The sequence below is a fragment of the Phascolarctos cinereus genome, unplaced genomic scaffold (assembly GCF_003287225.1).
Source record: "Phascolarctos cinereus isolate Bilbo 61053 unplaced genomic scaffold, phaCin_HiC Scaffold_4;HRSCAF=312, whole genome shotgun sequence".
NCBI classification, from domain to species: Eukaryota; Metazoa; Chordata; class Mammalia; order Diprotodontia; family Phascolarctidae; genus Phascolarctos; species Phascolarctos cinereus.
In genome coordinates this window covers 38,210,766-38,499,123 of record NW_027555847.1, presented here as the reverse complement: position 1 = coordinate 38,499,123, position 288,358 = coordinate 38,210,766, and the positions used below count along the sequence as shown (strand labels likewise).

The 288,358-nt window shown below is 39.7% G+C and overlaps 2 protein-coding genes and 1 pseudogene across 2 annotated transcripts; 1 reads left to right on the top strand and 2 right to left on the bottom strand.

Moving 5' to 3' along the window:
• Positions 1-108,073: 108,073 nt before the first annotated feature.
• Positions 108,074-108,392, top strand: LOC110222547 (non-histone chromosomal protein HMG-17 pseudogene; annotated as a pseudogene).
• A 5,182-nt stretch (positions 108,393-113,574) lies between these two features.
• On the bottom strand, positions 113,575-174,990 carry PPP4R2 (protein phosphatase 4 regulatory subunit 2). Its single transcript, XM_021007550.2, is given in 10 exon segments — positions 113,575-117,564; positions 117,750-118,054; positions 118,715-118,858; positions 119,094-119,168; positions 120,770-120,807; positions 121,786-121,879; positions 130,725-130,895; positions 173,799-173,809; positions 173,811-173,881; positions 174,531-174,990. Coding segments are annotated over 10 exon segments (1,260 nt in total). The 5' UTR covers positions 174,565-174,990; the 3' UTR covers positions 113,575-117,247.
• A 15,532-nt stretch (positions 174,991-190,522) lies between these two features.
• Positions 190,523-266,053, bottom strand: GXYLT2 (glucoside xylosyltransferase 2). The gene is made up of 7 exons (XM_021007588.2): positions 265,613-266,053; positions 241,145-241,334; positions 236,830-236,961; positions 216,882-217,133; positions 215,032-215,155; positions 199,877-200,049; positions 190,523-196,541 (listed from the first exon to the last, which is right to left on the bottom strand). The coding sequence occupies exons 1-7, from the start codon at positions 265,897-265,899 to the stop codon at positions 196,356-196,358; spliced, it is 1,344 nt and encodes a 447-aa protein (XP_020863247.1). The 5' UTR covers positions 265,900-266,053; the 3' UTR covers positions 190,523-196,355.
• Between the last annotated feature and the right edge of the window lie 22,305 nt (positions 266,054-288,358).

The window sequence follows — 288,358 nt, the reverse complement described above, 5'->3', positions numbered from 1 at the left end:
GTGCAAGGTTCTGCGGTAAGCACTAAGAATACAAAAGGCAAAAAGAAAGACCAAGACAGTCCCAATCCTCCCCTGAGTTTACATGCTCATGCTTTCAACTGAGATCCCTTTGTGATTCCTTCCAACCGAAATTCCCTGAGTCTTTGAAATTAAGAGGGTCCTGAAAACCCTTTCTGGTCTGACCAAGTTTCAACTTCAATACTAAATAAAAAGTAGCCTTGCCTTCCCCCTGCAAATGCTCCCCTTAAACCCAAGGCTAGTTTATTTTTTTTTAATTAAAACTTTGATAAACTTTTTTCTACCTACCCTCCAGATGTTCTATGGAGTCTCAAAGGCACTGAATCTCTCTAATTGCGAGCTCTGTGTATAATCCAGCCTGTTTGCACTCTGGTCTACATTTTGCGGATTTACTGTTTCTGCAGTAAAAGTAAAATCTCCAAGAAATTAGTACCAATGGGATGGTGATGAGCAGATGTATCTTTCTGGTCTCACAGTGTGGAGAAGAGTCTGGTTTAGACAAGGGAAATTTGTATGTAATTAGGATTCCCTCAACCAAATTTAATACTAAGTGTTCCTCCAGGGGAATTAATGATGAGATTGCTGTGCAAAGGGAATAGCAGATAATGGGATTAGCCATATCAAGATTATCTTCTGATACATTGGTGCTGTTAAACATTGCAGAAGAGGGGAAAAATGAAATGAATCAGGGAGGAGAAGTTGGTAATTTCAGCTAGCAGGCATCTCCAATAGAATTCCTCTGAGGATTATTTGTTTGGCACTGTTCATTACCATCCTTCACAGCTGACCAGGGGCATGGGTTGCTCCAGTTAGAGGGCCCTGTTAATGAAGTTCAAGGTAATGGTCCAATCCCTAGGTAGGCCAATTATTTTCATTCTATTCCATGGCCAAAGCCTGAAACCCAAATACCGGCTAACCATGTTGTAAAAGCATAGCGTTGGTCACCGTAGACAATGGGTGTAAGATATTGGTAAGATCAAAGACAAATTCCTCAATTTGTCATTGATCAATTAACCCAATTTGCCTTTCTGGGTTAATTTAACATTGCTCACCTTCATGAACTCTACATTCCAATCAGACTGGACTGCTTGCTGCCACCCAAACTCAGCATTGCATCTCCTGCCATAGGCTGTTCCCTACTCCAGGAATGTTCTGCCCCTTCACCTCCATTGCACAAAATCCTCAGCCTCTTTCACGGATCATATCCCCATACCATCATATGTGAGAAAACATTTCCTGATCCTTCTATTTGTTAGTGTTCTCCCCCTCTTTCTCAAATTACCATGTATATCCTAACCTCAGCATATGTGATATCCCCATGAGTAGAATATGAGCTGCTTGAAGGCTAGGAGTATTTTCACTGTTGTCTTTGTGGTCCTATAGCTTAGGACGGTGCTTTTCATCTAGTTAGGCACATAATGAGCACTTCTTCAGTTGGGCAGCAACTGACTGGATTAGAGTAGCATGGATTGGATTGATCGTCTAGGAATCGGCTGTTACCCAGTCTCAATGGCGACCAACAATAAGTTCTAACCATGATTTGGGGTTCGGGATTTGACCATGAAACAGAATGAAAACAAGTGGCCTACTGAAGGATTGGAGCATTGGACCATTACTTGAACTTCATTAACAGGGCCTTTTAATGGATTGTAATGGAATGGATTAGATTGGCATGGATTGGGTTGAATTGGATTAGATTGGCAATCCATCCAGATTCCCTTCTAGGAATATGTGTCAAAACACACCCCTTGCACTTAACAGGGCCCAATGTGTTATCTTCACACCTGCCTGCAGGAAGTAGTAATTGTTATTAATACATGATGATTTTCATAGGATTCTAAATACAGGTCAAGAAAAGCCATGTAAAAGGACTACCAATGGATATTAGTACTGGATTAAAATGTTATAATTCATGGAAGGTGCTTTAAAATCTGCTATCCATTTCCTCTCTTCAATCCACCATCCACACAGCTCCCAAAATAATCTCTGTAATGGATGAGTCTAACAATGTCATGCTCCAGCTCAAATATCTTTAATAGCAATCTGTGGCCTCTAAGGTAAAATAAACATTTCTCAGCCTGACATTTAAAGGTCCCCACATTAAGGTTTCAGCCTACCTTTGCAGCCTTACTTCATATCTCAACCCCTCAGATGGTCTAGGTTTCAGATAGACCAGACTCTGGCTTTTCTCACACTCAGCGTTCTGTAGTAATAACATCTGCTGTATTTAATAATGATGATGATGATGATGGTGATGATGATGATAAAGATAGATAAATATTTATGTGTGCAAAGCACTTTAGCTCATTTGAGATATCTCCTGCTTTCATGTTCCACCATGCTTGGAATATGCTCCCTTCTCCTCTATGCTTTTTCTAGTACTTCTCTTCCTTCCAAGATGGGCTCAAACACTGCTGCCTGAAGAAAGCCTTTCCTGATGCCCCACTTGTTATGCTCTCCCCTTCCTCAAATTACCTCATATTTATATTGATTGGAGAGGCCAAGAAGATAGAGTAAGCAGAGGATAAAGCTCTAGACTGGGAGCTGAGACCTAGGTGCATATCCTACCTCATACACCTTCTTTTTCTCTCTCTCTCTCTCTCTCTCTCTCTCTCTCTCTCTCTCTCTCTCTCTCTCTCTCTCTCTCTCTCTCACACACACACACATATATACATATATGTATATGCATACATGTGTATATACACACATATACTTATATACATACATATACTTATGTATGTGTGTATATGTGTAAATACATGCATATGTACACATACACTTATATATACATATACTTATGTGTATATGTATATATACATGCATGCATATATACTCATACATATGCTTATGTGTGTATGTATATGTAAATACATGCACATATACACATATACTTATATACATATATACATATACTTATATGTATATGTATATATCATGCATATATACTCATACATATGCTTATGTGTGTATGTATATGTAAATACATGCACATATACACATATACTTATATACATATATATACATACATATACTTATGTGTATATGTATATATACATGCATGCATATATACACATACATATGCTTATGTGTGTGTATATGTAAATACATGCATATATACACATATACTTATATACATACATATACACATACATATGCTTATGTATGTATGTGTATATATGCCCATGCATGTATATATACACATCATATATACACTTACACCTGCTGAGGTCAGTTAACTACTCCAAGCCTCAGTTTCCTCACCAATAAAATGGCCATAATAAGAGCATCTACATCACAGGGTTGCTGTAAGGCTCAGAAGAGATAAAAAATGGAACATTCTTTTCAAATCTTACAGAGGCATACAAAGGTGAGCCATCTGATTATTCACATGCCCCCTCCCCCCCCAGGAAAATGTAAGCTCCTTAAAGCCAAGGCAGGTGTCACCATGTCTGTGTATTCCCAAAGCACAACTCATAAGAGGAGCCTAATAAATGCTAAAATGAATTGAATTTTAAAACATCCGCGTAATCCCTATCCCATCATATCCCCCTAATAATATTTAAGGGAGCAGACAGCTCTGATTGTAGCCTGGCACTGCCTCTCTCTTAGGAGAGCAGAGCAGCCTCTGGACCCAATCTCCTGCTGCCCCTCCTAGAAGGAATTAAAGTCTCCCCTGAAGAAGGCAGAGGGAGAAGAGGCTAGAGATGTCTACTCCACCTCCCTGCAAGCCACTCAACAGCAGCCCCCATCATCCATGGAGTATCATTACATGTAGGATAGTCAAAGGAAGTGAAGTAGAAAGAACGCTGGGGCTGGAGTCTGAGGACTTGGGCTCAAATTCTGATATTAGCACTTGCTACCTATAGGACCTTGACAAGTAGCTTCCATCTCTAGATCTCAGTTCCTCCTCTATCCTTATTGTCTTAAATACCCTCTGTAGCATTGAAAGTGTTTCACAGTTTGTCCCTGACCAACCTTTCCAGACTTATTATACATTACTCCCTTTTGCGTACCCTACCCTTAGGATGGATGCTGGGCTTCAATAGGTGACCCTCTCTTTAATTGCCTCTAACCAGGCCACCATGTTACTTCTTGACCATTTCTCAATGATGTCATGGACACATATGCTTCTCTGGTTCCTAACTCCCCTTTATGTATTGTCTTAGAATATAAACATCTTGAGAGCAAGTCTTTGCTTATTAATCTTTATATTCTCAACACTTAGCCCTGTGCCTGGCACTTGTTAAATGCTTAATAAACGCTTTTTCATTTCATTCCTACATTCCAGTCAAACCTCCTACTTTCTGTTCCTCAAGCACCTCACTCTCCCTTCCACATCCCAGCTATTCTCCATTGGTGGAATGTACCCCTTGCTCTCACAGAGAATCCCCACCCTCCATCAAAGCTCAGCTCCAATGCCCCCTCCAATATGAGGCCTCTTCTGACTTGCCTATCTGCTCATGCCTCTCCCTACTCTGAAATCACCTCGTATTTGCTTTAGACACAGATTGTATGTATTTGTATGCCTCTGTGCTGTTCCGCTTGATAACATGGAAGCTTCTTGAAGGCAGGGGCTATTTCATTTGTGGATTCGTATCCCCTGGACTTAGGGCAGCTAGGTGTCATGGCGGCTAGAGCACAGGGCTTAGAATCAGCAAGACTCATCTTCCTGAGTTCAAATCCAGTCTCAGATGCTCACTGGCTATATGACTCTGGGCAGTCACTTAACTCTGTTTTGTCTCAGTTCCACGTCTGTAGAAATGAACTGGAGTAGAAAATAGTAAACCACTCCAGTATCTTTGCCAAGAAACCCCTAAATGAGGTCACAGAGAGTTGGCCATGACTAAAAAACAGCTGAACAACGTCCCCAGGACCTGGCATGTAGTAGGTGTTTAATAAGTGCTTGTTAACTCATTGATTGATTGATGGAAGGAACCCGACTACACAAGCTCTAAGCTCCCCTTCCAGGTAGAAATAAATAACACTAATAAACGCATTAATTTCACACTGAAAGGCTCTGGTTTTCAGCATCCTTAACAAGAACTCGGATTGTGGATGCGGCAGCTCCAATAATGATTTCCTAAAGCTGACATCAAGAGAAATTTCCTTTCCTTCAGGCTTTGATGCCTGGCTAATCCCTATTTTCTAGCCATTGTGAGATGTACCTAGTACAGACAGACACCTCTCACTTCGATGGCAAAATCCTCAGGCCTAACCTCCCTTCTCCCCCTTTTGCCTAATAACCTGTCATCTTTCTGTGTGAGAAATCAACCAGACTCCATTCCCCCAACCTCAGGTTCCTGTCTTATTCTCCCTCTGACTGTCTCCTCCAGGCAAAACTCAGTGCTTTCAAAACCTACAAAGTCCTGTCTGCCTTTTGCCTGAGCCCGCTAGACAGCCGCTCCCACTCAGGTTTCCAGTGGAGGTTATAAAGCAAACAACACCTTAATTAGCTGGGGAAGTTCTTTATTGTCTGGCTCTTTAGGACTCTTTGGTGCTTCGCTCAAAATGTCAAATCAGAGCACCCGAATCCAGGGAGAAGAGGTTAGGCGTCATCCGAGGCACTCAGGAGCCAGGCTGCCCTGGAAAATATGACAATCCTGTCTACACCCAGTGTTATCCTGGAGAATGATTCCTTCTGACTCGGACTTGGGGCCATTCATTTTGCTCAACACAACTGCCAGGCAGTGTCTGCTCTGCTCTGAAATGTTCCTTCTCCAGAAGTCACTTAAATAGCATTATATAAAGCAATGGCCCAACCGTGCAAGGTGCCGTGACCAAAATTGGCCCCCAAAGCCAAAGAAGGAAGCCAAAGCCTGCTGGACAGAAGTCTGATGAACACCGCCAACAGAAAGAACTTGCTTGGCCTCCCAAACGTGGTAATCATTTCACCTGAAGTGATGAGTGTGCCCTCCACTGTAACTAGACTAGACGGAGGACAGAAGCCTCCCTCCCATGGTGAATTGTCCTAAGCCCCAGAGCCCATGGCTTATCAGAGGAGCCAAGTGCCTGGCACAGTGCTTTGCAAAGAGTCAGTACTTAATATGTGCTTCTGATTGTTTGAGTCATACCTTCATCAATGGTTGTATAGATTTATATAGAAATTTTATACAGAAATTTATTAATATTATATATATAAAAATCCATATATAATGGATTTATACCTTCTCCTGTCAAGTAAGTCTAGACTTATTTTCCACATGGGAAAACTAAGGTGCTATTTCACAGATTCTGTAACTGAAGCATTTGGTGTCAGACATAGGATCTTAGATTTTACAGTCAAAAGGGTCGTCAGAGGTCATCTAGTCCCACCCCTTCAACTTACAGAAAAGGAAACTGAGACTCAATAAGAGAGTGACTTGCTCCCAATCATACAGCAACTATGCCCCAGAGACAGGATTAGACAGAGGTTTTCCTGACTCCAACTCTCTCCCCCTACGCGCTGCCCCATCCTACCTCCCTGATGAGAAGGCAATGAAACATTGAGGTAAGACATGAATGCCATTAGGTAGTGCTTTGCTGACCTTATTCAAGTTAGTACCTTACTTGAAAGTCAGAGTACTGCATTTCTTTGAAGAGATTCTATAATCATCCATTTCATTATTTCAGAATCCTTCCCTTTCTCCCACCCCTTCACTCCCTTCCCAAAAAAAACACAACTTGACCTGAACTAGTGAGGTCTGACTGTTTTTGAAACAAAGAAATTATGAGATTTCCCTAAGGTCACAGGGAAATCCAGGGGCCCATCCTCTAACAACCTCATCTACTTACTTGGCATGTTCCTAAACTCAAATACCTTTTCAGGGGAGCTCTAAATATCTCTAGACAACAGAAGAAAATTCATTAGAGCCTACAGAATGAAAAACGATCTTATCCCTTCCATGATTTTCTATTTTGTTTCTGTCACAGCCAGGATAATAACAAGACCATCTCTGAAAAAATTAGTCATGCTCTGCGGTTGCTGGTGTAGCTACAGAACCTCCCCTTGGGCTGTGATTTGCAGTATTTACATTTTTTACCAAATTATCAAGTGGAAATCCAATTGTTCCTAATGGCGCTCACTCTGTGCGCTTCCCAATCTCATATATGAGAAAGGGTTTATTATCCATTTGTAGTAATTAAGACACTGATGTTATAGAGCCCCATAAAAATACTTCATTAAGTCAGTGAAGAGCCTTTCATCAAAATTACCGCAGCTAAATATTTATTTAAAATGAAGGACAAAAGATGGCTGAAGATGATGCTCGGGGCCCCTCTAGACTTTTAGAATTGTCCAAATCTCCAAAACAGGTCATCTTTCTGACAGTGAGGAGATCAATACTGTACTTCACTGCTGGCTATAAAAAAAAAATGGAGTAATTAACCGTAAGGAAAAAATTAAGTGAGATGCTAACAGTTTCATAACGTTTAAGAATCATTGTTTTAAAACCACTCCATAATTGTCTTACATTTGTGAATGCTTTGTTGTTGTTTGGTTGTATCCAACTCTCCATGACCCTCCACGATGCGATTTGGAGTTTTCTTGGCAAAGATATTGCAGTGGTTTGCCATTTCCTTCTCCAGATCATTTTACAGATGAGGAAACTGAGGCAAACAGGGTTAAGTGACTTGCCCAAGGTCACACAGCTAGTAAGTGTATGAGACTGGATTTGAATTGAGGAAGGTGGGTCTTCTTGACTCTGAGACTGGCACTCTGTCCACTGTGCCACCTAGCTGCCCTTGTGAATGCTATACATTGATAATTCCAAGGATCTCTATCTTATTGAAGGGATGCTGAGGACTGAAGTAAAGATTTCACATCCTCTTCCATCCAGTCACATTGGCCACCTTGCTGTTCCTTGGACAAGACATTTCATCTCCTAATTCTGGGCATTTTCATCATCTGTTCCCCAAACCAGGAATTCTCTCTCTCCTTACCTCCACCTTCTGGAATCCCTGGTTTCCTTCCATTCCCAGCTAAAATCCCACTTTCTACAAAAAGTCTTTCTTAAAGCTGGTCTCTACCCCATACTGATTATTATCACCCATTTATCCTGTCTATTCCTCATTTATTCATGGTTGCTTGTGAATTGTCTCCCCTGGGCTGTTTATCTGCCCTTTTCTTTTTCTTTCTTTTTTTTTTTTTATCCCCAATGCTTAGCACAGTGCCTGGCACATTGGCTTGTTTATTTAATTTGACTTGGACCCAGTGAAACCCACTTATTGTTTCGTTGGAACCCTTCTTGTGTTCTGCCATTCTTCTCTAAGTCTTTCCCTAAATCATCTATAAAGAGTCCACACACACACACACACACACACACACACTAGGGGCCCTTGTCTGGGACTTATGGATACCAGAGTAGCACTGAGCCAGTCTGTCAACAGTCAACAAGCATTTATTAAGTGCTTGCTGTATGATGGTACGGGGTTATCATAGAAGCAGAGATCTAGAAAGATCTAGAGTTAGAACAGACCTCAGAGGCCATCTGGGACAATCCCCCTCATTTTACAGAAGAGGAAACTGAAACCTAGGAAGTGGTTTGCCCAAGGTCACACCAGTAGTAAGTGCCTCCCTCACACTACCATGACAGCCCACATCCTTTTCTGGGCACGTGCATGTTTGATGATGTCTTCAGAGCAATTTCTTGGGTGCCAATCAACTTTGGTTATACTCTATAGCCTACTTACTACCGCTGTCTGCCTTTCCATTGCTCTTTAGGTCCCTACCCTTTGGACACTTCTGAATTTCTATAGTTCTCTGACTCACCTCCATCTGTTTTTATGGGGAAATGTTTGACGTTGAAAAGTTGGGCTCTGGAAACAAAAACCTCCGGCAGCTTGGAATCATTGAAAATACAATATAATTTTACCAACATGATTTAATCCATCCAATTCAATGAGTCTTTGTTAAGGTTTACTGGCTTCTAGGCTCTGTACTAGGCACTGAAAGATATTCTCCTCCTTCTGGTCAATTCTGGGCCAGAATCATAGTCCATCTACAGTGGTTGTCAAAGATATACCAATCAATCAATGTATCAATAAACATTGTGCTCAGCACTGTGCTAAGTGCCAGGGATATAAAAAGAGCAAAAAGCAGTCCTGCCCTCAAAGAGCTTACAACTAGAGATAAGTAATTTTATTAGGCTATCTACATATATGTCATATGAATTCTTTATTCATTAAATTTCTCCTGAATAGATTGGCAGGCTAATTTATTTTGAGTGGCTATAACTGAACTGAGAGGCATGATAGCGCTTCAGGACTCAGTACAATTAGCAGAAAGTCATCTGAAATCAAAATCTAGAGACAGCAGGGTACAGTGGAAAGAATTGTGAGTCTGGAGCGATGGGTCCTGAGTTCAAATCTCCACTCTGACCCTTACCTATGTGACATGGGCAAATCATTTCACCTCCAATGAAGTGTACTTTCATTCATTCAGTGTTGTCATCTGTAAAACAAGGGGCATTGACTAAATGGCTTCAGAAGTCTCGTCTGGGTGCAGATCTGTGATATCATGGGGAATTTTACCACATATGAAGAATCTCTGCAGTTAGACTTAACAAAGGTTATGCTCCATGAAGGTGGTGAGCCCCTCTCAAAGGCAGTTATCACCTCACTGTATCACTAGATTGAGTTTGATAATCAGAAGATTACTGAACAAAGCTATCTGTGCGATCACTTCTATCAAGGAATCTTGTCTGATTTCCACATGCATGGCATGGGAGACAACCTGTTGGAGGAAAACCTTTAAAATGCATTTGACTGTTCTGAGTAAAATCAACAAACAATAAATACAGTGGCAGGGAGGAATGATCAGGAAGGCCTAATCAGTGTGATGATGTTAAAAGCAAGAGGCCACTGTTTGGGGAATTTGGGGGACTCTGCTAGTGCCTCCTAAATTGGTGGAGTGATTAACCCCCAGCATTTGGGGATGATCTGACTGGCTCAGACTATATGGACTTGACTCCTCTGAACTGGGTTTATTAAAAGATTAGTCTGTAAATACAGCCTCAGATACTTGACACTTACTAGCTGTGTGACCCTGGGCAAGTCACTTAATCCCAATTGCCTTACTAAAAAGCAAAAAAAAGATTAGTCTGTGATGTCATTGATCCTTTTCAAAAATGAAGGACAGAGGCAGCTAGGTGGTACAGTGGATAGAGCTCTGGCCTTGGAGTCAGGAGGACCTGAGTTCAAATGTGGCCTCAGACACTTGATACATACTAGCTGTGTGACCCTGGGCAGGTCACTTAACCCCAATTGCCTCACCAAAAAGCAAAACAAAAACAAAAACAAAGGACAAACAATGACAGCCAGTTTACCAGAGAGATTCAGAGAGAACTGAGACAGATTGAAGACCAGAGACCTAGAGACTTTGTGTTTAAGAGGGTGGAGCCTGTACACAGTGTCCCGCATACTGCCCACTACAGTGCTCAGCTCCAGAGATACCAGCCAATGAGAAGCAGTGGCAGGGACTTTCAGACTAGTAGGTGGTAGCAACATGTCAGGGGGAAGGGGCAGAATGGCAAGAGGCCCTGGACGAGATTATGGAAAGGCAATGGTGGATCACTTTGGCCTCAGAAATGGCATCAGTGAAGATGGAGGCCACATGACCTAGTGTTGGAAATTCCTGAACCCAAATGTTCTGTAACAACATCAAGAGTTCTGGGTCCCAGTTTTCTAGAGAGAGAAGGAAAGTGCCTGGGCCAAGAAATGACAACAACTTCAAACAAGACAGAGAAGAGAGAAGGCCTGGAGAGAGGAAGATTAAGAACATGGCCCTGGAAGGGAAGAGAAATAAGGATCTAAACCATGACACAAAGAAATAAAACCCTTGCTTGCCATATCTAGGTTGGCCTGGCTGCCAGTCCATGTTTCCAGCCAGGCCACCTGTCTTTCCACTTCCTGCTCTGGGAATTGTAATCAAATCAATACCACCATCTCTTTTGGAAAGGGTGTGTCGATCTATTGCGTTATGGCCACACCCATCATTTCTGTGACTTTCCAACCTAAACACATCCCCCTGGCTACTAGGCCCTTGTATATGTTGTCTTGCCCCATTAGAATGTAAGCTTCTTGAAGTCAGGAATTGTATTCCTTTTGCATTTATAGCCTCAGCACTTATCACAATGTCTTATACGTGTTAAAATCCCAACAAATGCTTTTTCATTCACTAATTTACTTACTCTCTCTACTATCACAAATTATTCAGACAGTCCAGGTCAAATGGGAAGGGAATGTCGTCTCTGGCAACCCCAAGTTTATTTTCCTTTAGTGGAAATTGAAACTCTTGAGATGCTGCTATATGGCTGAAGGTCACTGGGATGAGAAGTAGTATTTATTTTGGGGTTTGTCTTTTTTGGCTAGGCAATGGGGTTAAGTGACTTGCCCAGGGTCACACAGCTAGTAAGTGTTATGTGTCTGAGGCCAGATTTTAACTCAGGTCTGCCTGAATCCAGGGCTAGTGCTCTATCCACTGCACCTAGTATTTACCATAATGTAAGGAGGCTTCTTTTTAGCAATCCCAAATTCATTTCCCTTTAGTGGTAATCAAAGCCTTAGGACAATCCTATAAGGCTGAAGGTCTTACTTAGGAGGCTATTTCTCTAGCCACCCCAAGTTCATTTCTATTCCAAGAAGAGGCCAAACACCTAAGGTAGCACCAAGGCTGGAAGCTGATGTGAAACCCTAGGTGAAAGTAGAACTCAGGAAATCTGGGATTAGACTGATAATTATAATGGGTGTTTATAGGTTACCTTCAGCCCTGCATGTTGTTTGGTGTTTTCTGTGGGCTAAAAGAAGACTTTCCATATTCATGGAAAGAGTCTTTCCCAATTACTTTGGGTGCTTGCACGATAATTGAGCATCCTTTTATCCACAGCCATAGAGATCTGGAAATGAGCCATGAAGCTCTAAAAAGAATTACTGGTGGGGGCAAAACAAGCCAAAGAGATATATATATATATGAGTTGAGGGGCAGCCCCTTTCTTGCCCAAGGTTGAAGCTAGTCCATGAAAGCCCAGAGTTTATGATTCTAGGTCATGAATTACACTTGGATTGTGTATTCTCTATATACCTTTCAGTCAATTGTGTTACTATGAAAATGTGGTCTGCCTATTGAGACATTTTCAGTCATGTCTGATTCTTTATGACCTCATTTGGGGTTTTCTTGGCAAAGATACTGGAGCGGTTTGCCATTTTTTTCTCCAGCTCATTTTACAGATGAGGAAACTGAGGCAAATAAGGTTAAGTGACTCCCTGATGGTCACACAGCTAAGAAATGTCTGAGGTTGGACTTTTACTCAGATCTTCCTGACTCTAGGCCCAGCACTCCTATCTACTGCACTGCCTAACTGCCCCCAACTAGCTGTGAAAATAACTTATTTGGGTCTCATACCAAAACCTTCTATAGAGTTGCTTTCCTTTACACTGATCTATGAAGAAATAATATTATAATGTTCTTTCATGATCCTTTTTAATGTTTTGCAAATAAGCTAACATTTCCGGGAGGCAGCCTAGTGGATAATATTTTGGACCTGGAGTTAGGAAGATCTACATGGGAATCCTGCTGCAGACTCTTACTAACCTTGTGACCCAAGGCAAGTCATTTAACCTTAATCTCTCAGCCTCAGTTTTCTCATCTGTAAAATGAGAATAATAATGATATGTACTTCATAAGGTTGTTAAGAGAATCAATCGAGAGAACATATGTAAATCAACCCACAAACATGAAGTGCTATATAAATTAAAGTTATTATTCTTACTAGTATTATTAATATTCTAAATGGCTGTTGCTCTTGGCCGCCAAACAAATCTCCCCCTTAGCAAAAATATTGTATTGGCTGAGTAATGTGGTTTATGAACTCTTTTGACCTCCTTGTTTGGTCAACTATTTTATACTAGCTAAATTTCTATAAGAAATGGTGATGGTGTAAATCAGTATCAATGTCTTTACTTATTCACCATTTTGCAGCATTGGCAGCAATTTAAATAAGTGGGATTAAAGCTATTATAATGGGACCCAATGTCTTCTCTTCATCTTTATCCTTTCTTCTAATTTGATATTGATTTTGACCTCTGCTCTGAGCAATCAATGAAAAAGGCTAATTCTGAAATCATTCCCATGTTGGTAACTAATAGTTTCCTGTCCTTTAAGATAAAATCAATTTTTTTTGGTGATGCTGTTTGTTGTAAACCATGTCCAGCACCTTCCAACTCTCTTCTTGACTAATTTACATGCATTTACTTCTTTTATATCGTAATTCTAAATGGCATTCTTTAGAACATTTTCATCATGCTTCTCTATGCTTGTTTTTGGATTGAAGTCTTTGAGTATCATATTAAATAATGTATGTAAAGGGTTTTGCAACCTAAAGAATCTGTTGCTCTTATGCGCAAGTATTCCATTTTCACATCCACAAGCTCTGAAATTCCTTTATCTGATCATAATCTTTTATCCTATCTTTGCCGAGAAGACCCCAAAAGGGGTCATGAAAAGTTGGCCATGACTGAAACGACTGAACCACAACACTCTTTTATCGTGTCATTTTTCCCTGTGCCTCACAATCCTTAGTCTTGCTCCAATCCCTCTGCCTTCAGGATTTTCAAAGCCATCACCCCAGCATTGGCTATACTTTCCTTCCTTCCCAATCTCAATCTTTTAGTGAATCTATGCAGCCTCGTACTATCCTCTACCCTTGACTCCCTTTCCCCTTTATCCTGTCATTGACCATGGTTTGACAAAGACAACCATGGCTTATTCTCACCTTCCACCTCCTTTGTTCCTGCTCATGTGCTATTGAAAAGAAACAGAATTCACAAAATCATCTTAATTGAGTCAACTACAAATTTATGTTATCAGGCTTGGCAGGAAACCCAACTACATTATGTCATAACAAAAGCACATCTACATGAAACTGGAAAGACAACAAAAGATGCAGAATAGAATAGATCTGTTATCATTTCCCACTGAGCTATTCACTTGGACTTCATCATTGTCTCCAAGTGATCATCATCCTGAAAGATCACATTAACACCGACACCTCCTCGATACTCTCTGCCCCTTGGGTCCCTCTTTCCCTCTGATTAGAGAGAATAGAGGGTAGACATGGGTAGCTCCCCCCAAATCCTCTATTTATGAAGGGGTCCCAAGGGCAAACAGCCCATCATTTTCCACCTGGCTGGAAGACTTCATCATACCCTTAGAAGGGCAGGGTACACTCCCTGTCTCTCCTCTACACTCTCTTTTCAACTTCTTTTTAATGTATTGTCTTCTCCCGTTAGACTGTCAGCTCCTTGAGGGCAAGGGCTGTCTTTTGCCTTTCTCTGTATTCCCAGCACCTAGTTAGTGGGTGCTTCACTAAATGTTTGTTGGCTAACTGACCGGCAGCATTTCTATGCTGATCTATTCTCAACATTGATGACACAGCATTTGTACTCTAAAACCTTAATAAATCAACATTAAAGTTTTCGAGGATGTGGAAATGGAACACAATAAGAAATCAGGAAAAGTCACAAAACCAAACCAAGAACATATAGACAATATACATTCTGGAAGCAGCACAATTTTGAAAGCATTGAGCAATTTTTTTTCCAAGATAGCCCCCAAAGAAGAAAACAAGCAATGTTTGGGGTGGGGGGTGATTTTATTACCAAAAAAGATTATCCAGAAGACACCAGCAACCAATGACCTGAATGACCATTATCTCAACTGTATAAAATCTTCATAAAAATTATCACAGAATAGGGGAATTCTTGTTGAAAATATGAAAAAAGAGCTGGCATGCTTTCACAGATAATTTTCTAAAGCAGGCCATATCTTCATTGTCCCAAATTGACTTAAGGATGTAAAAAAAGCAGTCAACTCAGCAGAGCAAAATGCAACTGTAATGAGGGATGGTAAATGAGGGCCCAGCCCTTAGAGCAATGTGCAAGATGTCTTGTCTGGCTCTGACCCACACGGAGACTTGATTAGCCTGCTTCTGGGTAGGTATAACATAGGAGATCCTGGGCAAGTCACCTGACCTCTGTTTGCCTCCATTTTCTCATCTATAAAATGGAGATAATATCAATACCTACTTCCCAGAGTTGCTGTGAGGATCATATGAGATAATGTTCATAAGGCACTCAGCATAACAGCTGGCATATAGTAGGTATTATATAAAGTTAGCTATTATCATTTATTTTTTTTAATTATTGTTATTATTTCTTTTACTCCAGAGAATATGCAGGGATCTTTGGCTATGTCATGTCAGCAAAGGGATATTTAAGGACAGAAGCATAAAAATATCCCCCTAAATTAGGTGGGGGTGGGGAAGAGAGTGAAGAAAAACTCTCCCGAGGATAATTAGTCAATAAATATTTCTTACATATACGCTCTGCACTGTGCTAAGCACTGAGGATACAAATAAAAGTAAAAAGAATTGGCTCAAACTTGAAGTACAAAGATACTAAATCACCCACATGAGGACAACGTGTGACTTACCAGTTCCTCCCAGTCCTGGGAATCCCTTTCTTCTTTCAAAGAGCATTCACCAAGTTTAGTCCAAGGTGTGGCATAGCCAATGGATTAGTCCTTCCCTTGCTTACCTGGGCTGCTGGCAAGCAGGTAACTCAGCTGCTGTGTCATCTCCTCACCAGATTCCTCCCCCAAATGTGGCTTCTGTGGCTACTAGCAGACTCAGTTACCAACCTCAGCTGCTAATACCCTATGGTTCTTCTTTTGAAACTCACAAGGTCAGAACTCAGCCAATTCCATTTCCAATCATGAAAGAAATACAGGTGCCATGTGTTCATGGCCACGTGATGGCTGGGGAAGGAGAGAAGCAGCCACAGCTGCTATTAATGCCCTTCCTCCTCCACTTGGCAGTTTACAGCAACTCATCTCACTTGAAAACTGCCAATAAGAAAGGAAGAGATTGTCAGCTTGAGCCTTTGGTATGCACGCTCAGTTACAGCTCAGTTCTCAATTAAAATACATTTTGCTACTCCACAGTATGCTGACAGGAATCAGTCAGAAGGGTACCCGAGCATGGTGTGAAGGGGAAGAGTGGGCCCCTCCATGATGCAGGCTAGAAAGCAGCTTCACCAAGCCTCCACACGATTGGAAACAGGCAGGACGTATTGCTACCATACTCTACAGACTAGCCTTCATTGGTCAATCCACCATTATGTAGCCTTACCTTAGGCAAGGCAATGCAGCAAGAATTTATTAAGCTCTTACTATATACCAAGCACTGTACTAGGAATACTTATGATATAAAGCCCAATGGAAAACTATAGTCTGGGGGGCAGCTAGGTGGTACAGTGGATAGAGCACCGGCCCTGAGGTCAGGAGGACCTGAGTTCAAATCCGGCCTCAGACCCAACACTTGACACTTACTAGCTTTGTGACCTTGGGCAAGTCACTTAACCCCAATTGCCTAAAAGCCAAAAAAAAAAAAGAAAGAAAAAAAACTATAGTCTGGGTTAGAGATTAGACCTGTGATTTCATGGATATAGAGAGTTCCCAAGTAAGATAACCCCCTCTACCGATGCAAATTAGCTCATTCTCTGCCACCTGAGGATCTTAGGGGGTTGTCTAGAGCATTGAGAGGTTAAGAAATTGCCCCCACAGTCCCACACCCAGTGTGTGTCGTGGGCAGGACTGACTTCTAGGCTTGTTGGCTCCCAGATCAGCGTTCTTTCCACCACAGCATGATGCCTCTGACACTAACTTATTTGTTACAGGAGAAGGTTGAGTAGGGGAGCAGAATGCAAAATATTGTGCTTAGATCATCAATAACATGGTTTTTAAAAACTACAGCATGCACAGTACTAATTCTGGAGACCAGAGAGCCATACTTCTCTGACCAAAGAAGAAGGAAGAGACCTAGTTTAAAAAAAAAAACCCACAACCTCTTCCTGTTTTCTTTTCTATAAATCTGTGGAAAAGAAAAACTCAACCTTTCATCTCCAAAGCAGAGTTTGTTAAACTAAAACTAAAAAGATTTTGCAAATGTTTCCTGGAACATGTCAGAACTTCCCACTGGGAGCTGCTCAGGATAAAGATTCCATTAGAAAGGTGTATATCCTATAGGCATGAAACAGGGAAGAGCAAAGCTGTGCATCTGCTGGCTATTGAGACCTAGCTCATTTGGCACAGGTCCTTTCTTCAGAGCCTTCATTATTCCAGCTGGGAGAGGGAAGAGCAAGGGTCTGTTCCCATTATACAAAGGCACCAAAAGCCCTTGGCACCCTGACATCCAATGGCTTTGCTAGGAGGGAGACTTAACCTAAGAAGCAGACTCTGCTATTTCTAGAAAAAGCTGCCTGTGCTTGTCTGTCCATTACACTTGGCATTATGTTCATTCATTCACTTATTCAGTAAGCATTAATTGAACTCCTGTGTCTCTACTAAGTACTGGGTGTGAAAAGGGGGAGGATAGATCAAAAGAAAGAAAAATTCTTGCTTTCAAGAACCTTACAGTCTATCTCTCATAAAAATCGATATCCAAGCATCTGGGTTGATCAGGAACCCCTCTACCAACTGGGTCCCCAGGTAACAGAGACATTTTGAGGTTGTATTTACAACTTTAAAAAGCATGAAACTGTGAGTAACTCACACCCTGAATGACTAATTTCATAGATTATAAAAGTCTCTGATGGGCCAAGGAAGTATAAAGAAGTGTGAACGCCTCTTTTGAGAGGTGTGAAGATGTCCTTCAATCAACTTGATCTAATTATAAGATGGAAAGCATTGGTTGAAGGATTAGCCACTCCCCTGAAGGACTTTATAAAAAACAATAGCAAGTTCTATCTCTACTGGTAGTGAGGAGACTCAGCTATGGAGGAAAATCTCAGCCATTGAGAAAGAATTATTCTTCATCCTTTCCCCTGTGCCCACATGGCATCTTGCGGTGGGGTAACCTGCCTAATATAAGACACCATGCCCAGTAAAGAGCAGAGCCTGAGAGCCCAGCTTCAAAACCAAGCTACAGAGAGGAGCAGGTTTAGGGAGCCAGAAGTTAAGGTCAGAGGAAGTAGCAGGAAGCCCTCAGAAAAAGACAAAAGACATTGGGAACCCATGATGCTAGAAGTGTCAGTTGCTTCGGCCAAATGTTTTCCTTATGTGTGTGCTTTTCTACTTCTTCTTCTTGATGTTCAGTTGTTTCAGTTATGTCCAACTCTTCATGATCCCATTTTGGGGTTTTCTTGGCAAAGATCCTGGAGTGGTTTGCCATTTCCTTCTCCAGCTCATTTTACAGATGAGGAAACTGAGGCAGACTGGGTTGAGTGACTTGCCCATGGTCACACAGCTAATGAGTGTCCTGAGACCAGATTTGAACTCAGGAAGAGGAGTCTGCCTGACTCCAGGCCAGGCACCCAGACCAAGTTTAAGATTATCCAAATTCAAAAGACTGGGGATCTTCTCAAGAGAAAAAGGGATTTCCTGTTACTGTATGCTCATTGGAGAAAGAAGAGGATATTCTACATGTCTCCTAATGTTTCTGCATAATGGTCTACTTCAGGAAGGAAGTTGGAGCCACTCTAATGGGTAGGTTCAATGGGGAAGGGATTGCTTGTTGAACAGCACCCCTATCCCCAAAGTTTGTCTATTTTCTTCCTAGAGCCTGGACCAAGTCTTAAGAAGACTTTGTAAGACTCTGAGGAACATAGATTAACCAAAAATGTCAAAGAGTTTTCACCATAGCAGCTACAAGTTCAAATTCCTTGGAGCTGAAGTAGGAGGGAAGCCAAGAGTCTATTGATTGGGTTTTTTTTTCTTTTCTTTCCCTTTCTTCTTCTGTCCATGGCTCCCATGAGGACTACAGGAGTGGAATATTTCATGCACTGTCAGGCATAGACACTGTCAGTTTTGATTAAAAAACATCAATAAAACTTTTTAAAGAAAATCTTGCCTTTTAGTTCAAGCCATAGACACATGAAACAACTAAATACTGACTATGTAACCGTGATAAGGACAAATATATCTGCAATAATACCAATTATTGTTGTTGTTTAGTCATTTCATCGTGTCTGACTCTTTGTGATCCCATTTGGGGTTTTCTTGGCAAAGATACTAAAGTGGTAGCCATCGGACAGTAGTATCAATTAGTATCAGACAGTAACATAGCTGAAAAAATATTTAAAGGGTCTAGTGAAATAGAAAACTCAGAGTCCACTGTACAATATGGCAGGCAAGAAAGAGATCTTGGATTATATTTTATGCAGAAGTAATCATCCTGCTACCTTCTGCCTCAGTCAGACTCTATTTGGAACATTATATTCAGTTCTGGGTGGCACAGTGGATACAGCAGTAAGCTTGGAATCAGAAAGACTCATCTTCATGAGCTCAACTCCAGCCTCAGACACTTACCAGCTGTGCCATCCTGGGTAAGTCACTTAACCCCGTTTGCCTCAGTTTCTTCGTTTATAAAATGATCTAGAAAAGGAGAGGGCTAGAAAAGGAGAGGGCAAACCACTCCAGCATCTTTGTCAAGAAAACAACAAAATATGGTGACAGTCAGACACGACATAAAAAAGACCCAACAACAAGAACATTTCTGGACATCCCGTTTTAGAAATGATGTTGATAAGATGGAGATCTTGCAGAGGAGAGTGACCAGGATGGCGAAGGGACTCAAGTTCATGCTGTTACCATGGGAGAGTGACAGGGAATCACTGATGAATTTAGCACTTCTCTCCCCTCCTCCCCCACCCCCATCCACATGTGATGAAATGATAGGCTTCAAGAGGCAGCTAAGAGAGACAACAAGATGTAAGAGAGGTTGGATAATCAACAAGCATTTATTAAACACTTACTACATTGCAAACACTATGATGAGTGCTGGGGATACAAAGAAAGGCAAAAATATGGTTACCAACTTCAAGGAGTTTGCATTCTAATTAGGGAGAGAAAATGCAAATAAAAAATATATTCAGTAAAATGAAAAGTAATCGTAGAAGGAAGGTCATAGCTCTTTCACAACCTGGCCCCTTTGCTTATGAAAGTCTTGGGACTGGAGAAGACAAGGGACCACTCCTTTCTCTGATCTCTCCCTGAAGTGTATGAACAAGAAAGATAGAGTTCAAAAGCCAGCCCTGCTCCCTGAGCTATCGCTCAAGCTCTGGGCTCAAGTTGGTGAAAGGAATCAAGAGTCTAACACCTGGAGGTGGACTCCTGCTTGGGAGATGGTAGACCTCAGAACCAACTCTCCTGCTGGTCCTAGAGGGTAGTTTCCTGTTCTTTCTGAAAGTGCACAGCAGTGTCTGAGGTCAGGAGGTCAACTAAGCCCAAAGTCGGAGGCTCTGGTCAGTCAATGAAGCAGCACCAATCAGACCAGCATCTGGTGGAGCAAAATGGTACCTTGTCCAATGGAGACTTCTAGACCAAGGCTGAGAGCAGTAGTGCAGGGGCATCAGCAGCCCCCTAGACCTGGGAGCATGAATGACTTACTCCTCCTCCTCACGTGTATTCGTCACATATGTTCCTTTCCATTATGAGTGTCTGTTCTTCCCACTGCCACATCATGGTAGTGTTCACCTCAGGCCTATTAGGGTGATGTTCTTAGTGTGACAGTTCAATCAATGCTTCAAGCTAATTTCATAGCCCTCCTGGCCCTGGTTTTCTCTGGACAGCTCTACTGCCCTCTTATTCAGGAACTTCCCCCAGAGCCTTTCATCTTCTCACCTGGGAACATCCTACCAAGCCTACATCCAGCTCACCCTGCAACATCCTTCCACAAAGTCCATCCTTGCCTTCTTCTATTGGCAAGTCCCCCCTGGAGCCTCCATTTTGCAAAGAGGCCCAGATTGGCCTCATTCCTGACTTTCTCAGGACTTGAAAATCATGTCTGCACACCAGGTACCTTAATTGTCACCATCCCACTTCCTACTTTTCCACTCTCTTTTGTGTGTTGTCTTACCCCATTAGTTATATTTGCATCCCCAAGGCTTAGCCTAGCAATTGGCACATAGTAAATGCTAGTGTTTTCAAATTTACAACAGATGTTGATCTTCAGAATTCAGGAACAAGAACTCAGAATTCTTGGGAATTCCCAGAACCGTGTTATTCTGTATTTTTATAACATTTTATTGACATCTTTTAAAATAATAACAGGAGATTATAATAATAAAAAAAGTGAATCATTTTTCTTTGATATAGTTATACTGTGTCAGGTTTTTTATTAAAAATTATATAATAATAAGTGCATGGTTTATTATTATTATTATCACAAACCAGTATATTATGAAAATGATTTAAAACATCTGGCAACAGGCTGACTGATTTCCTTTATCTTTCTTAAAATACTTCCAACATTCTTCATACTCTTTATTAGTTATTATGAATATCTTGAAAAAATAAGAAAAATTAAATTTAATAGTGTTTACAAAGAACTGTAGCCTAGAGCAAATATTTAAACACTAGAAAACACAAGCAAATATTATTGGGTAGTATTCAAATAACATAACGTTCAGATCTCCTGCAAAGTTGACAGCACTACACAGAATTATGTATAGAAATTGCCAATTTAAAATTTTATTTTGCTTCCAAAACTTGCTATTTCTTGGAATACCACTCGTAGGATTTGTATAAAGTATACTATGTGTATGAATTTATTAATATTTATTTTATTTGCAAGAATGACTGTTAGCAATAGACAGGGTTACAAACATACATTTATAACCTGAGAGCAGTTACAAGGAAGACTGACTGATTAGATCACAAGAATTTTCCTCCTACATGCTCCTGTCCTGGTTCCCAGAAATGTTGACCTTAATCTTTGGCTCTGAGAGTCAACATTTCCTGCCCTTGCTCTTGATTTGATGTCAATGGATTCCTGATTGTTAACTTCTAATTCTTGCAGGAAAATTGTAATACTTTTCTCCAATTTCTCTACTGATTTTTCTTGGGATTTGAGATTTCAGAAAAACATATATTTTATGAAAAATTCTGGGAAGAAATTCCTTCATAGAAATACTAAGCATTTAATAAATACCTGCTTCTTTCTCTCTCTCTCTCTCTTCTCTCTCTCTCTCTCTCTCTCTCTCTCTCTCTCTTCTCTCTTCCTTCCTTCTTTTCTTTCCTTTTCTTCCTTTCTTCTTTCCTTCCTTTCTTTCTTTCTTTCTTCTATTAGACATCTAGTTTGAAATGGGAGATTGGAGCTCACCAGACTGCTAAAGACTAAAGACGTAGATTAGAGAATCATCAACATAGAGAAAATAACTGTATCCATGGGAGCTAAAGAGACTACCAAGTGAAAGAGTATAAAGGGAGAAGAAGAACCAAGACAGAGCCCTCAGAAGCAGGCACAAAGACATCCATAGTTTGGTAGCATGACCTAGATGGAAATCCAGCAAAGGAGTATAAGGAGTAGTCAGATGAGCAAGAGAAAAGCCTGATGGATAGAGTAGCATCACAAGAACCTAAAGAGAAGAGAGTATGAAGGAGAAAAATGTGATTGTGTCAAAGGCTGCAGAAAGGTAAGGAACAATGAGAATTGAGGAAACTTTGGAAAGAGTAATTTCAACTGGATGATGAAGTCAAAAACTATTCTGTACTATAGGAAGTTAAGAAGGGAGTGAGAGGACAGGAAGTAAAGGCATCTATTGTAGATGGCTTTCCCAAGTTTAGCAACAAAAGGGAGGAGGGCTATGGGGTGATGACTAATGTGGATGGATATATCAAATGAAGGCTTTTTGAGGAAAGGAGAGACATGGGCATGCTTGCAGGGAGTAGGGAAGACTCCAGTAGAAGATGAGTGAGAGAGTGTAGATGACAGAGGGGGCAATCTGCTAAACAATACAGGATGAAACAGAATAACTTGTGTGTATAAAGCAGTTAGCTTTGACAAAGAGAAAGGCACCTCTTCATGGGATACCTGGGGGGAGTCAGGGATAGTGGCAAAAGGCATCTGAGTGATATGAGATGAGGAAGAGGGAATAGGACAGAGGTCTTGATGAATGGCCTCAACTTTTCCTATAAAATATGAAGCAAACTTCTCAGCTGAGAAGGGAGAGGGAGGGAGAACCATCAGAGGTTTGAGGAGGGTTGAAAAGGTTAGAGATAGTTGTGGTGAGTGAGAGAGTGAGTCAATTAGGGAGATTATAAAAGGATTGCCTTAAAAAAATGTTTTCACATGCTACTGGGAAATAAATATAGGAAATGGAGTACAGAAGTCTATCCTGCCCTACAGGAAAATAGAAGGGGAAGAAGATAAGAGAAGGAGAGAGAGATAGAAGAGAGGACAGAGTAGGGGAAGGGATATTCAGAATGCATGATATCTTGGGGTGGGGGGAGGGGGGAGATGGGGTGAAAATTTGGAACTCAAAAACTTGTGGAAGGGAATATTGAAAACTAAAAATAAATAAATTTATATTTAAAAAAAAAAGGATTGCCTTACTGTAGTGAGGGTACAGGTGAAATTATGCAACATCAATTTGTAATGGATAGTGGCAGCAAAGTTTCATTATTTTCTCTAGCTTCGTTCAGCAGCACTTGAGTAGAAGTGGAGGCAGGCAATGGTTGAAGTATTCCAAGGCTGAAGCTTAGCAAGGAGCAATCAACAAAAGAATTCGGGGGCAATGGACTCAAGAGAATAGGATAGCACAGAAGTGAAGGGCTTCACCAAGGGGTCAAGATGGGAAAGGAAGGAGAGTGTAGCTAGTGTAGGGGTCCTAGACTGCAAAAGGTTATGGGAATTTAAGAGTTCATGAAGATGGAAATGGTATATTTGTGGTGGTGGCAATATCAAGAATATGACCATGTGGGTAGCTAGGTGATATGAAGGAGTGGCTCATGTAAAATGAGTAAGCTGGACAACTGGGAGGAGATTAGAGAGTTCGAGTACCGAGTATCAATATGTATGCTGAAGTCCCCTAATACGAAAGCAATCACTGCAGAGGAAAGAAAGAATGTGAGCCTAGTGCTGAACTCATTGAGGAAAGAAGAATGTCCTGGAGATCAGTAGGCAACAGCAGCCAGAATTTTAATTGGATGATAGATGTGGAATGATTGAACCTCAAAGGGGAAAATACTACTGAGCAATGGTGAGAATCTGGACGTAACAATGGAGTATTCCAGCGCCCCTACCTCAACCAATCAGTTGGGGTATGAGTCAAAGCGCAATCAGTGCTGGAAAGGGTGACCAGGGCAGCTGTGTCATCAAGAGAAAGCCATGTCTTGGTGAGAACCCAAGAAATGAGTGGAAAAGGAAAAGATGGAAGATGAAATCAAGTTTGTTGCCCATGGTGCAGGTATTCCAGACAGCACACAGGAAGGAGTCGAGAGTTTCAGAGTAGGACCTTTGTTGGGGAGGGGAAGGTGGAGAGGGGGCCTAATTTCAGAGTAGGACCTTTGTGGCTGGCCTACAATGGTAATAAGAGAGCAAGCAATGGGTGACAAGCAAGGAGAGTTTGCGTGATGACGGCGCAGTTCAGAACTGCTGAGATGGAGAGGGTGTGACCATTTGTTAACCACTGAGAAATTAGTTCAAGCAGATTTAAATTTCTAAGGGTCTAACTCAGGCGAGGGTGCCAGTGGGGGAAGGGGAGTCGTTGATGGAATAGCATTTCTCCCCTTCCCGCAAAGACAGGAGACCGGGCAGCATACTTATGCAAACGTGACCGCATTTCCAGTCTTCCCCTGAAGGCAGAAGACCTGGCATGACGGAAAGGTACGTCTTGGAATGGAAGATGATGCAGACACGCGCAAACAAGGAAATGACAGAACTGACAATTTTAGTCCAAGGAGAAGCTCTTCATCAGTCACATTACCAGGTCAAAACAATAGCAATCTCATGAGGTCTGACAAGAAGACAGAAGGAATAGGTATGGAAGGTCGGGTCCTGTTAGGACTGGGAAAGAGGAAACTGGCATTGACAGGAAGACCGGGAAATCTGTGCAGGGTGGGCTGCTGACAAGAGCTTGGAAGCAGGGAGAGCATCTGTGAAGCTGTTACATTAGTCTGATCAAGAGAAAGGCAGGGCCTGAATGAATTAGCATGGTGGCCACAGAAATGAAAGGACTATTGGCGGTTTATCTAAAACTAAGCTCGTGGCAAGTGGACCTAACTGAATAAGTTAACCTATCAAGGTATGTAATGACTATTCACTTCACGCCTAGCCCTGGGCAAGCCTGTGGGTAATACAACATCTACATGACCTTTTTAATGTTACAATTACCTGTCATTGGATTTTCCTTTCTCTACCTTAGCCTAAAAGCACTAGATGGTCTATTTTTTTTTAATGAAGTGAATTAAAATAAATGGTGCTTTGAGAGATTCATAACACATGCGAAGAAAATAAAGAATAGGACCAAGAATTGGAAGACCTGGGCTCTAATCTCAGAGCAAGGCATTTTCCTTTTCTTGGTTTAAAGCTCAACATCTCTAAAAATGCACAATCTAAGATAAATCAAAAAATGTCCCCGGCTTTTCTGGCCTAGATTCTTGAAATAGACTGCCTGTGCTCTAAACTGTACCATTAACAACACCTCCCTGGTTTCATCCCCTCCTTTGTCTTCCCCTGAGGCCAGTGCTGTCTTTCCAAAATTACCTACCATTTACCCTGTGTTTATCTTGTAAGTACCTAATTTTTTACATGTGGTCTCCCCCATCAGAACATGAGCTGCTTGAGGGCAGATGTGGTGTTTATGCCTTTCTGTGTATCCCTAGTGCTTTGCACCTGGCACATAATAAACATTTAATAAATGTTGGTACTGATGATCATGATGCTGATGACGATGGCAGCCACCCCCATTTCTTTTCTGGAAAATTCATAGATTTGTGGGCATGGGATTTTTGTTTTGTTTGGCTTTGCTCCTTCTCAGATAGCCTGAGAAGAGGATAAGAAATTCAATCTAATTAGTTCTTCAAAGAATAGTTTTCTCTAGTTCTTCCCCTTGGAGGCCCTCATTGCCCAGTAGTACCAACCAAACATGATCTCGACAAGACCCTTCCTTATAAATTCCTTAACCTCATCTGCTTCACAATTGCCTAGGGAGTACGTCACTCTTATACATGCATGGAGCAAAATGGAGTATCGGTTAACTGCCCTAGTTAGGGATATTGCCTCACTGCCCTAATGTGGGGATTTACAGGCTGCTCTGGTGGAGAGGTAATGAGACCCCAGTCATCTTCTATGCCAACCAGGAAGAGATGAGGCTGATGAAGCTAGACCCAAGACAAGGAGCTGCACATCTCCTGTAGCAACTCAAAGACCATAGACGGCCAAGGTCCAGGGACCACCCTGGTTGTAGCTCTTGCACACACACACGCACGCACACACACACACACACACACACACACACCCCAACCATTTCTTGCCCCCTACTGCTTCCAATTTTCATTGGCCAAATTACTCTTTTGTGAAATTTCTTTTAAGCCACTACAATAGGCTGGGACGATCTCTGGTCCCTTGTACTTATAAGAGATAAAAGAACATTCAGTACCGACCTTAAACCAGAAACCGCCCTCTTCTCTAAGAATCTTTTCTTCAATGTTAACATACACAATATGAGTATCAGATGATGTACACATACAGCATTTTCCAAACCTCACGGCACTTCATGAATATAAACAGTTATTGTTTTTATTTAACTTCGGTGAGAGTTCTGCAGCTGTGTCTGGAGACCTTGCTTTAAATAGATAAGGGATGGAACTGGAAATTTTCAAATTGTCAGCAAATGCCCAGATGTTTAGAATGAAGGGAGGACTTGGGGAAAACAATGGTATTCTTCTGTAGGATGGATTAGGCTGAGTTTGCCACCTTCTTCCTGGGGAAGTGGAGAAGGAGCAAAAACAAAACAAAACAAAAACCCTACACCCACAGCCGTACCACCATATCCAAATATGCCATGAAACAAAAAATTATGCTAACTACATCAAAGTGAAGGCCAGAAGGACCGCACGTGGGTTGCTGAAAGCATCCAAGAGAGGGAGAGTAGTTAGCTGCTCCTTCTGGGAGGTTAGTGAAGAAAAGAGCTTCTTTGTTGTGGGCTTTCAGCCTGTGGTTTTAGGCACAATAATACCAGCCAAGAACCTTTTCAAGTCCTTAGGACCCAGTCTGTTGCTGTTTTTCTGCAAACAGTCATTTGTATGTTGATATCATTTAAAACACACGATATTTTCAAAGTATTATTTATCCTCAAATAACCCAGAAGACTCCAACATGACTAATTATATTCTCCAGAGGGTATCCACTTTTATACATTAATGTGAAAGGCTGCATTTAAAAAAAATTTCTTCCAAGGTAGTCCCATGTCTTTGAATGTCTAATTGGCAGGTACCCTAATAGGATGAAAAGCAGCCCAGTCTTGGCATTATTCAAATCCCACATCCTTCCCTTTGATAAATGGGGGATGGGGGTATTGACCCACTGGGCTTTATGAAAGGAAAACTAAACATTCTTCTTCTTAAACCAGAGATAAAAATCGCACCTGCTTTGACTAAAACACTCAGCATGGGATTGCCAGTAATAGTGGTCGGGAACATAACTGCTCACATTATTTGCTGTAATGGTGCCATTCGGAGGCTCCCGATGGAATTGGAACTGCTGAACGCTGCAGTCCTCACAAGGAAGACAGCGTTACCACCGTGCTTAGGTGAAAATTCACTGGGCTGCTGGCACCAAGGGAATCGACTCTTCCTGTGATAATGCAGAGTATAAATTTTAAGGCCAAGGAAAATAAAATGAAATTGGTGTGAATAAGTGATTATTTATATAAAAATGCCCCATCAGAACATCTGCTGAATATGTAGGCCTGTTAACCATTTCAGCGCCTGGATGGTTGTTTTTCAGTCACAAACTCCAACGGGACACCGCTAAGTCTAACAAGTCAGTGAAACTTTAGCAATTAAATTGGACGTTTGATTATAGAAATGGAGGGGGGTGAGGGAGGAGAAGGAACGGAGAGAGATTTTTTTGTTTATTTGTTTTTAAAGAGAGGCAACAAGAAGGCTAGAGCACTGAGCCTGGAGTCAGTCAGTAAACAGTGCCAGGCACTGTGCTAAGCACTGAGGATGTCAGAAGAGCCAAGAGACAGTCCCTGCCCTCAAGGAGCTCACAGTCTAATGAGAGAAACAAGTGTACAAATATCTACAAACAGGCTAGATACAAAATAAATAGGAAATAATTAACACAAGGAACGTACTAGAATTAAGAAAGTTGAGAAAGTCTTCTTGGAGAAGATGGGATTTTAGTTGGACTTGAAGGAAGTCAAGGAAGCCAATAGGAGAAGAGGAGGAGGGAGGATATTCTAGGCTCTCATAGGGAACAGCCAGACAAAATGCCCAGAGGTGAGAGATGGACCAATGTCACTGGATCAAGGAGTACATGCTGCAGGGGCAGCTAGGTGGAGCAGTGGATAGAGCTCCAGCCTTAGAGTCAGGAGGACCTGAGTTCAAATCTAGCCTCAGACACGACACTTACTAGCTGTGTGACCCTGCGCAAGTCACTTAACCTTGATTGCCTCACCAAAAAAGCAAAAAAAAAAAAGAGAGCACATGCTGGGGAGTAAGGAATAAGAAGACTTGGACAGGCTACATCATGAAAGGCTTTCAATGCTAAACACAGTGGGATAGACCTGAGTTCAAAACCTTCCTTTCTAACTGTATGACCCTGGGCCAGTCATTTTCCTCTCTCAGCCTTGGTTTCCTCATCTGTAGAATGAAGGCATTGGATTCGTTGGACTCTGAGCTCTAATACTATATTCCACAATTCAATGGCCAACGAGGATTCAAAAGGGTCAGTGATGAGCCAGGCTCCCCATCTCTTGATAATTTGGTAATGGACTCAAGATGTAGTATTAGACATATGTTTTTGGATGTCATCAACATGGAAATCTGTTTTACTTGACTAAATCTATGTTCCTATGTATATTTTAAATTATGCTCCAGTATTTTTCTCTAAGTCAATTCAATTCCACTTGACAAATGTTTTAAGCACATAAGACAGAAAGACAGTTGCCATAATGTAGACACATAGAGTATGCTGGTCTTAGAGTTACAAAAAACTGAAATTCAAATCATGCCTCTGACATAACCCACAGTGTAACAAGACGAGTCTTTTACCCTGTCAGCACAGCTCTCTAAGGCTATGAGTTACCAGTAAGTTGTCAGCCGGCATTGGTGGACAGATTTTCCATGCCAGGAACTCCCTTTAATCAATGAAATCACAAATCTGGATCTAAAACAGATATAAAAGGCACTATGCTAGACACTGGAGATTAAAAAAAAAAGGCCAAAGCAAAACAGATTCTGCCCTCAAAGAGCTTACATTCTATCATTTTGGTTTGGGATTAAAGGAATCATATCCTTTGACCATTTATCAGTTGAGGAATAGCTCTTATTCTTATAAATTTTAGTCAGTCTCCTATACATCTTAAGAATAAAACCTTTATCAGAGAAACTTGCTGCAAAGATTTATTTTTTTCCTATTCACCTGCTTCTTTTCTAACTTTAGCTCTACTGGTTTTGTTTATACAAAAACTTTTTAATTTTATGTCATCAAAATTATCCATTTTACCTTCTTTGCTCCTCTTTCTGTTCCTTGTTTGGTCATTAATTCTTCCCCTATCCATAGATACGAAATGTAATTTCTCAATTTAATTTAGTATGCATTTATTAAATGCTTACTATGTACAAATTCCTTATTGGATACACCTTGCACTTCTCCATTAACTTCTGTGTGATACCCATTTCTAATTTTCAGAGACTATCATGTTAACAACTGAAAAATGAGTAACATCATTGACAGAATATTGATATGAAGAAGATGAGCTTTTGTTTCTCGGAGAAGTCTGGGGTCATTAAAGGAGCTTTACAAATTCCCAAAGACACTTCAGGCTACTTTCCTACTATATCTTTCTGAGACCAATCTATTCTAATTTGTACTGTCTGTCATAGATATAGATATAGATATAGATATAGATATAGATATAGATATAGATATAGATATAGATATAGATATAGATATAGATATAGATATAGATATAGATATGGATATGGATATAGATATATAAATGACTACAGTATAGTAGGGCCCCTGAGGCCTACGGCTACAATCCTCATATACCCAATGTATATTGTTTTTCCTTCCATTATATAGCATGGGAGACAATTAGTTCTCCCCAACTCACTTTGCCTCATATGGAATTCCAGTCTATGGGTTTTCCATTGGGCCTCCCATGTTGACAGCTGAGTCAAGCCACTCAAGCGGTGACTCAGTTCAGATGCTGCCTCCTATAGAAAGCCTTCCATGTCCTCCTTATCTGTCAATGCTCCCATCTCAAATTGTCTTGTATGTATTTATCTATTTACATGTCGTGTCTCCAAGTAGAATGTAGCTCCTCAAGAGCAGGGGTTGTTTCCAATTTTGTCTTTGTATCCTGAAAGCCTAGCACACACTAAGCAAATATTCAAATGGAAATCATCACTGTAGATGGCCCTTCCAATGATGCATATCTGAACACATCTGCGCCTGACCACATAGTAGGACTCTAGCCAGGGGTGAGAGACCTGTGGCCTTGAGGCCACATGTGGCCCTCTAGGTCCTCAAGTGTGGCCCTTTGACTGAATCCAAATGTCACAGAACAAATGATTTGAAGCTTGTGAAGATCTGTGGAGTTTGGACTCTGACAAGTTAGCCACCCAAACAAAGGACTAAGGACATTTCTTGCTTTCTCCTGATATTGTAAGGATGCCAATGAAGTACATGCACTGTGCAACAGTTTTCCCTAGCTCTTGCCACATGACTAAAGCTTCACTTTTTCCAATCATGCCTTTCCTTAATGATGTTCTTTATTCAGGTTCCACTTTGAAGTTCCTCATTTTGGTCCCCCCTCAGACCCACCAAGTTCCTGGGTTTGTGAAACATCGCAGGGAGGAAGGATTGAGATTAGTTCTGCTGAAGGGGTCTCACCATAGATCCTGACTATCAAGGAACAGGTAAGTGAGCCTTTATCCAAACTTAGAGGCCAAGTGACCCTACCTGGACTTAAAGAAAGGCTCTTAGCCTTGAATATCTTCCTCTTAATTCCTCTTCTACTTGTAAGAGTTCTTTCATCTCCTTTAAAAGGGAGAAAGCTTCTAACACTCATCAATCTATCTATATGTATATATACATATATGCACACCTATATAATATACATACATATGTGTGTATATAAGTCATTTAACCTCGAGGTACTCTAGGCCATTCTGTAAAATTAGTTATAAGTTACAAAGAAGGTGGCTACCTGCATTGGTGGAAAGAGCTTCCTCATCTGGAAGGTTCCTCTGCCGATGAATCACAGGTCTAAACTTTACCTATCCACCATCCTTTACTAATCGGCCAAAATGTCTTCGCTTAGAATCCTAGATCTTGATCTGGAAAGGACTTCAGAGGCCAAACTCTTCCTTTGAGAGATAAAGAAGATAGGCCCACAAAGGTTAAGTGACTCACCCGAGGTCATACAGGGGATATCAGGGCTGAATTTGAACCCAGAGCTTCTAAAACCAGAGCCAGTGCTCTTTTCACACTACATTTCCTCCCCTGTAATGGGTACATTCTTGGTGAATGAAAGGAACTAGAGGATGGAATAACTAGATGAGTTTGCTCTATTCTCACTTTCAGAAGACGTTGCCTTTGTTGTTATTCCCCTCCACGAATCTGCCAGAGGGTTTACTGAGTGCTCTAGAAAGCTGCTACAAACCTCAGGCAGGCATTCTGTCTACACCCCTGGCCTCACCACAGGAACAGCTCAGGTGTGGTTTAAAAAAAAAAAAAAGCACAGAGATTTAGAATCTGAAAACATGAATCCAAAAGAGAAAGTGAAGGCTCCACCAGGCTCTTAGTCACCAGAGAAACAAGGACAGGGCCAGAACTCCGGAGAGGCCTAGGAGGGTCTAGGTCTTAGGTGGAGTGACCTTCAGGCCACAGGAGGAAGAGAGAAATGAGTGATCCAGAGGGAGGCTCCCTCCAGACCCACCCCCAGATTGTGCTAGGCTTCTGCCACTCCCTCCTCCTACTTTAGTGAGAACCCTAAGCGCGCACACCTGAGTTCTCCCGTGCAACAGGGCTGCCTAGAGATTGGAGGACTGCTAAGGGTTTTGTAGGGAGAGTGGTGGTCTGGACGAGGCACAACTCACTGGTTTCCTGAGGGGCACCAATTGGTGAGGTGGTTTGGGCCATGGATATTTACAAATCTGGGGGATACCAGAGAAAGAATTTATAGGGGTGTGTGAGTGTGTGTGTATGTATGTGTATGTATACACATACACACACACACACACACACACACACACACACACACACACACACATAGGCCCTTTTCTATATGACCACAAGGTATTTAATAAACTGTTTGCTGAATTGCAAGGCATATTTATGCCTAAGCACAGGGTTTTAGTTTGAGAACAATAAAATTCCAAAAAGCATTAGATTCCTTTCCTCAAGTATCTCCTCAAAAAACAGGGAAAATACAAAAATATATGCCTCTACACAGATGGTTAGATTCTAGCAAGGAGAAAACTTGTTCATTAGAGAATCAATAAGCATTTCTTAAGTGCTTACTGCGTGCCAGGTAGAATGCATATGGAATATATGATATAATCTGAGGGGTTTTGAGGATGACTGCAAATGTGGAAGTGATTATGATTCGAGATGGTAGAGAGAATGCTTAGCATAACCCGACATGAAAGTAACTGCATGAGGGAAAGAGTAGGTGCCAGTCTTGCTTCAGAAGAGAGACATTTGGGGTTCCAAACTCTTTGGGGGAGGAAGAGAGAGAGACAGAGAGAAAGTCTGGAAGCTGTAGACATGTAAAAGAAGCTAGAATCATGACGGGCTTGCCTTTCCTAGAGACTTCAGATAAAGAAGCTTCTCTTGGGTGAGACCAGACTTCTCTCTTAGCTTAAGGTGAGATCCTCTCACTCTTGTCAGAATAGTTCATTCATGATTGTGTATTCCCTGGTATATTCTAATCTGTATAATTTCTCTAATTTCTTTTTGCTTGGATAAATATTTGTTCAATATTTGTTATTTGCATGTCTTCTGTGTAACCAGCATCTCACAGGAAGGGGCTGAGGGACTGAGTGTAAGCTTAGGGCTACCCTACCCCTTTAAGACTGACTAAGGAAGTGGATTTTGTTTTGAACTCACAGAAATAATCATAATCCTAGACCAGTAATATTTAGGATAGCCAATAAATATAATTTCGGTTTGGTATCCCTGTCAGAGACTAGAACAGTACTTCTTAAACTATGGGTTGCAACCCCCATACAGGATTGCAAAATATTTGACAACAATAAAAGGTTTTGGAATGTGCAACAACCAAAAATTAATTCAAAATTGAACACGTGATGAATCTGAGGTGTTTCTGGCAGCGCTTGCCTGAGTTGCACTGTGTGCCTTCACTGCAGCCTTGGTTCTGAACACACAACATGTGCACTTTGCACTGCACATGCCATCACACCACACAAAGCCAAAAACACTTCGGCTCTGATTCAAGACTATTGTATGATATGTATGTTATGAATTACAGTGTTTTTACTGTATGTACAAAGTATTCTGTTCTTACAGAAACATAACAGTTTAATTACAGAAAATAAAGACTTTTAATATTTTCCTACCATCATTTCTCAGCATGTAAGTATCAGATTAGTAGATATTAGGATTGTATTGTGTTAGAGTGTTTGATTTTTTAAATTGCTGTTATCTCCTTCTTTTACAGAAACATAAGTGTTTAATTGCAGCAAGTAAGGACAAAAGACCTTTAATAAATAATGTTTCTCCACCATCACTGCTGTATGTGTATGTGTGAATATCAATTTTTAAAATTAAGAATAAACAAATGTAATTTCATAAACTGAAGTTCGTATTTATTTGAGAAATTGTTAGTAATATTCATTTATATTTTAGGACAAACATATTTTTGGTTATAGATAAGTGGCTAAATTTAGACAGAAGATGTAAAAATATTGGCTAGCTACCTGGTTGTAGTATACCTAAATTTTACAATATGGATTTACTTCTAACAATGATGATGCTGTAGAAAAACCTCTGTGCTTAATTTGTTATGAAGTTTTGGTTGCAAAGAGTATGAAAACAGCCAAAATAAAATGACATCTTAATAACAAGCATGCAGCAGACTGCAACAAAGCAAAGGAATATTTTGAATGACTTTTAAAATCTTCAAATAAAGAAAAAAATGTTTCGAGACATTTGTTATGTCAACAAAAGTATTGACTTGCATCTTACAAAACTTCTTATTTAATTGCAAAAACTAAAAAGCCTTATGTGGTAGAAGATCTCATGTTACCTATTGCTATTAAAATGTCAGAAATAGTTCATGGGGAAAAGTATAGGGATTAAATTCATAAAATTCCTTTATCAAATGATACTATTTCTAAAAGAATTTCTGAAATTAGTAATGACCAATTCCAGCAGCTTATTACCAGGCTTAAGGGCAGCCAAAGTTTACAATTCATTTAGATGAAACAACTGATATTTCTAATATGGCACAGTTGTTATTTTATGTAAGATATGTTTATGAATGAAGTATGCATGAGTAATTATTGTTTCATTGCCCTTTGGAAGGGCACACCAGAGGGGAAGATATATATCTTAAAGTCAATGAATTTTTCACAAATGAAGGTCCACAGTGGAAAAATTGTGGTGGAGTCTGTACAGACAGTGCTGGTACAATGATGGGAGAAAATGTTGGATTTGTAGCCAAAGTTGAAGCTGGTGGCAATAAGCATATAGCTTTTACTCACTGCATGATCCATTGGGAGGCACTCATAGTCAAAAGAAAATCACCAGAGTTAGATGTGCTTCACAATACTAGCAAAATCATTAACTTCGTTAAAAGCCACACCCTTAACAGTTGCTTCTTTTCAAACCTTTGCAAAGACATGGACTCCAATTACAAAAGCTTATTACTACATGCAGAGGAAAGGTGGCTCTCAAGAGGGCGAAGTTTAAACAGATCATTGAAATTGAAAGATAAAGTTGTTATATTTTCGAGCAGAAATCCAATTTTGTTCATTTTTTATAGTGACATATGGTTTTCATTTGTTGGATAATTTTGAAAAACTCAATGATTTAAACATATCACTTCAAGGAAAAAACTGTAACATATGTATGCTAAAAGATAAAATTGAAAGTTTTACTTAAAAAGTTAACATATGGAAGAATAGAGTAGAAAATGGTTCTTTTGAAATGTTTACAGCTCCAACTGATTTTTGTAATTAAAGATAACTTTCCCAAAGATTTAACTGTAATTGATCATCTGAAGTGCCTGGAGACAGTTTCACTTCCCTTCAAAATTTTGATTCTAAAAAACTAATTGGAGTTCATAAACCATATTCAATTGAAATAAAAAATGTCACTCATCTGCCATTAAAAGTTTAAGAAGAATTTGCAGAGTTATCAAGCAACACAGGTTTAAAACTTGAGTTTCCTAAAAAATCATTAAATGAATTTTCGCTTGAGATTAGTACAGAATTTCCAACAATTTCTGAAATGGCCCTAAGCATACTTCTGCCATTTTGTACTACATATTTATGTTAAACAGCATTCTCAGCATTGATGATTATAAAATCAAAATATCAACTCTGAAAAATGTTGAAGATGCTCTATGTCCTGCAGCATCAAATGTTCCACCAAAATTTAATTCTTTGTAAAAATAAATAAGTATATCCATCTCATTAGTGTGCAAATTTGCTTTCATCTTTAATAAATGGTAAGATTATAAGTATACCAAAGAATTGTTTTAAAATAAATTTCTTTATGATTTATTATCAGTAAATGTTTCATCTATTTACCTATTTTATATACCTATATACCCAGGGTTTTGTAAAAATTTCTTAGGCAAAAAGAGGTCACGAGTGGGAAAAGTTTAAGAAGCCCTGGACTACAGGAAAAAGATCTGATCTCCTATTCCCCTCAACATAGAAATCACCTCTCCCTTGGGGAGGAGTGGACAAGCATCGAGAAATTTCTATTCATGCTGCCCACAAGCCACACTTAGGTAACTAATGCAGACATACCTATCTTACATTGGCACTCATAACATAAAACAGAGAGAAGGGTGGGCACTTGCTCTGGATCCGCAAAGGCTTCATGTAGAAGATGGGACCTGGGCTAGAGACAGAAGTGAGGAGAGACTGCATTCCAAGTGGTGCCATATATAAAGAACTGCAAGAAGGCCAATTTAGTTCTACTGTAATTATATTGTGAGATGCATTGTAAAGGCCTCAAGCATAGGAGATATACAACTACATAACTGAAATTCAATCATTATTTTTGGGGTCTATTATGTACCAGGCATCATGCTAGAGCCTAAGGGCACAAAAACAGAAGTCAAGAAACTTAACTCCTGTGGGAAGTGAGGAAGGGGGGGGAGATAGTTGGAAATACAAAATATACACAGATAAGTAAATTCAAAAAATAACATGCAAAGTAATATCAGGAATGCATAACGGGTGACAGGTCAACTAGCCCAGCCATTATGAGCGCCAGCAGGATGCTCTGCTCATGAAATCCCCACGTGGACTTTGGATCACATGCAGACATTCTGTAACTGGTTCTGGTCTACCACCCATGTGGTAAAGAGGAGTCTGAAGTGATTGGCAGTAGTAGGGTGCATTCAAAAGACTTTAGTCAGTACAAGCCTTTCCCTGGGGACCAGCTGTTTCCTACCTGGTATGTTCAAGGGAAGAGGCAGGGGTGAAGCACTGGGTGGAATGAAGGACCTCAGGCCATTATCTCTCCACCAAGGCCACCACACTGTGATCCATGAGCACATACATGACACTACTCTCGCTGCTGGGTCTACACTTCCTGTTTGGGGTGAAGGAGATTGGAGATGGTGATAGCCTTGTGAGTGTTGAAAGGTGAGTAGAGTAAGCCACCAGGAGGTCTGGGAGTGGCGCATTCACAGCCAGCCAGCCGATCGAGGCTCTAAGGATCAAGGAGATACACTCCAACAGTGGGGGAGACAGGACTCATCCAGTGCCTACACCATATTTGGAAATTAACTTGGTGGGGCAAATGCTTTGAAAAATGGAGTTGTCACATGTATAATCTATATCAGATTGCTTACTGTCTCAGGGAGAGGAGAGGGGAGGGAGGGAAGGATAGAATTTGGAACTCAAAACTCTTTCAAAAGATGAATATTAAAAATTGTTTTTACACATGCAATTGGGCAGGAAATAAAATATTATAAAAATTAAAATTAAATTAAATTAAAAAATTAAAAATTGAGTTGTCAAAACCTACTCTCCTCAAGGAAGAAGGTAGTTAAGGGAATAATGGGACTCTGGTGTTGGGAAATCTTTGTTTTTCAGTCTTTGCTATATCTTTGAAGTGAATATCCCTTTGTTAGAGCTAATGAAACCAGGATGGCAAGGATGGAGCATTGGGCTGATCAGATTTCCATGAGAATGATTCCATTGCCCCTTACGATCTCCCAGAGAGTTCTGAGGGAGAAATATAGGCAGCTTTACTCTATGAGAGTGAGGCTAGAGCTTGGCCATAGGAGGAAGATCACAATATGGGAGGGAGAGGGAAGATTAAGGGAGGAGGGCAAGGTCTGAACCTCAGTATTTGGAATGATAATGGTGAAGAATCTTGTGAAGAATCATTCCTAAAATTAGAGTCGATCCATGGCAGGCGCATAAGTTGTAACCTGCCTCTCAGCTGGCCTATGACTCAGCCTGACCAATAACCAGCCTATGAATCGTTGGAGCACATTAATCGTTCCCCTCTGCTCAGTCAGGTGAAAAGGCTATGTTTTATTTACAGTTAGACTGTGTGTCCTCAGCAGCAAAAATAAGAAGCACTCGGGGCCATGCTGTCCTCAACACTTATTTATTACCACTCACTAGCTTGGAGCTGACCTCCCCTAACTACGTGCTCTGAACTCACTCTGCTCCAAGAGAAGTGAAGTGTCCCTCACTCCCCCTTCCAAAGGAACTCATGCATCACAGCCTCAGCAGAGGAGGGGAATGGGCCTTAAGATCACACGCCCTTTGTTCAACAATATCTCAATGTGCTTACTTGGGCGTTGGCTTATGGAGGATTGGGGGGAAGGGTTGAAGGAGCCCCACCATAGACATTAGCCATCAGATAGTAGTAGCCCAATGTGCTCAGCTCCTTATCCAAAATAGAGGCCAAGTGACCCTTCCAGGAGGCAGTGTCACACAAGGGCATTGGGGCTCTGATATTTTAATACCTGTGTTACCTTGGGCAAGTTACCTGATCACCGTAGGCCTCAGTTTCCTCGTCTGCAAAAAAGGGGTTTGGAAGAGATGGCCTCCAGGTTCCCTTTCAGGTCTAGATCTGTGATCCCAGGACCTGCAGAGGGGTTTCCCATCATTAAGTGTGGTTCCAGGTGTAATAGCTCTTATTACATTATATTGAGGACCAAATGATGTAATACATGGAAAGCCCTTAGCAAGTTCCTAGCACCTAGTAAGCACTATTTAAATGTTAGCTATCATTATTATTATTATTAATATCCCCCTAAAAAATTGAGAGAAAGAAAAATGATTCCTTCTGATAATAGGCATAAAGTCAGGAAGACTTAGGTTCTGATCCTTTCTCAGACACTTTCTAGCTGTGTGACCACTGACAAGTTCTGTAACTTCCACAGCCTGAGTTTCTTCATCTGTAAATTGGGGATAATAATAGCACTACCTCTCAGGGTTGTTGGGAGGAACAAATATATATCAGCATACAGTGGTATGCAATTTCATTTCATAAAGCATTTTGCAAACCTTAAAATGCCCAATAAAAGTTTGTTGTTGTTTTTCAGTCATGTCTAACTCATCATGACCCCATTTGGGGTTTTCTTGACAAAGATACTGGAGTGGTTTGCCATTTCTTTCTCCAACTCATTTTACAGATGAGGACACTGAGGCAAACAGGGTCACACAGCTAATAAGTATCAGAGGCTGGATTTGAACCCAGGTCTTCCTGACTCTGGGGTAGCTATGGGGTACAGTGGACAGAGTTCAGAGACAACTGAACAACAATTTCCTGACTCCAGACCCAGCACTCTATCCACTGCACCCCCTAGCTGCCCCCAATAAATGTTATATTATTAGTATTGATCATTCCCAGTTCTTTCAACGTTTAGCACATACCTCCCCCATTGTATATTAGCAAATGTGAATTCAGTCAAAGAAGGAAGAAGTGAACAAACTCATTCCTTCCTTCAAACAATTTGAGGTAGGATTTGAAACAACAGGATCCGTTGTGGGTCCTCAAGCAATGGAGTGACTGAATGTAAACAGTATTTTCAGAAGATAAGTCAAGCCATGATATACTCAAGTAGGTAGTTGCATTAATTCAGGTATGATGAAAAGTGGCCTAAGGTGATGGCGGTGGAAATTGAAATGAAGGGGTGAACACGAGAGACGTTTTATTGACTCCAATATATTTTATTGTTCTCTTAAGCTAAATTCTTGTGCTTAATCATAAATTTAAGAAAGAAATGGAAGTACTTGGTGACAGATTGAATGTAAGAGATGAAGAATAGTAATAAAAGATGATTCCAAGGCTTCAGGCTTTCAAGACCACTGAAAGAAATGGAATGGTTGGGAAGCAAAAGTGGTTTGGTTTAGTGGAAAATTACAACCAGTGACAATCCACCACAGGTAGTGTGGCAGAGTGGAAAGGGCACCTGACTTCACAGTGATCCTCACCTCTTCTATTGACCTTCTGTAGATCCTGGACAGGTCATTGGCAGGCTCTATGCCCTAGTTTCTTCAATCAACAAGAATTTATTAATCATCTATTATGTGCAGGGCACTGTGCAGGCCCCTGGAGATGCAAAAACAAAAGTGAATAAAATCAGGTCCTGACTCTAGGGAACTTAAAGTCTATCAGGGAGACAGGTGCATATATAGGTATAACAAAACATGCACAGCATTAGCCTGCCTACATCTGGGCAACCTCTCAGTGCCATTCCCACCTGTGAATGGGCACTAAGGGGTATAACACTTTGAGAGAACAAGGCCATCCCTTTGTTTGGCTACTGAGCAGAAAGAGCCAATGGGAGAATGACTCTCCTCCCACTTGGCAGAGGGCACCACGTAACTTAAGGACTTCCATGATGGTGGGGAGGGGTAATGGAGCAAGGAGAAGGGAGAATAGTTTGAGACCGGCTGCAGATTGGTCTTCTTTTTTATGTTTCTTTGTCTGATTCAAGATAAATGGACCTCAGTCTAGAGAGATGGACCTGTCTAGGCTTGGCAGTGACCTTGGGAATTTGAGAAGTTGGGAGATGTTTGCCCCTCAGCTAGTGCTGATTGCACATCAGAAGGAGGTCCCAACAACCTCTTGGAGAAGATGACCACTGGCCGGAGAATGAGGCCAGTCCTGGACCTGGTTGGCTGAAAGATATCTACCACGAGGAGGTAAAATGTAAAATGCCTGCTACCTGTTCCAATGGTTAACTCTCAAACTTCCTATATAAGAATAGTTATTAATTGCAGATCATTTAAGTATTTCTCTTACTACACAGTAGGAGAGACTTTGAGCAATTTTTTGGCATTTAGAGAATAAATTCTTTCCTCACATCTAGTCACTGAATATTTTTCTACCCCCACCCCCTTAGCCCTTATCTTCAACACACACACACACACACACACACACACACACACACACACACACACACAGACTCCCCAGCCCAGCAGCGGAATCCCAATGGCAGATTAGTCTTTATAAAACAGATAGAAGATGATGGGGGATGGAGTGACAGAGAAGAGGAGAGTCCTGGCAGCTGAGGAGACCAGGAAAGGCTTCATATATAGAAGGTGTCACTTGAGCTGAATCTTGAACTAAAGCAGGAATTCTAAGGTAGGGAAGTAATGAGGGAGGGCATTCCAGGCACAGGGAGCTGCCTGTGCAAAGGATTGAAGATGGAAGATGGCATGCCATGTATGAGGGATACTAAGAAGGCCAATTTGCTTGGACCGTTGCGTGCATGAAAGGGAATAAAGTGTAACAAGGCTACAAAGGCAGATTGCGATGAGGCTGTAATGAGTCGAAGAGTTTCAGATAACTAGGCTGGACAGCCATCCCTAGTTCCTTCTCCCAAAATAGCTCCTGAAATGACACACATCAAAAGATTTTTTTTAAGTCATAGGATCATAGCAGGCCTGTTTATTGATTATGCTCTTAATTAGCAAATACTACACTCTGCATTTCTAAAGAGATGATTTATTAACCCCATCAAGACACCATTAAGAGCTGCCCTTTTAACGCAGCAACAAAGAACTTAATATGTGTAATTCGGAATGGGTTACACAGTTTTCACAGTCTTGTGGGATTTCATCTCATGATTCACTTCTTGACTGAAAAGCCTCAGATGTGATCTGAAGATATCTGTCAAGTCTTCTATGATGAGGAAAGATCTGACCATGTGACATTCCTTTTATGCCATTATTATAATTGAAGACTAAAAAATAATAATTCATGAAAACTGAGATTTAAGGTAGCACATAAAAATGAAAAGACAATAAAAAAAAATTTAACTTGGACCCATAAATTAAGAGAAAAGCCTTAAAAACCCACCCTTATGAATGTCATATATTCTGCTGCTGATTTTCCATTTTCAGCCCCCAAATGCAATAAATTATAAATGATTTGCATTCAGCACTACAACCCGGTTACTGATATTATATCTTAAGCTCCCCCTTTCCCCTGTAAATGTCCTCACTTTCCTGGATGTTCCAACCACTGCTTATCCTAGACTACTTTCCAAGTGTTTATTAGCTCCCACCGAAAGAGTTTATTGAAGGTCTGCCTTTATTTTCACCTCAGGGGCTTTCAGCCTGGAAAAGAAAAACAAATTAGAACTCTGATATTCACATACATACTGGATGAAATCAATAGTTTTAATTTTCACATCGAAGCCCACAATTTTCAGCTGACGGCCTCAGCAGGTTTTAATGGACACAAACAATTTACTTTTACTGTTTTAATTGTTTTTAGTCAATCACTTTTTATTGCTCTCTACATCTGACTAAACCAATTAATCGAGCTATATTCATAAATGATGACTTGAGAAAAATGGCCAGTTCCGGTGAATTTGATGATTTGGTCCGCACTCACAGGCACCACGAAGACAATTTGGACCTAGAGGGGCAGCCTGATTTGGCCTTGGTCGTTAAGCTGGGGACACGGGGCCTAGAAAAAGGGAAAGTGTCAGAAAGAGGACAAGCCCTCTACCATGGGAGGGTCGTGTCAGCCTCCAGCTGCCAGGCCTCGTTTTCCTATTTGAATGCAAACTGCTGTCCAGCTATTCCCTATGGAGTCAAAGGTGGCAGAGCTGGGGGCTTCTGCTGTTCCTCTGGTCCAAGGCTCCCTGAGCCTGGAAAGTAGGGGACTGGCGTTTGTATCTAGTTGATTACAAGAGTCCATTATTCCCCAGGCAAGCCTGTAGAGTCTGATGCAGAGAGTGCTTTGTACACAATCCATTTTCTGCTGAAATCAAATAAATACTTTCTCCACCCCCCGGGAGGCCAAAAGAATCATTCTAATTGTCAGTCAGCAGCTGCAGCTCCCAGGCTGCTTTGGCAGCCTTTGAATGGAGAAGTACGTGTAGTCTGTAGGTCTGTGTGATCATAACAGCTAGTAGAGCACTCATTCAGTCCTCACAACCACCCTGGAAAGTAGGTGCTCTGACTATTTCTATGTTATGGGAGAGGAAATGGCAGCTCAGATAGGTTATAATTTGCCCATCATCACACAGCTGGTAAGTATCTGAGGCAGGACTTGAACTCAGGTCTTTTGAGTCCAATACAGTATCCTCTACACCAGCTAGGGTACACATACAGGGGTGTGTGGTATGTATGCGTGCATGCATGCATGTATGTATATACACATAGATATGTGCATACGTATACACATGGACATACACCTACACATGTATCATATACATGGTGTGTTCACATACACCCATTTGTATGTGTCTAGGTATATGTGATGCTGATTAAATATCTCTGAGGCCCAGTTTCTCATGTGTAAGATATTAGAGATGATAGCAACGGTGCCCACTTTCCAGAATTGCTGGCAGCATCAAATGTGAAAAGCCACGTAAAGTGCTTCATAAGCTTTTAAAGCTCTGTATAGACACCTCATTGTTACCAAATCTAAGAGTCTCAGAGTGGAAAGGGACCTCAGCAATCGCTTGGTCCAAACCATTTGGTCAAGACAATCCCCACCACAACATAGCTGATAAATGGCTATCCGCTCTGTCTTTGAAGTCTCCTCTCCGCCATGAAGGAGAATTCAGCCGCTGTGGAGGCAGCCTGGTCCACTCTGGGGCAGTTGTAATTGGAATTAGGAGGCTTCATCAGTCCTAACACATCAGTCCTAAACACGCTCCTTTGAAGCTTCGTGTAGCTCCTGGTGCTGCCCTTCTGGAGCCAAGCCCCTTCCCAAGTGACCACCCCTCAACATATCTGAAGATAACTGTCCCACCGGCTCCTCCCTCCCCTGAGTCACGGCCACACCATGGATATATCCAATTCCTCCAACCAATCATCACATGGCATAAATTAAAGGCCCTTCACCATTTTCCTATCCTCTTCTGTACGTTCTCTAACTTACTAAAATATTTTCTGAAGTATACTCAGTAAGTCTGTTAACAAACCCTTATTATTTATTACGTGCCAACCACTGTGATAAGAGTGCAAGTCCTCGACTTAATCTCCTTCTAATGGACAGATGACATATAAATAAAAAGATACATACAAGATAGATGCAGAGCATTGAACGTAATAACAGGCATATCATAATTGAAATAGCACAGAGGATAAAGCACTAGGCTTGGAGTCAAGAAAAGCTGAGTTCAAATACAGCTACAGACACTTACTAGCTGTGTTATCTTGGGCAAGCAACTTAACCTCTATTTGCCTCAGTTTCCCCAACTGTAAAGTGGAGATGATAATAGCACCTATTTCCCAGGGGTATTGTGAGAATCAAGTAAGATAATATAATGTAAAGCATTTAGCACAGTGCCTGGCACATAGTAAGCACTATATAAATTTTAGCTATTATGAATACTCCATATGTTATTGGAGCAGAGCAGGACATAGTATAAAAGCCTCCTAATTTATGAAAGCTATGCTTTTTTTTAACATAGCCCAAGATATGAAAATTGGAACACTAATGCATTGTTGATAGAGTTGGGAACTGATCCAACCATTCTGGAGAGCAATTTGGAACTATGCCCAAAGGGCTATAAAAATGGGCATACCCTTTGATGCAGCAGTACCGCTTCTAGATCTGTATCCCAAAGAGATCATAAAGATGGGAAAAGGACCCACATGTGCAAAAGTAATTATAGCAGCTCTTTTTGTGGTGGCAAAGAATTGGAAATTGAGGGGATGCCCATCAGTTGGGGAATGGCTGAACAAGTTGTGATATGTGAATGTAATGGAATACTATTGTGCTATAAGAAATAATGAGCAGGTGGATTTCAGAAAAACCTGGAAAGACTTATACAAACTGATGCTGAGTGAAGTGTGCAGAACCAGGAGAGCATTGTACACAGTTAACAGCAACATTGTGTGATGATCAACCATGATAGACTTAACTTTTCTCAGCAATACAATGATCTAAGACAAGTCTAAAAGACTCATGATGGAAAATGCTATCCATGTCCAGAGAAAGAACTATGGAGTTTGAATGAAGATCAAAGCATACTACTTTCACTTTTTTGTTTTTTTTTTCTTGCGGTTTTTCCTTTTTGTTCTGATTCTTCTTTCACAGCATGACTAATGGGGAAACGTGTCTAATATGATTGTACATATGTAACCTATTATCAGATTGCTTGCTGTCTTGGGGAGGGGAGGAAAGGAAGAAAAAAAAATCTGGAACTCCAAATTTTATAAAAGTGAATGTTGAAAACTATCTTTACATGTAACTGAAAAAAATAAAATACTATTAGGCGGGGAGAGGGGGAATAAAGTAGCCTAAGACATCAGTTAGCCTTTTTGGTTGCAACATCATATTATTGACTCTTATTGATCTTACAATTCATTAAGACCCCTAGATCTTTTTAAACAAAATGCTGCATAGCCATGACTCCCTCAACTTATCTTCATGAGGTTGATTTTCTGAACCTAAGTATAAGGCTTTGCATTTATCCCTATCTATTTCATTTTATGGGGTTCCATCCAATGATCATGCTATCAGCTCTTTGGGATCCTGCCTCAATCATCCCTTGCATTAGTTATTTCTCCCAGCCTAATGTCATATGCAAATTTGATGAACATACCATCTATGCACTTTATCCAGGGCACCGATAAAAATGGTAAATGGTGCAGGCGAAATACCGATCCCTGGAGCACTCCACTAGAGATTTCCTGCCAAGCTGACATCAGGCCTTTAATGACTATTCTTTGAGTTCCAGCCATTCAACCAGTTCCAAAACTCTCTAATTGCATTATCTTCTACTCCATATCTTTCCATCTTCCCTACAAGAATAGTGTGAGATGCTGGATCAAAGGCCTTGCTAAATAAAAAATTCTGGACATTTAAAAGGTATCTGTATCTACCTCCCCATATTTTTTTGAGGAAGTAGGGAATTATAGATCTGGAACTCTCGATATAATGTCAGACATTTTCAATATACTGGTTAGTTTAGCTGAACTTTTTTTTAACTCTTTGTTACAAAGATGGCTCTCTGGGAAAGAGAAAGGAAGGGAGAAATTGGGAGATAGAAGGGATATAAAAATAAAATCAATCCATCAACTAGCATATTGATGAAGATATATTTTTAAAACATGCCTTCACACTCAAAAAGGCTAGGGACTACCATACCATTCTATCTTGTACAGTATGGAATTATGCAAATATTATTTCACTAGCAGCTAGCACAATGTCTTACACATAGTAGGATCTTAATACATCTTTGTTAATGGGCAGGGGAATAGCTTAGGTGCTTTGAAAAGTTATAACTTCATTCAGAAAGGGACACAGATAAGCTGGACAGTGTTGGTACCATCATAGTTTTCTAAAAGAAATCATTCAAGTGGCAGCTAGGTGGCATAGTGGATAGAGCTCCAAACTTGAAGTCAGGAGGACCTGAGTTCAAATCCCGCCTCAGACACTTGACATTTAGTAGGTGTGTGACCCTGGGCAAGTCACTTAACCCCATTGCCTAGCAAAAAACAAACAAAAAAAGAAAGAATCAATGTGTAATAGAAATTTACCATTTCACAGACAACTTTTTTCCATTCTTTGTACATGGAGACATTCCTGTTTGTGTGTATGGATCAAGTTAACAATATATAAAAAAAAAAAAAGAAAATTTGGAAAAACATAAAGAAAAGTTATAATTTCATAACATCTCACTACATATATACTGAAGTACAAACATATATAAATCATGTGATAACTAACTCAAAATCCAAGGGAAAGCTTACCTAGTTCTGCTTCATTTTAAACATTGTATCAGGAAAGCCTTCAGGGATCTTTAATTTAACCCAAAGGGCCAATAATTATTTCTTTTAATTGTGATAAATCACTCTGGATCAGACAAATATTTGATTCTCAATTAGTTTTCTCAACACTCACTCTAGTGATCAGAGCAGCTGCTCCCAAATCCTCCCTTTATACTATCGACTTGGGTTGAGCTCAGACTGAAATGCCAGGTGGTTACCAGTGACCCAGATCAGACCAGTCAAGCCCCAAGAGTCTTCAGTCAGGGTCTCCCAATAAAAGCAAAGTTATAGAAAAGCTCCGAAGTGAACATTCTGATCGGGCATTAGGATGGCCACTTTTAATTAAATCTGAAGCCAAAATTTGACTCTGTAAATCATTAGGGAGAGCCCAAAAGAAAGGTGAAGATGCTGGGTCCTGCAAAGACAGACTGATAGAGCTTTTCTCTAATATCACCCAGAGATGTTAACAGGCAGAGAGGCCTCAGAAATTACATTATCTTTCTGCAAGACACAGTATCCTGTCATTTCAAACCATTTGCAAAACTATTAGGCGACCTCAAGGCGTGTAGCAGAATTAGATCTTTCCCAATCACGCCTGTCTTAGAGAAACAGTACATTGTCCATATCTGTTAACAGATTGTTGATAACCTGGGTGCATGCCAAGACTGGATGTTAGACAATGTCAGGCTTGTAGATAGGAGGACAAAGACATCATTGTTAGCCCACTTTCCACAAAAGCAGAAACTCTAACCCTTTCTGGAGTTCAGTATCATAAAGGGTATCATGGTATGCAAAAAAGAGCCCGGGACTTGAGGTGAGAAGATCTAAGAGCAAATTCTGCCTCAGACACTTACTAGCTATGGGACTCTGGGCAAGCCACTTAACCTTTGTCTGCCTCAGTTTCCTTAACTGTAAAATTAGGAGGTTGGACACCATGACCACTAAAGTTTCTTCCTGCATTCTGTCTATAAGCCTATGAGCTATAAAATGAAAGGGACTGGCCTAGATGGATGGAAACAAGAATGTATTAAGTGCCTACTATGTGTCAGGCATTGTGCTAATCACTTTACAGATATTATCTCATTTGATTCTCACAACAATCCTGAGATCGATCTACCTCTCTCTCTCTCCCTCCCTCACTCTCTCCTTCTCCTCCTTCCCTCTTTCTCTCCTCCTTCCTCCTCCCCTTTGTCTCTCTGTCTCTCTCTCTCTCCCTCCCCCTCTCCTTCTCCTCCTTCCCCTCTTTCTCTCCTCCTTCCTCCTCCCCCTCTCTCTCTCTGTCTCTGTTTCTTCTTTCTCCTTCCCTCCCACTCTCCTCCTTTTCCTTCCCCTCTTTCTCTCCTCCTTCCTCCTCCCCTCTCTCTGTCTCTGTCTCTCTCCCTATCTATCTCTCTATCTAGATTTGGAGAGGGGCAGGGAGAGAGAGAGAGAGATTGCTAACATTTATATAGAGCTTACTATGTGCAAGGCACCGTATTTTACAATTATTATCTTCTTTGGTCCTCATAAAAACCCTGTGGGATAGGTGCTACTATTACCCCATTTTACAAATCAGGAAACTGAGGAGGCAAACAGAGGCTAAGTGACTTGCCCAGGTTTGCGCAGCTAGTAAGTATCTAAGGCCAAATTTGAACTCAAGTCTTCCTGACTTGAAGCTCAGCATCCAACCTACCCCACTCCTTAGCTGTGTTTCAATCCATAATGAGGATGCCGCTTTAACACCCAAAAACTTCTCAGACCATTGAATGATAGTGTAAACTGAGTCCCAACACCCAGTGTCATGAGACTCTTTTCTCACTAGTGGAGATCAGTGCCCCAGGTTACAATAGTAGCTGTTATTAGTGTTCATTGATTGAGAAAATAAGAGCGTGGTAAAAAAAATTGTCATGAATTCAAGAATGCTTTCAAATGAATTTTTACTTTATTAATCACCATAGAATGCACACACACACACACACACACACACACACACACACACACACACACACACACATATGTAGTAATACCATATTGCAAGATATTACTCAATCTGCAAAACATCAGGATGGAGCCTAGAACTGTGATATCATTGGTAGGACAAACTCTCAGGTAAGGAAACTCTCTCTACCAATTTCTCTGAAATTTAGAGTCTTACAGAGCTACCCAGATTGGTGATACCAAACTCAAAGAGACATATAGGCAGCATATAAACTTAGAAAACCACAAATGAACTTTATCTATATTGTGCTATATATCTATTTTTATATTACATTTTAATATGATTCCAGCTTCATTAAGGAATTTTGCAGGACACTTGGGACCTTCAGACCATGAGTTTGACACCACTGGATCACTAAGAAGTTAAGTGACTTACCCAGGGTCACACAGTCAGTATGTATCAGAGGTGGGATTTAAACCCAAGTCTTCCTGTCTTTGAGGTCAGCTTTCTATTCACTCTGCCATGCTACAGAAGGTATGTTTGTTTATTTGTATTTATTATACTGAGTCACACAGCATATTTTGTTGGTGATAACAGAGATAAAACGACGGGGTTTTGTTTGCCTATGGTTTAGGAATGCCTGAAATAATACTGCAGCCCACTGGCTGAGAACCATAAGATTAAGTGACCACCCAGAGTCCCTCACAGTTCTAAAGAAGACACTTACATACACTAGAGACAAGCATTTCCAGAAGTGTGAACACTCCTCATCAACATGATTGAGAATTCTCAAAGACAGGTTGTTATCACTTTCAACCACTTCCAAGTTAAAACAAAAAACTAGAACAGCTCTCACTTGAGTCACTAGGATTAAATACTACGAGGTCACAGGTGGCTCATAGCTATGACTTGGAGGACCCTACAATGAACCAAACCCCAGGTTTATATCATGGAAATCCAGTAAGCTAGAAGAATCATAGAACTTTCCAGTGGAAAGGCCTTCAATGGTGTTCTAGCCCACCCCAGGCACACCTCCAAAATTAAAATAGTCCATCCAACCTGTGCTTAAAGACCGCCAATGAAGGAGAAGCCACCACTCTCTCTTAAGAGAGCCCACTACAAGGGCAGCTAGGTGGCACAGTGGATAGAGCACCAGCCCTAGAGTCAGGAGGACCTGAGTTCAAATCTGGCCTTAGATACTTCTTAGTGGTGCGACTCCGGGCAATCCATTGCCTAAAAGAGAAATACCTCTTCCTTAGACTAAACCTATATTTACCTCTTTAAAACTGCTCCCCTTGCTTGTGGCTGGGCCCAAGCATGACAAATCAAATTCATTCACTCAATTTGTATATGGCATGACACTGAGGCCCTTCACCATCTTGATTGCCCTCCTCTGGCCACTCTGATAAGGTCCCTCCTATTTTGCGGTGTCCAGACTTTAAAATATTCTAAATATGGTCCAACCAGAGCAGAGTACAAAGCAACCATTCTTTCCTTATTCCTAGATACTATTCGTCTTAAAGTCAACTGAACTTGCGTGAGTTTCATAGCTGCCAAATAAGATTATTTATAAAGCTTTTAGCACAATGCCTGGCACACTGTGGACACTTAATAAATGCTTGTTCCCTCCCCTCTTCATATCACACCAGTGTCAGTCAATTTGTCCCCGAACATTTATTAAGCACCTACTATATGTCAGGCATTGTATTAAGTGGTAGGATACAAGAAGAGTCAAAAAGACAGTCCCTGTCCTAAATGAGCTCACAATCTAATGGTGAGAGCCTGAAACCTACTCAAATTCCCTGATTCTTTTCATATAAACCACTGCCTAGCCTTACCTCCTCCAACTTTTATTTGTGAAGTTGGTTTTTTAACCCATTGTTAGGCTTTCGGCATTTCTAACTCTTAAATTCACCTTATTCTGTTCAGCCCATTGTTCTATTCTGCAGTTACGATTTTTAACACTTGCATCCATTTCGTTAGTTCTGCTTCCCAGTTTTGTGCCATCTGCAAGAGAAGACAGAAGAATCCATCTACCATATTGTGCGTTTCCTTAAATAAGTGATACACACCACAAAACTGATTTTTTTCCCCCACGTTTTTCATTGCAAAAAAATAAATATTTTTTTCACTGCAACAATGATCCTAATATAGATCATGATGTAGAAAAAAGAGCCCTTTGCTTGGAGTTAGGACATCTGGGTTCCAGTCTGGGCTCTGTCATTCACCAGCTAGGAAAGTGAATTCCCATCTCAGAATCTTAGTTTCCTCATAAGTAAATGAAGGAATGGGACCAAATGGTCTCCATAATCCTCTTCTGAGCCAAAAAAAATTTTTTTTAATGTTTTGAGAGATGTATGTATAGTCCTGCAAGTGATGCCTATCTTGATCCATTCATGCTTTCTGACCCTGTATGACTTTCATCCATGCATTCCTTATATCTGCCACCAGGTTGGGGACCTTCCTCTACATTCTTGACATAGAAGAGATAACCATGGTGCTTGCAGGATATCCATGGAGTTATCCCTCCCTCTTGAGACACAATTGGTCCATCTTCTTTTCTGTTCTCTCAGATAACATCCTTCAAGCTGCTTCTTTTGCACAATTTGTGGTCTCCTCTCAACTCCCATGGTCCTTTGGGTGGCCCTCAACTTCAGTTCTACAGAGAACGAGGTGTTACATGGCTCACAAACAAACAGCATCACCTAGTGTTCCAAGATTCTCCTATACAAGAATGAATAACACAATTCCCCTTTCTACTTTCATAGAATCATAAACACAGAGCAGAAAGGGGTGGTAGAGGACATCTAACTCAACCTTATCATTTTACAGATGAGTAATCAGGTGAGGTGTCCAACCCAAAGTCACATAGTCAGTAAGGGGCAAAGGCAAGATTCAAACCCAGGTCCTCAGATATCCAGTTCTATCAGGGCTCTTTTCCCTTCTTCACACATCCTCCCTAATCTGCTCCATTTATATAGCTCTTCGCGTTGGAAAAGGAATAATTCCATAAAGATGTGGCTAATTCCTTTTCTCCTGCTAGAATCACAAATGTGTTCTGTAATTTCTTAGGTTGACAGAAACCGAAGCCATCATTTTCAGCCAGTGAGTTTCAACGCTAATCCACATTGGCATCAGAAGGCCACATGTCAGATTTCAACCCACTGCAATTGAGAAAAGAAATGACTGAAGGCCAGGTGATAAATCCCTGATACATGAATTTTTAATGACAACCACAGCTGATCCTTTTCTACCTAATGTTCTATTGCCCTATCCTCTTCGCTGCCCCTCCCCCAGCCTTCAAAGGGATGCTTTATGTGTTTCCATTGACTGCTCAACTCATTGACACTACAGCTGAGCCAACCCAAGTCAGTGTGGCTACAGAAGGGCCAGGTACTAACCAGTGATTTCCATCCATTTCCAGGAGATTTTGATTGATATGCCATTGCTAAAGACAGCTACATGTGGCCATTTCACATCTGTTTTGGTTCCGGAGATTAGATTAAGGGAGGGCTCTTGTAGGTTACATTACAGCACTAATTTTTCATCTCTGGAGACCAGGGTTCAAACTCAACTTAAAACACAGGAGAAAATAGCTTTTGTGGTCTCAGATCATCTCACAATTTGTCAAATATTGGCAGAAGAGAAATGCTCCTTGGGAGACCTTAATCAAAGAGAATGAGGACACCACAGCTAAGGACAAAGGTGCCTGGGGACCACAGAAGTACCCTTCTTTGTTAATACGTGATATTAGTTAGAGGCGTTTGCCTCCTCTTTAATAAATTCCTCTGGGACCAGAGCCATAATGAGCCATTTTGTCATCCGAACAAAAATGCCCTCAAATCAACTTTGTAATTCATGATGTGAAAATAATACAAGTTAATTAAGACAAATTCAGTTGAGCAGGAAGGATAATTGGATACTATTGTTGCTTCTAGTTGCTAAAGGAGTACTCATGTTAAATTTGTGCACCCTCAAAAATTCAGGGCCTTAAACAAAGACCCAGTTACTCTGACCCTAGTTTAAGCTTTGCAAGGACCAAAGTCCCAAGATGGTTCATGAAAGCAATGAAAATGCTAAGAATGCAGGAATATTACCCAGCCAAAAACTGTACTTATAAGGGTGGTCTGTTAGCTCAGCAAGTGTCCTAGGTTTTTCTTCATCCTTCCCCACCAATAAAACTCATGCCTTTTCCTCTCAAAAAAAAATTTCTTTGTATTTATTTTATGTATAGATAGTTTTTCATATGTATAACAAGAGATAGCAAGGTATCACCATAGAGAGCTAGCCTCAAAGTCAGGAAAACCAGGATTCAAGTTCAGTCTCTGATCTATATGGCCTGTAGGACACCACGTCCTCCAGCCCACCCCCCTTCTGCAGCGTCTCTTTTGCCCAGTGCCCATATTACCTACGCTTGCCCTTCTGGGCATCACCCTGCTCTATTCCCTATAGAGACCTCTTTGTCCTGCATCCCCTTCCCAAAGGGCCTCGCAAGATGCTAGTCTGGGCACCCTGATCAATTTATAATGAAAAATATTCACCAAAACAAGTAGCATTTATGCAACATTTTAAGGTTGCGATCCTCACAACAATGCTGTGAGCTAAGCATTATTATTATCCCCATTTTACAGATGAGGAATCTATGATGCTGGGCAAGTACCTTAAATCTTTCAGTACCCCACTCACCTCTTTTAAGATGCAAAGTTATTGAGCAGGTGGTGATGTGCATTGGTGGAGGAAGTTTCCTCTTTGAGAATTCCATACAACGATGAAAACACAAGTCTATGTGTTTTTAACTACGTCTTTTTTTTTTTTTTAGGCAACTGGGGTTAAGCGACTTGCCCAGGGTCACACAGCTAATAAGGGTCAAGTGTTTGGTTTGAGATCGGATTTGAACTGAGGCCCTCCTGACTTCAGGGCTGGTGCTCTATCCAGTGCGCCACCTAGCTGGCCCCCAACTAGGTCTTTTAAATAACAATAGTACAATACCGGGCTACCAAGGGCCATTTTACAGATAAGGAGATGGACTCCGAAAAATAAAATGACTTTCCCAGGGTCACATTGCTAGTAAGCAGCAGACATATTAGAACCCAGGTTTTGTGACCCCTGGCTTCCAATGCCTTTTCCACTAAGCCATTCTAACTCATTTAGTGACTTTTATTTGCGTATTTGAAAGTTTGAAAGCATCAAAGCACTTTCAGATACAACATAGGATCATAGACAGAACTAGAAAGGACTTTAGCAGCCCTCTCCTTTTACAGATGAGGAAAGTGAGACTCAGAGTAGTTAGATGAGTTGCCTATGACCATGTTGCTAGCAAGTGTCAGGGACAGGATTTGAACCCAGGTCTTCCTAAATCCAAATCCAAAATTCTACCCACTACACCACACTGCCTTAACAATATCTAATTTTTCCTCAAAACCAGCAAAGGGGTCAGGAAAGATCTTACCCATTTCCATCTTGTCAAGAGAGAAATTGCAGCTCAGAGAAGTTATCACTTAACTAAGATTTCCTTCCAACTGATTTCCACAAGCACTTGTCCATTGTCTACTGGCACTGTGCTGGTACTAGGACTACGAAGGCAAAAATGAGCAGTCCCTACCCGCAAAAGTCTTTGATTCCAGCCTCATCGAGCTAAGAAATGCTGGCGCTGGTTCTCAAGCTTCTGACTTTGATATCAACAGTCTTGCCTCAACACACTCTATACACCATCAGGATCATGTGTTCCCAGATTTAACCAATTTCCAAGATTGTTACTATTCCAAACCACCTGGGAAGGTGAAATTTGTCCCACGTGAATTACAAAACTCTCCAGAAACTGGTTCCCTACCACAGCCTTGCTACCAATAGAACACCAAACAAGGTCATTAAACTACGTTTTGTCTCCCTCACTACAATGGTAGTGGCTTTATTCTATTCCCCTACCCTCTCTCTACCTCGCTGCCGCCTTCCAATTACCTCCAGCAACTCCACTTTTCACATTTCCCACCACCTTTCAGAAGACTCCACCAATCAGAGTCCTTCGCCAGTGCTACTAATTACTCTGTGGCCAGGCGTGCAGGAAATGGAGTCCAGAGAATTTCCTCTAATGACTGATGATGTCTTTGCCTCAGTTATCATAGGAAATGAAGTCCCAGAGACTTTTCTCCTCGGACATCCCAGCTACATAGGAAGGTTTCATGGAACAAGTAAATTGAGTTAAGGTAGTTGGGTACACGCAGGAGAAATAATACTTGGAGTGTGTTTGTGGCAGTCACTACATTCCCAAGAGAAGAGGACAGAGCAACTCAGCAGCCCTCTCAGGTTTCCTCCTTCCTTACGTATTCCTGGCTTTCTTAGCTAGGCAGATGAAAATCACACACAGGCAAAATTACCCTCTTTCATAAATCCCTTAAATCAGCCATAAAGTGTAGTAGGTAAAGAAAGCTGGCAAGCCAGAGTGTAACTTTAAGGCAGCAAATGGATCTAAGGGCTGGGTACAATAGAAAGCCTGGGCTCCACAGAGAGATAGACAAAGGCCATCTCCCTCTTTACCTTCCCTCAGCCTCCCCCTGCCCCTAGGCAAGAGGGTTTGTTGGGGCCTGGGGGCAGGGAACTTTGGGGAATGGTGTAGATAACCATCCCCATTTCATGCCCACTGTGGGGCACACTCTCACTGAATGGTATGGAGAGCAGAGTTGCCCACACTCTTCAAATTGTTCTCCCCGTCTCTCCCTCTCTCTGAGTGTCTCTCTATATCTCTGTGTGTCTCTCTGTCTCTCTATACTTCTTTCTGCATGCCTTTCTATGTCTCTCTGTATTTCTCTTTGTCTTTGTCCTGTGTCTCTGTCTTGTCTTTGTGTGTGTGTTTCTGTCTCTCTGCCTCTGTCTCTCTCCCCCCCTCCACCAGTTTCTCTGTCCTTCTCTGTCTCTCTCTCTCTCTCCTCCCCACCAGTCTCTCTGTTTCTGTCTGTCTCTCTATCCCTGTCTCTCTCCTTATATTAAGTTACACCCACTTCACTGAATTCCTGCATGCATGCATACACATACATATCCCACCAAAAAATTGTCCTCACCCATATAGTGTTGGCAAAATAGGCAGCAAACAATGAATTAAATTCTAAGCAACCATAAAGGAAGCGGGCAGCAGGTTTAACATGATTATAGAATTGCTAGGGAGTGAAACCCTTCATTGGCCACACCCATGACCCAACCCTATCATCAACATTTTCGTTATAGCAGGGAGTCCAACTTTAAATGGCAAAACCAACACGTTTACCCCTAAGCACCTGAAGAATCAGCCAGTCTACCCCTCCCCTTTCTCCAAATCAATCAATCAATCAAGGTTCTCCTCAAACAGTCTTAGAACGGAGCCCTTGTATATTCCACAAATGGTTAGCTTCAAGCTGCCACAGAAGGTGGGACCCTTACGTACAAACTTCAAAAGTTTGAAATGAAACCCAGCCACTCCAGAAACATACCCAGACCATATCTCTGAATAAATTCCCGCAGGACTTATATTCCTAGCCTAGTCTTCAGACTGAAACCACTGTGGTTCTGTAGCTTCGCCTGCAGGATATCAGAATACACCCTTTCAACTGGCTTTACAGCCACGTGGCCCATCAGAGCTCACACTTCTTCTGTCCTCTACTCCCCAAAGACAGCCTCTCCCTTATTCTCCTAGGACCCTAGCGTTTCTCAATCCTCCACCGCAGCTGGCGTCAGGAAGGCCCTTTAGGGCATCCGTTATCACTCAGGGGAAAATGTGCTTCTTGACATGTTTGTCCGAATTATTTCCCCTTTAATTTCCATTTATACCATTCCAGCCCATCAACTTATTGATGATAGTGGTGTTTCACCTTGAGTCTCAGGCCATTTTCTGCATATGCAAACGAGGAAAGCAGGGTGATGCATTTTCTGTTTCTCCCCCTCCTATTTGCTCCCCTCCACAAATTAACTCACCAGCATCTTTTATCCCACTTCCTGCTGGGTTATTGCTATGAAAGGCTTGCATCATTCCAGTGGAGGCAGCATTTATGGGGGTTTTTTAAACCTGGGTTTTCAGGGATTTATGCCTTAATTAAAAATGGGCTGTCGGGTGAAACATGCCGTCCAGAGGATGCTGATTTTTTTAATTAGCAAAAACAAATCAGAACCTCTCTCATAAAGTTTTTGCGCTTTTTGTGATTTCGAGATGGTTTAGTTTTGAAACATAAGGTTTGCTAAGGTTTTTTAATAAAGTTTGACAAGCTTAACAGTAGCAATATAAAGACAATTTGCTCTCATGTGCACTTGAAAGGAGCAGGTGGGCCAGTGAGTGAGGCTCTGGCCCTTGAACCCCATGACTTAATTATTTTTACCTGACCCAGGACCAGTCACTCGGCTTCCCACTATCTTGGGCAATGTTGGACACTTTACTCCTCCTTACTGCTCAATGCCAATCAGTTGCCAGGTGCTATTGATTCCATCTCTGCCGTATTTCTCATATTGATACCTTGCTCTCTCATTATCCTCATAATCCTATCTCATTCATCCTATTAGAGGACCCCCTTACCACCTGTCTAGACTATTGCAATAATCTCTAACTTAGAAGTCTTCCCCCCTCCCCAACAATCCATCCTTCACGTTGCTGCCTGAATACCTGGGAGCAGATCTTCACTCTTCTGTTACCTATGTGATTATCTTGGCTAAGTAACTTCGTCTCACTAGGCTTGTTTTCCCATCTGTAAAATGGGATAGATGACCTCTAAGGTACCAGTTCTAAATCTATGATCCTAAGAGCTACAAGAGAGACCTGCTTACATCACTCTTGTATTCAACAATGTGCAATGATTTCCTGCTGCCTTACTGGCTAAATAGTTCTAACTCTTCTGCTTGGCATGCAAGAACCCCAACAACCTCGCACCATCCTGCCTTTCCAACTCTATCTTAGAACAGTCCCCTCCAGGGCTTCTGTGCTTTCAGCCAAACTAAGCCTCTGTGCTTTTGCTCATTCTGTTTGATATGCCTGGAACTTCCTTAGATAACATCCAAACTTGGGGTATAGAAGTCTATCCTGCCCTACAGGAAAATAGAAGGGGAAGGGGATAAGAGAAGGGGGGAGAGATAGAAGAGAGGACAGACTAGGGGAAGGGATATTCAGAATGCATGCCATCTTGGGGTAGGGGGAGGAGTAAGATAGGGCGAAAATTTGGAACTCAAAAACGTGTGGAAGTGAATGTTGAAAACTAAAAATAAATATATTTTTTTAATTTTAAAAAAAGATAACATCTAAACCCCCTTCTAGTTTTAAATCTGTGGGCTTAGTTACACTAGATAGATAGATAGATAGATAGATAGATAGATAGATAGATAGATAGATAGATAGATAGATAGATAGGCAGAAAGATGATGGATGGAGAGAGGGAGGCAGAGATAGATGATGGATAGATAGATGATGGATGGAGAGAGGGAGACAGACATAGATAGACAGACAGACAGATGATGGATGGAGAGAGGGAGGCAGAGATAGACAGATAGATAGATAGATAGATAGATAGATAGATAGATAGATAGATAGATGGATGGATGGATGGATAGATGGCAGATGGAGAGATGGAGGCAGAGATAGATAGATGATAGATTGATAGATAGATAGATAGATAGATAGATAGATAGATAGATAGATAGATACCAGGTGGTGTCACCAGCAAGTGTTCAAGTCTTAGTCAATAAGAAGGATCAGACTCTGGGCCAGCCCTGTTCCTGAGCTAGGTTTCATGCAATCTACCCAGCTCAGAGGGAGTTCTGGTTTAATGCCAAGCTAACCTTGATTCTCAGAGAGAGTAGTTGTTGACCTCTCCAGGAACATGCTGGTAAATGTTTAATAACCAGCTCTCCCTTAAAAAAATGTTCACAGGATACATTTTTAAGTTTATTCTGCTTTATTGACATTTCCCACCTCACTTTCTTGAGACCAGACTGAGAATAAAACAATAAATCAAACCCCGATTTGTAGAGCTTGCTGATTTCCAAGGTGTGAATGCACACACTGAAAATTTAACAACCAGCTCTCGTGCAGGTTAAGCTGGCTGCAGCACACTCCTGCTTCTATCCCCCAGATTCCCACTCTGAGAGGCAGCACCCATCTTATTAGTTTAAGGGGTTCAGAGAGTGTGGCGTTTACTTTTGAACTCCCACCTGCCAGAACCTCCACCTTTCTCCCCACACTTGTTCACTCTCCTTCATACTCTCTCCAACCCAGGGACACTGGCCTCCTTGCTGTTCCACACACTACATCCCCCAACTCCAGGCGTTTTCACCAGCTGTGCCCCATGTCTGGAATGTTCTTTCTCCTTATCTCTGCCTCCTAGCTTCTAGGCTTCCTTCAACTCTCAGCTAAAACTTCACTCTACATGAAGCCTTTCCCAGTCCTCCTTAATCTTAGCGCCTTCTTCTGAGAAAATTCACAATTTGTCCCCTATACGTCTTGTTCCTAGTGCAGCCAGGTGATGCATCAGACAGAGCGCCAGACCTGGAGTCAGGAAGGTCTGAGTTCAAATCTGGCTTCAGACACTTCCTAGCTGTGTGACCCTGGGCAAGTCATTTGACCCTGTTTGCCTCAGTTTCCTTATCCATAAAGTAAGCTAGAGAAGGAAATGGCAAACCTCTGCAGTAACTTTGCCAAGAAAACCCAAAAAAGGGGTCATGAGGAGTTGGACACAACTGAACCACAGTGATGACAATACTCCTCTAAAATGAGGGGATTGATCTACATGACCTCTGAGGTCCCTTCCAGATCCAAGTCATGGTTTCTACAGCCATTTGGAACTCATACCTCCTCTGTGTGACCGACCACCAGACACTTTTAGCCTTCTTCATAACTCAGACTACTTGGCCAATCACAAAAGCCATGAAGTATAGGATTTTCTGGCATCTAGATGGCTCAAAGCCCCAGGCCTGAAGTCAAGAAGACCCAAGTTCAAATTCAGCCTCAGACACTCATAAGCTAGGTGACCCTAGACAAGTCACTTAACCTTTTGTGTGGCAGAGCCAAGATGGCATAGTAAAAGCAGTGACTTGCTTGAGCTGTCCCCTAAACTCCTCCAAATACCTGTGAAAAATGGCTTTAAACAAATTCTAAAGCAGCAGAATCCACAAAAAGACAGAGTGAAACAAATTTCTGGCCCAAGACAACCTGGATGGTTGATTGGAAAGGTCTATTGTGCCGGGCTGGGAGAGGAGTGCAGGTCAGCATGGATGCACAGGCAAAGACCAGGTCTCAGAGAAACTAGCGCAGGCCTCAGGGGACTGAATGAAGGGGAGCTAGGGAGGTTTCCAGACTTCTCAATCCACAAAAGCCAAAGACAACTTAGAAGGTCAGTAGGAAAGATCTGTGACCATGGTGAGAGAGGAGCCTCGGGCAGGTGGCTGCTTCCAGAGCTCTCAGCACACAGACTGAGGGGGGATTAAGTTGCTGATCAGAGAGGGATTGCAGGGATCTCTTTGCTGGCCCTGAGGCAGGATTCTCTTGTTTTGCCATGCTTAGATCTAGGTCCCAGTTCTAGGTGGTGGTCTTGGGGCAAGGAGGAGTGTTGGCATGGTGGAGCTTATGGGGGTGGGGAAGAGCGAATCCTCCTCACAGTGCCAAGGCAGAAAAGAGTGCTTGTGGTCACTCACAGACCAGAGCAAAGGCCAGGGAAGGAGTAAACACCTCACCCTTGATCATACCACCTTGGAAGAACTGAAAACTTACAGGTCCCTAGAAGTATCTCTGAAAACAGCTACACAAAACTCCCAAAGCCTGGAACAATACATTCTCCACGCTGGAAGCAGACCCCTACCTTTACAAAGAGTTTATTTTTTTTAATATAAATGTATTTATTTTTAGTTTTCAACATTCACTTCCACAAGTTTTTGAGTTCCAAATTTCTCACCCCTCCCCCCACCCCAAGATGGCATGCATCCTGAATATCCCTTCCCCTAGTCTGCCTTCTCTTCTATCTCTCCCCCCTCCCTTCTCTTATCCCCTTACCCTTCTATTTTCCTGTAGAGCAGGATAGACTTCTGTACCCCATTTCCTGTATTTCTTATTTCCCAGTTGCATGTGAAAACATTTTTTTAAAACATGTGTTTTTAAAACTTTGAGTTCCAAATTTTCTCCCTTCCTCCCTCCCCACCCACCCTCATTGAAAAGGCAAGCAACTCAATATAGGCTGTACGTGTGCAGTTATGCAAAACACTTCCATAGTAGACATGTTGTGAAAAACTAACTCTATTTCCCTTAATCCTATCCTGCCCCCCATTTATTCTATTCTTTCTTTTGACCCTGTCCCTCCTCAGAAGTATTTGCTTCTGATTACCCCTTTCCCAATCTGCCCTCCTCTCTATCATCCCCCTGCTCTCTTGTCCCCTTCTCCCCCTATTTTCCTGTAGGGTAAGACAGATTTCCATACCCAATTGAATGTGTATGTTATTCTCTCCTTAAGCCAAATCCTATGAGAATAAGATTCCTCATTCCCTCTCACCTTCCCCGTTTCCCCTCCACTGTGAGAGACTTTTCTTTTCTGTTTTTTTTGTGAGATAATTTACCCCATTCTACCTCTCCCTTTCTTCTCGAGTATCATCCTCTCTCATCCTTAATTTTATTCTCCAGATATGACCCCTTAATCTTCAATTCACCCTGTGCCCTCTATCTATCTATAATACATACATGTAATTTTTTTCCTTCAACTACCCTAATACTGACAAAGTTCTCATGAGTTACAAATATCATCTTTCCATGCAGGAATGTAAACAGTTCAATCTTAATAAGTCTCTTATGATTTCTCTTTCCTGTTTACCTCTTCATGTTCCACTTGAGTCCTGTATTTGAAAGTCAAATTTTCTATTCAGCTCTGGTCTTTTCATCAGGAATGCTTGAAAGTCCTCTATTTCACTGAATGACCATTTTTCCCCTGAAGGATTATACTCAGTTTTGCTGGGTAGGTGATTCTTGGTTGTAATCCTATCTCCTTTGCCCTCCAGAATATTATATTCCATGCCCTGGTCCTTTAATGTAGAAGCTGCTAAATCTTGTGTTATCCTGATTGTGTTTCCACAGTACTTGAATTGTTTCCTTCTGGCAGCTTGTAATATTTTCTCCTTGACCTGGGAACTCTGGAATTTGGCTACAATATTCCTAGGAGTTTTCCTTTGGGGATCTCTTTCAGGAGGAGATCTGTGGATTCTTTCAATTTCTATTTTGCCCTCTGGTTCTACTATATCAGGGCAGTTTTCCTTGATAATTTCTTGAAAGATGATGTCTAGGCTCTTTTTTTGATCATGGCTTTCAGATAGTCCAATAATTTTTAAATTCTCTCTCCTGGATCTATTTTCCAGGTCAGTTGTTTTTCCAATGAGATATTTCACATTGTTTTCTAATTTTTCATTCTTTTGGATTTGTTCTACTGTGTCTTGATTTCTCATAAAGTCACTATCTTCCAATTGCTCTATTCTAATTTTTAAGGAAGTATTTTCTTCAGTAAGCTTTTGGACTTCCTTTTCCATTTGGCCAATTTTTCTTTTTAGGGCATTTTCTCCTCATTGGCTTTTTGGACCTCTTTTGCCATTTGGGTTAGGCTATTTTTTAAGGTGTTATTTTCTTCAGTATTTTTTTGGGTCTCCTTTAGCAAGCTGTTGACTTGTTTTTCATGATTTTCTTGCATCACTCTCATTTCTCTTCCCAGTTTTTCCTCTACTTCCTTACTTGCTTCTCAAAATCCCTTTTGAGCTCTTCCAAGGCCTGGGACTGATTCATATTTTTCTTGGAGGCTTTGGATGTAGGAGCTTTGACTTTGTTGTCTTCTTCTGGTTGTATATTTTGATCTTCGTTTTCACCAAAGTAAGATAATATAGTCTGACTTTTTTGCACTGCTTGCTCATGATCCAGCCAATTACTTGAGTTTTAAACTTTTTAAGGTAAGAGTCTGCTTCCAATGTGGAGAATGTACTGTCCCAAGCTTCAGGGGTTTGTGTAGCTGTTTTCAGAGATACTTGTAGGGACCTGTAAATTTTCAGTTCTTCCAAGGTGGTATGATAAGGGTGAGGTGTTTACTCCTTTCCTGGCCTGTGACCACAAGTATTCCTTTCTGTCCTGTAACTGTGAGGAGGGGTTCTCTCACAGCCACTACAAGCTCCACCATGCCAGCATTCCTCCTCACCCCAGCGCCTCCGCCCAGAACTGTGACCCAGATCCACAGACAGGCAAAGCAAGAGATTCCTGCCTCAGCACTGGCAAACAGATCCCTGCAGTCCCTCTCTGATCAGCCACTGGATTCCCCCTCAGTCTGTGGGCCGGAAGCTCGGGAAACAGCTGCCCCCCCACAGGGCCACGCTCTTGGGGAATGGAGCTGAAACCCCACCTTCCTTCTCAGCACCGACAGAAACAGACTTTTCCCACTGACCTTCTAAGTTGTCTTTGGCATTGGTGGATTGAGGAGTCTGGAAACCTCCACAGCTGCCCGCGATTCAGTCCTCTGAGGCCTGCTCCAGGTTCCCTGTAGCCTGCGCGCCCACGCTGCGCTCCCAGCCTGGCGCGATACACCTTTCTGATCAACCATCCAGGTTGTCTTGGTCTGGAAATTTGTTTCACTCTGTCTTTTTGTGGGTTCTGCTGCTTCAGAATTTGTTTAAAGCTATTTTTTATGAGTATTTGGAGGGGTTTGGAGGAGAGCTCAAGCAAGTCACGGCTTTCACTCCACCATCTTGGCTCTACCCCCTCACAAAGAGTTTATAACTCAAATAATTGGCTGGGATCATAAGCAAATAGTGCAAAATGAGTCAGACCATAGAATCTTACTTTGTTGACAAAGAATATCAAAACATACAACCAGAAGACAACAATGAAGTCAAAGCTCCTACATCCAAAGCCTCCAAGAAAAATATGAATCAGTTCCAGGCCTTGGAAGAACTCAAAAAGGATTTTGAGAAGCAAGTAAGAGAAGTAGAGGAAAAACTGGGAGAAGAAATGAGACTGATGCAAGAAAACCATGAAAAACAAGTCAACAGCTTGGTAAAGGAGACCCAAAAAATACTGAAGAAAATAACACCTTAAAAAATAGACTAACTCAAGTGGCAAAAAGAGATCCAAAAAGCCAATGAGGAGAAGAATGTTTTAAAAAGCAGAATTGGCCAAATGGCCAAAAGCTCACTGAAGAAAATACTTCCTTAAAACCTTTTGTGCCTCAGTTTCCTCATCTGCAAAATGGAAATAATAATAGCAACTACTACCCAGAGTTGTTAAGAGGATCAAATGAGATCATATTTGAAAAGTACTTTAGATACCTCAAAGTACTCTCTATAAATGTGAGCTATCGTTATTATTATCTTAAAAAGTGATTATAAAGGCAGCATGACACAATGAATGAATCACAGGCTTAGAGTCAGGAAGACCTGGGTTCCCAAATCCCACCTCTGGTCCTTACTCGTTGTATGACTCTGAGCAAGTCACTTCTCCCCTCTGAGTCTGGAATCTACTAAGCCACAGAAGGCATGGCATCTATTATCTGTATTAGCCAGAAGAAGTCCAGTACCAGCAATTCTCTATGCTAAGGAAATCACAGACTCTTTGTGTATTGGAGCATAAAAAGGTATATTAAAAAAAATACCCTTCCTTGCACCTCCTTACATGCTAGACAGCTGCATACATTACCTACCCTTAGTCTAGGCTTTGATGTTTCAAGTATCTTTTGGTCTAGCCGAAGAGCTTAGAGATAGGAACATGAAAGATAATTTACAGCACATATTAGTGAAGGATGAAGGGCAAGATGAGTGACACGAACAAGAAATTTTCTAGGTGTTCAGAGAAGTCAAGAAAATGTCATGGGACAAAAAGGTGGGACAAAATGATCAGGGAAAGAAAGCTTCCTAGAGAAATTGGAATTGGAGCAGCCATTTGAGTGATTCAGCCCCTTAGAAATGCAGGAATTCAAAGAAGTCAAGTGACAATTCACCTAGGCAGTGGGAAGTGGCAGTGATCTACAGATGAATGAGAAAGAGAGATTTTGCCAACTCCCTTTATCTCTTCTCCCAGAGGTGCCAATCTAGGACTCTAGTACTTCTAAGGGGGACAGGGAGCATGAAAAGGGGGTGTAGGGAATATTTAATAGTTAGCAGTTATTTTATTGTCTTTATTTTAATTTCATATGCATACACACGGTGAATGCTGCATGCATTTCCTTCTATATTGAATAGCAAATACAGAAAGATTTACTGAGATTTAAGGGGTTAGGAAACAACAATGGTTAGGAACCCCTGTCTTAACCGTAAAAAGAGAACATCCAGTATCCTGATCTCCCTCCAGCCCTCACCACTCCAACCACAACTGGTCCCAAACTGCCTTGAAGCTAGGTAGACATTCAAAGACCTGCTCCCTCCCTGATAAAACATCTGCTCCCTGTAAGGGCTCCCCAGGGCCCACTCTATAATACTGGGCTCAACATCCCTGCCACATGACAGGCTGCACTGAGAGGCTCCCAAAGACGTAGTGTGAGGATGTCAACCCCATCCCCTTGGCAGCCTGTGATACCTTTGGCAGCCGGAAGCCATTTATCTTCATCTGTCTGTCAATAGGATTTGGTTGGGGAGGAGGCCAGTGTGCATAGGACCAGCTGAGACCAAACTGGCAAACATCTCCCAAAGATAAAACAGGAGGGCTTTCTAGTCGATGCCAAAAAATCCCTGGGATATATGCTAGCAGCCTCCATAAACACCATCCAAAGCTGCCCTGGTTGGCTCAGCTTTACTCAATCTCTTTACTTCACCAGTGGTCTAAAAAAAAAATGCATTTACAAGGTGTTTGTATTAATAAAAATGCTTGGTTAGAAAGGACAATGTTCACTTATATTGAGGTTTGGACTCCTATTTTAATTCTGCTCTTATAAACAAGCTAGGTCATTTCTAAAATGAGTTACAAAAGAAATGACTAATTAAAAAAAAACAGCAACCACAATAATAGCAAGGGCTACCATTTACATTATACCTTAAGGCTGGAAAAGCTGTTTACATGCTATTTAATTTGCTCCTGACATCAATACTGGGAAGTAGGTGCTACTATCTCAATTTTACAGATGAGGAAACTGAGGCAGACTTATCCAAGGTCGCATAGCTAGTAAGTATCTGAGGCAAGGAAGACTGGGGTCTTCCTGACTCCAACTCCAAGCTTTATCATCCAAAGTCAATCAACGAGTCAACATGTGTTTATTAAGTTCTTAACATGTGCCAGGCACTATGCTAAGCTCTGGGAATGCAAAGAAAAGCAAAAACATGGTCCCTGCCTTCAAGGAGCTCCCATTCTAATGGAAGAGATCACAAGGGACAAAAAGTACATGCAAGATATCTAGAGTATTAATGGAAAGGCAATCTCAGAGGAAAGGGGATACCAGGAAATGCCTCTTTTAGAAGGTAGGAGCTGAATCTTGGAGGAAGCCAGAGGCGAGTACTTCAAGGCCTGGGCACACAGGAGAAATCATCACATACATTCCATCTTCTGCTTCCATATCTACACTGCCCGCCCACCCCTCCCTCCACCCCAGCCTGGAATGCTCCCTGTCCTCATCTCAGTCTCTTAGAATTCCCAGCCCATTTTGAGGTTCAGCTTAAGTACTATGTCCTACAAGAATCTTTTCTTGATTTTCCCAGTAGTCAGTATTCTCCTCTTCCATCTAGGAAATAATTTTGTATTTACTTATCACCTACCCTACCTCCTATCCCCCAATACAGCATCAGTTCCTTTGGGGCAGAGACGATTTTGTTTTCATCAGAGCATGTCTAGGCCTAGCACAATGCCTTACACTTAATGGAATAGAATCAATCATAGATTTAGAACCAGAAAGGATTTACAGGTCACCGAATCCATTTTTCTCATTTTCCAGATGAGGAAACTGAGGCCCTGAGAAGTTAAAATAGACACAACCTACTTTCCCTCTTGTAGGAGTGTTTGGGGGGGGAGGTGGGGAGAATGGCCAAACTTGAAATGGGAAAGAATGAGCAGCATTTTGTCAGAAGCTAGAAGATATAGCCTTGACAGATTTAAAACGGAATTCTTACATTCAGGTGCACTAAATCCCCAAGGCAAAATTGGCAGTATTAAACTCAGTAACTATGGAAAGTGAGATTCTTTCTTTGAACAGGCTCTTTCCGCTTTTCATCACCCCATGTCTGAAAACGATTTTACTTTAGAACAGTCCTTGGATTTCCAAAGAAGATTTTCAAATAAGAGGGGGCGGATAGAGGAAGGAAAAGGGAAGAAAGAAACCTTCCTTCCCACTGAGATGCTGAAACTGAGCTCTGGAGTCACCTTAGGGATCAAAGAATGACAGGCAAGGTGCCCTTCCAATACGGCCCTGCCAATGCCACATTGGGCAATGTCAAACCTACCTGGAGTCGAGCCCTTTGCCTTTGGGCAACAACAACAACAAAAAAAAATATCCTCACAAGAAAAGCATCCACAGAACTGGGGGACAGATGGGATCCCCTTGAGAACAGAGAAGGATTCTATTTCTCACAGGACTGAATCAGATCATTTCTGGCAGATCACCTGTGTGGCAGACCTTTGGTTATTGCTGGGGGCTGCTCCTTGATAAGCTGAGAGGATGGAATTTCAGGGTCCATTTGGATGCGTTCTAAGCTTCTCTGACTAGTCAGGGAGACTTCACTGTTTCCAAATCAGCAGCATAATAAGAACAAGGAATGAGAATCAGAATAGCTTACTTTTAAAGGCTTGTTCTCTGCCCTGACTGAGGTATATACTACAGGGATCATTACCCTCATTTGCAGATGAGGAAACTGAGGTTCAGAGAGATTATTCTAGTACTTTCCCTCTATTAAGGATTTCCTCTCTATCCCGCATGTAGCTTGCTTTTTACATAATTGTTTGCATATCGTCTCTCCCATTTGACTGTAAGCTCCTTGAGGGCGGGAACTGTCTTTTGCCTCCTTTTGTAACCCCAGCACACTGCACTAGCACATAGTAGGCACTTAATAAATGTTTATAATTGATTAATTGCCCCTGGTCACACTGCTAGCAAGTAGCTGAGGCTGGATTTGAATGTACCTCCTCCTGAACCCACAGCTAGTGGCGAGTGCCCCTCATGCAAATAAGTAGCAATGAGGGAAAAACAGGATGCTCTGCTTCCGTCCTCATGGATGAAAAGTAGGGGACTGCCTGGGCAGAATGTTGTATTCCTTGTCAGATATGGTGTCTGCATTTTTTCATAATTGTTTTTGTCTGTTACAAGGAAGCATTTAATCTGGAGGAGGCGTTTGTAACCTGGGATTTATACGCCTGTTCCTTTAATATTTTGATCACTATATTTCAACTCATTGGTTTCCACTGTGATCCCATGTATTTTATTTTATGCATTTAAAAACATTATTCTGAGAAGGGGTCCATAGGCTTCATGGGGGGAAGGAGGAAGTCTAGGACCCAACAAGGATGAAGAACCCCTAACCCAAAAGGAGATGAGAGTTTCAGAAATGACTGTGAGGTGGTATTAAAAGGCATCAACAAAACATTGTGAAAAGAATAAGACATCCCAGCATTTTTCTCTTCAAATGATTCAAATTGGACCCAACTGGTTCTTTTTTTTTTTTCAAATTTATTTTTGGCTAGGCAATGGGGTTAAGTGGCTTGCCCAAGGTCACACAGCTAGTAAGTGTTATGTGTCTGAGGCCGGATTTGAACTCAGGTCCTCCTGAATCCAGGGCCAGTGCTCTATCCACTGCACCACCTAACTGCCCCCCAAACTGGTTCTTTCTAGTTTACCCGGCAGAAACTAATGCAAAGGGCACTAGTAGAAGCCTTTTTCTAGAGAGACTGTTTCCTTTTTTTCCCCCTAGACTGAAAATGACTAAAAGTTCACAAATCAATTTGTATCACAAATTCTACATCCCAAATAGAATCAAGGAAGCTTAGAGCTGGAAGAGTTTGGAAGCCATGTAGACCAACCATCGCCTAGAAAGGAACCCCTCAACCAACCCAGAAATGGCCGTCCAATCTTTGCTGAGGGACCTCAAGTATTTACAAAATGTTGAATGAGTGAATGAAGGCCTCGATTGCAGGCAAACTCATTTGTCTCCTGAAGAAGTCCATTCTAACCGTTCAGTCAACAAATATGTGCTAAGCTCTGAAGATACAAAGAAAGGTGAAAGACAGTCCCTGTTCTCAACAGCTCACAGTCTAATGGGAGAGGTAACAACAAACAGTTATACCAACAAGATACACAAGATTAATTGGAGATAATTAACAGAGGCTTCTTGTGAAGAGCAGAATTTTAGCCAGGACTTGAAGGAAGCCAGGACTTGAAAGAAGTTAAGAGGCAGAAGTGAGGAGGGAGAGAATTCCAGGCGTAGGGGACTATTGGACGTCTCTAAGTATTAGAAAATTTGTCCAACGTGAAGCTAAAATTTTCCTCTTTGAAACTTGCACTCATTCCTCCTTGTGCTGCCCTCTGAGACCAAGGAGAACAAGTTTGATCTCTTTTCCATCCATGTAAGAGTTCATCAAATTTTTGAACAGATTTCCCATGTGTCTCTAAGTCTTCTCTTCTCCAGGTTAAACTCCCGGTTCCTTCAAATGCTCTTCGGAGGACATGGCCTCAAACCTCTGGATGGTGTCCAGTGTGTCAGCGTCCTTGCTAGAAAGTGGTTCTGAGAATTGAGAATAAACTCCACTTGTTTTCTAACCAGGGCAGAAGCAAGTGGAACTGCCTCCTTCTTATTCTCAGAAGTTTTGGTGGACTCTCAACAACTTAATCACACGGTTGAGTCTTTGAGTCACGGGGGCTAAGAAGATTTTTTGGAGTGTTGGTAAAATTTTTACCAGGACCTCTGCTGAAGTTCACCTGTTGGATTTGGCCCAACATCGGAGCCCATCAAATCTTTTTGGTTCTAGGGAATCTCCCAGCTTTGTGTCATCTGGAAATTTGATAGGCATTCTATCTATGCTTTTACAGGAATAAATGAGAAAATGCTAAACAGCACAGAACTAGGCACAGATACCTGAGGTATTCCACTGGAGACCTTCTTCCAAACTGACAGCAAACTACTGATGACTAACCAAGACATTTAACCAAGTCCAAATCCACTAATTGTACTAGTATCCAGCCTATGTCTCTCCATTTTTTTCCATGAGAAACTGTCAGCTTTGCTAAAAATCTAGGTAAATTGATAACAAACAAGTCATTGAACCTTTCAGTGTTCTAGGCAACTCTAATACCACAAATTACAGATGAGCTGCTATCTGCATTAGTGAAAGAAGTTACCACATCAGGGAGTTCCCACATAGAAGAAAAACAAACAAAAAATATAATTAAGCATGAAAGGTCACTAAACTTCACATTCCTTAACTCAAGGGTTCCACTAGACACATACTTCAAGGAGATCAAAGAAAGAAAGACTACACACACATAAAGAGTATATAGTTGGTGAATATATTACATAGGGTATATAGTTGGCATATATTTATATTCATGCCAGTTCTTACCATAATAGGGGGGGAAAAGGAAATAAAATATGTGCTTATCAATTATCAGAAAGGGCTGAACTATGCCAAAATGAAATAATATTGTGAACAGAGACTATGAGGAATTTAGAGGAACGTGGAAATGCTTGTGTGATACAGAATGAAGGAAGCGAAACCAAAAGAACAAAATGTACAATGGCTAAAATAATTTAAATGAAAAGAAGACTGAAAATGAAAGCCAACATTGAGTTATTATGGCTACCAGCTTAAGCCCCCAAGAAGAGGTAAGAAAGCAAGAGAGAGGTGGGGACATACGAGTCCAAAATGTTGCCTACACTGCTAGGTACTGTCATTATATCAGTGGGCTCATTATTCACTCATTCATTCATTCAAGTTTTGCTTACCTCTTTTTCTTTGTTAAATGAGAGGGCTCCTTTTTTTCCAGGGGAAAGAAGAGGCATGGAAATGATGGTCATGTATGAGCAAAAGGCACTAATAAAGCACTTTTTAGAATAAAATAAAAACTGGGTAAGCTATAGCTACAGCATTTCCCTAATCTTCCAGTAAAGTAACCCTGTCAAGAGAGGAAACAGATGAGTCTGGTATGACCCATTCTTGATGACGGACCTAGTCTTGAAATCCATAGCTTTTCTTTGGTCAGGAAGTCTAGGAAGACAGGTTAGGGAAACCAGCTGCAGAATGTATTTTAAAAGGCTTAAGCATGTTTTAGCAGCAGTAGCACTGACAGTCCCAAGGCTAAATGTGCAAAGGACTCTCCCAAAGCAGATGGGGGAAATCAGAGATGTTAAAAAAAAAAAAAGGAGGCGAATTGGCATCTGGATCTTCCTTTGGGGAACTGGGAGTTCATCTAGGAAGAATTACATTTTTTTTAAAAATCTGAAACAATTGGAAATCAGCCATCAGCCCATCTTGTATCTGACAGTGGCATATGCATAAAGAAGATAAACTGATGAGCAAGACTTAACACTTTACACTTCTTCCCATGTCACAAATGGCTGGACCGTCTCAACTGATTTTAACATCTTTGAATCCTCCTCTAGTCTCAAAATCAACATTTGCACCCAAATCACTGGCCTGCTGTTCAGTCCAGAATGTGTACTCTCTTTGTCCCTTTATGAGCACTTGAGACAGTCAAAGATCATTATCCAACGAAAGCAATGTAAACTAAAATTGTTGTTAACCCTTTGGAAGACTTACAGCTGGGAGGACCTTAGAGATCATAAAATCCAAGCTCCCTTTTTTACAGATGAGGAAACTGAGGCCCAAAGATTGGAAATGATTTGCCCATAGTCACCCAGCTAATAGGTGGCAGAGGTAAGATTCTAATCAAGTCCCCTGATTCCTGATCGAGTCTTTCTGCTACACCTCATTATTTACAACACTTATTTAGAGAGATATTCTAAAATTTTACTGACCTGTGAAGCTACGTGGTTACTTAGTCATTAAGGGACAAATAAGTAGCCATCTCCTGAAAACTTGCTGCTTTAAAAAAAAAAAACAATTCCTGCCTTTACTGTACACAGGCTTGAGATGGATGACTGTTAATTATTCAGGTAACTCAATGCATGCCTGTTGGACATGTTTACGTTTTAAACTCTCACACTTCTAAACAAAGTCTCTCTGGCTTTATCTCATTAGCTTCTCCACATGTGGATGCTAGATTACAACTTTTACATTATTCAAAGGTTTGTTTCACACATGAAATACTTTTCCAGGTTCTGGTCTCTCAGCTAGTTTAGAAAGCACGCTGCTCCCCCCCGTGGTCATTCTGCACACTGCAAGCCGAGGCTTTTTCCCTTTGGGTTTTATGCAGGGATTCTTGTCAGTCTCAGAGTCTTCCCTGAAGGAAGTCCTTCACCTTCAGCACAAAGACGCTGATGCTTCTTATGTGAGTACCACCTAATGAAGGACTCTCCTGTTTTACACACCTCTCTCTGAAGTCAGATTTCTAAAATTTGTTTCTAGGCACCGAAGTTCACAAAGTCACACAAAGTCACAAAGTTCACAGTCGTCTTTGCTCCTTGGTGAGTGGGATTGTCTCATCCTTTGTATTTTTTATCCTCAGCTCCTGGCTCAATGGCTTTCAGGTAGTAGTCACTTGATAATTATGTGTTGACTGATCGACCTTTCACTTTTCCCTCTCCAAAACTTTCTCTGGTCTAATCGGTCACCTCGGCATCTGTCAGCTACGTCCCCTTAGCTCCACTTCCGAAGCCGTCCCACTAGACCAGGCCCTCGTCGCCTCTTCCTGACCAATTCCAATAAGCTCCTAACTGGTCTCCCTGCTTCTAGCCTTTTCTGCTTATAAGATATCCACACAGATGCCAAAATAATCTTCCTAAAGTACGAGCCTGACCATTCACTCACTCTACCACTCAAGAAGTTTCAGGGCCCCCCTCTCTCCTGTAAGATAACATACAAAATCCTCCTCTTGGCACATAAGGCCTTTCACATCTGGTTCCCGTTTCCCTTTCACACCTTGGTTCACGTCAATCCTCTTCATACACTCTACCTTCTACACAAACCGGCCAGTTTGCAGTCCCCAAACTCAGCCTCTATGCATGTACACAGACTACATCTCTTGCCTGGAGTATACTCCCTTCTCACCTCTTAGAACCTAGTTCATCCTTCAAGATTCAATTCATGGGCTTCCTTCTGTGGGAAGCTTTTCCTTAACTCCCAAATAGCTGGTACTCTCTTCTGCTTCTAATAATTGGCCTTGGGTTGCATGCATTTTGTGAACCCCAACCCTTCCTCCCAATGGAATATACAATTCTTAAAAGCAGAGTTGATTTTTTTCTGTGCATCTTTGTATTCCTTTACCTAGTACATAGTAGGTGATTAATAAATGCTTGTTGGGCTCATAGGATTACAGGCCTAGAGCCAAGAAGCCATCTTACCCAACTTCTTCATTTTACGGTTGAGTGGGGGAGGTGCTAGCTCAGGTTAGATTCACCTGGATTACCTAGGGGGAAGGTAACTTCCAGGCCCTATCAACAAATGCAAAGAGGCATGCTCTAGGGAAAAGGGAGGAAAGAGAACTTTTCACCAAATTTAAGACACACCTAAAATCTGATGGATGGCTTATATTTCAAAGCCAACTTGAACCTTGGGGGAGGTAGGGAGGGAAGTTACAGTTTGTTTGTGCTTGGCAAGAAAGGACGGCTTCCTGTTTCTGAAAAGGGGGGCTTGAAAGGCCTCTCTAGCTCCTCAGGCCTCCAAGAACTCTTACACAGCCACACTTTGATTACTTTAGTGTAAATGAATCGGAAACATGTGGAGTTAATTTCCCTGAAACTACACCAGAGATGAGAAGGAAAGGGTGAGAAGGCCCAGGGCCAAAGACAGAGCTGGGGCTGTGCCAAAAAACCCTGAAACAGACAGCTTGTGATATTGGCCAAAGCCCCAAACACAGCCAGGTGGATCCTACCCTCCTCTGACTTCTATTGTCTGGGTTGCAAAAGCTCTCCCGAGTCTGTTCACAGTAGGAAATCACAAGCAAGTTCCCTCCTCTAACTGCTCATCTTCCTGGCTTTTGACTTTAGGAAGTTTTCTAATGAGAAACTGCCTGCCTCCTCTCTCACTGTCACAGAGTATATATTTTTGTGTACATTGCTAAACCTAAGGCCGTGCCTTTGGGGCTTTGTCCCAGGGTGGCGAATTAAGAAGATGCCAACGGTACTATCCTGGGCCATGGTGGCCCCATCACAAGAAGTTCTTCCTCCCTTTCTTGGCCCAACATGTGTCATGGCAAAGGTAATAACCTCATAACATAATAAGCTTCCTCCCCCTATTACAACATAAAAACTTTGTGGTAACCCAGATAATGCTTCCTCCCCCAGTACTGTGTCTAGGTAACTCCCTACCTCTAGTTGCCCCAGGAGGTGAATATTGCTAGTTACTCCTCTGTTAAGCTCTAATAGACACTCATGTAAGATATGTATGTACCACATAGGTTATCAAAACATGCAGACATATGGCTAGTGAATGTCAAGGATAGATGTTTCTGCAATTTGGAGTCTACCCATCTGCAAGGGAGATTGTGATTTCTGTCTTGAGGAAACAAGAGAAGGACCGTGACTGGGGGTTTCCTCCAAGTGCCTATCTCCAAGGAGGATATTGGGCTAGAGAATATCTATTTGCCTCCCTCAAACAGTGCTGGTTTAAGGATGCAAGTCCAGTTTAAAGTGAGAGTTCCTTCCCTGATCACTCTTAAGAGGCAGGAAAGCCCTAAGTTCGCATTCACCAACTTAAGCCCTCCCTACCAAACTAGTCACACAAAAGACCATCCCAAATAGTGCATAGCAAGCAAGCCCGAGTATTTACCCAAGCAAATAACAAACAGAAATTGAAGAAGTTATATAGATTAGGAAAATACCATAAAATATATGAGTGAATGAATTCTTTAGCTAGGAGCAAGATAAGATCTTAGCTTAGAACAAGAGCTTTATCTCCAGCAAAGAGAAGTTTCTCTAGGAAGACTCTAGGAGGGCAACCTGGGAATCAGAGATATGTTTAGGAGCAAGCTTCCCTTAAATTTCTGCCACATCCAAAGTCTTCCTATCTCTGTCTTTCCCAAAGTCTTCGAAGTTCTGACACCAACTCTACTCCTTACATAGGCACATAGTATCATTTCAGCAGAGTCCAAAGCCAGGTGTGTGAATCAGTGTTCCCTGCGGTATATTCCCTTTGTGGGACACAGATCTGGATTGGATTAGATAAACTCTAAGATACCTCCCAACTGTATATGATCCTTCCCTTTGTGATCTTGATCGAGTCTCTTAATGTCTCTAGCCTCAGTTTCCTAAAAGGGTAGGGGGACTGGAATAATAGATGATCTCCAACATCCCTTCTGAATCTTACAATCACAAGTGTTTGAAGTATGTCAGAGTCATCTCTGACCCCCCCCTTCTCCTTCCTATACCTCCAGTTATCATTTTCTATGTGTTCTACATGGATAATATCTCCTGTATTTTCTCAGCTCCCAATCAATTAAGTGACAAGCATTTATTAATGGGTGGGCACCTATGTAATTAATGGTATTTATATACTAGGTACCAAGCTTGATGCCAGGGATACAGACAAAAAGCAAAGCAGGCCCCAGTCACCCTTATTCAGGCCATTGTCTCTTTTTACTTAGACTATACACAAACACGGCTCCCATCTTAGGAACAGAGACCGGGTGTGGGATTCCTCTGGTACAGTGAATTCCCTCTGCCAATGTGGGCTGGCACTTTTTCTGTAATTCCCAGTCTCAGAGCAGTGTCTGGGGGCACTGACCAGGGTCAACCAGCCAGTATGTGTCAGAGATGTGGCTTGTGCCCAAGTCTCCCAGGCTCCAAGCTCAGCTCTCCATCCACGGCTCCATGTTACCCCAGCACTGGCACAACCTGCCAAGTGATCTTCCTATCACACCTCTAACATAATGCCTGTGTCTTTCTGGGGTAGAAGTGGGAAGGAGAGCAAGCATTCGTTAAACATCTACTTTGTGCCAGGTATTTGACAAATATCTCATTTGATATTTATAACAACATGGGAGGTAGGTCCCACTATTATCCACATTTTACACTTCAGGAAACTGAGGCTGGTTATGTGACTTGCCCAGGGTCATACAATTAGCACCGTCTGCGGCTGGATTTGAACTCAAGCCTTCCTGACTCCAGGCCCAGTGCTGTATCCACTTCACCATCTAGCTGCCTATGACTAAGGAGTTTACACCATGTCTTACACAGATAACCACCGCCATCACTGTATCTACTAAAGTTCATCCTGTCCACCAAGTCCTAATTCAGGTGCCATCTCCTCTCATGAAGAGCTTGTGTCTGATCCTCGGTTTCCTCCTTCCAAGTACAGATGATCTCTCCTCAAATACTTCATAGCATTTTAAAAGATGAGAGGAGCATAGGTTTAAAGCTAAAAAAAGGCCTTTGGGATCACAAGTTTAACTCCCTCATTTTATGGATGGGGACTTAAGGCCCAAAGAGGTTAAGAAAATTGTCCAAGGGAACATCTTTGCACTGTACCTCAAACTCCCTTGTATTGTACAATTTTGTGTGCCCCTTTGTATATATCATAATGCAGAGCCATAACCAGGAATTTGTGTGCCTGGGACAAGAGTCACAAGTCAGGCCTGGGGCAACAGAATGAAAGCTGCCTTCAGGGGAAGATGGGGAGGTAGGCAATGTAGAGACAGATGAGTTGAGTTCAGACCTCACCTCTGACATTTAACGCCTATGTGACCCAGATCAAGTCATTGACTCTTCTAATCTCCTCGCCTGTAAAATGAAGAGGCTAGTCCGAATTGCCTCTGGGGAGCTCTCATCATATGACCTAGATCCCAGGACACCGGAGGACTTCTGGGGAGCCTGGGGGACAAGACGGAGTATATGCCAGCAGCCCCTAGGAGCTTCTTAGCTTGGCCAATTATTCTTGTCATCCAACTGTTAAGGGTCCCAATCTCTCAGGGTTTTGTAGAAGGTCTTTGTTTAATCTTTGATGGATTAATTCATTCCCAAGGTGCTAATGTCCAGCTGCTCAGAGAATCAGACTTGCAGAGCCTGAAGAGGGGGATTTTGTTGCAATTTCCACTCCACAGCTGGGGAGCCTAAAATGAGTGAAGTTTAAGTGTATAAAGTTAGAGGCCCAGCCTGTGCTTCCTAGACTTTTGTTTGGCTTGTGGGCAGCTCTTAGAAACTAGGAGGCTGCCTGCTTCCTGCTCTGATCCTGCATATGGGTAAATTTTCATTCCACCATGAATTGACTTGCCCCATGATCAGCTCCCTCTCCTAGCTGCACAGACAGTATCTTGCTACCCCACCCTCCCAATTCAAACAGAAAGGTACAGGCTGGATTCTCAGGGACAGTGACTACCTCAGATCTGGGGTGATTGATGGGCCAGTACTCCCAAACTAGAGCTCAAAAGCCCCCATGAGTACATTTACTAAAACAGTCAGATCCTAGACAAAAGCAGCTCAAAGCAAAGCATTTACTGAGATAGCATCATAAGAATAATAGTAACCAAACAACCCTCCTCCCCTCAAAACCTGAAGCACGCTCTTCCATAGACACACACACAGCATTATTAGGAAGAATAGGCACATAGCTAGAGTATTATAGTGAGGAATACTCGTAGGGAAAGCATTCGACCAAGACATCCTATGTCTGTTACTTGACCCATCTATGATTTAGCCAACCAATCCAACAATAATTTTAATAAGTGCCCACTAAATGCCAGGCACTAGGCTAAGCACTGGGCAGGGAGTGGACAGGAAGAAATCAATGGATCAGTTGTGTCCTGGTTGGCTCTTTGTGCCTTTAAAACAGGCTTATAGATTTGGGCTGTGAGGGGACTTAGAGGTCAGAATGGGAGGCCAGAAGAGCTAACACTCAGCCCGGATCTTCTGGTTACCAGTCCATTGTTTGGTCTGCTTTCCTGGTGATTCCTCCCGCCAAAGAAGTATTTTTTTTAAAAAATGGTTTGAACCAAAGATTAAAAAAAAAAAAAGACTGACCCTATGGCAGACCTAGCATGAGAAATATTTGGGAGTGTTCAGGAGAGCTCTTCAAATCTACTCCCTCTACCATTTCCAAAAGTACCTGAGGGATTTCTAACACCTGATTTTGGTGGCAGGGGATTAGAACCAAGAGATAAGTAACCTCACAAGATATCATTTGTGCAGGCAGAAGAGGGAGCTGACTGTGGAAGAAATCAACTGAGCAATGAAAGGAGGAACAGAATGGAAACTTACCCACTAGCAGGGAGAGGGCGGCCTCCTGGTTTCTAAGAGCTGCTCGTAGTTCATGGAAGCTAAGCAAAGTATAAGGAGCACAGACCGGTCTTCTAATCTTTGTAAACAGACGTGAATCTGGAGCTAAAGGGGCTATCTCCAACCCTGGTCAGAGCCAAAAGCAGGTGATAAATACAGAGGCCTATGGTATCTCAAAGTGTCAAACATTCCAGGCAGCCAGAACCAGATTAAGATGTAATTGGGAAATATTCAGCAAAATAACATCGTTTTCGTCATGTCCAACTCATCATGACCCTGTGGACTGTACTGTCTCTTGGCAAAGATGCTGGAGTGGTTTGCCATTTCCTTCTCCAGTGGAAGGCAAACAGAAGTTAAGTGACTCACCCAGGGTCACACAGCTAGTAATTCTGAGGCTGGATTTGAATCTGGGTCTTCCTGATTCCAGGACCAGTGCCCCATCTACTGAGCCGCCTAACTGCCTCACAATAGAACACAGATAATGTCAACATGTGGTTTTCTAAGTCAACGTGTAACCCACAGGGATCTGGTTTAGAAGTCCCCATTTCTATTTGTTTGACGCATGTGTAATAGATAGAATCTCAGATTTGGAATCAGGAAGATCTGAGTTTGAATCTTGCCTCTACCACTTACATCTAGGCTAGCCTGGGTAAATCATATATTCCTTTAGCCTCACTTTTTATATCTGAAAAATAGGGTTAATATTAGCATTTTCCTCACAAGGCTGTTGTGAGACTCATCTAAGGTATACGTAAAGCACTTTACAAATTTTAGAGAGCTCTGTCAATGTGTGTTGTTGTTGTTATTATTATTATTATTAATTACAACCATAGCAGGACCAAGAAGCGAGCCCACCACCCTGGATAAAAGAATAATGGAATGATATGCATGAGGAACAGAGAGAAACACATCCTGACTGGACCAAAGAGTACATGAAAAGTAAAGATGTGCAATACAGCTGGAAAGGAAGGTTGGAGCTAGGTTGAGAAGATCTTTGAGAAGGCAGAATCACAATTATACCACTATGAAGTCCCAGGACCCCAGTGGAAGGAAAGGATAATTCATTTTTTGAAATTAAAATGGCATGAAGCCAGGGGGTATGCTGGTACCAGCTCAAACTAGCTCAGGAAAACTGATTATTAAATTCTCAGTGTGAGCTTTCACAACTTGGAAACTGGCAAAAGCTAAAAGCCAAGGCAGCTAGGTGGCACCGTAGTGCACAGAGAGCTGGGTCTGGAGTCAAAAAGACTCATCTTCCTGAGTTCAAATCTGGCCTCAGACACTTCCTAGCTGTGTGACCCTGGGCAAGTCACTTAACCCTGCTTGCCTTACTTTCCTCATCTGTAAATTGAGCTGGAGAAGGAAATGGCAGACCACTCTACTATCATTGCCAAGAAAACCTCCAATGAGACCACAAGACTGAACAACAACAAATCAGCCCTTGATTTATTGTTTTGGTGGTTCCCCAAACTTAGGAAAGTAATGGAGACAATGTCAATAATGCAGATTAAATCCAAAAGTGTGTCATGGGTGCATTTTTTTCCCCTCAGAGGGTCGGTTGTTAAACATTTATCAGCACGCTCTTGCATCGAAGTCACACTAAGATTTCACACACACCTTTACATTTGTATGGCAATTAGAATCTTTTCAAAGGTTTTTCATGTATTTTACAACCACCCCAAAAATGTGATGACTAATTTTGTCTCATAGAAGAGGAAACTGAGACCCTACATTGAGACAATGTGGCATAGTGGAAACATCATTGGCCTGGGAGTCAGAAAGTGTCTCTGTCACTGATTGGGTATGCAAATTTAGACAAGTCATCTCCACTTAATTAGTCAATCATAATTTATTAAATGCCTAATAAGTGCTAAGCACTACAGTAGATATTGGAAATACAAACACTAGGACTAAACAGTCACTGACCTAAGGAAATTTCCATTATACTAGGAGGATACAACAACAATAACAATAACATAATTATAATAGTAATAGCTGGCCACAGCAGATAGGCGATCAAAAGATATGAACAAATGGTATTCAAAAGAAGAATGGCAAACTCTTAACAATGACATGATAAAAAGAATTTTAAACTGCCATATGAAAGAATACTCCAAATCACTAGTGATGAGAAAAATGCACATCAAAATAACCCTGAGGTTTCATGTCACACTTTGCAAACAAGAGATCAAAATAGTTGATGTTGGAGGGATTATGAAAAGATAGATATATTAGTGCTTTATTAGTGGTGCTCTGAATCAATCAAGCAAGCAACCATTTTGATTTGATCATTACAACAATTTCAGAAAACAGCTTGGAATTATGCCAATAAAGTGATTAAAATGTCCATACCCTTTAAGCCAGAGATTCTATTACGAGGCTCTCGAAAAAAAAATTTCAAATTATATGTAAAAACAATTTTTAACTTTTTTTAAAATTTTGAGTGGCCAATTCTCTCCCTCCCTCCCTTCACGCATCCCTGAGATGGCAAGAAATTAGATATAAATTATGTATGTGCACTCATGCAAAATACATTTCCATGTTAGCCATGTTGCAAAAGAAAAATAGACCTCCCCCCTAAAAAAAAAAGTTTTTTGGATTTGTTTTTTTTAAGTATGCTTTGATCTACATTCAGACTCCATCAGTTCTTTCTCTGGAGGTGGCTAGCACTTGTCATCATAAGTCTTTTTGAATTATCTTGAATCCTTGTATTGCTGAAAATAACTAAGTCATTCACAGTTGATCATCGTACAAATATTGCTGTTACTATGTACAATGTTCTCCTGTTTCTGCTCACTTCACTTTGCTTCAGTTCATGTAAGTCTCCAGGTTTTTCTGAAAACATCCAGCTTGTCATTTCTTATAGCACAATAGTATTCCATCACGATCAAATACCACAGCTTCTTCAGCCATCCCACAAATACTTTTCTATACAAATTGGTCCTTTTCTTTGGTCTCTTTGGGATACAGACTTTACTACTAGGCTGATACCCCACAAGGGGCTACTGATAAAAAGAAATATGCCACATATACATAAAACAAAATATTTATAGCAGCACTTTTTTGTGATAACAAAGAATTGGAAACAAAATAGATAGCCATCAACTGGGAAATGGCTAAACAAATTGTGATACATTACTCTAATGGAATATCGCTGTGCTGTGCTGGAGGAATAACCATTGTGATAAATGTAAATTATGGAAAGATCTACACTAACCGACTCAGAGTGAAGTAAACAGAGCCAAGATAACAATACACAATGACTAGAATAATGTAGATGGAATGACAATGACAACATTAGTAAATATTGCAAAATTACAAAAAATAAGCAGAGAAAGAAGAGATGTGAGAAGACACCCCCACCTTATCCCATTGTGGAGGAAAGAAGTCCAACAAACGTACCTGGGGCATATATTCAGATTTTGTTGATGTTTTCAGTAATTATGCTGATTTTTCCTCTCCTTTTTCTTTTATTATATTATTTATTATATTCATATATATTATATTATTGTATGAGATGGCTCTCTGGGAGAGGGAGGGATATGGGGGAAAATAAGGTAATATAAAAACAAAAGACATCAACAAAAATGTGAAAATGGTAATAATAGCAATTATATAGCACATTGAGATTTGCAAAGTGCTTTATATCTTATTTCATTTGAACCTCACAACACTCCTAGGATGTGAGTGCTATTATCAGCCCCATTTTGCAGATGAGGAAACTGAGCCTAAGAGTGATTAAGGTTCTTTCCCAGTGTCCCACAGCTAGTAAGAGGTGGGAATCAGATTCACACCCAGGTCTTCCTGACTCCAAGCCCAGTGTCAAACTCAAATAGTGGGCCATTAAATGTGGGCCATTAAACTATACCCAAGTATCCCTGCAGGCTGTGTATCGACTTAAAAAAACAAATATTAATATTACCTGTGTTATCTTGCATTTTTATCTATTTTGTCAAATATTTCCCAATTGTATTTAATGTGGCAGGTGGCCTGAATGTGGCTGCAGCATCGTGTTTGCCTCCTCTGCCCTAAACTGCCTCTCTATTCATCACCTGTTTATACTGTCATTTTTATTTTTAATGTATGAAAACATGTTATTATGGGATAATTTGAGGGGATCAAAGCAGAAAGACCAAGAAAGGCTTAACTGAGGATGCATCACCTGAACTGAGACATGAATGAAGATAAATCTTCTGGGAGACAGATGTCAGAGGTCCTGGGGAATGGCAGAAATATGGACACAGAAGGAGGGAGGCTGAGTTCAGTGAAGGGCCAAGGACCAGCTTGGCTGGAGCATCTAGGGGAGAGAAGTGAAGTGGCTGAAAGGTGGGTGGGGACCCAAGGGGAGAATGTTTCAATGCCTGGCGGAGTGAAGCAGGGAACCCATAGAGAGTCTGAGCAGGGAAATGACATAATTAGACCTCTTTATTTGGAAGCTCTATAGAGAATTATTAGTATTATTAGTATTAGAGGGATTGTGAGCTAAAAGTAGGAAAACTATTTGCAACAGTCAAGAGAAATTGGGAAGTTTGGAGAAGGTACAAGATGGCGGAAGACAACGAGTTCTGTTTTGGAATACGCACACACACACACATACATACACACATACATACACACATACAAACATAGAATAAACTCAAATTACCTACAAGGTAGTCAGTGAAGAAGGGCACTAGCAGTTCTGAGGGATCAGAAAAACCTTTAGGTAGAAAATGGTGTCTGGGCTTGAAAGAAGTGAGGGATTGTAGGAGATAAAGATAAAAAGCGAATGCATTCCAGGCATGGGAAACAGCCAGAGAGAAGGCACAGAGATGGAAGATGGAGGGCTGTGTGTGAACTACAGAAAGAAAAACAGTTTGACTGGACCATAGAGTATAAGAAGGATAGTAATATATAATGAAGTTGGAAAGACTATATAGATTGGGACCAGGTTGTGAAGGACTTAAAAATCAACAGATGAGTTTATGTTTTGCCATAGAGGGCAGCTAGAGGGCACAGGATTGATAAAGCACCAGCCCTAGAGTCAGGAGGACCTGAGTTCAAATCCAGCTTCAGATACTTACTAGCTGGGTCACCCTGGATAAGTCACTTAACCCTGTTTGCCTCAGTTTCCTCATCTGTAAAATGAGCTGGAGAAAGAAATGACAAACCACTCCAATATCTGTGCCAAGAAAACCCCAAATGGGGCCGTGGAGAGTTGGACGTGACCAAAATAACTCGGCAACAACAACAGAAGGGGCAATGGGGAGCCATTGGAGTTTACTGAGCAGGGGAATGACATGGAAGGTCTGCACTTAAGGAAAATTCCCTTTGGCCACCCTGTGGAGGACAGATGAAAGGGGGAAGGGACCTGAGTCAGAGAGATCAATTAAGAGGCCACTGTAGTAGCCCAGGTGAGAGGTGAGGAGGACCTGAATTAGGTGGTGGCCGTGTGAGTAAAGAGGCTGTGGTAGCACAAATAAAAAGATGGACACATGGTTGGACATGTGGGATAAGGGAGACTGAAGACTCAAAAACAAGATTGAAGTTACAAATCTGTGAGACTGGAAGGGTGAGGGGAAGGCCAGGGGAGTTTGGAAGAGGGGGGAGTCTGGGGGGAAAGATAATGAGCTCAATTGGACATATTGAGTTTCAGACGCCTCTGGGACACACAGATGGAAACATCCAACAGGCAGATGGTGATGATAGACTGGACCTCAGGGGAGAGCCAAGGGCTGGATGTGCATAGAGTCTTCTGCATAGAGAACACCCATGGGAGCTGACAAAGTCGCAGCAAGAGAGAGAATGTGTGTATAAAGAAAAGGAACCCAAGACTGAGCATTGGGGTACACATATAGTTAAGGGGTAAAATATCAATGGTGAGCCAGCAAAGGAGAGTGACAAGGAGCCATCAGACAGGTAAAGAGCAGAACTAGGAGAGAATAGTGCCATGAAAACCCAGAGAGGAGAGAATGTTCAGGAGGAGATGTTCAAGCACTAAATGAAGCAGCAGGCAGGTCGAGAAGGATGAGGGCCCAGAAAAGACCATGGGATATGGCTGTTAAGAGATCCCTGACAACTTTAAAAATAGTTTCATTTGAGAGGTTAAAACGGAAGTCAGATTGAAAAGATTCTAGGCATGAGTGAAGTGGCAGCAACAGGTATAAAGAACTAGGAATTTTCTAGGAATTTGGCTGTGAAAGGTAGGAGAGGATTAGGATGATAGCATGAGGGGGTGGTAAGGTCTAGTGAGGTTTTTTTTTTAATGATTTAGGAGACCTGGGCATGTTTGAAGGCAATGGGGAAAGAACTAGGGGAGAATGAAGATTAGGGGCAGAGGGAGTGACTGGGAGAAAATCTGCTGGAAAAACATAGAGGTAAATGAGATCAAGGGCATGTGTAGAGGGGATTGGGCTCGGCAATGAAAAAAGCCCCTTCATTGTGAAAGACAAAGAAAAAGGAGGAGAGAGTGAGTGATAATGGCAAGAGATTTTGAGATGAAGAAAGAGAAAAGTTCATGGGAAGTGGCCTCATTTGCTCTGAGAGGTCCTCAGCCAAGTAAGTGGGGAAATGGGGAGGTATGGGAAGCTTAAGGAGAAAAGGAAAGATTTAGAATAGCTTCTGTAGGGAGTAAGACAAGGAATCAATTAGGAAGGAGTAAAAGGATTGTCTTGTTGCAGTGAGGACCCAGCTGAGGTTAGATAATAAACCTGTAGATGACTAACTCAGTTTGTGACTTCTTCCAGCTCCATTGAGTAGCACATGAGTAGAAATAGAGGAAGTGGATGGTGGAAATAATCCAGAATCAGGGTTTGACAAGGGATGAGTAGTGATAGGACAAGAAGACAAAGGATTCTAGAGTTGATGACAGAGTAGAGTTGAACCAGTTAATGATAGGATTGGAATTTAAAAGGGAGGGAAGTTAGTTAAGTCAGTTATAATGGCCTGGAATGAATACAAGTTGGGTAGGAGGTTATGTTGAGGATTTAGTGAGCACCCATGCTTAATGGTCAGGAGATGGGTGATGATCCAGCAAAAGAACATGAGTAGGAGCAGGCAGAAGGAAAACCATTGGAGAGCAGGGCCATGACGCTAAGGCAAGAAACAACACACAGGAGGAGAAAGTGTCAGTTACATCAAAAGAGGTCCAGTGGAACGGGGACTAGAAGCCTACCACTGGCTTTAGCCATAGAGATCATTAGCAACTCTAGAGAGAATCGTTTCCACGGAGGCATAGCTCAGGCACTATCTTGTGCAGGAAGCCTTGCCTGATTCCCAGCCCCCAGCTGCTAATACCCTCCATCCCAGACCACTTTGGAATCAACCCCTTTGGTAGGGTCTAGTGAAAGGGGGCTTTGTTACTGTTGTTTAGTTGATTGGTTGGGTTTTTTTAATGTTTAGGGAGACCCTGGCACGTTTGAAGGCAACTGGGAAGGAACCAGGAGAGATTGAAGACTGGAGACTGAGGGGATGATTGAGGAGGAAATCTACTCAAAAAGCCTGGGGAGATTGGGATCAAGGGCACTAGAGAGATCGACCCTGGAAATGAAAATAACAACAATAATAATAATAAACTAACATTAGTGCTTACTATGTGCCAGGCACTGTGCTAAGCAATTATTTACTTTACACTTATTTTATTTACTTTATAATTCTATGTCATCTGATCCTCACAACAGCCCTGGGAGGCATGTGCTGTTATTATCCCCATTTTACAAGTGAGGAAACTGAAGTAAACAGCAGTTAAGTGACTTGTACAGAATCACATGGCTAGTGAGTGTCTTGGGGAAGATTTAAACTCAAGCCTTCCTGACTCCAAGCCTGGTGCTCCATCCACTGAGCCACCTAACCGCCACCCCAGTCCCAGAGGGTAGAAAGGAGGCAAAAGTGGGGCAGTGGATAGAACTCTGGGTCCATAATCAGGAAGACCTGAGTTCAAGTCTACCCTCAGACACATAATAGCTATATGATCCTGGGCAAGGCACTTAACCGCTGTATGCCTCAGTTTCCCCAACTGAAAAATGGAGATAATAGCATCTACCTCACAGAGTTGTTGTGAAGAGCAAATTACATAATATTTGTACAATGCTTAGTGCAGTCCCTGTCACAAAGCAGGCCCTTCACGAATGCTGGTTTCCTTCTTCTGCCATTTGTATTTATTCCCTTTATATTTATGATGTATGTATAGGATGTCCCAATAGTCTCAGTGCACTTTAAAGCCTTACCAGCTTAAATAGAATATAATGCAATATGACAGAATATATAACTCAAGTCTCAAAGCCCATTGGAACGGAACTCTTTCCTCATTGGTGGAGATCAGTACCCTGCACCTGGGTGAAGGGTGAGGTGGAGTCAGTGAGCAGGAAAGAGGAGCGTTCTTTGGGTTTTTCTTCAAGCCCCGTCAGTCTCTTTGGATCTGGGGCTCTGCAGCTTCTTCAGGGGCTTCTGGCTTCTAGCTTCGAGTGAGAAGATGGATGAGGCCAACCCCACTCCAGGAGGCTGAAGGAAAAGACTCTGGGAAGAAGCCAACGCGAGAGGAGTCTCCATCACGTCCCTGTCCCCAGCTTGCTACACTGGAGAATTCAGGAAATTTCCTCTTAGACACAATCTAGCGGTTGGGCTGAACTCACTCACTACCAATGGGAGAGATACTTTACTCTGTATTGTCTGGTGTATTTTCTCCTGTGAATACTTTGTCTGATTTCTGTTTAGCTATCAAACTGGATAAATGAGTTTCTTTGCCAATTGCTCTGTGTGTTCATTATGGAACCGGTATTTCGTGGGAAAGGGGTCACTCGGATCCTCCTTTCTCCATTAAAGAAACAGAGATCAGAAGTTATCTTGAACCTGAAAACCACAACCCCTAGACTTATAATATTTGAGGGAGCAGTCAATGTAGTTTCATGCCAACCGATATGATTCAGGTCATACAGAATTCAGATAGATATAATTCACCAGTCAGCGCAGACATCTAATTCTAGCCCAGTACCCCTCTTTCTATGGAGAACAGAGTGGCCAAGTCTCTGGCCCCAACCTCTTGTTTCCCCTCAAGACAGGAAATAGTCTCCCTTGGAGTAAAATGGGGACAAGAGGCTGGAGATGTCTATTCTGCTCCCTTTGAGACATACAATGACACCACGCAAGGAACAGCCATTGCTATGTGTGTGACAGTATATAATAATATAGACTACATGCCTAGCTTCCCCAGATGATCACTCCAAACTGGGAAAGTTGGTGTTTAGGGAACGGATAGAGGCAGCAGTGTGTAGTTATCCCTTCCACATCAGACTTTCTTCATCACAGTTTCTATATATTGCGGGTCGCCATAAGAAATTAAATGGGAATTCAGGGGGAGTTTTGCAGAAGCTGCAGATGACACAGGAAGCCAGAAGACAACACAGAGTCTTTGACCAAATACTTAAGCCAAATTTTGCAATAATGTGCTGTAAACACCCCATAAAAGAAAAAGAAAAAATTCAGATTTCTTCTCTGGTGTGAAGGGAGGACCAAAAAACATTACACGTATTTTCCAGATCACTAGGGTGCTATGCTCCTAGCCCCCATGATGTGGAAGGAATAATTGTATTCTGTCTGGACTATTTGGCTTCTCCACTCTCAGTGCTGACCCCATAGCCTCACCCCTACAGGCACAAGTAACACGTGAAGAAAGCTCTGGTCTCCCAATTTCTGAGTCCCAGGAAATACCGGCTCCCTTAATATACCCTTGGTTCTCTGAGGTAGATGTTGTTCCACTTAGAGCTTACAGAATTTAGAGCTGGAGAGGACCTACGAAGAGAGTCCAACATTCTCACTTTACAGATGAGGAAACTGAGGCACAGAGAGACTATATGACTAGTGTGGAAGGTGGATGGATTTTGAAAGCCAGTCTTCCAACTCCGGTGCTCCCCACCTGTAAGACTATCTCTACAGGGCTTCGGACTCCAAGGGGTTGGGATTTCTGATGCATGTGGACGCTTTTCAGCATGCGTCCTCTTCTGCCTCTGGCTTCCCAAGGCTCAAGATGCTCGCTCAAAACCTCAGTTTCCTAATCTGTAAAACAAAAGGCTTGGATTAAATAATCCTGCCAATTTAATGGTTCTATCCATGGTGAGCATTTTAGGCAGGCTTAGAATTTTTGGTCTCCTGACCCCCAGCAAGGACCTTCTCCACATAAGGCACAACTTCTAAGTTCTCACCTAGAAATGATGAACACTGGAGAACATATTTGTACATGACTTCCAAAGCCAAGTTGTCAGAAAAGATCGTGCCACATTCTTTAAATGCTAAAATTCATTCTCTCCTCAACCCAACTCCCAAAGACAGGTTATGGAGAGAAAAAAAGCAGAGCTTACAGACAGACAGACAACAATCACAGAGATCAATTATCTTTTCAGTTAGCAGCCAATTATTTAGCCCACCAGCCACAGTGTGGCTGCTCCAGGGGAAACAGTCCACACTCCAGGAGTTCTCTAATCACTGGGCTAGTTATCCTGAAGAAGCCAAGGAGGGGGTTGGCGTGCCTGCTGGCCTCTCTGTCCGACACTCTCAGTACCCAAAGCTCGGTGCCAAGAGCCCCACGGGCAGCCAATAGTTACAACCCCTGCCAGCTGCCAGGAGGAATCTTGTTCTTTGCATTGTATCTGCTCTCATTTTAATCCCAAAATTTCCGTATTAGATCCCTCGCAGGGGTTCAGTCTCAATGTAAGCTCTGTACGTCACTGATCTCTGTAATTGTCAACTGTCTACCATGCTTTCTTCCCCAGGAGACTGATTCCTTTTAATGTTTTAGATCTGGCAGGCCGTGAAGGATTATTATTATCATTCTCTAATTTTAAAAGTACAGCTGAATCTGGTATCAACTCATTTGAACAGGAAGGAACCTAATGGCCTAAAACAGAGTAGGTACTCATAAAAGTTTGTTTATTTGATTTGACTGGCTTAATAATCTATCATCAGAATAGGCACATGCTGGTGCCTTACGCAAAATTAATTAGAGATGAGAAAAACAGAAGCAAATGGGTTATGTGGTCTACACGAGGTCACACATGTAGCAAGGAAAAACTTTGGAGCCCTGGGTTCCAGACTCAGCAACCTCTGGACCAATCATAAAACTATACATACAGGCAGTGTGGTAGAGTGGATGGAGAAGTGGCCTCAGAGTCAGAAAGTTCTGGGTTCAAGTCCTTCAATAGACATATCCTAGCTCTGTGGCCCTGGGCAAGTCACTTAACCTCTGAGTGCCCCAATCAATTCACTACTGCTATAAGATGTGGAGAAGGTGCATCTTCCCTGGAGTTCCCTTTACTAGTGAAATCTTGGGTCTAGTCTAAGTATATACATATATGGTTGTGTGTATGTATGGAGAAAGACTGAGTTAAAGAAAGATACTCAGAGGAAGAGACAGAGAGAGAGAAAGATAGAGATACAGAGACAGAGTGATACAGAGAGAGAGAGAGATACAGAGAGACACTGAGACAGAGACAGAGATACAGAGAAGGAGAGACACAGAAAGAAACAGAGAGGGAAAGATAAAGAGAGACAGATAGATACAGAAAGAACAGAAATGGAAAGATATAGAGAGCGAGAGATACAGAGAGAGAAAAATACAAATAGAGACAGACACACAGACAAAGATACAGAGAGAGAAAGATAAAGAGAGATAGAGAAATTGAGAGAAAAATACAAAGATACAAAGAAATAGAGACACAGAGAGAAAGAGATACAAGGAGAGACAGCAATATTTTTTGTTGTGTGTATGTGTTTGTATTTTGGTCCAGACAGGAGGGAACAGCTAGCAGTTTAATTTGGCTGGTACATCAAGTGTGTAGAGAGGAGTAATGAGGAAAGGAGACTGGAAAGGCAGACTGGAGCCAGACTCTAGAGGGCTTCAAATACTTAGCTGCAGAGCCTATGGACAGGAGTGTGCTGGAGCCAGCTCAAACCAACTCTGAAAGCCAATTGCTAAATGTTTGGTATGAGCATTTACACCCTGGAATGGACAAACGAGGGCTCGATTTGTTGTGATTGTCTAGACTTTAAAAAGTGATGGAAAAAATGTTAACAATACAAATTAAATGTAAGAGTGTGTCTTACGAACATTTTTTTTTCAGACAGCCAGTGGGTAGATTCTTACCTGTATGCCCCTGCCTAAAGGTAAAGGTTTTTCATCAAGCAAATGACATGGTCAGACTCATATCTTTAAAAAGTAGTTTTGGCAGCTGGGTGCAGGATTGGAAAAGGATGAGACTAGAGTTAAAGAGATGAGCAAATAAGTTCTTAAAATAGTCCAGTGAGGGAGTGAGTGAAGAACATCCTCACAGACGGCTGGAACAAAACATCAGAACGAAGCCAACAAAATATATTTGGGCTGAAAACGATCAGTTTCCTGTTCTGTAATTAATCGGCCAATCAACGAGCATTTAATAAGTATCTACTCTATATTTGTTTCGCATGACTTCTTATGTATAATGGGCATCATATTTCATGCCTTCTCAAGGGCAAGGAAGAAAGAGAATTTGGAACTAGAAATAAAAATGTATTTTAAAAATTAAAATTAAATAAATATCTACTCTGTACCATGCATTGTGCTAGGCATTGGGGATACCAAGTCAAATATAAAACAGTCCCTGTCCTCAAGGAGCTTATGCTGTATTGGTGAGATAGGTTGTTTGATTCTTACATAGGGTATATACGTTGCCCTGTAGATTATGCTCATGCCCATATGAGTTTCTCTGAATACAGCTCACAGGGAGGCATAAATAATCTCTAGAACCTTGCTCACCTCTCTCCAAAAGAGAACTTGGTGCTGGCCTAAAGGGGAGCAGATCATGGCCCTTTCTGCTTTCCACAGAGAAAGGATACCAGACTAGAAGTAAGTCTATTTTCCCCACTAAATTTTGCCAATCTAAGAAAAATGGATTTTATCGGGGCAGCTAGGTGGAGCAGGAGATAGAGCTCTGGCCTTGGAGTCAGGAGGACCTGAGTTCAATTCTTACTAGCTGTGTGACTCTGGGCAAGTCACTTAACCCCAACTGCCACACACACACACACACACACACACACACACACACACACAAACAGCAATAAATAAAGAAAAATGGATTTTTAAGTTCAAGCCATTTTCTTAGTCATTAGCCTTTAATGGGAAAAGAATGTACTAAGCTCTTTCAGAAGACTTGACTCCCCTTCCCATCAAATGCTGTTGACACTCCATATCGCTCAGCTCTGAGCATTTTCTCTGGCTGTTCCTCATGCCTGGAAGGCTCTCCCTCCTCACCTCTGCCTCCTGGCTTCCTTCAAGTCCCAGCTAAAGATTCACTTTCTGCAAGAAACCCTTCCCAATCCTCCTCGATCTTAGTGCCCTCTCTCTGAGATTATCCCCAACTTATCTTGTATCTCTCTTGTTTGTACACAGGTCTTTGCATGATGTCTCTACCATTAGACTCTGGGTTTTGCCTCCCTTTGTCTCCCCAGGGCTTAGGACAGTGCCTGGCACGTAACAGGCACCGGATAAATTTCTATTGATTCATTGCCTGACTCAAAGACCATCACAAAGAACGAATAGTAAATAGACCTGTTGACCCAATCAATAGAAAACAGAAAGCAGAGACACTGAGCGGATGAGAATATACCCAACAATACCCAGAGTGAATGAGCACTCCACTGGGAATAAAATACCATGCCAAGAGCAAAAGTGTCCCCAGACTCACCTAATGGAAAAGTCCCTAAAGTCTCCAGAATAAAGAGCTAGAAATCAGAAAATCACCCAGGGACTTGCTCCTCCCTTGTCTGCCTCCTCCTCTTCTCTCCTGGAGCCTCACTCTAGAATGTTTCTTGTCCTCTTGTCTCAAAGATGGAAACCAGAAGGACATCTCTCCTCCCCTCCCTTCTCACCAACTCTACCCCCATGAAAGTGTAGAGCACTGATGGATCATTCTCTCCACCAATGAGGAGAGTCTTAAACAAATGTAACAGGCTTGAACCCCAGGTTACACCTGGTTAAGTTCTCTTCAGTCATGCAATAATAGCTTCCAATGCAATGATATCTCCTGCATCCACAGCTTCACTAATACTATAATATCTCTCTTACCTGTGGTCCCCTCTCTCTATATACAGAGGATGTTATGCAATCAATTGATTAATGTTCACCTCCTTCAGTTTACCACTTCCTTTCCCTCTATTGTATCTTGATTAATTTTCTTTCTTTGGAGTTTGGTTTTTCTTAACTTCTTCCCTATTCTCAGCCCCTGTCCCGCCATTTTTTTTTTTCATTTTGGCCACTGTTCATTTCTGTCTGCTGTGTTCCTAATAAAGTTCATTTTATTGGTTTATTTTTCCCAGATACAACCAGAAAATGAAATAATAACCAAAAAAAGAAGAAAAACTACGGATTACATAGAAGAGAGTAAAGTATAAAAAGGAAAATATATTTTTAATTAGAAATTTTAAAAAGAAGGTTTGAAAGGCAGGCAGGAGCCAGGTTGAGAAAATCTTTAAATGCCAGAGGACTTCATATTGAATGTTAAAGGAAAGACTCGAGGCAGAGAAAACACCAAAAGGCTATTATAGTCCAGATGAGAAGTGATGAAGGCCTAAATCTGGGTGCTAATTAATGTGAGTGGAGAAAAAGGGATATAGATGTTGAGAAGGCAGTAATGACAAGATTTGGGGAAAAGCTAGATATGTGGGGTGAGAATAAGGAGTTGAAGATGACACGTGAGTGTCAAGGCTAGGTGCCTTGAGGGTGGTGGCCTCAAGAGTTACAAGGAAATTCATAAGAAGGGAGGGGTTGGGAAAAAAAAATAAAATGAGTTCTGGTTTGTACATGTTGACTTTGAGGTGTCCACAGGAAATCGTTTGAAATACCTAATAAACAGTTGGTGATGTATAATTGTAGCTCAAGAGAGAGGCTAAGGTTAGAACTCAAGATCTATGAATCATCCACATAGAAATGATAAAGGGACCCATGAAAGCTGACGAGTTCACCAAGTGAGATAGTATTGTGCAGGAGTCATTAACCTGGAATCCAGGATGTGTGCATAAATTTCAGAGATCTATGAACTTGGATGGACCAATGCTAGATGTCACAGGGTGATGTCTTTGACTTGCATGTGAATTGGAATTGAGTGAGGCAGAGTTTCACAAAGTCAGCAGCTTCACTCTGTTTTCCAGAGACACCAAAGTCTAGTGGCAAGACAAAACTCAAGATGACTGGCCATGGTCCAGGATGCAATGGATGGCCTTGTTGTCATCTTTGATGTCCGACCAAGCTCTAAGCACTCTGCAGTGCCTGTGTCCACCACCTTCACAGCCACCGGAATAAATTATTCTCATCTGGCTATTCCACTGGTGAAAGTCTTCACATGCTTGGGTTAGACATCCCTTGAACTCAATAATGGGTTTGAGGCTTGTCGGTTACGCTCAACCTGGTTTAGCCCACATAGCAAGACAATTTTACTGGGACGGCTGCTGTACATGCTACAGCTTCTGGGTGAGCAGCCCTGAAAAGGGCTCAGAAAGCCCTCACCCCAGAGGTGCTAGTCTTCCCTGAACACCCCACACACTGAACTGCTATTGGTAAGCATTTAAAAATTCTCAGTGTGACTGAGACAACACCCAATCCGTGATTAAGACTAGGTAAGAAACGAGACAGACAATGGCCTCTTTTACCTAGCTAAAAAAAAAAAACAGAAACAATTGCTATTTACACTTATTCTGAGCCATCAAAACCCAACCAATGTTGCCTCAGTCAAAGGCAGACCTGTTAAAGACCTTAGCTTAATAAAGGCCAAGTCTCCCACTGCATCTAGGGCCATCTCTAGTCTTTCTGATCTATATCTGGCCACTGGACCCACAGGGTTCCGGAAGAGAAAGTGAGGCTGGTGACTGCACAGCACTCCCTCACTTAAATCCAATTCACTTGCATGACATGGTCCTCTTCAAAAACAAAGGACAAACAACCTTGGTAAGCCACTGCTATGGGTAAGACATTTGGAAAGATCATTAGAGGACCGAAGGATTCACACTGCACACTTTCTAATGTCTTATGCTCATGACTGGATCAGAAGATAGTGTGTTTCCAGGAACTAAAAAAGCCACGACGCACAGTTGCAGGAATAAATTCTTGAACTTGAATACACAGATTTCATGAGATATTAGAGATCATCTAGTCCAAGTGACCTCTCTAATAACTGGCTAGTAAACAGCATACCCAGGATTCACACCCAGGTCTTCTCACTCTAAATTCAGATCTCTTTCCACCATACTGTAATAACAGCTAAACCACCCTCCCATCAACTTTTTTTTTTAAGTATAGGGAAGAAACAATTCCTAGTCATACTTTTCTTTCTCTTAATTTATACCTCTTCATTCTCATGTGAGTCAGTGGTTTAACAAGCATTTATTAAGTGCCTACTGTGTGCCAGGAACTAGGAATATAAAAAAAGGCAAAAGGCAATCCTTGACCTCAAAGAACCTAGCCAAATAGAGTAAGTGATTTTCCTTTTGGCTAGACTTACGATTATTTCTTACCTAATGTACTTTTTTTTAAATGTCAATTAACAAATATCTATTTTATTTCCCTCCTACCTCTTCCCCTCATTGGAAAAAAAAGAAAGAAAGAAAGAAAAACTAGTACAAAACCCTTGTTTTCTTTTTTTATTAATTTATTTTAATTTATCAATAATCACTTCCAAAAGCTTTTGGTTTTAAATTTTTCTCCCCCTCCCTCAACCCTTCCCTCCCCAAGATGGTGCACAATCTGATATAGGCTGTATATATACGTTCCTATTAAACATATTTCACATTAGTGATGTTGTAAGGAAGAATTAGAACCAATAGGAGGAACCACAAGAAAAGAGAAAACAAAACAGAACAGAAGAAAAAAATAGCAAATAATATGTTTTGATCTATATTGAAACTCCATAGTTCTTTCTTTGGATGTGGATAGCATTTTCCATCATGAGACCTTTGGAGATGTCTTAGATCCTTGCATTGCTAAGAAGGTTTAAGTCTATCAATGTTAGTCCTCAAACAACATGGCTGTTTCTGTTGTTTTCCTGGTTCTTCTCACTTCAGTCAGCATCAGACCATACAAGTCTTTCCAGGTTTTTATGAAGTCCACCTGCTCATCATTTCCTATAGCACAATAGTATTCCATTACATTCATATACCACAACTTGTTCAGCTATTCCCCAATTGATGGGCATTCCCTCACTTTACAATTCTTTGCCACCACAAAAAGAGCTGCTATCAATATTTTTATATATGTGGGTCCTTTTCCCATTTGTATAATCTCTTTGAGAAACAGCCCTAGAAGTGCTATTGCTGAGTCAAAGGTTATGCCTTTATATGTAAATCATGAACCCATTTTGACCAGGAACTATATCAACACAATCACAAAAAAACTTTCTACACCAATAAAGTCAGATCTAAATAATTGGGTATAGTTCCAAATGGCTCTCCAAAATGGTTGGATCATTTCACAACTCCACCAACAATGTATCAGTGTTCCAATTTTCTTCTCCAACGTTTATCATTTTCCTGTTTTGTCATGTTGGCCAATCTGATAGGTGTGATATGGTATCTCAGAGCTGTTTAGATTTGCATTTCTCTAATCAATAGTGATTTTTTCATATGACTGTAGATGGCTTTAATTTCTTCATCTGAGAACTGCCTGTTCATATCCTTTGACCATTTATCAATTGGGGAATGACTTGTAGTCTTATAAATTTGACTATATATTTTAGAAATGAGGCCCTTATCAGAGACACTGGTTGTAAAAATTCTTTCCCAATTTTCTACTTTCCTTCTAATCTTGGTTGCATTGGCTTTGTGCAAAAACTTTTCAATTTAATGTAATCAAAATTATCCATTTTGCATTTCATAATGTTCTCTATCTCCTGTTTGGTCATGAATTCTTTTGTTCTCCATAAATCTGATAGGTGAACTATTCCTTGCTCTCCCAGTTTGCTTATAGTATCAGCCTTTATATCTAAATCATGAACCCATTTTGACCAGGAACTATATCAACACAATTACAAAAAACTTCCTACACAAATAAAGTCAGATCTAAATAATTGGGAAAACATCAGTTGCTCATGGGTGGGCCAAGCTAATATAATAAAAAATGACAATTCTACCTAAATTAATTAACTTATTCAGTGCCATACCAATCAAACTACCAACAATTATTTTATAGAGCTAGAAAAAAATAATAATAAAAGTCATCTGGAAGAACCAAAGGTCCAGAATATCAAGGGAACTAATGAAAAGAAATGCAGGGGAAGGTGGCCTCCGAATTCCAGATCTTAGATTGTATTATAAAGCAGCAATCATTAAAACTACTTGGTACTGGCTAAGAAATAGAGTGGTAGATCAGTGCAATAGGTTAGGTATGCAAGAAACAGTAGTCAATGACTATAGTAATCAACTATTTGATAAACCCAAAGACTGGCTTCCGGGATAAGGACTCACTATTTGACAAAAACTGCTGGGAAAACCGGAAAAGAGTATGGCAGAAACTAGGCATAGACCCAAATCTCACACCATATGTCAAAATAAAGTCAAAACCTTTGTTTTCAAGGGTCATGTAAAACAAATTCCCAAATTGGCCATATCCAAAAATCTTATGTCTCTATCTGCACCTTGAGTTTATCACCTCTCTGACAAGATATGGATCCTCTAAAACCACAGTTGATAATTGAGTTGATCAGAGTTCTTAAATCTTTCAGTGTTGTTTGTCTTCATAATGTTGTTATATAATGTTCTCCTGGTTCTGCACACTTCACTCTGCATCAGGTCATACAGGTCTTCTCCTGTTTCTCTGAAACCATCATTTCTTCCGCCATTTACTCCCCAACTGATGGACACCCTCTTATTATCCAGTTCTTTGCCACCACAAAAAGAGCTCCTACAAATTATTTTGTTCCTACAGGGCCTTTTTCTCTTACTTTAATCCCTTTGGGAATGGTACCTACCATACTTTGTCATCTTCTATCTTGCTTTTCCTTCTGCTAACCCTCATTTCCATTCTACATCATTTGTCACTTATCACCACAAATTTAAAGCTGCAACGTACGTTAGAAGTCTACTTTAATCCCTTCTCTTTACAGATAAATTAGCCGAGCCTCAAAAAAAAATGATGTAATACATCCAAGGTCACACATATGGTAAGTGGCAAAGGCCAGATTAGAACCCAAATCAGACAGGATTAGACTCCCAAAACAGTCAAAATACTTTGGCGCTGATGTTTTAGACTTCACTCCAAAGTGGTTTCTACATAATCTCTGTTGTGGTTATTTTTAAGTTTGTTGAATTATGGTTTTGACAGAATTGTCATATCTCAAAATTTGTTACTGACTAAAAACATATGTAAGGACTGACTTTAAAAACTGAAAATCAAACAACCTACCTGTTACTAAACATATGACCACATGGTGGCACCAAAAGCCCAGTTTTGTATTATGCGACTTTGATAGAAAAGTATTTTGGAAATCATTTTAAGTAATACCAAATAGGAACCACATTTATACATAGAATTCCAGAGCTGTGAGCAACCTCGGAAGCCATGAAGTTCTACCCATACCTAAAAAGAAATCCTCTGCGCAACATAACTGACAAGTGATTATCCATACCATGCCCAAAAACAGCCAATGGGTCTTTCCACTGGCATTTCCACTTTAGGGTTTCTAGCCACACCTGGAGTATAACCAGTGGAGAAAGAAGGGTGATTCTACCCTGAGGGACTGCTGAAGGGTAGAAAAGTCAGGCAAAGACATTCTTCATTCCTGATTTAAAAGTGGACAAGTATGGTTCCAACACTCTAGGAGATTGACTCAAGACACAAGAAGAGAGATGGACTTTGGAATGCAGACATTTGGGAGAAGCTGGTACCTTGACATGTTCCTAATTGCTAGTTTACCTCCCTAGAGACTGTTGGAGAATTTCCCCTTAGGGGAGATTATGGCATCTCTTAGTTGGGCTGAAATACTTTGCTCCCATCTAAAGATTCACTCTGCGTATTTTCTGGTATATTCCACTGTAGAGCTTTTCTGATTTCTGTTTGCTATCTGCTTGGATAAATGGGTTTACTCACTATTTACCATTTGTTACGGTATTTTGTGTAACTAGCTTTTGGTGGGAAGGAGTCAAACCTGCAGGTTGAGTTGACTTTTTTTGAGTTGACTCTTCTCTTAAGAGACAGTGTCTGAGAAAGTTGTTTTTTAAACCTAAAAAAACAACCATGCTGTATGTTTTTTAGGCCTCCACTACTGGACCATGGCAGCAGATAAATACAAAATTTTAGAATGATACCATCTTTCTCAGAGCAAAATGGTTCAGCCAGCCTAATGGCCCCTTCTGCTACTCTCCTCAAGGCAAAAATCAGTCTCCCTTAGAGAAGGGTGGGCAAGATTCCAAAGACACATCTCAATACCTTCCCATGTGCTGCATTTAGACAAAACAGGTAGACATGGAGAACCTATGTGGGTAGAACAACATACCTTTACAGAAGGACCCACTACCTCCCCATATAGCCCATTCCTTTATTGGACAAGTCTCATCATGAGGGAGTTTTTCTTTGTTTTTTGTTTTTTTCCCTGACATTTAGTCTAAATATGCCTCTTGGAAACTTCTGCCCACTGGTTGAAGCAGAACAAGCTTAATCCCTTCAAGTATTTATACTGTTCCAACCTCAGTCTTCCTCTCTTCAAAACTAAACATCCCCAGTTCCTTCAGATGATGTTTCTGTAGCATAAAATAGAGGACTTTTCCCATTCCTGGTCTTCATTCTCTGGACCTTTTTCCTAAAATATCGTACTCGGAATTGAATATAATATTTCAGGTGTCCTGGGAGTCTGTGCCACTCTCAGCAGGCTGCCTGAATTAGATTTCTCCTCATTGATTTCTTTCTAAACTATACATCTCTCAGCTACAATACAACAGTCAAACCCAGACTAAAAATTCACCAGAAAACCAAGAAAACAATGTGACTGATGAAGTGACCTCAGCTGTATCCCTCTCCCTACCTCCTACCAGAGAGCTATCCCATATAACTTTTTTTTTTAATTTGCACTTTGCATCTACCACTTTGCCTGATTTCAACATCATAAAACAAGATGACTCACACCCCAAGCCGTCAGGCCTCCCTCTTTGTTTTACTGCTTCTTTTTGCATATTGTCTTCCCAGCATTAGACTGTAAGCTCCTTAGGAAAGGAACTATCTTTTTATTAATTGTATCTCCAGAACTTAGCCCAGTTCCTGTGGCACATAGTAGGCACTTAATAAATGCTTACTGGATTGGAATGGATTAAGTAAAAAGAAATCAACAAAACCTATAGATAGATAGATAGATAGATATAGATATAGATATAGATATAGATATAGATATAGATATAGATATAGATATAGATATAGATAGATATAGATATAGATATAGATATATAGATAGATATAGATAGATATATATACATATATATGTATATATATATATATATATATATTTTAAAATCAGACAATATTTGCAATGTTGAACATCCATTGACCCCTCATCTCTGCAGTGGAGTGGGGAGAGCTGAAGTCTTATGTACATTCTCTGGGGCCCAGCTTGTTCTTTGTAATTTTGCAACAGTCATTTTCCATTGTTTTGTGGATTTTGTTCTTTCCATTTACATTATTGTAGTCTTTATGTATCTTATATACGTATATTATATATGTATATCATTTCTTGGATTTACTTACTGTACTTTACATAAGCTTATACAAGTTTTTCCAAGCTTCTCTAGATCTTAGGTAATAATATGGGGGGGGGGGGGAACTTGTCCATATAAATGTAAGGGGTGTAGAAAACAGTGAATAAATTCATTTATGCAAGTTGACAGCAAACAGAAATCACAGAAAGTGTACATATGAATACACTAGACAATACAGAGTGAATGAGCTCTCCCATTGGGAGTTCAACCAAGAGAGTCTCAGATCTCATCCAAAGGGAAATCTCCCAAAGTCTCTAGTATAGTAGACTATGGATAGGGACATGGTCAAGGTGCCAGTTCCTCTACATGTAAGCTTCTTCCCAGAATCTTTCTCTCTCGAAGGACTTAAAGAGGGTGTAAAACCACATACCTTCTCTCTTGAATCTGGAAACCAGAAGATCAGGCTCTCTTTCTCTCAAGCTCTCTCCAACTAGCCCATTCACACAGGTGTGAAGCATTGAGTAATCAGTCTCCACCAATGAGGAGAGTCCCATACAACTAGGCTCTGGGGCATGAGTTACATAAATAATTAGATTAAAAATGTGTTACAAAACACATGGGCCCATGTGAGGTATACTGATTTATCATTATATCATAATATAAATGGAAGTAAATATTAGAAATAAAAATTAAATTTTCATGTATTTTCAAAAATGTTCCCCCTAAGGTAGTCAAAATTCTCACTCATATTTAGTGATCTCACTAAATGAAGTCGTTTTTAAAGGCTTGATATAAATTCATATTTTGTTCATATAAATACTTTACTTTTGATTATCTACAATAATAAGCTAAGCAGGTCAGTCTACTTCAAAACCATAATCTACAGTACATTCATATGTATTTTTATTCATAGGTAGTACTTTTACCATCTCAGTAAAATATATTATTACACTTAATGATGTACTAGAATGATGGGCAGGTAAATCCATAAGGGAGTTCAATTTTATAAAGTCTAGGTTATGTTACCGTGTAACCAGTGATTAATATGTTTGATAGGGTTTTCATGTGATTTTTCACAAAAATATCTTCTTGAAACATCATTGCAGAAAAAAACTCCACCAAATTATTTTTGTTTTGTTTTATTTTGTTTTCAATCAAGGCTTTTGCCAATAATAACATTCATATTTTCAGTGTCTTCCTCTCAAGGTAATGTGCCATAAACCACAAACTACATTTTAAATAATGGTCTAATGAAGAATTATATAACCACAATCTCAATTTTTTTTTGTCAAGTAACTTTTTAACTTATCCCTCTTTCCATTGTTCAAATATGAGACTGAAATCACTCAGTCTTTAGTCTCCTTTGGATATTAAACTCACACCTTTAAAATATGGAACAATTTGATATCCTGAGACAAAATTTTTGGGAAGAGCAAAACATGATCTTGAAAAAGGAGATGATTTAGTAAAATATGGAATGTATATGAATCCTATTAACCCTTTAGTGGTCACTTGGCTAATTTTGGAATCCAGACTTCTTTATGTCACTGCTGTTAAAAAAATTTTTTTTTTACAAAGATTCAGTGTGAGCTGCCTGGACCTTTCATATAAATTCTCCCTTACATAAAAGTTATTGATGCCAGCTAAGCTATTGAGAAGTGTTCAAACCTGTATCTATTACAATAACAACCCACTCAATGATTCACACTTTAATTCTATATAGCATGCAAGACCACCAACAGTTTAAGAGTGATCCCCACAACCCATTAATCTTTGCAGCTATTCACACTATTCATCAGATATCTCAGGAAAATGTTTTCCAACATGATGGTTCACCTTACAATTTTTTTTTGTTCTTGTAATGATCTGGGTCCTCCAAAGCATAGACCCTCTGAAGAAGAAATTCATGTACCACAATATGTTCAGCCCCCAATCAATGGGTAATTAATCACTTTCTTTCCAAGTCTTTGCTACCACAAATAGTGCTGCTGTAAATATTTTGGCATATGTGGAGACTTTCTTTTCATCAGTAAGCTCCTTAGAGTATATGCCTAAGCAATGGCATCTCTGGGTAAAAGTGTTTGGGTGTTTCTAGCCACTTTATCTGCATAATTCCAAAATGGTTTCTAATCAATAATCTTTTAATGGACAAATTAAAAGACTTCTCTTCAAGACTCATTCAGAAAAATGTCAAGATTGATATGACTCAATTTCTCCCAAAGTATGTCTGCTTTTCATTATTAAGTGCGAATCTCACATTTGGAGTACCAATGACCAAATTAATATTTATAAACAGTCTAAAAACTGGGAATCTTGGCGCCTTCAACCTTTCTTTCCACCACTCTCACCATCACTACAGAAGGAGGCTTTATAATAACTGAAGCTTATTTGGCAGTTTCCTTTGATTCACGGATTGCTGTAACCAATGACTTCACTGCCAAGAGTCCAGCTTACTGGAGATGAGTCCCTCCATACACAGGCTAATCCTCAGTAAGGAGACACAGTCGGTTGCCAAGGCCATGAAGCTTATGCAGTTTAATATTAAGAGACAGCTCAGCCACCCAGCTCAGCTTCACCACTTTTCCTTCCTTGTTCTGTGTCCAGCCACTGCGGTTTGTGGACTTAGTTGCAATTCAACTTTCAATTCAATAAACACTTACTATGCAGCTACTGTGCACTAGACACTGGAGATACAAATAAGAAAAAGAAAAGATCCCTGCCTTCAAGGAGCTTACAGTCTAATAAAGGAAGACAACACCTAAAAGGAAGCTTCAGCTTCCTTTCAGGAGAAGTGAAAGGAAATCACCAGAGGTTATTCAGTGCAGGCACACGATTTTCCATAGAGCTGAAAGCAAGAAGAGCTGCTGATGGAGAATGGAGAATTAGTTCCGGGATTTAATCCTAGGCAGGCTACCTGTGGAGGTGCAAGGAAGCTCCGTTTTCTTCACACTCATTAACTCATAACAAACTCCTTTAGCATCTCAGATACCTCACAAGTCTAGGGATTTCCCAAAGAAAAAAACAACAAAAGGAGTCAATATACAATATAAATTTAGTATAAAACAGATAATGTATTCCTACTCACAAAACAGAATGCTAAGCAAAAAAGAATCACAGTGCACATTAACAGAACAATTAGAACAGAATTCACAAACAACTTAAAGCTATGATTATATTGGTTGGGAAGTTAATATTCAAGTCTCATCAGAATATAAGCAGTTTTGTAAGAGTGCTAACATTGGGGCAGCTAAGAGACACAGTGGATAAGAGCACAGGGCTGGGAATCCAGAAGACTCATCTTCCTGAGTTCAAATGCAGCTTCAGACATTTACCAGCTGTGTGGCCCTGGGCAAGTCCCTTAACCTGTTTGCCTCAGTTCCTCATCCATAAAATGAGCTGGAGAAGGAAATGGCAAACCACGCCAATATCTTTGTCAAATGGGGTCATGGAGAGTCAGACACAACTGAAAAATGACTCAACAGAGTGCTAATTAGTTTCTGTTTCATCTCAACACCATACTATTCAATCATTCCCAGCACATATTTGCTGATGATATGGGCCAGGCTTGAATCCATCTTCTCCTCAGTAGCCATGTCCTCCAATACAGAAACTTCCCTGTCATCAACTACCCTACCCACACTCCAGGGGCTCCTCCCCTGTTGCCATGAAGCTTCCCACACCATTGGGACTGCTAGACCCTTCAAACTCGCAGAGGCCTCAGGACATATCCCTTTAGTGCGTGTCCCTTCGGCAGTCTGATTAAGCCTTTTCAGAATATTTTAAATGCATGAAATAAAATGCATAAGATTATAAAGAAAATTAACTATATTGAAATACACTTACAAAAATATTTTTTAAAAATAAGTTCACAAAACACAGGTTAAGAATCTCTGCTCTAGGGGTATTCATTCACTGAAGATAAGGAAAGAATAAACTAAGAGGAAGGAGCCTGGGGACACAAGGTAAGTCTGCCTATTGGAGAACCCACTTTAGGTGGCGTCAGTATAGGGATGGGAAGAGTCAGTGGTTAAATTTTCAGTGTAGCCATTTGTACCTAAGAAATTTGAAAATAGTATAAATCAGGGCTTGATTTATTATTTTGTTGATTGTCTGGTCTTAAGAAAGTAACAGAGAAAATGTTTATAAAGCAGATTAAACTTTAAAATGTGTGGTACATACATTTTGCCCCAGGAGAACGGGTTGGGTTGTTAAATATTTACCAGCACACCTCTGGGTGAGGGAGTAATCCCTGCCCATTTGCCACACCCCAATTTTGGAATGTCACAGTAGAAATCACACGTCTTGCCAGCAGCTGTCCAGGAGCATGGAATGACCAAGGTATCATTAAGGGTTTGTGACACCATTCTAATCAAGTCTTTTCAGTCATCACATGGCCTGAAGCAGCCCAAAAGCTCTCACATAGATCACTCAGAGCCAAGAAGGAAAAATCTGAATGTGCTTGATGCCTCCATTATATCAGCCAGATAGAAATGGAAGTTTGTGCTACCCTTGCATAGACTTCAAAAACTCAACTTTGTATTTATCTCAGTGAAATTTCACCTTATTAGATACAGCCCTTCATTCCAGTCAGTCAATTTGTTTTTGGACGTTGACTGTGTAATGTCCCAGCCACCTCTCCCCACTTCATGTCACTTATTAATTTGATAAGCATTGCATCTATGCTTTTATCCACACATCCCTGGGGCACTCCACTGGAGAACTCCTGCCAAGTTAACATTGAACAATTAATGACTATGCTATAAATTCTACCATTCAAACCAGTTCTAAATCCATTTAATCATAACTGTTATGGAGCCCACATCTCTTCAACTTTTTTAAAGCACAGCATGAAATGCTTTATCAAGCACTTTGTTAAAAACAATATAAACTACACTGCCTCATTTCCCTGATCTACTAGTTGGAAAATGTTTTCAAAAAGGAAACAAGTTTATTCAGGCAATACCTGTCCTTGGTAAAGCAATGCCAGCTTTTTGAGATGATCGCTCCCTTTGCTATATGTTTACTTATTATCTTCTTAATAACATTTTCTAGATGTAATGAAGAAATACTTGAAGCCTTTCCAATAAGATTAAGGGCAAAACAAGGATCCCACTGTCACCACTATTATTTGATATAGTTCTAGAAATGTTAACTTTAGCCACAAGACAAGAAAAAAGAAATTGGGGGACAATGCATAGGAAAAGAGGAAACAAAATTATCAATTGTTGCATATGATATGATGATTTACTTAGAGAACTCTAATTATATAAACTAATAAATGACTGAAGTAAAATAGTAGGATATGAAATAAACCCACAAAAATCCTTAGCCTCCCTGTATATTACCAAAAAATATTAAAACTAAAAACTTGGGAAGAAGTGTTGGAAAAGAAATTCCTTTCAAAATAACTACATAATGTATAAAATACATACAAAGTCTACATACAAAGACACAGAAAGGAATTATATTTATAACACTATCATTTACAGAAATAAAAACTGACTTAAACAATCAGAGAGATAATAATTGCTCCTGGTTGAACCATGCCAATAGAATAAAAATTACAATACTGCCTAAATAAATTTATAGATGCTGTACAAGGTACTAAATGATTACTTGACTGGCTAGATAATGTAACCACAAAAAATCATTGGGAAAAATAAAAGGTCAAGAATCTCAAAGAAAATAATGGCAGGGGTGGGGGAGGTTTGAGGAAAAAGGAAAGAGACCTAGTAGAACCAGATCTCAAGTTATATTACAAAACAGTTATGATCAAAATAATTTGTTTGGTTTTAAATATATACATATAAATTTTGATCAAGGGAACAGAATAGGTATAGAAGACCCAGAAGCAATCCAACGTACTCAAGGGTAGATTTACTGGGGTAAGGACTCACTCACTATTCCACAAAAACGGTTGGAAAGCAGTTGGAAAGCTGGAAAACAGTGCAGGAAAAGTGAGGTTTAAATCAACATATCAGACGATACTCCACTATAATAGGGTGCTTTGAGAGGGAAGAGTCCCTCTACAGTTGTGGGAGAACGCATCCAGAGTCTAGCTGCAAATCCTAAAATTTGTAATTTAAGAGACAGTACTTTTTTCCATTCTAGGAGACACACTGAGTTTGGGGCTGGGGGTAGAGTTCTTTGGAGCAGGAGTTTTTTAACTTCTCAATGACAAAGAGAAGGAAGAAGGACCTGGGGAGAGGAGAGCAGACAAAGCATTCTTGCAGGAGAGCAGCAGCAGAAGGACACAGAAGTAGTATGTTGGAACTATCATATTAAATCTCATATTTTTCCCTTAATGCTTTCTGAAGTAGAAAGTCATGGTGTGTCATATACAATCTTCTTTTTCTGTTCTTTGAATAAGGAAATATTCTATTAATGTTTGACGAGCTCATAACAGTAAAGAATGTTTTATTTAAATGAGAAGCAAAACTACTCCATTTGATATTTAAAGCTCTTCACAACCTGACTCTAACCTACCTTTCCAGTCTTCTTAAACATAACTCCATCTCCAGTCACTCCATGGTCAAGTCATACTGGCTTATTTGCTGCTCCTCCCACATGACACTCCAGTTGTCATATCTGTCTTTGCATTGTGACTAATGCCTAGAATGCACTCCTCCCTCACCTCCACAGGTTAGATTCTCTTCAAGACTTCAACTCAAGTATTATCTTCCAGTCTTTTCCTGATCCTTCCAGAATCTAGTGTCCTCCCTCCTCCAACTAATTTGTATTCATTTTGTAGGTGAAAAATAAAAGATTTTGTATTTGATAAGTAAAAGAAGTTGTTAAATTAAGTTGACAATTTATGGAATAACAACATTATAAATACTCAAGATTGAATTAACCAGCCACAATTTCAGGAGACATGATAAAGGTTACCTACCTCCTGACAAAGAGGTGATGGACTCAAGATGCACAATGAGACATATATTTTTGGACATAGCCAATGTAGAATTTTGTCTTACTTGACTATGTATATTTGTTAGAAAAGCTTTGTTTTTCTCTTTTTATTTTTCTAATTGCAAGGAAAGGAAGGAAAGAAAATACATGCTTGTTTATTTAAATAAGAAAATAAATTTAATGTAATGAAAATTGACAAGTAAAACAAGCCAGTGAAACAAATAAGAGATTAGTGAGGGAAGGGAAAGGAAAAAGGCAAGGGATATAAAGGTTGGTGAAAGAACAGAAACTAGATTAAGAGGTTCATAAATGATTGTCGAGGTTCCGAATGATATATTTATGAGATGAAATGAAAACACCTAAAAGTAGCTTGAAAAACACGGAGGGAGAATTTTATTCAAATCTCAGTCTTCTTACACTTTAATTCCCACCCCCACACTTAGTGCTTTTACCCCGTGATTCGGTGACACTGACCTTGAACAATGCCTTGAACAAGACACTCCATCTCTTAGCTCCGGTCGTTTTCTCCAGCTGTCCCCCATGCCGGGAAAGTTTTCCCTCATTTCCTCCTACTGGCTTCCCTCATTTCTTTCAAGTCCCAGATAAAACCCCACCTTCAACAGGAAGCCTTTCCAATCTTTCTTAACTCCAGTGCCTTCCCTCTTTTGGACATTTCTATTCAAACTGTATATAGCTGTTTGTACAGTTATTGTCATGTTGCTCCCCTCCCCACCCCATTAAATTATGAGCTTCTCTGGTCAAGGACTGTCTTTTGCCTTCTCTTCCCAGTGCTTAGCACTGTGCCTAGCACAGGCTAGAGGCCTGATAAATGCTTCTCAATGGACTGATTAGTCAGATCATAGATGGAAGTAATCAGTGGAAAAGACAAAGTAAACACTCATGCTTCTAACATAGGAAACTGTGTAGGGCGGTGATGGAATAAGTGGATGGTGAAGTAGAGCGTGTTGGACTTGAAGTTAGGAAGACTTGCCTCAAACACCAGCTGTGTGACCCTGGGCAAGTCACTTCCCTTTTCTCAGCCTCAGTTTCCTCATTTGTAAAATGAGAGATAATAATAGCATCTACTTTACAGGGCTGTTATGAAGATGAAATACATATGTAAAGCATTTCAGGATGCCCAGCCATAAGTATTTTTGTCCACCCAAGCTGAGGAACAAGAAACATAACAGAAGTAAAGGATCCACAGAGTAGAGGACATAAGTGGGATAGCCAAGCAGCATAACCTGTCAATTAAGCATAGAACTGGTATGCACATCTATAATCATTCCAGTTTCTTCTATCATTAGCCTTTGTGTTGATATTGACAGGGGTCCTGAAATCATAAAAAATATGTGAATGTGAATGGCACAGTTATTCTATTTTCATATATGCTTGGGAGTAATTCACCAAGGTATTAGCATCTTGAGTAGCTGTCTAGGCAATGGGGTCATATCATTGGCCAAACAGTCTGTCTTACCAGGTCCTTTAGACCAGTGGTGCCAAACTTAAAAAGAAACAGATCCCTGAAGATCTTAGAAAAGTATAAATCAACATCATCTATGTTATATTGCATTGTATTTATTTTGTTAAACATTTCCAAATTACATTTTAATCTGGTTTGGACAGCACTATGTTGCACCTGAATGAGGTCCATGACAGGTTGTTTTTGTAATGGCTTTCCTTGTACACGGAGCAAATCGTAGGAAAGCAAGGTTACAATGTATTGGTCTTTCTGCATGGGTTCTTATAATAACATTCTATATTTACATAGCACCTTAGTTTACAAAGCCCTTTCACTGACAGGATCTCATGTTCCCAAGTGAAACAATGTAGTTGTGAGGAAAAGGAGATGGGAGCGATCCCCAGAATGCGCTGCTGTGGCTGCTCCCTGCCCCACCGACTTCTCCAACATGCCCAAGAGAAAGCCTAAAGGAGATGCTAAGGGAGACAAGACCAAGGTTAAGGACGAACCACAAAGAAGATCGGCACCGTTATCTGCTAAATCTGCTTCTCCAAAGCCAGAACCCAAACCCAAAAAGGCACCTGCAAAGAAGGAAGAGAAGTTACCCAAAGGGAAAAAGGGAAAGGCTGACTCCCAGCAAGGCTGAGACCAACCCTGCAGAGAATGGAGATACCAAAACAGACCAGGCACAGAAAGTTGAAGGTGCTGGAGATGCCAAGTGAATTGTGTGAATTTTTGATAACTGTACTTCTGGTGACTGTACAGTTTGAAATACTATTTTTTATCAAGTTTTATAAAAAATTTTTAAAATGTAGCTAAAGCTTTCCTACTGGATCAGTTATCAATGTCCCTTTAAGAACCAAATGAGATACCTATAGTCATATGAAAAAATGCTCTAAATCGTTATTGATTAGAGAAATGCAGATCAAAACAACTCTGAGGTACCACATCACACCTATCAGATTGGCCAACATGACAAAACAGGAAAATGAGAAATGTTGGAGAAGATGTGGGAAAATTGGAACATTAATACATTGTTGGTGGAGTTGTGAAATGATCCAACCATTCTGGAGAACAATTTGGAACTATGCCCAAAGAGCTACAAAAATGTGCATACCCTTTGATCCAGCAATAGCACTTCTAGGGCTATATCCCAAAGAGATCAAACAAATGGGAAAAGGACCCACATGTGCAAAAGTAATTATAGCAGCTCTTTTTGTGGTGGCAAAGAATTGGAAATTGAGAGGATGCTCATTCATTGGGGAATGGCTGAGCAAGTTGTGGTATATGAATGTAATGGAATACCATTGTGCTATAAGAAATGATGAACAGGCTGACTTCAGAAAAACCTGGAAAGACTTATATGGTCTGATGCTGAGTGAAGTGAGCAGAACCAAAGGACTTTGTACACAATAACAGGCATATTATGCAATGACTAAGATTGTTAAACTGAACCTTTCTCAGCATTACGAGGATCTAAGACATCTCCAGAGGCCTCGGGATGGAAAATGCTGTCCACATCCAAAGAAAGAACTATGGAAGTTGAATCGCTATCACTTATTTTTACCTTCTGTTCAGTTTTGTTTCATCTTTCTGATGGTTCCTCCTATTGGTTTTAATTTTTACTTAAAACTTCACTAATGTGAAAATATGTTTAATGGGTATGTAAATGTAAAACCTATATCAGATTGTGCGCCGTCTTGGGGAGGGTGGGGAGGAGGAAGGGGGAGAAAAATTTTCAACTTAAAAACATATGGAAGTGATTGCTGATAAATCAAAATAAATTAATAAAATTTAAAAAAAGAACCAAATGAGATAACTGTAAACTCTAAGGTACCGTGTAAATATAAGCTTTTATTATCTATATATATTTATCACATACAACAACTGTCATAGCCAAATTTGGTTAAGATTGACTACTAAGGCTCTATATTACTAACATTTCATATGATATAATGCAACAGAACCTACTGACCCATTGGTCCTACTTCAGAGAAACATTGTTCCCCTCCTTCCTGGGGGGGAAAAAAGAGGGAAAAATAAGATTAACTTTCTGACCCACTAGTTCCATTTCATAGAAGCCCTGCTTCCTCTCCTACCTCTAAGAGAGAAAGAGTGAGAGACAGAAACAGCAAAGAGGGAAGACAAGGGGAGGTATGGTGGAGGGAGGGAAGGAGGGAAGGAGGGAGGGAGAGAGAGAGAGAGAGAGAGAGAGAGAGAGAGAGAGAGAGAGAGAGAGAGAGAGAGAGAGAGAGAGAGAGAGAGAGAGAGAGAGAGAGAGAGAAATGATTAGCTACAGCTAATGTAGAAATTAAGGAACATTGAAATAAAGCCAGCGAACAATAGACAATACTGGAATAATTTTATACTATGTACTCACACGATTAGGTATTTTGCAGAGTTAGGAAACTGTCATGTTTTAGTTCCAATAGGAAAAAAAATAATTCTACAATCTAGACTCTTGTGATCACCAGATTTTTCCTTCAAAAACCGTCTTGGCCATATACTATTAAGATGTACCAGATCCACCAGAGTTTCAAAAGGCAATTTGTGAAATTCAATTTAATTTAGAATATTAGTCAAGTGCTTGCTGTGATAAGGGCAATTCTAAGACCCTAAGTTGCAGAGAAGTGCCAATCTATCTCACCAGGAGTTCAATACACTGATCATAGGTCCAGTAAAAAAAAAAAATCCAAGGAACTGTGCTAAGTTCAGAGGCTACAAAAACAAAAAATGGAACGGCCTCTGCCTTCAAGGATTAAAAATAAATACAAAGTAATTGAGGGAGAAGTGAGACAGACATGAGTAATTAAATGGGTAAGAACTGGGAGGATCAAGGTGTCATGAGCTGCAACTCCAACGAAGCCGAGGATTCTAAGCACCCCAGGTTAAGAAAGAGAGAAGGTTCTAGACGTGGAAGCCAACCAGAAGTAGGTCAGATGGAATGTCACATAAAAGGGGGAAAAAATTGGACAGTTTGGCTAGGAAGGGAAGCAATGTAAAATCAGTCTAGACAGTTACGTTGGAGCCAGATTGCAGAAAGCTTTAAATGCCAGGGAGTGATTTATATTGCATCCTGGAGGCAGTAGGCTTTCTGAACACAGTGGCATGGTCAAAACTGTGCAGCTATGTGGAGGAAGGAGGATTGGAAAGGGGAAAGACCTAAAGCAATACAAGAACACGGCCATAACTCAAGCAGGGTTAATGAAGATAATCTAGGGTGATGGCCATGTGACTAGAGAGAAGGGGGCAGATATTAAAAAAGATGTAGGGACAGAAATGGTAAAAGTTCAGCAACTGATCGAATGCAGGGAATGAGAAGAGGGAAGGGTCAAGCTTTGCCTTCAGGACTGTGAATGTGGGCAGCTAGAATAGTGGTGCCTTTGATTGTGATGAGAGAGGAGGCTTTGGGATAAAGACATGTTCTCCTTTGCGCATGTTGAATTTAAGGTTCTTTTGGGGCATCCGGGGGAGTTGGACAGCAAGCAGTGGGTGTAGGGCTGGAATTCAGGAGAGAGGAGTCAGGGACATGAAGATTTTTCTCCCCAAAGCTCGAGTTGAACACAGGCTATGTACACCAATGATGAACTTCCTTCAATATTTAGTTTGCAGGTTCTATTTCACTACTTCTCGAAAAAAAAATTATCTGAAGTAGGTGAAACTATACAGCTCAAACAGGAATAAGCAACAGAAGCTCAGGGGTCTTTTACACAGAGATGATAGTTGAGCCCAAGGGAGTCAAGTGTTAAATGCTGCAGACAGGTCAAGGATGTGACCTGAGGGAAAAAAGTCATTGGATTTAGCAATTTAAAGAGCATTAGTGTGAGAAACTTTGGTGAAAAGATAGCAACAACAAAAAAAAATTTTAAAGCATCAGTAACCTTGGAATAGGGTTGAAAGCCCGATTACAAGGTTATGCAGTAAAGTGAGTGGAGCTAAGTAGTATAGACACGATTAATAGTTTGGCTTTGAAAAACACGAAAGATATTGGACAACAGCATGAGGAAATGGCAGGGTAAACTGGTGTTTAACTTGATATTTGCAGGCAACATGGAAGGAGCCAATTTGATTTCTGAGACTACATCTCCTGGAGTGCCTAACTGTGGCTGTCACATAGGTGCTCGGTAAATATGTAAAGAGAAAATGAAAATAAGAGACGACTGAAGAGGCAGGAACCTGAAGGCAATGAAAGAGGGTGGGAACAACAGCTCAAGCAGAGTTATCAAAAGGCAAAGCATTGGGGGCAGCTAGGTGGTGTAGTATATAAAGAACCAGCCCTGAAGTCAAGAGGACTTGAGTTCAAATCCAACCTCAGACCGAACACTCAACACTTACTAGCTGTGTGACCTTGGGCAAGTCACTTAACCCCAATTGCCCCCCCCAAAAAAGGTGAAGTATTAACCACCATATGAAAAATGCTCCAAAACACTGAGATAAATGTCAATTAAATCCACTGTTTCCACCTATTAATCAGATTAGTAAAAATGATCCCTTCCCCTAAAAGAGAAGGGAAAAAGAACTGTAGGACAGAAATACTAATATATTGTTAGTGTAACTGTGAACAAATCAAGCCATTCTGGAAAGCAGTTTGGAACTTTACTCAAAAACCCACAAAAAAGTGTATTATCACAATATGGCTACCAGACATCTACCCCAAAGAAATGAAAGAGGGAAAGGCCCCATATGCACAAATATATTTCTAGTGGCACTTCATTGTGGTAAAGAACTGAAAACAAAGTTGGATGACCATCAAGTGGGGAACAGCTGAGCAAATATGATTTACAAATATAAAAGAATATTATTGTACCTTAAGAAATAATGAAAGGGAGTAGATTCAAAGAAACCTGGGAGGACTTGTATTAACTGATAACAGTGTGGTTTTAAAATGAGGATCAATGCAATGACCAGTCACAACTCCATGAGACCTGTGATAAATCATGTTTCTCATTGCTTGTAAAGGAAGCAGACTAAACATGTGCAGGGTGAGACATACATTTGCATACATAGCCAATGTGTGAATTTATTTCTTCTGACTACACTGCTGTAGGTAAGTTGGGTTTTGTTTGGTTTTGGTTTTTTGCAGGGTGGGCAAATAGTCATGTAGTCATAGAAATAAGAAAAGGGGAAGGTGGTGCGAAAAATGTTTTTAAAAATCCACATAAGTTCAGAAGAGGACACAATGAAACAGAGCAGCATTTAAGCAACCATTTTTAATTTTAACATCTACTTTTAAAAATTGGCCATACGTAATATTTATGGTGTTATCTCCAATCCTTTTAGTTCTCTATATTTTTTAAATGACCATTTGCTAAGTGCATAATGAAGGATAAAACTTTAATAAAATCGTTATAAGGTAAAGAAAAGAGAGGATATAATCAGATCACAGAATCAAGAGATTTAGAACTATTAGAGATCTTAGAGATCTATCCAGCTCCTTTCAGCTCCAAATTCTATGAATCACACTAAATTTTCATTTGTTATTCTGAGCTAGCCCCTTGTGAGAAAGATTATCACTCTCTACCTTGCTACTCTTGCTATCTACCAAGGTATGAACTTATTCTCAATTCTTGTAGCTCATATCTACTCCATGAAGTGAGAAAAACTAATTCAATGTGGTAGCCTGCTTAGCCTAGTTGTAAACTATTATGAAAGCCAAAGCTAATAACAGAACCAGCACGGTAATTTATAGAAGAAACAAAACATGAAAAGTGTGGAACCACCCTCTTGAAATGCCTTCAGCAAAATACAAGATTAAAGAGTAAAAGTTAGAGCTGATCTCCCTCGCAGTGTTAAGACTAACCTTGGAAATAGTGAGGAAACAAAATTAAGTTATTGGCCTGTGATTTATAGAAGGATGAGCATAATATTCTTATCTATAGAGCATTTTTTAAGTCAATCGACACAGAAAAATCTTTTGGCAAAAAAAAAGTAATTCCACAGATGCAGAAATTTGTCTAATTTGTATTTTATTGCATTATGAAAATAATACATTTTTGGCAAAGTAAGCTGGGCTCCAAGTTCAAATAATAAGAAAATCCTGAAGGAAGTTTATTATTGGTTCACTATATTTAAATATATTCTCATCAATACACTATCATTCTTATTAGACTATTAATGCATTAAACTTAGTCTTGAACCACTTTCCCATATAAAATTATAATTATTTAATGTCACTGCATTTATCCATTTTATGATTGCCATCTATCTCACAAATAGCTGAGCATCCCTTTTGCCATGTACTTATGAAATTGTTCAGGGATCATAATTTTAAAGCCTCCCATAATTTAGTTCCTTTGGTTGTACAAGTTGTAAATGTATCCCCTCTCCAATTTTTTCATAAATACCATTTTAGCAGCTTTCTTAAGAATTACTTCACACCAGCACCTTTACATGAAAACTAATTTATACTATATTAATTGAAAGTTAGTCTCTGACTTTAGGTTAAAATGCATAAAAAATGCATGCCTATCTACATTGGCAAAATAAAGCACTCTTAAATGAACACAATGCTTTTTATAAAGCCAGTGCTTATATGGCCCAGTGTTTGAGGGGTTCTTTTCAAAGTCGCATGATTACTGCTCCAAATTGCCAACAATAGACTATTATTTTGCCTGCTTTCAAAGGTGCAGCCAAAACTTATCCTAACTTGATTTAAACAAACCATTGGGGGGGTGAGGGTGGGGGGGTTGGAGATGATGGGAATCATTGATTGTTGTGTTCTACTATATCAGAACTGTTTTCAGTATTTTCAAAACATACTGTAATCATTTCTGGCAAAAAAAAATTAATGAAAACTAATGTTTATTTATTCTTCAATGCCTAATCAGTACTGATTACTATTTTATGTCTAGGCAAACAGCCTAAGTAATTAGAAGCCATTTCTAGGCTAGAAAAGATGAGCAAGAAAATGGCATTTTAAACCCACAAATTCTTGAATCTTGATTTAGATCTTTTGAAATTCTGTTGGCCCACCATGTTAAAGAAAAACTATTGTCAGAATGAACATTGTGAAATGTCAGAAATGTACCAATTACCAAAACAGGTCTGACATGTTAATTAGAACTGTTATCTTTCTTTCTTAGTTTATCTCCTGAGTGCACCTTTTCAAGCTTAAGAATAAACTTCTCATTCCCTGCTAGTTACCAACACCTTGACAGCAGCTAAACAAGAAGTCTATATCCAAGTTTAACCATGGAAGTGTCTGTCCCATCCATCCAAATAAAGAAGCACGATATATTCCATAAGTAAACCCAGAGCATTCGTCAGTTCACCTTGTGTAAACAGCAACAAATTTGATCTATGATCAACATTTGAAGGCTAACAATAAACTAAAAATTAAAAAGCATATCTCTCATACAGAGTTAGGATAGCATTTTATACATTCATCATTATTTTACTTTATTTAATAAAGAGATGCATTTACCCTTGCAAAAACAGCAATTGCAAGTTTACAAGTTCACAGACCACAAAACCACATTGCTAAATTTTAAAACTTAAAATTGACAAAGTAAATTGGTTATAATCATTACATTAACAAATAGTCCATGGCACTACAACTATTAAAATAAAAATATCAAAAGGTCATGGGTGCTTAAAGAATAGGTTTATTGACAATATTTTCACAAAAATCCTAAAGGAAATTCCAAAATTTCTAAACTTAAAATGTTTAAAATTTGTTCTCATTGGCAAATTATCCAACAAAAAAGTAAAATTTTACTATGAATGAATGTCATATTTAACCTTGCTTCATTTCAACATTTTGAACATTTATTTTTTATTAAACACATCTGCAGTTGGCAATTTTGAAAAAATTAAAAGAAATTTGCAATGTTTGATTTTCTTTTTTCTGGGAGATAATAATCAACGTGCAGTGTTTTTTTGTTTGTTTTTTAACTATCAAACATTCTTAAATATATCCTCTGGCTGCTGTGAACCTGACAGACAAGACAGTCAGTAATAAGTACTCTACAAATACAGAAACTGAGCCAAATTGTTCTGGTGTTTCTGTAAATAAAATTTAAACAGACAAAATCCACAACCTGTGTTTTTCCCCAAATCATTCGTAAAGCATATGATATGGTATCAGAAATTGCATCAACTTTTTAATCCATTTGTGTATTTCAGGCATCTGAAACTAAAAAAGGTATTCTTTTGTTTTGATAAAAATGTACTCGAATATTTTATAACATTAATATTTATTGCTTTATATGAATACTGTATTGAAAGCCCAAGCATTCAGTTTACACACAGAAATTATACAATTATATACCGCTTCACAAAGGCAGTGAACACATTACAATCTACAAAATCTACTTTACAGAAATTTAAAAATTCTAAATATCAAAAAGGTACAGTTGAAGAAACAGGTATAAATTTGGCAGCCAGTAATTTTGACTGGGAAGTTGCAGCTTGCATGACTTTATGGGAATCTGAAAACATTGAGTTGAGCAGTAGTTGTGCTTTGCGCTGATCTGAAAAATAGAACACTGGCTGTCGGACTAGCATGTTCAAAAATATTTAATTCACTTCAAAATGTCATACAAATTATGTTGTTTCTATGCACCCCTAGAATTTTCAATCGTTTAGCTCAGGTACATTACTAAGGTAATATATTAATTCCTCCAGTACAATGGTGTATCATACCAAATCCATTTGCATACTTTCAAATAATTTAGAAAGAAATGTGTAATATTCACAATGTTCATAGAAGCAAGCAAAAGGTGAAGTAACCTGCTCAGTTCTTCTGAGATGTTTTCACATCAGCTTCATAAGCATTCACCCTATAAAATATTAAGCTAATGGTTGAAGACTGTTCTTAACATAAAGCAAATTTTTCTCATAAATAAATGAAGTCCTTTTAGTCAGGCACCTCAGAAGTATACAAAAGGGTTGTAGTTTGAACAGATTTCTTGGAATGTGTTTAACCTGGTACTTCCAACAGTGTTAAAAGATTTCCAGGGTTTCATAGGGGCCAGATTTTATTTGAATCATTCAGAAGTGAAAGAAATTGCCTTCTGAAAGAGGTGAATTCAATTATTTCCAATAGAAAAAGTATTCACTGTATTCATCTCTTATAGAAACAGAAAAATAGAACATTTTCCCCCTTAGAATAGTATATATATATTTATACGTATTTATGACTTAAGGTTCCATTGTACATAGTCAAACAATAAAATCTGGAAACCAGCATGAAACCCTATAATTCACATGTTAAAATGTTGAAACTATGACCAAAATATGAAAACTGCTAGAGCTGTCAGAAATAGACAAGACAAAAAGCTTTCTTGCATATGTATAAACTAAATGTGGTAAATCTCCAAAAAGTTTGTCAAAATTATAATTATTACCTTCCAGTTTAAAAACTTTTATTCTAAATTAAAAAAAAATCTATACACATACCACTGATTTGACCAGACCAAAAAGTCAGCGGTAAGCAGGACCTGAAGGAGCCGATGTTCACAGTTTTTATGTGTAAAACTCTTTCAGGATTTATTCCATGAAGAATCATACTTTACAACCTGCTTCTCTTGTAAAACTAAAGGTCCACTTTATTACACAAAAGTTTTATACAGTGGAAAATCAGGGCCTTATGTAAAATACTGCATCTAAATGGGTCTCACAGCTAGTCTTGCTCCATAGGTTCTTCTGCAATGTCTGTGGCCTCATCACTGTTTTCCATTGGGGATTCAGATGGAATTTCTTGAGTTTCACTGGCATAGGCTCCTAATTCTTCAGTTTCACTGCAATCAGCACCACTACTTACAGGTCTTGTATTTTCACTGTCTTCAGAATGCAAATCTTTGTCTTCCTGAGATAGGACAGATTCCTCCATTTGATTACTCTCCTCAGAAGTCCCTTCACTCACAGTTAAGGCCTCATCAGTCTCTTTTTCTTGATCTTTTCTTTCTGGAGTAATTTCTTGTGAGGTCACAAAAGATTCTAAAAATAATCAAAAGTTGCAATAGTTAAGTTTGTATTTTCAAAAAATGTTATCCCTGTTAAAGTTTCATTCACCTATACAATAGGCCAAACAATATCCTGAAACTTTAACTATAATCAGAAACACATCTAGCACCAACATTGAAACAATGCTACGTGAATCCCATCACTCTCTTTCTAAATACCTTCCTCCTCCTCCTCGTCTTCCTCTTCTTCCTCCTCCTCCTCTTCCTCTTCTGTACAACGCTGTCTGGAAGAGCTGTTTCCTCTGTCTTTATCCTGAGATACAGATGGTGTTCCTGTTTCTTCTACCACAGCTGAAGACATCTCCCCAGAGGAACTCTGGTTGGCTGCGTCTCTGTCCTCACCGTCTGTGTCAAATTTGAGTCTTTTGACCTCGTGCCCCTCAGCTTCCACAGGGTCTTCATCAGCGTGTTTGTTTTTTACAGTACTCGCTTGGGTGCCTTCCGATTCAGATGTTGATGAATCACTGTGTAAATTTTGCAAAAGTCTTACTAGGTTATAAAATATTAGTCATCTCTACCAATTCTTGTATTTAAGGTACAACCTCTTCTACTATTCTGCTTACAAGGCTAATATATCTGGCAACAGAGGAATCTAGAAAGTCAACGTCTGAGTGACAACAGGTCCCACTTTTCTTACCAGCTTCTTCCCATATGCGCCTGTGCCATTTACTATGTGAGCCTCCTCTGCCTATTCCTTGTCTTTTTAAGGTTGGTTTTCTCTTTTGATGTGACGAAAGATAAAGGAAGCATGTTCTTCCTTTCTATTTTCTTTATATATTGTCAGGAGAAATTGTCTGTCCCGCAGGATTTCAAACCTTATTTGGAAAGATTTTTTTCTTTTTCAAGTATTTTTTAAAATGTAAGTATATTTTAAGCTTTATAAATGCATGTAATTCCTCAAAATTTAGCTCCACAGGTCACCATTAGAATATTCATTTGACCCAAACCCCACTTACAGACTTCAAAATGTATGCAGCCCAGGCCAGACACTCAGCTCAGAGCTGATTTTTCTCCTAGTTAATATCTTACATTTGTGCATTTAGGACTGACAACATTAAACTATACTGGAATCTAGTGATAGATTAACTTTGGTGAAAATACAGATATGTAAAATGTATACAAACCTGTGGTTTTTCTCCTCAGTCAGGTGCAAATTTGACTCTTTACCTTCTGTGTTCTCGGGCAAACCATTTGTTGTCATAGGGGTTGACAAAGAAACCTTTGGTCGGTTAACTGGTCTGGGAGTTCCAGGACCATTAATGTTAGACCTATAATAAAGCACCATTATTGTTCTGATGAAAATTAACCCTTCCCCAGATACAGACATACATAAATTCCCCAAAATGTAATATGCTGAATATTCTGTCTCCCAAGTCTACGTGTCAAAAAATAAGTCTTTTCTGTTTGTTATTTGTCCACTCCCATCAGAAGCCTATGTTTGAAAGGACAGGATCTATTTCCCAAAGTGGGGAAATGTGTCTGTTGTCACTAAAACCAACTTACCTGTCAGTGTAACTCGGTGAGTTTCCAGGAAACATAACACCATTCATCCGGTTTAAGCTGTTAGAACTGTTTTTCCTATGAGAAATGAAAACATTCCACTATATAACAGAATGCTGAAATTCTTTAATTTTGGTAATGAAAACTATGCCTTCTAAAAGAAGTAGAGGGTTTTTGTGTGAGTCAACATTTGGTTTTAATATAACTAGAAAAAAAGTCTCCATACTTCTCCCAAATGCAATGACACGACCTTAAAATGTACGTGCACATACAAACGGTCAAGGCTAAAGGAAGGCCTTGACTGACAGAAATTATTTGGGGGATGTAGGAATGATAAGGAAACCACACACTTCATAAAATAAACCCTGTCTTATTAACCCTAAAGATGAATATTTTTTTCATTATCTTTATCAAATTTTCTTTTTCCCCCCCTTTCATATATTGTCTAATTACTCATGACAAATTCTAACCTGAAAAATCAGACCAGCAAAACCTGAGCTACCTTGAATGCTCCATCTTGGGACTTAGTCTTATGGTACTAGTATAATTCCGTTCCAATATTTAAGTTTTGGAGTTAAATTATCAATGTCATCATATAATGGACTTCTTTTTTATGCCCTTAACAATGGGCAAAAAAGTTTTATTGCCTTTCTTTTAATTATTCTTGTTGGGTTTTTTTGTCTTTTTTACCAATAAGTACAGTAGATTACAGGAGCATTTCATTTTGAAACTGTCATGCTCCAGAAATAAGTTTGTAAAGTGAAATAAATCTAATCAATAAATCTAATCAATTCAATAAATTTTGATCCTAAGGTGGACTACTTCATACCAAATCTTAAAAGTCTAGCAATACTTCAGTCATAAAGATAAGTTATAAGTTGTTCATTACCCAAACTCTAATCATTATCCATCCATTTACGTTATGCATTTAAAAACAAGAGATCTACAACACACAAAAAAAGATAAAGATTCTTCGCCTTAAGGGTATCCTGGAATGGAGGTGCCTAGGTTCAGGGTGGGCTAATTATCCCTGAGCTTCACAAGCAGTGATTCATCTGTCAAACCTTAAATAAATCAACCATAGAGGCTCTGTCCTTTAAGATGGACAAAGAAAACATTATTCTGCCTGCATTGGGCATGTCTGCCAAACAACAGGCAGATGCCTTATCTGTGAGACACCAAACACCCAATATGCAAGTACAACAAGTGAAATATTGATTCACCCCCTCTCAGAACTCTTGGTTCAGAAACCAAGAAATCCTCCCTAAACAAATTCTAAACCCCATCTCCTTCAGTTCCTGAAGTAGAATCTTTATAGAGTAGATGTTCATAGAGTAGAGGCCATATGTACTTCTATTGTAAAATAAGAGTTGGTTCAAGGAACATAAGCAGCTTAGGAACATGAAAAACAAAAAGGTTAGATAATACATGCCAGATCAGATTTTGTTGTTATATTACATACATTCATAAGTCTGAGATTTTAATATACATTTAACCCACTGGTACTGAAAATACAATTCCAGTAATGCCTACCTTTCTGATGGGAAATATCACAAAAACAAATCAAAATCACCCTAATTAATGAGGCTAGGGTGAAGAGGCAGAGATGGGAGCATAAATTCCACAATTCTAAAAAGAAAGAGTACTTTTAAAGCTATTGCAAGAATTTTTATACTTACTCTGAAGATGGATATACACAGCTAACAACCATCACATTCTGCAATAAGAAAAATTGGTAATTTAATAGTAGAATAAGACCACATGATGTTTACTAATTCTTACTGTCACAACCATCCTGAAGTAAGGTCTTTATTCCTGCTATTTTACTAATAAAGAAAATAAGGTGGTATATAAAGATAATCAAAATCCCAAAGTCAGGGCAAAAATCAAGCTTTTCCCCTACCATAACAATTAATTACTATAATTTGTTTCTTGGAGACAAAACCCATCAAATTCTCTTACCCTAAATATTGCCAATTTCTACTAAAGTTCTATTTCAATGTTTCATCATGGTGTGAAGGTGACTCTAGGATTTCAAAGACTATGCAGGAGAAGACAATCTCTGGCAGCTCCTACATCAACCTAGAAAGGCATTGATGGAAGGAGTATTCTCAGCAGTAAATCATGGATCTTTTAATGTAACGAATACTTTGGAAGTCTAACACTGGTGGGCAAAAATGCTGGCAATGAAGTCCCAGAGTGGAGGTTAGGCACTGACAATAAATCTCCCTGGCAGAGCAAGAAAACTGATAGCACTGCTGAGTAGAATCCCCTTCAGTTTGGGACCTGGAAAGCCACAGAGAAGGAGAGGGGTTTTGGGATGGAGGAGGAAGAGGGAATAGGGCCACGACAGAAGGAACTAACATGGAACCTTATAAAAAATTAAAGCCTCAAATCCATGTTATTTTAGAGGTTCTAACAGGACTAAATTTAATTCAATTTTAATCAGAATTTTAGTATTAATTCTGAATATATTTGATAATCTATTCCCAAAGTTAATAAAAACGACGACTGATATAGTATTACTAGATATAACTGATAAATAAAATAAAAGGATAATTTTAACAAACTTCTAACAAAACAATTACACCAAATATCTCTCAAGATCCCTAGGTCAAGCGTGTGTGTGTGTGTGTGTGTGTGTGTGTGTTGTGTGTGTGTATAAAATAATACAATTCAATTAGTTAAAAAATACCTTTTCTACTCCTCTGAGAAATTTGTCTGTTCCTGTATAGTTCCTCCTTGGATCTGTTAGCAATTCACAAAGTCGCTGAATAGTAAAAGGAATACTGCAATAGAATACAATTTTATAATTAAGAAACTGTGTTATTAATGTGTGAGAGAACTGTGAGCATTAAATTACGGACTAAGTTTTCACTGACAGTATATCCTAGACTAATTTAACACCGTTGTGGCTTTTAGTGATGGTATTAAAAAATATTACTTGTCCTTTAACTGCTTCAAAAAGCAAACTACTCCCCCATCCCATCTTCCTTGCCTAAAAGAAAATATTACTTAAATTATAGCACAAAAACAAAAAATATTCAAACTTAAAAGTAATTTCAAAACATAAGGGTAAATTGAAGGATTATTTGAAATATAAGTAGTCTATACCTACCTCAGGGGGTTGTTGTGAGGATCAAATGAGATAATATATGCAATTTAGCACATAGTGGACATTTAATAAATGCTTATTTCCTTCTCTTCTCGCCTTGTAGATCAAGGTACCTAGCTTTAAGTTTTATATTTTCAAGTTTTAAACAAGAATTTTTAAAATTTTCAAAAGCAGTCATAGTCATTTCATTCTCTAAATTCAACTCTTTAATCCTTTACCTTAGCAAGAGCTCTTCTATAACAGTCTCAAGAAAATTGTGATTTTTCTGTGGGACAGGCTTTAAAGGTGAATTACTCTTGACTGCAAAGAGTGCACTACATACAATTCTACCCTTATAATTTCAAATGGAATTATTTCTTCGTACCTAAAAAAAAGTTTTAATGGTATAATTATGGGCATACACCCCTAAAATGGAAAAGAATATTTGTGTACCCAAATTAGCAACTACATTTCTATATTATTTATAAGAGAATTATTACACAAAAACACCTAAGTCCTACACCAAAGTCAGGATTGTCAGTAAAGTACTGCTCTAACACCTCGCCATGGCAGAGTGATACTTCAGGCTTCCCCGGGACTATCCCCAGAAAGCACAAACTTTGGCAAGTCTTATACCAAACTGGAAAAAAACCGGGCTTTCCAAATATACTGGTTATTCTTAAAAGACCAACCTAGCTAAAAATAAGGGAAAGTTCATCATCAGAAAGGTGGCCAATAGGAAAGGAATTCTGGGGGCAATAGCAATTCATGAAGATCATCTACTAAAGCATAAAATGATGGCATTCTGCACCAATGGAATAAATACCTACATTCATGAAAAAAAGCACTGATCCATGAACTTACTGGAAATATAGTTATACGCAGTTTTATTTCAACAGAGAAACAAAACAACTACCAGAATGAGTCACCTATCCCACTGAATTTCAGCTCAGATACTAAGATCTGTAACATGACAACATATTTAATTATATTTTGCCTAGCTTCATAGATAAAAATCATAACAGTTATAAAACCTAGCCCTTCAAAAGTATCTGCTACACAAATTTCTACAGTTTAACAGTACATTCTCTTATAATCATTAAAATATAATGAAAAGAATTTAAATTTGAATTAAGACAATCAACTGAAATTATATATCAACATCAAGACACAAATACTCATCCACACAAAATGAGGTGGTTTTAAATTAACAAAACATATTAAATACATTTTAAAAACATAATATTTACATTAATTATTCTCTAAAGGACATCACTGAACGTGTACTCAACTTTTTAAAAACACGAGCACTACTAGCAATACCTGACACCTAAATTAATCAGTTATTATAACATATTTTTGAAAGGCACGATTACCTTAAATTAAAGTTATTCATCAAAAATTAAAGCATCCTTTTGGTCATTGTGGTATACAGACAGGTAAAAGATGCCAAGAAATCCCAAATTCCTCATTTTCCAAATTAGTATCTGCTCTGAACTCAATACAACTAAAAATATAGCTGTAGTTCAAAAGATGAGGCATATACTAAATAAGCTGACAATTACCCTTTTAAAATATGTATCCCAAATACATTAGCCTAAATAATAGTCATAACAAAGAGATCAGCTTTTTTGATGGACAAGCTAATCCTTTATTTTTCCCTATCTTGTAGAAATTGAAGTAAACTTATAAAATGAACTTATTAGGAAGGAATGGTTAACAGACTAGACAGATAATACTACAACATTTTCTCTCAAAGCAACATTATAAGCACCAAAAGACAAAGAATTGTTACATTATAATTACCACAAACTTTTCCTATTAAAATGTTAAAAGGGGAAATGTCACTAATAGTTGTTCTTTAAGTCCTCAAGTTCTGTTTATTTTTGTACATTTCAAAAGCACTCAACAGCACTTTACCTTCTGCCCAGGAGATGGCAGTATGTCATTTTTTTTCTCTCCCATTTCTTTGACCCAAGGCCAAAAAATTTCAAAGAAAAAGTTATTCTACCTTTCGGAAAGATGCCTTTTATAAACTGACTTTGAGAAAAGAATTGAAGACACAAAGGTAACTATCAACTTATGATATATATTGATACCCAGAAATTTATTTCTGCAAATCAGTGAGCTCGTGATAATCTTATATGATCAATCCAAATAACACCAAATTTGGTTTAACTATGGAAAAGACTTGCACACTCCATTAATCTCCATTTAAGATACTTGGACAAATGCCCTACCCTAACAAACACATTAGATACATCTCTACAAAAAGTTAAGAACAGACTTCCTCAATAATATTAGAGAGGGTTAATAGAATATTTAGGGGAAAAAAATGTATCAAGTACCTATTTGCTTATAGAGGATAATCCTAAACACCTGAGAGATGCATAAGAAACAACCACAGCTCCCCAACAAAAATGGAAACATGTATCTTCTATTCAAGTTTTTTTAAATGGGGAGATGGGTACAGTTTCAAAGAAAACTATAAATAAGAGAAATAAAATTCAAATTAAATAGCAATTCCATTGCTGTCCAATTTTTGGAAAATGAATCTGATACTTAAATCACATCAGAGAAAACAAGTTAAGTTCAAAAAGTATAAACATAGCCACAGTAGTATATAGAAATCATAGGGTTTATCCTAGCCTTTATGCACAAAATAGGAGACTAGAGCTCATCAACAATTTTAAACAGAATAATTTAACTTTAAAATACTAACTTTGCAATCAAAAGAATATATAGTTCTGGTTCAACCCTTTATTTGCCACTCCCCCCAACTAAAAAACAAAACAAAACAAAACAAATTTGAGAATGTAATATGCCCTAATAAATTCAGTTACTTAAATTTTTCCAGGAATATTTGGTTCGTATGAAAAAAATTCCTTGAAATAGTTGAGAAAATTTTAAATAAATGTTAAGGTTCTATAAAAACCCCAAAGTAATTGATTCAAAAATCATAGCTAAATTTAAATCACATTAAACAATAAAGACCACAGTAAATTATGGAAAAATAAACTCTCCCAAACTCAACCTTAGAAAAACTCGTTTGATGAAAGATCTCCAACGTATAATATAGAAAAATAAGTAACAGTAAAGTGAAGTTCAAGACACTAGAAACCTGAATTAAACTATAAAATAGTAGTGCAGCCAAAAAAAAAGTGAAGATTGCTGAGTTTAATGAAGCCAGTCTCTAGATCTAACAAAAGAAAAAAAAAACTCCAATGCATCTACCAATGTTCTTATGTTTGAAAATTGCAGAAGAAATAGTTTCACTGAAAGATATGTCATCAGTTAAGTTTCAAATCCTAAGCATTCTTAATATGTACAACATGCATTCAGGTTGAAAGGACTAAAGAAAAAAGCAGAAATATAATCTCTTTGATATAGTTAAAGCTTTGAACTGATTTACCACTGGGGAATCCATGACTGTGCTTAAAAAACTACCTTATAGACAAGCTTAGCAACAGAAATCTCTTAATATCCAATATTAGCTACTATACTCAACCAAATTAAAAAATTAAGAACACAAAGTATTACCATGTAGGCTATTTAGTTCCCATGATCTTTACAAAAGGTAAAAACGAAAATGAGAAATGATTTTGAGGAACCTTGGCTTAGATGATAGGAGGGTGAGTCAGGAAGCCCTGAATTCAGGTCGTTGCATCTGACACAGCAGGAGACTGAGAAAAATCATTTAACTTTTCACCGCCCCCAAGCATTCATAAACCTCAAAGTTACAGTAGAACTGCTAACACACTGGAAATTCCCTAAGCAGATAAATGAAAACACATTTCTGGGCAAAGCTCCCTACAACAGAATAAAGTAAGCACTACTGTCTATGTAAGGAAACTTGTCCCTTTCTTCTATATGAAAGGCCAGCTGCAGCTCCTTCAGGGCCATTAGCTCTGGTTAGTGATTTAAAAAAAAAAAAAAAGCAAAGCAACCTCTGGACCAAATGGGACCTCATTCTGCTCACTTTGAGTCATTAACACAAAGCTCTCAAAAACTGGATGTCTGTCTCCTGGTTTTTTTTTTAACCATTTCCTGGTTTTGAGGCACTGCTTAGCAAAAGTAAGGGGCCTTTTAAACTTGCTCCCTCCTTAAGATCTTGGCTTGTTTCAGATTGACCCTGAAGAAATCCTTGTGTGAATATCACTGCAAACAGAAGTTTCTAACTACAGGGACTAATTTGGATTTTTAATTCCACTAAGTGAGAAGAGATGTAACTTTTCTTTTTATGCTCAAAAAATATTTAAATTAAAATAAAATCAGCCCTGTAATTGACTTAGAAAGGCATAAGGCAATGGGATATTTTGGAAAATACAAAAGGAATTAAGTTCCTCTAATAATCTCAATGAATCCGAAACTGACAGTGACCAGCAATTATATTTTGAAAAGCAAAAATAAAGCCCCTATGACATCTGTCAAAGCTTTTCAAGTCAAGGCCTTCAAACGAAGCCTAACTTCTTAATTTACTTGGTAAAGAAAAACTACATTAGCTTACTGCTCCTTCCTCTTTGCCTTTCCATTTCAAGAATACTAGAAGTAGAGCAAAACAACTGGCCACAATACACCACACTAACCAACTAATTAATTTTTCCTAAAGGACTTTATAAAAATCAAATAAAATCAATTCTCACTTATCTATGCTAAAGGGGAAAATGCATAGTGTAAATAAATGGAATGTAAAGCAAACATTTTAGTTACTATTTACAATGGCTTCACTGTAAAAGCAATTAAAGAGAAAAACTGAATACAATTTCTACTCCTCTAGCTCCACCCCCTATCCAGTGACTAGGAAGAAGAGGTAAAGGGGGAGGAGGAAATAAGAAAGATCCTGAAACAGTTCCTGGACAGGATACAGAAATCAGGCTAAAGAAAGATCATTTTCCATCTACAGTAAAATTTTCCTCTTTCATACTAGCTAATAATATAATAATGAATACTAGCTAATAATGGTATTTTCTTTAAAAGTACAAAAATCAAATGTTTTTGTGCATGCTCCAAGATAATCAGGATTCCTATTCTCAAATATGCTTCCTATAAATATTGTATATTCCCTTCATCTTTTATTCAATAAATATTTACTGAGCACCTATAATGTACAAAGCATTTAGCTAGGTACTACAAGTAGGGCAGGTATCTACATGCCTTACTGGTAAAGACAAATGCCAAATCAACTGGTTACTACGGTATAATCAGGGTTCTTGAATCCCTATATAAAAAGAATTTTGGGGAAGAAAAAACATAATACAACAGTTACTTTTAACAAATTAGGGATCATTGACTTAGAGTTGGGAAGGACTTTGGAGAGCATCTAGTCCAACTCCATCATTTAACAAAGACGAGACTGTGGCCAAGGGAGGAGCAGTAACTGGCCCAAAGTGACCTGAATAAAGTGGCAAAGCCAACATTCAAACCCAGGATCTCTGACTCCAAATCAAGCACTCTTTCCACCACATCACACACACTGATTCTTGAGGCATGTAACTGCTTTAAAGTTTTAAAATAACAACCACAGTACAACAGGATACGGTACAGATTAATGGCTCTTTAGGGATGAACAGATTGCATAAATAGTATTGTTTCCCATAAAAGTATGTGGAGATGCTACATTATGACTGACACGGATACACTGCAAACAACTTAATTCTAAGAGCTAAAAAGAAGTTTCCCCAATAAGCAAATCAGAGTTAAGAATTGGTTTAAATTGAGGAAATGTCTTTTTTTTTTCTTTTTACAACTGCTATCAACGTGGTCTGAGTCCTAGCCATGCAGGAAGAACCTTACCCTTTCTATTAATCCAACAAGTATTAAGAGTTACTAGCATATCCCAAACAAAGAACAACTCTAGGGGCCACAAGAAATTAATAAAACTCCCTCAAAGTTCAGGGTTTCTTAAACTTGGGGTCCACAGATTCAGGGACTCTATGAAATAGGACGGGGGCAGGGGGAATGGCATGTTTACTTCAATATAAGTGATTTCCTTGGTACCTCTGTTATTTTATGTATTTAAAAATACTCGAAGAGAAGGGCCTCCACAGGCATCACCAGAAAGGTTAAGTACCCCTTGCTATATGGTCTGTTTTGGTTTTGCTGCTTTTTTTTTTTTAACTTGATCTCAAAAAAGATGATAGGAAAGAGCAAAAAGAGGAGAAAAACTAAGAAACAGGGAGAGGGAGAAGGAAAGGTGAGGGAGTATGTATTGGGGGAAAAGCCTTTTAAAAATTATCTTACCAAATTTTAAGAAATATTATCACTGTTACCTTCATTCCTTTTAATTTGCAGTTCTGGTGCTTCTACTTGACAGGTAACACAATGATGAGTGCCAAGTAAAACAATTCATTTAAAGAATTCAAAAATCTTTATTATATCCTAATATTCTACTCTTGTCTTGTCTGCTTACTTCCTTCATTAAGAATAGCAACCAGGGCAGCTAGGTGGTGCAGTGGATAGAGCACCAGCCCTGGAGTCAGGAGAACCTGCGTTCAAATCCAGCCTCAGACACACGTAAAACTTACCAGCTGTGTGACTCTGGGCAAGTCACTTAACCCAAATTGCCTCATTAAAAAAACAAAAAGAAAAGAAAAACAACCATTAGTTTCTGGAGTATGGATAACACTGTCACTTTCCTTATCAAAATTTTAAAGGTGTCCATCAATTAATTTTGAAACAAAAGCCAAACTTTAGGTTAAAAAAAATACTGTTCTGTAACACAAATTCACTTATATGTGAAAACAAATAAAAAATATACATCTACACCAAAAAAAGTATACCTCATTAGCAAAGGGAGGGGAAACTTTTTAAAAATAACGAGGCAGCTAGGTGGCACAGTGGATAGAGCACCAGCCCTGGAGTCAGAAGGACCTGAGTTCAAATCCAGCCTCAGACACATAATACTTCCTAACTGTGTGACTCTGAGCAAGTCACGTAACCCCAATAGCCTCACAACAACAACAACAAAAACCCAGAAATTAATGAATGGCTCATTTTTGAAGAGTACTGCAAAAACACAAGACTCACAAAAATACATCTCAAGGTGTAAGGTAACTAAACCCCGGGGATACTTTGATTTCAATAATGCATTAGATAAAAAAACTGGAATAATTAAATCCTCGACAAAAATCTTACTTAACATATCAAAGATAAAGACTTTGGTTCTACCTAGCTAAACAAAAACAGGAAAAATGTTATGTGGTTCGTAACTCTGAAATCAAATGAAAAGAGGCTATACAGAAGTCCAAAATATTTCAGAGCCTAGTTATATATGTCATTATTTTAATTAAAAGATAAATTGAGAAATTAAAAAGGTAAATATTCCTTTTTCCTCCATTATATCCCAGAATTTAACTAAATCCATCAATATTTCACTGTTTTGTGAATGTCAGTACAATTTCATAGCATATGCGCTGTGTACATGTATCTTGCAGATTTGCAATAGCATATAACGTCATAGTATTTAACAATAAAGTGCAAAATGAAATGTAAAACATTTCCTCTTATCTCAGCTTTTAAAAATCATAGTGATATAGTTTGGTGAACTTAAAGTTGAAATGCTATGAAATATAAACGCTCACATTTTTTACACGGGCAAATGTGAAGATCAGTGTTGTAGTCAAAGTTTCAACATTGTTTAATACCTAAAAACATTAAAAACATTTATGCTCCACCAACTGTCCTCACAGATGAAACCCTTTTCAATAACTACCAAGATTCGAATATAACTCCCATAACTCATCATAACTGATATTTTAAAGACATAAGGAACTACCTGTTTGTTACTGGTAAATCTAATTCTGTACAATTCAGATTCCTAAATATTTTTACTATTTCACAAATCCTTTAAAATTACTATTATAGGAAATTATTTAAAATTTCAATACCAAATAAGACGTCCATTTTTTAAAAATCAGCTTTATTTTAACAAAATATGGTTTCAGTGAAACTTTTCACAAAGAAGCAAATAATATATGTAATGTGCTTTTAAAAAAATGAAATTAAAATCTGTCACCTTCCAGAAAAGTTACTCTGGACAATTTTTAAACACAATAAAATTTATAATACTAACTTTGCTGTAGGGAACATATGTAGCTATTATTATTATTAGTAAGCTACAAGTTCTATACAAACTATAAAAACATTAGTTGTAGTACCATTTAAGAATAAAATCCTGTAAGTTAAATACAACTTGAATCCTTCTATTTATGCTGATGTTTCATTTTATAAAATCTAACTTCATAAAAAAGGTCATGATGTGTTTTGAGTAGAAAAACAAGGTAACTGCAAATATTTTAAAATTAAACTGTACATTAGCCAAAAACTATTTATAGGATAAGACCCAAAAAGATGTCATGAACATTTGCTTTTAATCAAATTCATACAGTTTGATGTTCATACGTGAAAACTGCTCCAGGGAGCAAAATCTAGAATTCTAAACGGCAAGGATGATAAAAAAAAAAATTAGACATAGCAAAACTTAATGAAACAAGTTAACATTTTATTATGAATTCAATGTTTAAAATAGTAAAAATGCATACCCATTGAATCCAGTGACAATTTTCAGAATTCTTTCCTTCATTTCATCAAAGGGAATATATTCAACATTAGGGTTAGGAGGACCTCTTGGTTCAGGAGCTGACGTTCTGAAATCATCCATTACTTTCTCCAATTTGAAAATAAAATAGCCTTTAAATTGGGACCACTGAATCCTACAAGTTTAAATTTAAAAAAAGAGACCAGTTAAAATACAGTTTTTTATAATTCTTTTACTAACTGCACGTTGCCAGCGATTCAACACAAATGCTGACGAAATGATAAAGATGTCTTCAAAAAACGAGTAAAATATAGCAATCCAGCCCAAACCAATCTGGCCAGACTGGACTATAACCTCTAGGCTCCCTCCCAACTCTGATATTCTGAAATTCTATTTGACTTGGTCAGATCAAATAAGGTTCATACTGATCTAAATAATTTTTAATACGTGTAACCTCACCAATACAAATGTTTAGCAGTACTAAGCACCAACAAAATTAACTAATTCAAAATACTAAATTTAGTTAATGTGTGGTAGAGAATTACGGTAAATTTTATAATCTACAAATTAACCCATAGGGCTCAATTCATCACTAAAACAAACATGTTTTGTTTCATTCAACAAATGTTTTTGAAAATACACGCATAAAACAAATTTTGGCAAACTCTATAAACTATGATGTCACTTACTTGCTGTCTTTACTACCCATGTAGCCTTACTTCATTTAACATATTTTTACTTAAAAAAATAAATAAAAGGAGTGTATCATGTAATATAAAACCTGAAAATGTACTGAATGCTAATCATTCTCCATTCAGCAACCTCACCCTACCATATCTCTCCTAATTCTGTACTATCTATCCTTCCCCCCAACCCCTGTTCCTCCCTTAACAACCCATGGCCTCCACTGACAGAGCCTTCTAATTCTGTGAAGGGAGACATTAAAGAACTCTGATAGTCCTTTCCTTGAACCAAAGATAAAATGATTAATAAAATGAAAATGTGCATAACAGATGTAAAAAAAAACCTTTTTTTTTTGTTTAAACAATTTTACTAAGCATCTGGAGGAAAGGAATAGAAACAAGATAGTTTGAGATTAAGCCTATATTTAGAATGACTTAATATAAACAAATCTTTCAGTCGCTTTCCAATCTATTACTCCACCCTTTTCTCATAAAGCACACTCACAGTGGCATCAAATATTCAATCTGCCTCTGTGTGGCCTTGGGCCACGTCACCTGACCTCACTGTGCCTCAGTTTTATCATCTGTAAAAGGAAGAGACCGGACTGGATGACCAAAAATGTCCTTTCCAAACCTAAAGCTATGACCTAAGCGCTCTTCCAGCTCTAAACATTTGTGATGCTGTGTGGATGTAATGCTGAAAGAAGAAATTTTGAGAACTATATTTCAATTAATTCTACTACTCTCAACTGTATAAATTCTAAGAAGTCACTTTCTCTATAGTAAACGAGGATGAAAATCAACCATCTGCTCCCAAATTTTTTACTTATCCTATTTTGAAGTCAAAAGGGCCAAAAAAAAAGAGTAATATAATAAAGTAGAAACAGCGCTGGATTTGGAGACCAAGGACATGATACAAAGCCCAATTCTTCTACATTATTCTGTGCATGCCATTTTGGCAAGTCACCAACCTCTCTGAGCCTAAACTGTCTTGCGTTGAAAATGAGGAATTTGGACAAGAATATCTCTAACATCCCTTGCAACTCTTAAGTCAATGAAACTATGAATTTCTGTAAGTAAATACTAAACATATTACAATTTCTGATTTCTTTTCAGTCGACTACAGATCCTTAATTTTAAGCAAACTTTGAATATGTCAAGCTTCAAAACTACTTTTTAAAAATAGGAATCTTGTAGTAAATCTCTTGTAAATGGCAGAAATCTTTTATAATATGAATCATTTGATATGTCTTATAAATTAGGACTTTTGTGTATAGATTTTTTTTCCATTATAAAACTATCAACCTTTGCATTAAACTATGGTTCCCCTCTTTCTAAAAAGTAACAAAAAGAAATATTTAGATAACTCTAAATATCTACTCAGACCTTTTATATGAAGATCTACTCACTTACCCTTGGTATTCTCACCAAGTATTAAGTAACCCATTACAAAGAGGGCATTTAAAACTAAAGCTCTTATGTGATAAATTCAATAAAAGAATGTGACTTTATGTATATGTACGTGTATACACACACACACACACACATATATATTTAACTATATCCATTACATACACACAGGCACACACACACACATAATGGACATGGGGCAGTGTGAAGTCAAGATCTAGAACAAACAAGGGATGGGGCAAGTAATTTAATCTCTCAGTACCCTAAGGAAATTTCAAAGATCTTTACTGGTGAAGGGGATATCCATACCTCAAGATCCCTGGCCTGAGGAGTTCCAAGCTCCAGGCCTTTCCCTTTGCTCTCTATCCCCAATTCCAAAGTATAATTAATTAGCTCAATGGACTGGAAAAGGCACCAAAGGTTGGTCTGAAGTCCCAACTCTCTCACTTGGCCTTCAGAGACTCCACTTCCTTATCCTACTTGGAGTTTCCTACACATTCCACTGGGGAGTTTGATAAGCCCAGAGCTAGAATGATCTTATCTCCCTCCTCAACTCTTAAGAACTGTTAGCACCTCCTCCTTCCTGATTCCCCAAGCAGTTAGTACAACTCCTTCCAAAAATCTGTTAGTCATTCTGCATTTATTTTATGTTTATTTGTGAATATGTTGTATCTCCTCATTAAAATGTAAGCTTCTTGAGGGAAGGATCTTTGTAGTTTATTTCTAGCCTCAGCACTTAGCAGTGCCAGGGAAAAAAGGCTCTTTAAAAAACTCTTATTGATTTATTTGCTAGAAGAGATAGCATTTATACCACAACCTACCTAAAGAGTTGTCAGAATCAAAAGAAATATTGCATGAAAATTTACTTCATGATCATAAAGCACTATATAAACGTCAGCAATGATAATTATGATCCAGTATCTTCTTTACATCACTGAACTGAAGATCTATAAAATTTAAATTACTATAAATGACTGCTGGTAGTTTCCCCCAACTAGTAGTTTTTTCTCCCCTTAGTAGTTCCCCTTTGTGTGTATCTTCGATGCCTTAACCGTACTGGCATGCTGCACCTAAGTCTCCTCTGGCAGGACACTCCTGTGGCTTTCAACATGAGAAAAGCAGAATGCCCTAATGTGCACTCTGACTGACCACCTTTCTTCCCATGAAGGAAAATTTTCTGCCCAAAGCTTCAATTCCTTTAAAAGACAGTATTCATCTCTGCCTATCTCAGAAAGAAGAAGGATGGATTCGTTGCCTTCCAATGTCCAGGGCAACAGAAAGCTATCCTGCCCTCTTTCCCTAAGGGAAAAGTATACTATTTATTTCCTAAAAGGTTGCATAATGCCTGATGGCCACTAACAGACCTTTGTACTTAACATTTGTGCCCCCTACTTCATACTCCTGACATTTTCATATATTTTTATTGCTTAACAAGGCTTTATGTCTGTGTGCATCAATTATCTTTTCACTTGGCAAATGTTTACCTATGCCTTTTCCTCATTTACTTGCATTCCACACCTGGATTTATGAAGCAAAGAAAGAAAAATCACTGGATTCTAAAGTGTAGTACCATTTCCTTAAATCCCTAAATCTACTACTCTCTATTCTTGAAGCTGGAAGAATAAACCAAAATCAAGCAAAGCTGCAGTAGTGATGCTCACATCTGATATTTAAAATTAGAAGAAATACAGGCAAAGATGCCTGACCTCGTTATTTGCTTGAAGAAAAACAATGTCGTCTATTCTCAACTTAAATAAGGTTGTGTATAAGCAGAGAGAAGGAAAAGTGTCCAGAATAGCAAGTGAGTGACAAGAAGATTTAAATTCAATAAATGTTTATTAATCATCTACTATATGGCAGAAACCATGCTAGATGTTAGGGATACAAAAGTCTTTTACCTCAAGGTGTTTACATTTTACTAGGGCAACAGAGATAACACTCACAAGGGTAAATAAATACAAGGTAATTTAAGCGAGTGAGAACATCAACAACCTTGTCTTCCTGGCAATGGAGTCCCTAGAACTGAAACTGGAAGGAAGATTTAAAACCCTAAAAGCCTGGGGCTGTGTGGAAGCAGGAAGTGTAGCTCTGAGTACTAGGCACAGCACACGTCAGCAGCAACGTATTGTGTGTGATAGGAAGTAATACAATGTTAAGGCTGGAAAGGCTGGTGGGGCAGGGCAGAGGAGAAGAGAGATGAGCTCAGAAGGCCTAGCAATCTCAATGACTCCAGTGTTATGGAAGACAAAAAGGTGGAAGATGGCCAAAATTAGTAACAGTTTTGAAAAGTTGTTGGATGAAAGGGAAAAAAAAGTTGTAGCTAAAATGTTTTCTAAATTAGAAATAAATACTTAAGGTGAAAATTAAGGTTAATAAAATTTTAACAATATAACTCATTGTAACCTCAACTTATTTTTCTGGTAACCTGTATATTTATACCAAAGAGAACTCTAAAACCTCAATTAACCAGAATATACAAACAAGGATGTTTTGTTTCTCTATTATCTAATTATCTAAACTTCTCTAATTATCTAAAAATTAACCAGAAATATCTTTATTTCAAATGTTATAATAGAAAACTTTCTAAAATCCATCAGTATATAAGCAATTCTGTACTTATGTATTCCTGATTTACCAATCTCTCTTACAAACCAACAGTAGACAAACAGTAGACACAAACTCTCCTCTTCTGCCCTACTACTGCTGACACTGAACAGATCCCTCTTCCCTTCTAGAAATCAAATTCTCTTAATACCAACCCCAAAGAGGCAGGTGGTATAGTTGGTAAAAAGCTAGCAATAAAGTCAAAAGACCTGGGGATTAAAGTCCCATCTCAGATACATTGATTGCATGATTTCCCCCAATGTCATTTAACCTCTTAGTGGTCTAGCAACTAAGACAATGAGTTACAGAGCAGGTGCAATTAGTAGATTAAGTTTCTTTCACCTTAGAGGGAGTTCTCTAAACCAGTAAAACTCTAGATCTACACTATCCACCCAAACACCTACCTCCCCCCATCACTACGCAGGACCCCCCCACCCATGGTTTCTCATAACTTTCACCTCTGCCTCAAAGACAGTGAATACTATTAAAATGATATCAATATCAGCTAGAATTAAGACCCTCTCCTGTCTAATTCTACTCTGTGATCAGCTTGTGTCAAATGAGATAACACATGTAAGAATTCTGCAAACCTTAAAGATGCTGTTATAATAATAATTATTATTAGAATACTTATATTTCAACACCCCCAATTCCTCCAGAGCTCTTCTCTGACGTTCTTCTTTACTCTGCCAGATACTATTTCTGCTCCTTCTACTAGATAGAACTTGTTCAGGCAAACGGGAAAGGAATGAAGGAAGGAAAAGATCAAGCAACCTGCTCTAACTCCTTGTGATGACTCATAACTGCCCAGAACTCTTATCCATGGTTTTCATTCCCAGAGCCCCATACTCTATTCTTACCCCCATATTCTATACCCTCTCTCCCTCTAGCTCTATACTGGATTTCCTATGACACCTTCATCATTCTTAATATTTCCTTTCTCACAGCCTAACCCAAAAGGGACTATACTACCTGTTCAGGAGAAGGACGTTCCCACTGTCAGTGAGACAAGAAACAGAGAGACAAGAGTTCTTGTTCCAGGGTGACCAGGTGATTAGAGGGGTAAGGAGGGAATGAAGGAAACCTGTAAGGAGAGTACATGACTTTGTAGTGAAGACCTGGACTGAAATCCAAGCAGTACTGGCATACTACTTCAGGCAGTAAGAACTAAAGTCACAACCTCTCAGGGTTTCAGTTTCTTCAATTTGTAAATCAAAGAGGTTGGGCTAGATGATCTCTCCAGTCCTAATAGAATTACTGACATCCAACCTTGGACCTCTAGAAGCATCTGTCCTTAGAAACAATCTTACGAATTAATAGTGTTTAGATTCTACTGTATTATGTTTCAGTTACATTATGGACAGTTTGTTTTTTAACTAACAGTAGGTGCTTTAGAACATTTACAATTGAGTGAATGAGTAAAACAAAGGCTTTTCTAAGACCTGCCCTATCACAAATCATTTCTTTGTAATCATATCTTCTTAGTTCCAACCTACTAGGAAGGAAGAGACTAGCTTTATCTTCCTACTTTAGTAACAGATATGCTACAATAAACTTAGAATTTAAGGGTTTTTTTTTTATCATACAGTAGTATCACATAATCATTATTTTGAAGACAGAACTCTAGAACTGAAAGTGACCTTGAGGATCACATGGCCCCATTTGCTTAATTTTACAGATGAGGAAACTGAAGTTTAGAAAAGTCAAGTGATTTGTTATGTCCATGAGTAGTTAGGAGCAGAGCTGGGACTAGGACCAGAACTTTAGGTCTCTCTCCAATCATGAATACTTAATGTACAGGATGCCAAATCACAGTTTAAGAAGTGCCTGCTATATGCCTAGCACTATCCTAAGCAAAAAAGCTTTAATATGGTACATATGACAACAAGGAGTTTATAATTTATTAAGGGAAAGTGAGAAAAACAAAATGAAACAATTAGAAACAGGACATTTTCATACAATACAAAGTTGTCAGAAGCATGTCTACAAGTGGCCTACTGAATATTTCAAGAATAACACAGGGCTTCAGATAGGTCTTTAAAAGTATAGGCAGGATATAGAAAGAGATATAAGAGCCATGGCATGAAAATAAACATGCACCCAGAAAGGGCAGTACGTATGGAGACTGAATAATAATTAGTACATAAAGTTATACTGGCAAATGGAGGGAATTAAGTATAGATACAGAGAAGGTGCTGCCAGAATGATATGTATCACAACCCTTCACATCTTTTCCTCTTGGGTTATTCTCTTACCCCTATTCTTCCATGAATTCTCCACAATATCCAATGTTCTGGAGACCGTCCTCTGGTTCTTTTAATAACTTAAGGATACCAAAATAATAATCAGATTGTTTACCTTCAATATGTAACTGCCCTCCCCGACTTTGTCAAACATATTTGGAGCTATAACACTTCTTTTGTGCACATCACTGGTAACATGATGCAGCCTGATGCCCAACATCATGTTTCCATTCCCTTTTGGCCACTTCTAATCCTGACTGTCCCAAGATCGTAGTGTTCCATAATTCGTAACTATATAAGAGCAAATGGAAAATACACATGTTTAAGAAATAGGCTAAGAAATAGATGGAGATGAATTTAAAAACTAAGCAGAACAGTTTGAACTTGATCTGGAAACAATATGAATGGAAGGAAGAGGGACTTAGGCAGAACTGCTAGGAAAGTACTTTAACAAATCTGCAGAAAAAGAAGAAAAGTACAGAATACAAATGGGAGCATGTGAAGAAAGAATTAATAGACTGGACAATGACTACCTACAAGGGAAGAAGGTGAAGCTTTAACAGGTGACAAAGCTATAGGTAGTCTGTAAAATGGGATGGTAGAGGTAGCTGATGAGTTTTACTTTGAAGCTGCTGAGTTTATGAGGATAAATTTCAAGTGGAGGAGTTCTGCAGCCCATTTAGAATACAGGCTGGGATCAGAGGCTAGAGACGAAGGTACAGATTTGAAGTTATCCACAAAGAGGATGGCACAAAAAGCCATAATAAAGCATTAGTTCTCCGACAGAGTAAGTACAGAAGGCATAGGAGATAGACTAAAGCATACACTACATTTGAATTTTGCCCTAGAAAATTTTTTTTATTCTGTTAAATAAATTCATGATACAGATTTTTTTGGTCACTTGCCTTCTTCATAAAAATAAACTGCAGAAAAATTCTAGTGGTTTAAGAAGGCTCTAATGGGTAGTGAAATTTAACATTGTGTTTTCTTCTGTACATTCAAATACGGATTATTTTGCTGATCAAATTCTGAAGAATTTCCATTCTTCACTTGTTTCTTTTTCAAACATCATCATCTACTAAAGCTCCTGATATGGAAGATCATCCTTAAATATCTATGAAAAACTATACAAACACTATGAGGATGCTTTAAAAAATCCTAATTAAAATGAGTCAACTTCCAGCAGAGAGTAACACTATTACTGCATGCCTCTCCAGGGCAGGGAGGTTGTAAAAATAAAACTGCTTACAGCATGAGGCAAAAGGTAAGTCAAGGAAATAAATATTTTTGTCCTAAGTAATAAAGTGCATGGACTGGCAAGCACATTGCCCTCTGCTGAAACCAGGTCTCTGAACTCAAAAGACCCCTTAAAAGTTAAGTGGAACTTCTCCAAACTCACTAGTGTTTCTTGATACTGTTGTAAAGTAAACAGCACTGCCAACAATATGAAGACACACCATGATGGATTAACTTACTGTCTTTAACATAAGTCCCAAAGACACAGCTTCAACTCCTAGTGTAGAAAAGTTTCTAAAATTAAACAGAACCAATGAAGAAGTTTATGTTTGACAAGTCACCTAACTTTTTAATGGTTCGGGTCTTGGCAATTATTCAAATCTTTTAGAAGTTAAATATTTAACAAAATCATATAAACATCAAGATTAATATTTTTGTCTGTCTGATGTTTGCCTTGTATGCCGATAATATTCACTATTAAATAACATGATTGATAAATCTATATAGTAGTAAAAATGTATCTAGACAATGTGGCATGTTCAGAATTCCAAAGACAAGAAGCACAAAGAATCACAATGGAGTTTCATCCCTTTAAGAAAATCAACTCTTCATAGTTCTTTAAAACTGAGTTTATGTGCACTCACATAAGTAATTTTACCAACAGCACCTAAAGTTGGGACATTTTAAATAAAATGTTTATGTACATAATTTCCAATTTTTCAAAAGAAGCAAATAAAGTGGCATAAGCCAGTTTTATGTAGTCTTTAGATTGGGGGTGGAGTAAGGGAAAATGACAAATGACAGTAAATGAGTAACATCCTTGATGGACATGATTAAACAAAAATACTGGTCACATGTGAAGATGCATAAGTACGGTAAGCACAGGCATATCATTCTTTAAACCAAACCTGATATCTGAAATTCTTAACTTACCCAAGTAGGTAAATGAGAAGCAAATTACTCAATTTGGAGAAGGTTTTTGTTTTACAAAAGGAAGTCATGACCAAAGGATTATTTTAGATCGTAAACTTTCCACGAGAGCATTTCAAGTGGCTAAATGTGCAATAATTTTATTTTAAATCTAAGTTTACAACTTACTAGCATAAAATCACATGATATGCACTTAATACTAATCAAATGTTATAAATGCCAAAATAAGCTACTCTTTCTACTGTTTTCCTCTACTAACGAAGAACAATCTAGGACACATAAACCTCCAGCTTTATACATCACTTACTTCCTAAGGGTGTTCTGAACACACCAAGTACCGAAGAACTTTAACTGAATCCACAATATGAATATAATATACATATTGATACACAATTGAGAGAAGTTTTATGTCTTAAGATGACTTCAGAAATCTGTTATAACTATCATATCTTTTCTATCACGTTCTAGAAAAAGGATATGAATGTCACCTTAGGTTGACACAAATCACCAGACTAAAATAATGAATTACGCCCTCTAAAGCCTTTCCTTAATCAAGGGCAATGATTAAGTGTTTAGGTTTCAAAAAAACTTTCCTGTTGGAAAGGAAGCTGTACAAAAAGCATGAACAGAAAGAAAGTCATGTGTCAGGACAGATAATCAAGAAAAGGAGTTATAAACAGAGATGTGTCACAACACAAATAATTAAGATTGTGCCCCATATTGTTTGAAAGAATTATTAACAATAAACTGACCAAAAAAAAAAAAGGCCGGGGGTAGGGGGGGAGCTGGGTTGGTGGCACAGTGGGTAAAGCTCTGGCCTTGGAGTCAAGAGGACCTGAATTCAAATCTGGCCTCAGACACTTGACACTTAATAACTGTGTGACCCTGCGCAAGTCACTTAACTCCCACTGCCTCACCAAGAAATTTTTAAAAATAAATTAGAAAAAAAAAAAGAATAAACTGACCAGATTACTAAGAATCACAAACACAAGTAACTTATGTTTCCACATTACTTTATACAGCACATTTTTCTTCAAGTGCTAACATTATTTTATAATTGTGTCACATAGCCCATAAGTCAAGTACTTATTTTTCATCCCTCTTGTCTAGAAATGGGGACAGCTAGGTCATTAAGTGGATAGAGTGTCAGCCCTGGAGTCAGGAAGACATATCTTCCCAAGTTCAAATCTTGTCTCTGACATTTACTAGCTGTGTAACCCTGGCCAAGTCACTTACCCCTGTTTGCCTCAGTTTCTTCATCTGTAAAATGAGCTAGAGAAAGAAATGGCAAACCACTGCAGTATCTTTGCCAAAAAAATCCCAAATGGGGTCACCAAGAGTCAAACACAAATGAACAAATGTCTAGAAATAAATCTGTTATATTAGTGAATAGATAAACTATGCTTTTCTACCACTCATTTTAATTCTTTATCATCCCATTCTCCACTCAATGACAACACTGTTAGGATAACTTTTTTAACTTTTCTTAAGGCGCCATGTTTCTACGTACCCATAAGTGGGTTCTTCTTCCAGGGCAAGACTTGCAAACAACTTTAAGAAGTTGTTTGAAATGCTGAAGGATCACACAGGCCCTGAGAATCATCAAAAAAAAGTGAAAAAAGGTCTTCAAATGTAAGGGGAAGGTGGGGGTGGGAAAAGACCTGTGATTTCACTGGTATCTGCCAATGAAGATAGGAAACCACTCTACAACTTACAGTTTAAGGAAAAGTGCCTGAGGCATTGAGAAATTAAGTGACTTTGCCTAGGTCCCACAGCTAATACCTGTCAGCAGAACCTGAATCAAGGTCAAGAAGACCCTGTCAAGAACCAAGGTCCAACTCTTCTTCCTATTCCCCTACTCCTCCCTTCCCTTTCTCCTTTGATGCCTCCCTTGCCCAGAATCCCCATGAGAGATACCTGACTGCTCCCATGGCTTGGATGAGATGGAAGCCAAAAACTCTGGTAAGATGGAAAAAGCACCACCAGAGAACAGCCTATTTGCCTTCTACCTCTAAAGATCCTCAGCACTGTCATCTGATCTGCTGATCAGTTTTAGGCCCCCTAGGCAACCCCCAGTATTTCTAGACTCTCCCACCCACCCTACAAATGACCTTTCTTTTATGTGTAGTTTCCCCCTATTAGTGTGAGGGAGACAATTCTCCTTGAGAGCAGGGATTAACTTAACTCTTCTATTTGTGTGCCTAGAGCTTAGCACATAATAAACTGAGGCACACCTTCTCATTTATATACACTACACTGCCTTCCATACATACTACTTTTAAAAAAAATCAAATGACCTTTGAGATTATAAGTTTAGTGCTTAATTTTAGTGCTAAAAAAGTTATAACAATACATACTCTAAAATTACATCAACATATGTTTAAAGAGAGTATAGACCAGTGTTTTCAAACTTTTAATTGATGGCAGAATCCTTTAGTTTAAACAAAACTGCCAGATGCTTTCTAATAAAACCCTCTAAAACTATTTTTCAAAATTAACAAACAATAGAAAATTCATTTTTTAAAAAAAACCTTGGCTTTTTCAGGATTCCTTGCAGCACAGTGTAGAGAAACACTCATCTAAAGTTTGGTTTTTTTTTTTAACTACTTTATGAGAGATTGCTAGGAATATATGAGTATATTTATAAAGTGTTAAGGACACTGGGTTAAAGTCTATGCCTACAGAACTCAGGTTCTGGTACAACTTGCACAAAGCTGCAGAGTTGAAACTACTAAACCAACAATATAACATAGTATCTTTGTCCCCTAAAGACAAGACCACTCTGGTTCAGAAAGGCTCATAACCAGACTGGTCTCAGAATAAAGAAATTCTGTCCCAAGAATTCATAATCATCTTCTAAGTAACGAAAGAGTTGCAATCTATATCAGAGGAAGTGATATTCATACACTAAGGAAAATACAGATCATTGAAATATTAAAGAAACAGCAACCTAAGTATCTAAATACTAATTATCCTGCCCAAGCCCAATTGCTACAACATGGCATAAATTCATTTCATCACAGCTTCAAGTACTATTTCTGAAGTCAAGAACAGAATGAAGTTTTTTTTTAAATAACATATTTAGTAATTTTAATACTTTAAAAGTAACTTGGTATTACAGATCTTAAATTATATTACAAACCAGTAATTCTCAAAATTACCTAATATTCTACAAAAAACAGAAAAGATCTTCCAAATAGAGTAGGACAAGTAAGACCGACAAACAAATGTGCTCTGCAGTATAGTGTGTCCACCAATCCTTTTTTTCCCCCTCTTTTTTTGGTGAGCCAATGGGGGTTAAGTGACTTGCCCAGGGTCACACAGCTACTAAGTGTCAAGTGTTTGGTCTGATATCGCATTTGAACTGAGGTCCTCCTGACTTCAGGCCCGGTGCTCTATTCACTTCACCACCTAATTGCCCCCCACCAATTCCAACTACATAAACTACTAGGAGGGTTAGGGTGAAGAGCAGAGGACTCACTCAACAATAACTAAGAAAACTGAAAGTCAGTTTAGCCAAAAATGTGTTTTAAGTAACATCTTTTATGTTACATGATAATTAATCAATTTTAAATGAATAATTTATCCAAAATAACACCATAAAAATTTCAATGACAATAGAATGAAATGAACATATACAACACAATTACAGATGGGGATGAATTAATGACAAAAAGATACACAAGACAAAATAAACACATACATGTAAGAAAGCTTCTGAACAAATAAAATCAATGCAGATGAAATCAGCAGATATGGATTAGAATATGGACCACAAAAAATAATACAAAAAAATAACTTTGATAAAAATTTGAATCCAGATATATAAGATTATGGGCATTTCCCCAAAATGATAAATAGAAAACAATTTAGAATTATACAATAAAAGTTACTAAATTGTTCACACTCTTTAACCTAGAACTCCCACTACAGGGTCTATATCTAAAGGACGTCACTGACAGCAAGAAAATATATTTATAGAAGCAATTATCTGTAACAACAAACAATTGGAAATAAAATAAAATGCACCTACCAACTACAGAAAGGTTAGAACATATGTAAAATGCTTTGTAAAGCTTAAAGCACTATATAAATGGATGTTGGTTACAACGGTATTAGTGGTGGTGGTAGTAGTAGTAGAATTATTCATGTAATGGACTATTATTATGCCATAAAAAATGACAGATATGAAGGAATCATGCATCCATCCATTCATTCAAAAGAGCCCATCACTACACGTGAAAAAAGAATATATCCTTGGTCTCAAGGAGCCTCCATTTCACTGGAGAGAAACAGATAGACATATTGGTGGGATCAGAGGAAATGGGCAACTGGAGGATTAGGATAACTCAACACTAATTCTAAAAGCTTGAACCTTCTACAAAGTGGTACATTCCAGGAATAGGAAAGAGCCCGTGCAAAAGGACAGAAATGAAAGACAGAATGTGTGTGTACATGGGGGGAAGGATGATGACACATGGGGACAATAAGTAGGCTACTTTACTTGGAAATGTTGGGTGCAGGAAGGAGAGTAAGAATAATATGCTTAAAAGCAATGCTTTAAATTGCACTACGACTTTTGGGACACCTGCTTCAGGAATAGAGCCAGAATGTAACAAAGCTTTAAATGTCCAAGAGAAGAGTTTGTATTTTATCCTAGAAGCTACAGGGAGATACTGGAGCTAAAAGAAAACCACTGATGATGACAGCAACAATGTTAACAAGGAGACACAATAAAACTAGTGCCATTTTTTAAAAAACCCTACTGCAGAAGACACTAGGTGCAGGGAAGATGAACAGTCTGTCTCCACTACAAGGAGGTTTTAACAGTAGGTTATAATACTAGAACATATACAAAGTACAAGCTGGTATGCAATGCAGGTGAAACATATTTTCACTCTCCACACGATCAGAGAAAGAATGTCTTCCTCAGGAGAAGAAACAATAAAGGACCCGAAGAGGCAAAAGGAAATTCTGACTCATGTGGGCAGGTGGAATAATGTTAGAAAAGGATTTTTTTTTAAATGAGGAACATGATGAATACAGAAAAACATAGAAAGATTCAGACTTATATGAACTAATGCAAAATGAAGTAAGCAGAGTCAGGAAAACAATAACAGACAATGACTACAACAATGTAAATGAAAACAAAACAAAAATAAAAAATTAATATCAGTAAATACAGAGCACAAACCTGACCCCAAAGAAGATAGATGAGAGGGCTATTCACCCCACTCCTTTGCAGGCAGAGGTGGAATACCCCAGAGGGGCAGAACCGTGCATATAACATAAGGGGTTTTTTTCCTATGTATGATCAGTTTTGCTGAAATGTTTTCTCTTCTTTCTTTAAAAAAAATTCTGTTATAAGAAAAGGATCAATGGGAGGGTTAGGAGTAAGAGAAAGAAAAGTCTAGGCAATAAGAAAACAGTAAAAATCTATTTTTTAAAAAAAGGAATCAAAGGACCACTGAACATTTGGAGCTTTGTAGTCGGTAAGAAAGGCTCTTCCTGCAAAAGAGGAAACAAACTTCTGGAGAAAGCAGGCTCCTGTGTTTCAAAGATGATAATGTGGATCCTTAGGTGACACTACTAAGAGGTCATCCAAAAAAGACCTGAGTAAGGATAAAAGTAGAAGCCATTGGCAAATTCCTACTGAGGCAGCTGTGACAATTAGGAGGCCTATTGTCTTCTAGGCCTTGTATCTAAGACAAAACAAACTGTCCCAAGAAGTGCCAAACTTGATAACTACTACACAATTGCGGCAATCAATGCTGGTTTAGCAAAGGGGCAAATATTTTTTTTTAATTTTTCAAAAAAGGATAGTGAATGGGATCTGCAAACTACAGTCCAGTGAATTTAACTTCTTTCACAACAAAATTTTAAAATTTATAATTAAAGGGTCCCCAAAGTTTTGTTCTGGTGCTTTATTACTAGAATACAAGCTCTGGTAGATTATACCATGCTGAAAAAGTTTCAAATAAGGTCCTGGCAAAAGACTGTCTTTGCTTTCTGAAGGCCATACTACAATGTTAACTTATGAAACAAAGAAAACATACAAAATGGCACTCAGCTGAGTTTTAAACTTCCACACGGACAATGTTAGGAGTAGGAGACAAGGAGGAAGGAGGTGTTCATCAGCTGCCTTCTCACCCTGGAACTTCCCTCAGCACTCTGGGCCTTCTCATTCTAGTATATTTTGGGCCCTTTCCTATGAATGAGTTCCTTCCAGGGGCCACCATTTTCAGGTCTAGTTCAGGTTGCCCATACTTCATTCCCCTCTCTGCAGTGCCTCCAACTCTCTAGATTTTGCTCCATCTGAGTACCTTCTCCACCACACTTTTCAGCTTCCTTTACAGTTTGTCTTTCCCCCATCAGAGAGTGCCCCTTGAGGGCAGGGACTGTCTTTTTGCTTATATTTGCATCCTGAGTGCTTAGCATAGTGCCGAACATAACTTGTGCTAAATACATTATTTGCTTGGACTAACAATTTTTCTGAAAATGTAATCTCACATATCTATATACATTTATTTAGATACTGGTATTCTATTTGTGAACAGGTGGATACATTACCAGAGGAAGTGATTCTCAACAATTCTGACATTCCTGACATAAACGCGACCAGGTCAGTTGCAACAAAAGGAAAGAATGACAGTTTATGGATCAACCATAGAGAAGCTAACAGAGAGTTAAAGAGTTTTATTTTGATTCCAAATGCAATGAGAAACATCATCTTATAGATCATTTTATATTGTAGTGTTCTTGCTAAGTATTTGCAAAAAGACCACAGTAAAAATTGCAGCTTATGTGCTAACATCTGTTGCAAAGCATAATTATGATAAAAAAAATTCAAAGAAGTCAATATGACCCCTCTCAACTAAAACAATACATACTTTGAGACTTGATAACTTTAATGCAAAGATGGGTCAGACATAAGGATGGTGAAAAATATGCTGGAAAATGACTCAAGAGTAAAGAATAAAAAAGGCTAAATTACACAGAAGCATCATACCTAGACACTTACTACTTTGAAAAAAGTACTGTAAAGTACTAGACATTTTGATCAGCAAATGTCACTGCACAGGAAGAATAAACAGTCACAGTAATTCAGGGACAAAATTTAGAAATAAAATCACAGTAATCCTCTAAGTCTATAAACAAATGCACCGAAACCAAGGGAGCAGAGCGAAAGCAGTGACTTGCTTGAGCTTTGCCCCAAACCCCTCCAAATACCTATAAAAATGGCTCTAAACAAATTCTAAAGCAGCAAAACCCACAAAAAGACAGAGTGAACCCAAATTTCCAGCCCAAGACATTCTGGATGACTGATTGGAAAGGTATATCGTGCCAGGTGGGGAAAGGAGTGCAGGCCACTGCGAACCTGGAGCAGGACTCAGAGGACTGCATCATAGGCAGCTGTGGCAGCTTCCAGACCTCTCAACCCACAAACACCAAAGACAACTTAGAAGGTCAGTGGGAAAAGTCTGTTTCTATGGTGAGAGAGGAGCTAGGTCAGAGCCAGTTCCAGAGTGCAGAGCACAAACACCAGGGTAGTGGACGTGTGCTGAGCTTCCGGCCCACAGACTGAGGGGAATCCAGTGGCTGATCAGAGAGGGATTGCAGGGATCTCTTTGCCAGTGCTGAGGCGGTAAGTAATCTTTTGCTTTGCCCCTGCTTGGATCTGGGTCACAGTTCGGGGGGGGGGGCAGTCCCGGGACGAGAAGGGGTGCTGGCGTGGTGGAGCTTATAGTGGCAGTGGAGAGAGGAAACCTTCCTCAGAGTTCCAGGACAGAAAGGAGTGTTTGTGGTCACTAACAGACCAGAGCACAGGCCAGGAAAGGAGTAAACACTTCGACCCTTATCATACTACCTTGCAAGAACTGAAAATTTACAGGTCCCTACAAGTATCTCTGAAAATAGCTATACAAACCCCCAAAGCTTGGTACAATACATTCTCCACATTGGAAGCAGACTCTTAACTTCACAAAGAGTTTAAAAACTCAAGTAATTGGCTGGGATCATGAGCAAGCAGTGCAAAAAGAGTCAGACTATATTATCTTACTTTGGTGACAAAGAAGATCAACACAAAACATACAACCAGAAGAAGACAACAAAGTCAAAGCTCCTACATACAAAGCCTCCAAGAAAAATATGAATCAGTCCCAGGCCTTGGAAGAGCTCAAAAGGGATTTTGAGAAGCAAGTAAGAGAAGTAGAGGAAAAACTGGGAAGAGAAGTGAGAGTGATGCAAGAAAATCATGAAAAACAAGTCAACAGCTCGCTAAAGGAAACCCAAAAAAATGCTGAAGAAAATAACACTTTAAAAAACAGCCTAACCCAAATGGCAAGAGGTCCAAAAAGCCAATGAGAAGAATGCCCTAAAAAGAAAAATTGGCCAAATGGAAAAGAAGTCCAAAAGATTACTGAAGAAAATAGGTCCTTAAAAATTAGAATAGAGCAATTGGAAGATAGTGACTTTATGAGAAATCAAGACACTGTAAAACAAACCCAAAAGAATGAAAAATTAGAAGACAATGTGAAATATCTCACTGGAAAAACAACTGACCTGGAAAATAGATCCAGGAGACAGAATTTAAAAATTATTGGACTATCTGAAAGTCATGACCAAAAAAAGAGCCTAGACATCATCTTTTAAGAAATTATCAAGGAAAACTGCCCTGATATTTTAGAACCAGAGGGCAAAATAGAAATTGAAAGACTCTACCTATCTCCTCCTGAAAGAGATCCCCAAAGGAAAACTCCTAGGAATATTGTAGCCAAATTCCAGAGTTCCCAGGTCAAGGAGAAAACTGAGTATAATCCTTCAGGGGAAAAAATGGTCATTCAGTGAAATAGAGGACTTTCAAGCATTCTTGATGAAAAGACCAGAACTGAATAGAAAATTTGACTTTCAGGGGCAGCTAGGTGGCGCAGTGGATAGAGCACCAGCCCTAAAGTCAGGAGGACCTGAGTTCAAATCTGGCATCAGACTAAACACTTGACACTTACTAGCTGTGTGACCCTAGGCAAGTCACTTAACCCCAATTGCCCCCCCCCCAAAATCTGACTTTCAAACACAAGACTCAAGTGGAACATGAAGAGGTAAATCATAAGAGATTTATTAAGGTTGAACTGTTTATATTCCTGCATGGAAAGATGATATTTATAACTCATGAGACCTTTACCAGTTTTAGGGTAATTGGAGGGGGGGAAATTATATGTATGTATATAGATAGATAGATAGACAGACAGACAGATAGGCAGGTAGGTAGAGGGCACGGGGTGAGTTGAAGATTAAGGGGTCATATCTGGAGAATAAAACTAAGACATGAAAGAGGATTATACTAGGAGAAGAAGAAAGGGAGAGGTAGAACAGGGTAAATTATCTCACAAAAAAACCACAAAAGGCTCTTACAGTGGAAGGGAAACGGTGGAAGGTGAGAGGGAATGAGTGAATCTTATTCTCATAGGATTTGGCTTAAGGAGGGAATAACATACACATTCAACTGGGTATGGAAATCTGTCTTACCCTACAGGAAAACAGGGGGGAAGGGGACAAGAGGACAGGGGGATGACAGAGAGGAGGGCAGATTGGGAAAGGGGGTAATCAGAAGCAAATACTTCTGAGGAGGGACAGGATCAAAAGAAAGAATAGAATAAATTGGGAGGGGCGAGGCAGGATAAGATTAAGGGAAACAGAGTTAGTTTTTCACAACATGTCTACTATGGAAGTGTTTTCATAACTGCACGTGTATTAAAAAAAAAGCAAATGCACCAAGTGCAGGTATAAAACAGGGTGAAACTAGATATCTTAAAACAAAGAGGCATACGTATTAGGACTGGAATACTGCTCTGGGAAGACACACCTGATTCAAATTGAATAAAAAGGGGAATTAGCATTGTACATTAAGCATATGTAGTCATGAGGAAATACAGACATCTGAGGAGAAACTATAATAGAACACTTCTGAGTGAGGTAAAAAGAGAAGTGACATTGCTATAAAGATGTCCCTGAAACAGATCACAAACCTGGCATCTATGAATCATACAGTAGTGATAGGTTGACTTCAGTTATCTGGACATCTGCTAGAATTTTCTCTGTGCTAAAAACAAAGCATTTGATAATGTGTAATTTGCTTTAATTTCATAACTTCATCCTTCAAAAGATGAAATAGACAATTGCTGTGGTGGACCCAAGTCTGACCTTGTAACAAGGAGGAACGATTTTGGTGAAGTAGACCCATCAAATTTAGACATGGAAGGAACATGAACAGCCAGTCACCCACATCCAAAAGGAATCACCGCAACATATTTAGCAAATACAGCCCCTGATTAAAGATCTCCAAGCATGAGGAGCAGCACACCAGCAACCCATTCCACTTGTGGTCAACTCTAATTGTAATTAAGTTTTTCCTAAGTACCACTAAATATATCACTTCCCAATATCCTTTTCCCTTTTTCTCCTGGTTCTGCTCTCTCAGACCAAACAAAGAGAAGTTCTATCCGTCTTCTTCCTAACAGTTATGCTGTCCCCGCATGATGGCAAGTGACCATTCCGTATTAACAGAGCAAGAGCAAAAGGTCAGGCATTATCTGAAATTTACCCTAGATTTTGGAAAAACCTATTTGAAAGGCTTATTCGGGAGTAAAATCTGATGGCCCAGTATTTTACAGAAGTCAGCCCAGGTTGAATAAGAAATTCTAAAAATGCAATTCTGAAGACACAGGAATCTAAAGGAATGGAGAGAGGAACTACTACCTAAGAAGACCAATCTACACTGGTCTTAATGACTCAATGACCAAATTAGATTTTTAAAAGACAATTATAAACCAATGGAAAGTAACTGAGGATGCATACAAAGGAATAACAATACGGTCTTTTGAGAACTGTCTAGTTTAGTTGTTGTTTAGTCATTCAGTCTCAGAGAATCAGAGTCTCAGAGTATCAGAGAAAGATAATAGAAGAGGACCAGTGATAAAGGTGATAGAATAACAACTAGTGATAATGAAAAAGCTGAAATGCTCAACACTTTTTTTTTGGTTGGGTTTTTTTTTTGTTTCTAGGCAATTGGGGTTAAGTGACTTGCCCATAGTCACACAGCTAGTAAGTGTCAAGTGTTTGGTCTGAGGTCCGATTTGAACTCAGGTCCTCCTGACTTTGGGGCCAGTGCTCTATCCACTGCGCCACCTAGCTGCCCCCTCAACACTTATTTTGCTTCAGTTTTTTCTTCCAAGGAGGCCTGACTGTTCCTGTGTTGGGAAAAATAGGACAAATAAGGTTAGCAAGGAACGGAAACCCAAGATAAATGAGTTGTTCAGGAATCATCAATCTGCCCTCAGTTAAGTCCAAGTCTTCAAGCAAGAATAAATAAAATCTTAATATGCTAAAAGAACCAGGAGATATAAATACTAAATCAGTATAAATAATCTAAAATAAAAATCTTAGAGGATGGGAGTGATGTCTCAGGATAAGAAAAAAGCAAATGCCCCTCCAATAAAAAAAAAATAAAAGGCATTAGGTCTTCAAACTATAGGCCACTGAGACTGATTGCAAAATTCTAGAAAACAAAAAAAAAGCAGTTGAAAAAGTAGGATAAAAAGAGAAATCAACTGGGAAAAAACATCTTTCTGTCAAATATCTAAGACATCTCATATCCAAGATACATATGGAACCGACACAAACATAAAAGACCAAGAGCCACGTCCTAATGAACAACTATTAAAGACCATATAAAAGTTTGTTCCAAATCACTAATAAGAAAAACATAAATCAAAACAACTCTGAGCTTTCACCTCACACTTAAAAAAACTGGCAAAAGTGACAAAAGATGAAAAAATGAAAAAGCATTTAATAAGTGCTTACTGTACACTGGGCTAAGATGGAAATGTTCTAACAGAGTGAGAGAAAACATGAAAGGCTTCAGCCACAGATGTAAAGTCAAAGTTGAAGCAGCTGAAGGAAGACAGGAATACACACACTTTTGGTAGACCCATGAACTGGGACAATAATTCTGAAAAGAAATTTAGGATTGTACTTTAAGAAAAATTAGTATGCCCACATATTTTGACTCAGAGATCTCATTTCTAGGCATATACCCCGAAGAGATCAAAGACAGAAAGAACAGTTCCTTATACATCAAAAAAACCGCATATTGTTGTTCAATCATTTTTAGTCATGTCAACTCTTGGTTGCGGGCTGAGAGGTTGAAAGGTTGTGACCCCTCAAAGACTGAAGTACAGGATGGGTCATCTGGAATGAACTCAGACTCAAGCATTCTTTAAGCCAAAGTGGCAAAGTTTATTGTTACGCTTTTCAGCAGGCAAGGATTCTTAAAGCATCCTGCAACCTTAGAGAGGTACAGTTAAAGTTTATATAGGATAAAATAAAATAAAACATGTGCCAAACATGCTAACGAGGGGATTCAGGGTGGGATTAGGGAGTGGTTAAGGAGTGGTCAGTTCTTAAAGGAACATGCACTTCTTGTCCTACTCTGCAGGCGTTTTACCCAGAGTTCATTAGGAAAAGCCCAAAAGGGGGGTCACATGGAGGTGTGGTTTTAGGCCTGCTGCGTTACTAAGTCAATTACAGTTCAGGGTAACTGAGAGTTGTCCAGTCTGCCACCAATCAATGTCTTGCTTGACAAGATAGATGAAGGGAGTATACATACGTCTTAAGTCTAGAATACAGTTAATGAGGAGCCCAGGATGCAGACAATGTGGTAGGGAGGTAGGATAGTATAGTAGTAGGTAAGAATGTCTTTATGAGCCAGTGCAAAGCTAGTTTAAACTAATAAATCCTTCAAGTGCTGTTTGGAACTGCACCAGGGAGAGAGATAAGGGTCTTGCTGGGGCCCACTCATGAGTAATTGCTAAGTACAGGGGTCCTTGGGCTGGGGAGAAACTGTCAGGGGCAGTGTTTCTGAGGCTAGGGAGAAACTGGGGTCCAAGTACAGACACTCAAACACAAGCACCCCGTCATCTTCATGAGTCCATTTGGGATTTTCTTAGCAAAGATACTGAAGTAATTTGCTATTTCCTTCTCCAGCTCATTTTACACATAAGGAAACTGAGGCAAACAGGATTAAGTGACCTGCCCAGGGTCCACAGCTAGTTAAGTATCTTTGAACTGAGGCCACATTTGAACTCAGGAAGATGCGCCTTTCTGACTGTAGGCCGAAGGCACTCTTATCAACTGCACCGCTTTTTGTGATCACAAAAAACTGGAAACAAAGTATATACTCAATGGTTGGGAAATGGCTAAATAAAACTGTTGTACATAAATAAAATGGAAAATTACTGCGCCATAAGAAATGAAGAATTTGGTGACACAAGACATTCGCAGGAACTGATGGCAGAGTAAGATAAGCATAATCTGTAAAACACTAAACAAAATTTACAATATAAATGGAAAGAACAAAAAAAAGAAAAGTGAACCAATCATAAGAAAATGAGCTACCTTCCTTTCTACTTAAGAGGAAGACACAGAAAGAAGCTGCAATGCAGCTGTGAGACTCAGTTAAGTTGACTTTCTTCCTCTTTCTTTTCAAATAATTATGTTACAGCTGGGCCCTCAATGCAGTGAGATGATCTTTCTACACCTCCCTCATCTATCACTATCCTAACAACCACAAAGGTGATTCAGACACCTTTTCATCCCTGACACCTCTTCATCCCTATCAGGCCTTCTGTGGGACCCCCCTCCTTCCACCCACTCAGTGGCATACCTACTCAAGCTTCACTAAAAAATTTAGGCCCTATTGGGGAATGGCTGAACAAGTTGTGGTATAAGAATGTAATGAAATACTACTGTGCTGTAAGAAATGATGAACACGCAGACGTCAGAAAAACCTGGAAGGACTTGTATGGTCTGATGCTGAGTGAAGTGAGCAGAACCAGGAGAACGTTGTACACAGTAACAGCCATGTGGTATGACTACCATTGACAGACTTAGCCATTCTTAGCAATGCAAGGATCTAAGGCATCTCCAAAGGTCTCAAGATGGAAAATGCTATTCACATCCAAAGAAAGAATTATAGAGTTTGAATGCAGATAGAAGCATACTATTTGCTATTTTTTTTCTTCTGTTTTGTTTTGCTTCCTCCCTCTTTCTGGTGGTTCCTCCTATTGATTCTAATTATTCCTTACAACACCACTAACGTGAAATATGTTTAATAAGAATGTGTATGTATGGTCTATATCTGATTGCGCACCGTCTTGGGGAGGGAGAGAAGGAGAAAAGGGAGAGAAAAATTTAAAACTCAAAAGCTTACGGAAGTGACTGTTAACAAATCAAAATAATAATAAAAAAAAAAGGCAAGCACCCCTTGATTCCCTTCTATCTTCTCCAGTAGATTTCTCAACCATTACTCCCACTTCTTTTTCTAATCTGCAATCTCCCCCTACCTAGAAACAGGTTCACATCTTCCCCAGTTGATCCTACTATCCTATATCTTCTCTCCACCCCATCTTAGCTAAATGCCTCAAGAAAACCTCATCATTAAAATGAACTGCCAAATCTAAAGGTCTTTTCTCAGTCTTCACTGTTCTTGACCATGTCTGCAGCCTCTGACACTGTCAATCACTCTTCTCTTGGTTCTCTACCATTGCAATCAGTTCCATTTTAGTCTCCCCTTCTAGATCTTCATCTAGGTCATGCCTACTAAAGAAGAGTATCACACTGTCCTGGGCCCTCTTCATTATCATTATTATTAGCAGTAGTAGTAGATTTCAACTTCCATGGGTTTAATTATCTCTATGCAAATGATTCCCAGATCTACATATCCAGTTCTCATCTCTGGGCTCCAGTCTTCCATCATGAACTACCTTTTGGACATCTAGAACTGGATGTCCATAAGCATATGAGACTCAACATGTCCAAAACAGAACTCCTTAAATTTTCTCAAAAACCATCCCTTCTCCTCAACATTCCTGTTACTGTTAAGGGTACCACCATCCTCCTCATCACCCAGGGTCCTAAGCAGGTGTATCACACTGGACTCCTTACTCAAACTAATCCTCAAAACACAACATCCCTCCAATCTATCTCTCTCTCTCTCTCTCCACTGACTCAGGCTCAACCACTGTGTGTTAGGCCCTCAGTTATCTCACACTCTGACTATAACACTAGGCTTCTGCTTGGTCTCTGTATCAGAATCTCTGCATTCCAATTCACTCTACTCATCTGCCAAAGTGATTTTCATAAAACACAGTTCTAACCACATCACTCCCCTATCAATAAACTCGAGACACACCCTGTTACATTTAGGATTACATTAAAATTCTTTTTGGCACTTAAAATCTTTTACAACCTCTTACATTTTACTCCCTTCCACACACACTACAATCCAGCGACACTGTTGCTGTTTCTTACTATTTCCCGGCTCCCTGCCTTTTTACTGGCTGTCCCCTGTTCCTGAAATGCTCTCCCTCCTCACTTCATCCTCCTGGCTTCCTTCAAGACCCAGCTCAAATCTCACCTTCTGCAATAGACTTTTCTTCCTGTCTCTGGTTTAGTGGATATATTTGGAAAGGAATGTAATGACAAAAGGCACCAATTTTTTTTTAAAATTACATTCAATGAAAAGTGGTAACTAATAAGATATTCCACATGTGAAAAAGATGAAAAATCAAGAATCGTTCAAACATTTATTAAGTGCCTACTAAGACTGAGGTAAGCACTAGGTATGCAAAACCAAAAATAAATCAGTTCCTACCCAAGAAAAAGGCAAGATGTAAGAACAATGAATTCATGTGGTACAGGAGAAAAAGCACTGAGCTCAAATTCAAAAGACCTGTGATGAAGTTCCAGATATGACATTTACTCTTCCAGTAGCCTTAGGTAAGTCACTTCACTGCTTTAAATCTCCCTTGTCTGTAAAATGATAACAGTCAACCATATTTATTAAGTGCCTACTATGTGCTGGGCACTGTGCCATGCACTGGAATAGTTACAATACCTAGCTCACGTGGCTATTGGAAAGAGATCTGTAAATCTTAAAATACTAGAGGAATACATCACTAAATTTATTATTAATCTAGTTTTTAAAAAATGACTCACATTAAGCCTTTAATAAGTAAAATGTTCAGAAAGCATTTAAATTAACAGCATCTAATTCTATTTCTTCAGCTGACTCAGTAAATACATGGGTATATTTCATCTTGACCTTAATAGATAAAAATTAAAATTCACAAAAAATAAATTAGGGACTGTTACAGAACAAAAGAAGCCTTCCCTTAACATGGAAACTCAAAATTTCTTCAAATAATAACCTGTACTAAAGGATTAAAAAACTTGAGTTATAAATAGGTAATTTACATGAATTCTGTATGCACTGAAAAAGGTAATACTGTAACAGAAAAAATATTGGCTATAGAGTCATAGGACCTAGGTTCAAATCTTATCTTTGTTGTTTACTACCTATGTGACTTTGGGCAAATCCCTTTAGCTCTACCAGCCTCAATTTCCTTCTGTGTAATATAAAACAGGTGGCACTACATGGTTACTATGGTACTTTCCAGCTCTACATCGATGATTCTACAATCCTATGAGGCACACTTGTATTTTCACCAATAATTCACAAAATACATAGCTGATAGATACCTTATAGTCCAATTCTCTCATTTTATAGAAGGACTGAGACCCACAGACTATATTCTGCCCAAAATCAAAGGACTACTAAATAGCAAAGCCAGACTAAGTTAGATCTCTAGTTTCAGTGCTCCAGTATCACTATACGATACTGCCTGTCAAAACAGGGTATAATTATAACAAATAATGCTTGCTTTATTCAATATACATGTTGAATATAGAAAATATTTTACAAAATCATGAGTTCAATTTAGCAAAAATGAAGCACCTCCAATATATAGGGCAGTAAGCACACAAAGCTGAAGAAAAGAGTCCTGGCCCATAAGACTTTTTTCTAGTGTACTAAGAGGGATACAAGATGTTCAGAGATAATTTAAGATGAAGGAGTGATCCAGACAAATTAAAGTAACAACCTCAGTAAATACACTCCTTTATTAATAACCACTTCTAAACTGAAAAATTAATCTCCATTTCTAAATAATAGCTAACATTTATATGGCACTTATTATGCGCCAGGAACTGTGCTAAATGCTTTTCAATTATTTCACTTGATCCTCACAACAACCCTGGGAGGTAAGTGTTATTATTATCCCCATTTCACAAATGAGAAAACTGAGGCAAATAAAGGTTAAATGAGTAGCTGCTATTTGGCATTTCTTAAAAGGCTGACAAAGTTCAGCTGTAAAAATTAAACCTGTTCCTTTCATGAAAAGATACTAGGTGAAATGACATCACAAGATTAATTTCATAGAAAAGTTAAGTTTATTGCCCACCATCTGACTTAGGCCTTGGAGAATCTACTAAATAATGTCACATAGGGTTTAATGACCTAATGCTGGGGTTTGTTTAAAATGTACTTTAATGGAGTTGTTTCAAATTAATGACAGTGGCATGTATTCTGGAACGCAGATGTACACCATGTGTGATGAATATACAATGCTAAAATCAATAGTGAAGTATATAGATAACAGTATGCATCACTGGAACCCTTAAAACTGATTTGATTTGTTGCCTCATTTGATGATTCAGTAGAAGCACCAAGTAGATATATTTTTAACTTGTCAACTAAAATAGACAACAGAGGCCTTTATCTGTTTGCACTCCTTTGTAACTGTGGGATGGCGGCAGCTAGGTGGCACAGCAGATAGAGTACTGTCCTTGCAGTCAGGAGGACCTGAGTTCAAATCAGGCCTCAGACACCCGACACATACTAGCTGTGTGACCCTGGGGAAGTCACTTAACCCACTGCCTAGCCAAGGAAAAGAAAAGAAAAGAAAAGAAAAGAAAAGAAAAGAAAAGAAAAGAGAAAGAAAGAGAAAAAAAGAAAAGAAAAGAAAAGAAAAGAAAAGAAAAGAAAAGAAAAGAATTAATACACTGACACTAATAAGTAATTAGTGATGACAAGAAGCCTCCCAATGTCAAGACAGGCTGTAACAGGTTTGAATGACAGAAATGAAACCTGATGATGTGTTGACAAGTCTCTGAGACTTTTCCACTGTTTCTGAAAAGTATGGAAAATGGAGGAAAGGAGAGAAGGGAATAAACATTTGTATGATGACTACTTTGTGACAGGCATTGTTTAAATGACTTACAAATATTATCTCATTTTGGGGGAGCTAGGTGGCGCAGTGGATAGAGCACCAGCCCTGAAGTCAGGAGGGCCTGAGTTCAAACCCAGGTCTCAGGCCAAACACTTGGCACTTACCAGCTGTGTGACCCTGGGAAAGTCACTTAACCCCAATTGCCTAAAATAAATAAATAAATGATTTTTTAAAATGTTATCTCATTTAATCCTCACAACAATCCTGTGAGGTAGGTGCCATTATTCCCATTTTACAGCTAAGGAAACTGAAACAAACAGAGGCAAACAACTTGGTCAAGGCCACAAAACTAGTACATACCTAAAGCTTCATTTGAACTCAGATCTTTTTGACCCTAGGACTAACACTATCCATAAGCCACATAGACAAGAGAATGCCTTCAAGCATCAGAGACTGAATTTTCAAAATACTGCCTTTTGCTTTTGGAAAATAAGATTTCTAGGGACAGCACAGAGAAAGAAAACTATAGACCAATTTCCCTAATGAATACTGATACAAAAATGTTAAATAAACTACTAGCAAAGAAATTACAGCAACATATCATAAAAAGGTTGGATTTATATCAAGCATGCATGGCTGATTCATTATTGAGAAAACTACAAGCATTATATATCAAAAGAATACACATATATACATGATCTTATCAACAGACACAAAAAAAGCTTTTGACAAAATACAATGCCCATTTCTATTAAAAACACTAGAAATCATAGGAATAAATGGAGTTTTTCCTAAAACGATAAGTAGTATCTTTCTTAAACCAAGAAAGCATGCATAATCTGCAATGAGGATAAGTAGAAGCTTTCCAATAAGATCAGGAGTGAAGCAAGGATGTCCATTATCACCATGTTTTCAATGTGTACTAATAATGCTAGCTAAAACAGTAAGAAAAGAAAAAGAAATTGAAGAAATAAGCATAGAAAACAAGGAAACAAAACTATCACTTTTTGCAGATGGTATGATCATATTCATGAAGAATTCTGGAGATTCAACTTAAAACTAATTGAAACAATTAAAACTATAGCAAAGTTGCAGGATATAAGATGAACCCACACAAATCATCAGCATTTCTATATATTGCCAACAAAACTCAGCAGGAAGAGACAGAGAGAAATTCCATTTAAAATTACAGCAGACAGTATAAAATACTTAGAAGACACAGGCAGTGGGGTATAGAAATCTATCCTGCCCTATAGGAAAACAGAAGGGGAAAGGTATTAAAGGGTGGGAGGGGAATAAATGGAGGGCAGATTAAGAGAAAGGGTATTGAAAATATTTAGAAGTCCACCTGCCAAGACACACAGTTGAACCATATAAACACAATTACCAAGCACTTTTCATACAAATAAAGATAGATGTAAATAGCTGGAGAAATATTAATTACTCATGGGTAGGCTAAGCCAATATAATAAAAATGACAATTCTACCTAAATTACTTACTCACTGCCATGCCAATCAAACTATCAAGGAGTTATTTTATAGAACTCAAAAAAAAAAATTCATCAGGAAGAACAAAAGGTCAAGAATATCAAGGAAATCAGGTTTTTTTTTAAACGTAGGAAGGTGGTCCAACAGTGCCAGATTTCAAGCTATGCTTCAAAGTGATAATCATCAAAACAATCTGATACTGAGTAAGAAATAAAGTTGTTGATCAGTGAAATAAATTAAGTACACAACATAACAGAAATAAGTGACCATAGTAAACTAGTGCTTGATAAACCCAAAAATCCAATAGATTGTTTACAGCAAGAACTTGCTATTTGGCAAAAATCTCTGGGAAAACTAGAAATCAGTTTGACAGAAACTAGGCATAGGTCAACATCTCATATCAGATACCAAGACAAGTTCAAAATGGGTACATGATTTGGATGTAAAGGATAATATCATAAGCAAATTATGAGAGCACAGGAAAAAAATTACCTGTCAGATTTATGGACGGGGAAGAGTTCATGACCAAAGAAGAAAAAGAGGATCATGGGAGGTAAAATGAGTAATCTTGATTACATCAGATTAAAAAGGGTTTGCACAAACAAAATCAATACAGCCAAAATTAGAAGGAAAGCAGGAAGTTGTTCTCCGATAAAGATCTCAGTTTCCAAATATATAGAGAACTTATTTATAAAAATAAGAGTCATTCCCAATCAATAAACATTTAAAGGATATGAACAGGCAATTTTCAGAAGAAATCAAAGCTATCAAGTCATATAAAAAATGCTCGAAATTACTAATCATTGGAGAAATGCAAATTAGAACAACTCTAAGATACCACTTCACACCTATCTGATTGGCTAAGATGATAGAAAAGAAAAATGACAAATGTTGGTGGGGATGTAAGAAAATAGGTACACTAATGAACTGCCTGTGAAGTTGTGAACTGGTCCAACCCTTCTGGAGAACAATCTGGAACTATGTCCAAAAGTCTATAAAACTGTGAATATCCTTTGTCCCAGCAGCACTGCTGCTAGAGTCTGTGCCACACAGATATCAAAGAAAAAGAAAAAGGTGGGCAGCAAGGTGGCAAAGTAGATACAGCACTGGCCCTGCAGTCAAGAGGACCCGAGTTCAAATACGGCCTTAGACATAAAATATTTCCTAGCTGTGTGACTCTGGGCAAGTCACTTAACCCCAATCACCTAAATAAAAATAAAATAAATAATTTTTTTTTAAAAAGAAAGAAAAAGAAGAAGGATCTATATGTACAAAAACATAGTAGCTTTCTGTGGTGGCAAAGAATTGGAAATAAGAAGATGCTCATCAACTAGGGAATGATGAAACAAGTCATGGAATATGATTTTGATGGAATACATTGCGCTATAAGAAATGATGAGGATAGTTTCAAAAAAGCTTGCTAAAACCTATATGAACTGATGCAAAGTGAAGTCAACAGAGCCAAGTGAACAACGTACACAGTAAGAACAATATTGTTATGATTATCAACAGGCAAAGACTTATTAGCAACTTTTATCAATGAAATGATCCATGACATCTCCAAAGGACACCTCCAGACAGAGAACTGATGGACTGAATGCAGATTCAATCATATTTTTTCTATTTATTTTTTTGCTTCTTTTTTTTCACAACATGACCAACGATGAAATGTTTTGCATGACTTCATATGTGTAATGGGTATATTTCTTGTCTTTTCAATAAGTACGGGAGGGAATGGAGGAAAAGAATTTGGAACCAAAAATAACTGGAAAAAAAAATTACAATTTTTTCCAAACACAAGTCACAGTTTGGAAAATGGCACACAATGATTTGAAGATATTATCCAAGTCTATTATTGTGCTTATTTCATAGGTCATTGAAAAAAGTCCATTTGTAAAGCATATTGTGGCAATTATTTGGGGGGAAATAAAAAGGGGAAGAAAATTGTAAAAGGATGTCATTTTATTCAACTGGTAAAAAAATAATGCCCCTTTCTATCTACCACACAAAGGATTCATATGAATACAACTACAAAACATTATAGAAACACAGACCTAACTAACTAGAGATTTTAATTTCTCATGGCTGGGCCAGGCCAAAATAATAAAAATTACAAGAGTACAGAAATGAATTTGCATAGTGCCATAACACAAAACAAAATGATTAGTTTACAAAACTAGAAAGAGCAATAATTAATCTAGAAGTTAAAAAAAAATTTTTTAAAGCAAAAATTAATAAGCCTACAGTGTCACTGTATTACAAAGTTCGTGGAGGGAAATAAGATGTAAGAAGACTGGAAAGATCAGAAGCAGCAGGTTATGAGATTGGGGAGCTTGAATTCCAATTCAAAAGAGAAGGCTGGAGCACAGGCCACATAGTATGGGCATGGTCAGGGAAAAATCAATGATAAAACCCTTATTCAAAACAAAACAAAAAAAAAGAATAAGCCTGGAATTACTAGATTTCAAATTATGCAACTCTGAAACCATCAAAAAAATTTGGTGCTGATTAAGAAATGGGACAAGACTGCAAAGCAACAGAACTTAGAGTAACGGCATACAATAAAACCAAGGATTACCAACTATTAGAACAAGTACTCCCTATATGATAAATTTTGCTGTAAAACTAGAAAGCAGTCTAACAGAAAATTAGGTTCAGACTAACATCACACACCAAATACCACAGTAATTGCCAAATGAATACAAGAATGAAGTATAAAAGGACGTAATAAACAAATTAAAAGGCTGAAAAAGAGATTACCTTTCAAAACTCTTACATATATGTAAAGCTGTAGTTCTTAATCAAGCAACGGAAAGAAATAAACATAAAAGATTAAATGGGCAATTTGGATGGCATGAATTGAAAAGCTTTTGCACAAACAAAAGCAAGTTGGGAATCAGAAGGCAAATGGTGGATCAAATTTCTCTAATAAAGATTTGATATCCAAAATATATAATAAGGAATAGAGACTAATTTTAAAAAATGAAAGCTATTCCCTAATAGACAAAGCATATAAATAGTTTTCAAAAGAAATGCAATTCTTAAAAAAAAAGGAATGCAAAGGAGAGCTCACATAACAACAGTAACTGAATAGGTACTTCAAGTCACTAACAAGAGAAAAGTAAATTTAAGCAACTCAGAAGTTCCACCTTAAACCCACCAAACTAGCAAAGGCAATTTTTAAAAAGCAAAATGGCAAACGGTAGAGAAGCTGTCACCATGCCCCACAATAAACTCATCACTGGGAAATATCTAGCAAGATCCAAAAGCCTTAGTACATTCACTTCGTCAGTACCCCAGTCCCTCTGATTGGGAAGTAGAGCCATGAACTCCTCAACTTCTATTTAAGGAGAGGAGACTGAAGATATTTCATTTCCAACCTAGCTACACTCAATTTTGGACTTGATTTCACCATGCCATGCCCTGAGTTTTCAGCTTTCTTTCTTCCCCCCATTAGATGGTAAGCTTCTTGAGAGCAAAGACTGTCTTTTTTAAATTTGTATCCCCAACACTTACCACAGTGCCTGGCACATTAGTAGTAGATGTTTAATAAACTATGCATGCCTTCCAACCTAAAAATATTATGACTAGATACATACTCCAAAGAGGTAAAGATCCATATGCACAAAAATACTTATAGAAACAGTTTTTGTTGTAGCAAAGAACTGAAAACAAAGTGTGTATCAACTGAGGAAGGGGCTGAACAAATTACATGCATGAATCATTGAGATATTATTGCACTGTATGAAGTTATAAAAAGAACAAATTCATAGAACCCCAAGACTTGCATGAACTGATGCATAATGAAGAAAGCAGAAGCAGTACATCAATGGAAAGAAAAATACTTTCAAATAATGACTTCAGAAGACTGATGATGACCCATGCTTCCCATCTCCTGACACAGATGTGATGTAATGGACTTGAAGTACAGAATGAATGAGATATAAATTTTTCAGACACAGTGTGCGAATGTGTTAATTTGCTATACTTGTTAAAGATAGGGGTTCTAGTGACAGTAATGCTCCCCCACAAGAAAAAAAAATGTCAATAAAATACTAAAAATATAGAAGACAGAAGGAAATCCATAAAGGGACAAAGACAAGTGGGGCAATTTTGTTACTATCATGTTCAGTTTAATACATCTTTTAAAAAATGCTTTTGCTCCTTGAGAAGAGGAACTGAATTGTTTGCTTGTATTTGTATAGTATAGTGTCTAGCATGTAAATGCTCAATAAATCTAGCAAGAAAAAAAATGTTTTTCCTTGAACTATAATTCCTCATTGTGGCTGAATCTGTTAGGAACTTATTTATAATAACAGCAGCAACAGCAGTTAAATGTGTCTCATTTGATCCTCACAACACCCCTCATGGGTACCTCCATTTTAAATATGAAGAAACTAAGGCAAATAGAGGTTAAGTGACTTGCTCAAGGGTTATTACAAAGCTAGTAAATGAAGCCACATTTGACCTCAAGTCATCCTGACTCCAGACCTGATACTCTATCCACTGCGCCACAAATATACACATATATACACAATTATGTAAGTCAAATTAATGTATCCAACTTATAGGGACAGGGACTAGACCTGGATTGCAGTGGTACAGTAAACTTCCAGACAAGGAAGCTCACTCCTCCAATGCAAATCAGCTCTGTTAAGTGACTCCCCAGAGTCACAGAGCCAGATATGTGTCAAAGGTCTCCCTGGTTTCAAGGCAATCTCTTTATACTTAACATATATCTATATGTTAAGTATATATATCTCTGTATCTCTATACTGTAACATATCTACTTTACTTTACTATGTCCTCTCATAAATTTCCTTCTATTTTGTAACTTTTTTTGGTTTATTGACATTCTTTTCTTTCTTTCTTTTTGAAAGGGGCAATACTATCACTACCCATGCCACACTATCTATCATCTTAATTTTAAACCATATATCTGTTTCAAGATAGTTTTGAGATAGGCAGGAACGACCGTCCAGACTTGCCTTCAGGCTTACAACTAGAATTCCAGACTTCTTTGAGATCAAGCCAGTAACAGCTTCAGTCATCTGGCCAGCCTAACACAAAGTTACATTCTGATAAAAATCTGGAGCTAACCCAGAATATACTAATCCATACACAGACACACGAGATATTTTTAAAACTTTTAAAAATTATACACTTTAAAAAACTTCCTAAAAATCAGACTAATTACATGTATAATAAAGATCTGATAGGCATATGTACTTGTGTATGTATGTGTTTACATACATGTCAAAACACTGCAGAGGAAAAGGTGCCAAACCAACAATCTCACCACACCCTAAACACATGAGAATTGTCCTTTTGTAGAACTTGCTTCCACTCAGTCCCAAACTTAATGTTCTTCCCTATCATTCTTATCCCTATCAAATAACCATAATCCAAAAACAATTTTTTTATTAAAAGCAATATCACCTTATTTTGCACTTGTATACCTGTACTTGCACTTAAAACAGAAAGAAACAAGTAGAGAAACAATTCTGACAGTTTCCACAATTAAAGGAGGCGAAGAATAAAAACAAAAACTAAATTCAAACTCTGCACACAATACAACTGGATTTTTTACATTTTTCATTTTACAATTTATAAGGATCCAAACAGCACACATTAGGCTTCTGCCAAGGGAAAAAAAAATCACTTAAATATTTTAATCACAGTAAACTCAAAAAGGCATGCCTATCTTCCTCACTGGCACCATGTACATAAATTACAACGGCAGCATTACATGGCACAGTCCATACAAAACCCAAGTACAACACTTATTAGCTAACAGAAACTCAGAAAAAGAAGTGTGCTGTACTCCATATTTTGTGTTGCTCCTTCAGGCTCTACCAACTACCCCATCAGGGATATTCAGAAGAGATGGAGGTGTTGAGAGGCAGAAGGGGTTCAATACAGTGGTCCAAAGACACTGGGAACCTAAACTATTTCTCAGGGTCTTTACAGGTCCATGGGAATTTCGAGGAGATGAATTATGTTTTGGAGTTGATCACTGTCCCGAAGAGCACAGTCTCCAAAGAGATGTAAACTATAAAATCAAGTAAACGATGAAATTCTCATATCGGTTAAAATTATACCTAGTTTTTTTGTCTTTCTTTACAAAATCTAACTTCCAGGTTCATTCTCCTTACAAAATATATGATTATTAGAGGCAGAAAGATAAGACAAAAAAAAAATTACTGACCTGAAGATGAAGAAAGAGCCACTCCTACCCTGCTCCTGACTCTGCCTAGGTGACCAACCCAAGCAAGTCATTTCTCACTATCCTAAACCTCAGTTTTCTATCGGTAAAACTAGGATGACACAACCTATGATCTTGATCTCAGAAACGTTCTGAAGACCAAATGAAATCATGCAAAAACACTCTGCAAACCTTAAAGTACAATGTGTATAAATAGTTGATGGTAAAGAATTAAACAGTAATTTTTTGCTATTTACGCAGAAATGCAGTACTCAGCTTAGGTGAAAGGCTATTTACGGGAAAGACTGACTACTAGCAATTGTTCTAAATCTAGCAATAACGGCTTCTTTCATTTCTGAGGGACTATCCACATCTACCTATTATGCTGTTACATAAAAGACACCTTTTTCCTAGACAGAAAGCAGAAATAAATTATTTGCAAGCTCATACAAATTACTTGCCTCGTGACACTTGCCAGAAAATTTCTTTCTTTTTTTTCCTCAAAATGCAGAGAGACAAAACACAGTCTAAAAGGTCCTATGACATATCCTGGCTAGCATCTATGGTCAGTGGTGCCAAAGCAAGAGATGTGAGAGTAACAGATACAGGGAGACTGGGGATAGTGTCACGGGGAAACAGAAGTCTCAAGTGAAGCAAATAATACAGAGTCTCAAGCCTGGTTTCTACGAAAAAAAGCAAAGCACAATTCTAAAGTGTGCTCCAAAGTATTCTGAGAGATTTATTAGGAAGTAAACATGAAAACAGAGAAAATAGGAGGAATAAAGTCACCTAAGTAGACACTAGGGATTCCAAAATCAGTACTTCCACCTGGAAGTCCCCAGATAATTAAAGGCCCAGGATAATCAATTATAGGCTACAATTCTTAAGGCAATGACTCTAGGCAGGCAGAACTTAGGATAGAACTTCTTAGAAACTATTTAGAAAACGTTAAACAATACTTAGCACTGAAAGGAAACAAAGAATCAAAAGGAATAGAAGGGAGGAGTGGAGAAAGAGAAGGAGCTTGGAGATAAGATATATAGATATATATACAGAGAGACATATGTACATATACACACAAATATGTACATATATAGTCTTGTATATCAAAAAAAAAAGAAAAAAATTGCACTATATAAAGCATTAGTAGTTCAGTACAGATATGACAGGAAGCCTGATAATATCTGAACAGGTAAATAGTGACTGTATTAGCCTTAACTCTAGAGGCTCCAATTCAGGAGTTTTATAGTATTCATATGTACCAAATAAAGTGTTTAATTAAACAAATGCAAATTAATCAACAGCAAATTTTTCTCTCTACTATGAAACATAGTATCTTTCCACTAGTTTTTTTTAAGCCATATTTGGATTAAAGATTATATAGGAATTTAAACACAAGTAATTAGCTTCACTGCTAATGTGTAAGAAGTAAGGTTTTTTAACCTTCTTTATATCATGGATTCCTTTGACAACCTAATGAAGCTCCTTTTCTCAGAATGATGCTTTTAAAAATACAAAAAAATACAAAGAATTTCAATGGAAATTAATTATATTGAAGTGGCTGTCAAAACATTAAAGAAAAAAAAAAAGGTTTAAGGACTCCAGCTTAGGAAACCTTGAGCTAAAGGAAATTTTTGAAAGATTTAGAGATAAAAAGGACCCTGAAAACTATCTGGTCCACCCCTCTTATTTTTCAGATGAGTAAACTGAGACCCAGAGGCATTAAATGACTTTTCCTAAGGTCACAACAGGTAGCAAGCAACACAGCAGGGAACGATTTATAATCACGTTTTCCTGAATCTCTGTTGATATTAAGTTTAATAAAACAAGTGACCCTCTCAGATCTGATGCTGGAAGGGACCTCAAAAACCACTGAGTCCAGCCCCCTTTTTACAGATGAGACAACTAAGATTTAAGTTAGCTGGCTACAGAAACTCAGATAGTGTATCAGAGGTGGGTTAGGACATGCAGGTCTTTGCAGGTACAGTTTCTCACATGTCTCTGCCCTTAGTGTGCCCCTTCTGTTTCAGTACTAGATATGAATTGAGCAACAAACAATTAAGTGACTACATTGTGCCAGGTTCCATGCTAGGCGCTTGGTATACAAAGACAGAAATGAAACAGTCTCTGCCCTCAAGTTTATATTTTCCTGAGGAAAACAAAAATTCACCTATACCTTATACCAAACATATAACCCTGGAGGGGAGGGGCAGGTTCCCAAAGCAGAGTAGTCCACCTGACTAAATCACACAATATGCGTGAAAAGGAGTCGTTTATCCTTTATTCTCTAAAAGGACCATGACAACAGGAAAGTGATGCCATGATGTGCAAGTGAAGTGGATTTAAGTGAGAGAGGGCTGTGAGAAGTTACCAGCCTCACTTTCTCTTCCAGAGCTGAGTACAGTGGCAAGACAGAGGTCAGGAAGACTGGAGATGGCCCTGGATGCAGGGGGAGCTGCTGGCCTTTTAAGCTAGTCTTTAACAGGTCTCAGTTCGACTGAGGCAACAACCCAATCACTGATTAAGTCTAGGTAAGAAATGAGGCAGAGAATGGCCTCTTTTACCTAGTCAAAAAGAAAAAAAAAAGACTTCTTTCTTAAGGACCTTGCCTTAAATCCAAAATCAACAGGGCTCTCATAGATTGGCCAATAATAGGTCCCAGGCCAAGACCCACTTGGTCATTGTTTGGACTCCTAAAGGCTCAGAGTGAATGTAAATAGCAATAGTTTCAGTTTTGGCCAGAAATCCTGATGGTCTTTCCCTCCCAGATTGACTAAGCCATCAAATATCTGTTCAATTGTAGCAACAAGAAATTAAATTGGAAAGAATAAGAAATACACATTAACAATTCAGTCCAGATACACATAATAAAGGGGATACAAATCAAGTAAAATTAAAGTGAGAATTCATAATGGAGACTCTATTGTCCTATTCCTTTCTTTTTCACAAGTTTTCAAAAATGAAACTCCAACAGTATATTTCTTCCCTAAATTTCAATTTGAGATCCTCTTAGGTTAAATTCCTGTGTTAAAATTACACTGCTCTGTTCCTTCCTTTTGAGTCAATGAATAAGCAGATTTAAGACCCTATGTGTATACTACTGAAAAAAAAAATCCTGCCCTCAAGAATATTTCAATATCATTAAGGAGATCTACGGCTATGCAGATATATAAATATATGCTGACATTCCTAAATCAGTAATAACAATGCAATTTTGGTCATCAAACATCACTGGTCAGCAGTTAGTCTCATTTTTGGTCTCAATGAACTTTTAAAATGCAGTGTTATAATCAGTCAATATTTACTGAGAGACTACTATGTTGCTAGCTGCTGTTACTCACGTTTAATAAACCAATCATTCACAGGAGTCCTCACAATTAATTCTTAAAGAACAAGTAACCTATTCTACATAAAAAGCTTTTTTTTTACCCATCTCACATGATAAAAGTGGCCTCACTCCTTACAAGGATAACTCCTGTACTTGTTTAAGCAATCCTATTCCATTCCAACTCCACCAACAGATTGCCTCCTCTCATCCCAACCCACTTAATCATTTATTTTCAACCTCTCCTTACTGCCTATAAATATGCCCATGTCTCCCTCATCCTCAAAAAACCTCTAATGAGCCTACTATCTCCAAATGTTTTATATCTCTTCTACCCTTTATGGCTAACCTCTTTGAAAAGGCTGTCTAAATCAAAGCTATCTATAGTGACATAAAAATGCTTTAAATCACTATTGACTTGAGAAATGCAAATTAAATACTCTGAGATACCTTCTCATACCCACCAGACTGACTAACATGACAGAAAAGGAAAATGACAAATGCTGGAGAGGATGTGGAAAAATTGGGACACTGATACACTGTTGGTGGAGTTGTGAACTGATCAAATCATTCTGAAGAACAATCTGGAACTATGCCCCTTTGGCCCAGCAATAGCACTACTATCCCAAAGAGATCAAAGAAAAAGGAAAAGAATTTATAAGAAGAAAAATATAGCAGCACTTTTTGTGATGGCAAAGAATTGGAAATTGAGGGGATGTGCATCAATTGTGAAAAGGGTGAACAAGCTGTGGCATACGACTGTGATGGAATGCTACTGTGCTATAAGAAATGACAAGGGGGTAGTTTCAGAAAAATCTGCGAAGACTTATATAAACTCATAGCAAACTGAAGTGAGTAGAATCAGGAGACAATATACACAGTAATAGCAATATTGTACAATGATCAACTAGCTTTTCTGATCAATATAACGACCCAAGCCAATTCTGAAAGATTAATACTGAAATATGCTACCCACCTCCAAAAACAACTGATAAGAGTCTGAGTGCAGACTGAACTGTTACAATTTTTTCACTTTATTTTTTTTCCTCAAAACATGGGTAATGGGGAAATGTTTTGCATTTCACATGTGAAATTGATTTAACGTTTCTTGTCTTCTTAATGGGTGGGGGTGGGGCAGGAAGGAGAGAATTTAGAACTTAATACTGGAATTTAGAAATTAATATTGGAACTTTTTTAAATGCCAAAAAATTAATAAGTTCCAGGGATTAAAAAAAGGCTATCTAATCCGTAATAGATACTTCCATTTTCTCTCCTCTTACTCTCTCCTTAACCCTTTACAATTCAGCTTCTGACCTCATCATTCCACCAAAAAGATCTCTCCAAGTTACCAATGATCTCTTAATTCACAAATCCAATGACTTTTTCTATATTCTCATTCTCAATTTCTCTTCAACCTCTGACACTATTGATCATCCTCTTTTCCTTGACGCTCTCTTCTCTCTAGGTTTTTGGGACAATAGGTTCTCCTGATTCTCCTCCTACCTGTCTGATGCCTCTTTCTCAAGTCTCCTTTGCTGGATCCTCATCCAGCCAGACCTTGCCCTCTAACAGTAATTGAGAGTTCTGTTCTGGGCCGTATTATATTCTCTCTTCATACTTTATACCAGGGGTGGGGAATCTTTGGCCTTGAACCTACATGTGGCCTTCTAGGTCCTTGAGTGTGGCCTTTTGATTGAGTCCAAGTTTCACAGAACAAATACTTTTAAGGGATTTGTTCTGTGAACTTTTCTACTCCAACACTGACACCATTCTGGTGCAGGCCTTATCATTCACACTTAGACTACTTCAAAAGCTGGGGGGCTGCCCTGCCTGCCTCAAATCTCTCCGGACTCCAATCCATCCTCCATTCACCCACCAAAGTTATTTTCCTAAAGTGCAGGTCTCACCCTGTCAAGCTGCTAACTCCGGTGGCTCCCTACTGCCTCCAGGATCAAACAAAAAGCTGTTTGGCCTTCAAAGCCCTTCATAACCTAGTCCCCTCCTGCCTTTCCAATCTTCTTACACCTTAATCCCTGACACACATTCTTTAATCCAGTGATACTGGCTTCCTGGCTGTATCATAAAAAAAGATCCACCATTTTCTCTAGCTGTCCCCCATGCCTGAAATGCTCCTCATCTTATACTAGCTTCCTTCAAGTCCCAACTAAAATCCCATCTTCTACAGGGAACCTTCCCAAACCTCTGTTAATTAATTCTAGTAACCTTCCCTCTTTTAATTATCTACTTATTTTACATACAGGTTATTTGAACATTATTTTGTTTGCTTACTGTCTCCCACATTGACTGTGAGTCCTGAAGGTTAGGGACTGTCTTTTGCCCTTTTTGTATCCCCAGCACTTAACACAGTGCCTGGCACATAGCAGGCATTTAACCTCAAAGACTCTGACAATTTGTAAAACAGGAAACAGTAATACTTCACAGGCTTATTTTAAGGATCAAGAAACATAACATAGGTAAAGCACATTGGAAAATATTAAAGCACAATGAAAATGCCAATTATAATTAAAAAGTGACCTTTAAAAGTTGACGGAAAGTTAATTTCTGACTTACTAATCTCTTATTTTTATTGCATCCTGTATCTTCTTTCTTATTATGTCTTAATGAAAACACCAATGATCGAAAGTTTGCAAATCCTCACATATCTCAAGTAAACTATATTCAAAAACTGAATTGCTATTCTTGCATTTTTCTTTCCCCAGCTGCAGTATCAGAAACCTGACAAAACTAGACAATCACGAAAATGTACAGAGGAAAAAGGTATACAAATATTTTAGTTTCTCTTTCACTACTAAAAGTTAATCCATACCCACTCTGGATAAAAAAATTAATTAAATACTAAGCTAAAAGCATAAACATGTCTTGGTTGTGTGGTAAGATGACAAAATGTGTTACAAAATCTCAGAACGAATAGATTTTTAAATACTGATTATTTTAACTCCAGATGTTCATATTTCACAAATATTTATTGTGGTAAATAAATTCATTTAAATTCCCCATTAGGGCTAAAGAATAACTTCCACCTAAATAGGCATATTCAACTAGTGAGTCAGTAAAACAAATTTTCAAAGAACTGCCTATTGGCCTCTTTACCATATTTATAAATTTAAAAATTCGAAGACTACCATCTATTATTCACATGGACTTATTGGTCTCCGTATACATTTACTCACAGATGGTATTAGTAATAATTATCTATTGGAAACTTTCGGAAGTTTTGGGATAATGAAACATGCCACTGCTTTCCTTTGAATGTCCTGCTGATATAAAGATGCTTGGCATACCCAGTCAGTCAATTGTAAGAATTAAAAATGTGAGCCTGTATAGTGATATTTTAGAAATCAATGTACTTAAGCAAACAAAACTTTAATAATTTTTAGGCTTGTCTGCATCTAAAACAGTAAAAAATCTAGTAACTGCATATTTACTTTTCATTATTTCTCAAAATTACAGTGCACACAGAGGCCAACATAGGCATCAGCATTTAACGCAACTATATTTTTCTCAAAGTACATTTTTTAAAATGGAAAATGATCATCACCTTTCAGCTCACTGGTACATTTTTAGCAGAATACTGGAAAGGTTAACCTTTTAGGACAAGTCCACTAATTTAAGCATCAGGGTTTGGGTTTTTTTATCATTGAGATTAAACTTGTTAACGATACAGCATACAAGTACGAACAAATCCTTTATGAAATCACAACTTGACAAAAGTAAGAACCCGTCACTTGCTGAAGCTTATAATGTTGTACTAGGCCTCAAATCAAGAGATGAGTAGGGAGCCAGAAAGAGAGCTTATTCCCTAGCATGGCACCCAAAGAAATTTTTCCCCTTCCTGCCAAAAAGTGAGACAACAAGGAAGTCATCAGTGTAGCTCAGCTTTCCTGAGATTAACCTAGGTAGGGCACAAAAACAAATCCTTGCCTCACACATCAACACAAACACACAGGATACCAATTAAAACATCCTTTAACTCTTAAGACGAAGGTGACTTTCAGGCCAAGTGTCCAATAAAATGCTGAGTGTAAACAAGTCAGTCATCCTAAAAAGTTTCTAGGACACATGAAACAGGAGCAAATAGCACTAATAAGTCTCTGCCCCCAATCCAACAAAAAGTCAACAGAAATGGGCTTCACACATTTACAAAATTACACCAGGTTGGACACAGGTTTGAAGAAAACAATATCCACAAAAGAGAGAATCAGAACCACAAAATTAAAAGAAATGGATTCTTCATATTACGGGCAGAAGAATTTTGGTGCATTTCTTTTTTCCCCACTGATGTAGCTTTAACAGGATTTTTGTTTCAGGACCCCTGATTTAATCTTCAGTGTGGGGAAATCCTAAAGTAGAAACTCTTCCCCGTTCAGGAAAGGAAGCCCCACCAACACACAACTAACAATCCAAAGGAAGCTGGCTACGGCAATGAAGAGTTAAGTCTCTGGCTCTGGACCACACAACCCAGAGGTATCAACAGTAGTATTTAAACCAACTCTTCCCTTGACTCCTAGGACAGCCCTTGGGTCCACTTATGCCAAGTTGCTCTAGCAGTCTAACCTAAAATAAATGGGACACGATGTAGTGACCAGCTCCTATAAGAAAGAATTAGAAACATTACAGAAGACACCTAAAATCAATTATGAAACTCAGACGTGCTTCACAGGTAAGTAACAATTTTTAAAAGCTGGAATAAAGTGAGTGCATTTAAGCGTTTAACTTTCTGAATGTTTAGTTTCTAATTCTCCAACCCTAACTCAAAAATAAGTTTCAAGTCCATTCCTTTTTATCAATTAAAAAAATTTTTAACTCACATTGTCTCCCCCCGTTTTGGCTACGTGACAAAGAAACTGATCCAGCACTGGACAAACTTCCTTTTTCCCCCTCTTCTCAAAATCTGCGCAGGGGATTTAAAAAGAAAAGTTAAAAGTACGTACACCTTAAAAAGTAAGCAGTATTTTTTCCCTTTAATCATCACAAGCTATGACCCCGTCCACCCCACCACCACCCCCCAACTCCCCCTTCAAATCAGAAACTTTTCCCCAAGTCCCTCCCACTGTCATTCAAAAGAAGCAAAAAAAACCCACGGCCGAGCAAACCTCCAGGACGACTTCCACGGCTCTAGGGAGGGACCCCCGGGGTGCCACCCCACCCTGTCCAGGGGCGCTGGGGGGCCCTCCCCCTCTCCCTAGCAACCCGATTTCACAGCCTGTGGCTTGGAACGTGAGAACCCCATGGCTGCAGTGACACCGCCCGGGCCGGGGCAAGGGCAGAACTCTCCAGGTGCCGGGCCGTCCGAAAAGTTCACGGCGGCCGGTCTACAAGGAGGTCAACAAGTGGGGGGCGGGGGCCGGCTCCGGTTTCCCTTTTTTTCCTTCTTCCTCCTCCCCCCATCCTGGGTTTCGGGGGGGAAGGGAAGGAGACTTGGTCCAGCCCCGACCGCTCCTGACACAAAGCCCCCGGCGGGCGGGGCGGGGCTGCCCCCGGGGCCCGGGGCCCGGCGGGGGAGGGGAGGGTCGGCGCCGGGGGCCCCCCCCGGCCCCCACCTTTGAGCGCCTCCTGCAGCCTCTCCATGTCCATGGTGGCCAGCGTCTCTCGCCACCGCCGTCGCCGCCTCCCTCCGCGGTGTCCCGAGTCCCCGGGCCCGGAACGCCGCCGCCCCCCCGCCGCCCTCACACGCGCGCCCCCACGCAGGCCGCACACACGCAGGCACACGCGCGCACACTCGCGCCGTCCCGGCCCCCTCTCTCTCACGCACACACACGCGCGCACACTCGCCCTCACACTCACGCCCTCCAACACCCACACCCACACACGCGCGCGCACACCCGTACACACACACGCACGCACACGCACACACACACACACACCACACACACACACACACACACACACACACGGAGGCGACAGTGGCACCGGCGGCGAGAGAGGCGAGCGAGCGACAGAGCACCTCCCGAGCGCCCACAATCAGCTCCCCAACATGGCGCCCGGCACGTCACCGCGCGCACGCTCCCCGGGCCGCCGTCCTCGCCCCCGCCGCCGCCCGGCGCGGGCCCGCGCCCCGGCGCGCCCCCACAGGCTCTGGGCGGGGCCAGGGCCCCGGGGCGGCCGGAAGCGCACCTGGGAGGTGGGGCCGAGGGCGGGGCCTCTGCGCCGACGCCCCGCCCCCCAGCCCGGAGCGAGGCTGCGAGCGCGGCTGCAGCTAGGCCCGTATTGCGGGGGCGCCTGTGTCCGCGCTCTGCCGGGACACCCGGGGAAACTGAGTCCCGGGAGGGAACCACGGCTCGAAGAGTACCGGTTCTGGGGGCAGAGATTCTGGGTTCAAATCCCACCTCCGATCCATTCGACTGTGCGTTCCTCGAGGGCAGAAGCTGTCTTTTAGTGTAGTACTGTGCCTGGCACGTAGTAGGTGCTTAATAAATGCTGACTGATGGATCAGTTGATTGATGCCTAACCACCGTTGTGACCCTGCACCAATCACGTGACCTTTCTTGCCACAGTTTCCCCATCCATCCAATCAGGGGATTTTGGGACTAGCTCTATCATTCATCCATTCATTCATTCAGTAAACATTTATTAAGTGCCTATTGTGTGCCATCATAGAGTCACAGATGTAGAGCTAAAGGGGCCTTGAGAGTCCAAGCCTCCCAGATGAGCGAACTGCCTTCAGGTGAGCACCCGCGTTCAAATCTCACCGCTGACATTTAACACCTGTGTGACCCCGGGTTCCTCACTCCATCCTCCTGGGCCTCAGTTTCCTCATCTGCCAAATGACTGGGTTGGACCAGATGGCTTCCTTCTAGTCTAGGTGTCCCTAATTCTATGAGCTGGAGCTGGGAGTGACACTGGAAACGATCTGGTCCAGCTCCCTGATTCGAGAGATGGAAGGCACCTCAGAAGGAAACCTGATGTTTGAACCCCTTCCATGAGAACAAAGAGGGAGCCAGAAATAATAATACCTCACTTGGTATTGGTAGGTCTGCAAAGCACTTTACTTAGCCTGTCTTTTTGTATCCTTTCTCTGAGCAGGGGAGGTAAGTACTATGATTATTCCCATTTGGCTCAGAGAGGATAAGAAACTTGCCTGGGCAAGTCACTTAACCCCTCTGTGCCTCAGTTTCCTCAACTGTAAAATGGAGGTCACAGAAGCACCTACTTCCTAGGATCGTTGTGAGGATCAAATAAGATAATACGGATAAAAAAGTGCTTAGCACAATACCTGGTACGTAGTAAATGCTACAAAAGTGTTCCTGCCCTCAATGGGCTCACATTTGAAAACTAGGAGATAAAACACATTGAAAGAAGTTAGAGATAACTGTGTCCTTCCTCTGCTGGTGGCTTGTCCTCTAACCCTGGAATCCCCTTCCATTTATTGAACTATTTCTACAACCCCTGAAGGAGACAAGAAACTCATGATAGCTAGAAGGCAGGGAAAGCCATAACCAAAGGGGGGATAATCACCAATAACCAACTGGAGCTGAACCTTGAAGAAATCAAAGGATCCTAAAAGAAAAGACAGTGTATTCCAGGCACCCAGATGCAGTCTGTGCAAATGCATAGAGGTGGTAGATGGATTGCAGGCCACTTTGGCTGGATTCTCTGAGTCATATCAATAGATATTTTAATACTTGGTGACTTCGATGGGAACAACAGGTAAGCCAGTGTGGCTGGAACATGGCATGTGTGTGAAGGATGATACTGTGAAAGAATCCTAGAAACATAGGCAGGAGCCCGGTTTCAAACTCGTTTATTCAATCCACATTCACTGAGTGCCCACTCTTTGCCCAGTGCCTATGTTGTTTCCTAAGCCAATCTTTTGGGGCTATTTTTGGGGGGGGGGGGCTCGGCAATGGGGTTAGGTGACTTGCCCAGGGTCACACAGCTAGTAAGTGTTATGTGTCTGAGGCCAGATTTGATCTCAGGTCCTCCTGAGTCCAGGGCCAGTGCTCTATCCACTGTGCCACCTAGCTGCCCCCCCCCCGAGCCAATCTTCAGGACTCATGATGACAAAGGATGGATACCTTTTTGCTGTTGTTCCTCCGTTCTTGAAGCCGATCTATGACATCAGGAGGGTGATGTGTTGACTTGCAAGTGAATTGGATTTGAGTGAGGCCTCTCAAAAGTATGTTTTCTTCAAATCCGACTATGTCAGAAATTCAGGGAAATATGATTCCAAACCACTGGGGCTAGGCACTCAGGGGGTTAATAGATGATGAAGACAAAGCTCTTCCACACAAGGACTTTATAATGGTTTAATAAGATAACTGAGACATGTGACAGAAATTAAAATGATACAATAATAGCTAACATTTATATAGCAGCTGCTGTGTGCCAGGCTGCACACTTTTTACAAATATCATCTCATTTGATCCTCACAACAGCTCTAAGAGGTAGGTGCTATTATTATCCTCATTTTGCAGATAAAGAAACTGAGGCTGACAGAGGTTAAGTGACTTGCCTAGGGCCACATTCCTAATGCTTATCTCAGGCTGCATTTGAAATCAAGATCATGGATCTTGATTTCCCTCCACTGAAGTCTTCTTCCAAAGATTCATCTTGGTGTGGGTCCACACTCAACCTCATCAACATGGCCACTGGGAGGAGGCATGGTATAGCTCAGTCCCTTATGCTGATACATCATAATATGGCAGAGGCCGAGAACACACATCTGCCCCAGACCTCTGATCACAGCCAATGCACCTTGTCTTTTCCTGAAGGAAATCTTCTAGGGCCACAGACTTCCTTTTCACATAGCCAAGTATCAGAGGCTTCCAGCTGGTTTCCAACGTTTGTACTACACCAATATTCCTTAGAAAGGTAAAGCTTTATCTGAAACCCCACTCGGTCCAATAGGCATATAGAACACACAAACCACACCATAGAAGAGTCTCTTCAATGCTATAATTCCAACCATCAATTATTTTATGAGAATTTATTGAGCTCCTACTATGTGGCAGGGACTGTACTAGGTACTAGGAATATAAAGACAAAAATGAAAGGATCCCTGCCCACAAGTTGCTTGCATTCTTTCTGGGAAAACAATGCTATAAACAAAACATAAGCAAAATAAATACAAGGTAATTTGGGGAGGGGAGTGGTAAGGAATGGGGGGGAGAGAAATTCAGGATAATCGAGAAGTCTTCACCTAATGCCTACACTAGAATTTTTACCCAAACTGAAAAGGCTAACCTTTGATTTTTTCATTACCCCTCCACAAAGTATTTCTCACTCTCAATGACGACCTTGATGATTTCCCAGACTAACTTGCAAGTACACTATAAGTGAGCAACGCCTTGTACAAATAGGGGACCAATTTCCATCATACCCCCCACCCAACCAGGGAGCACATGACAATAGGGAAAGCTGTTGGATAATAGGATTTAGAGCTGGAAGGGACCCCTGAGATAATCTAGTCTATAGTCTCTCCTACTACCCCCTTTTTTTGCAGATGAAAAAACTGAGTCTCAGAGAGGTGAAGTAATTTGCCCAAAGTCACACGGAGAGTACATAGCACGGTCAGAATTTGAACCTAGGGCCTCTTTTTCTTTTTCTACTACACCAATGACTACATTTCAAAATCCTCTAGTAACCAGTAGACCTTCCCGGAAATTGTGAAATACGGTAATATGGTAACAACAGGCAGGTAGGTGGTACAGTGAATAGAGTGTCAGTCCTGAGTCAGGAAGACTCATCTTCTTGAGTTCAAACCTGGCCTTAGACACTTACTAGCTGTGTGCCCCTGGCAAGCCATACCAGTATCTTTGCCAAGAAAACTCCAAATGCGGTTACTAAGTCTCAGATACAACTGAAAAAAATGACTGAACAAAATGGTACCAACACTGGCATTCAAGAAATTAGTATTAAAGACATAATAAATTAAGGTAAATGCAATGTCTAGGCCAGTTGCGTCAAATGATGCTTAACACATGAATAGCCCAAAAGTTGCTGATGGTATCCCCAAAACATCCAAATGCCCAGAAGAAAGCCTCTAGCACATTGAGTAGATCCTACATGGATGATTTATTGAAGGGTATGGAAAAGAATCGAAAAAAATTGAGGATATTAAAAGGTTCATGGATGAGATCCTGAATTTATTGAAACATAACTTATTTTGGCTTACATTTCTACTTCTGACACTTCCTTAGCCCCTCTTCAGCTCCATGATGGAGGAGTTTGTTTGGACAGTTGTCCAAGGACCAGTCAAGGACGGCCAATAAGCAATGAAATTTTTGGTCACAGTGTAGAGGAGACAGCCATGAACTATTCATTTCCTCTAGTTCTTGGAGCTGAGAGGACTTCTTCACCCATTAGAGATAATTTCCTAAACTATATATTTTAGAAGGCCCTTTATGAGCCCATCATATGCTGGTTATCTGTGATTGTGTACCTGGATGGGGGTGAAGAGCTCCAGTCTGGGAGCTTTAATTGTGAGGGAGTCTGGTGCACCCTCTCAAGATGCAATATCAGGAAAGATGGTGACTAGAGGATAGAGGTGGGCATAAAGTAGACTGAGGTTGGGCATCTCATGAAGACACTGATCTTGGCTGTGAAAAAGTCAACACTCTCTAGACTGTTTCACTGAGATGGGATGGGAGCCAATTAAGTAGAGCAACCTCCAACTCTCTCAACACTAGTGCCATGAGTGATTTGTGTTCTTCTCTTGCTTTGTTTGGGAGACCAGGGAATTAATGGGGAATGGATTGGTGCTGGAGACATTTGGAAAAACTGCAGAGAACTTCTATGACCTGATTCTATTCCTTGCTGTTTACCTTGGAAACCCGATTCATTGAATGTCTGCATTTCTTTGTGACATAATCCACTACAGATACACAGTGGTAGGCTCTTGGAGCTCTGGATTTGAATAGGTAATGGCCCAAATAGTACCATAAATTTTGTGAGGCATTCAAGGAAAAGAGCAGCTCCTGAAAGCATCAGTTAGGGAGTTGTGACACGCATGGATCAAGGAGTCCCCATCGATGAAATCATTGGTCTTTTGATATACTGAAGAGGGGAAGACCTGAGCAACTGAAATGTGACCCAGTTAGTTCCTCCATGAAGGATTCCCACAGCTAGAAGCTACCATCCTTTCCCACATCTGAACTTCTTTAATTATTTGCACCTCTCTCAGAGCACTTATCCAATTCTGCCTTGCATTATAGTTATTTGGGCATACATCATCTTTCTCCCTACAAACAATCATAAACTCCTTGAGAGGGATGGAAAAAATTATCTCTAAGTTCCCTGCCAACTCTTCAATGTTATGATTTTGAATTAGGAAAAGTTTGAAAGTGCTTTGTTTTCAGCTGAGCACTTTGGCACACAGAAGGCATCCTATCACCATATGTCATTGAATAAATATTCATTTGCTCAAGGTACAGCTTAAGTTTTACCTGCTTTGGGGTGCCCTCCTCACCCTCTCTTTGAAATTCCTACTAGACTTATAATTTACACCACACCATTTAGCCCTTCTTTATTTATTTATTATAGTTGGGAGATCAACAAGGTTTCTTGCTGGTTACAATAAAGGGCTCTGAAGACCCAGCAAACCCATGGTCATTCTTTTTTTATCTGTTCTTGAAATGCCCAGGCCACTCAGAACTTATCGTTCCCCTATTAGATGTGGGTTCTGCAACTTGGGGTTTTATTCCTGACAGATATTCAGAATAAAAACAGGAATATGAACCAAGTTTGATAAGTGATGATGACCTTGACTCTGCCATCTAGTTTTTGCCAGGGTTATTAGCTTCACATGCATAGTAATCAAAGAGGACCCTGGGAGCAAGATAAGCTTATTCACACAGCTTCTTTTTCAAGGCTCCAAAAGAGTTTCAGGAATACAGGATCACAAACAATAATTAACAGGAATTAAAACAGAATTTTCTAACCCAATCAAATATCTATCTGGAGGCAAGGACTGTGAGTCTGCACCTGAGAAAAGCAGTCCAAAAATAGACAAGCTTAGCCTGTAGGATTCTGATAGATTTTGTTGACTGCCTAGATCATATGCTCAGCTTAGTACTAAAGGAACGTTGGCATTGCCCCTTTAGCTTCTAGGCACTCTACCTCAATTGTCAACAGTAGCAGATGACTAACACCTAGTAGATGATAGCAAAGAGCAGCTTGGCAAATATAATCAATCATTCAATCAATCAATAAGTATTTTTATTTATATGTACTTTGTGCTATGCTTAAGACCAGCAGGGTAATATAAGGGAGAGGAGATTGGACCCCTAGCAGAAATGAGGCAATGGCCAGTAGAAAGTTGGGGGAGGGGGTGACATTTCAATGATATTACCAGAGGCTATTGATAGGTCTGCAGTATAGGTGTGCTTGGATATGGTTTGGGGTTGCTGGGAACTCCAAAATGTCAGGGTCCAGGGCAAATCTTCCTGGAAAGAATTAGAGCACTCAAGCCTTCTTTCACAGTAGTGAGGTTTATTGTAACACCAATAGGAGCTGGCAGAGATTCCTAGGGAATCTGTGCCTTGATAGAGGTGTGATTGGTACTTATGTACAAAAAAAAGACAGTGAGAAGATTTGGATGGGATCAAGGAGTGGTAAATAGTCTGGGGGGGCCAGGTGCAATAGTGAAAGGACTGTCCTATAGGCTAATTAGGTGATCTAGATGGGATTAAGGAGGGGTAGGTGAGTCTGGGTAGTCTGGGGTGGTCCAAGAGCAACAGTAAAAGGAATGTCAAGTAAGTTAATTAAGTCATCTAGGTGGGCTGGGGGCCAGACACCTTTGACCCGACCCCAGTGATTTGGGCTACTGAAATATAGGGGAAAATTCAGGGAGTGGATTACTTTCAAAGACATGGTCTTTTCCTTTCAGGGGTCCAGGTCCCATCACCCCATCACCTTGGTCACAAGCTTTCCCACATGTCCCCACTATGTATACACTCTGGCCACAGGAGTACCCAAGTGGGTGCTTTCCATATGTATGCCTGGCCACTACATTCTCTCCGAATGTTACCACTGGTGACATATCTTCTGTCTATATACACCCTCCTCAATTAATAACATGGTTACCTGTGGAAGAATGGACACCTTGTGTGTGTGTGTGTGTGTGTGTGTGTGTATATATATATATATATATATATTATATATATATATATATATATATATATATATATATATGTATATGGTGGGGGACAGAGTAGGCAGGTGGGAATCTTTTTTTAAAGATCACTTTATTTTTTTTAATTTGCCAATCCCAGCCTAGATCTCAGGTTAAACTGCTTAGTAGATACTTGATTGCTTGATTCAAACACTGAAGATAACAAAAATCCTCAAGACATAACTTCACAAGGAGGTGAAGAGCCAGCCCTTCCTCAAGAGCAATTAGAGGAAATTAGCCAGCAGGACAAAAGAGGACTGGGCTTCTGGCCAGGAAATCACCTTCAATCTAAAATGAAGAGAGACTTGCCCCAAATTCTCCTGCTTCTAGATCTCTTCCTAAACTCAAGGTACTTCTATATTCTTGAGTTCTCCAAGCCTCCACTGTTGTTGGACTTAAGTGTTTCTGGATGATCCCAAATCATTTGCCAATCAATTACATCCCTAGTGTGAGTGATTTTTAAAGAGGAATGGGCAAATATAAGTAAAATGGGATATAAAAGTGAGGGAAGTTGAATAAAAATAAAGTGTAACTACATTGGTATCCACAGTTTTGTTTCAGATAAAGGTCATAGAATGTATCATCATTACTTTTTAGGTGCAAAATACTGAATTATATGGTATTTTGACTACAAACCCTTTTAGACAGGAACTGGGGCTTTTATTTCCTTTGTACCTCCCCCACAGCATGTTGAAGGCTAGAGAAATGCTGCTGATCTTGTAGGGGCAGAATGACAAAGATGCAAGAGGCAGGTCTGCCTTCCAAAAGCTTATAGTCTTAAAGACTCAGCTGTCATGGTTAGTTCACATAACAAGCATTTAGTAAGCACGATACCCGGTACAAAGTGGGTGCTTAATATTGTTATTAATTGACTCAACCAAAAGGGTAGTGGGTTGACCATAACCATATTCTTCACAGGATGAAATACTACTACTGTTGAGTATGACTCAGCTACAATTGAGTTGTACCATTCTCTCATGGTATGTAGCACCTTCTGTCCTATATCAATAAATGTTTGAAGAAGAAAGAGATGGAAGGAAGAAAAGAAAGAAGAATAAAGTTCATCAAAATAAAAATGAAAGTGGTGAAAGTTGTTTACTAGAGAGGGGAAAAGAAAAAAAAGGAATAAAAATGGGAAAGAGAAAGATCACAAACGAAAGGGAAAGGGAAGGATGAGAAGGATCATAAGAGCAAATGAGGAGGAAACTGAGACCCAGAAATGTGAAGGAATTTATCCAAAGTCACAGAGATGGTAAGTAGTCAAGAAGGGAGAGGCATAGGGAAAGAGAGAGAGAGCAAGACTAGAAGAGGAAGAGGAGGAAGGAAAAGAGGGAGGAGAGAAGAGGAACAAAAGAGAGGAAAGTGAAAAAGGAGAAGAGAAAGAAAGAGAGAAGAGGAAGGAAAGAGAGAGCAGAGAAGGGAAGGAATGAAGGAGGAAGAAGGGCAAAGGAAAAAGCCTGGGTCTTTGGCCTTTTCTTTTGCTTTTTTCCATTCTAAGTGCAGAAAGTGGAGTTTCTGATCTGGGTCAGGAGTCCAAGTCATGCCGATCCAGGAGTCAGAAATCCAGACCATGTGTTGGAGCCAGACCAGCAGCAATGCCCTGAGGAAAAAGAGTCCAGGACTCTAGCCCAATAGAAGCTAGTAGACATGTTGTCAGAGGTGAGCTTAATTAGATCAATGATATGTAGGAAGTAAACTAAATTCTAAGCCTAATTCCATCCCTAGAAACTAAAGTGGTATAAAGGGGATTATGCTCCTGAGGTGTGGTCCTGGTTAGATCTCTGAAATCAATATTCCTTTGTAGGAACTGGAATGCTAGTCAATGGCCCCTTGAAAATGGAAGGAACACAGCTAGTGGGGGCTTGAGCTCATGGCAGACAAGAGAGACACCTCAACCCCCTCTGGGTATCAGAGCACCCTGAGGGAGGAGAAGTAAAAGGCCTGGAGGCCACAACCAATTCATGTTACATTTGGATATTTATAGAGGAGAGCAAGTGTGCCCAGGGTCAGAGAAGAGAATAGTCCAGTTGGAGTATAAAGTTGATATTGAAAAGTAGTGGCAGACAAGGTTGGTGGACAGGTGGGGCCAATTTGTGCATCCTGTAGACATTGGAGATCCACAATGAAGGGGTGGTGATAAGACAAAACTAAAACATTAAGGTACAGATGTATCAGAAAGGTAGGCCAAATTGTTTATATCATTAGTCAATACAAATGTATTAAGTGCCCACCATATAACCAAGCACTATGCTAAGTAAGCACTGGGGCATGTCCCTACACAGATGCCTTGATTCTAAGGACCACATCTCCCAAAGCCCATGCACAGAATCCACTGTGCCCCATCTTGCATCATTGACTTAGATCACGTAGGCATTCCTTCTAGTACAAAGTATTTAAAGACAGTATCATGGTAGGTAATGGGGAGGAGGACATTGGTTAGCAGAGAAGAGAAACTGGAATGAACGGCAGCTTCACTGAAACCTTGCTGAGGTGGGTGAGAGTGGACTGTAAGACCTGGGATGACCAGAGGACTGGGGCCAAGGTGGAAAGAGACTAAACTCTGATGGTGGTTAGGGCCCAGAGTGGGAGGTGCCATTACCTGAGTTGGCCAGCACTCTCTATCCTAACAACAATTAGGCAGTGAGTTAAATCACCTGTGTGCTTTCTCAATTTGTGACATTGACAAAGAGAGATGGAATGCCAGGTTGGTTTATAGTCCTCCTTTATGGAATAGGTAGTAACTATTACTGAGCATGGGGGCCATGAGTGCTTACTATAATGACCTAATTCCTTGTTACTACAATGCTATTGTGCTTCCTTAAATGGTTTTCACTTTGAACTCTTCTCATCTGGCTTACTCTGGTAAAGTTGATGACAGCTCATGAGTTAAGGATTTTAAAAGAGGCTAAGTGTAGCTTTCAGGGGGTCATGTTGAGGGGACCACCAGACTTAAATTTCACATTCACTTTACATGCAAAACTAATTCTCTATCTCCTCCCTTGTTTCCCCATGCCAGGGATTCCTAGACCTAAGAGGTAATCTTTCACAAAGAGGATGAAGACAAGTCTGCCTAAATAGACCAAGAGCCCACCAGCCATGGTATTCCACCTCATCACCATCCTCTATTCCTCTGACTGGAGGATGAAGCCCAAGAGCTTCAAACCTCCATTTAGGGTGAGTTCAGCTCAAAACATCTCATTTCTGAGGGCAGGTAGGTGGTGCAGTGGATATAGCACCAGCCCTGAAGTCAGGAGGACCTAAGTTCAAATCCAGATCAGACCAAACACTTGACACTTACTAGCTGTGTGACCCTAGGCAAGTCAGTCAACCCCAATTGCCTAAAAAAAAAAAACCAACACACACATCTCATTTCTCACCTGACTGCACTACTGCCTCAGGAAATTCCCCCTCCTCTTCTGCATCATTTTCTGTGTTATCTTTCCCCATTAGACTGGAAGTTCCTGGAGGGCAAGGTCTCTCTAGTTTCCTATTTGTCTCCTCAGTGCCTGGCACATAGTAAATGTTTGTCGACTGACTGACTTACTCTATTCCCTAGCCGGGAAAAGGCACCAGAGATCAACCTCATAAGGATTCAATTCCTCTTAAATCATCTATTCATCCTTCCACCTCTGTTGAAGCATTTCTAGTAAGGATTTTGGAGAAAAGCACTTTATCATGTTTATGGAACTTTTTCAATAGAAAAAAAAAAGGACGATCCAGCACAGTTGTTTTCATACACATGCCCAGGGAATACTCTCCTTCCTGTTTTGACACAAGCCAGCAATACCACTAGGTTCCAGCTGGACACTCAGACAACATATTTCTTTCCAAAGCAGAGACATGATACTGCAGTTATACATAAATGTCATTATGCCTGGCATCAGAGAAAGAGAAAATACCAACCCTAAAAAGCAAAATTCAATAAAGGAAAGTGTGGTTGAAAAGGACATTTCCTCCAAAACCTGACCTCAAAAACAGATGTGTTTCCAGTTCAATTCTTAGCATCATAGATCCAAGAAGGGAACTCAGAGGCCATCTAATAATAATAGTAACAATAACTAGCATGTATATAGTACTTGGTTTGCAAAGTGCTTCACATGTTATCACACTGCAAGACGTTAGCATCTTTCTTTTAGGGGTGTTGTGAAGATGACACCCCTGAGCAGTAAATGCTAATATCATCTCCATGTCATGGATGAGGAAACTGAGGCAGAGAGAGATTGATTTACTCAGGATCACCCATACCCATAAATAACTGAAGCAGAAATCTGATTCATCTCATCACACTAATGATTATAATCGCGGACATTTATGCAGCACTTTAAAGTTTACAAAGAGCTTTATGTCCTACAACCCTATGAGACAGTTACTAAGGTTTTATCATCCCTATGTTTCAGATGAGCAAAGTGAAGCTCAAAAAAGGTAAATGGGAAAGGAATTAGCTTTGTTCAATTTGGTCCCAGAGGGAAACCAGAAGAACAGTGGGGTAGGTGTCATAAGGAGGAAGATTGAGACTGGATCTCATGAAGTTTCATCCCTCAGAGCTGTTCCCAAATATAATGGGCTACTCTGGAAGGTAAGGGGTTCTTCCTTCACTGGGAGTCTGAACCAGAGGAATAGGTGGTTAGAGTATTGGGCCTGGAAGACCTGAGTTCAAAACCAGCCTCAGATAATTCCTGACTGTGTGACTCTGGGCAAGGCACTTAACCTATGTTGGCTTAGTGCAACTTATTCATTATACAAACGAGGAAACTAAAATCCAGTGAGGTCATACCCCAAGGATGATACCTGGTGGGTTAGAAACCAGCTTCCTAGTCCTCTGTTCTGGCACTGTTTTCACTACCTCCCAATGGTCTTCTCCTCCCCTTTGGCCCTAACTAGGAAAGTGTTATTGTACTCCAACCCAAGGTCAAAAGGTTATGGATCCCTGGACTGAGTTTTATTCATATCATTGGTTAATGAGGGTTCCAGGTTTCATCAGCCACCATTTCAAAATAGCTTAAGGGTATAAATAGTATTATAAGAAATTATTTCACTTTCCCATATACTATAAACATAGATGAATAGGGAAAATACATTAAGTGAATGCATTTATAATATTTCACTAGTGGGAAAAATTAAAGAGGAAAAAATGAAAAATTCAGCTTATATAGAACCAAACAATTTACCCTGTTGAAGTCATTTAAAAAACAAACAAAAATCCCCTATGTTTAACAAACGATTTACCATGTGGAAAGCAGAGTCAAAGATCTGGATGTGAGTTCTGTTTAGCTCTGCCTCTTACTAGCTGTGGGACTAGAAGTCACCTAATCCATCTGAGCATTAGCCATTCCTCATCTGAAAAATGGAACTAATAACACTCTACCTACTTTATAAATTTGTTCTTTGAAAAATGTGAGCCCTCATTATTGTACTGGTCTCACTTTTTTATTTATTACATCAAATGTAACGCGGTGGCTCAGTTTTCACATTTTTCCACACCATAAATAACACAATCAAAACTAAGCAATACATCTCTCCTCTATACATCATGCAGGATACTTAAAGTATTAACATTCTTAAGTCTTTTTTTTCAGGGGTAGTCTGATACGTCTCTTCTAAGCTTTTTGCCAGATGAGACCAAATCTTATCAAATAAGAAAAACAAATAGCAAAGAAAAAAACTGGGATATAGTATGGTCTTACATAGATGTATATGAATGTATATGTCTATATATGACTATGATTATTGATATTTAAGTATATGTATATGTAAGTTTATGTATGGGTTTATGTGTGCATATGTATATGTCTATGTATGTAAATATGTATATGTGCAGATGTGTATATGTGTGTGTATAAAATATATCCATGCTTTGTAGCCCTGCGAGGAGAGAAGAAGGAAAAAAGAACAAAGTAAAAAGTGCATAGCAGGGAACAAAAGAAAACTTATGAGAAAGCAAAGATGGACAGCTCTCAACACAATGCATAGTATTTATTACATAGGCTTTCTTGAAACGGACATTTATTGCTGTATATTTTGAATCCTTTCTCACGTTCTGCTGTGCATATGGCAATGCTTTTTTTTTTTAAATAGTTTTAGTTTTAGTATTTGCTTGTTTTTTTCTTTTGTATTTAAGTTTAAAATAAAACAAAAAAGAAAAATGTTTTCACTACTCACTTCTCTTTAGATGTAACATGATTTCTAGACAAGCATTCTGTGATTCTTTTCCATGAAGTCAATATGTTAGAACATTTACTATTCAAAGCAGTTGAAAACAGTTCTCTCTAAACTCTCAAATCACTTGTCCATCAGGTTACATTTGTATTTGGTAGACCAAAAGACAGCATTAAACAGGTCCACATTATGCCTGCTCCAAGAACTGAGTTTTTTTCTTTTGGATTTCATTCATATCAGTATTAAAATTACCAGAGATGAGTTTTGTCATTTCAAATCCATTTATATCAGTGCTGAAATTACTATGCACTTTAGAATCACCCACAAATATTTATTTACAATTTTGTAAGACAGTGCTAGGTGCTATAAGGAACACCCTCACAGAGTATACAATCTGGTTGAGGGAACAAAACATAGGAAAAGCTAGTACCACTACAAGGCTGCTTTTGTTCACATTGGAATGCTCTTCCCCTCCCTCTTCTTGCCTCTTCAATGCCTATGCATCTAAAAAAAAAAAATCCTAATGTGGGCAACTCTTCCAGAAATCCTTCCCTGCTGGTCATGGCCTTCTCCACTTCAGATATCACATAGTCCTCCTTTATCGGCACTTTTCTTGTATTCTAATGTATTATCTCATATTCATTATTTGTATTTGTACCTTAAACCTCTGATATGCTCCTTGAGGGCTAGGAACCACATTATCTTATCTAAATGTTTTATCTGAGAGGCAATGTTATTTGTACATAGCATAGTAGAGTATATACACTCTACAGAGCATAATGGAAAGTGCACGGGACTTGAAGCTTCTGATTCTAGCTGGGTAATCCTGGACAAACTCACCTTACCACTGAGCCTCATTTCCATTATCTGTAAAATTGAAATAATACTTGTATTACCCATGTAAGAGTTGTTGCAAAGTGCTTTGTAAACAATTAAGCATTTTATAAATGTTTGTTATTTTCCAAGCTAATTAGTACAATGCTCTGCTTGTAGATAGCTCCCCCTCCCCCCCTTTTTTTTTTGCTGAAATAGGATTAATTCCAGCTAAGTAATATAGATTTAGGTATCATTGTTAAGTATTGTTAGTCCTTTTCCTATCTGCATGAAAAGCATTCTGCTTTTGCTTGGGGTTCATTTGGTAGCCTTTCCATGTATGAATGCAGCCAGGCAAATCTTTGTAACCTCACATAGGATAGGAAGATAAAGCTCTTTAACAGGAAGAAAAAAAAACTAAGCAGCACAATTTACACTAATTACACTTAATTTCTGAAAAGCAAATCAGTTGAAATCAAAGTGACTTGCTGGGCAAAACAATTATTTGATCTAAAAGTACACTGTGCACTAAAAGTCTTAGTGTAATAAAGCTTTCAAATGCACTAAGACTTTTGGGATACCCATATGAAACTCAACTAGACTATATTTGCCTTTTAAAGCTTGCAAGCTTGTAAAAGGAAGGAAACTTAAATTTTCCCAAAATAATCCCAGATTACAGAGCTTTCAAAAGCTTGTAATAACAATTTAAACACATACCATTAAGTCTATCTCCCAAGGTGATCAGGGAAAAAGGAAAAGAACCTATATGTTCTAAAATATATACAGCAGCTCTCTTTGTGGTGGCAAAGGCCTGGAAATTGAGGGGATGCCTGTCAATTGGGGAGTGGCTGAAGACTTGTGGTATATGCTTGTGATGGAATACTACTGTGCTATAAGAAATGATGAGCTGGTTGATTTTAGAAAAACATGAGAAAACTTGCATGAAATAATGAAAAGAGAAGTGAGCAGAACCAAAAGAACATCGTATACAGTAACAGCAATATTATTCAAAGAATAATTGTGAACAACCAAGTTATTCTGAGTACTACGAATACTCAAATCAACTACAAAGGACTTATAAAAGAAGATGCTGTCTACCTCCAGAAAAAGAACTGGTAAATAGAAGTATGACAGTATGGTTTTACATATATTTATAAATCTGTAGCAAATGGGGGTCCTCTCCAGTATGGGGCAGGAGGAAGGGAGGGAGCTCAGAACTTTTTTTTTTTTTTTGCTTTTTGGTAATGCAATTGAGGTTAAGTGACTTGCCCAGGGTCACACAGGGGGAGCTGAAAACTTAAAAGGTAATTAAATATTTTTAAATTTGATTAAAATTTTTTAACAGGAGGTAGCATCTAAAGAGAACCAGATGCTAATTATTTTTGTAGCACTTCATAATAATTCAGTTCCTTTCAATTTGCTGTAATAACAAAAACCCCAAGACATTGCAAGTTCCTTTAAAAAGTTCATTTATTCACAATGTAAGCAGAAAAATTTTCAGACATAAAAATGCACTGTTACAGTCTCCTTGGGAGCGATAAACAAGTGGTGCATTTGTCAATGAAAACAAATGAGATATTTTCAAATAATGATGTAATGGGTCCTGAATTACACACACACACACACACACACACACACACACACACACACACACACTCTCACTCTCTCTCTGACTCAAAAGGTGATTTCCAGTTTGTTCTATAAAAAATACAAACTACCACAAAGCTTGGCCAAATCAAGCCTAATTTCAAGGAATCATTCTATGAAATCATGGGACTGAATGTTGGCTACATAACATTTTGTATTGCACAGAGTGCAATCACATTATGATGTCTCATTCAGAGCCCCAGGTCCCTCCTCCTTTTTTTAACCTTTTTTTTAATCCCTAGCAATGTAACATAATGAAAATATGCATTAATATCAACCTCTTTTGCACTGTATGCCACTGCATGCCATAAACCTCTCTGCCAGAAAGAAATCAATGAATGTAAGCTCCTTGAGGGCAGGGCCTGTTCCATTTTTGAATGGGTATCCCAGTGCTTAGCACAATGCCTGGCATATATAAGGTGCTTAATAAATGCCTATTGACTTGAATTTATTTTAATTGAATCAAAAAAAATAGGGGAAGGGAGAATAAAGAGAATGGGGTGCACGAGATGGGAATGCCAGCAACCTCATCATCAATCCCCTAGGTTACCCTCACCTAATGGCATTAATGCTACAGGCTGCTGACCTCTGCTAGCACTCAAATCAGAGGGTAAATCCATTCCCTCCCTCCCAACACACACAATTCAAAATTTTTCATGAATGTAAATAATGTATCACGTTCAGCCTTTTGGTTCAACACATGCCATTTTGTCATTACTCCCAAGTATAATGATTTCATATGAGTTAAGGAGGTTTTGATGGTGCTGTTACTGCATTTCTTATCCATTCTTTCAGGACTGTGTAAATGACAAGGTTACCATTGCATTTGTATGCTGAGTTACCAACACCATAACTGTAACATGAAAAATTATGTATTTATGACTTACAAATTCCTGTTGTCAAAATACATGCCAGATAACTTACAAGCAACTTAAAACGAGTGCACTGGGTATGAAATGTGTTTGACTTAAAGTGAGAAATGAAATCCATCATTCTAAAATAGAAATCACTAACTTTTTTGAAATGGCAGCAAATAAGTTAACTTTCTAGCTGTTCATTGTCTTAAAATGTTGGCGTTCTCCACTTAATCCACAATACATTAACTGGGGGGGAGGAGGGGGAGGGAGAGAACCTTGCTGGAAAAATACTCAAATTGGGCCTCAGTTTCCTCATCTGCAAAATGAGGCGGTTAAATGTGATGGCATTTGAATTCCCTTCTTGCTCTAAACAGATGATTCCATGATTTCTAGAGGTGTCTGCTCAAAATCTCAGGCCCAAGGCACAGAACATATCTCAGGATGCTTGGGCTTAGAGCTTTTTAGGGAATTGAGAGATCACTTAGTCTCATTACCCTCATTTTTCATTATTATATTTGCTAATTTTTTTTAGAAATAAAGAAACAGACTCAAAGAGGTTTGCCCAAGGTCACAAAGGTTGTAAGAGATTAGATCTCAGACTCCTCAGAATTTAAACTCAGTGGGTTTGTTTTCTGCCCCCATCATTCCAGGATACCTCTGTTTTTCTAATAGCAACTCTGTTTCAGTGTCAAATGAAACTATAATTAGTCACAAATGCTTTGTAGTGTAAAAAGCAAACACCACTCTACTATTTTCTTTCTCAGTCAAAATTCCACTGTGGCTCTAGAATAGCTGACAGCCTGTGGGAGCTCAGAAGGCATATTAATGACAGGACATTTGTAGTTCTAAGATTCTGGGGTTTTATAATGAAGCAGCTTGATTGGAATTAGACTAATCCCATTAAATGGGGGGGGCAGTAAGTAAGAGGGTAAATACTGCCTTTTGATAACTTCCTGGCCATAAAAGACAAACTGGGTTGGTTGGAAAAAGATGACCCTACAGTGTAATACGACAAGAACAGACATATTTAGATTATGAGTGGTTCCTTTGTGCTTTGCAAATCAAAGCTTCTCCCTTTTCATCCTTTGGGATTCTTGTCCATATGCTGGATCCTACGACTAAAGTGTGGAATGATTAATGGATAGTTCAAATACTTTATTGCTCAGTTGCAAGGGAAAGGGAAGAGAATGGGAGGTGAGGACTTGCATACAAGAAATGCAGGTAGCTGTTTCTAGTAGCTGGCAGAGAAAGAGAGAAAGTGCAGTGGATAGAGTGCCAGGCCTGGTGTCAGGAAGTCTCATCTTCTCAAGCTCAAATCTAGCTTCAGATACTTACTAGCTGTGTGACCCTGGGCAAGTCACTTATTCCAGTTTGCCTCAGTTTCCTCAATTTGTAAAAACTGGGGGTGGGAGGGTGGCCATTGCCAGTTGCCTTGACTTTTGTTTTGCCACTGGACTTCAATGACTCTGGAAAAGAGAGTGAGGCTGGTCATCTCTGCCTCGCTTAAATGCAACTCAAAAGCATGTCATTGGTGGTCTTCAAGAAAGAAGGATGAACAACAAAAAAATGAACTGGGGAAGAAAATGGCAAAGCATTCCAGCATCTTTGCCATGAAAACCACAAACGGGGTCTCGAAAAGACAGACATGACTGAAACAACTGAACAACAAATTGGAGGACAGGCTAAAAGATGAAGTAGAATCCAGAGAAGCTTTTTTTGAAAGGAGGAAGGATGTCTGTAGGATGGACCAAGGGAGACAGTGGATAAAGAGAGATTAGAGAGGTCCATAAAATGTCAAGAGAACTGGATCATAGGGTCCAATATATTGGGTGGTTTTATGAAAGCCATGAAATGGACAAGATGAGAAGGCATGCATGGCTACATATGTGGTCACAGATCCATCCAAAATTTTTGTGTGTATCTTTCTGTACATTTTCCAGAGTGGAATATAATATAACAACATCTCTTCTATTTCCATTGCTCTTTGCCTAAATGTTTGTCACCATTCTTCCCTCACCCAAGTACTTCTTAATGTATGCTACTCTTCACAATCCTTGCTTTACTTACATTATTTCTTTTGGTCATTGGATCATAGTTTTAAAGGTGGAAGTGACCTCAGAGGCCAACCTCCTCATCTTGGAAATGAAGAGTCTGAGGCCTGAGGATGCTAGTGCCATGCATCAAAAGCACGATTTGAACCTAGGCCTTGCGAAGCTCAAGTCAGTGATCTTTCCACTACACTACATGTTGGTCAGTCATGTCCAGCTCTTCATGACCCCATTTGGGGTTTTCTTGGCAAAGATACTGGAGTGATTTACCATTTCCTTCTCCAGCTCATTTTACAGATGAGGAAATTGAGGCAAACAGGGTTAAATGACTTGCCCAGGATTACACAGTGATTAAGTGTTTGAGGCTGGATTTGAACTCAAGTCTTCCTGACTCCAGGCTGGGTGCTCTATCCCCTGCACCCACTGTAGCTACCCACTGTCTCCCTAACAGATTTCAGAATCACATTCCAGTCATACTCCTGACCCCACCACGTCTATGCAACAGCACAAGGTCAAATTTACATGCCCCACCCTTACAGGCTTTCCTGTAGTTCCTTTTCCACTTTGGGACTACCAAAGCTCTTCAGCCAAATTAGGTACAGCCAAAACCAAAAGTATTCTGAACAAGATTCACAATATTTACATTTTTATACTTTTTCTATTACTTACCATGGTGGAGTCCTGGACTCCTGGGCAATTCAGTATTCTATCTACCACAGCAGCAAAACTTGGGTTTTCCTCTTCTTGGCTGTTAAGTCTCTTATGGAGAGAAGTACCGAGAATTGTGAACTAATTGTAAACACATTTATCACAATAAAAAGGCACTGCTTTCACAGTTATATAGAGGAAAAAAGTAAAGCTTTTTATACAGTTACCTAGTTCAGGGTTTAGAAACAATGTTTATTTTTTGGCCCTGAACGCTACCACCATCAGGACTAAAGGATGTCTGTGATGACAGTGGGGCAAGCGTAAGCCAAGTGAAAGTAATACTGGATTAGGAAGCAGACAATAGGGGTTCCAGCTTCGGCTTTTCCTGAGGTGCCCTATTCCACTGCCTGTGTGGGACCTTTGGCAAGTAGCAAAGGACCAGTCTACATTAACTTTCCTACCTGTGAAATGGGTATAATATCTGCCCCCACCCCCCTCAAAGAACAGTCATGAAGGAAATCATAGTTTGAGAGCTCCTCAGAAGCTATCTGGTCCAACCTTATTTTTACAGAAGGGAAATTAAGGCCCAAAGAGTTTAGTGTCTTAGCCAATATCACACAAGCAGTGAGTAGCAGGACCAACTTTCAAACTCAGGTCCTCAGACTCCAAAGTCAGGAGCATTTCTACTGCTTCTATAGCACAATGGAAAGCCAGGTATCTAGTCAATCAATCAATCAACCTTGTTTAAGCGCCTACTATGTGCCAGGCACTGTGGTAAGCACTGAAGATTCAAAAAAAGGCAAAAGACAGTCCCTGCCCTCCAAGAGCTTACAATCTAATTGTGAAGACTCCCTCATTTTACTGATAAAGAAAGGAATGCTTAAATATCAGAGTGGCACAGCCAGGATTTAAATCCTGAACCTCTGGCTTCAAATCCAGTAGTCTCTCCACTGAAACATACTGCCTCTGAAAATACGTGTAGCAAATCCTTTGAAAAGTACAGACCTACAGCCTCCCTAAATGACTACCATCTCATGGCACCAAATGGAGATGAGATGAGATCCCTGTATAAGAGGTGCACTTCCTGTACTCTGCACAGGTCCTAGAACTTTAGTATTATCTTGGTGAACGCATAAACTTAAAGCAAAGTATAAAACAAGAGAGTTTCTGTGGCCAGCAGAAAGTTAAATTTTCTGCCAATTCAACTGGCTAAACGCTTTGGTGTCCATTACAACAGGGTGGAGTTGCCTTTCAATTTTCTTCTCTTGCCAAAGGGCTCAGAGACACTATATATCTGATGGCTGGGACTCATGAAGATGGAAGCTAGACAATACATCCATGTATGTGTAAATACATCTCCCCGCCCCATAGCTCAACAAGCTGCTCAAGGGGTTTAAGGATTACAGTACTTCCTTTTTGAGCCTATTGTTGCTTAGTAAGTCCTTCTGGTTCAGAGTTTCCAAATGACACGGAAAAACTCAGAAGAAGCACCTTAGGCTGCAACACTGCCTCACAAAAACCTAATTAATGGGAACCCTGAATTGCTCTGGAGTTCTATCAAGAGGCTTCAAATGGCGCACTGTAAACACAAAATTCATCTTGACTCTATTTTTTTCTAAGGCCACTTGGCATATATGCCCAAGTTTATTTATGCTACCTCTAACAGATGCATTGTCATGGAAAAGGCAATTGAACAGGGACTGTCTCCCTCAGGAGCCTGGATGGCAGTATCGACCCTAAATATTTTTTGTGCAGCTAATAGGAGTCAGAAGGCTCCCAAAGACTGCTTTTCACAGCTACTTCATACTGTTGCAGCAATGTTTTATGAGCAATTACATGAAAACCTACCAAAAAAGAGTTTTAAAAAAAGTCCTTTAACAAAAAGCATACTCCATTGAAGCAAAATCAATACGGCAAAATTTTTGCAAGCACTTTTACTGACAGTCTGGGAGCATTATGAAACTGTGAAAGAGGATCCAGCCTGCTTCAAGCCTTTTCTGTCTCCTTGATCTTGAGAGATGCAATGATCTGCCAACAATAAACCAAATTTATAGTATTTTTTTAAAAAAAGACCATATGGTGTATTTAATAATACATTCTGTTGGATCTGAGGTGGACAATAACGTGCTTCTCATACACTCTCTTCATTGTTTTCTCAATCTGCTTCAGAAAAACCTGTGGAATCCGTCCGCATAAAGTATGTACAGTTTCCAAAAACTTCAACTGAAGAGGGTAATACATGGATTGAAAAAGATTGTCTTGAAAGGGAAACTGAAAGACAGAAAACATATAAACACAAAAGAAAGCAAATTAATTTTGGCAACTGAAAATGCTATTTGAAGAAAGAAATGCAAACTATTCTTACAGGAAAGGTACAAATGGTAACTGAGTTAGGCAGCAGTAAAGTGATTTGCCCAGGGTCATACAGCTAGTAAGCAAGTGAAGCAGATTTTGAATTCAGGTCTTTCTGACTCCAAGTGTAGCAATCTATGGTGCCACCTAGCTGCTTGTATGTAATACATACATTGCCTCAATCAGAGTTCTCAAGTATTTCAAAATGAGTTTCCTTCTAATGTGGTTACCATTGTAAAACTGCTTACTTTGTTCTACATTGGTCCAGAATGATCTCCTCCAAAAAACGTACATTTGGTCATTTCTTATTGGCCCAACAATATCCCATTACATTCAAATGCCAACACCCATTTAGATTCCAATTTCTGACTACCATGAAAAGAGCCGCTATAAATACTTTTTGTACAGATAGACCCTTTTCATCTTTGATTTTTTTTGGGGGAGGGGGAATATTCCTTAGGGGAACATAAAAGGTTAAAGATTAAGAGGTAGAAAGGACTTTGGGGGTCATCTAATCAAACTCCACTCCTTCATTTTGCATCTGAGGAAACTGAGATGGAGTAACTTGACCAAGATGACACATGTAGTAGAAGGAGCAGGGGCTGATATTAAAACCCTGATCCTCTGATTCCAAAGCCAGTGTGCTTTCCAATGGACCACACCGTCTCTCAGTGAAGGGATTTTAGGGCTGTGCCTAAATGGATAAAGTATCAATCAATCTTCAAGCACTTGGTAAGCACCCTAATATGTGCTAGTTGGTAAAGAACTTAGTAAGCACCTACTATGTGCTCAATGCTGTCGTACAAAGACAAGAGGGAAACGAATCTTTGTTCTTAAGGAGCTTATACAATCTAATGAGATATATGTCCATATAAAGATATATACAAAATATATCCAAGATAACTGGGGAGGAAGGGGAAGAAGAGAAGTAGAGCTCATACTATAGATCAGTCATTATTAAACCATTTGACCAGTATTCAGTGGAATTTTAAAAACTCAGGCTTCTCAGTCTTTTTATTTTTTATTTATTGTCAGGGTATGTTTTTAAAAAGAGAGAGAGGGAGAGAGAGAGAGAGAGAGAGAGAGAGAGAGAGAGAGAGAGAGAGAGAGAGAGAGAGAGAGAGAAACAAACACTGTTGTTACTCTAGTTTATTTCCTGGGACTGTTTTCCTGTGGAATGTGCTTATTACAGCACTTCCCAAACTAAGTTGGTCATGGAAACTTTGGAGATTGAAATATCTTCCCCAAAGTCATAAAATGCTTGTCTGGGTGGTCTGAGGCAACCTAGTGAGGTGAAATGAAATCCCAGCTCAGACACTTATTAGCTTTGTGACTGTGGGCAAGTCATATAACCCAGCAGAGCCTCAGTTCTTCATCAATAAAAGGAGGATAATACTTGCTCTCCCTATCTTGAAGGGTCATTATGGGAAAAGTGCTTTACCAACCTTCATGTATTACATAAACATAAGCAATTTCTATTGCTCAATATTTTAGAAGAGGAAATAACACTAACACTAATATTTTCTCAGGGAGTCTCTGATCATGTTGCAGGGAATGATGCCAGGGATTGCAAAGAAGACAGTTTGGGATGGCAAGTCTACTGGAGTATGGCCAGCCTATCTGTGTGATAGACAATCTATCTTCCTATGGTAATGGCTATCTAGTTGATGTCTTTACAGAGACCAGAGAGGGATGCTGGAACTGAGGCAGGGAGAGAAAGCTGAAAGGTGTTGTTGGCTTGGGACACAAATTCTTTGGAACTGTCCATTTTAATTAACTGTTTTTCAAGTGAGTATTTTTTGTTCCTGAATAACCACCTCAACAATGTGTCTCTGTAGAACCAGTCCAAGCATGATCTTAAATGTTTCATACATGATCAGGAATGCAATACAATTTGTTCACATGTTAGACATCATAATTCAGCTACAATATCAGCTCAGTGTCATCTACCCCAAGAAACTCACAAGTTGCCTTCATGTGCCCAAAACTTTTGTTCACTTTGGTTTACTTGTGCATTTTAGTAGGATCCTGCTTTACCCCTTGATTATCTGAATGTGTTGATTTTTTACCAAAAACAGAAGTTTCCCACCTCTTTTCCCTAATTCAGTTTCCTAGGCTTTGAAAACCCTGGAGAAGAGAATATTCCAAGGGGAAATGAGAAAGGAATAAGTATTTACATAGTGGCTACCATGTGCCAGGCTTTTTTTAAAAAACAAATATCTCATTTAATACTACTTAGGAGAGAGAGAGAAGAAAGAGAAGAAAAAGAGAGAAGAGAGGAGAGAGAGAAGGGAAGGGAACAGAAGAGGAGAGAAGGGAGGGGAGAGGAGGAGAGAGAAGAGAGAGAGAGAGAGAGAGAGAGAGAGAGAGAGAGAGAAAACACAAAGGGGCACACAGTATGTATAACGTGCTCTGCTCCTCTCATCTTTGCCCCTATCAAAACTAGATTACCCAAGAACTCAAGTTTTAAACTTAGCTAGAAATCAAGCAAATCCAACTTTAGCACGAGTGCCAGAGGAACCTTATTTGTATCAATATTTCTTTTTCAAATGTGTGATAAATAGAATAGAAATAACCCCTGGGAGTTTTTTAGCAGTGCATTCTCATGTGCTAGGCATGCTTATGGCATTGCACATACACTATAAATTTGGTGTACTGTAGTCTTCAAATAGGCAATTGACCAAAGAATCCTATTTGACATTTTGTCCCACAGGTGGCTCAGTGGATAGAGCCCTGGCCCTGGAATTAAGAAGAAGAGTTCAAATCTGGCCTCAGACACTTGTAACTTGTGATGCTGGGCAAGTCACTTAACTTCTGTTTGCCTTAATCCACTGGAGAAGAAAATGGCAAACCACTCCTCGTCAAGAAACCCCATGGACAATACTGTTACCCTGTTATCCACAGGGTAACAAAGAGGTGGACAGAGCTGAATGACTGAACAAGAACAACGGACCTGTATTTCTAGTGAAAGAGAATACTCACTATACTATGTCAATCAATCAATAAACATTTGTTAAATGCCATCATGAGTCAGGCACTGTGCTAAGGGCTGAGGGTGCAAAAAGAGGCAAAAGACAGTCTCTACCCTCAAGGAGCTTACAATCTAACTGGGGAGACAACATGCAAATAAATATTACAAAACAATATACAAGATAAACAGGAAATATTTAGCCTATTAACCCTTTGGGCCTGGTAGTTCAAGCAAAGCACCTTTCTTGCCTGGAAACAAGCTTATCCCCAGAACTAGAACTTACATCACGCATTACTTCATATAACGCTTTGAAAGTTGGTTGCTTGTCATCATGATAGACACCTCGATTGCCATGAAGAACGGACACGCCTTCTTGTTCTGCTCCTTTACAATTACTGCCGTACATGCAGTGGTCAGGCCTGTAATTCCACTGGCATGGAAACACATAGAGACACTCTGGGGGCAAAAAAAAAATGTATATACATATATACATATGTTACATATATATTATATATATACATTTATATAATATAAATTCAATTGACACAGTAGTAATTTCTACTATTTTAAAATAGTAGTTCTGCCTGCTACAAACTTCTCTTAATGTGTTTCCAGATCTCCATAATCTGTGCATACCCCTATAACCCAATTTCATTGAAATGTGGTAAAAATGATTGAATGGATGTCCACTGGCAAACTTTTACTAGGCATAATTTTGTTTTAACATACAGACTGAACCAATAATTGTACCAGGAGGGCAGGGGAGGTGCAGGTGGGGGAGAGATATCTTCATTGCCTTTAGGAATGTAGCTTATTTCATCAAAATCGCAGGCTTGTAAGAGCAGATTTTAAACTGGAAGGGGCCACAGAGGTCATCTATTTCTACCCACTCATTTTATACATAAAGAAACTGAGGCCTCGAGAGATTAAATGATTTGTCCAAGGTCACACAGTTATCACTAATCTTAGTAAATAAAAGAGCTTAGATCCCAAATCTGATCCTCTTTCCAAGATTAATAACTTCATTCTCTTTAATGTTCCTCTCAAAATAACATGGACTGTACAGAAGCCTAATGAGTCACTCTGAGTTCCAATTCTGTGGGCTTTTAAGAAAATACAGCTAGATAACTGGGAGCATATGTAGAATTAGCATTAACAGTGGATAGCACCTTAAGGTTTGCTAAATGCTTTATATATATTATTTCATTTGACAGATACTTGGTATGGTCTTTGATCATAAAGTCCAGTTGGTTTAAGATGCCAAGTTCCTGGGTTTGATTCCACAAATAACTACAACACAAAGTGGTTTATGATGTGCCATAAGACAGGTACAAAGTGTTGTGGAAAATCAGAAGAGAGTTCACTTCTAAGAAAAATCAAAGAAGGCTTCACAGAAAAGGTGGCCTCCATGGACCTTGTAGGATGGATTGAATTCAGTAGGCAGAAATGGGAGTGGGAGTAGGGCAGGACATTCTAAAAAGAGGGACCAGTATGAGCAAAAGCCTGGAGGTGGAAGAGCACAGATAATGTCCACAGAATAGTGAGTGACTGGCACAGTGGACAGACCATTGGACTTGTAGCCAGGGAAGACCCGAGTTCATATCTAGCCTTAGACATGTAAGTTACTCAACTTCTTAGTTTTCTCATCTGTAAAACGGGGATAATAACAGTACCTACCTATAAAAACAGTACAAGGTTGCTGTGAGGATAAAATGAGATATTTATAAAATGCTTTGCAAACCAGGAAGTGCAATATAAACTCTAGCTATAATCATAATCATTCCAGTGTGGACATATTGCAGGGTACACGAAGGCAAGGAAGTAAAGGAGAGGTAAATGAAATGACAGTGTCATCAAAAATTGCACTTTGGTCCAAGTTACATTGGGCCAAAGGACATTGAGACCCAAAGTCTAAATCTTATCTAAGCCATTGTCACATTCCACCATTTCCCCAGTGGTTACAACATGAAGGTGAAAAAATATTTATTCAGCAGGAAAGTAACATGTGAAATGAACAAATGATCTATTAGCAAAGACAGCAAGGTGAACTTACTACATGGGTGACATCACCAAATTCCCTTCCCCAATTGGGGGCTTAGTGTTCCACATCTGTAAAATAAGAGGGCTGGACAAAGTAATTTTTAAGGTCCTCTTCTGGTTCTGAATCCTATTGAACTTTCAGCTTGTTCTTGCTGCTTTCATGGAAACCACAATACAATATACAATTTTAACATTTTATTTCTTTTTTAAAATTTTATTAATTTATTTTGATTTATAACATTTTATTTCAAAATTGCCATAATTTTAAAAATAATTACTTTTAGATAGTACTGTCTTTTGAATTTTTGTCCCTAATTCACTCCATAATTCGCAGAAATAAAGAGGCCCTTTAGTACAGTGACTGGCACACAGAAGGTGTTCAATGAATGCTCATTGATTCATTCATTCATTCACTCACTCATTTATTCATTAGCTGACTTTCCTTAGGACCTCAGGTTTTCCTGGAAAGGTCCATATTCATTTTCCAAAGCATCTTGAGCACCTAAAGAATGCTTTGAGAATGGATTCTTCTTTCCGTTTATGCTCTCGAGTTTTTGTAATCTGTGTATAGCAGATTGGTTATACCCCTCATCTAGCACCTTTCCTGTGGAACGAGGCAGAATGAGTTAATGGGTTGTCAGCCAACAAAGGTTTTCCACTACTCTGTTAATAGTTTTGGAAACCTGACTCATTCTGGGACTTCACCTCCCTTAGACTCCTTTTCATTCTCCTCCCTAAGGACTCACTATAAAAACAACAATGACTCATATTTATGGGGTGCGTTGGAGCTCATAAAGGAAGCCTTCCCTATTATGTACGACTCTATGAGCTATTCTAATGTCAGAACTAGTACTCCCATTTTACAGGTGGGGAATCTGAGCCTCAGAGACATTAAGAGACCTGGCCAAGGTCATACAGGTAGTGAGTGATGTTGGACTACATATGCCAGGGTTGAGCAACCTGTTGTACCGGCCACCTCAGGAAGATGACCTGAAGTCATGAGGTTCTTTTATTCAATCAACAAGCACTTAGTAAGCACTTACTGTGTGCTGAGCATGTGCTAAGAGCTGGAGATGTAAGGATAAAAGTGACCTTAAGAAGCTTACATTCTATAAAGGGAGATGAGGAATACATATATAGTTATATGCTATATATGTGCGTATGAATATGTATGAGGGAACAAAAAAGTATGTTTTAAACACTTACTATGTTAAAACACTGGGAATACAAAACCAAAAAAATGAAATGCCCTCCAAGCCTAGTGATGTAATAGATAGAATACTTCCTGACTGAGAGGCAGAAAGACCTGGGGTAGAATGCTGCCCTAGCCACTTATCCTCCCTCAGGGCCTCACTCTCCCCATCTGTAAAATAAGCGGGGTTAGACTTGATGACTTCTAAGGTACTTTCTAGCTCTAAAGTTATGATCCCAAAAAAACGTAAATTCTAGGTAGGGGAAAACGAAACATGGAGGGGAGTGGTAGCCAGGGAAGGGAGTTTTAGTGTGGGGAGCCACAGGGATGATGAAATGCCATAAGGCAGTAGATGACATGACTGTTCTAGAAGCAGTGGTCCCACTGATTTGATTACTGTGCTCATGGTATGAGGTGAAAAGGCGGGAGAGCAAGGAGGACGCCAAAGAGGAGGCACCGACATAAAGGAAGATGGATGGCTAAATGGTCTAGGTAGATGGCTAGCTAAATGGTCTAGGTAGACGGCTAGCTAGGATGTGAAGATGAAGCAGTGTCTAGGGTCTGTGGTGGCTAGTAAAACCAGTTTATACTAGGACATTAACCACTTAGTCTAACTTCGATCTGTTCAACAAACGAAACCACAAATGTGATTCATTCAGTCACCAATCAGGAGGGCTGGCCTCTGGACCATCCAAAGATGAGTGGATTAATTTCAGTAGGGACAGGACCTAGGGAGTCTGGAGGTGTAATTCAGGTGAGGAGAGTACTGGCCAAGTAAGAAAAGGAAAGAGGGCAAAATTCTTTTGGAGAAGGCCCTAGCAGCTGGGAGAATCAAGAAAGGCTTCCTGTAGATAGAAGCAGTTAGGTGACACAGTGGATAGATTGCCTAGCCTGGATCTGAGTTTAAATCCAGCCTTAGACACTTACTAGCTGTGTGACCCTGCACAAGTCACTTAACCCTGTTAGCCTCAATTTCTCATCTGTAAAATGAGCTGAAGAGGGAAATGGCAAATCACTCCAGTATCTTTGCCAAGAAAACCCCAAATGGGGTCACGAAGAGTCAGACACAGACAGGGGCACCTGAGCTGTGTCTTCAAGGACTCTGGGGATTCTAAGATGCAGAAGTAAGAACAGTGCATTCTAGGTGGGAGCAGCAGCTTATGCAAAGGCAGCCAGGTAGTAGATGGACTATCTTGAATGAGTCACAGGATGTAGACCAGTTTGGCTGGACCACCAAGTATGTGAGGGCTGCAAAGACAGGATGGGGCTAAGAGGAGAAAACATTTGATCCTAGATGTGATAGGGAATCACTAGAGATTAGTGAGCAGAGGAAAGACATGGTCTTTTTTTTCTTTTTTTCCTCATTCCCCCTCCCCCCACCCTTATCCCTTCCTTTTCTCAGAATCTCATTTCTATCTTACTGCACTCAATTAGGACTTCCTTTGCCTTCACCACCATACCCCCAGGTAATTCATCATTGGGAATTCTCATCATCTTGCAAGATCTAATCAGCCTTGTTACCCTCTGTCCCTCTAAGTGCAGGTAGCACCATAAACTCCTCCATTTAAGGAAGGGAACAGGACTGATATCTCCTCATTTGCCACCCAGCTGCCACTATTTTATCCTTCTTTCTTCTCCATCATGCCCACTCCTGCTATCTCCCTATACTTCACTTTACAACTTGTTTTTGCATGTTGACTCCCATTAAATTATAAGCTCCTAAAGGGCAGGAACTGTCTTTTTCTTATTTGTATCCTCAATGTTTAGCACAGCTCCCGGCACATAGTAGGTGCTTAATAAATATTTACTGACTATTGACTTTCCTCACTCTTTTCTTTCTTCCTGCTTTCTCCCTTTTTTTTTCTCCTCTTTTGTCCCAAATTTAAATCTTACCTTAGACATTTATCTCCTGTGTGATCCTGGGAGAATCACTTTATTTAGCCTCAGTTTTCATCATTTGTAAAATGGGAATAGTACATATCTCACAGGGTTGTTGTGAGGATCAAATGTGATAATATATATAAACCATGGTAATATTATTATTATTATCATTAGCAGTTAGGTGGAAGCAGTAAATACAGCATTGAGCCTCAAGTGAGAAGACTTAAATTGAAATCCAGCTTAGATACTTAAGTCATTTAACCACTGTCTGCCTCAGTTTCCTCATCTGTAAAATGAGGATCATAATAGAACCCACTTTCCAGGGTTATTCTGAGGCTCAAATGGGATGCCGATAAAGCTTAGCACAGTGCCTGGAACATAGTAGGCACTTAATAAATTCTTGTTTCTTTCCTTATTATCATTATGCCTACTAGATACAGCCAAGGGCAGAGTCCTCACTGGGGGTTACTGCAAATTTAAAAGATTACAAATCCCTAACTTTGTAGCTACCATAAAGTGGGTGACAGGATGTTCTGGTTTTGTTGCTTTTTTTTTTATATTGAGCTTCTAAAAGAGGATTTTTTAACATGCTTTTAAAATCACATTCAAATGAATGCATTTGGCTCCACAAAGCAAGGATTACTTGAAAAGCAGCAGTCCTGTGGAACCACTCAGGATAATAATAGATATTATAATCTGATGGTATTTAAGATAAGCCCAGGGGCAGGAGGAAGCCTGATTGACTCCTGATGCTCTGCTCCCTCTGGCTCAGTGTAACAAGCTTTCCCACACCGTCTCACAGCTCGCTCTCCAACCTGGAACATTTATGAACTATGCTGGCCAGCAACCTGAAGCCTCTTTAGGAACTAATTCCTCCCTCTCCCCCCATAGGTCTCTGATGTAACATGTTTTTATTTTCATTCAAACACACTGAACAAGAACATACTTCTATTTTTACACAAAAGGGAGTTTTTTTTGAAGGCAGTTTAAAAGTCACCTTGCCCCCATCACCATTTCAAAGCAGACTCACCCCTACTCCAAGAAAGATTCTGAGTTGAGCGCTGGGGATACCAAGGCGAAGAACAGATAAGTGGTGAAGTGGATAGAGCCTTGGGCCTAGAGTCAGAATATTTGAGTTCAAATCTGGCCTCAAACACTTACTGGCTGTGTGACCTGAGCAACCCACTTAACTCGGTTTGCCTCAGTTTCCTCATCAGTAAAATGAGTTGGAGAAGGAAATGGAAAACTACTCCAGTATCTTTGCCAAGAAAACCCCAAATGGGACACGAAAAGTCGGACAAGACCGAAAACAACTGAACAACAAAAAATACAAAGACAAAATGAAGAAAGGTCCCTGATTTTACAGATCTCAATACTACTAGAGGGATACAACCTGTAAACAGGTGACAACTGAATCACTATGGGAATTTAGAAAGGCTTCCAGGAGAAGAGAGGGAATAAGAAGAGAGGAAGAGACAAGAGGTCAAACAAGAGGGAGAGACACAAAGAAAGGGAGACAGAGAAGGGAAAGCCAAAAGAAAGAGGAGGAGATTGAGAGGTCAAAGGGGAGAGGAAGAGAATATTGAGGGCAAGGACTTGTTTTTCCATTCCTTTGTAACCCCAGTACTTGGCACAGTGGCTAGAATATAGCAATCCCTTAATAACTGTTCAATGACTGATGAGATCAAAGGCACTAGTAGAGAAGTCGGCCTCAATGAGAGAAGGACCACCTCTTCATAAGAGACTGGACAACAGAAGACAATGTTGAGGGGTTCTGAGGATAGATTAGGGGACTGCTGAAGTTCATGACAAATGGCCTCTCATAGCAGTAAAGTATGAATCAAAGTTGTCCACTGCCTTAAAGGGAGGTACAGAATCGGTATGGGAGGCTTGAGGAAAAAATGAGAAAATCTGGAAGTCATTATGGGGAGTGTAATAGAGTCAATAAGGAAGAATAAAAGGATTGCCTTGCTGTAGTGAGGGCCCACTTGGGGTTAGATATTTGTAGTTGACCTTAACCCAAAGGCCAAGAAGTTATATGAAATTAAAAGGCAATACAATCAACAAGGTTCTGTGACTCCCTGGAGCCTTGTTCCAAGCAAATGAATAGCAACACAGAAGGCTGATAGTGAAAATAAAGGGGATTTCTTCTTTAACAGTCAATCCTCACTGAACTTTTATTGAAAGTCCAAAAGGTAAAGAATTATGTATTTTTTATTAATGGCCTACAACATGCCAGCTGTTATACTATGTGAGGTACAAAGCAACATAAACCACCCTGCCCTTCAGGGACTTATAATATGTTTGGGGAAAAAGATATTTGTGTCTTTGAGATTTGAATTGCAGTTCAAAAAAATAATAGCTGTCACATGGCAGCACATGAATTATACAGACAACGACTGCCACGGTTGAAGGGAGGTCACTTTTATGAATGGGGGAGGCCAGAGAAGTTTACAGGAAAACATGCACACAATGTTTATGAGTGTCTAAGGCAGACAAAACCACAGAGAGGGAGCACTAAACATTCAATTGTATTTCTACAGGATCAACAGACAAAAGGCTGAGACATAAGCCTTCCTTCTTGCTACTATTATATCTCAATCCTGGGGACGTAGTAGGCACTTAAAAAAAAATCTATTTCCACTTGATTTAGGTACAGCTTTGGGAACAAGACATTCTGTTAACAGAACTTCCAGACTCACTGATTCACAGATGCATTAATGAGCTCCTGTTGACAACCACCCTCTAGGCAGGCATTTCCAACTGCCTACTAGACACCTCCACTTAGGTGTTCTGGGGGTATGTGGAACATGATGTTTGAAATAAAACTTGTCATCTTTCTTCCATAATAAGATCACTCCACCCCCACCTACTTCTGAGTTCCTGTTTCTGTCAAGAGCACCAGTTGACTCAATCATCCCTTTTCTGGATCCCTAAATTGTCTTTCCCTCATTTGCCCTATCCAATTAGTTATCCTTTTACTTCCATACAATTCCAGAAATCTGATCTGGCCAGGAGTTAGAAAAAAATGCCTCTAGTCCCTGGGGGCATTAATTCCTTCTGCTTTAGCCCCCTCTAGGCAGCTGGGCCCAGACAATCCATCCTTCTCTCTTTCCTCCAAATGACTCCAAACACCATTTCCACTGGTTTTTCTGTCCAAAACATTCCTCCTTGGCCAAAATTTTTGTATATATGCTGTCTACTAGAAGGTAAGCTCCTTAAGGACAGGGATTGTCTTGCCTTTTTCTGTGTATCATCAGGGATACAAACAGCATAATGCTTGGCACAGTAAGCCCTTAACAAATGTGCATTCATTTATTCATTACTGCTCTAGGCTCAGTAAACAAACCAATACAACCACTTCCCCAGGAAAAGCAGTAAATGAGATGTCCTTTGGACTCCTCATTCCTAGGACTCCCCAGATACTTCTTTCTCTGGCCATCATTATCACCACTGTACTCTTCTGAATAACAGAGAGATTCTACCATCTTTCTTTTTATTTGAAGGGCAATGGAAACTGATATGGGGTACATATAGGATGGTAAGAGGTTAAGAAAAAGTCTGAAAGTCTCTTGTTAAATTACAAACCTGTCCCTTGTTCACTGGGGACAGTGTTTTAGAACTCTGTTCTCAAAAATGGCCTCTGATATAAATTACAAGAATACATGAAGTAAGCCATGTGGCATCTGTGATTTTTTTTCCATTATGGGGAAACTCCTAGTAAGAGAATTCACCTCACTAATGCAGATTTCCATCCATCTATAAGACTTAGAGAGTAGCTTGAGGCACAGAAAGATTTAAGGACTAACCCAAGGTCCCATAGCTAGGAAGTGTCAAGAGGCAGGATTTGACTCTAGGTCTTATTCTAAGCTAAGTATTCCATCCACTACGCAACACTTACCCCAATAATAATCATTGGTCAAGAAAAATAATCATATCTATCTTACCAATGAGACTACCTTAGAGCTTCTGAGAAGCCCCAAAACTTTTTTTTACTGTAATAAAGATCTTTTATTCAAAAGCAAATTATTCTTTTATAGAAAATGGTTCCAGCTACAGTTAATATTAATTTAACCCAACAAACATTTATTAAAAATCCCCTCTTCTACAGGAAGCCTTTCCTGACTCCCCCTAATTCTAGTGCCCTCCCCCATTAAGAATCTCCAACTGATGCTGTCCGTAGCTTGCTTGTACATAATTGTTTATACCCATCCGATTATAAGCTCTTTGAGAGCAGGGGTTGTTTTTTACTTTTCTTTATAACTCTAAAGCTTAGCACAGTGTCTGGCATGTAGTACGCCTTAATAATTGTTTATTGACTGACTGAATGACTAACTGATGGGGGTTAGGGAAGAAAGAGGGGAGGAAGGGTGAAAGAAAGGAAGGAAGGAAGGAAAGGAAGGAGGGAGGGAAGGTAAGGAGGAAGAGAGGGAGGGAGGAAGGCCAGACCCCAAGGACCCAAGGGAAACAGTCCTTGCCCTTAAGGAGTTTATATTCTATTAGACAAGAAGTGAAGACATTTACAGTCACTGGAATTTCACACCATTATCTCATATGCCAAATAGAGACTACAGAATGATCAAATAAAGAATTATCTAATGATCTTAAAAGAAAAAACTGTCAGTTACTTAATGCTGCCAGGAATGAGTTCTTTGAGTTATTGCATAATTCTTTCACAATAATTTGCAGCAAAACATCTGGATACAAGATAGCAAAGTCAAGCATGGCCAACAGTTCAAGAAAGGCTACATTCTACAGCTTAGTTGTAGAATATCAGCAAAGTCTCCATTGTAATAGAGATAGAGACCCCAGGAAGATGTTCACCTCCACTGTTCTGGGGGCAAAAGTTGTCTGAATTGCCTTTAGAAGACTGCCAAGACAATGATCTCACATTCTGTGAACAAAAAATTTCCAGACAGAACATCAGCAGAGAAACTCCTCACCAAAGGACCTCATTTTACAATATGAAGAAACTGAGGCCCAGGACCTCCTTGGCCTCCTTTAAGTTCCAACTGAAATCCCACCTTCTACAGGAAGCCTTCCCTAACCCCTCTTAATTCAGGGTTTTCCCTCTCTTAATTATTCCTTATTTTTCTTATGCATAGCTTGTTTTATATATATTTGTTTGCAGGTTATCTCCCCCATTAGACTGTAAGCTCCTTGGGGGCATGGACTGTCTTGCTTCTTTTTGTATCCCCATCACTTAGCACAGTGCTTGGCACATAGCAGGTGCTTAATAACTGTTTATTGAATAATTCCCTAAATGGAAAATTAGCTCAGGTCTAATCATGACACTTGCTTGTTCAAGAAAAGTCAACAGTTCCCTACTTCCTCTAGAATAAAATACAGATTGGCACTGAACACCCTTCACAGTCTGGATCTGGCCTACCATGTTTCCTCCAAACCTGCTCACTCTCTGTTTTCCCCACACAATACAAACATCCCACCTTCTATCTCCCTGCCTAGGTAGAAGCAACATCTGGGCCTGGAATCCCTCCTCTCCTGTCCCTGAGGAGAGGTGAACAAGTGTTACCTCCTACACAAGGCCTCTGGCTGATTCTCCTCCTGTTCCCATCCTTAGTATTAATTATGTCACATCTATTTTCTAAATATTTTGTATTTATCTGGTCACACATTGTTTGCCCTCCTGGTAGAATGAAAGCTCTTTAGGAGAAGGAAGTATTTTGGTTTTTGTCATTGTATCCCCATGGCTTGCAACAAAATAACAATTAATAAAATGCTTACTGAATTACACTGAATTGAATACAGGCACAGTCATTCAGTCATGTGACCTTGGGCAAATTACTTAACTTCTCTGGGTTTCACTCTATCTGTAAAAATTAGGGGGTTGGCCCAGAAGATTTATGGGGGTCTTCCAGCTCTTAAATCTGTGGTCCAAGTCAGGGCTTAAAAGCACACTCTCCTAAGTGGGAAAGCATCCCTCACCTGTGCCCAAATTTATTCATTCAATAAACGTTTATTAAGCACCTTACTATGTGCCAGGCAGGTGCTAATCTCTAGGGATACAAAAAAGAAAAAGAAAAAAAGAGGTAAAAGACATTCCCTGACCTCAAAGAGCTTACAACCTCACTGGATTAAAAGTACAAACATTTTCAAGAAGTTCTATATCAGATTGTCTGGCTTAGAGGATTTCTCATTCTTCTGAAGTCAACCAAAATAAAACCATCCCAGAGTTTTGCTCCTAGGGGCACTGATCACCTGGATAAAGTATATTTTCTGGCCCAAGGGCACTAACATAAAGCAGAGGCGATAGAACCAAAACTTTCAAAAATGAGACTTTAAAAAAGTGGTTCTTGGTAAATGGATCTTTCTGAAAGTGAAAATGAGTGTGTGTGTGTGTGTGTGTGTGTGTGTGTGTGTGTGTGTGTGTGTGCGCGCGTGTGTGGGTGGGTATATACATACGTGCTGATGCCAATACTAAATAAAGGTTAGGAGCTCGATTACCAGATGTGAGTAAAAGAGAGAGAAGGAAAATTCATTAACTGCATGTGTGAATCTGATAATAATAACTTGCATCCCCAAATTCTAATTGTTTTCATTTTCTCAAAGCATTGTCTTCAATGCAAATAAAGCGTTCTTTTGCCTCATGCATTCTTTTACCCTAGATGATCAGGGGGGAAATGGATGATCACTGAATCATGGATTACATGGAAGGAAGGAATTTTTCTCCTCCCACACACTGCATGAATCCCATTTATAACACCCCAGAGAAGGGCTCCTCCAGTCTCTGCCTGAAGACCCTCAGGAAAAGAGGGCTCCCTGCCCCGAGGCAGCTCATTCCATTTTTGATTTGGCTGTAATGGTTAAGAATGTTTCCTTATGTTAACCCCAAATCTGTCTTCTTGTCAGGTTCATCTACTGGACCTAGTACTGCCCTCCAGGGCCAAGTAGAGAAAGGTTCATTCTCTTCAGCTTGACAACCCATTAAATATCTGAACGCCACTCTCATGCCCCCACCACTCACATCTTCCCTTATCTAGACTAAACATTCCTAGATCCCACAACCAATTCTCACATGGGTTCATCTTCTTATAGAACTTGGCTTGGATGTGTTTCCATTATTAATGAATTTGGGGACGTAGGGGATTCCTTCACCAATCAGGGCACAGTGCTCTTAAATTTCTAGGTTCCCTTACCAAATCAGTCACACCTCCTGTGGAGATGCTATTAATTATTATCCTGTGGAGATGATATTTATTAATATTCCTTCTAAACTACGGCATCTCAAGCTGGACATGACACTCCAGACATGGTCTGCCCGTGGACAAAATAATAATGGCAGAAGGGAAGAGAAGAGAATAAACGTGTGTGTCTGGGTATACACACATATCTATACATGCACAAATACACACCTCTATGTACAGATACACATACGTAGTTTGTGGGTGCATATAAATAAATGAACTGTTATCTGGCAGACACTATGCTAAGCACTTTTAACACATTTTTTTTAAAATTAGTTTATTTTGATTTATCAACAATCACTTCCATAAGCTTTTGAGTTTTAAATTTTTCTCTGCCTCCCTTCCCAAGGCAGCGCGCAATCTGATATAGGCTATACATATACATTCCTATTAAACATATTTTCACATTAGTGATGTTGTAAGAATTAGAACAAATAGGAGGAACCACCAGAAATAGGAAACAAAATACAATAGAAGAAAAAAAAATAGCAAATAGTATGCTTCCATCTGCATTCAAACTCCATAGTTCTTTCTTTGGATGTGGATAGCATTTTTCCTTATGAGGCCTTTGGAGATGTCTTAGATCTTTTTGTGTTTTTTTGTTTGTTCATTTGTTTGTTTGTTTTGCTTTTTGGTGAGTCAATCTGGGTTAAGCGATTTGCCCAGGGTGACACACCTAGTAAGTGTCAAGTGTCTGAGGCTGGATTTGAACTCAGGTGCTCCTGATTCCAAGGCCAAAGTTCTATCCACTACTCTACCTAGGGTCCCACTTTTAACAAATACTATCTCATTTGATCTTCACAACTACCCTGAGAGGAAGGTGTTATTACCATCCCCATTTTACAGTTGAGGAAACTCAGGCCAACAGAGGTTAAGTCACTTGCCCAGGTCTACACAGCTAGTGAGTGTCTGAAGCCACACTTGAACTCAGGTCTTCCTGACTCCAGATACCAGCATTCTGTCTGCTGCACTCCCTCTCTGCCAACAATAATAACATTTATATGGCACTTTAAGGTTTACAAAGCATCCTACATGTGTTATCTCATTGGAGCCTTACAACAAGCCAGTGAAGACGGTGCTATTACAATCCCCATTTTACAGTTGAGGAAACTGAGTCAAAGACGTTAAGTGATCTGCCGTGGTCACAAAGCTAGCATGTATGTGAGGAAGGAATTGAAGAGAGATTTTCCTGATGCCCAAGACCACAGCTCTATCCAGTGCAACACCCACCTGCCTAGAAGGCAACAGAAATCTCAACTCCCTTGCTCTCTGTATACCACACTAGCCACCTAGCTGCCCCCTGTATACCACACTTTTAATGTAGCCTAAAGTATCTCTTAATGTAACATAAAACCACATTAGTCTTTTGAATTATCACATATTACTGTTAATTAGTATCGAGCACATAGTATCTATCTATGAGTAAAACACCGTTAATTTTTTGGATCCCAAAGCTAGAACTTCACATTTAACCTTAGGAAACATTATCTTGGTTTTTTAAAGCAAAAATAACAGAAGTTGAGATAGACTCGGAAGGGAATCTGGAACAACTGCATTTTTCCCTTTGTTTCTAAACTGTTTTTTCTGCTTTAAGTGCTGAGGGTTTCATTATTCCTTATTGCGTATGTTTACTGGATTGTTTCTGTGGACGATTACTAAGCTCGTAATAGTGTGGATTTTTACAATTATTATTTTCAGCTGGTTCAGCACTTTTTGTGCACATGTGATAAGCATTCCATCTCTATATATTCATTCAATTCTAGTTCAGAATTTCTGAGTCCAGAATCCAGACTACAAGTATTTATTAAGTTCTAAGGTGACAGGCACTGAGCTAGGCACTCATTGGGGATACAAAGAGAGGCGAATAGATGGCTCCTGACTTCAAGAAGCTCACTTTCTAATAGAGAAGACAACATGGAAATAACTATATAGAAGCAAGTTACACTCAGGGTAATTTTGGGAAGAAGGCACTGGGGGGAGAGGGGAAGGCCTCTTGCAGATGATGATATTTGAACGGAGACTTAAAGGAGTTTAGGGAAGGGCAGTACTCCAGGCGTGGGGAGGGATGAACAGATGATAGGCCATGAAAAGGCAGAGTTGTTTTCAAGAAACAGCAAGAAGGTCAGTGAAAGAAGACAAGAAAAAATATGTGAAGTTATGAAGAGTTTTAATGAGTTATAAAGAGTCTTATGTTACATATGTTATGTTATATATGTCTCCCTAAGTTACGGAGAGCTTTAAATGTCAAGTAATAGGGAGCTTAATGAGCAAGGGGATGACATGGATTGGAGCAGAGGGATCTGAGTGAGGGAGACCTACCAAAGGCTAGTGCAGTAGTCCAGGAGGAAGGTAATAGGGCCTGCACCGAGGTGAAAGCTGTTTGAAAGCATGCAATTATTTTTTGTTTCTCTACTGAGTGTTTGGTTTTAATCCTAAGTGAGGCCAGCCACGGTGGCACCTGCCTGTAAACCCAGTTACTGGGGATGCTGACGTAGGGGGGTCTGTTGAGTCTGGATGTCCTGAGCTGCAGCGGGTTATGACGATTGGGGATCTGCAGTAAGTCCAGCATCAATATGAGTGCCTGGGAGGGCACTAAAGTTTCCTAAGAAGGGGCAAACCTGCCCGGGCCAGAAATGGAGCAGGTCAAAGTTTCCTTGCCACTCGGGAGTGGGATCAGGCCTACTAGTGGCCCCTGTATTTCCAGCCTATGTGAGATAGGGAGACCCAGTCTTTAAAAAAACAAGCAAAAACCTTGTTTATAGGAATTTACAGGTTCAAAAATCCCAAGAATCAAATGCCATCAACCCAGCATTTCTATAAATTTGGTCCGTAGTCCAAATCAATTTTAACAAAACTTACTGGATGCAAAGTGTTACATACTTGGAAAGAGATTATCTCAAAAATTAGTCCAGCAATGGATTCTTCAGCATTTTGCCTTTTGTGCTGGCAATAGCAAGGACACGCCTACACTGGATGAGGGGTGGGAAAGGGCGGGGAGCAACATCTGCCAAGAACACACAGACTGCCACTGTGTACAATCTGACCTATTCAGTGATGGAGCCAAGCTCTGGAATGTGCTCTTTGGGGTTCATGTGGGAATCCTCCCAATGGGCGACCTACCTGGGTTAAAGTAAAAAATAATATTCAGTAAATCCTGGTCTCCCCACGTGATGTAATTCTTGTACTTCTGGTACAGAGGATACAGCATGTCCTCCCAAGCCAAGCCGGTTGGAATCATGCTATTCTGTAGATGAGAGAAAGCACAGGAATAATGGATCAAAGGCCACCAGGTTTCCCCTATTAACAGAAAGTACAGAGGAGTCATGTTCATGCCTTAAAGGAAATAAGACAAATACAGTATGGCAGAGATTCTTCTCACCCAGGGTTTTTTTTTTTTAATATGAGGCAATTGGGGTTAAGTGACTTGCCCAGAGTCACACAGCTAGTGAGTGTTATATGTCTGAGGCCACATTTGAACTCAGGTCTTCCTGACTCCAGGGCCAGTGTTCTATCCCCTCACCCAGGGGGGTTCTTAACCTAGAGTCCATTAACCTACCTTTAAAAAAAATAATAATAAGCATTTGCACAGCGTTTTAAAGTTGCAAAAGATCCCATATGTTAACTCATTTGATTCTCACAACCACCCTGGGAAGTAGGTGCTGTTCATATCCCCATTTTACAGATGAAGAAACTGAGAGGTTAGTGACTTGCCCAGGTTCACACAGCTTGTGAGTGCATGAGGCACCATCTGAACTCGGGTCTTCTGGACTCCATCTCCAGCATTCTATCCACTGTGCCACCAAAGTGTCTCAGGATTTTAAGATATTTTGATAACTGTAATTCAATATAACTGATTTCCTTCGTAATCCTATGTAATTTTTTTCCTGGCTATTTGAGAAAATTTATTCTGAGAAAGGCTCCACAGGCTTCATGAGATGGCCAAATAAATTTATATCAAAAAAAAAAGGTAAGAGCTCCTGTTCTTACCTCAGCACACGAGACAAAATTGGCCCATGAGGAGGGTAGTTTTACAGGAGAAGCAATGAAAACTTTACTGGGTTTTATGTCAGCAGTCATGGCAGATGCTACTACTATACAATGACCTATGGCTTCTCCTAATCTGTTTTCCATTACAAAGATGGTTCTTGACATTAGAAACGGTAACATAAAAAAATTAAAATATAGACAAAAGAAACATGGTCGTTCCTTGCTGGACTCTTAAGAACCTGCAGCTGGAGTAATGTGATTCAAACATACAAGATTGTAGTCCTAAACTGGATTTTTGAATAAAGGATGTAGTCAGTTAATTCTGTGCCTCAGTTTCCCCATCAGTAAAAAGAAAATATCTGTAGTACCTATGTCCTAGGCTTTTGTAAATGAAATGATACAGTTGAAACACTTTGTAATCCTCAAAGTTCTGTGCAAATGACCAATGTTATTATTGTTGTTGTTGTTATCATCTGTGATTTTGGAAGAGCAGAAAACCTCCATCATGGAAATTTCCTTCACCAACCCAACCACAGATCATAACCCATCTCCACCTTTGCAGACAGTACTAGGGCACTGTGTGAAGGAAAGGAGCTAAAATAACTTGTCCAGGGTCACCAAGCTAGTGTTAAAGTCAAGGTTTCAACCAAAAATTTCCCAGCTCCAGGCCCAATGCTCTATCCACCATGGTGCACTTGCCTCTAACCAAATATGACTAAAGGGCTTAAAAATGAACCCTGATATTTTTGAATGCCAACTATGATTATGTTCTTAGCTCAGTAATACCACAGACTGCAAATCCAAACAATAAAACTCCTTTCTTTACCCAACAGCCTTACCCAACCCATGGAACTAAGTCAATACATTATTCATCCAAGGAAATGTCACTGTAGAAACATGAAAGTCAGTTCAGTTTCCTAAAAAGTGATTTTTTTGGGGGGGGAGTAGGAGAGTTTCTCTTATATAATGCTACATTATCTTACCTTGAATTGTGTATTTCTTATTCGAGTTAAATTCATTAACATCACTCCCGAATTGACTCCAGTCATTCCATAGTAAGGGTGCCGAGCAAAACGACTATACCACCCAATCTTGGGGATCTCATGCTCGGGGGCCATGGCTGCAAGCTGGGTGGAATTAAATTGCTTCAGAAGCCTCCAGATGTCATCGATGGGCCGGAGAAAGAGAACATCAGTGTCCACATAGAGAAGTGAGTCCACATCCTTTAAAATCACCTTGAGGAACACACCATTTAAAAAAAAAGGGATAAAAAAATAATTACAAAATACGCTACTCATTTTTTACTGCTAACCCATAAAGTCTGTGAGTAAATAAAAATATAAAAGGACTTTTATAGACAAGGCAAGTACCACGGATGTCATGAATGTTTTACTAATAAAGGCTCAAATGAGTAACTTAACTATCCAGTTTTCTTTCCTTCTATTCATTTCAATTAGACAAACTTTTATTGAGCATCTACTATTAGTCAAGCACCCTGAGGACAAAAATGAAATAATATTTCCCATCAGGGAACTTACCTTCACCTAGAGGGTGGGGAAGAGAGATAAGTGTGTATATTTTTTAAATATTTGTTTAAATATAACTGTGTTTATATAAATATATTTAAATTTTAAATATAAATAAAAATTTCAAAAATTAAACTGGATATAAATTTTTAAAGATTTTTATGGACATCTTATTTTTATACAGCCCAGATTTCATTCATCTCTTTCCTACCTCCCAGAGTGCCATCCCTTATAATAAAGACTTTTTAAAAAGAAAACAAGGAAGAGAAAAAAATTCCACACAACTGATCACCACATTAAAAACATCTGTCATTCTATGCAATATTTCACACCTGTGGAACCCAACTTCTGCTAAGGAATGGGGGTGGCATGGGAAGGGCATCTTTTCACATATTATCTTTGGAGTCAATTTTACAATAGTACAAATTTTTGTTGGGACAGAGTGCTAACAATGGGGATTGTGAATGTTCACTTGTTTTTCAGTTGTGTCTGACTCTTCTTGACCCCATTTTGGAGTTTTCCTGGCAAAGATTCTGGAATGGTTTGCCATTTCCTTCTTCAGCACATTTTACAGGTGAGGAAACTGAGGCAAACAGGGTTAAATGACTTGCCCAGCATCATACAGCTGGTAAGCATCTGAGACCAGATTTGAACTCAGGACAATAAGTCTTCCTGACTCCAGGCTCAACACTCTATCTCCCTATCCACTGCACCACCTTGATGCTCAACAACTGGGGGGTAAGGTGGCGGGGGACAATAAGGAGGGGAAGTCTCATGCAAGCTGTTCTCTCAAGGAAGCTAGAGATTCTAAACTATGGAACTAAGAAGGAAGTACATTACAGGCATGGGGGGTCAGAGAAGAGAGGAGGGAATGAATATCTCTGCAAAGGCAAAAAACAGTCTAATAGAAAACATATTCCCTGCTCCTTGACAGCAGGGAATCATTCATTCATTTTTTTTTTTGGCTAGGCAATGGGGTTAAGTGACTTGCCCAGGGTCACACAGCTGAATCTTTCATTCTTTATCTATGTCCTCAGTACCTGGAACAGTGCCTAGAACAAAGTAGGCATTTAATAAGTGCATGTTAATTGATGCTTTTTGTTTTTTATTGACAGTTATCTCTAGATGGGATCATTCTCTTGCCTCTCTCCAGAACTGACATCCTCTTGTAACAAATTGCTGTCCCTTTTGGTTACTCCTTCAACTGATACTGTTAGGTTGGGCTGGGGAGGGGGTTGTGTGGGGGAGGGGGTGTGTGGAAATGACTGCTCCAAGCTGAAGGCAAATCGCTTGTCACCTGACTCCTCTCCTGGACTTCACAATCTCCACAAACTCATCATCCTTCAAGATGATATCAACTCTGAAATTCTCACCTTTCCATCTACCCCTGTCCCATTACTCAAGTTACATCTGTCTTGAACTAAAAAAAAGTATTTCTCTTAAAGCCAAAACCTGAAAAGAAAAAAAATTCCTAAATGTAAGCAACATTTTTTTTAAAATTTTTAGGCAATTGGGGTTAAGTGACTCACACAGGGTCACACAGCTAGCAAGTTTCAAGTGTTTGGTCTGAGGCCGGATTTGAACTCAGGTCCTCCTGACTTCAGGGCTGGTGCTTTATCCACTGTGCCACCTAGCTGCCCCCTGTAAGCAACATTTTTCAGTTGCACACATGTAAGCTGTGACCTAGAAGTCAGCTCTGGGCTTGCAAAGAACAGGTTGATTTTAGGGGCTCCCTACAAATCATGCTTTTTGGCTCATGCCCCCACCAAGGGTTTCCTCTAGAAATCTCTGAATAAGGCTCTAACCTGTCTCTAAAACAAACACAAAAAGAAAGTAACAACAAACAAAAGAGGTAAAAGGGCCGTCATCACCTGTGGACTCAAGCCAACAATACTCAAATATAACAAAATGCAAAGCACAAAGGATTCCCACAGGAGCCCCTAAGCCATGAAGACAACCCTCCTTCCTTCACCAGTGAGCCTGACTTGCCCAGAGACTTAGGAAGCCCCCTAGACTTGTATACCCCTATAACTGAAGCTCCAAGTAATTGTTTAAAGTGTTAGAATAGAGCTGAGCACAAATCCCTGGGGCACTCTACTAGAGACCTCCAAGCTGACATCCAGGCAGACCTGAATCCAGCTATTTGGCCAGTTTTAAATTCATCTAATTATATGATCATCTAGCCCATTTCCTTCCATTTCTTCCCCCACAAGAATAACTTGAAAGACTTTATCAAAAAATCCTGCTTAAATCTGAAGAAATGCTATCGATTTCATTCTCCTGATATGTCAGGTTAGTAACACCACTGACATACGGTGGCCCTCACTCCTTACCATGATGAGTCCAAACTGTATTATAATAATAATAATGATGATGATGATGATGATGGATGATGAACTCACTCTACCAACTGCGGTGGACACATACTTTTCAAAGTATAGTCTTAGAGCAGGGGGTTTTAACCTTTTTTAGCTCATGGGCCCCTTTGACAGTCTAGTGAAGGTGATGGAGCTCTTCTCAGAACCATGTTTTAAAATAAAACACATAGGATTACAAAGGAAACTAATTATATTGAGATTAAGATGTGATTTCCCCCCCCCATCCAAGTTCACAGACCCTACGTTAAATATCCAGTCTGAGAGAGTTAACCTGGGGGACTGGGAGGTTAAGTGATGATCATACATTTAGCATTTGCGAAAAGGCCCACGCCCTGATCTTCTTGATTCTGAGGTTGGCTCTCTATTCATTAGGCTGCCTCTCAACAGTAATAACAGCTCACATTCCCTTTAAGGTTTGCTACATCTGTTACAGCTATTATTTCATTTGCTATGGCAGCTAAGAGAGCTCACAACATCTGAGGCTGTGTATGGACAGAAGTGCAGCATCTAGGACTAAGGAGAGGAAAGTCTGGCTATATTCTGCTCTGCTCAGACCTCCCCTCCCTATTGTGTTCAGTTCTGGGCACCTCATCTTTAGGAAGGGCATTGATAAGCTGAAGACCATGTGGAAGAGGGTAGCAAGTAGAATGGCAAATGGCCTTGAGTTCATGGCAAATGGCCTTGAGTTCATGCCTTATGAGAATTGAAGAAAGTGGGGGGTGTTTATCTTAGCTGAGACAAGAGTTGGGGTGGGGGAAAGGAGGGAGATGTGGGTTGTCATCAAGTATTTGAAAGGCTGTCACAGGGAAGATGAATTCAAGTTGTTCTATTTGGCTCTAGGGCAGAATAAGGAGCATTTAGGAAGTTACAGAGACAGATTCTGGGTTGTCATGAGGAAAAACTTCTTAACAAGAAGCGCTGTCTAAAAGTGAATGAGTGGGTCAAGATGACACTAGAGAACCATATCTTCATTGGGGATAGAGTAGAAGGACTTCCTGGGCAGATACAGATTGGACCAAATTGCTCCACCACACCTCCCCCAACCCCCTACCCCAAGCTCTGTCCTTTCCAGATCTCATATTCTGTGAATTAGTGACATTCTAGCTATCAAAGAAAAGAGAAGACATAAACTGTACTTAAAAGAATCCTCCTTAGAAAGGCAAATTAAAGAAGCTGGCATACGTGGTTTAGTGAAGGGCCCAGAAACAATAGGAAGTGTTTCATGGGACAGTTGCCATGATTACAATGAGTATAAGCAGAGAGTCCACCACAAAGATAATTGTAGCTTATATACTAACATCTGTTGCAGAGAATGCAACAGAGAAATTCTCCAAAGAAGTTGACAATTTTCTCCAAACAAGGTTAACATGTACCTTGATCACTGGTGATTTCAACAGAAAGGAAGACAGTGAAAACTAAATTGGAAAATATAGACAAGCTGAAAACATTTATGTGGTTTCATATTTATAAACCAAAGAGGTCAAAGTGGAGAGATTGCTCAGAAGCCTCATGTTAGACCACATGAAGACATTCTTCAAGAACAGAGTGGGAAGACACATGCTAGACATCGCAGGTGCCAAATATCAAAAAACAAACTAGTCACAGACAGGAAACAACTGTAGGAGTCATTTCAGAATCTGCTCTCTTGGTAATTCCCATCACTGAACAATTAAAGGTCAAAGCTAACACCAAATAACAAGGATAGGTAAAGATGAAGACCTTGTGAGTAAACAGTTCTGGCTAAACCAGCTATCAATTCCGAAAAGCAGAAAATGGACAAAAGGAAAGACATTTACTCTGATCATAAAATAATCGTCAAAATGAGGTCAAAACTGACCCAGCTAAACACTGATTCTCTTTGCCAAGTAGAGATGTGGCAAAACTGACCCATGATAATAATAAACAACACTGAATTAGGGATTTAAGGTTTGCAAAACACTTTACATTTTTATCTTATTTGATTCCCACAACAGCACTGTGTGGTGGGTGCTATTATTAGCCACATTTTACAGATAAGAAAACTGAGGTTGGGAAGGTAAATGACTTGCTCAGGATTACACAGCTAGTAAGTGACTAAGGCAGCATTCAAACTCAGGTCCTCCTGATTCCAAGTCCAGCACTCCATCCCCTAGGCCATCCAGCTGCTCTCTAATGAGATCGTCACTGTTATGGAGGATATCTCATATGAAGTCCAAGTAAAAGAGGGATTTGTTACAGGTGGTGAGGTTACCAGATGTTGTTATTTGTGGGTGACATTGTACTGATTGAAGTTAGCTCTGGAACACAATCAGGTCTCTTCAAAGGGATGGCTGGTTACTAGAAAGAAATCAGTCTTGCAATCCACATAGGAAATACCAAGTCGATGAAGAAAGTGTACTGCTCATCCCATCAATGCATATACCACAGAGAGATACTGCCCATGGACGATGAGTTGGACCCTAAGTTGATTGTGAAAAGGACAGTGGGTAGGAGAAAAGCACAGACTATTCCTTCCTGCAATAACCTATCTTTTAACTCTACCATCCTCCTGAAGGGGATATATGATGTGTGGAACATCACAACCTCAGAAGAATCAGTATGGCAGTCGACCCAAGAGGCAATGCGAAGATGCTTGACAGCATACTTCCCTCCTCTTATTAGAGATGTGCTAAATTGTGTGAATTTTGCAGATATGGTCAGATGTAGTCTCTGTGTCAGTCGGCTTTTTGTTACTAGGGAGGGGGTTATTGGGAAATGACGAATACAAAAACCAAAAGGCGTCATCAAAACATTTTTTAAAAGGAAGACATATGGTAGGTATAAGTAGGATGCAGCACACTGCCAAAGATGATTCTGTGGGTGAGGAGTGGCATAAAAAATATCATTAAAGACTCATATGATTAGAAAAGACTACCAATAATAGACACACAATCCAAGTCTCACAATGTTATTCAAAAAATTTTAAACGGTTCAGAAGAAGGTGACCAGCACACTGAGCACATCCTTTGTGGAGGAGACATGGAAGGAACTGGGCAAAAATTGCCCAGGTTGAGACGACACGTACAGTTTGCTACCTGCATTGGAAGAAGGGACAGTCACATCAACAAGCTCTTGGAGCCATCAAACCCCGGGTTCATTGCTGTGAGAATGAAGATTTCAAAGATGAATGAATCTTAATAAAGATAATCATGGTCCCAGACTCAAATGTTGTATTCCTGTCCAAAAAATCTGAGGGAAATGGGTAAAACTGTGATGAATTACAGAAAATGCTAAACCATAACTGAAATGAGCAGCAGAAGCAAAAAAAAATGGTCAAGATGGGAGAGGACCTCTAAAATATGTTCAGCAGGGGCGGAAAGAACAGAGGGAGAACCACAAAATGGCTGATAATTGGAAAGACAACAGCTGGACGCAGCCTTCTGTTTGTATGGGGATTTTGGCAAGAAGCTGCCTACCATCAATTAAAGGCAGTTGAGCAAGCTAGTGGAAAAAGGCAGGAAAGACTGCCGTAAGTAAAGATTTGGGAGATCCCAAAGACTGTCTTCAGTAAGGTAAACCAGGAGGTTGCCTTGGTAAGATTCCATGAGACTTAGCAACCAGTTTCTAATGACTAAGGATCTGTATTCTAGCCAATGGCAGCTAGGTGATGCAGGGGATAGAGTTTGGGTCATGGAGTCAGGAAGACTTATCTTCCTGAGTTCAAATCTGGCCTCAGACACTTACTAGTTGTATGACCCTGGGCAAGTCACTTAAACCTAGTTGCCTCAATTTCCTCATCTGTAAAATGGGCTAGAAAAGGAAATGGCAAACCACTCTAGTATCTTTACCAAGAAAACCCCAAATGGGGTCATGAAGAGTTGGACACGACTGAACAATATAAAGACAAGGGGAATTTTTTTTCCTCTTTTATTTCTTTCAATTAACAAGTATTTGTTTTTCCTCCTTCCTATCTCCTTCCTCCCTCCTTGAAGAAACAAATAAAAAAAAAAACCAAACAAACCCACCTTGTAACAAATATGCAGTCAAGCAATGCAAATTGCCACATTGGCCATGTTCAAAATATATATCTGATTCTGCATCTTGAGCCCATCATTATTCTCTCTCTCTCTCTCTCTCTCTCTCTCTCTCTCTCTCTCCCTCTCTCTCTCTCTCTCCCTCTCCCTCTCCCTCTCTCCCTCTCCCTCTCCCTCTCCTCTCCCTCTCTCCTCTCCCTCTCCTCTCTCCCTCTCTCTCTCTCTCTCTCTCTCTCTCTCTCTCTCTCTCTCTCTCTTTCTCTCACTTTGCTTTTTGGTGAGGGACTTAGGATTAACTGATTTGCCCAGGGTCATACAAGTAGTAAGTGTCAAGCGTTTGGTGTGACTGCAGATTTGAACTCAGGTCTTCCTGACTCCAAGGCTAGTGCTCTATCCATTGCGCCACCTAGCTGCCCCAACCATCATTACCTCTCTAACAGAAGAGGTAACTTCATCATTCCTCTGGAATCATGATTGGTCAGTGCATTCACTGATCAGCGTTCTTAATCTTTCAAAGTTGTTTAAAGCACTACATAAATGCTAGCTGTTGATTGATTTTATAATGTTGCTGTTATTAAATAAACTGCTCACTTCACTCTGCCTAAGTTCATACAAAGTCTTCCCAGGTTTCTCTGACACTATCCCTTTTGTCATATTTTACAGAAAAAAGTCTTCCAATACAGTCATATATTTGTTCAGTCATTCCTAAATTAATGGTCACCTCGACTAGGAGAATTTTGCATTGATTTGCAGCAAATGTGGCTACAATTATTTCTATTTTTTCAAGTGCTGAGTTAATAGTAATGTATGTAAAAAGTTCAGGCTGGCCTCTCTATTTCAAAAGAAGGTTAAAAAAAAGAGGGGAGAATAGAGGCCCCTCCACTTGCTAGGTTATTTATCAGGGGGAATGAAAAACATTACTTAAATGAATACAAAGAACACTCCAACACACTTTGGGTAAAAAGCCAAAGAAGGGGGAAGGATCTGGCAAAAGAGAATAGAAACATGACCTAGAACAGGAATTGTAGGTTGGGAAAAAAAAGGTAGCAGAGGAGGAAGGAAAAGAAGCTGCCAAAAAACTTCAAGCTAAGTGCTAATGATGAGGCTGTGCTGATATAAGCTATCAGAGCTCTTCAGCTTCTTGGGAGTCAACAAACAATAACATGAATCTACAGCTGACATCAGGAGAGGGTGCATCCAGGAAGAGTCAGAGGAAGAAGAGATGGGAGAGGGTGGCTGGTGATTCTCAGACGAGGCAGCGTGGGAGCACTGAGTTAGGGCTGGAAGGCACGTTGGGGGTCGCAGAGTCCAACCCCCTCATTTTGTAGATTTCTAAACAAAACTAAGCCCCAGAGAGATGAAGTTAGTCAACAAAGGTCATAGAGCTAATAAATATCTAAACAAAGATTTGAACTCTGGTCTTCCTGACTCCAAGCCACTTTTTTTTTTTTACTCTCTAAACCACCAAGCTGAGGTAACTTTATCATACTGGCATTAACCACAGAGAAACTGACCAAGAATTGGTAAACCTGACAACTACTACCCAATTCTGATCATTCATGGGGGTGTCTCTGACACCACCAGAAGGAACCCAGAAAATACCGTAAATGGGCACAATGGATGTTTGTTGTTTTGTTTTTTTAACCAACGCTACCGATTGAAGGTAAAAGGTTCAAAAGAGAAAAACAAATCTGGGAAGTGACCAGCTAATTAAGAAAAAAGTTGTAAGGATGAGATTTGGACTTTTGCAACACAGCTTAAAAATAGGAATGACAAGCTTTTGTTCACAAATGCAGTACGTAGAATGAGGAATGGTAAAAACACATTCCTCAGGATTATTATTACAAACCTCTTTTGTTTTATTTTGCTCATTTTTTTTCTTAAGATTTTGTTGTCAATTAAAAAGAATTTACATTCTTTCCTTCTTCTCTCTGCCTCCCCCAACTGAAAAAAACAAAAACAAAAACAAAAACAAAATCCTTGTAACCAAGGTGCATAGTCAAATCCCACACTGATCATGTCCAAAAATTAATAACTGCAAATCTGATAAACAGTGCTTTAAACTGAAAGGGGAAGGAGAGAGGAAAAGCTGAATGAATATGTGTGTGTGTGTGTGTCTGTGTCTGTGTGTGTGTGTACATACACACACACACACACACACAAGTACACAGAGACAGAGAGAGAAAGAGGGGACAGAAGGCAAGAGGAAGAAGAAGAAAGACAAAGAGAAAAGCAAGAAGGACATATGAAGAATAGCAATACAAAGGCATGGTAATTCACTAGATGCTAAAATCCAAAAAGATAACCAACAAAAAGAAAATAGCAAAGGCAACAGGAAAATCCATTTTCACAGGTATTGAGATTCTTTTGTTTTCATTTTATTTTTTTCAATTACCAAGCATTTCTTTTTCTCTACCTCCCACTTCCCCCACCAATTTAAAAAAAAGAAAGAAAAAGAAAGACCTTTGTAACAAATATGCAAGTCAGGCAAATTTCCACACTGGGCATATCCAAAAATTACACATTATTTGGGTATTGAGACTTGGTAGGTTGGGATTCAGTAATGGAATATGGCCTAGGAAGGTTACACCTTATTCAAAAGAAGCAGAGGTAACAGGTTAAGGATCAGAATGGCAATGCATATAAACGATCTATACTCATGAGGAATTCCAGGGAACAAGATGAGGTACCTAGTGGAGAGTATTTGGTTGAGATTCAATGGCAGAAGAAACAGAAGCAAGACTGTCATGAAAGTATATGGCAGACTACCTGGACATAGGGAGGAAGGAGTGAGAAGTTTGGGGTACAAACTGATATGGAGGTATGCTATAACAAGGATGGAGAGCTTGAATTAACCAAGCATTCACTGGCACTCTCTTTTCTCTGCCAAAAGTGAAAGGGCTGACAAATTCTTGATTTATCTTAAGATGAGTTCATTCTTCAAAAGGTAGGAGAGTTGACAAGGGGAAATGACATTCTTGACTTGATTCTGATCAACAACTATGAATTGGTTGCTGGGGCAGAAATGGTAAGAACTTTGGGAAGAGGACAGGGGCAGCTGGAGAGTGAGTATTGCACATTAGAATTTATGATAGAGAAGAGGAAATCTAGGACTAGCAAATTTAAAGCTGTTCCAAGGAAAAATAGTTTAGAGGCCATGACTAAAATTCAACAAGGAGAAGCTGGTCCAAAAGCTCTTAGAGAAATTCTGAAGATGCAGATAATATCGATTCCAAAGAGGAAAAAAATGGGGAGTTGCCCAGACATCTCATTATGAATGTGCAAGGAAGTAATTTAACAACTTCAATTTTAAGATTACAAGTATGCACAAAATCCATAGGGAACTGACATAAACCTAATCCACAATAGAAAAGTATTTAAATTATATCAGGGCCCATCTTTCTTAGCCCTTTTTTGTGTTATGGACCCCTCTGGCAATCTGGTGAAGCCTATGGAACACTTCTCAGAATAAAATAATCGAAGGAAATGTTGAATTCCAATTAAAGGTTAATGAAAATAAAGATACAATTTTTCCCCCATCCAAGTTCACAGAACCCCTGAAATCCCAGTATAAGAACCCCTAAAATTATGCATCTACTTATTATCTGTCAGTCACTGTGCTAAGTGTTAGGAATAAAAAGAAAGGTAAAAGCCAGTTCCTGCCCTCAAGGAGCTTACAATCTACTGGGGGAGACAACATACAAACAACAATGTGCAAACAAGATTTATGAATAATTAATCAGAGATAATCAGTAGAGAGAAGGCACTAAAGTTAAGGAGGATGGGGACTTTAACAGAGACCTGAAGGAAGCCAGAATAAATATCAGAAAAAAAATTGTTTGACATCTGCGAATATTAGCAGTTTAAACAATTTTTTTTCCTGATACTTATTCTGGCTTCCTTCAAATTTCTGCTAAAGTCACAGATACCAAATTAAAGTAGTATCACCTTATGCCCATTCAAGTTGGAATCAATGGTGATGTTGGCAAGGTTATAGGAGGATGGGAATGGCAATTCACTCTGCTGGTGGAGCTATGAATGGATTCGACTCTTCTAGAAGATAATTTGAAATTACTTGAGAAAAAGTTACTAAGTTGTTCATAACAACTGAAATTCATATGGCACTTTAAGGTTTGCCAAGCACTTTGTGCACCTCAATAACCCAAGGAAGTAGGTATAAGCATGATTATCTTCATTTTACTGATGAGGAAACTGAGGCTCCTAAAGTTTAAATGATTTGTGTCAGAGGCAGGATTTGAATCCTTGGAGTCTTCCCGACTCCAAGTTTAGCATTCTATCCTTAGAAGATGAGCTTCTTGAGGGCAGGGGCTGTTTTTTCCTTTCTTTGCCATCTAACCCCTTAGCAGTGCTCAGTACATAAGCTTAGCTGATGCTTGTAGACTTGACTATACCCATTATACCATGCTATTTTTTCATAGATCTTGCTGAGTTTATATCCCAAGAAAGTTAAGGACACCAAGAAAAGACCATTATGCAGAAGAGTATAAATAGCGGCTTTATCTGTGTTAACAAAAATCTGCAAACAAAACGCACCAGAAGTATGGTTGAACCAATTGTGGTACATGAATGTAATGTGAGTAAAGACAGCTAGGTGGCAGCATAGATAGAGAGTGCCAGGTCTAAAACCTGGAAGACTCATCTTCATGAGTTCAAATCTGGCCTCTGGCACTTGCTAGCTGTGTGACCCTGAGCAAGTCACTTAATCCTGTTTGCCTCAGTTTCCTCATCTGTAAAATGAGCTGGAGAAGGAAACAGCAAACTGCTCCAGTATCTGTGCCAAGAAAACGCCAAAAGAGGCCACGAAGAGTTGGACACGACTGAAAAATGACTGAATGAGAACAAATACAGAGTCCAAAGAACAACAGAGGCTCAAAGCAATCAGCACAATGTCATCTACAAATGTGAACATCGGGAAACTTCTCTATCTTTATGGAATTCTTCTTTCATCTGGCCTTTGTAGACTCCCTGCCACCCCATGACCATGGTGATCCCTTTGGAGGGAAGCTAGATGATGTAGTCCAGAAGAATGTTGGACTTAAAGTCAGGAAGATGTGGGTTCATATCTTACCCAAGACACTTAACTAGCTGTGTGACACTCAGCAAATCACTTAACCTCTCTGGGCACTGGTTTCCTCACCTATAAAATAACAGGACTAGACTCAATGATCTCTAAAGTCCCTTCTGGATAGAAATCTATATACAGTGACAATGACCATAAATGAAGACAACACAAAAAACTCACGTCAAATGCAATGGAAAATGTTGGCACCAAATTATCAAAGTTAAACCACATCTCCTTCCTCTCTGTTGTCATCAACACATAGCTTCATTATTTTGGGTAACATACTTTTTTTGAGGGGTCATATTTGGGAGTTTGCTGAGAAGCATCTATTTTTTCAAAACAAAATGTGTCCTTTTTAAAAAATATTTTTAAAATTAAATTTATTTATTTATTTTTAGTTTTCAATATTCACTTTTATAAGATTTTGAGTTCTAATTTTTTCCCCTCTTCTTCCCTTCCCACTCCTCAAGACAGCATGCAATCTGATACAGGCTACATATGTACAATAATATTAAACATAGTTCCACATTAAGCATATTGTGAAAGAAGAATCAGAGCAAAAGGGAAAAGCCACAAGAAAGAAAAAAAAACAAAAAAGAAAAAAAGAAAATAGTATGCTTCAATCTGCATTCAGACTCCATAGTTCTTTCTCTGAATGTGGATAGCTAAAATGTGTCCATTAAAAAAAAAATGACATCTAGAAGATAGAAGCTGGACAGGGAAGAGCAGATGAAAGCAAATGGGTGGCACCATTCTGTAGGAACAATTCTAGGATTGCTAAAGCCCAGAAGGAATTGAGGTTAGTGATAAATGCTAAAATGAATAAAAAGGGCTTAAAAAAATTTTTTTAAAGGGTTGGGTTTAAAAAGGGAATTAAATATGGAATGGGAAGGAAAAAGCAGAAGTACTCAATTCCCATTTCTATTTTGCTTTTCTCTGCGAAAGACAATGAATTCTGGACCATGAAAGATGGAACAGACATGGATTAATATGGTGCCCACAAGTCCCATAAGCGACCTTAAGAGAGCACCTGGCTGCCCTCAGAGCTCAAGTCATCAGTCCCATAAAGACTCCACTTCAGGGTCCCAAAAGACCTTGGGGGGAGGGCTGTGATGGCCTCCCAACCAGCCTCACCAGGATGATTAAACTAGCCTCCTTACTGGCCCTACCATTTCCAGCCTCTCCCTCTGGGACTCCATCATCAATAGAGCTACTAAAACCACCTTCCTATGACACAGATCTGGCCATGCCATTCCCTGGTTCAAAAATCATCACTGGCCCCCTAGTCTCTAGGCTTAAATAGAAATTCCTTACCCGGGTAGTTAAGACTCTCTACAATCTAGTTCGCTCTTACCTACCTTTCTTTGCTTGTTCCCATATTACTTTCCTTCAGATATTCGGTACTTCTGCCAAAAGGGAAGGACTCCTGACTGTACCCTCAACATGGCATTCCAATCTCTTAAAAGCTATCACCTCTGTCCACTCTGCCTCTTGGGATCTTTATCTTTCCTTTAAGGCTCACCTGAGAAGCCACCTCCTCTTTCAATCAATCAATGTTTATAAAGCACCTACTAAGTGCTAGAGATATCCCCTCACCCACCAAAAATTAAAAAGGCAAAAGGCTGTCCCTGACCTTAAGGAGCTTAGGAATCCTCCCAGTTGTTAGTACTTTCTATTCCTCAAAGAATCTTCAATTTAATTAAACAAACATATATATGAACTACCTACTATGTGCAAGGCACTGTAGTTCTTGCCCTCAAGAAATTAAATTCTGCTGGAGGGAAGGGAGACATAACATGTACTCAGATAAGTAAATACAAGATAGCACGTAAGCTCCTTGAGGGCAGCATTATTTCTGTTGTCTATGTGTCCTCAGAGCCTAGTACAGAGCTTGGCACACAGAAGGCCAAGAAGTAATCTGCTGAAATTAATTGAATAACTCAAGGTTAGGAGAATCAGCTAACACACTGGATGAAAGAGACTATGGCAACAGTTCTTTTTCCTATAATAATTTCCATAATTATTTAATGTACAAGAGGCAGTTTATAGGATAGCATGTAGACTACTGATCTTAGAAGCAAGAAGCCTTGGATTCAAGTCCTGCCTCTCACATATTGGCATGGGGTCTACGGCCAAGTTCTTTACCTCCCAGTGACCTAGACAACTTTCTAAACTAAAAGTTGACGAGTCTGCATGGGAAGATGGAGTTTCCATGCCAGGAGTTCTTCACACTGATGGGATCGTGGCTCTCAAACAATGACAACAAAATATACTTACATTCAAAGACAGAAAATCAGACTAGAATGTGATCTACACAGACATGGAAACAGACACCCAAATCACTATTCAACTCTGTGATTTCTGGGTATAGAGAGAATTATGTAAGTGTTATATGTACAAAGTAAACACCTAAAATATTTTTTTCCAGGGATATAATTTAAGTCATTTTTCTTTTATTTCAATTGTGCAATGAACAAAGAACTTCCCATCCTATACTAAATGCGCTCACATGGGAAAAACCCTTTGAAAATATGGAAAATATTTTGAAGAAATAGGAAAGGACAATTCCAAATACGTGGTAATTGTCTTTATAACATGCTTTTTTAATTGTAAAAATACAATAGGAAACTCTTTAACAGAAATCCATGGTAGTGTTTTTTCAAGTTTTGTGATTTTAATTCTACAAATCCAAACTGTTTCACTGTACAGTCAGTAAAACAGTCAGGAGATGTGTTTAATTGTTATTTTTGCTTCAACTGTGCCCTCTTGTGGAACTCCACATTCAGAATTTGAGCAGGAATTTACTACAGCCCCTTTTGGAGGATAATGGAATACTTCTAGGATAACAGACTTGAGGTAGAGAGGACCCTACAGCACATTCAGCTCAACTCTCTCATTTGACCGATGAGGATACAGAAGTTAAGTGATTTGTGCACGGCCACAAAGTTCATGGGTGGGAAAATCAAGATGTCAGCTTTGGTCTTTCCACTAAACCAGGGAAATGTCAGTTTCTACACACTCGTATGCACTGGAGCAAATCTGTACAGTATTCAGATTGCTATATAAGAGAACTTAACCTATTTAGATTGGTGGTGGTGGTGGTGACGCACGCACACGCACGTGTGTGAGAGATGCACACACATGCATATATGCATACACATACATATAGGCATACATACACAGAGCCTTACTCTACCATTGCTGGTGTGTGTTTACAACAATATTCCCAGAGTGACACAGAGTGCAAAGTCTCTATTCTCTTTTACAATTTTAACTGACTCTACACAGGTCTTCTCCAGGAGTCTACAAAGAAGGTGCCTTGATTCTACTTGGGACTATCTCCACATTTCCCGGGCTCGCTGGGGTAGACGTGTTTGATCATGTCAGTCTTGGTCTTAGAAGCATCCAGGGTGGAACAGATTGGTCAGTGCATACTGGCTTATACAGGATGGCCTTCCTATGTTTTTGGGGGGTCAACTTGGTTTTAGTGTTTGATTCCACCATCTTCATCCTGATGCCAGCTGTTCCATCCAAAGAGAGACTGCCACATTTAGGACTCCTACGTTTTACGGCATCAGCTTTTGGTGTGTTCAGATAATAGCTAGCAAACACTCTTCCACCTGTTTTGATTCTTCCTTTGGTTTGCCTCCCTCTCTCTTCATTCCCCACCTTGAATCAGATGTTGGGAACACATCCAACTTTTTGATATTGACTTTAGCTATCCCTGCTTTTTTCATGACAATTCACATAAAGCAAAATCCAGTTTCTTGGGTAGATGGATTCCATCCGATATATGCATAATCTGTTACAGAGGAATATGGCACAATCAGTGGGTCAGGAGATATCTAGATGAGCTGCCAGATGACCCTGAGGAGACTACCTTCCAAAGGATGTTGTTTCTAGCCTTGATTTTCTCTTTCTTTTCTATGTTTTAATAGAGATGATCACACAGTAAAGTTACACACACACACACACACACACACACACACACACACACACACACACACACACACACATTCTTGCCCCTCATTCCAGTCAACTCAGATAAGGTTTTTTTAATTTAAGCTTTTCAATGAACAAAAACGTATTTTCTCTCCCTCCCGCCTCCCTCCCCTACACTTGATTAAAACAAGCCAAAGGAAATCTTGTAACAAATGTGCATATTCAAGCAAAATAAATTCACACAGTAGCTACATCCAAAAACCATATGTTTGGTTCTTCACCCTGAGTTGATCATCTGTTTGGAGGTGGCCAGTATGCTCCATCATGGCTCCTATGGAATTGTTGTTAGTCATTCATCAGATCAGAATTCTTAAGTACTTTCAAGTTGTTTGTCTGCAGAAAGTTATTATTATATACATTGTCCTCATTCTGCTGGCTTCACCCTGTATCAGTTCATACAAATCTTCCCAGGTTTCTCCGAAACCATCTCCTTCATCATTTTGTACAGCACTATAGTATTCCATCACATTCATATGCCATAATTTGTCGTGACATTCCCCAACTGCTGGGCAACACTTCAGTTTCCAGTTTTTTGCCACTATAAAGAGCTGCCATAAATATATTTGTACACAGGGGTACTTTTCTTCTTTTAAAAAAATCTCTTTAGGAAACAAAATCTGATTCTAAATATTTAGTTTCCAATTAGCTTTTTGAGGAGGTTGTCGATGAAAATCTGTCACTTGTGCTTTGGTTGGTTTGAACAGAACACGTCTCCTTGGTAAATGTCAGTTGGGCAAAATCTCCTGGGATATGTTATATCACTGATGTAGATGAGTGTTTTTCAAACTAGGATAGGCTTGTTGCCACAAATCGGTTTTTCCAGAAGCTGAATGGTTAATAAAAGATGCAAAAACCTTTTACCTCCTCCCCCTCAAAAAAATCTGATGGAAGAAATCTGCCGCCAGAAAGTAACATCAAGTCCAACTGCTTTTCTCATTAACTGTATGACTTGGGTTGGCACTAAGCTCACCTAATGTTTACGGAGTGTTGAAATCATCCTTGTTCTACTCGGTTTGTACTCTGATTACTATTTCAGGTACCAAATTTGGAGTTAAAGCTGTAATTCTAGCTGACGGGTTTTCAGGAATGCCAAATTCTGGATCCAGACTCTTTCCCACTCTCTTTGCCAAGATCAGGTGCAAATGATGATTCCATTCTAGTACTCTGTTCCCAGTGCCTCAGACCAGCTGGATACATTTATTCAAGTCCATGTGGGTATCCAACCTTGACCACAGTCTGGATATCTTGGGATCAGTCCATATGAGCCAGTTAAAGGAGGAGAAGATCTAAGAGAAGTGTATAATGTTAGTTTGTCTGACTAGTTCGGCTGAGGGAAAATTCTGTAATTCTTATTTTACTTTGACCTAGACTAATCTTAGGCCTTTTGGTTTTCTTAGATCTAAAGACTGGTGAAGAGCTTATAAATCGAAAAGGAAACTTCACCTCTATTCCTAGATGCAACAAAAGCCAAATTGCTGGAACTAGAATGGAAGATGATTATACCTGAAAATGAAATAATTCTATATTGTGAAACTTTCTGCCATTACTTTATGCCAGTGGTAAAAATCTATCCACACAGCATTAAGAGAGGGTGCCACTGTTCAAGAAAATTACCACCAAGCTGCAAGAAGCACAGTATATGGCCCGCAGCCAATGCTTAATCCATGCTCGGGGCCTGCCTGGCCAGAGGAAGGCCACCAGCACCGTGAAGGGCTATGAGTCCAAGTCATATGAGAACTGTTTGAAGGAACTGTGCAGGGTTAGCCTAAAGAAGGAAGACTTACGGGAGATATAATAGCTCTCTTTAAGTATCTGAGGGGCTGTCCTTAGAAGGAGGGTTTTAAACTCATTCTTTCTGGACCCAGAGGACAGACTCAGGAAGAATGGCTAGTTAAGTTGCAAAGAAACAGATTTAGGTGGCATATAAGGAAAAACTCCTCAACAGTTAGAGTTGTCTAAAAGTTCAATGGGCTGCATGAAGAGGGGGTGGGCTCCCCTTCCTTTGGGGCCTTCAAGCAAAGATTGGCTGACCTCTTGTCAGATCTGCTACATTGACAATGCCTTTTGTCAATGGACTATGTCAATGGCCAATAAGGTCCCTTCCAACTCCCAAATTCTGTGATGCTGAATGCTGGACTCCAAAGCTCTGCTCTGGTTCTGTTTTAGGCACCAGCCTCGCGTGGCTACCTACCTAGTGGCTAAGAATAGTTCAATGTGTCTCTTTCCCAATCAACTCCACCTGGATGCTTATATTTTAAGATTCCTATTGTCTGTGCTATACCTCAGCAGTATATCTGACTTGGTTTTTAAAGAGATGGATTACAAGGGGAAATTCCATCCAGACTTGATTTTAAATTACCTCAAGGCTCAATACATCTCTACCTATGCCTCTGAAATGCCAAGTTTATAAGCTGATGCCACGATATATTACTGAAAAGAGGTAAATGCACTCCAACTAAAATCGACCTTTATTGTTTGAAGTAAGGGCTGGTTTCTATTATCAACAGAAGATAAGTAATGGCAGCATCCATTTGTCATTCAAAAGGGAAAATTCAGTCAGCAGAGAATGAATGAAAACCAACAGCAAGGGGTTTTGTTGTTTCAATGGTGGAAAGGAAATCACCACTCTGGGTCAGGGTGTGATCATGTGCAGTTCCCATTGATTTGAGAGCACAAAAAAATGACATTCTTCTTTGGTGTTTGTGTGTACGATACATACATATACTCACTTGTATACACATACACATATTTACATATACACACATGTATGTATACACATATCAAAGAAGATATTCTTCTTATAATGTAGTTTTTTTGGTATATTTGGCATATTTTGTATGTATGTTGCCTATATATGTACATATATGTATATACACACATACATACATATACATATACACATACATATATACAAAAAAGTCATTATTCTTTGGTGTAGGTATATACACACATACACATATATACACACACATATGAATGTATGTATATAAATACATATTTGGTCCATCCCTATAGTTTCATCCATGTGTACTATGGGTATGGGGACTTTTCTTTAACTTAGGATCTTACAGTCATTTGGAGACATTGAATGATTATGGATAGAAACCAGACCTGTGATTTCATGCATACAGAGAACTCCCAAATAAAGAAATGCCCTCTACCGACACAGGTGGGCATTTTCTCTGCAATGCCTAGTCTCAGAGAGCAGCGTAGACACCTATGAAGTGAAGTGACTTGCCCAGCATCATACAGCCAGTATGTGCCAGAGTCAGGATTTGAATCCAGGTTTTTCTGGCTTGAAGGCCAACTCTTTACTCACTACACCACACTGTCTTTAAGTCTGAGATTAAGTATGTACAAAATAAATACCAAGCATGGGGGTGGGAGTGGGGTGAAGAGAAGCACAGTGACTGGCAGATAGAAGGCATATAATGTGTGTTGAATTGGGCTATGGGAATTCATGACCCAGTCATGGCTAGAGACAGTTACATGTTGTCTTCCCTGCTGGAATGTGAGCTCTCTGAGGGCAAGAGTTCTTTCACCAATGTCTCTGTATCCCTAATGCCTGGCAAAGCAGGTGATCAATAACACTGCTAAAAGACTGACTTGCTCTCACCTAGCTCCCTTTAATCAATTTTTAAAAAAAGAAAGAAAAAGAAAAAACCACATCCAAATTAACTTCCTGCCACATGGATTGTGAAGAATATTTCAGAATACCAAGCAGATAACATCCTAATCATGGACAGGCCAACCTGAAAGGATAAGGCCTACTTATTCTAATAAGAATCTTGTAGATTCTTCTCCCCAATGCATTTTTGACAAGCAAACCCAAAACCACTGCATTTTTAGTGCTAAGACAATGATCTCCAAATATACTTGGACCAACTTAGTCCGACTTCCCAAAGTACTCCATTGACAAATTGGCTTTGATGAAAACCAGGTGTCCCTACCGGAAGAAAGAGTCTCTGGGCAGCACAAGGCTTGAACAGCTTCTTCCACTCCTGAGCATTTCCAACAGAAAATGTGATTGGGTAGATGCTGTGTTCAAACTTCTTTGTGTATGAGGAAGGCCACTGTCGCAACTGTAAGACAGGGAAGCAAGAGAGGGGAGATTAGAAAGAGTGAAATGACCTATAATGCTGCTAAATGCAGGAGGGAGGGAGTTTAAGAGATAAGTTGTAAGGCAGTGTGCCCAACCCCTGATATTAACATCTGGCTGGAGTTTTGCTACCACTACCATCACCATCACCAGTACACATCTGCCAGGCGAAATTTATATACAATTAATCCTACTTGATCTAATCATCAAAAGGGTAGTACACCCTTATACTCTTCCCACAACCTGCTCAAAGACACTGCCTAAAAGTCCCCCATTATCTCCCAGGTAGAAAAACAGACATTATTTGGCAAAGGAATGAGCTCTGGGGTCAGAGAAGCTGGGTTCAAATTACTTTAGATAAGTCACTTAACTGATCTGGGTCTGTAAAATGAGGCTGTTAGTACAGAGGGTCTCTGAGACTCCAAGCTCCAGATCCATAATCCTGTATTAGTAAATAGAATGCTGGACTTGTAAAGAGAAAGACCTGGGTTCAAATCCTACTTAAGACACTTGTTAGCTGTGCGACTCTGTGGGGCTCAGTTTCCTTGACTGTAAAGTGGAAATAACTGCACCTGTTTGAAAAGGTTGTTGTGAGGCTCCAATGAGATACTATGTATAAAATAGTATGCCACCTTTAAGTGTTACGTAAATGTGAGTTATTACTATTGTTATTATTATCATTCTCTAGATCCCTGCATCCCCCGAAAGACCCGTAGGCTGTGCCACCCACCTTGATGCTGCATCCTCAGGATTGCTGAACCCTTCCATCTACCGGGCAGTTGAACTCTTTGGTATGTGTGGTCTCTCCCAAATGGAGTTCGGGCTCCTTTTTTTTTTTTCTATTTGTATCCTCAGTGCTTTGCACGGTGCTTGGCACACAGTAAACACTTATTAAATGCTTTTTCACTAATCCATTCATTATCCTGTGATATGATACACAATATTCTATCATAAAAGCCCTTATTAAGCAGTAGAGCCTTTTTATAAATTCCTTTGTTACTTTAGTCAGCAAGGTAATAATGGAATGAGACCTAGAACACAGAAGCTCTGATGGAGCAGAGGGTTGTCAGAAAGTCTGAGCAAGGGGAACTGGAAACACGATGCCAAAGGGAAATGAAGCCAACGGTGCTGGCCTTTGAAACCTTCTCCTGTGCCCTCCAAACCCTCTAGGCTTCTGAAGGCTAAAACACCATTGAGAGCACACAAAACGTGTCTTGGTCTTTTACTCCTCCCCTGCCCTGATACCTTCCTCCTTAAACTCAACACAGTAAAACACAGATGATAACTTCTGGGGGACAGCAAACCCCTGCAAACCAAGGGGGTGCCAATGGACTGGGGAAGAGCGGAACAAACTGAGATGTGAAGGCGTATTATTATACTCTAAGAAATGACAACTATAAAGAAGTCAAGTTGACAAGCATTCATTATGTGCTTACTATGTGCCAGGCACTGTTCTAAATGCTGTGGGAACAAAGACGGGCAAAAACCATTTCCTGCTTTCAAGGGGCTCACAGTCTAATGGGAGGGACAACATGAAAACAGCTACAAACAGACAAGATACATCCTCCACGTCTGAAATCCTCTCCTCCTTCTCTGCCTCCTCAGCTTCTGGGGCTTCCTTTAAGTCCTTGCTAAAATCTCACCTTCTACAAAGAAGGTTCACCTAAGCCCTTTAATGCTTGGGCTTTTCCTCTCTCGATTACCTCCCCTTTACCCTACACATGCTTCCTTGTATATAATTGTTGTCTCCCACATTAGACCGTGACCTCTTTGAAAGCAGGGACCACCTTGTGACTTTTTCTGTATCCCCAAGACTTAACACAGTGCCTGACACACAGCAGGTGTTTAATCAATGCTTGCTAACTGACTGATAAATTGGAAATAACCTCAGAGGGAAGCCATTAACTTAAAGGAGGAATTCAAAAGGCTTCTTTCAGAAGATGGGACTTTAGCTGAGACTTCTGGGAAGCTAGGAGGCAGAGCTCCAAGCATGGGGAAAAGACATTAAGTAAGATCCAGGCTCTTGTCTAGAACCAAGAGATGGAGTGTTATATGTCAATGGATGAAAAAGTATGGAGAATGGGGTGAGGTGTATGAAGACTGGGAAAATAGGAAAGGGTGAGGTTGTGAAGGGCTTTAAAAGCCAAACAGAGGATTTTATATTTGATTCTGGAAGTAACAGGTTACTAGAGGTGACATGGTCAGACCTGATCGAAGATGACCCAGAACAGGGAGTAACTTGAGACAGGGAGACCAGTCACAGGCTACTTCAATAGCCCAGGTGTGAAATGAAAAAAGCCTGCACCAGGGTAGTGGCCACATCAGAAGAAAGAGAGATGTGACAAGGGTAGAAATGACAAGGCTTGGCCACTGATTGGATGTGCAGGGTGAGAGAGTAAGGAGTCCAGGCTGACTAGGATGGTGGTACTCTCCATTGCAATAGGAAAGTATGAAAGAACTATGAAAAATTTAGTACAAACTGATGATGAATGAAGCAAAATCAGGATAAAAAAATATAGTTTTTGCTGTTGTTCAGTCATGTTTGACTCTCCATGACCCCATTTTGGGTTTTTCTTGGCAAAGATACTAGAATGGCTTGCCATTTCCTTCTCCAGATCGTTTTACAGAGAAGGAAACTGAGGCAAACAGGGTTAAGTGACTTGCCCAGGGTCACACAGCTAGTGTCTGAGGCCAGATTTGAACTCAGGAAGAGTTCTAGCTAGCTGCCCCTAAAAGACACAGTTGTAATAATGTTAATGAAAACAATACTAAAAATCAATCAGGTTCTTATTAATTGAAATAACCAATCCCCCCCACAGAACTGAGCATGAAAACATCCATCCCTCCTCTCAGTAGAGAAGTAGGAGACTACAGATATGGAATAAGGAATGCTCCCCATCTTCATCTCTGCCTCTGGCTTTCCTGCCTTCCTTCAGGACTCAGCTCAAATCCCACTTTTTATAAGAAGCCTTTCCTACACCCTGACAGCCCACGCCAGAGGTTAGAGCTTTTCCCTTAAGACCAATTCTAGTGTAATTAAGATGAACACAGTACATACACAGTTGTCCCCCTAGTTAGAATGTAAGCTCTTTGAGGGCAGGGTCAGGTTTTGCCTTTCTTTGTATCCCCAGCAATATTAGCACAGTGTTTAGTACATAACACACAATTAATGCTTGTAGACTGACACTGTCTGTGGGCTCTACTTCAATGCTTTTCTTTGTTACAAAGAAGGGTTCCACTAAGGATGGGGAAATTAAGGAGAAATATCTGATGTAAAAACAAAAGGACCATTATGAAGGCAGGGTCAGTTGCTGACATGCATATATGGTGCATATACTGTATATACCATACATGAATATAGTATAAATACATGAGTGTATGATACATATTATGCATGTATGTACATGTATTATCCATTATACATAAATACATATATGTGTGTATATTATATATGTGAGGCAGCGAGGCAGTTCTGAGGCTACAGCACTGAGCTCGGGGTCAGAAAGACCTAAGTTCAAAGCAGACCTCAGACACTAAAAAAACAAAACACAACAGCACTGCTGATGCTTTAAATAACTGAAAGATATTTAAGTGGTAGCTGACTGTAGGTCACCCCTCTTCCTCTTCCTCCCCTTCCTCCCTGATTTCAGCTCTTCCTCTGGCATTTTCAAACCAATTTACGATCCCAATTTATTCCAAATATTCCTCAGGCTGCTCTTGATGAAGACATTAAGCCCATTTTTTTTTTTGCTTAGAAAATGTAATATTTCCTAGCTTTCTTATCATTAACCTTCTACCCAACCTACTCCTCTTAGGTATTTCTCATTACTATAACTAGCCCAGAGGCATGGATGTAAGACAGTGGAATGGAGAAGACAGATATGAAACAAGAAAGGTCCTTTGTTCTCCCCCAAGTGAAAAATCTCAGGATTTGTCCAATTAAGAAGAAATGAAAAGGGGGAAAATACGGTATTTATAAACAGATTTAGTCACAGGATAAAGTAATGGTCTCCATGATTGATACATGGAACTAAGAAGGAGAGAGGGCAGTGATCATCATCGTCAGGAAATAGACCATTCTCTCTAGGCCCTGTACACGTGCCCAAGTGTAGGCTTTATTTAGCCTGGGCTTTATATACAGCTACTATGGTTTCCTGTACATTTACCTTCTTATCAAACTCAGGCTTCAGTGAATCCTCAGCAAAGATGTGAAATCGAATCTTCCGATAGCTGAAGAGAACGGCTGATTTGAGCATAATGAGAGTCTCTTCCAGACGGTCCCCACACGCCACCACGGCCAGGTGCATCCATTGTTCCGCTGGCGAGGCTGGGGGGCGTTTTGGCTCCCCGTGCTTTCTGGGAAGAGAAAATAAAAACATTATTGGGTAAAATGCATAAAAACATCCCAAGACTGGCGAGACCAGTCAGTCAACAAGCATTTAAGTGCTAAGTAAGCTATCTCCAATTAAAAAACATATCAACAGACAAAATCTGTTCTATTTTGTGACATGATAAACATTTTGACAATTCTGCTTATTTGAAAAGTACAAATTTAGACCCATATTTATTCCACTCAATTCAACATACACATATTAAGCAAATCCTACATACCAGGCACTGTGCTAGGCTCTGGGGACATGGAGACAGTCCTCTAAACCCTTGCTGCCCCCCCAGATCACTGACATTTATTGGGACAACACAACACACACATTGATAGGTACGTGAAAAGAATACATATGTTAATTCAAGAAGGAGTAAGCCCTAATATTTGAAGGGGGATCAAGAGAGGCCTTGCATAGAAAGATACTTGGGCTGTGATTTCAATGAAGTCAAGACATTCTACGAGGGGGGGATGGGGAGGGAGAATATTTTAGACAAGGGAACATAAGCAAGAGATGGAGTTTCATATACACACACACACACACACACACACACACATAAATATATATATGATGGGATTTCACAGGTAATATTTCATATATAATATATACATAAACATGCATATATACTGTATATATTATACATGAGTATACTACAACTACCTGCATGTGTAATATATATTATGTATGCGTGTATATATTATTTATTATCTATAAATATGTATATGTGCATATATTATATATTTGAGGCAGCTAGGCAGTTCTGTGGCTAAAACACTGGTCCTGGAGTCAGAAAGACCTGAGTTGAAATCACACCTCATATACTTACTAGCTGTGTGACCTTGGATAAGTCACTCGACCTGTGTTTGCCTTAACCCACTGAAGAGGGAAATGGACAACTATTACATTACCTTTGCCAAGAAAATTGTGTGGACAATATATGGTTCACAGGATCATGAAGATTTGGATACAACTGAATGACTAAACAATATTACCTATATATGTGTGTGTGTGTGTGTGTGTGTGTGTGTGTGTGTGTGTGTGTGTGTGTGTGTGTATACAGCGTCACATACACATACACACATAAATACATACCAGTAGCAGCAGATAAATCACTTGGATTGTTAAGAGCGTTTGAATTGCTTCTGCCTCCACTAAGCCAGGGCTACTCAACTACAGCTGAGTTTCATCCAACCTATTTTGAAATATCACCGCTGATTTTCAATAACTGATCCTGCCTTCCTGATGGCTGAAGAGGCTTTCTATTTGCACAGGCCATAGAAATTTGATTTGGGCATAACCCCCACAAGAAGTTGGTGGCAGGGCCCTCCACAACTTTCCCATGTAATATGAGCAATACAATATTTCCCACCCCCCATCTGGATGTTTTTATTTTAAGAGTGGAATGCATGACCACAGCATAAAAAGAGAATGTGCAAGTCAGAGAGAAAGGGAGGAGGTGAGGACAAAACATTTGGATTTCTAAGCCCAGGGAGAGCCTCGATGCATGCAAATTTAATACTAGCTACGCCTCACTGCCGGCTCAGTGAGCCGATGAGTATTAAGTTCAGCACGGAGGAGAAATGGAGGCAGAGTGAGGCTAGATGATCTGCAACACCGACTGATGTATCAAGTACGGAGTCAGCCACTGGACCGGGAACACCATCTGAGAGGCCAAAATCCTAACTCAGTTGCCGAATAGACATTTCCTCCCCATAAAAGATCTGTTCCAAACAAGGAGAAGAAGCCAATTCTCAAACACGCTGAATGCTAAGAAGAGTTTTCAAGAGAGTGGAGGAGGTTAGTAAGGGGCACTTTGAGACAACTGAAATTAATTTGAGAATTGGAATCCTCCTTCCCATCTGCTTTCCAAAAGTATACTGGCCAATCAGCGTGCCACTTGTTCAACTAATAGAGGGCTTGCTCCTGGCTCTGTTCACAATCACAAAAGTTGAAGATCTGGGTGGGGTCATTTGGCAAACTTTGCAAATCTGATTATCCCAGACTGTAACTGGTACAAGTAAAGTCCAGCTCACAAACTCTAGGCACTAAGTCAACGTGTCCGAGAATAACTTTTATCCCATTTCTCTTTAAGACCACATTTCTCTAACAGTGCACCTAAAAATTAACACTGTGTGGCGATGAGGACAACTTACCCCTTTTTCCCGGACCCTAACATCTGTCTCTTCCTGCATCTCTCACTCTCACCCACTTCTACTATTTCTTCTCGATCCCTTTGCCTATCACAACAATAATTAATCAATCAATAATAATAAGCTGACATTTATATGGCCCCTTAAGACTCACAAAGCACTTTGTAGACATGTTCTCATCTGGTCCTCCTAACCTTGATAGCTGTTATTCCCATTTTATGGATGAGGAAACTAAGGTTTTTGTCAGAGAAGCCAAGCGACTTAGTGTTGGTTACTGAGCTAGAAAGCCCATCAGCAGATGGCACTGAATCCATTTCTCCTTTATCTAGGGGGCCCTGGCAAGTTCTTTCCACTACTCTGTCCTGCCCTGCCCATCTCCTATGTGCCAGCTGCTGCAAGCTCCCTTGCAATTAACCTGGGGTTTCCAACAGCCCTGCATGTGCTTAGGGAAGCAATGTTACTTATTTCCCTTGAGTCCGAATTAGGAGCCAATTGGCCTCTTCAGCTGTTCCCTACCCTTTCAGCCACACATGATAGAAAGCATTGAGCCAGGGACTGCCGCCTATCTTGGTGTCCAGTGACAAACACTTTTTATAAATCCACAGGGGCCAGAAGGAATAACAGCCCCTGGGGGCATGGCAGCACCTTTCTGCCTACCTCTCACATTACGCTAGTCATCTCAGGCTTCAGGTAATGAATTTGTCTTGTGCAGGCACAATGGGTGATAAAGCTTCAGGTCACTGAAGTGGGCACCTTTCCCAATCTTCTATTAGAGGTAAACTTAGTTGGCTATCACTTACTGGCCAGTGCTATTTAATAATGGTGGAGAATCTGGCTGTAAAAGCTGGAGCCCTTTCCCCCCTCAGATCTATAGTCTTTGGGAAGAGATTTACTTCATTGTTTTGACCATTTAATTATTTTTATTTTTTCCTTTATTAGATGATACTCAGAGGTTGTTTCTGGTTCTCTCACTCTCTCTCTCTCTCTCTCTCTCTCTCTCTCTCTCTCTCTCTCTCTCTCCTTCTCTCTCTGTTTCTCTCAACTCTTCTTCCCCCTGTCTATATCTCTCTTTGCTTGTCTCTCTGTCTTTTCCCCTCTCTCTCTCTCTCTCTCTCTCTCTCTCTCTCTCTCTCTCTCTCTCTCTCTCTCTCTCATTGTCTCTCCATCTCTCTGTTTCTCTGTCTCTCCATCTCTGTTTCCATCTCTCTGTCTCTGCCTCCATCTCTTTGTCTCCATGTCTGTCTTCTCTCTCTCTCTTCCTCTCTCTCTCTCTCTTCCTCTCTCTGTCACTGTCTCTCTCTCTCTGTCTCTGTCTCTCTCTCTCTCTCTCTCCCTCTCTCCTCTCCCTCTCTCTCTCTCTCTCTTCCTCTCTCTCTCTCTCTCTCTTCCTCTCTCTGTCTCTGTCTCTCTCTCTCTCTCTCTCTCCTCTCTCTCCCTCTCTCTCTCTCCCTCTCTCTCTCTCCCTCTCTCTCTCTCCCTCTCTCTCTCTCTCTCTCTCTCTCTCTCTCTCTCTCTCTCTCTCTCTCTCTCTCTCTCTCTCCCCCCCTCTCTCTCTCTCTCCCTCTCTTCCTCTCTCTCTCTTCCTCTCTCTCTCTTCCCCCCTCTCTCTCTCTCTCTCCCTCTCTCCTCTCCCTCTCTCTCTCTCTCTCTCTCTCTCTCCTCTCCTCTCTCTCTCTCTCTCTCTCTCTGTCTCTGTCTCTCTCTGTCTCTGTCTCTCTCTGTCTCTGTCTCTCTGTCTCCCCTCTCCCTCTGTAAATTAGAAATCACCACAGCTTGAAGATATATCCATTAAAAGGCTTCTCACATCCATGTTCTCCACTCCTATTGTGCACAATAATGTGTGATCAGCTAAGACTGGAAATTTTCAGAGCCATGAGGGATTATAGAGGACATCTAGTCCATGTTCTTTATTTTTCCGATGAGGAAACTGAGGTTCAGATGATTTACCCACGATCACGTTCTAGAGTAAATGGCAGAAAAAGCATTTGAACCAGAGAGCTCCTTACTCCAGGGCAGCATGGTACAGTGGATAGAACAGAAGACTTGGGAGTTGGGAAGACATTGGTTCAAATCCTGCCTCGTACACTTAATTACTAGATGTGTGTTCCTGGCGAAGTTGCTTCACATCTCAGGGTCTTGGTTTTCCCATCTGTAAAATGAGGGAGTTGGCTTGGATGCCCCCTAAGATCCTCTGCAGCTCCAAATCTGATTCAGTTCATAGCCACTACAGAACCCTCCAAAAATGAGTGATTCAATTCTAAGATAATTATTTAGCATCTACAAGACACAAAATTCATCCTTCTGAAATATATCTCTGTTAATGATACAAGAAGACCACCATTTTCACAGCTTTGGGATTACATAGACTTCATTCCATCTGCTGCTCCAGGCATCTGGACAGCAAATTCCATTCGTTCAGACTTGCTGCTCTCAACTCTTCCTTTGGACTTTTGTGATCTGAGATTGGGTCCTAATCCATTCTACCAGAATTCCAGCAAACCTTCCTACCCTCCTCTCCTCAGCAAGGCAACTCACACAAGGGCCCCATTTGGTCCTCTGATCCAGGCCCCTCATTGTGGCACATTGTTACTGGGAGTCAAAAAGTTCCAGAGCCCTGTGGAAACATCAAAAAAGCAAGGTCTTCAACACTTTATAGGACAATTAGGTGGTGCAGTGCATAGAGTGCCAAGCCTACAGTCAGGAAAACTCATCTTCCTGAGTTCGAATCTGGCCTCAGATACTTACTAGCTGTGAGACTCTGGGCAAGTCACTCAATCCTGTTTGCCTCAGTTTTCTCATCTGTAAAATGAGCTGGAGAAGGAAATGGCAAACCACTCCAATATCTCTACCAAGAAAACCCCAAATGGGGTCACAAAAAGGCAGCACAACTGAACAACACTTTATAACCTAACTTATCCCCCTAAGGCTTGCAATCCTCCTTTGCTAAGAGACAGTGTTTCTTCTTCAAATAAGACTGACTCACTCCAATTCCCAAACAGTCCCCTCATATAAAAGTCTCACATTTATCCCTTTCTTTCCATTTCCAATGTGAAACCTCTCCAGCTATAGGGATGGGGTAGGGGCAGGCCTGGGGCAAGAAGGCCATCAGCCTCCTCCCTTCCTGATGGGACTCCACTCTCTGAGGTGCTATTCATTAATCATCTCAGGCATGGGTTGAACTTAGGACTCAGAGAAATATGCAAGCAAAGACACTTTTTACAGTGATTCTGATACAGAGGATAGGGGACTCTTACTCTGAAAACACTGACCAGAAGCATCACTAATGAATCACGTGTACCTTCTTATGTCTTTTTCAAGTGTCTATAATCAATATTCCTATAAAGTATTTATTAACCCACTGCTTGCAGGTGGAGCTACACCAGCTGCTGAACCAAGATTACCCATGAGTGACTGCCTAGAAGCCTATAATATCATAAATGCCCACTTAGCTAAAGAGAGGATCAAAGGCAAGTCATGAAGCTCCATGACCTTGTGGCAAACATCATTGCTTTGTAATCTGTTTCTATATAACACCAAAAAAGCATTTCTGTCCACACAACAGAGCACAAAAGAGGATTCTAAATGAAATCACGAATTTAAACTTTCATACTCTGATTTGTTGCTCTAGGATTAACACTAACCCCTAACTGCACTGTCTGTTGCGCTGACCACTCAAAAGCAGAGATCTTTCCAAAGTCACTTCACAATTCAATTCAATAAGCATTCACAAAACACCTACTCTGTGCCAGCCTTCATAATGTAGGATAGAGAGAACCGGTAAGGGCCCTTCCTTCTTGTTTTCCATTCTTCTTTTCCTCCTCCTCCTCCCTCCTTCTTCTCCTCTTTCCTCAGACGTTGATCCACCCTGTCACCAGCTCTAGGGGCTTGGAAGGAATTTATAACTGCTCTGCAGCTGCTTCTGCGGTCCCCAACCCCAGGTTCAGGGCTTCCTTCCTGCCAAGGTAAAGAAACGCAGGAAACCAATAACCAGAATTCTTCCCTTCAAAAGGCAGAAGCGCCTTCCGTTTGCTCCTGAAAGGCTAGATATTTTCACAGCTGGCAGCAGCTGACCCAGAATTTTGCTCCATGTTTTCCTGGGGCAGCTTAGCCCAGTTCAGGGCATCCTGCCCAAGCTGCCTCTGCTCAGCTCAGCCCCAGCACTCTGATTCCTTGTTATAGCTGCAGATCTCCATAAAGACCTTTTAAAAGCTTTTGCCATGCTAATTCTGGCTACTCAAGGATGTGGGTAACCCAAACTGGTCATTTATAACACTGTACCTACAGACCTAATTATCCCTCTTAAACTGGACTTGGTCAAACGGAAGCAATTAAAGATGTTAGGGTATATACTAGTAAACTAAAACCTAGTCTGAGGTGGTATCATGGATGGTGTGCTGCACCAAATCTTGCTTCAGACATCAGCTATGTGACCCCAGTTAGGATCACTTAACCTCACTGGGCCTCTGTTTTCTTATCTACACAAATATTGGTGTTGGATTTAGCCTCCACGGTCCTTTTCAGCTCCAAATCCATGATTCTATAGCAACCTTCTGTTTAAAAAGTGCAACCATTTCTAAAAAAGAAATACTGAGAAGTGTGTTTCTTGTGTATCCAAGATGTAACAGCGTAAAACCCTATGGATTTTACTGAATTCTACTGGTTCACATGGGAACAAAGTCAGAAGACATCTGGAACACATCTGGAGAAAAAAATGGAGTTCTGGGCCTTGGATATTGCTGGGTAATGCATTCCTTTGTCTGCTGCATGCCTCCACAGCAAGTGTTTCAAGCCTGTCCCATTCTCCTTTTAAATCACCAGCACTCATCCCCACACCGTATCACCCTTTACATGTTGACAAAAAAAAATGAAGTAAAGAAACTGAAATCTAGAGATTAAAGGATTCTCCCATGTAGACTGTTAGTGGCAGAGTCAGGATTAGGACTCAGATGGCCTGACTCCTCACTCAGTAACCTTTCAAGTAATATCAGATAGAAGGGACTCAGTGGATAACTGTCCATTGATTGTTAAGAAAAACGTCCCATGCCACTCCAAATTTTATAACCCTGTGATGGCAAAAAGCAGCAATTTTTGAAACAAGCTCATTTAATTTACCACAAACATCAGTCAGTCAAGCTTTTATTGAATGTATGTTATGCACCACGCACTGAAGACAAAGACATAAATGAAATAGCCCTTACCTTTAAGTTCTTTCTACTGGAGAAGACGACATGCATGTATGTAAGCATTTAAAAAATGGAAATGGACCTGTGATTTCCCAGGTGTAGGGAAGTTTCAGGGGAAGAAATGCCCTCTTCCACCAGGTTGGCACCTTTTCTATAACTTATAGTTCTTACAGAGTTGCCTAGAGTAATGATTCTCAAAGTATGGTCTGGGGACCACTGGGGGGTGTCCAAGACCCTTTCCAGCAGTCTATGAGGTCAAAACTCTTTTAAAAGTGATACTATGACATTTTGAGTATGATAAATATCAATAGCTATAACCCACATAAATAAAAACTCTTGGGGGTCCTCAATAATGTTTAAAGAATCCTGAGGCCAAAATATTTGAGAACCACTGGCCTAGAGTAGGAAAAAGGTTAGTGACTTGCCCAGGAGAGTAGGGATATATTGTACAAAATACATGTTAAATAAATACAAGACAATCTGAAGGGAGGAGAGACTGGCATCTGAGGTGAACAGGAAAGGGCTCACATAGGAGATGGCATTTGAGCTAAGCTTTGAAGGAAACTGGGGATTTGAAGAATACCATTATAAGTATCAGGGAGAAGTCCTTCAGGAAGCCAACAGACTAAAGGAAGAAGATAAGAGCATCTACCAGGACCCATTACCAGCTTCCCTTTCCATTACACTTAGAAAGCTATCAGTGGAGTTGACTCTGGAGACAAGAAAAGACATGCTTTTTGACAGATCCAGAAGAAAGCAGCAAATTACATCTACTCTGACTCAGACCCTCTGCTCCCAGGAACCCCAAACAAAAATTATATTTGGGATAGAAACTCTAATATTCAGCATGATGTAATGGCAAGAGTGCTTTAGAGGGAGCCAGGAAACCTGGGTTTTGCTCCTAAATTGCTACCCGACCTCAAGAATGCCTCTCTCCCCCACTCCCTCACTGGTACTCAACTTCCTCATCCGTAAAACAAGGCTTAAGGCCCCTCCCAACTTTGAAAAAAGAAATCTAAAAATTTCAGAGTATCTGAAAAATTGGCCGTGCTTGTTTTCCTGGCTGCCTGAGATGTAACGTTTTTCTTAATAGCTTAAAAGTCTCAGGCGTTAGAGTTAATTAAACCTCAATTTCTAGAGATTATAAATAATGAAATACGGCATTTATGTGAAGTGGTATTTACTTTCTAGCCCATTAGTGCAAAAAACACTGAATTATTAAAGTGAATAATTGACTCTACACACAGAGTCTTTCCTCTTGTCTTCTAGCTTTTTTTTTCATTGCTCCCTCTCAACTGATGAGCTAAATTCCTTCATCCAATCCAACCCTACAATCATATATCACATAGTACCCACTATGTGCAAAGCGGTGGACTGGGTATACAAAGACAAAACAAAAAATACAGTCCCTACCCTCAAGGAGCTTGCTTGTGCATAAATGTGATGCTTTGTTACTGGCCAGTGAAATGGACAGAATGATGGATTTGGAGTCAGAAGTCCTGAGTTCAAATCTCATTCCAGACACATCCTAACTGGTAACCTTGGACAAGTCATTTAACCTCTCTTGGCCTCAGTTCCCTCATCTGTGGAATGAGGATGATAATAGCACCTACCTCATGGGGTTCTTGTGGGGATCAAATGAGATAGCATAGGCAAAGCTCCTTGCAAAAACCTTAAAGCGCTCTATAAATGCTAGCTATTGTTATTAGGAAAGCAACCAACCCCTAACATAAAATCTAAGTCAGGGCTGTCCATAATCAGTCAGAAGAAAATAACTCCACAACTGAAAGATATCAGACAAGGGGAATAGATGCTTCCAGCTTCAAGGATGATGTACTCAACTTACAGGAACATTACATGAGCCCAGCTCTTTCTTCGTTGAATTTCTTTAAAGGTGCCATTGTAACTATCTCTATACAGGACACATTGTCTTACTCGTAGAAGAAAGACCCCAACCAAAAGGGCAGCACGTACTACAACTGAGAATCACCTGTAGAATGAGGGGGTTGGACGTGAGGGCCTCTGCAGACCCTTCTGGCTCTAAGTCTATGACCTTGCTGTTCTAGAATCACAGAATCAAAGAGCTGAAAGGGCCCCTTAGAGGCCAATGTGGTCCAGGAAAAGAATCTTACCTACAATACACCTGACAAGTCATTACCCTGCTTTCGCCTGGGATGTGAATAATTCTCCCATTTAATTCCCAGGGGTAATTCAGAATGGCTGATTAGAACCACATTTACTTTTCTTGGACAAGTTTTCAATCCTGGGGTCTCAGCTATACAGATATGTAGAACACACCAACAACTCCAGACTTGGCAATTCAATGAAAGAAAACATTTATTAAGAGTTTTAATATGTGTGGGAAGAACAAAAACAAGAAAACTGAATGTTGTGTAATTATAGTCAAGTCAGTGATTATTTATTAAGGACCTACTAAGTGCCAGGCACTGTGCTAAGCCCTTGTCTATGCATATTCGGTTGCTTGTTATCTCCTCCCTTGAGACTATGAGCTCCTTGAAGGCAGGGACTGGTTTTTGCCTTTTTTGTATACCCAGCAATTAGCACAGTGCCCAGAACATAGTAGATGCTTAATAAATGCTTATTAACAGATTGCTTGCTATCTTGGGGAGGGGGAAGGGGAGGAAGAAGAAAAATTTGGAGCTCAAAATCTTATAAAAATAAACGTTGAAAATTATCTTTATATGTAATTGGAAAAAATAAAATACTATTAAAAAATAAATGCTTATTGACTGACTGGCCCTGGTGATACACACATACCCAAAAAAGCAAAATGGATGGTGCACACTCTTAAGGAGTTTATACCCTAGTCAGGGAGATAACACATGAAAGAGAGCTGAAAAATGGGGGGGAATATACTCACTGGGGTACGGTAGTAAAATCCAGAGCAAGAAGCAGGGCTGCTCCAGGCGCTTCCTGGAACTCACTAATGAGAGAAGGGGGCGATGGGGGTGGAGGGAGAAGTGGGCTGAAAGATCCTGGCAATGTCCAGAGAGAGTGACCAAGCTTAGCCCTGAAGAAGACAGAAAATTCCCTTCCCTTCCTCCTAGCAGAATCTGGGGGACTCTGAGTGTGGAGCACTGAATATACTGTCAGACCCAATTGATGTGTTTGGTCAATTTTGCTAAACTGCTTTTTTGGGGTCTCTTTTTTATTCTTATGAAGGATGGTCTTCTGGGGACAGGAGGAGAAGGTATATATTTAGAAATGAAGGTGATGTTAAGATATATTTTTTAAATGTTTTTAACCCCTAAAGCATGAAAAGTATATATTAGGTCATGGGCATTCAAATTTTTTTTTTTAATAATCTCTGCTCTCAAAGAGCTTACAATCTAAAGTGGGGGTAGGAAGGCAGGGGGAAGTTTGGGTAAAAGCACAACACAACACAAATAAGTATGATACTTGAAAAAATGTAATAAAAACAAGAGAACATCCAGGAAAAAAATGCTCTAAGTAAATTTGGGTCGGGGGAGATGACTTTCTTCTGGATGAAGGGAAGGTGTCAGAGAAGGCTTTGTGAAGGATGGTGCACCCAGGCTTGGCTTTGGAGGTAGAGGATTTCAACAGCAGAGTGTATTTCAGGTATGGGGAACAACATATAGGCAGGAGATAATGCCATTCTACTTCCACACTGGTGGGAAGAAAAAACGCTAAGGAGATGAAGAACGCTCCAGACAAACTGGCCAGAAGAGGTATTAGAATTACACAGAAATGGAGCTCTTGCTTCCAGAAAATATGCAGAACCAAGGGAATTTCACAGTGAACATGCATTGGTTACCTCTCTGTCAAAGTCAAGGAATGGTTATCCACTGCCCACTCACCCTGCAAGCTGGTCTCTTTTCTAGAAAAGAGGAGTCAAGACACTTCAAAGCTCACTTCTCGACGGTCTAGTTTATTGGAGACATAAAGTTGTTTGTTTGTTTGTTTAAAACAGAAGAGATTCAATATGAAAACAAAGGAGCAAGAGCTCAAAGAAGCAGGGAGCAATCTGGGCCTATATCAGGAAACGGAAGGTAGGAGAATGTTACACAGAAAAAGGGAAGAAGCACTAAACACTTGGAGTTAATGGGCAGATATGAGGCTCTTCTGAAAGCGGGGAAAGCTGGCCCCTTGATCCATCAGCTACCAAGCATTTACTACTATGTACCAGGTACCGTGTTAAGTTCTGAAGACAAAAAGAAAGGCAAAAACACCCCTGCCCTCATAGAGCTCATATTTAATGAATGATGAATGATCAAGCTTTCACCACACATAAAATGGGGAAGACAGAATGTAAGTAACGAGATATATGCAAAATAGATGGAGATAATTCTCCAGGTGGAAGACCTCAGTGGCTGAGGGGATTAGCAGAGGCTTTATGCAGAAGCTGAGATCTGAACTGAGTCTGGAATGAAGTCAGGAAAACTAAGAGGTAGAAAAGAGGAAGGATGGGAGAAAGCCAGTATCAAAGCAGGGAGATGGAAGAGGGAGCACCATGTTTAATTGCAGGTAGAACAGTACAGCTAGGAGGGGAGTGAAGTGTAAAAAGACTGTTAAGGTAGGAAGGGGCCAGGGTATGAAGAACTGTAAATGTCTAACAGAGAATTTTATATTTGGTCTTCGAGGAAATAGGGAGCCACCATTTTTTATTGAGTAGGAAGGTAACATGGTCAGACTACCACTTTAGGAAAATGATTTTCACAGTTGATGGTAGGATGTATTGCAGCAGGGGAGAGAGTAATGAAATAGATGTATAGCTGCTGTCAGGTGTGAGACCCGGTCAGGTTCAGGGATGAACAGAGGGGCAGAGGTTGGCATCCCCTTGCTGATAGGGACCATGGTAGCTACTTCTCCACCTGGCATTAACAATAATGATACCTACCTTCTTTTTCTGTATCCATTATGTGAAAGAATTATCAAGTTTTGTGGACACTATAGAGATCTACTACAAAGCAAAAAGAAAAACAGCCCTAAAGACCCTTAGAAATTCATAGGTGACAAATACAAAAGGGAGGCAGAAAAAAACAGAAAACCATGGCATCTTATTTCTATATGCATACACAGAGTATGGATGACAAGCAAGATGAAATAGAGATACTAAAACAAGGAGGAAAATTTGACCCCATAGAATATTACTGAAACTTGGTGGAATGAGACCCATGAAGGAATATAGCCATGGAATGGGATCGCTTTTTTTTCCATTAATTTTTTTTAAAATTTAAACAACAAATAAAATAAGTATTTCCATGTATGTTGTAGGACAGCAGAAGAGGTTTGTACATGAAACTGTAAAACTCTATTATATAGAACCCACTGTCTTTTTAAATATATGTAAGGGGACTAGCCAATGAAAGCCCAGCTCTTTTAATCATGTGTATTTGGCTTTATGCAATCCCATGTGTGGACTTCAGAACACACGCAGATATTGTATTACTGTTTTCCTGTCTGCTTAGCATGTGGTGAAGAAAAAGGCCTTGTGGCTGGCTGCTGAGCTGGAACTGAGTGTTTATTCAGAAAGGCCAAAGAAGGCCCTCTCTTTCCTGGTGGCAAGTGGGGCAAGGAGGGCTGTAAGACCCTGAAGTCTATGTAAGACACAGCATCAGGCAGAGCCTTCTACATATGCTCAAAAGGACCAGGATCTCATTGGCCAATCACCTGTTACGGATAAAAAATTCAAAGTGTAACTTTCAAAATTGCCCCACTTGTCTCTGACTCCTTCTGATCTTTCTTCCATTCAGTTTTCCTTTTTGCAGTGTTGTTGTTGTTGTTGTTGTTGTTGTGTTGTTGTTGTTAAGCAGTGAGATTAAGTGACTTGCCCCAGGGTCACACAGCTAGGATGAGTCAAGTGTCTGAGGCTGGATTTGAACTTAGGTCCTCCTGACTCCAGGGCCAGTGCTCTATCCACTGTGCCATCTAGCTGCCCCTCAGTTTTCCTTTTTGGAGGAAGGAATCCTGTCCCCAGACCATTTCTCCTTCACATGTAATGTTAATGTTAAACAACTAAGCAGGAAAACTGGACACAGAAGGATGGTTAGTCAGTCATCAAAAAAGTCCATTAAGCTCCTATTATGTGCCTAAGTGCTGTGGACAGAAATGACAAAAAAACCTGGTACCTGCTCTCAAGAAGTTCACAGTCTAATGAAATAATCTAAGAATCACTGGACTCCTTGAAAACTATAATTAAAAAAAAGCCTGGACATCATATTTTAAGAAATTATACATTGCAATTGTCCATATTTATTAGAACCAGAAAGCAAAGACAGGAAGAAGCCATCCTTTTCTGAAAGGAAGCCCTAAAATAAAAGTCCCTTGTCAAAGGAAAAAAAAAACAGGACTGTAAGCATCCAGAAAAAAGTCAAGCTCACATAAGATCTGATAACTTACACTGGAAATAAGGAGAGCCTGAATTGCAATATTCCAAAAGGCAAAAGAAATAGGCTTGCAACCAAGAATAATTTATCCTGTAAAGCTGAGTATCATTCAAAGGTGGGGGTGGTGAGTGGTGGGGGTGGGGAGTGGAGGGGGAGGGGGATGATCCTTTAATGGAAGAAACAACTTTCAAGCATTTCTGATGAAAAAACCAGAGCTAAGGAGGAACTTTGAAATACAAACACAAGAGGCCAGAGAAGCCTAAAAGATAAGTTTATTTATATAATTAGAAGGAACTGTATAATGATATAGCACTAACATTTAATGGGGGAGAAGAAACAGATGTCTCTCCGAACCTTAGTATCTTCAAAGGTTACTGATGGAGTGAAATAAGAAGAACAGAAGAGCAGATTGCTCTTGTTCTGAAAATTAAAAGAGGGGAGGCAAAAAGGATGAATATAGTAGTGTAGAAAGGAAGAAGAGGGTACAACTTGCTATTTTTCATAACTGGGGTAACTGAAAAGACGAGCACTGTGAGCTGTCATTCAGTCATGATTGACTCTTTGTGACCCCCACTGGGGTTTTCTTGGTCAAGATAGTGCAGAGGTTCTCCATTTCCTTCTCCAGCTCATTTCACAGATGAGGAAACTGAGGCAAGCAGGGTTAAGTGACTTGCCCACGGCCACAGAGCACATGGAAGAAGGGTGATGGGCACCTACATCAGATGAACCATAGCTCATTCTGAAACAACAAATGTATTAATATAGCTATTAAGCAGAAAGGTTTTGTTATTTTTATCTTTCTCTACCAGCCTCAGCTCATTCTGAACCTTAATATTCCTGACAGCATTCTTGCTTGATCATAACATGTTTTTTAATTCATCCTCATTATATGCCTTTGCTTTTGTCTTTTAAAAATTTATTTTGGATTCATTCCTACTCCTAAAAGGGGGGCATGTGAATGCAATGGGACGTTATTGCTCTGTAAGACATGAAGAAAGAGATGACTTCAGAGAATCTTGGGTAGTGTGAATGGATACAGAGTGAAGTGACCAGAACCAAGAGAACAATTAATCATACAAGGACAGCAATATTGTAATGAAAAATACCTTTGAAAGACTTCCAAACTCAGGTCACCAGGTGTCTCCAGAGTGCCTTGGATGAAGCATGTTACCATCTCCTGACAGTGATTTAATGAGCACGAGGTGAGTAATCATACACTTTTGGACAGGGTTACTGTGTGGATTCATTTTGCTCCACTATGTTAATTTGTTACAAGGGAGTCTTTTCCTTTCATTTTTTAAAGAGTTAGGAAGCTAAGGGGAGGGGTTAATTTAAGCTGTGGCTAGATGAGTACTGGTTGGAGTTATCAGAGAGTGGATTTTTGTTCAGATGGGATTGTCTCTCAGGTCCCTTCAAACTTTGAGACTGTGAGCCATTGAACGCAGAATAAGAGAGATATTCTCTCCCTGAGAGAACAGGGTGTGATCAAGGGACTGCAGGTCACAATGAGGGAAAACAAATGTCAGGCTGAGGAGTAAATAAGCAATAGCTAGGGAATTTATCAGAGAAGAAGTTTTCAGAATCCAAGATCTTGGACATGGGGCAGCTTTTAGCGATGGTAAGCTCCTCCTGAGTCCACACTCATGTGTATGAGTATGTGGCTGAAGGTCAGTGTTAGAAGGATAACGAATATGAAGAAAAAAGTCATCAAAGTGACATCAGAAGCTAAGCAGGAAGGGAAGACTGACAGCCAGGTGATAAAGTTATTGAAGAAGGTGACAAGAGTTTCCTGGAGGTTGACAGATGGCATCCTGGGTGATATAATTGCATGCCTAGAACATCAAAGGAGGATGGATTGCTGAGGGAAGGCACTCAGGGCTTTACTAATTGGTTAAATCTGTTGTGGTAGCCAATGCTTAGCCTCTTCAGTTACAGAAAGTGTAATTGGCTTGGCCTGACTGATGGGAAATCTGATAGTTGACTCTGATGTGAACATTACTTTCTGCATCAAGTACCATGCCAAGAGGAGTAAAGTCAAAAGGTCTCTTTTGTAAATATTAGAGGAATCATCATAAATCAATTTTGAATAAATAAATATTGAGTTTGGTTCACAAACTTTAAAGGGAAAAATAATTGTGTTACATACAAACCCGAGGCCTCCCAAACAATAGGCATTCAATAAATGTTCAACGGTGATAAATAATGATAATGAAAAAGAAGCTGATTCCAAAAAAATGTGCAGTAATTGATCCATGCTGTGACTCTTTGTTTTTGTTTCATTTTTAAAAAATAACTTCAATGATACCTTTTATTTTTACATCTTATAATATCTTATGAGGTCTTTTGTCTTTATAACAATTACACTTCCAAGCACAATCCCTCTTCCTATCCAAGAGCCATTCCTTATAACAGAATAAAGTAGGGGGGAAAAAACAATTTTGCAAAACTAACCAACACATGAAAAAAGTCTGATGTTATATGCAACGTTCCATTCCCATAATCTCCCATCTCTTCAAAGGATTTCAGGTGATCCCTTCTCATATCTTTTGTCTGACCATTTGGATTTATCATTTATAATTTCACTGGATTTATGCCCATTTCATTCCTCTCTCCCCCTACCATAAGATTTCATTCCAGTTCATTCTATATCCTCTCTTTTGCTTTTATTCAAAGTTTGTTATGGAGATGTGAAATGTGAACCAGCAGTACGTTAAAAAGAACTGGCTGTTGACCTATGAAGAAAAAGAATTGATTGAATATTTTCCCTCCTTGAACTAAAATTCCATGACTCCACATGGCCAGTAAACAGATAGAATGCCTATTTTCTCTTCCTAAGCAAGGCTCAAGTATTTAGGGATGGCAATAGGAAGAGAGTAAATAACAGAAAAAAAAAATAGGAGGGGAGGAGAAACCTTGTCTTCAACAAAATTACATACACCTGAGTCTCACAGATGGAAACTTTATTAAGGGGATTTATTTCAAAGGGATTCCAAGAAGGACTTAATGGCATGAATTATATCACAAAGTTTCTAACTATGCACAGTTTTAATCTCAAAGAACAGAACTTGAAACAACTAAGAAACCTCCCCCTGGCATAAGCAAAGTCTTTATAACTGATCTTGGTACATCTATGCTCAAAAGGACAGCCTTAGTTACCAGCTCCTCATCCCTGGGCAGTAAATGGTTACTAGCTTCATGTTTCCACAGACTGTGGGATTCCATCATTTGTAGTCATGTGGCATGACCAGAAAAATATTGCTGCTAAAAAGATGAGATCGCGCATCACAGAGTAGCTTGTACTCCTTTAAAACACTGCACAATATCTCAAATACAATCAGCCTGCACACTTCCTCTGCTCACTGTACATCTGCAATGTTTCTCCCAAGAAAAAAGAAGTGTAGTCCAGGAAAGGAAGCATTAAATTTGGAGTCAGAGAAACTAGCTCTGCTACGTATTGCCTATGTGATCTTGGGCAAGTAAGTCACAGACAGTGTGCTGAATTTGGAGTCAGGAAGAACTGGGTTTAAGTTCTACTTGTGTGTGACCCTGGGTTCTTAAGTTCTCAGAACCTCAGTTTCCTCAACTGTAAAATGAGGGGTGGGACTAGATGACCCTTGTTAGGTCCCTCTGGCTCAAAACCTATCATTCTGAGTGGCTACATCACCAACTTTTCTTAATTTTTTTTTCACTTAGACACACAATATACAACTGGGAACATGAAAACACGAGGCCAAAGCTGAGCCTCTAGGAGAGGCAACGCTAAAAGACTCAGGCCCAAAAATTAGCAGTGTCTTTGGGAGAGCATGAATTTGATTTCTTGGGAAAACTCATGACTCACAGGAAACTCTAAACTTACTCCATGCTTTTCCAGGCTGGACAATCCTAGTTCTTGGCTGCTAGAGAGGCGGCAAAACTAAAAATTGGATGGAGGGATAAGATTCCAACTCAATAAATATCCAGATCTTGTACTGCAGCCCAACGGTTCTAGTCACTTTTTCAAGTCTTAAATCATGAAACAAAATACTGCATCATTTTTAGTGCATTAGTCCATCACATTTCCCACTTCATTCTCTTTTTCTCCCTCTCTTGAATCCTTTCCAGAAAAGGTCTTTTCTTATTGTCTCACAGCTCAGAAGATTTCTGACTTGGAAGGAAAGAGATTATGGAAGAAAGAGACTAAGTGGAAAGGGAGCCTAGTGTGGTAGAAAGAGCCAAAAGCCTTTGGTTCAAATCCCAGCTCTATCTCTTACTCCCCGTGTGACTCTGGGCAAGTCTCATGACTGTTTCACATCTGTAAAAGTAGAGTGCTGAACTAGATAATCTCTATGGCTCCTTCCAGCTCTGAGTCTGGTTTGCATGGTTTCCCCATTAGACTGTAAGCTCCTCGAGGGCAGGGTCTGTCTTGCCTCTTTTTGTATCCTCGGCTCAGTGCCTCGCACATAGTTGGCACTTGGGAAAGGCTGATGGATTGACTGAACCTATAAGTAACTTGATCAAGATCACACAGTTCTCAGCCAGTCAGTGCACAAACATTTATTAAGAGTTTACTATGTGTCAGGCACTGTGCTAAACCCTAGGGATAGGTTCAAAGAAAAGCAAAAGGTCCCTGCCCTGAAGGAGGTTCACTAGCTGGTCTCTTGACCAAGTCAATCAATAAACCTCTTGGGCTCACAGGTTTAGAGCTGGAAGGGACCTCAGAAGGCAGTCTAGTCCAATCTCCTCAATCATAGATAGACCAGTGAGTCACTTGGGCTTCAGTATCCTCAAGGTCATGTAGGGAAATGGCAGAGTCAGGATTTGAAACCAAGTCTTCTGACTACAAATTTAGTGCTCTTTCCACTTCACCAGGCTGGCTGTGCCTAAGATTTCATTTCCAAGAGGGTTAGATTAGATGTTCTCCAAGATTTCTATCAACTCCCAGGTCCTACAGATCTACTGTGCTTATTTTCCTCCAAAAGATTACAAAGACACACTTCATGTTTTTCAATCAAAAGATCTCAAAATCTACAAAACTCATCCTGCAAGTGTGGGACTGAAAGTCAAGAAATGCCATCTTCTTGGCAGCTTTGCAAAGGAAGTCTCATCTAAGCTGACATCTGACAACCAACAAGAGATCATGTAAGAGACTCACTCATTCCACCACCATTTTGTCTACTGGGGCATTGTTTATCACTGAGACAATAAAACAGCTAGAAGGCTTCTGTGAAGACCTTGCTCAGAACCCAAAATGAAATGTGGAGATTGGACAGTGAGAGAAGATGAAGTATTTGGCTAAAGGGAAGAGTGAGATAGTGGAGGGACGGTAGAGTGTAAGAGGCAGCTCCCAAGTGACACTGGCCTTTAAGGAAATAATAGCAATAACAAGAGAGGAAGCATGGAGGGAAGATGAGAATGATTATGAGGAGGAGGAGAGGGATGAAGATGATGAGGATGATGGTGATAGCAGCTAGTATTTCTATATCACTTTAAAGTTTACCAAATGCTGTATGTGTGTTATCTAGACTGACCCTCACCACAACTCTGTGAGGTCAGTCCTATTATTATCATCTCCCTTTTTACAGATGAAGAAACTGAGGCTAAAAGGTCTTGGACCTAAAGGATTTAGAGAGTCCTAAAAATTTAAAGAATTGCCAGTAGGACTGAGAGGTTAAGGGGACTTACCCAGAGCCATGAAGTCGTCATGTGGCTGAGAAAGAATTTGAACTCTGATCTTCCTGACCCAGGTCTAGCACTCTATGCACTACATGACCCAGCTGTTCCTTATAGTGAATAGAGAGCAGAGACCAGAGATACAAATACCACCCCACACATGTACTGGGAAAACCCATTTATTCCCTCAGTACTCTGGGAAATTCTCTAAAGCTATAGATTGCAAAGGCACATAATGATTTACATTGGCAGAGAGCGTTTCCTCATTGGGAGTTCACTACACTGATAAAATCAAGGGACGGGTCTAAAAACAAGAGCTGTCACATACACAGCACTGAAGATGTATTCTCTCAGGTGGTCCTCATGTCTTCTTTTCTAGTAGGTGTGGTCCTTTCTTAATTTCAACTCATTATAAAATGCTTTCTTGTTTAGTACAATGGAAGAAAGGAAGGCTGACCTCAAAATATTTTATGATTTTAAAAAGTGACCATGGATGTAAAGTCATGGTGGCAGCTGGTCCTTCAAACACAACCTGTAAAGCATTTACAATATTCTAAATTTGCACTCTTTGCAGACCTGTGCACCTATCTTCAGCCTTCAGAATAGGTTTGCAAACTATAAACAAACAAAAAAGGGTAGAAGCTTTATAATAATGAAAACTGTATTTATAAATGATCTGTGTTAGAATATAATAAATCTCCAGTATAATCAACTACTACCCTGAGTTGTACAACAGATACCTTCTATTTTAGTTGCTAATTCAGAGCTACACAACTCCAAAAAAAAAAGACAAAACAAAACAAAATTAAAACAACCCTCAGGTATGGGTACTATTGTCATTCAGTCATTTTTCAGTCATGCCCGACTAATGGTTTTCTAGGCAAAGATACTGGAGTGGATTGCTATTTCCTTTTCCAGCTCATTTTACAGACCGGTTAACTTAGGCAAACGAGGTTAAGTGACCTGGCCAGAGTCACACAGCTACTAGGTGTCTGAGGCCATATTTGAACCCAGATCCTCCTGACTCTAGACTTGGCATTCTGTATCCACTGCACCACCTACTTGCCCCTAGGTACAACAGATATTGTAAAATGGGGACATTTCCCAGAGAAGGTAACTGAAGCTCAGAGGTGGTTTAAGTGAAAACATAACCCATTATGAAACTGGGAGAAGAGGGGAAAATACAGCAAGAGCTCTAGGTTGGCCCCATGGTTGGCACAAAGTTTTGTAAGAAGGAGCTGGAAGCTACAAGTTTGTATTTTCCCATTGATGTTAAGAGTGCTAAGGTTAGAACCAGTATTCAATCACCATCTCATTATCAGAGAAACACCAGAAGAATGTCAGAGCTAGATGCAAACTCTTGAGATCATCTAGTCCTTTTTTTTTTTATTGTGTCACAGACACCTCAGGCAGTCCAGGTAAGGCTATGGGTCCCTTCTCACAAGAATGTTTTTAGAAAATTGAATGAAGGGCAGCCAGGTGGCACAGTAAATAGAGCACTAGCCCTGGAGTCAGGAGCACCTGAGTTCAAACTTGGCCTCAGACACTTGACACTTACTAGCTATGTGACCCTAGGCAAGTCACTTAACCCTTAACCCTGACTGCCTCACCAAAAAGGAAAAAAAAATGAAGGAAATGCTAAATTTCAGTTAGAAGTTAGTGAAAATAAAGATGTAATTTTTTCCCAACTCATGTTCACCCACCCCTTGACTAGCCACAAGACCACTTGATGGTCCATATTTAGTCCAACCTCCTCACTGAACAAAGAAACTGAGTCTGGGGGAAGTGAAGGGGAAGAGCTGGGACTAGACCCCAGACCTCCTGACTCACAATCCATTACATAGTTCTGCTGCATGCCTCTTCAGCCACATAGACTTCCACTTTTAGATTTGACATTAAGTATTCATTTTCTTGCATGTAATGACATTGTGGTCTCATTTTACAAACCCCACCAAGAAAGGGATGCCTTATCCAAGGCCTATCTCTTTTTTTTTATAGAGTCTACGCCTGTTGAGAGCAACATTGCAATCAAATGAGTAGTTGTAAAATTGTAGGTTCTGGATGAGCCTAAGCAAATCTCTGGAAACTTAATTAAAATGAGAACAAGATGTTGGAAGAAAAAGAGCATTGTGTTTCATGAATCAACGTGGCAGGACTCCACCTCACCCCCACTCCCCACCCCCCAGTATCCCTGGGGAACAGCCCGATGAATCTCCGATGGTAGGCAGGTGGTAATCTGCCTCTTATCCAACTCCAATTTTTTTTTTGCTCACCACAACCACAAGCCTGACCTTCCTTAGGCCAGAAACGATGAGGTCACCCATATTGCTCCACATTTCTTTTGGGTTCTAGCCACTTAAAGGGATTGAAGCATTTGTATTCCAAAACACATGCAGCCTTTTACCCTCCCCAAGGTGAAATTCTTACTTAATTATAGCAAAATAACCCAGTCAGGAAAAGGGGAAAATGTACTTCAATGCAGTGGTCCTTGACTAGACTGCATTTGGTACCCTGCCCATCAAGGTGGCTCAGGAAAAAATGAATAAATAAGGTGCTAAAAACTGTCCACTTTTCCAAAGGATATGAGAATGAATTTCATCATTATTCATTTGAGTCAGAGACTTCTTGGGGCTTATTTACCCTGTGCAAAGTTTTCTCATTTTATTCCTTATTCTTCCAGTGTTGGCAACAATTTTCATGATAATCTAATCGATATGTTCAAAAGAAAAATGACTTTGAGAGGTATTGTTGTTCATGGAAGTAATCCTACTTTAAAACATCCATTTATATTCTACCCATGACCTGCTCCCTGTGAAAGCAAACTTGGCCAGCGGGACAATAAGATGCCACCCCAAATATGTGTGTGTGTGTGTGTGTGTGTGTGTGTGTGTGTGTGTGTGTGTGTGTGTGTGTGTTTAACCCAGTTTGAAAGTCTCTTAGATCTCTCATCACATTATTTTCTTTATAAAAATCTCAGTAAAATGATAAGCTAGTGCTTTTCATGCATTGATTCATTCTGTTCAGTCAGTCAATAGAATGAGATCAAGGAGAAACTCTTAAGATACTTTGGCATCTGGTATGTGAGCTTACACATTAAGTACAACTAAAATACCACGCTTGCTACCCTGAAATAAGGGTGGCTTTTTAAATCTCCCAAATTCTAATGAACTGAATTTGAGCCCAACACAGGAAATTATAGGAACCAGGGGATATTTTTCTGAAATCTGAATGATTTTCTAAAAGAAATATTTTTTTTAAAATTTTAATTCCTCTTAACTTTGAAGGCCATTGTCAGAAGAGGTAAGGGTGCTGCAGTTATACTTAGAATACCTCTACAACCTACTCAAAGGTTCAAAAAATGGATACCTCAGAAATAATCCAACCTTCTCATTTTATAGATGGGCCACTGGGCATATAGTAAATATTAGAAGCAGGATGCAAACCCAGGTCCTCAGAGATGAAAATCTAGGCACTTTCCCATACATTATGCTGTGCAATATTAATCTTCAAACCCATCCAGCCAACTAATCATTCAGTAAGTACCTAAGTTGTTCTGGGAACAGTGCTAGGTACAGAGGAGACAAATACTCAAACTAAAATCCCAGTTCTCTTATGTTTCCAATAAATTCCCACATAATATCAATGGAATGTATGCTCCTTGAGGGAAGGGACTGGGTTCGTGTTCTCCTTCTCTCTCTGTCTCTCTCTCTCTCTCTCTCTCTCATTATATTTCCAATGTAGCAAAATTCCTGGCACAAAATATGTATTCAGTGAGGGCTTAATGAATGAATGGATAAGTGTAAATAAAGGCAGGGTCATCAAGATTTACTTTCTTTTACTTCCTAACAATACCTCATATTTATAAAGTATCAAAGTAGTTTTCCTCATATATTTGATCCTCATGAGACTAGCTATGAAGTAGGCAGGGCACGTGTAATTATTCCCATTTTAAAGCTAAGCAGTGAGGCTCAGAGAGCTTCAATGAGCTGTTCAAGGTCATTCAATGAGCCAGATACCAGGACTCTGATTTTCTGACTCCAACCCTAGTGCTTTTTCTCTACACCTGGCTGCATTCCATTTATCTTCAGTTAGTTTCTGCCAAAACACTAGAACAGATTTAGTAGTTTCAGCTGGGGGGGGGAGTTCTTCAATTATTTGGAAGCTATTAAAGACTCCAACAAATTTGTGTACTGCACCTGAAGTTCGTTAAGTTAAAAACATCAAAAGCTCTAATCAGACTAAAAGGAAAAGGTCCAACTGACAGGAGATTGTAAAAAGCTGTTCACAAGAAAGGAAATGAACACAAATCCCTAAACTGCAAGAGAATGGAAAAGCACGGTTAAGGTCAGGGACAGAAAGAACCCTTTGATAAATGCCCACAACATTTATATCTGGCATCAAGAAAAACATACGTATTTAAAAGTAACCACAGCATCTTGCGATACAAAATTGCCAGCCCCAGGACCTCTGAAGAATATTTTTTAAACAGGAGCTTTCTCTCCCTTCCTTCCCACCACTCCCCCTAAAGTAAAGACATTTCCCAAACTACAGATTGATAATTAGAATTGCAAGAACAAATACAAATGGTTCTGGTGCAATAAGAAAAAGGAGCCGCCAGCTGGGTAAAACTTGAAAACAAACGTAAGGAGGGATCTAGTGAAGGGCTTCGTTCCAGCCCCTGGGTAGAAACTGACAACATTCTCGGTCAATTACATTGCAAGGCTGGGATTCCAGGGCTGTCGCGCAGGGCAAAGTGGTGGGGGAAAGGAAGGTGGGGGTGGGGGGCGGGAAATCTGGGTTCAGGGCGGCCCCAACCACCCGGAGCCCTTCAACAGGAGGGCAGCCTACTGTCGACGTCTCCCCCTTCCCTCGATCTCTCCCCATCTCCCTGGAAGGGCTTACCTAACGCCGGCAAACTTGGCTTGCCTCCCTGCGCTCTTCTTGCCTGGCTTCGTGTGGAGACGTGGCTGCCTGAGCCGCTTAGAAACTTGAGCCGCTCCCAAGGGTCTGACCAGGGCGAAGGGAGAGGGCGCGCTGGCTCCCCCGGGGCCGGAGAGCGCAGCGCGCAGCCAACTCTTGCCCGGAGGCGCTTTGGGGGGCGCTTCGTCGGCGCTGCCCCCGAGCAGATAGAGAAGCAGCAGACTGCCCAGGCACAGCAGGATGGCCACGACCTTGCAGGAGAGTCTCATGGTGCGGTGGAACAGCCCCGGCGCGCCGCGGCCACCCCACTGCTCATCGCAGCGCAAAGGAGCGCCCGGACTGGCTGCTTCGGCCGCTGCGGCCGCAGGCGAGGGGGGCAGCCAGGCGGCGCGCGCGCCAACGCGGCTCCTCTGGCCGGCCGCGGGGCTCCGCTGGAAGAGGAGGAGGGGAGAGAGCCTGGGGAGGTGGGGGCCTCGGGGGAGGGGCTGCGAGCCACTACCGTACTGTATAGAATAGCCGCTCTCCTGGCCAGGGAGCTGGAGGGGTCTAGGATGGGCAGGCTGTTTCCCGGCCTCGGGAGCTCAGGTGTGGGTGAGTCCCTCCTATCCATCCTTGTGCCTACTGTGTGCACAGCACACTGCAAGCCATCGTATACTATGCTAACAATTGGTATCTCCACCAAGTAGTTGGTGCAAAAGCAATAACGAATGAGTAAAAAAGGATTTATTAAGCTCTTTGTAAGAGGGCTGTGTTTGAAGAGATCATAGCTTTAGAACTGGAAGGAACTTCACTTTTTCCATTGTTTTCTTTTCTCTTCCCCTTTGAAAAAAGAGAGAGGCAATTGGGAAAGAGCTAAACAAATTGTTACACATGAATGTAATGGAATATGACTGTGCCGTAAGAAACGTGTGTGATGATGCAGAGAACCTTGGAAAGACCTATGCGAACTGATGTTGGCAAAATCAGCAGAGCTAAGAAAACAATGTATACAGTAACTACCAACAACATAAATTGGAAAGAATAACCACATGCCAAAAATTCAAAAGTAAATGTAACAAAATTAGAGATATCAAACAGGATTCGAATGAAGAGGTATGAGAGGACACTCCGTGGGAGGTCCACAGGTGTTACACATTGTTTACATGTTTTTGGACTTTCTTTTTTAGAGTATCAATCAATTGTGCTGACTTTATTTTCTTCTCTAAAAAAATTATTTGTCATATGGGAAAGCTCTCTGGGAAGGGGAGGGAAAGGGATCCATGAGATAACTATAGTGATGTAAGAAAACAAAATATCAGTAAAACATTTTTTTAAAAAGGGAAATGGAGGAAGGAAGCTTTTAAAAATGTACAGTCGAGGTAAGGGCCTCATTTCTAAAATATATAGAGAATTAAGTCAAATTTATAAGAATACAAGTCATTCCCCAATTGATAAATGGTCAAAGGATAAGAACAGGCAGTTCTCAGACGAAGAAATTAAAGCCATCTATAGTCCTATGAAAAAATGCTCTAAATCACTATTGATTAGAGAAATGCAAATCAAAACAACTCTGAGGTACATCATACCTATCAGATTGGCCAACATGACAAAACAGGAAAATGACAAATGTTGGAGAAGATGAGGGAAAATTGGAACACTAATGCATTAATGGAGTTGTGAAATGATCCAATCATTTTGGAGAGCAATTTGGAACTGTTATAAAGATGCTGCCTAATTCCTCCCTTCTGGATCAGAATTAGTCCTAATCCTTCTGGGTTACAATCTTCCTTATATGCCCCACCCTTAACATACATTATGTGCCTAGAATTGTGTTGTCACTCCCCCCTTGGACAGAGAAGTTAGCATGTCTGTGCTGATTTCTTATCTACTTATGTGGAAACTTAGCTCTTTCATTTGGCACAGAACTATGCCCAAAGGGCAATAAAAATGTGCATACCCTTTGACCCAGCAATAGCATGTGTAGGGCTATATCCCAAAGAGATCATACAAATGGGAAAAGGACCCATATGCACAAAAATATTTAGAACAGCTCTTTTTGTGGTGGCAAAAGAATTGGAAATTGAGAGAATGCCCATCAACTGGGGAATGGCTGAACAAGTTGTGTTATATGAATGTGATGGAATACTATTGTGCTATAAGAAATGATGTGCAGGTAGACTTCAGAAAAACCTGGAAAGACTTCTATGGACTGATGCTAAGTGAAGTGAGCAGAACCAGCAGAAAGTTGTACACAGTAACAGCCATGTTGTACAATGACTGACTTTGATAGACTTAGACCTTCTCAGCAATTCGAGGATCCAAGACAACTCCAAAGGTCTTGAGACAGAAAATGCTATCCATATCCAAAGAAAGAACCATGTAGTTTGAATGCAGATCGAAGCATACTATTTGGTCTTTTTTTCCTTCTGTTTTGTTTTGTTTCCTCTTTCTTGTGATTTCTTCTATTGCTTCTAATTCTTCCTTACAATATGACTAATGTGAAAATATGTTTAATGGGAATGTATATGTATAGCCTACATCATATTGTGAGCCATCTTGGGGAGGGAGGGGGAGAAAAATTTAAAACTCAAAAGCTTATGGAAATGATTATTGATAAATCAAAATAAACTAATAAAAAATTAGCCCCCCAAAAATAAAAAAAATACAGTCAAGCAAAATGAATTCCCATATTGGCCATGTATATCTCAAATAACTTAGGAACTCTGATCAACATGAAGACCATCAATCAATCAATCAATAAATACCTACTATGTACCCGGCACTGCACTAAGCATGATTCTACAGGACTCAGGATGAAACATGCTGCTCATCTCTTGATATGTGAGATTCCTGTGATTTTCTTGTTCTGTACTTGATACAGTCACAGGATTTCATCACAGGTGATGAGGTGTTGATGGGATAACAGTATAAACAGCCGGTGATCTCTTTACTAAGTATGAACACTTCTCTGTGAGTCACAAGGGGATGAAAATTGTTCATGTCCTTGGGATCTTTAATTACTTTTGCCCTTAAGATAGCCAGTTTGGGCACTTCAGGCAAGTAGAGGCAGGAGACAGTCAAAAAGTATTTACCTGAATGCTCACTGTCAGGCACTGCGCTAAACTCTGGGGATATAAAGAGAGAGAGTTGGCCCTGACTTCAAAGAGTTTACATTCTAATTGGGAAGACAACAGGTAAATAACTAATACACAAAGAGTTACTAGAAAACATTCTGAGAGGGGAAGGCATTAGCAGCTGAAAGACTGGGAAGGGCCTGCTGTAGTAGGTGGGATTTGAGCTTAATCTTGAAGGAATTCATGAAAACTGAGTCAGAGGTTGGGAAGCAAAGCATTTGAGGCTTGGAGACAGCCAGGGTATGTTCCAAGAAATATAATGGAGAGCAAGTCAGTGATGCAGCTGCATCATAGAGTGTGTGAAGGGCAATAAAGAATAAGAAAGCTGAAAAGGTAGGAAAGGACCAGGGTGTGTAGCATAAACAGGGAAGAGTACAGCTGGACTATCACCTCCTTCGTTTGGTAAATTATACCTCTCTAAACAAAACTTAAGGTTTTATTTGATTTTTTTGCCCATTGCAAAACTCATGTTGCAAATTTTGGGAGAACATGGACAAGATGGGCAGGAATCAATGGGCTGCCATCTGTATCTCTTAGAGGGACCTCCAGAATCGATAAGATCACAGATCCATTGAAATTTATGTCTCATTGTTTTCTTTTTAATTTTTTAACATTTCTATACAAAAAATTTGAGTTCCAAATTCTATTTCTTCCTCCTTCTCTCTCTCCTCTCTTGTCCCTGAGCTGGTAAACAATCAAATATAGGTTATACATGTGCAATTATGTAAAACATTTCCATATTAGTCATTTTGTACAAGCAAACTCTAATAAAAGGAAAAAAATGAAACTAAAAAATAGCATGCTTTAGTTTGTATTCAGTCAACGTCAGTTCCTTCTCTGGAGGTGAATAGTACGCTTCATCATTAGTCGTTTGGGATTGTCTTGGACTACTGTATTGCTGAGAATAGCTAAGTCATTCACAGTTCTTCATCAAACAATATTGCTGTTACTATGTACAAAGGTCTCCTGGTTCTGTTCACTAGGCATCAGTTCATGTAAGCTGTCCCAGGTTTTTCTGGAATCATCCTGCTTGTCATTTCTTGTAGCACAATAACATTCCATTACAATCATATACCACAACTTGTTTGGCCATTCCCCAGTTGATAGGCAGCCATTTGATTTCCAACTCAAAAAGAGCTGCTATAAATATTTTTGTACAAATAGGTCCTTTTCCCAAAAAAAAGGATGTCTTTATGGATGTCTTTGGGATATAGACTTAACAGTGGTGTTGCTGGATCAAAGGGTATGACACAATTTTATAGCACTTTCCTAATTGCTCTCCAGAGTGGTTGGATCAGTTCACAACTCCTCCAACAATGCATCAGTGTCCCAGTTTTTCCACATCCCCTCCAACATCCAACATTTTCCTTTTTTGTCATATTAGCCACTCTGATAGATGTGAGGTGGTACCTCAGAGTTGTTTTAATTTGCATTTATCTGATCAATTGTAATTTAGAGCATTTTTCCATATGACTATAGATAGCTTTGATTTGTCTGAAAACTGCTGTTCATATCCTTTGTATGTCCCACTATTAATTCATATTGAATTAGCATTTCACTAAACTCTCTCAATGTTTTCCACAGTAGCATGTATCTTCTATCCTACAATATGCCCTTTATTTACCAGTCTAGTTCAAGAACTTTTCTTCTGCAGATTATAATATTGAGGGCAGCCTGGAACAGTACCTTGAACATAATAGGTATCTAATAAATGCTTGTTGGATTGGATTGTTGGAAAAGAAAACTAGTCTGTCATGACCTGTTTTTATGATCTTATGAAAAACATGACCATTTTGGCTCTTAGATCAAAGCTTCGCTTTCTAAATCTCACAAAACATTGCAGGGGACATACCAGTAATAATTCTTGTTGTACCCAGAGGAACAAGGATCCTTTTCCACTGATGGACCCCTCTTAGCATTTGGACCAGATTTAGTCTCTGGGCAGCCTGGTTTCTGTATAAAGTGGTTAGGCCCTTAAAATCACTTAAAGCCTAGGTTTCTTCAGGCCTTTGAGTGACCTGCTGTCTATGGGGAGAATAGAAGGGTACTCAATGAAGGATGTAAATCATGTGTGGAGCGGTTATTTATTTACTCACTAAAAAATGCAAGAAATTTATGAGCATACATTGATTAAAAAAAACTTAAGCAAGCAGCAGTAACACAACTATTGCTATGCTGTTTCAGGTGGTTGATGAATAAATTATCAAAATACGAAGAATTTTCAGGACTGATGAATAGAGATTTCATTTCTCTTGACTTCTGCACTTCTGACTTCTGTTTCCCTTGATATCCAAGTCTTCTGGCAAGCTAGGCCAGAGGTTGAGTTCCTTCCCTTGTTGGTGGTCATCCTCTTCTCTAAGAAGCTATTTAGAAGGGGTCAAAGGTAACTTCTACAGTGTAGCTGCCACCCACTCAGGATGCAGGAGCTGTAACTTCTCTCATTTACAAAGTTGCCTCCAAGAGTGGAAACTATGTCTCTCAGGATTAGTGCTCAATTACCCCTACTCAGGAAAGAAACACAAAGCAGAAAACGCAGCTAGTGATTTAAGATTCAGTCTTAAATTCATTTAGGCCAGCACATGAGTTGTCTGCTATGTGTGAGAAATTCATCATTTTTTGCTAGGGTGGGAGTCCCATCCTTGAAGAGTCCCATCTCACTTGGCAGAAAGGAAGAAGGAGCCAGACAGGACAAAAATCACTTCCTTCTAAGGTCTGCTGAATCAGCGGCTCTTAGGCTTAGTGGCTAATAAAAGGATTCTTTTCTCATCTCCAAGTACAATTCCTTTAATTTTGAGCCACATGTGTCCCCAGCAGTTGTCAGGGAAACTCTAAGTAGGCTCTGTGCTATGGTCATTGAAGGCTATGCTCCATGAGGTATACTCCAATCCAACTACAAGCATATTCTATGGTTATTTCCAGGGAGCAAAATAAGATTCTACCCATTTCTCCTTGGAAAGTTGGGACAACAGTGCCCATTTCCAATCCTGGAGCAAATGTATACTGTATATACCGGACTGTGTTTCAAGAGTTATTATGGAGAAAAGAAACTCAGACACTATCTCAGTGTTCACTAATTGTTGACATTTGAACTTAGATTTCTAGGACTATGTTTTTTGGAGAATTCTGAGAAAGAAAAAGAGACAGAGAAAGAGACAGACAGAGACAGGGAGAGACAGAGAGAAGCAGATGAGGGGGAGTTCAGCTTTCATTTTATTTTCTTTTTCAATTTCTCCTTATTTGTTTGAGACTGGGTCTCTATCTCCTCATGGGCAGGTAGGTGGTTCAGTGGTTAGAGTGCTGTGCCTGGAGTCAGGGAGACTCAGCCTCCTGAGTTCAAATATGGCCTCAGATACTTCCTATCTGTGTGACCCTGAGAAAGTTACTTAACACTGTTCGTCTCAGTTTCCTCACCTGTGAAAAGAACTGGAAAAGGAAACGGCATACAACTCCATTAACTTTACCAAGAAAACCCCAAATGCGGTCACGAAGAAGCTGATGAAACTAAATATCTCACCCTAGCTGGAAGTGTCTCAGCTACTAAGTGATGCAGTAGATAGAGAACTAGGCCTGAGATCAGGAAAACCTGAATTCAAATTTGACTTCTGACACTTACTAGCTGTGTGATCCTGGGCAAGTCACTTAATCTCTGCCTCAGTTTTCTCAACTGAGGATTGTTGTGAGGATGAAATGAGACATTTGTAAAGTGCTATGTAAATGTTTATTTCCCCACCACCACCACCGCTGCTGATTAGTACAAATGATTTAACCTGCTCTATTTCCGATCTAAACCATCATTTCACCCCTCCTTAGGCATTCTAATGGTCTGACCCCCAAGGCTCACTATACTGGTACTGGCCTTAATTGAATCGTCTTAGGAAGATTCTGACAATCACCTGAGAAGGAAAGGTACTGGACATTGAGGTCCTATCTTGAGCTAAACTGCCAAGCATTCAAACTCCATGGTAGAATGCAACTCTGATGTGCTGGCTGCCTTGTTTGAATGCAAACCTACGTCTGCCTAAAAGATTATTTTACAGAGAAACTGCCCAAGGCAAGCACTGGCATGGAAGTTGGAAGAAGGAATGCAAGGACACTCCCAAGGTCTCTCTGAAGAACTCTGGAATAGATTGTGAGACATGGGAGACATTGGCACAGGACTGCTCAGTATGGAGTGTCAGGATCAAAGAAGGCACTGTGTCTGTATGCACAAAGCAGAATTTCAGTAGCTCAAAAGAAGCATGAGATGCACAAATTTAGAGACATCTCCACTCCAAATGTTCATGTGGACTATTTGTGCCCGAACTGTGGTAGGGCCTTCCAAGCTTGTATTGGTCTGGTCATCCCTAGTATATTGACCCCAACATGGTGATGTCATTCTGGTCCTCTTTGAGAATGAAGATCAACCAACCAAACAACTTGATTTAATATGAACACCTGATCGACTTTGACCCTACCAAAGCTCAGAACTCCTTAATTCGTGGAACCCCCAGCCTTAGCCTTCCCCAGGATCAGGGATTGCAGGCATTTGCCACTATGCCTGGCCATCTTCTATGTTAGAGCCATGCAGAGAAGCAAGGTTGAGCATCTCTGATACCTATGTGCCTACTCCCCATACCTTCTTTTTGAGACTTTGGTGGAATGCTGTTGCTAAACCAAGTGAAAGGACAAGCCTAGGAAATGGAGATGTGTTACTGTGGTAACCCTTAAAAGAATCCCCACAACATGTTACAAGGGAAAACAACCCTTTCTCCTCTGCTATGTACCTTACATATGAAAGCCTCAACAGGCAATGCTACATGAGAAACATGCAATTTACTGAGTGATTAAGAAAAAAATACATGTATGCATACTCACACAGAGCAGGGGATGTTGGAGGGGTAATTTGGCAGAGGAACACCCCCGTAGCTAATATTAATGGACTTTTTCTAGTTCTGTCTCTCCCAATTTAAAAATAACAGTCCTTATCCTTGCTTTTGTGACTAAAGTACTAAGATGAGGGAATAATAAGTTTATTCTATTTTGACACTGAATTAATAAAAAAAATCTTATGTCTATTTTCCCCCATTTCAAAAATAGAGAATTTTACCTTACTGGCTGACTCACAGGCATGATGCAGAACTTAATTGGACACTTTTTGTAAATTGTTTTGAATTCAGTTATTGGCATTCAGAATATTATGTGTGTAATGTTTGCAGGATGAGATTAGTTTCCATTTTTCAAAAAAAAAAAGGCCTCTTCTCATATCATCCATTCAATTTATCCATATGGCTTTGTAACATTCATTTTCTAAACTAGGATCACAGAAAGCTAAAAATAAATTGAATGAAACAAAGTGACAGTGATGCATAAATGAGTCTTTCTGAGCAAAAGAGTGGTCCACTTACGCATTCAGTTTTATTGAGTAATTGAATTCCCTTAAAAAAAAAACAAAACAGCTGTCATTTTTTTTAACCTAAGCAATCCTGAACAAGTTAATTTTTGCCTCTGTTTCTTTATCTGTAAAATGAGGAAGTAGGACTACATTACCCCTAAGGTCCCTCCTAGCCAGAAATTTATATTCTTATGACAAATAACTTTGCTGATCTAAGTTAAGGTGGGGGAGGGGATAGAGAACACTAGAGTGTCTGAGAATGAGACAAGTAGGGTACTTGATGGTAAGTGAATCTTCCCAGAGAGAAGTGATTTTACAGAATCACAGAATCTTGCCATTGAAAGGAGTCTCTATTCTGACCCATACCTAGTCAAGAGTCTCCTGGACCACATAAGCAGTCGTAGTCATCCAGTCCTTGCTTGAAGAGCTGTTGAGGGGAAACCCCAGCTCTTCCAAGGAAACCCATTCCACTTTTGGACAGCCCTAATTGTTAGGAATGATTTCTTGACATTGAACTTAAACTTGCTTCTTTGAAACTTCTTCAATTGCTCCTGGTCCCGTCTGGCGTCAAGCAAAACAACCCTAATCTCTCTTCCAGGTAATGGTAGTCCTTCAAATTCTTGAGTATTCTTGTTTTGTTTTTTCTGATAGCATGAATATAACTCCTACTTTAGGGGCATTATATAATGCATAGTGGAAAAAAAACATTTTTTTTGGAGGCAATCAGTTTTGTGACTTGGTCAGAGTCACACAAGGATTTTCGCTCATGTCCTCCTGACTCAAATTGGGCATTCTACCCGCTGTGCTACCTAGCTGCCCTGATACATAGTAAATTATGTTTCAGACTCTCATTTTCATTCTGCATGTGCCTTGATTTTTAGATATGTTTCTAATATCTGGCAAATTGTTTTCATATTCATTCTTTTACTTTTTTATGTGATATTAATCCATTCATATTAAAGGCCATGATTGCCAGGGTTATGTTTTCTTTTATTTATTACTTTTGCATTATTTTAAGCTAGTACTCTGTCCCTAGGTTTACTTTTGTTTATACTACTTTGAGGCTATTCTATTCCCATAGGGGCTCTCCCACCTTCCTATTCACCTACCTTGTCCTAAGTTCCTTTAATTTAAGTTGTCAATTTCATTTTCTTTTCATTTGTTTATCTGTCCTCTGCTCCCCTGTCTTTGGACTCTTTCCTTTTCCATTCAGATAAGCTTGTGGATCAAAATCTTCCTCCTTCCCTTCAATTTCTTAGCTTAAGTAGCATTACTTTCTAGTGCCCTTTTCCAAGATGTTTTTATTTACCTTGCCCTGCTCCATATTTAAATCCCTTTTCTAGTCTGTTTTGAATTTTATTCTATCACTTATGGACTATTCTCTTACTTGTTTTTTCTTCATTGTCTTTTTTTGTCCCTGAGAAATAGAGCTTCTATAAGGCCACATTTGAGCCCCCTTCTTTATCCCATTTATATATTATTGCATTTGTAGATTTCATCCTATTCTCCTTCCACTAGTATATTTATTTATTTATTTATTTTTGGTGAGCCTGTCTGTTGTGATGACTCTTAGAAATATCAGTTCTTAAGGAAGCGATGTTGTGCAGTAAGAAGCCACACACACACACACACACACACACACACACACACACACACACACACAGAGTCATTAAGTCTTCTCTTGCACCTTGTCTGAATCCTGATCACTCATCCCTTCTAAGGTGGAATGCATTCCTGGGAAGAATAACCCTCATTACAGAATATGGTCTGTTATTGTGTCTATTTCACTGAGATAAAAGACATTATCAGCCTTGTCTCTTACCACAGATATTTACTGCATACTCACTGAAACATTCTTTTATGGCACCCTTTCATTTCAACACAGCCTCCCACAGCCCCCTAAACCCACTCTTTTTTTCTCTCTTTTAAATTTTTCTATTAATTTATTTTGATTTATCGACAATCACTTCCATAAGCTTTTGAGTTTTAAACTTTTCTCCCTCTCCCTTCCTACCTCCATCCTCAAGATGGCACACAATCTGATGTAGGCTATACATATACATTCCTATTAAACATATTTTCACATTCATTAGTCATGTTATAAGGAAGAAGTAGAACCAATAGGAGGAACCACAAGAAAGAGGGAATAAAACAAAACAGAAGAAAAAAAAAGAAAGTAGTGTACTTCGATCTGTATTCAAACTACATAGTTCTTTCTTTAGATGTGGATAGCATTTTCTATCCCTAGACCTTTGGAGATGTTTTATATCCTTGCATTGCTGAGAAGTGCTAAGTCTATCAAAGTTAGTCATTGCACAACATGGCTGTGTTTTTTTTGGGGGGGGGTTAGGCAATAGGGTTAATCGACTTGCCCAGGGTCACGCAGCTAGTAAGTGTTATGTGTCTGAGGCTGGCTTTGAACTCAGTTCCTCCTGACTCTAAGGCCAGTGCTCTGTCCACTGTGCCACCTAGCTGCCCCACAACATGGCTGTTACTGTCTACAATGTTCTTCTGGTTCTGCTCACTTCACTCAGCATCAGACCATATGTCTTTCCAGGTTTTTCTGAAGTCTGCCTCCTCATCATTTCTTATAGCACAATAGTATTCCATTACATTCATATAACACAACTTGTTTCCCTCAATGGGCATCCCCTCAATTTCCAATTTTTTGCCACCACAGAAAGAGCTGCTATAAATGTTGTTATACATGTAGGTCCTTTCCCTGTTTTTTATGATCTCTTTGTAACCCCACTCTTGTTGAGAGACTAAAGAAAGGAATGCCTTCTCTGTGTACCTCTAGGCTGGTTATGTATGTGTGGGGAGGGGGAGGGGCATATCTCTAGCTATTCTGTCTGTCTTTTCCCTCAACTCTCCTTGATTGAGTGACTTCTATTGTATGCTCACCCTCCCCCATTAAAACCATTAATTCACTCACATGGTAGCATGGGCTTTAATCCATAGACTAAAAATCTTTAGCCTCTGAGACCTTCTTTCCCTTTATATAGCTTTTTATGTTCTTCTTAATCTTTAGCATGTTGGGTAATTTTTGCCTTTTGCTATGCCTCTTTGTTCTTTTACTTTCAATCCAATTTTTAAGAATAGCTTATGATGTTGAAAGAATTCATTTTATTGCTTATTATTTTGTTAATGTTGTACTTTTTGCCTTTAATGTTTTTCTTTTGTTTAAAGTGTTTATAAGTTGAATGTTCTGCTCACCTCAGTTGTTTTTGAGGGATGTCTCAAATGCTGCCCTTTTTTGTTGAAGATCTGTATTTTTTAAATGTATGATTAGATTCACCTTTACAGGATATATTATTTTTTAGATTAAAACCTAACTCCTTTGCTTTTTGGCATATCTCATTCCATTCTTTCCTCTGATTTATTATAACTGCAGAGTAATCCTGACTTATTTGAATCAATGTTCCTTCACATATGAAGGCACTTCTCCAAGTTACTTGCAGATTTTTTCTGTTGGTATTAGAATTCTCAAATATAAACACTATATGCCTTGAAGTTCATACATTCTATACGCAGAGGTCTGACAAGACCTAGTTTTCTAATGCCCTTTCCTTTGGACACAGAAACTCCTTCATCCTAACCAGCTATGCTGCCATATCTTCCTCATGCCACCCTTCCCCAAAAGCTGTACCCCTGTTCTTTTGTATGGCTACTTAGTGTCAATGTTTTGGGCCCCTTGAGGAAAGGCTATGGGGGATTAGGCTGAGTCAGAGCTGTGGGGAAACCAGTCAGGATTCTCCATAGCCAGATAATAAACATAAGCCTATGAGGTAGCTTATGCAGTCTGGCTGGAAGATGGGGTGGTTAGATGTGGGAGTTCTATGTATTTATGTATTTAAGTTCTCTGGTATTACTCAGTGAGATTCTGAATTCAGCTTTGATTATTCCAGATATGTAATATATTTCTTTCTTCTGAGATTTAACAGGAAGACTGTTGAATGAATCTTGCAGTTAGCTGAACACACAGAGTGCTTTCCCCATATGGAAGAGGCTGGGGATCCCCCACCCAAGAGAATTGGGAAGTTATACAATGGAAGTGTTTGGAGAGACTTTGGAGCTCGCATGGATATTCTGTACCTGTTTTTGGCCTGGTAGCCACGTGGTGAGGAGAACCCTCTTTGATTGATTATGTTGCTGGAATCGAGGGGACATTCACAAAAGCCACTGGTCAGCTTCTTCCCTTCTCTTCTGGTTTGACGTCTTCTCCTTGTATGACTTATTTCTGACAATGCAATCCGGTGATAGACAATGTTGTAAGGGGAAAGGCCTTGGGCCTTCTCCCTCTGACAAATACAGGACTTTTGAGGGCGTTGCCTCTGTGGAAGGACAAATACCTACCAGGTTTTCCTCCCGCACTGATTCTGTCTGCGCTGTGGCCCCTGCCCCCCAAAAAGAGATTCCTTTCCCATAAAAGGCAGTAAGTCCCCTGCCTCCCTTGATACAGTTTCCTGGTCATCTAAGGGCATGAAAAGTCTTGGGGCCCCTCCACCTTGATGGTGTTTTGCAGACCACTCCGTCACACACCTGACCCTATAGTTGAGGAGGCCTTCAACTATAGAAGCTAAATGTTTCCTTGTGTATTCTTGCTGTGTTAGGGTTAAAGAAACCTCCTTTTATTAACTGTTTAATGACTTATGGAAATCTCATTTCATCCCCAAACTGAACCTGGACCAACATGGTGCTGACATCATGCCCACCTCTGATAACCTTGGTGTTTGTTCCTTTGGTTTTAAGTGGAGGAGATTAATTTGGAAGCTATAAACTTGTGAGTTTTTAAATATCAAGAGAGTGAATGAACCCCCAAAGGGCAAGGATTCCAGGTGTGCAGAATATCCTAGGATTTATGGCCAAGCTTGCATCAATACCATGAGGACAACATTTGGGATCCAGCTCAAGGGTAATTGAGACAAGGTTTGCTATCAAAGCCACATTTGTCTTTCCTTTTTTTTTTTCTTTCTTTTGGTGAGGCAGTTGGGGGTAAGTGACTTGCCCAGGGTCACACAGCTAGTAAATGTCAAGTGTCTGAGGACGGATTTAAACTCAGGTCTTCCTGACCCCAAGGCCAGAGCTCTATCCACTGTGCCACCTAGCTGCTCCCAAAGCCACATTTGGATGTGAATGTGGTTGGATCAACACCAAGTAGAAATTGTGATAAATCAGAGCCCACTCTACCTAGAGACCAGGATGGCCTAAGTAACAGTGTACCACAAGGGTTGGGGGGGGGGATAAAATTCTTGCTATGTCTTTTAAATAAATATTGCTTTATAAAAGCTAACTGATGTTAATTTTTTAAATGAAATATGCATCTAGGCGGCACAGTGGATAGAGCCCTGGAGTCAGGAAAGCCCAAGTTTAAATGCAGTTTCAGATATTTACTAGCTGTATGACCCTGGGAAGGTCATTTAATCTCTGTTTGCCTCAGGATCCTTGACTGTAAAATGAGGATTATAATATCACCTACCTCACAGGTTGTTTTGAGGATCAAGTCAAAGACAATATTTGCAAAAGCACTTAGGACAGTATTGGCACATATATTAGGCACTTAATAAATGTTTATTCTCTTCTCTCTTTCCTAAATGAAATTGGGATGGTAGCCGCTGGTCTCTAAGAGTCTGGGAAGACCACACTGGCATGAAAGCTTGAGCTTGTAACATTGGAAGAAAGATATCATCCTAGCCCTTTAAGAGAACCTCTAGAACCCAGTGGGGGAGATATTGCCCGCCTTGCTCTGAGACAGAAAAGCTGAAGGACTCAGTTCCTGTGACATCTTATTTATTCATTAGAAGCAATCTGTCCTAGGCTTATGACAGGGCTTGTTGACCAATCTACTCCACTACAGAGGTTTGTTTTGGTTTTTTAGAGCACTGGGCCATGAAGACCTGAGTTCAAATCTAGCCACAGGTACTTGCTATCTGTGTGATCCTGGGCAAATCACTTCACCCAGTTTGCTTCAGTTTCCTCATCTGTAAAATGAACTGGAGAAGGAAATGACCAAGAAAACCCCAAATGGGGTCACAGAGAGTTGGACACAATTGAAACAACTAAACAATAATCACCACTACAAGAAGACATTTTTAGATGGGAAAGGTATTTGAAAAGCTACTATTCTACTTTATATTTTTTAAAAAATATATTATTTATTTCTAATATTCTTTTCTTTTTATGTTTTGTGTTTCAAATTCTCTCCCTCCCTTCCACTTCCTCCCCCACCCACTGAGAAGGCAAACAATATATCAATTAGATGAGTGAAATCATGTAAAACATATTTCCATATTAGTCATATTTCAAAAAAAGCAAGAAAAATAAAGAAAGTAAGGAAATTATTCTTCAGTTTGCACTCAGAGTTCAGTTCTCTCTGGAGGTGGATAGCATTTTTTCATCATGAGTCCTTCAGAATTGTCTTGGATGATCATTTTGATCAGCATAGCCAAGTCTTTCAGAGTGGATCATCATTACAATATGTCACGGGGCCTCTTCAAGAATAAAGGAGAAGGGGGCAGCCAGATGGAGCAGTGGATAGAGCACCAGCCCTGGATTCGGGAAGACCTAAGTTCAAATCTGGCCTCAGGCACTTGACACTTACTAGCTGTGTGACTCTGGGCAAGTCTCTTCACTTCATTGCCTCAAAAGAAAAGAAAAGAAAAGAAAAAAGGACAAATAACAACATCCAATTTCCTTCAAATGATTCTCATATCCCATGAAATCAAGGCCCACAATCATTCTGATTATACTCCTCTAGATATCTGTAAGCTTATTGGTGACTTTTTCTTTCATTCATTAATTTGAGAAACATTTATTAGACACCAGTTATGTGCAATGCTCTGTGCCAGTTGCTGGGGTCACAAAAATGAAATAGTCCTTGCCTTCAAGGAGCTTCCATTCTGCCATACAATGTAACATCCAGAATTGAATACATTATTCCAGTCATAAAATGACAAGACAGTACATTAAGATGATCACTTCCTTATTCAGTCAGTTAACCAATAAACATTTATTAAGTTCCTCCTATGTGCCAGGCACTGTGCTATGTGTTGGGCACTACACTAAATGCTATTCTTGGAGTCTAGACCTTTCCTAATTCACCGTAACATTTCTCACTGGTGAATAATAGTGAATTTGTTTTCTACCCACAGGCACAGATCTTCAAGTGAAATGTTATCTGGCTTCTTCTTCACGATTAATCAATAATCAAAGAAAAAGCACTTTATTAGATGCCTCCTATGTGCCAGTCACTGTGCTAGGCACAGGGGGTATAGGTGCAAAAGAAGGAAATAATTTCTACCTACAAGGAGTTTATATTCTAATAGACAACAAGTACATATATAAATATAGAAACATAAAGTACTCTACTTGTATATGTGTGTATATATTTTTATACATAATATGTATACTACCTGGTAGTTTGTGAGGCAGGGCACTGGCAGTTGGGAGGGATCATGCAGAAGATGAGGCTTGAGCTATGTATTAAAGGAAGAGAAGAATTCTGTGGAATTCTGAGGTAAGGAAGGAGTCCAGATTACCGGTATAAAGTCATTGAGAAGGGAGATGGAGTGACATGTGTGAGTAATATGGAGAAGGCTAGTCTGGCTGTATCACAGAGTGTGTGAGGGGCAATAATATCCATTGATGTTGGAGAAATTGGTGCGACCATGCTGTGATGGGCTCTAAGAGCTAAACAGAGGAGTTGATGTTTTAGAGGCAAAAGGGAGTCACTGCAGTTCACTGAGAAGAAGGAATCGTGTGGCTGTAATTACATGTAAGAAAAATTTTCCCTCCTCTCCCTTTGAATGCTCCTTCTTGGGTGAGTGATTTGCCCAGGGTGTGTATGCCTGTCTCCAGTAATATTTACCACCTCTCATACTCATGCCTACTATACGTAGTAAAGTACAATGCATGCATGTACATGCACTCCTACCCCATCTAATTTGTTATTTCACCTCTACTAAGGAAGCCAGATAAACAAGCTTATTATAGTTCCATCCAAAATAAGGCTAAGTAACAATTGACATTTATAAAACATTTTAAACTTTGCATTTACATATAATATAGCATTTGATTTCTTTGCAACCCTGAGAGGCAACTGCAATTGTTATCCCCATTTTATAGATAAGGAAACTGAACTTCAGAAAGATTAAGGGACTTGTTCAGGATTATCCAGCTAGTAAATATCTGAAGTGTGTTTTTAAAAATCTAATAGTATTTTTTTTCCACCAGTTACATGTCAAGAAAATTTTTAGTATTCATTTTTAAAAAATCATTTATTTTAATGTATCAACAATCACTTCCATAAGCTTTTGAGTTTTAAATTTTTCTCCCCCTCCTTCCCCACCTCCCTCCCCAAGATGGCATGCAATCTGGTATAGGCTATACATATACATTCCCATTAAACATATTTCCACATTAGTCATGTTGTAAGGAAGAATTAGAACCAATAGGAGAAACCACAAGAAAGAGGAAACAAAACTAAATAGAAGAAAAAAAAAGCAAATAATATGTTTTGATCTGCATTCAAACTCCATAGTTCTTTCTTTGGATGTGGATAACATTTTCCATCTTGAGACCTTTGGAGATGTGTTAGATCTTTGTATTTCTGAGAAGGGCTAAATCTATCAAAGTTAGTCATTGCACAACGTGGCTGTTACTGTGTACAACGTTCTCCTGGTTCTGCTTACTTCACTCAGCATCAGTCCATACAAGTCTTTCCAGGTTTCTCTGAAGTCTGCCTGCTCATCATTTCTTATAGCACAATGGTATTCCATCACATTCATATAACACAACTTGTTCAGCCATTCCCCAATTGATGGGCATTCTCTCAATTTCCAGTTCTTTGCCACCCCAAAAAGGGCTGCTAAAAATATTTTTGTAAGGGGGCAACTAGATGGCGCAGTGGATAGAGCACCGGCCCTGGATTCAGGAGGACCTGAGTTCAGATCTGACCGCAGACATATAACACTTACTAGCTGTGTGACCCTGGGCAAGTCACTTAACCCCCATTGCCCAACCAAAAAAACCCCACAAAACCAAAAAAATTTTTTTTTGTATATGTAGGTCCTTTCCCCATGTGTATGATCTCTTTGGGATACAGCCCTAGAAGTGCTATTGCTGGGTCAAAGGGCATACACATTTTTATTGCCCTTTGGGCATAGTTCCAAATTATTCTCCAGAATGGTTGGATCATTTCACAACTCCATCAACAATTCATTAGCGTTCCAATTTTCCCATATATTCTCCAACATTTATCATTTTCCCTTTTTGTCATGTTGGCCAATCTGATAGGTGTGATATGGTACCTCAGAGCTGTTTAGATTTGCATTTCTCTAATCAATAGTGATTTAGAGCATTTTTTCATATGACTATAGATGGCTTTAATTTCTTCATCTGAGAACTGCCTGTTCATATCCTTTGACCATTTATCAATTGGGGAATGACTTGTATTCTTATAAATTTGAATTAATTATCTACATGTTTTAGAAATGAGGTTGAAATTCTTTCCCAATTTTCTACTTTCCTTCTAATCTTGGTTGCATTGGCTTTGTTTGTGCAAAAACTTTTCAATTTAATGTAATCAAAATGATCAATTTTGCCTTTAATAATGTTCTCTATCTCCTATTTGGTCATAAATCTGATAGGTGAACTATTCCTTACTCTCCCAATTTGCTTATAGTGTCAGCCTTTATATCTAAATCATGAACCCATTTTGACTTTATTTTGGTATATGATGTGAGATTTTGGTCTATGCCTAGTTTCTGCCATACTCTTTTCCAGTTTTCCCAGCAGTTTTTGTCAAATAGTGAGTTCTTATCCCAGAAGCTGGGGTCTTTAAGGTTTAGCAAATAGTAGATTACTATAGTCACTGACTACTGTTTCTTGTGTAGCTAACCTTTTCCACTGATCCACCACTCTATTTCTTAGCCAGTACCAAGTTGTTTTGATGATTGCTGCTTTATAGTACAATTTAAGATCTGGAACAGCTAGGGCATCGTCCCCTGCATTTCTTTTCATTAGTTCCCTTGATATTCTGGACCTTTTGTTATTAGTATTCATTTTTACAAGATTTGGATTTCTAATTTTTTCTCTCTCCCTCTCCTCTTCTGAAAATGGTAGGCAGTTTAATATAGTTTATACATGTGGTATCATGTAAAAATATTTTCATGTTAGCTACAGTTGTAAAAGAAGAAACAGATCAAAAGGGGGAAAACACACTAAAGAATAAAGTAAAAGAAAAAAAATATGCTTCAATCTGCTTTCAGAGTCCATCAGCTCTTTACCTGGATAGCATTTTCCTTTGTGAGTCCTTTGTACTTGTCTTGGATCATTGTGCTGCTGAGAAGAGCTGAGTCATTCATAATTGCTGAATTGTGTCTTAAACCCATGTCTTCCTTACTCCAAGTCCAATGCTTTAATCAGCTATGCCTACAAGTCATTCCCCAATTGGTAAATAGTCAAAGGATATGAACAGAAAGTTTTCAGAAGAAGAAACTAAAGCTACCTATAGTCATGAAAAAAAATGCTTCAAATCACTATTAATTAGAGAAATGGAAATTAAAACAACTCTTAGGGACCACTTCACACCCATCAGATTGGCAAACATGACAAAAAAGGAAAATAACAGATGCTGGAGGGGATATGGAAAAATTGGGACACTGATGCACTGTTTGTAGAATTGTGGACTGATCCAACCATTCTGGAGAATGATTTGGAACTATGCCCAAAGGGCTATAAAGCTATGTATACCCTCTGACCCAGCAATAGCACTTATAGGGCCATATCCCAAAGAGATCATAAAAAAGGGGAAAGGACCTGCATGTACAAAAATATTTATAGCAGCTCTTTTTTCTGGTGGCAAAGAATTGGAAATTGAGAGGATGCCCATCAACTGGGGAGTGGTTGAAAAAGCTGTGGTATATGATCGTAATGAACACTATTGTGCTATAAGAAATGACAAGCAGGATGGTTTCAGAAAGATTCATATGAACTGATGCAGAGTGAGGTGAGCAGAGCCAGGAGAACATTATACACAGTAACAGCAATTTTGTACAATGATCAAATGTGAGTGACTTGGCTATTCTGATCAATAAAACGATCCAAGACAATTCTGAAGAATTTATGACAAAAAAAAAATGCTATCTACCTCCAGAGAGGGAAGTGATTGAATCTGAGTATAGATTGAAGCATAATTTTTTCACTTTCTTTATTTTTCCTGGTTTTTTGCTACATGGCTAATAAATATGGAAATTTGTTTTGCTGGATTTCACATATATATCACATTTCTTGCCTTCTCAGTGGGTAGAAGAGGAGCAGAAGGGAGGGAATAAACTCAGAAGTAAAAGTTTTTTTAAAAAAAGAATGTTAAAAATAAACAAATCCATGTATCTATGCATGCATATATGCACACATACATATTTAAAATCCATTATGTCAGGTTTCCTAGGTTAAGTGGCTTGCAATGTTATCCAGCAGAAGAATTGAAGGCAAGACTATTACATACCCGGGGATTAATCACTTATCTACTTATCTGAGGAATAATCAAAGAGGCAGAAGGAAAACAAAGAAAGAGCAGTGTCATGTAGAGCATCAAGAAGAATGGGGATCAGTTCAATAGTCCAGAAAGGTCTAGGAAGAGGAGGAGTGATTGGTCATTGGATCAAACAATTAATGTCATTAGAGACTTTGGAGGAAAGGGTTTGACTAGAGTAAGGGAGAGGGGAAGGACAGAAGACAAGTTGCAGTGGCAGAATGAGTGAGTAGTAAGGAAGTAGAGCTGGCTCTAAATTTTATTTAAAAAACACCAACGCAAGGACAAAAACTACAGACAAAAACCTCAACTCAAGTTTATAGTGCCGCTGTCATTGAGTCTACCAAGCACTATAAAATCCAGAGAAATTAAGTCAGTGGCTTGTAAAATAACTCTAGATGAAAGAACACGTCTTTAGAGAGAATGCTTTATGGGCACTGACATAAAATTCACTGGCTGTTTTTCTGATTGGATTCTAAGAATCAGAATAACTATATTATGACATCCACTTGTTCATCTTATTATATGATTGTATAATATGTTATATATTTAAATATTTTTTTCCTAACGTAAATTTGAGAGATAAGAATGACTTCAAGATACAACAAGTACTCACTAATCAATAAACTTTATTGGCACCTACTATATGTCAGGCATTGTGCTAAGGGCTGGGGATGCAAAAGAAGCAAAAGGCAGTCCCTGCCCTCAAGAAGCTTACAATCTAATGGGGAAAACAACATGTGACTACATGGCAAGCTATATACAGGATAAATAAGAAATAATTAACAGAAGGAAAGCACCAGAATCAAGAGGGGGTGGGAAAGGCTTCTTGTAGAGGATGGGATTTTAATTGGGACTTAAAGGAAGTCAGTAAGTGGAGATGAGGAGGACAAGCCTTCTAGGCATGGAGAATAGGTAGAGATGCTAAGAGTCCAGAGATGGAGTGTCTTGTTCATGAAACAACTAAGACTCCATTGTCACTGGATCGAAAGAGTCCACAGGGCAGAGAATAATGTGTAAGAACTGGAGAAGGAAATGACCAACCAACCCAGTATCTTTGCCAAGAAAACCCCAAATGGGGTCATAAAGAGTCAGACATGACTGAAATGACTAAACAACAAAATAAAGTGTAAGAACACTGGAAAGATAGGAGGGGACTAGTTTATGAAGGGCTTTGAATGCCCAACAGAGTATTTTGTATTTGACATTGGAGGCGATAGGGAGACCCTGGACTTTATTGAGTAGAGGAATAACATGGTTGCACCTGCGCTTTAGGAAACTCACTTTGGTGACTGAATGGAAGATGGATTGAAGTGGGGATAGACTTGAGGCAGGTAGACTCACTGGCAGGCTACTATAATAGTCCAAGTGAGAGGTGACGAGGACCTGGTAGTAACCAGGTGGTGCTGTGGATAGAGCATTAGCCCTAGAGTCAGCAAGATCTGAGTTTAAATCCAGCCTCTGATACTTATTAGTTGTGTGACTCTGGACGAATCACTTATTCTCTGCCTCAGTTTCTTCAACTGTAAAATGGAGCTAATAATAGCACCTATCTTACAGGGTTGTTATGAGGATCATATGAGATAATATAAAATGTTTAGTACAGTGCCTGTAACATAGTAGGCACTTAAATGCTTAAAGTACCCATGGGTTTGGAGGGCAGGGCATAGGCTCAGCTAAGACATCGCAACCTTCTTCACAGAATCTCAGAGTTGAAAATCATATCAAAGGTCATTTATGCTTAACTGAAAACTGCTTTTAACATATTACCAGCAAGTAGGCATCCAGGTTCTAAGAATTTCTAGTAATGGGGAACCCATTTTTTATTTTTGGTTGTTGTTATTTTAGGCAATGGGGTTAAGTAACTTGCCCAGGGTCACACAGCTAGTAAGTGTTATGTGTCTGAGGCTGGATTTGAACTCAGGTCCTCCTGAATCCAGGGCTGGTGCTCTATCCACTGCGCCAGCTAGCTGCCCCAGGAACCCATTTGTTTGAGAGGCAAGCCAATCTACTTATAGGTGGCTCTAAATGTTTGAACACTTAGAGCTATCCTCTCAGGCCAATGTAAATAAGTCTGGTTTGTCTTCCATGTTGAATCCCTTCAAACACTTGAAGAGAGTCCTCATGTTCCTTTTTCTTCTCTTTTCTAATCTAAACACCCCTAATTCTTTCAACTGATATGGGATGGTCTCCAGCATCTTCACCATTTTTGGTTGTCTTCAATATGAGTCAGCTTGTCAATGTCTTTGCTAAAGCAAAGTAGCTGAAATTGAAAACAATATATCCCAGATCATAGAATTAACTTTTTTGGTTGCCTCAAAACACTATTTGATTCTATTCTACACTATTGATTCTAATGTGGCAAAAGGAACTACTTTTTGCCACATTCCCTGTCTGGCCACTCTGTCTTCACATGATTGTAAATCTTCCATAATTTGGATTCTGACCTTATCATTCAACTAAAACTTTTCTCTCTGAAATTACCAATAATCTTTTTAAAAATAAGTTTTTATTGGGGGCAGCTAGGTGGTGCAGTGAATAGAGCTCTGGCCTTGGAGTCAGAAGGACCTGAGTTCAAATCCAGCCTCAGACACTTAACACTTACTAGCTGTGTGACCCTGGGCAAGTCACTTAACCCCGATTGCCTCACCAAAAAGCAAAAAAAAAAAAAAGTTTTTATGTACATCATCATAGTATCCCTTTTCCTACCC

Bases quoted from the DNA above. Each gene is read 5' to 3' on its own strand.
- GXYLT2 (XM_021007588.2), bottom strand. From the start codon at position 265,899: ATGAGACTCTCCTGCAAGGTCGTGGCCATCCTGCTGTGCCTGGGCAGT. The intron at 217,134-236,829 runs GTAGGGACACCT...GTGTTCCTCAAG, and splicing joins CCCAGAGACTCTTTCTTCCG to GTGATTTTAAAGGATGTGGA. The intron at 196,542-199,876 runs GTAAGTTCTAGT...TCTGTCTTTCAG, and splicing joins TATATGAAGTAATGCGTGAT to TTTCCCTTTCAAGACAATCT.